Source organism: Agelaius phoeniceus, chromosome 16, assembly GCF_051311805.1.
Source record: "Agelaius phoeniceus isolate bAgePho1 chromosome 16, bAgePho1.hap1, whole genome shotgun sequence".
Classification (NCBI taxonomy): domain Eukaryota; kingdom Metazoa; phylum Chordata; class Aves; order Passeriformes; family Icteridae; genus Agelaius; species Agelaius phoeniceus.
The window spans coordinates 6,542,735-6,831,092 of NC_135280.1; the positions used below are offsets into that span (position 1 = coordinate 6,542,735).

Consider the following 288,358-nt stretch of genomic DNA (forward strand, 5'->3'; position numbering starts at 1 on the left):
TCTGGAAGAATAATGCTGTTCATGTAGGGGATAAGCAGAGAATATCCCTAACAAGCTGCTTTTGCAGTTTGTGCTCCCTCACCAATGAGGGAATTTTGCAGAATAGAAAAGTTATTAAACTACAGCACAAATATTGTGATAAATAGTAAAAAATGCAGCTCACCATTTCCCCTGCTGTGTGTTTTTAGACTGTTGCTGAACTTCTTCATGAATAGAGGTACACAAAATTACTACACATTATTGGAATTTCAATAGGGAAACAGTAATTCTTCCCTTTTTTGCCTGACTGCAGGCTGATTTGGCCCTTGCAGAAAAGACTGTAAAATTCAAAGTAGAATATCTTTATGGTCCTTTCTAAGTATACCAGGTCCAGCTCTGTCTCTGCTAGAACACTGTTTGGCCAAGCCCATCACTTCACCAATGGGTTTTCTTCCACAGCATATTCCAGGTCCCATGTCCACACACATGCACACACCTATTGCTAATGATTCTGGTTTCCACACCTCTTTACCTTTCCTTCCATTCTTGAGCAAATATTTGCTCAAGCAATAAAAAAATAGCATTCATTTTAAAACTGCATTAATAAAATGCAGCCTGATAAATGGAGTTATTTTGATAGTAATAAGCTTTTCGTATACATTTAAAATATGTAATTTTTAATTAGCATGTATTTCAGACAACCGAGGTCAAAATCAACCATGGGAGAGTAACATTTTTATCAATACTATGCAGGCACTGTAACTTAGACCAACTTCAGACCTTCCAAACAGAGTCAGGCCATCCCCACAAAGGCTCATCCAAAACAGCAAAGTCCTGTCTACCTGTGAATTTGTGAGATGGTTTAAATACTCACTATGTGATGAGGCACTCACAAGAGCAGGAGTCTCAGGGGCTGCTGCCAACACACTCCTACCACAGACTGCAAGAATTGGTGAGGATGGGGTGAGATATCTGGTCCCAGGGGCTGCCTGAAGTTCAGAGTGCTCCTAAGAACCACTGGGGTACAGCAGGAACACAGCAAACCACAGAAACATGAGATTATAAAGTATTAAGATCCTTTCAAAAATATTTCCAAGTCAAGGAAATTTAGCTTGGAGAAGCTGCTCTGTATTTGTCTTATTTTTAATTTTTTTTTTTTTTTGTTCTATTTTTTAAACTCTAGATTTGCTTTTGACTATTTCAAACTAACTAGAAGATACAGAAAATTTGTACAGTACTACACAAGCATCAAGCACTGTATGTCAGGATAAATCCATTCATGAACACATTTCCAGTACACCCTCATGAACTACCCAGCACCACTGCTAGTGAGAAATATCCCACCCTCTTTTCAAAACTTTCTGACCTCATTTCTTTGATTCAAGGAAATAGCACCATCATTGTGCTGATGCTTCTCTAAAGATAAGTGATAATATATTTCAGAAGAGTGAAGGTTTGTGTTTGATTCTCTTGTCAATAATTTGCTGCAGCTTTTTGAGAGAGAGCCTGGACATTAAATTCAGCAAACACCATCTTTCTGCAGCCTCAGAAAGCACGAAGCATTTCAATCCTACATCTGTAAAAATTTTCTTTAGCAAGAAGAAGTTCCCAGAGCCTTGTGGGATCAAGACCTTGCAATCAGACCATCAAACCATGTGGGTGGGAGCTGTTTGGTGCTTGCAGCACTGATCAAAGGAAGTGAGTGACAACAGCCCAAGCCCAGCACTTACAGCCATAGCTGAGGGAAGGATTTTCAATAACAACATTTACTGTACAAACCACAAAGAGCTGCTCCAAAACCAGAGATAATCAGGTCTTTGTTCAGGGTCTGACTGATAGCTTTGCTCAGGGTTCCAGGCTTTCACAACAGAATCAAAACTGGACCATTTAGCCTGTCAATGAGTTATTCAGCACTTCCATTCATGTAGACAGATGAAGAGATGATGTGTGTATCTCTCCTACACCTTTGTCTCCAGGAAGAACAGTGGGGGATGAGTGGGGACAGCAAGAGGAGCAAAGCACAAACAAAGTGGCTCAATAAAACACCCTACAGGGAAACAATACTGGCTGGGATAGGCACATGTAGAGCACAATACATCGCCAAAGAATCAGCCCATGTCGTGGCTGAAAAACCTGTGTCTGAACAATAAAAATAATATTTATGTGCATAATATTGATCCTTTCATCCTGTAAAATCCTTAAGTCCCTCACAATCACTAGAGACAGAAAACCATGGAATGCAACAGCCATTGAAACAAAGCAATAATTAGGCATAAGTAAAATGTGAAAATACCAAATGCCCAGTTCCAGGAAACTGGCAAAAAGTACCATGAAAAGGATTCAGTAGAAGTCAGATAAAAACTACATAACAATAATAGCATGTTTTTGTTTTCCTTTTTTCATGTTTTTCTGGCTTGTTACTCATTAGTAATCTTTGCTAAGATTCAGAATCAGACTCTCCTCCTTTCATTTTCCCAGGGCACAAACAGAGAACATGATTGATGTCCTCATCCCTTGCTTATAGCAAAATGCTAACCTTCTGTATTGCTAATTCTGATCTGAGATGGAAAACCCAAAATTATTAACTATTTCCTTTCCTCTTCTGTACTGTTACATTAATTTCAAGTTTCCTATTTCAGACTCTAAATCAGAGAAAGAAAGTAGATATGAAAGTGCCAGTTCATTAAAAAAACCTAGGTCATGTTCTACCTATAGATCAAGACAGTTGAATTTCTGTTGATCACTACAGGGTACCACAGACGGGGGGAAGAAAACGAAAAAACCCAGCTAGACTGGAAGAAGGAATGCAGAAGGATTAGAAGAAGGAATACACCACAGTCTTGTTCCTGGCAGTGGTGTTGTTCCCTTTCCCTCTACTTTCTCTGTATTTTAGATTTTAATGGCAGCAAGGAGGAAGGAAAGTCTTAAGGGGGCTGGTGGGGCAGCTCCTACCCAGAACTGAATTTACATCTGGGAGAGAAGATTCAGCAAGCCAGGGAAGAAGAAAAAAGCCAAGTTAAAATGATAAGTGATGCAACAAAACAAAAAGAAGAAAAAAGGTGGACATAGGGAAAGGTGCCCCCGTATTTTTACAGGATGGGATAGGTTTAGGGAAGTGTAGAAGAGAGATATGGAATTTACCCACTGTCTGAAATCCAGGTCAACCCTTTAGCCTTGAACAGTTCTGCAGTCTGCACTCTGGAAGCTTTTAGCTGAGTTTCATCCATGTTTTGTGCATTTCTGTCCTCACACACCCACCATCTGGAGAGGCAATTCTAAGGGCAGATCTGGGGAATGCCATCACAAGAAACTGGTCGTTTTGGGTTTTTATATGACTGAACTGCTGATAATCTGAAACACACTTTTATTGCAGCACAGTGAAACCTAGTGACAGATGGTAATAATCACCTAAATCTCCTTTATGCAACCAGCATTTACATTCATTGAATAAATCATTACATCTACAATATATTTCTCTGTGTGTTGTGCATTTCAGAAGCACTGCAGGGCATTTTTTGTGAAAAAGCTCATGTTCACTTACCTATCATTACCAGTAGAAATAATTGGTAAAGTCATAGTCCTTACAAAGGCAATGACAAAACTCCACTTCAGTGAGAACCAATATTTTACCTAAAAAATCTACCCAGCACAGATAATCTTAAATTAAAGTACATTTTCAAATAGTTCAAACTCTGAAGATATGCAGCTCATCAATAATCATTGTGACTACAGCTGGGAAAAGGACCAACAGATGTGGGAACCCATGACACAGCAAAGGCATCTTGGCATGACAAACCTTGCAATCCTTGTATTCACCTCCACAGCACAGGGCAGGCTGTCTCAATCTATTTATCCAGCCCAGACTTAGGAATCAGCAACCCTAGGTAAAGGATCCCATTGTATGGATTAAGTGAATAATCCTAGACACATTTCTATGGAAAGTAGGTCTGGCTAAAATATTGCACATTTTGTCAGCCCATTATAAATTGCTCTAACTGGAGGGAATCATTTTCTTTAATTTTCACTGGACAATACTGGGGCTCATGAAGGCAGATCCACAGAAGCCACAGGACAAGCAGCCTTTGGACTCCCTGTCTTTTAGGCCACATGATGCTTAATGATCATATACTCCCAGAAATGGACATTTCTAGTGAGTGTGAGTAGTGTGCACAAGTCAGTCCTGCAGGTGCAGCTCAGGTGTCCCAGGGTTGTTTTCCACACAGATCATGAAGAGGTGTTGGGAGCCAAACCCCAGCTGGACAGCAGGGCCACCCTGCAGGGCAAGGCCCACAAGCACTGCCCCACGTTTAGGATCTCTCAGCAAGGCTCACAAGCACTGCCCCACATTTAGGATCCCACAGCAAGGCCCACAAGCACTGCCCCACATTTAGGATCTCACAGCAAGGCTCACAAGCACTGCCCCACATTTAGGATCTCACAGCAAGGTCCACAAGCACTGCCCCACATTTAGGATCTCACAGCAAGGCCCACAAGCACTGCCCCACATTTAGGATCTCACAGCAAGGCCCACAAGCACTGCCCCACATTTAGGAATCTCGCAGCAAGGCCCACAAGCACTGCCCCACATTTAGGATCTCACACAAGCACTGCCCCACATTTAGGATCTCTCAGCAAGGCCCACAAGCACTGCCCCACATTTAGGATCTCGCAGCAAGGCTCACAAGCACTGCCCCACATTTAGGATCCCACAGCAAGGCTCACAAGCACTGCTCCACATTTAGGATCTCTCAGCAAGGGCGTCCCTTGGCACTGGGAAGAGACCTCGCCCAGGTCAGGCACCTTGAGTGACATCCCTCAAAAGTCTGTAGGAAATGTTCAGACTTCTTTGCTTCTCCTGAAATTCTCATTGTTGGGAACATTTGCAGCTGGCTCTGAACAAGCACAGCAGGCAAATGGCACTGCAAGCTCTGTGTTGGGGTTTGCACTGCCAAGGAGCAATGGGCAGATTGGCAAAGCTCCTCCTGAGTGATCTTGAAATGGAATAACATTGATGCCACATGCATTATGCAAAAGTGGATGGATTGATTAGTGGGTCACACAATTCCAAAGACCCATTATATTCCTTTAAATAATTAATCACAGGAAAATGTACTACTCCTGCAAAGCTAAGTAGGAGCATCTCACTACTTTAGAAGATTCACTCCCTTCTTGTTTGCTAAAGAAATCTAAGCAGGTTCTCAGTGACTTGGGGCATTGCCCTCAGTTTCATGGCACTATTGCCTCAGTTTCATGGCACTATTCCTTCAAACACTTTCTCATATTCCTTCAAACACCTCTTCATATCACATGGACAAGCACTGGTTTCCCAGTGCCTTGACTTGTTCAGTGGGGTCTGTTTGCCCTCTCAAGGATTTGGCACCAGTACATTTGTTAGTGCGACCAGGGATTTGTTTTTCTAAGCATTTCTCAAAGATTCAGGGTTATTTTTGTGCTTTATTTCTTGGCAATGGCATTACACATCCAAAAAAATTCAAGCACTTGACAACAGAGAAAAGATTTTGGCTTGACGTGTTTTTTTAACCAGAACTTCCCATCAAGCCATGAGGAGTTAAGTTCAGATTCAGCTATTTAGATAGTGTCCTTTTCATATCAGGTTTGCTAAAAGGCTCAAGCATTGCCAAGTTTTAAGGAGGTTATTTGCTAGCCCAAGGAATTCAATTATTTAAAGCTGTAAAGACAGAGCTATTTACCAGCACCTTCCTGACGCCAGTAGGTTTAGGGAAGCCTGCACACATGGAAGAGTGACCCTGCTTGTCACTTCAGCATCATTTTTATGAAGGCACAAAAATGAATTGCACATTCTGTAGCTTTCTAAAAGATGTTTAGAGCTAGACTTAAAAGGTATTGTAATTTTTAACAAAAATTCCTTCAGAAATACCCAATACACTTAAAATGAGCTGTGAATCAACTGCTTTCACTTACCAACAGGCCCTTTAACAACTTCAAAGTGCAATGGGGAAAAAAGTCAAATGGGTATCAACCTCACATCTAAAGTGACTAATGTGACCTCTGTTAGCTAACAAGATCTGGAGGGATTTAAAAGATTTTCTGCATTTTTCTCTTTATATGTCAATGTTGAGAAGAGCTCACTTCTATACTTTCCATTAATTTCTCAATCAGGTTTTTTTGAATGTATTGTATATCAAAGTATTTTACTTTCTCATCACCTCCTAATCAGATCACTATTTTATTACCTGATACAGAAATAAAATACCTGGAGAAACCAATAGTCAGAGAAAAGGGTGAGGCAGGGATCAGCCCTAGATAAATGATGTGGTTGTCTTATTCATGTAATGGCATGAGATCATCTTCAAGCAATGAATCTGGAGAGTCAAAAAATTGATTCATAAAGGAAAAAGGATTTAACTTGGCCAAGAAAGTTCAATTAATCACTTAAATAACGACAACTGGTTGGTTTGCAATATCCTATTACCATTTTGAATTTCAAAGAGAAAAGACCAGATAAATTGTTTTGGTTTTGGATAGCATTCTCACTATTTTTCATCCAGCTCTATGGAATAAGATATTTAAATCACTGTTACACTTTTTTAGCAGATCACATGCAAAGATATATGTGGCTGGAGGTGATGTAGGTCACCTCTTTTAATAACCTGCAGGTAAACCATTTCCTGTGGTTGGGGAGCATGCAGAGGGGATTTCTAAGGTCTTGCCCTCCCATCAGCATCTACTCCCCTGAAGAATGATGGATGAACTTCAACACTTTGGACATGTTCACTTTCCATCAAATATGGCTTAAATCAAACCCTAGGTTCAAAACCTATGGGGCAAGGTGTGAGGCTCTCACACACACTGAAAGTGGCTGTAATCTCATTTCTCATTTCCTTAAGGACACACCAAAGACCAAACTTAGACTAACACTGCATGGATAACACCTCTGTACTTCAGCCACAGGAGACCATGGAGAATTCCTGAGGATTTCCTGTCGCACTGTTGGAACAGCTTTCCCCAAACACAGTAGCACTGGAAACATTTTCATTACTAACCCAGGGCAATCTGTTGTTAAAGCACACTGCTACAAGGACACAGCTTCCCCAGGGATTGAATTTAACTGCAGTGGCAGCACCAGTGAGAGCAAGCTGAATATTATCTCACAAGTTGCTTCACTTTCATCATTTTCAAGATGTTCTTTTAATCTAGTATTGGAGTCTTTTCTTAAGGATAAATCTCATTTTAACAGAAGGAAAACAAATATAAACCCATCTGTCTGCCTTGCCCCATTGCCTCACCAGTAGCAGCAAACAGAGCAGCCACAGGCCATGACTGTTATATTTTCTATGGAAAAATTTCACTGAGAACTGTAGGTGCACAGCACTGAATCAATATCTCCTCCTTTTCTTTTCCAAAACGTTGCCTGACATTTTGTCCTAGTTTCAGCTGGGATAGAGTGACTTTTCTTCCCAGCAGCAGGCATTGTGCTGTATTTTGTATTTAGGATGATAAAAACATGAACAGAACACCAATGTTTTGGTTGCTGCTGAGCAGCACTTGGGCTGCCCACCCCACCCCAGCAGCGAGGAGCTCCCAGAGCTCCCACTCACCCACAGGGGGGGTCCCATGGGGGAGGCACAGCAGAGCCCCCACTGCCCGTGGCTCCTGTCCCTGCTGTGAGGCTCTGCTGTCACCTCCAGAGCAGATGGGGAGATGTCACAGAGGGGCTGGTTCCATGTGCTGGTGGCCTCAGCGAGGGGCAGGAACCCCAGGGTGGTTTGGGGTGGAGGGGACCCCTGGGATGGCTCCCAGCATCCAGACAGGGGGAAGCTGCCTGGGATCACTTGTTTTTTGTGTTCTAATTCTTGTATCTTTTCTATCATTATTTTCTTTCTTGTTTTGGCCCCATTAATCTGCATCCCAAGCCATGAATTTTAAGGGTTTTTCCCCCAGTTCTCTCCCCCACCCCACTGGGGCAGGATGAGTGGGTGAGAGGCTCTGAGTTTTAGCTGGTTTTGGGTTAAAGCGGGACAGGTTTGCACACATAATCACACCATCCACTGCTCCAGATATTTTGCTCCCACAATCTGTGTGAGTTCCCATTGTTCAGCAGGAGAGCAAGGGACAGGGCACCCCCACTGAGCCACAGCAGGATCAGGTGCAGAGGAGAATTAAATTTGTCAGTTATCTTCCCACTTTCTTCTGTGCTATGAAGCATGTGCTCATCCCCTCCATGCAAAAGGCAGCTCTCCCTGCATGGAAATCAATTTGAGTGTATGACTTTACAGGTTTGTGCTACAGGACTTAAGCATTTTACTGCTACATAAACATGAGCCCAGTCAAAATTTCCTTCCCTTTCCCTCCTACTTAACCCTTTTCATGTGGCTCCAGTGTTTGCCTCTTTACAGATGTGCCCATTTCCAGCTGCAGAAACTTCCTCTCAGGGTGGCTCATGCTGCCAGAGGCTCAGTACATGACAGTAGTAATATTGTAACTGTGACATATTCAGAAGTTTGTGTTCCTTTCTTTCTTTTGATATGAAATGTATTTAGAAAAATGTTAATTATAGCAAAAAAAAAAACCAAACCAAAAAACAGCAACTCAAGACTTAACAATAAAATGTTGAAATGGAAACAAAACATTGAGTTAACCAGAAGAAATTACTTCATCACTATTTTCAGTTTAAAAACAACAACAAAACCTCCAGGTTGCAAGGTTTTTATCCTGTTTACAGAAAACATCTTTTCCAGGATGGCAGCATTTATCCCAGACTTCACAAGGCTGTTTCTCCTCCCCTCTGAAGCACTTCTTCTGTATGTTTAAGAAGGTGCATAAAATGCATTGATTTCTCCATGACCTAAACACAAGTGGAATGTCTTGATGAAAGGCATCCAAAATGTTTTTCTACAAGAACCCCATGACTGTGGAAAACACAGCCTAAATCCCAATGAAATGACTGATTAACAAGTTAGCCACCCGCTTTACAAAGAAAATAAAAAGCCAGTGTCAGTTCCAGCAGTCTTTTTACAGGCTGTAATCAATTATGTGTTATCAAATTCTAGTTCCTTTCAGGAAATTCAATGCTATAGTGCCCATGATCATGCATTTCATGTGTCATTCACCTGCCAATAAAACGGGTCCTTTGTGAGGTTATTGTTTTCTGCCCTGTGATCTCAGCTCCTCTCACACTGCAGATCCCAGGAATCTTCAGGGAAAGTTTGCTCAGCAATACACAGGGAGAAGATGAGGTCACTTCACAGAGCACTTTTGGTGTTTTGACATTGGGTGGAAACTCAGTGTTGGAAACTCCATCTCAGAGGGGATGGAGTCCAAGGTGTGGGCAACATCACATGAAGTTTTTCAGCTAACTCTAACACAAAATGTAGCTGTATCTTTTAGTATCAGGTAGTGATGATAAAATCTGAGGTGACAGAAGCCTGTCAGCAAATGAAAGGTGGGGAGTTCAAGGCCATTAACCTCATTGGTTCATGGGATAAATTTGGGGAAGACAAGACAATTACCAAATACTGAGCAGTCAGCTTTAGCCATTACTGTGGGTAGTCCCATCCATGACTGGTTCACAGCCTAAAAACCCAAGTTTTCAGCCAGATATTTCTATACTACCTAATCCATCACAATCATTATTTGTGTTTCCAGTGACTGAAGCAAGACCATGATGCAGTTTGACCTTTGTAGTGTTTGTCATCAGACAATCATCTAGACTATCATCTAACAACAGCAAATAACCCAACTTCAGAGAAAAAGTTATTTCTTACATGCTAATATAAAGAAAAATCCCCACCTGAGAGCAAGAGGACAATGAAAACATGGGACACTTGAATGATTGCTGATTCATAAAAAATGTTTGAAATCAAGGAGACATCAGTTATGGGAGGTTTGATTTTCATCTTAAACTAGTAAAGAATATTGTTTCATGTTTTAAGCTGAAGGGATTTTTTTATCTAAACAGGGAGTCTCCAGGTAGATGACAGGTTAAATAAGCATGTGCAGTAGGGTGCTCTTTGAATCTGGGGAGAGTGTGGCATGTCCAATAATCACCAAAATGCCCCTGTTTTCCTTCCTGCTGCAAAGTGGCCTCACAGGTGAACAGATCAGCTTTCTCTGCAGGACTCCTTGACAGCACTGTAAGATCATGTAGTGCTGAAATCTGTGCAGCTCAAGCCCAGTTATGATTTTGAGATGCTTTTCAACTACTTCAAGAGCTCATACTGGAGGAAAAAATCCAGCTTGCTGGTAGAGACACATTATGGCCAAGGAGAAAAAACAGCATTGTGGGAACAGTGCCAGAAGAGGAGATTGGTGCTCAGCTCTGGCCTGAGAAAGTCAAGTAGCTTCTCTCACCTCTCCATCCATAATGCTGAAATGAGTGCTGCCAGAATAAAGGGATGTTGTGAGGCCAAATCCACACTAGTTCTAAAGCACTTAGAGGACTTCAGCTGGAAAGCATGACAGAAATAAAACACTTTTTTATTTTTCTCACTTGCTTAAAGAAATATCTCAGAGGGAAGGCAATATTTTATATAACTTATAAAAATATCAGAAGCCTGACTCATATTCCATTCAGGTCAAAAGAGTTTTCCTCTGGCTGCCATGTGAGCAAGATTTGGACAAAAATGCCCATGACAATTCCTCATGAGCAAGGTCCCTAAAAAAGCTTACAAAGAGATGGCTGCTATTTGCCTTGGCTTTCACCCAGCTTTCACCATGAAGAAAAGAAGAGGAAGAAGATGATGGAGCTGTCCAGACATTAATGTTTGCATACTAATTTACTATCCTCTGTTAACACTGAGAGCAAGAACCATTGGTAATTTTACGGAGTGAATTTTGTGGGCTCCTCAAAAAGACAACACTCTGCAGGCCCATCTCTGCCTCAGCCCCAAAGAGATGAACACTTCAAATCCCTTCTCTCTACAGTATCTCCAACCACCACATTTCTACCCCACAGTATTTAATTGTTTCAACTCCCTTTAGCTGATTTCAAAAGTCTGGTGAACTAAAGGACATGTTTACATTTCAGATGCAAGCTTATTTCCCAAACATTATTCTGCCAGAAACACAAGTCTGGCTTTCTGGAAACAGGCCAAGGTCTGATCACTTGAACTCCATTCACAAAGTGCTAGAGGAAGTTCAGCCACTGCATATATTTACTTTGAATAACTTTGCTGCTGTTTCAGCTGGAGAGACTCTACATGATTTGTGTTTATATCAAACTGCCACACTCTGCATTGTCCTGAGCAGACACCACTGCCCTGGCACACACTGCTGCATTATCCAGAGAGTGTTTCTTCTGCCTGGAGAAACATTTGTGCCTCCTGCTTTAGCTAGTGCTAAAAACACTCCTCGTTGTTATAATGGCATTAATTATTCCATCTCCACTTCCATCACTCCCCTACCAGCATGACAAAGCAGCATCCCAGCATGGGGACACCTTTTGCCCCTGCAAAATGGGATCCATGCAGGTCCTCCAAACACCTCCTGGCATAAAAACATCAGAGCATCAATCTAACCAAAACAGTGGCCAATATAAATGCATTTTCCAAGCCAAGGAATGCTTGAAATACTCATTGCCAAATATGAAGCACTTGATTTCATTAAGTTGCACATCAGAGCACTGATTGTCAAATAAATTCTGAACATGGATCACACCAAAAGCCCACCTAGCTCAGTTCCCTGCCTGCTCAGTGGGGAAAGGTGGCAGAGAGCCCTCAGGAACACGTGCCAGAGGAGCACTCCCAGCAGAGCAGGCAGCTGATTCCAGCATCTCCTGGAGCCAAGGCTGGAGATGGAGCAACAGAGGTGGGACCCCAGCCCAAACGCTGCCATTACTGGGATGGTCCTGAGTGCTCCTTGTCCCAGGAAAGAGCAAAAACACCCCTGGGATGCTGCCACAGCAGCTGCAGGCAGCACAGCAGGGCCTGAGCAGAGCCTCCCCCTCCTGAGCGAGCACCCACAACCCTGCACAGAAATTGGGGAAATGATAAGGACCTGCCCATTTACATCCTCTCCTTTCACCTCCCTCTACCTCGCTTGGGTGTGGCTGCATCACTCAGTGTTGCTCACACATTATTTTTGTTTGATAACTACAGTTCAAAAAAACTCAACCTAGAAAAACTAATTTTTACTTCAATAAGAGATAAGAAATACAGGAACGTTTCCACTGTTAAGAAAAACATCCTCCAAAACAAAACCAAAATGTATTATAAAAAACATTTCAGGATTTTTGACCTACATTCTGGGTTTACTATACTTAGCTATAAACTAAGTCTGCCTGTGAATTTTGCTACTTTAATGATACATGACTACAGAATGTGTCTTGAATGCAGAGGACAAAAAAGGATTAGTGATGAAAAGGAAAATACACATAACATTTTTCAGTGTCTTAAGTTTTAATCACTAGGAAACAAAAAATAAATGAGCTATGGGTATTGTATAATTGCAATAAATTTTGAGAAATGAGTAGTGTCCAGAGAAACCCAATTAAGTTTAATAATTTTGTGCATCAGAGACTGAGAGAATGGGGGAGGGGGATAAATCTAACAAGTTACTGAATATAAAGTTTTCAGTTGTAGAAAACAATGTTTAAATTAATATGACATGCAGTGGTCCTTCTGGCTGCCTTTCTGATTGATTCATCTTGTTAAATCAAGAGGAACTCGTGCACAAAAAGCAGATTGCTGAGAGGCTCTCCCTACACACAGATAAGAGTTAACCTGCACAGAGTGGCTTATTCATAAAACAACAGTCCCTTCTTTAATTTAGTGGGGCTTTGCTCATGGGTTTTCCAGCTTAAGGTCCAATGTAAGAGCAAGCAAAGACCAAGGAATCCCAGCACTCTCCAAAACCCAGCCTCCAAAAATTTAACCACAGTTTGGCCTGTGTGCATGACTTTTCCTCCAAGTGAAATGTGGAGCAAATGCTCATGATGCAACAAAAGGAAGCCAGGCACTTTTCTCTATTTGCTGATTAATTATTATATGCATTATAGTCAGTATCAATCTAACCAAAAGAGTGGCGAATATTAATGCATTTTTCAAGCCAAGAAAATACCAATTGCCAAATATGAAGCATTTGATTTCATTAAGTTGCACATCAGAGCACTGATTTTCAAATAAATTCTGAACTGCAAACCCAACTAAGAGAACATAAGAGGAGCCCAGATGTATAAAACAACATAGAGATAAAAAAGGAACTTCTGACCTCAATTCTACAAAGTCTGTCTCTGTTATTAAAATGAATGAGCCCAACTGGCCAATTCTTTCAGCTGGTCTCCAAGCTCTTCAAAGTTTAATTTTTTATTATTATTTTAAAAAGTGGATTTCTATCTTTTGAAATTTCAAAGATGATAAACAAGAGCAGAGTGCAACAATTCAGAGGTGTCAAAAACACATCTGGAACATCACCCTGAGACAAACTGTCCTGTTTAACTCAGCAAGGTGTCCAACAATGATAAATTATATGTCAGCACCTATGATCAATTCATTGCTTGTGCAGCAAAGGGAAGGAAACTCAGCTATCATGAGACCAGAACTGACAATCAGGAGATCCTGTCAAGTTTTATCATTCTGCCTGCCCCATTTACTGACTCCAGTAACACAGATTGGCACTGGATGCAAAGTGGAAGATCACTTGCTGTAACATTATTTGGGAACATAACACTGACATTTAATTTTACCCTGGGCAAGCTCAGGAGCTTGGCAGAGCTCAAGGATATGGCAGGAAGAGACCAGGCACAGAAGAGAACTTTGTTTGTGGGCACAGAAAAAAGGGGTTTTGAACACTTTCAGTGTCCAGCAGGTGCTACATCTCACTTCATCAACTGTGGCAGAAATTCTTCATGTGGGGGAATAAACTTTGAAAAAGGTTGTATAATTAGGAAGCTTATATAATTTCAGTTAATTAAAATAAGATTTTTGAAAGATTGTAGGGCTTCCTTCACATGTGGGAGGGTCCAGAACTGAGAAGAAAGAAAGCTGTCTTGTCAGTTTGGGACACTAACAATGGGAAGAAGAGAAAAGAGAAGCCAATTTCTTCATGGTAAAACGTGGATTGGAATTTTTCTCAGCTAAAATTAGAGACATTAACTTAGCTACACTTTCTTTACTTTTTGGTCTGTGTTAATTAGTTGACAATAATAGGATCAACTTCAGTTTCAAAAGCAGAAAAGGGGAATTTCCCCATTTTCAGTGCCGAATTCTAATTATGAAAGTTACAGTATCTTAACCATTTGTCACTTCACCTTTTATTTTACAGCTCTTGTTATGTGTTAAGGAAAATGTTCCTTTCAATGAAGTGGCAGCAATACCAGGACCTCCTGAAACCTCAAGATAAGAATTCTCACCTGACTACTCATAACAAATGAGATGTGCCTTGCAGGATTCACCCATTTTATTCCAGGAAGAGAAAACGTGTGCACTGGGAGACAGCAATGAGAAATGCCAAGTGACCTTGGGCAAGTCACTTCACCTCTCTGTTTCTCCTTGCTGCTATTTTCCCTGCTACCTTTGCTCTGTCTTTCCCAATTAAAGGCATGTGAAACAGGAGTGCTCTTCACTTTGCAGCATATCTCACCAAAGAGGTGCTGACCTCACTCAGCTGCAATAGTAATAACTAATAACCATGACAACAATTTACAAGTGATGCCCTGCATTTCTAATGATCTGGCTAAGAAGTATTTCAATTACTTATTAATGCACATGTATAAGTTCTCCTTTACAACAGGAAACTGTTCTTCCCTCTTGTCAGCTTTAATAGAACTTAAAAGCTGAGATTTTCACCCTGACATTTCCTCCTGGCAGGCTGTTGAAGAAGTCTACTGCTCCACTGGTCTGAGAAAAACTCTTTTCATTACAAACCCAAATGCACTCTTGGACAAGCCTCACCCTTCACTCTTAGTCCAGCAAGGTCTTCTCCTCCAGTGCTCATGTGCTGCATTTAGAAACAAATCACAGCTCCTCCAGGCCTGTATTTTCCTAAGTGAAAGAGGCCAAGCTCTCCTCTGAGTTAGATGTTCAGCCTCCATGAGAACCTCTGCTTGGAGCTCTGATCCATCATGAAATCATTATAACCTAACTCTGGACTTAAGCTCCTGCTGAAGCAGGTTAAAAACCTTTCAGTGTGGTATGGACAGAGTGGGAGGGTGACCAACCCCAAATCTCCGCTCACTTCTCCCCAAAATAAAATAAAGGGAACTGTGTCCTTGCTCCTGAAATCCACTGCCCAGTGCTGTCCTTGCCTGTCAGCACTCAGCAGCCACCCCAGGAAGGGAGGAGAGAGAACAAAATCCCCTTCCAGGACACGCTCCCCTCCTTCCAGCTTGGAATTGTCTGTATTTATCTATAACTATGTTAAATTTGGTCTAGGGTACAGAATTTGGTGATACTAATGGCACAAAAAAAGCCCAAAGAGCCAAGAAACAAAGTAGGATTTAGAAGAAAATGCTGTACATGTTATATATTTGTAGCAGAAAGGATGACTTTCAAATGCCCACTTGCAGGAAATGTATAATAAGATCTTTTCTTTCTCTGTCCTTCCTATTGACAGCATATCACTTTCAAACATCATCATTTTGCTGGGTGAAAATGTATGCCCTCTTTAATAGAGATAAGTCATTTGCCATACATAAGCCTTGCTAATTTAGGATTAATGTTGCTGAAGTAATTAAAGTGACCTTAGGCAAAACACAAGAATATTGCTGTGCACTGAAGTCCTGCTGGTTATCTGCAGGGCCAACTTCAGCCCAGTGGTATTAACAGCTGGCTTGGCTTTAGCCTTACAGCTTCAGAGGTCTCCAAAAGCCACTTTAGATTAAAGGTCTTCTCCTAAACCTTCCAAAGACAAATGAATGTCAGCTGGTTGCTTGAGCAGTTAACTGAGAAGTATAAACTCTTCAGTAAGGCTTGAAGAGTCAAAGATCACAGACAGAAGCCAAGGATGCAAAAATCATGATATGTTCATGCAAGCATTCTCTGATTTCAGCAGCCACCAAAAAAACATGAGCTGAAATGAGTCAGTGGGCAGAGGTGGCATTTAAACTATAACTGCTGTAAGTACTGCCACATGCATTAACTTGGAATTTGGGGTGAACTCCTTTGCCTCCAGACAAAAGCTTGAAATAACTCTCCACTATACTGCAGAGCAGCACTTTTAGTATGATAGAGAATTGTTTAGCAAGCAACTTCTGCCAGATTAATAATTTATCAGGTACAAACTATGGTTAAATTTGTATGGTTTCTCTATTTATATAAAAAGAAACTTCGCAGGAAACCAAATGCTCCTCTGCATAGACAAGGATACAAAATACAAAAGGTTGTTTTGTTTGATAACACTTTGGGTTGGTGGCAATTTAAATTACTTTTCATGCACGAAGCCAAAGATCAAAGTATTAATGTCAACAATTACAGAGCACAATGTGAGAGCACCAGAGCAATCAGCTGCTGAGGCTGGAAACTTTCCTGTAAAATAGTGTTTACACCAATATTCAGCACCACTGATCTTCATATTGCAAAATAGTTTGACCTCCCAAGCTACTATCCATGATTACTGCATCTTCCCCTAGGAACAGGATGACTGTTTCAAAGATACAAACATCAGCTTTGTCCACTTCTGCAGCTGACTCAAAATCTGTTCAATAAAATAGTTCCTTTATTTGCATATGGTTTCCAAGGACTTTGTTGAAAAACCTCTCACAGTATAAGTGTCATCTGCTTTTCCCCTGTTCATTAAATGTGCATTATTCCCTGCATACAGCACCTTTTGTTCACCTTCGTGATATCAACAAAGCTAAAGAGGGACAGGCTGACCCAAAAAGGGGGGGTACATTATTTTATATTTCAAAGCAGGGGCATTTCAAATACTATTGTACCAGGTCACTTCTGATACAAATTCCAGAAATTCACATTGAATTTTGTAAGACTGCTATTCAAGTTCAAAAGCAGCATCCCTTTATGTGATATGTGGGCTATTTCTGGTACAGAAGTCATTACTAAAAGAAACGCACCCAGCAATGTGCTACAGAACAAGAACCACCATTGTGCAGGGTTTGCAATTAAAAGATAAAGGGATTTTCATCTTTTCCAGCAGTTGCCTGTGCAGATGCAGTGAAACAGGTACCTTGAGTTATGGGATGCTGAGTACCCAGCAGCTGGGAGGCTGTAGAAATGGAGGTGGAACCAGAATAAACCCCACCTGCACAGAGTTCAGGGCTTTGAAGGCTGGAATTTGTGAAAAGCACATGTCTGAGTACACACAGTGCAGTGAATAATTGCAGCATCCATCACAATCCCTCTTTAGCTTTGTTGATATCAAAAAGGTGAACAGAAGGCGCTGTATGCAGTGAATAATTGCAGCATCCATCACAGCAGCGATGCTGAAACCCTCCCCACACATGCACACAGCCACCCTCCCCACACTCCAGAGACCCTGCCCATGGCCCTGACCTGGGAACAGAGCAGGGCAAGAGCACCTTGCTCCAGGGAGCCCTTTCTGGTCACCACGTGAAATTCTCTGGGCAGGTTTCACGGCCAACCATTGCTCTGCACCACAACCCACTCTATCCTTAAACTGGAACAATCATTCCTACTCCCTGCAAATTATTAACTGCTAAAACATGGAGTCACACTCTTCTTTCTCACTCCCAAATTCCCCTGAAGAATCTTGCTGAAATTGCTGCTCACAGAGAAAGCCACACCTGCTTTTCTCTTTTGTTTTTCCCCCTCCGCTATGTGAGTTTAACACACCAGTCATGTACCAGTGCCTGGGGCACCAGCCCTGGCTCCGGGAGTCTCCAGGCAATCTGCAGCCTCTGTGCTTGTGTTCCAGGTGAGAGATGAGCAATAAAGGAGCACTGCAGCCTGGAACCTTGGGGTTTTGCCAGGAGACCAAGTAAATAACTTTCATCAGGGTTTTAGAAGGGAAAAAATCCTCCCCACTAAGCTTCATCTCATCAGATTTCAGGCTTGAATAAAATGTTCACAGTGAACCAAAGCCTCCTCAAAGCACATCTGGGTTTGCAGTTTTGCTGTCATAACTCAGACAGGACTCATTGAGAGCCCAAATGTATTTGGAAATGTTTGGACCCACTTTCACAGGACTCTCAGCTAGCAGATGAGTTTGTGTCTAAATTTTGGTGAAACTTAAATTAGTATGGGCTGAGCTGTTGAAAGATGGGAGTGAAATTACTTGATGTGTGGAGGTGCACATTATTGTCACAACTATAGAGCTGTAAAGGCTGAAAGGTGGATAGTGCTGGTGATTGCAGGGTGAATTTCTTGCCATGACTATTTTTCATTTTTTCCTGCTAAGTAATTTTTTTTAATCTTTACTGCAGTGTCACATAAGAGATCAAAGATCAAGATCCTAATTTTTTAGGCACTGCAAAGGTATCAGTGTGAGTCCCTGCCTCACATAATCTTGAATTTAAACTTGATAAGAACAGGGTATCTTTTAGAATAAGTGATGTTGAACAAGCAGGGATTTCAAAATCTCCATTAGGTCAGAAACTGCTATTGCAACAGAGATCAGAGTCCTACATATGAGAGTGTTTGGGGGTCTTGAATTTGCAATGGAAAACATCCAGATTAAGCTGGTATCTTGGTGTTCTTTTTTCTTTTCTCCTTAAAAACTTTGTTAGACATTCTTATGATTTGCCCAATGCAAAAGGAGTTTTTAAAAAATGCACATATGTAGAATTAATTTTGCAAATAAAGTGGTGAAGGTTGGGAGGCTTTATCCCCCCCTTTTGCTTCTCTGCTTTATGATTTTTAAAGAGTCTAAAGCCAAACTGCAACATAAAACCTTGTCTGGTGAATACTGGCTCATCTTTCACAAGATGAACACAATGACAAAAAAATAACTCCCTTGACAGAAATAGGTGTGCAAGAGATCCCTAGAAATCATACTGCAAATATATCCTTAAGAATCCCCCAGACTTCCTAAAGCAGAGTGGAAACTAGACATATGCTTAAAATCCCAAAAGTAATGTGTACTGCCAGCAAACAGGCTAAACTGCTGCCTCATGGGTAATGCAGGTAAAATACCCTTAAAATGACTGTACCTGCAGCAGAAAAAGTAGCAAATTTTATGACTTATGTCACACCACATCAAAACAGGTCAGATGATGCATTTTGTGGGGTCATTTCACATCTGACCCTAAAAAAATCTCATGGCAGATGATGGATAAGATGGTTTCTCAGGAAGCAGAATGCTCCAGGTGAGGCCAGGATTAAAGTGAAGGGCCATCTTCCAAAAGTAACAAATATGTGACAGGAGAGATGCCTTTCTCACACCTCAGTCAAGAATGCCAATATTTTGATAAATGGTAAAAAAAAAACTATACAAAATAACAGGAGCAATCAGAAGAGTCATCAAAACAGAAAATGCCTGTCCTTGTTCCTCGGTTTGACTTGACAACCTCAAAGAACATTTTGTCTAAATGTTACTAAATCACTGTAGATGGTGGTTGTGATGTAGAACAGTCTAGGGCTGCTCCCCTTACACTAAACATGAACTCTGCAATAGGAATAGGACAGAGTTTGTAGGAGTGTGGTCAATTTTCATTGGACAAATACAGTTTTTGTCAATGCCTTTGTCAATGATTCAGACCTCTGCCCAAATTTTACTCCCTTTTAGGCCTTAGAGCATCAGGCCTTCCAAAGGACACTTCAGACTGAGTCAGTAAAGTCCAGAGGCACAAAAAACCCTTAAATCTAAAGCACTGAACAAGAAATTGTGGGTTTTCCTTCAGGCAATAGCCTAACAACAAACACCTGGGCTGCTTTAGCTACCAAAGCCATGCAAATTAAATTATTGTTCTGAAAATTATCATCACTCTCCATTTCAGTACACAAGGGCAATACCCACTTCTGGTTCTGTGAACCAGCAACTAATTATCTCTGTGCCAGTGGAAACAACAAACTATTTCAGTTGGACAAAACTGTGTTTTCATCAAAGGGAATGCAAGCACAAAGCAAACACCTGAGAAAAGCCAATTCAACCCAAGAAAACGCTGAAGGAACAAGGACTGAAGCTTAAATCAGTGTTCCTCACCCAGTCACTGCAATGCACTCTGTCATCCTTCACTCTGCCATGATGGTGCTGCCAAGATGAAGCTCCATCCCACCAGCTATTGCCTCTTACAGGGTCAAACCACCTGGAACTTCCTACTGCTCCCAACTTTAAGGGACCACATTTTAAGACCAGGGTTTTGACATGAAAAATAGACCTGCCCAGGCACTGAGAGGCTGAATTTCCTCCTTCACATCCTCTCCACGGGTCAGCAGCTGAGGAGGAGAGGTTGACAGGGGCAGAGGAAATGCAGACCCTGGATTATATATATATATATATATATATATAAATATCCTTTCACTGGATGTGAAGGAGCACATCCACACCTGGGGCTGTGACAGGATATTCATCATCCTACTCCTCCTGGAGACAAAGGAGAGCAAATAATTGCCAGTAAAAGGAACACCTTAGAGCCCAAGGAACTACTGCTCAAGGAGCAGATGATGTTTCCCCTTGCTCAAGGTATGATTTAACTCACACATTCACTCCAGCACTATTTACCTTCAGAATAACACAGATGATTCTTGCTCAGATCTGCAGAGAAGCACCCCCAGAGCTTCACAGCACCAGTGTCAGCAACAGCACCAGGTGTGGGGTGCTTGTAAATGCAGTGCTGGTTATCAAATCAGAGTAAGCAAAACCAAATTCATCACATATCTAATACTCCCTCACAGAGCCCTGTGATAACAATGACATGTGCATTGGACAGATGTGTTTGTTTCCCCAAAGGACACAGGAACCCAGGACAGTTATTGAAAACACAGAAGAACCAATTACTTTTTTATTATTTTCTGTACCAAGGCCTTTCCCATTGTTCTACCAGGTCTGTTCCATCTGAATGCACATGGAAACAGAAAATACTCACCTGCTTCTTAATACCAAGGTGAATTTAATCAGAAAACTAATCGCTTTCATTTTTTCTGCCATAAACTCTTCAATTTGCTGTTGAAATTACCTAGGTGAAAATTTTCTGTGAGCAATGAAGTCCAAAAGGAAATGGTCTGTGCTGTTTCTTGGGAGAAAATTGCCTTTAGAAAAATCCTATTTCTTTACTAGAGTATCAAGGAGAGGTGTGGTGGAAGAAAGAGATGTATAGCTTTTCAGATTGATCATTAGGATGAATGAGAGAAAAACTAAAGGCTATAAAATACCTCCATCATCTGTCACTGCTTCTTACCCAATAATTGCACCAGTAACTGCCATCTTCACTATTTTTATGCAGATTCTTTCCCTGCCAAACTTGGCCCCAAAAGAACTGATGTATAATATCTTGTTCTCTATACACAGATCTAAAACTGCTGGCAGCTGCAAGAAACATGAATTACAACCAAAATACAACATTAAATTATTTTCAAACACATTAGCAGTACATAGAACAGTCCTCATTTAACAAATGAGCAAGAATTGCTGAAAACAAGAATGTGGAGTGAAATACTTATCTTTTTCAACCCTAGAGTCAAGCACTTGATAGTCTGTGCTGTTTATGACTGGGGTCTATAAAGTCAAACATATGATTTTCACAGTTTATCATTTCCTTGAAGTATTTTTTCCCCTAGAACATTTTGTTAGACACCACGTGGAAGATGGTGATCATTAAGCTGTGTGTTAAGGAAAACCAGAAAGCTCATGGGGCCTTGAAGATGCATCAGATACATGGCTCTGATAGAGTTAGGAGCCCCAGATTTCACACCATCCCTTCCACTGGACACAGAATAACACATCCCACAGTGCATCAAAGAGTCAGGATGGTCTCACAGTGATGATTCATGGAACAACCAACACGGGATTTCACCCAGAGAAGGCACTGTTAAACCCCCAGATTCTCTGGATTCACCCAGAGAAGGCACTGTTAAACCCCCAGATTCTCTGGATTTCACCCAGAGAAGGCACTGTTAAACCCCCAGATCCACATTCACTTTCCAGGGTGAGGATTCCCATCAGCAGCATGCTCTAATGATTAATCACTGGCTGCTAAATAAAACCTGCATCTTGTTTGTAATAAATCCAGACTCAACACCAGCTCAAAGAAAGGGACATGGGAGACAGTGCCAAGATACTTGTGAGGAAAGCAAACAAGCCAGAGGCAATCTGGCTGCTCTGGCAGAATCTCCTTTCCTTATAGAAAAGCAGGGAATTTGAGGTAATCCAGCTGCTGAATTATCAAATTGCAACAGCAAGGTGAGGACAGTTTTCCAACTCATGTTGTAGCAGATCTAAGTGGTCATGCTGTTCAAGGAGGAAGAAAAATGTGAATTGAGTAGGAATTCAAGAGCAGGAATAAGAAGAACTGAGTGATAATTTAATGCAAGCCCCAGCCTAATGAAAAGACAAATAATTGGAGGTAATGAAAAGCCTTGCAATGATAAGAACAGAAGGTTACACAGGCACGTAAAAGCACTTCCTGTGTACTTAAATGTGGGCTTGAGAGCGCTCAAAAACACTCGAAGCAATGAGGTAAATCAGAATCCTGGTGCCCAAGGAGCTCCTGGATCTGTGAGTCAAACTCACTGACTGTCACACAAAGGTCTCCAGTGGCTCCAGCTTGCAGAAAAAGCAGCAATGAAAGCAGCAACAGCAATTGCTAATAGACTGAAGGAGCACCATTTTGGATATCAGCAATCCCTGCTGACCACCTGCCTACACTCTGGCAGCTGACAATGCTCCCTCACCTCTGCAGAAGCAGAGTATCCTGTAGGGAGAAGAGGAAAAACAATGGGAATGAATGAATTAACAGAAGGGAAAGCTGATAAAGCACAGGGGGGAAAAATGTATGTAACAAACGTGAAAGAGAAAACATGAATGGGGGAAGAACTAATGCAAAGGCATTCTGCAGCACAGAGAAAGCAAAATCTGCCAGAAAGATGCAAAAGAAAACCAGGAGTTATGAAGAATACTAACGTGGAGAAGCTGTTAAAGCCCAAGCAGAGCTGTTAAATGAACAATCTCCACCTACATCCTTGCACAGAGGATGCAGGATCCTCCCTGACCAGGCTGTGGGCAGCAAAGGGTTTTAGAACCCTTGAAATAGCTTCACTGGGACAAAACCAGCAATAGTCCTTAAAGAAGTGGAATTCCCCCTCCAGGCTGTTGCCAGGAGGAATGGAGCTCTCTAACAGTGAGAAGGGCTTAGAAAGAACCATGGAACCACCAGGAAAATCAGAGAGCTGGTTTTGCTACCAAAATAGAGACCTGATTGCCATCTCATCTGAATAAATTACTGTGAATGCCAGGCTGGAAGCTCACATATAAAGATTTATTTTACATTTACAAAGGGCTTACACATATCCCAGATTTGAGCATCTCTCAGAAAGCTACTCCCAGAAATGGTCTCATTATGCCACTGGCAAACAGGAGCACAGCAGGAGAGAGACTACTCAGAACCTAAAACTGAAGTAGGTGCAAAAGATAGCAGGGATTCAGAGAATACATGGGGGGAAATGACAGGACTAGGAGCACAATTTACTGCTCGAGTCCCTGTGAAGCCAGCAGAAAGACTGTTCATTTATTTCAATGGACTTTGGATCAGACCCCTCACTTCTGAAGAGCTTTGAAGTTGAAAAATGTTAGATGAGCACTCAAAATTCTTATCAACAGAAAAATGTGGCTAAAGAGATGCCTATGTGTGTCTTTTTAGCTTGCTTGAAAAGGTCAGAAAATTGAGAAGAATGTTGGCACATAGACTGTGATTTAATGGGATTTGAGGGGAACACTTCAGACACAAAGCATGGATAACACATGAAATAGGAGTTGAGCATCTCTTACAAGAGTTTGTGCACTATAGACTCATCAGAGCTGTCTAAGAACTGCTCAAAAAGCAGATGAATCTAAATCAGGGTGTTTTTCTAATTTATGAATGCCCAGAGCATTTTGCTACCTTATCATAAATCAGAGCAAAATATTTTGCACAATTTCTTTGGCAGCAATGCTGGTTTAGCAAACTTTTGCTCCCAGCAGCTCCTTGTCACCCCAACATCAGCCCAATGCAATGCAAGCAACTTTTCCCCATGTGGGGTGGAAGCTGCTGCCTGAGGTTCACAGAAATAAAGACAAGCAGGGCCCTCAAACACAGAACAATTCACCAGACCCATCTTCCAGACTTTATCATTCCTCTGAGGTGTGTTGGAGCTTGCAAGAAATCTGGGGTGTTTGCAAGAACTGGCGACACGGGAGTGCCTCAGCCAAATCACAGCTCACACTGTGAGCAGACAAAGTCAAAATTTAACCTGGGAGATGTGACTTTAGAACAGACTCCAGTGGGGAAAGGCAGCTCAGCACAGAGACCACTTCATCTCCCCACTCCACTAAACTAAAACACAGCAAAGCAAATCGTGGAGGGCAGGAGGCTGAGTGGGCAGGAGGGTTTCAGGCTGAAGTTGAGCTCTGTAGGCAAATCCAAGCAGGGCTGCCTGTCAGACCTTGCTCCATGGGTGAGCTGCTGCACAAAGATGATGTTTACCTGCCCACAAACCTCTGCTGAGTGCTCCCATATGGCACACACTGAGTGAGAAGTGACAAAAGCCATGGGTAACTTGCACAGCACCTTCTCCAAGGGTGTCCCTGCAGCCTGCAGCTAAATGCATACACTGAAAATGTGTTTCATGGGTTCAGAATTTTCTGTTTTCCCTTTTTTTAATAAAAATAAATCCATTAGGGCCACAGTCACGCTATGTTCCGATTTCAGCTCATTTATCTAAGTTAAATTATCTGGTATGCAGTTGAGTAGGAAACAACACTGACACCATAAACCATGCAAAATAACTGCAGAATGTGGGATGCTAATGGTAGAAAGTTACTGTGGGTCTGGAATTTATAGTCACTGAAACAGCAACCACCAAACAAAATTCTGTCAGCAAATCACTACCTAGGTAATTTACTATTGTTTTATTTGCCATGTCTGAGTGAAATTTACTGTGGTGGCACTATACATTTATAATCAGCATGTCATATTTATTATACATAAAGCTTTGCAAAAGCAGAATGGTTGCTCTCTTTAGTCTGAAAAAGAAAAGATGAGGAAACCCAAACCCTTCCTAGAGATGAGATGTGGTTAGCTGTGAGCCTGATGTTACAGGAAGAAATTTTTGATACACAGGCGCAATTTTAATTCATGTATTTTAATGCACACTGACATAGAATCCAGAAGGAAAAGAAGTTTTTAAAAAAAAAAAACTACTAAAAAACCCCATGAGCATCATCCTCTCTCATCAGGCCACAGAAATGGACTTCCACTGTTTACTTGACAGAGCTTGGATGAGTCTCAGTGGGCTCAATGTTTACAGGGAAAATGGCAAAGTTCAGAAGGTTCTCATCCCCCACACACCTATAATTATCCTGTTTTCTGCAGCTTGGTCAGAAGAGGGATGAACGTTCTTTCTTTCCAGCAGTTCTATTTTCATCCTTGCATCACTTTTTGACAGTAAAATATGTCAGAATTGGAAGCCATCCTGTGTCAAATGACATCTAATTTGCCCTAAACTGAGGAGAGAACTCAATCACCTTTCCCACTTGCTCCTGCACATCTTGTCCTTACCAAGGGTCAAGAGCAGACAGTTGTGCTCACTTGTGTTAGCTGGGATTCAGCCCAAAATATGGATCTCATTACCTCTTTTACCTGAGCACTGAGCCAAACCTGAGCTGTCATCCATATCCAAAAAAGAAACAAGTGATGGAGATAAGATGGAGATAAGACCTGGGTTTTTTTCCATGCAATCTTACTTTGCTTTTTATTCTTCTTCTTTTTCTTTTTTTTTTTTAATAAGGAAGCAATAACACCCTATTTCCTTGCAAGGAGAATATCTATCATCTTATTCCTCAATTGGATGCTCCCAGTGGTAGAAATGCTTATTCTGATCATCTCCTCAGTTTTTCTGGTCCTGCTTTCTTCCTTAAAAAAATATGCTCCTCATATCCAGCACTTCAATCTCTCAGCATGCTCTACTAATCTGAGGAAGTGCTTGAATCTACTTCTCTGTGGTTCACCATTCTATGCTTCTGGAGGCAGCCTCTATTCTTTCACCCCTCACTAAATAAAGATGTTTCTCACAGCACCCTCATTTAGCTTGAATGAAATTTCAGTTTTTATGCCCACAGTTTGAAAGAGACTCACAGCAATATTCACATTTATTAGCTGGAACCAATAACAAACCAAACACTTGTCATTTTGCATTGTAGCTCTGACCCTATTTTCTTCCTTCTTCAAAGCTATTAAAAAATAAATAAATCAGATAGGAGAACAAAAAGTCCAGCAATGGCTCATGAATAATGATGTTTTTATTTTAGAAGCAGTCTGAGGTTTGGTTGTTTTTTCCCCCCACACCTTTTCTGATTGTCACAGAAATGCTTGACTGGTTTTGTCATTGTATTAATTTAATTTTTAGTTAGTTCTCTGATGTCTATCAGAATATATCTGGGATGCTGCCAAACTGCCAAAGATAATTGGTCAAGAAAGAACAAGAAAAGAGGGGGGAGAAAAAGAAGTTTAGAAAGGAATATCTTCAGAAAAGGCCACCAAATATTGGAACTCACAAGATCCAAAGCAATTCCCTGCTCTGCCACAAATGCCTTCATAGACATTGGGAAAATCACATCAGTTTACCAGCTTTGGCAGTCTAGGGATGTCACTCATTCTTTTTGCCACACCACCTGTCTTCCACCAGAAAGAAACCAAAATTCTTGGGGCAGGAGGAGTAGAGAGGTTACCCATATCCAGGATTCAGTAGGAAATACCATCTGTCTTCCTGTGAGTCTGCTCCAGAGATCACTCTATCAGAATGGGAAATTTTAGCATTTTTATCCCAGTTCTGGTAAGCAATTTCCCCTTTCTATAAAAGCTGTGCTGCTGGAAAGCAGGGCCAGGGTTGGATGGAGGATTTATCTTCCTGAAACTGAAAAGTGGGACTGGAACTCAAGGCAAAGTAAAAAACTCATATAACTAATGTAAAAGTGGATTTTAAAAATTATTCATTGACCTCACATATTTTAGCCACAATAATTTTTCTTTAATTGACAGAATTTCCTTTCTTTCTTTTTCTTTTCACTTATGAAGTTGGCAGAAGTGGGAATACTACTGACTGTCCAAATGCCTCCCAGAAGTATTCAGAGCAAGAAATACTATAAATTAATCTGTTCTGTTTACTTGGGCATGAGAAGAATATTAGTAGTTTGACAAATTATATTTGTTCTCAGTGGAAAAGAGGCTGCTCCAGGAAAAGATAAACAAAATTGTTTATTTTCTAAGGAATTAAAGGCACATATACCCCTATTGATCTGTTGGGAGTACATATTGTGCCCCAGATGTTATCCCATGGCTCTTGAGGAAACCAGCAGCACACCAGGAAATTAAACAGTAGCCAAAATAAAAAATAAACCTTCTTCCTGACGTGTACACTGTATTTAGGTAACATGCAATTACATAAATGTGAAGATGAGGAAAGCCCAGGGATAAGAATAGGCTGAGCAGCGTGGGATAATTCATAGCCAGTGGCCTGAGGGATGTGTGGGACATGGACAAAGAGTTCAGGTTAAAAATGTGATTTACAGAGTTCATCTTTCCAATGCTAGCACTCCCTTTTGGCCAGGAAAAGCCCTGCCCCACACAAGGAGCCTGTGCTTGCATGTATCAGCATCTGTGCATCAACTGGAGCAAAACAGGATTAGACTTTGTAAATTCCATCAGAATTTGCAGGTGCCAACACGTTCCTTTGGTGTAAAACAGATTCATATACACAACAGACCTGGTTCCAGCACAAAAAGACAAAAACACCTGCTCCTCTCTGTGTGATCCTCTGTGCACTCTCACATAGAGCTTGAGAAGAGATCTGGGTAACATTTACCAGCAGACACACAAATTTATAACTCCTTTAAACAGAAATCATTTCAGTCCAGAGTAAAAAATGCCAGTGGAAGTGCCAGTACCACCTTGTCTAAAGCCAAGTCTCACTGTCTTAGGTTTTTCTAAGGGACCTGTTACTCTGGGATCTAAGTACAAGCAAGGAAAACACCACTCTCAAATAATTTGAACAATTTTAAAGCCAATTTTCCTGTCAGTTCTGTACAGAATGAACATTCTTCTACAGCAGCCACAGGTTTTTAAAATATATGAAGCTTTTACTGTGCCAAAGGGCTGTTGCCTCCTGCACACAAAAGGAGGCCAGCTCATATATCAATGCCCATTAAGCAAGTCAAAAGCTTAAAAATTAAATAAAATTTAAAAGAACTGACTCAATTCATACAGGCTGCATTTCTGCAAAAGTTGAGGGAATTATAGCTGTGTAAATATACCAAGCTGTAGATGATTCTCTCCACTGTCCTTGCCTGACTGACAAGAATAAACTCCCAGATAGAAACCAATATTAAGAGCACTTATCCCAGTCTAACTCCTCAGTTCACTGCACATCAACAGAATACACTGCCACCAAAAAGCCAAACTAAACACATTTACTGCAGCTCTCCAAGGAAAACAAAGTTCTTCAAGCATGACTGTGGTCTCACCTTCAGATTACAGTACATAAACTGCTGCATTTATGAGATTGTGGTCATTCCAAATTTCAGCGCTGGACTGCCTTGCAAAGGACTGACCTCTGGCTGAAGAGGCTCTCACAGAAACATAGGGGCTCATGAAAAGTGATCAGAGTCACACTGGGATAGCTCTCATCTTAAAACTGGCAATTCTGCAACTTTCAAGCTGTATTTTGGGTCTCAAATGAAAATTGAACTGGACAGTTCATTTGGGAGGCAGGATTCACTGGGTGCCACCAGGATTTTTCAGTGGTCACTCCAGCTGTCACTCTCTCCTACCTGTCCTGGTTTTTAACTCAAAGGAACATGTTTTGAACTGATTGTGCCTGGAAACATCTGGCACAGATTGAGCCCCAACACATCTGGCTGGAAATATCAAACCATGCTGCTGCCTCAGCCACTTCTCCCACGGGAGGCACCACCTGAGCTCTGTTACCTGGGGCTCCACCACACAAAAGCATGAGGGAAATCCCTCAACTTCACAGCCCTGAGCCTGCACTGAGCACACCCTGGGAAGGGGATGTGTCCCCCTGCAGAGCCACAGGAGCCAGGGGGACACACAGAGCCCCCAGGCTGTGCCTTTGCAGGGGGACAGGCTCCATCTCCATCCTGCTGAGCCCAGTGACACCAGCAGGCTCTGGAACCATCAGCTCACCCCTTATTATGGCCTTTAGGCTGGAGACACCTGGCTGAGAGGCAGCAGGGGAAAGGAGAAAAACACAAAAAGAGGGGGGAAAACTGCATGGAGATTATCATTAGTGCATGGAGGAACCAATATTGGGAGGTGTTTTTTTGTGTGTCTGAGGTACAGAACAGCTGCTTGGCTAATAGCATTATACAGGATCATGACAGAAAAGAGCATTAGCTGTATTATGGAGCAGGAAAGAAAAGAATTATGTGCAGCATATTTTGTTCCCAAAGACTAATAAAATGAAAAGGGTTCTGCTGAAGCCACTAAGGCACCCTTCAAATCACACACATTATAAATCAGCAAAGCCCTGAGGCATCATGTTTATATAGACACTTAAATTTAAAACAAAAATACTCAATCTTCATTTCTGAATAGAGATTCAATTACTTTGAGCTTTAGAGTCTGAATAATATGAAGTAGAAAACTAAGTTTTTTCCCCAAGGTATCTCTCACTTGTGGACCATTTAAATCACCTAGTTGCATGAAGCAGACAAAACAAATTATGCCAAAAAAGCAACAAGATTAGTCTTTTATCTGTGAAATCCAATACAAACTGTGAAATAGAAAAACATGCAAAAAGCACTTGGGCTATGAAGCATCATGAAGCCCTTGTCAGCTGTACTTCTTCCTTTCCCCTAATTCTATAAAGCTCTTCACAGAAAGGCAGGAAATATTTTATTACTGCAACTATTTGATAAGCTGGTCTTAATACTCTCTCACTGTCTAGGTGAATCAGTGCCAGAGTAGAACCTAACAACATTTCAAACATAATGCAATAGAAGTTATTATGATGACAGCTAGAAAGTTCATTGAGACTATTCTGTGACAGCAAGTTCTTTTGTTTTCCTTTTCCCTTCTTTATTTTTTTTTCCTTCTTTTCTGTTTTTTTAATCAAATCAGAGATTGGCCTCTAAAGCTTTGGTTCTCTAGATGAGAATAGGAGCACACAGTGCTGCCTCAGATTAGCTCAGCTGAGTTCAGCAGAGTCCAGCAGAGAGAAGTGCACCTACAGCAAGTTAAAGGAAAGAAGTCAAAAGTTCTGAGCTTCTCTGAAAGTCCAGGTTTGCAAAGCTGGGGGCTCCTGCAGTCCCTGTCACATGCTGCAGTATCAGCATGGTGTAAATCCAATTGCTTCCTCACAGAACCCTGTTACAGCCAGTGTTCAGCTGCTGCAATGTCACCTAAGGGAGTTCTGCTCCTGCTCTGTAACTCTTGCAGGGGTTATTGGAGGGACAGGAAAATGTAGAATTTTTTTCATGATTCACAGCAAGGCTGGTAAAATCCAATTCCCAGGCTCCCATGAGCATTACAGTAAAGCCAGATCCCCAGGGAAGCAGCCAAAGGTGTGGGTTTGAAAGGGTTCTCAGAATCAGATCAACACCGGTCTGCCCGCAACCAAATGCAGATTCACAACCTGAGTACAACAGCAGCCAATGTCACTTTATGCATCTCTGCCAACTACAAACCTTCAGGAATCTAAGGGAGATCTAGATGTTTTTCTTGCCAGCCAATTCTCTTTCATTCTGCAACCACTTCTTAAAGCTTTTCTACTCCTTCGTTACCAAAATAACTTCCTTATTGGAACTTACAGAAATGAAAATCCTGAAAGTCACTGCCTTCTCATCAAACCACAGGAGACTGTTAAAGTAATTGCAAAAGTTCAAAAAATAGACAGCAGCAGACAGACCCTGTGGGGCTGAGCAATGCAGCTCTTCTCACAAGCACTCTAGTTTTACAAGCATTTGGGCAAAGTTGTGTACAACACTCCTGCTGTAAAGTTCCACCAGAACCATGTTCTCCTCCCATAGACACTACAAAACCCATCTCTGTTTGGCATGTGCTGATGTGCAGAACCCTCAGCACCACCAGAGAATGCTGAACTGGGCCCAAGATGTATAAATAAATGTATTACCCTCTAAAAATGAGTTAGAGTAGGGCAAAGTAACAAAAACCAAGGGCAGTTCTGCCAGGATGGACTTGCAGCCCTTGCCCAAGGCTGCAGGTGTGGTCACCCCTGGGGCTGAAGGCTGCAGTGTAGTTTGTGCCTAAGTTTGCTCTCAGGCTTAGAGCAAAGTGCAGCCTGGCCCTGTGACATGGCCAGACCCACCAGGCTCAGATAAATCCAAATTGATTGTCTGGGACCTGCAGCAGGAAATCAGCACAAGATGCTGCTCTTGAGCACAAGAGTTTTCCAGCCATCTTTTTGCACTGTGGGAGCACAATGCAATGATTGGGAAGGAACTTTGCTGAGAGTCTCTGTGAAGGGCTCTCCAGCTATAAAGGATTCTGCTGACAGTCCTCTGAGGCTGCTGAATGTCACTTTATGGTGCTTCAGAGGTGCAAAGCAGCCTTATCTGGACCAAAAGCATGGCCTTCAGGTCTCCAGAGATAAAAGGCCAGAGCACTAAACCATTCTGTCTTGCCAGCCACAATAAAGAGCCATTTAATTTAGCCAAACTCATTTAAAATAGAGATTGATAAAGAACAGGACCAGATTATTTAATAACAAAAATGAAACTATTCCTCTGGGTTGGATGACACTCCAAGATTCTTGCAAGAGAGAGAAATGGTAAAATGTTTAATAGAATTTACAGCATTTCATTCAGATAAAAGAGGATGCTCAATTTATGGGTGGTGTTTGGCTCAGAGCAGCAATAAAAGTCAGGTCAATAAGTGATTCTTTTTCCTGACTTGGAAAAAATATTCTGACTAAACAAAGAATCACCATAAACCACAAACAGGCAGAGAAAGGAGCCCTCTGATATCAAGGCCCCCACTGAAAAAATAGCAAAAGGTGGCTTTCTTTTAGCTAGCTGGGAAATGTCAAAGCAAGGCAAATCATTTATGTGGTGTCTGTAAATAAAATATTGTCTAGGAAAATAAGAACACTCAGTTGGGAATAAGTCACAAAGTCCTTTCCCAGGGGGGAATAAAAGAGAAAAGCTATTCTTTTTTATTAAAAATACTTAACAAGGTCATCTGTGAGCACACAAGTTTTATTTGATTAAATGAAGGCTCCAAACTTAAGAAAACCCTAAAGAAGAAAATAACAGCAAAAAAAAGTACAGGCATTTTAGAGCGGTGTTGAGAGCTTGTTGCAGAGTAGCCGTGGAAATTTCTCTGTCTAATGGGGGAAATGGAGGTGCAGAGGATTTTAAAAACCCAGCACTGGAGCATGCTCATCTTTTCTGCTTCTCAAACACATTCCAATAAGGCACTGAAAAAGCCTGAGCAAACTGCAGTGAATGCTTCTGGAAATATGGGAGAAAACTTCTGCAAACTGAAACAGCAGCAAAGTGAGCCCCAGGTCCTTGAGATTCTGTGGAATGGTTTGCTCTTTGTCCTGCTAGCAGCAGAATTTTATTGATGTCCCACACTCTTGGAGTGAACATACCCAGAGTGAGAAATGCTGCTCTGGCTTGGGGAGGTCTGATGATCCCAACCAGAGCTAGAAGGGAAAGAGCTGTGTGAAATGAGGATTTTCCCTGCCTTACAACTGAAAGCCATGGCACAGACAGGTTAAATGAGCTGCCCAGGGTCACATGTACTCTGTGATAGAGTCAGAAGTGAAATCCAAGTCTCCTCAGTTTCATGTCAGTGCTTTTACCTCAGCCTATCATTTCATTGTTAAAAAACACAAACAAATCAAGCCCTGCCCTATCCCAGCAGTGAGCTAAATCATCCCATTCTTGTGACAGGCAAACTGAAAGGAGAATTAGAGGCAATGAAATCTGTCAGGAGCTCATTTGTTTTGAAAGGCAGGTCACTAATTTAGGTGCTTAACTCAGGAACCCACTCAGAAACCCTTAATCCCAGAGCTCACTCTCAGCTCACTCTTGATATTGTAGAGTTTTGCACTGCTGCTGTGCAACCCCACTGTATATCTTTTAATGACACCATCACTCTCTGCAGACATTCCCCTGGTTCCTAGGCTGGAACCTATTCCATTGGAGCTGGAAACAGAACAGCCAAATAAGAACATGACTCAAAGCTGCTCAGACTAAAGAGAAAGAGAACAAGGAGATGGAGGAAAACCACAAAGGGAAACTTTCTCTACCAAACTGTACCAAACAGCAACTTATTTATGAAACTGGTTGTTTGCAAAGATTTCATGCCAAGGGCTGGCAGGCAGCTTCCATGGATTAGAGCCAGGCTGCAAGTGCAGCTGTAATGAAGATGGGGAATGGGCCAAACAAGCATTTAGCTGGCTGGGAAGTCACTGCTTCTCCTTCTGCCTGGAACACATATTTAGTTCTCCTGAAATGCACATGTGTGGAGGCACAAGTCCAAATTCATGTGCTCTTCCTCCTTGAGGTCATAACCACACCAGGCACCACATCCTTGGAATTACTGCATTTTTCAAAAACATTCTTACAGACAAAAAAATGTCAGTTAAGTTTTTGGGCTTGGAATTTTTTTAAGCACCACAGAGTGAACAATGAGAACAACAAGACTGAACACAGTGATGTGGCCAGACTATTGCCTGGCAGTAATCTCAGTGTCAGAGAAGCCTCCCTGGCTCTCTGGGAACCACCCTGAGGTTTGTTTGCATCAGGCTTGTAATTTTGTACACATGCCCCAAACCCTGCACTTCTCAAGAAATTGCCACTGATAATTGCTGATTTATGCTCATGGGCTTGGAGGAGCAGATTCAGTAGGCAAAGATTCACTGTATGCTTCCTGCTTGGGGTATTATTATCTTTAAGAAACAAAAATAAAAGGAGGACGTGATTGGATTACAATCAGCCACCATGCATACCATTTTCTCTTTTGCCTCATGCTGTTTTCTAGGACTTTGCAGGGTATGAACAGTCCCTCAAGGTCATTAGGGTAAGCTGTGGTAGAAAGGGGATGCATAAAGTGTTAGATTTCAACCTGAATTGCAGTTTGGCAGGTGGAATATGGAGATTCCTAAAGAAAATACACAGCAGAACTGGGGCTCTAAACACCATCCCCAGTATAAAAATGTAAAAAGTTACAAGTGAGAGATAAGGTGTTTTATGAAGAGCCTGAATCCACACAGGTTTGTCTTAGGATGATGATTTGGGAGGAAGAGAGATTTTACTAATGCAAATAAATGCAATCCCTAAAGCAATACATCAGCAGAGTAACAATCTGTACACAGGCACCACCTCTCTGTGTCCTAACACGACTGAGGTCAAAAAAGAAAATGAAATTTTGTTAAGTCAGGATCCCGGACATTACACAGTGAAGCTGTGGCTTGCAGGTATGTTTTCTGAAGAGAAACAGCAGAAAAACTTTAAATGTAATTACTCCATTTACTCTTAATCCCCTTGCATTCACAAAATGAGTCTAAGTCTGCCAAAACCAGGAAGATGCTCCATGTAGGCTAAATTTGGACCTGAAGCAAGCAGGATGCTCCTGCTCATTACAGCCACCACCCCTGAAAACTTTCCAACTCACTGATTATATTTGTAGCTCTGGGAACAAGAAAGGGACAAATAACAATAGGCAGCTTGGCTGGAGAAAAATTACCAGAGATAAAAGACAACAGGTGATCACTCTAATGGTCCAAGCTGTCTTGGCTACCCCTTCTATCCCATTGTTCAAAACCACAGGAAGATTTTTTAAGGAGGAAAGGAAGCTGCAATACCAAGTCCTTGAAAGGTCAGGATGAGCCAGTGGAAGGTATTTGGTGAAACAATCAGAAAGAGAAATAAAAATATCAAGGTGGGGGAAAGTGAGAGCCATTTTCACTTTTCCACTCAACACCACTCGAATTTAACAATGTAAAATCACAGATTTCTTCAAAGCTGTCCACAGCTGGAGTGGCACATTAAATACAACAGAGGCTTCTTGCATTGCCAGTGATATCACAGCCACCAGAGCTGAGGTGCCAGAGGGCTCAGGTGCTGCTTTTTTCCACTTACAGGCACAGGCACTGCCCACACTGGATCCAAAAGGGTCAGACCTGAGGCAGGAAAGAGGCACTTCCCAAAAGCTGAAGAGAAAGAACCACTTCTACACACTTGACACCTAAATAACCTCAGGGTCGAGCAATCCATCTCATCTGGATTCAAGGACACTGCTTTAGAATGAAGCTTTCTGTGGTCCTCATATTCTATTTATAAAGAAAGGAGCTTGTGAAGTTAGCTTTGTCTGAGATACAGGTTAAGAGTTGAATAAAAAAATCAAAACTATTCATTTTCTTACTTTCCTTTTGTTGTGCAAGGCTATCAGAGCATCTCCAATGCTGAAAATGTGATTCATTTCAGTGTATGTCACTATAGACTCAGAAATTAACAATTAAGCATAAAAATTAAACACCACAACCTAAATCACAAGTTCAAAGTGAGTTTAAATTGGCATTTCAATTAAAACTATTCATTTGAATAATCATTCTGATATTGTCCTAATGAGAAGCAGTAGAACTGACCTGACACTTTTTTCATTTTCAGACTGCAGGAAGCATTGATATTTCTGCTTTTTATTTCAGATTGGAACTTTGTTCTGAAACAGAGGTTCCAGTAAAAGAGAAGCTCCTACTCCTGAATAGGCTGGCTTCATTTTTCCTTGGGTAAGGAAAATGATACAATTACTGTGTTTGTTCTCCTTTTCCAAAGAACATTCCTGACATCAGGGGTGCAGCATTTCACAGCCACCCTCAGGACTTCACCCTGACACAGGAGAGCCCTGAGCTCACTCCATTGGCACAGCCCTGGGAAAAAGCACTCATTAAACTTCACAAGGCAAATATGGGCAGCAGAATTTTGCAGAGCTCTCACTCATCCTCAGGCATGGAACAGACTAGAAATACCAATAATGTAAGGACAGACACTGAGAATAAGGCTTCACTTGTATATAAATATTCCAATCTTGCCTTTAAGGTTCCCACTTATAAATACAGAACTCAAAGCTATGTAGGTCTTTGGTGTTTTTCTGGGAAGTTGAGTCACTCTGGTGTCAATATGTCCAGAAAAGACCCTGACTCTACCTCAATATATTACCACTGTGTGTGATACATCCCATCAGTTCCACAGAAAGGAAATTTCATTAAAGAACGCATTGAAAGACCAATTTAAATGATTAAAAATTTCCTATTAGTTATAACCCATTGGAAACATGTCTAAGGTTGGGTTTTTTCTGGAGATTATTTATTTAGTTAATCATTTGATGGCTGAATTTTCACTACCACCCATTATGTGGTATATTCCTTTGTGATAAGCCTGCAATAGGATATTTACAGTCAGAAAAGAACTCTCAGCCCTGAAATTTCAGAAAGCTATCTTGATCCTTTAATCCAGCTGACTTCTCAATGGTGTAAAGTTCTCCTTAGCAGATGGACTCTGATAAAACTCTCATAGATTTTATTTATCCTTTCCTGTAGGGGAAAAGGTCACCCAAGAAAGACCCTCTACCACTTGGTCCTGAAGACACACAGGGGAGAAAATTCTCTGTTATCCCAGGGAATGCAATGCCAAATCCCAGACTGGGAGCTTTCCCTACATGACCAATCACTGTTCTTACCCTTCCACTGTCACACAAAAGAAATAGTGAATTTTTGAGTAGTGCTATCTATTTCACATGTAAAATAAATCACTGTTCAGGACATAGAGCACAGAGCAACCTGACACATGAGGAGCCAGTTTCTAAAGAGAAACCAGAAATTCAGCCTCCAGAAGGAAGCATGCTGGTAAGACTGAAAACAAACCTTGGTCATCATTTGTGCCCATACTCCACCAACTGTAAGAACTGTGCCTGTGCACAGAACTGCCTAAAAAACTGCCTTTAATCATCTGATAAAAACCACAGGTCAAAACAGGCCTGGTTAAGTACAGTGGGGCACAAGAGCCAATATCCTTCACCCATTTCCTTTGGTCAGTGGCAGCCACAGAGCAGCAGCAGGAGCTGTAACATCCAATGCCACTTCCTTCCTCCCTCCAGGTTTCACTGTCATCCCCCTGACCACACAAAAAGCCACCACATCATGCACATACATCATTTCAGACCTATCTTTGGAAACAAAGTAGGACTCAGTTGATCAGTTTGCTCCTCACAAACACCATAATTAGGCCAGGACATATTTCCTGGCTCAGACACGCCATGCACTTCATCTGTCAGAAAGCAAGAGCTGCGAAACAGTCATGGCCACGGTTTGCAAAAAGTACCTCAGAGGAAAATGACATTGACAGCTACCAAATAAAAATGATACAGGCCTGATTTGTCTCCCAGCTGGAAACATCCTGTGAGGAGTGGATTTTTAACTAGAATCTCCATTTTCGATGAACAGAAAGGGAGAAATGGGAATATAACAGTAGTTCATGAGAACAACATACCAAAAGCTACTGGTGCAAAGGTGTCATGCAGGAAAAGAAACAAACAAACAAAATCAAGAGAAAGAAACAATCCCTCCCCTAGGTGATGTACTAAGAGTATGGTAGGTTTGAAGTTCCCTTATAGGATTTACAAAATAAAATAATTTCAATATAATTTGCCCACTGCATGCCATATCTCCATAAAGGAATAGTCTTTGCTCATATGGGTTTGGAATGCAGACAGAATTTCTTCAATACCTTGAGATTATGAAAACAAAAGGGTCAATGTGTAAGTGTTGTGGAATAATTAATAGATACTTCCTAAGTACGTTTGTCATATTGGAAATATGCACTGCCCAGCTGTCCCTACCTTTCAAGGCAGGGACATTTCTCTGGGTAAATGCTGATTACTCCACAGGAAAATGTACATACTAATGTGTGTTGAGACAAGAGCTTAAATGGATTATGGACTTCAGGACAACAGTCTCGTATTGACTTCCCTGTAACACAAATCCCTGCTCCTCTCCTGACAGATTTATCCTCTGGTGTTCACAGCACTGGTCCTGCTTTCTCCTGCCTACAGCCTAGTCAGTCAATACACTGATCTGTTTGAAAAAAATTAAGTAGCATTAGCAGGAATAATTTGGAAAGGAAAAAATTCTTCATCTTCAAAAACAATGACAGTGCTCCAGTAACCATGTGAGTGACAAAGGGCAAAACCTTCCAAAGAAAAGCTGTGCCTGCACAAGATGTCACTCTGCAGAACACCCACTCACCTTTTTTATTTAAGAAGTTATTGGTTATTGATATACCAAGACCATTTCCATTATATTCAGAAATCAAACAAAAATCAGGCCTAAAACACCAATCCTTCCAGGCTGCAGGCTGCCATTCTCACCCTCTTGCTTCCAAAGACATTTACTCTCAGCTAAACATTAAATTATTGGTATTTCAGTACAAAGCCAAGCCATAACACATGATGCTAAAGCAGTGAGCTGAAAGCCTTTTCTCTGCTCTGGAAAGATTAGAAAATGTTGTTGCATGCCATTTCAAGCCATTTCCCAGAAAAAGGGTCGTGATGTGGTCCATCAGATCCATTCTCTTCCACAATTTTTTCCTTTCATACAACTGCTAAATCTCCTAGTGTGCTTTTTGGCAGTACTTTTGTTTTGTTTTGTTTTGAAAGACACATTCCATTTGTCATCTGTAGGTTACACTTACTTGAGGGTAGACTTGTACAACTTCCACAGGCATCATTGGCCTTAGCTCCCTTGAGAGCCTCAGCAAATGAGCTGAACCCCAGGGTCTTCCAAGGAGACGTGGTCTTAAACAATTAAAATCTACATTAACAGAAGTATTTAATTACGTGCTAGAATTGTTAATAGCACCTTGCCCCCTATTTGAAGTTCAGTGGCCACTTGGCCATTTCTTATTATTCAACCCAAGTTTGTAAATTAGCCAGGAACATCCTTCTTGTCCTCTTAAGGCAGGGCCACAGAAGGACACCTTGACCCCAGCCCACCACTCATGGCTGCAGAGCTTCCAGCAGGGGCCAGCCTGACCAGGTGATCCTGCCAAGGGGGCCTGACCCTCCTGCCATGCCCATGTGCACCTCAAATCACATTGAACTGACTCCAGGAGCAATGATTTGCACTTTCAGAGCCTGGAAAATTATACATACATTCTGAATTCTTAGAAATTCCCCCCTTACAATCTGAAGGGACAATAGCCCATGCTTGTTCACATAAGCAAAGCCTCACTTGCACAGCTTCCCCAAGGGAATGAAGGGAGCTCTATGACAGAAGAAGGCAGGCACAAGACTCAGATCATGCACAGCCCCAGCTGAGACAGCTTTTAATTTCTCAATTGTCACAAGAGTGAAAAGAAACATCCCTTTCATGCAGACAAGCAGCAGAAGGTTACAAACTGCTCTGTTCTCCAGCTACAATCAACACACATCACAAGTGTGAACAGAGTGGCACTGCTCATAACAATCAGCCCAATGGTGATTGCAAATACTGAGATTGCCAGCAACAGCAACAGGAGTGAGTCAGAGCTGTGCATTGGCAGCTGGTGCTCCCAGTGCAAATCCAGAGACACAAAGACACTCTCTGAACTCTCAGCTGTGTGTGACAGTCACTCCTTCCTCCTTCATGGCTTTCACCTGCCCAGGGCTGTGCACTGCTGGCTTGGCACCTCCATGGAGCACCAGGCTCTGCTGGAACACAGGAAGGATACCCAGGTGCATGATGCTCCTGGATCCATCACCGTGCAAGCCTGAATCCCACCAGGGTGGATAAAATGCTGCAAGAACTGTTCATAAGTGGGATGGGACTGCCAGGGGACAAAGGAAACACACCATGAATTAAATCCTGCCACTCTTCCCAGTGCCAGCACCAAACACATGATCCACTGGGGATAAGAATCACCTTCATGCCTTTTTTAATCTCTCTACCAAGCTTCTGCCTGCTAAAGAGGGAAATTCTCCCTTGCTGGGAGGTTATATCAGGGGGAAGATCCCCTCTGCTCTCTTCCCTTGCCCCCTGAACACCAGCAGGACAGAAAGGAAGGCTGAGGCACAAATCAAGAAACTTTTGATCTGGTATTTCACTCCAATTTGTGTATTTCTCTTATTTTACAGTTACATCTGAGTTCTCTAAAGTGATGAATAGCCCCATACTAAAGCCTGGATTTGCAGAAACAGAGTGACCACAGCTTGGGTCAGTTACTTGAAAACAATAGTTTTGACAGCTTTGTCAAAACATTGCAGCCCACTTCCAAATTTCATTAATGAGCCAGGTCTGCAGGCTCTTTTGCCTTGCACTCTGCTTCAGACAAAATTCCTCTTTTTCTTCCTACCCTCTCCACAGGAAGGTTCCTTACTGAAAAGAGGTTTGAAAATCAAGACTTCACACCAAGACCTGAACTCGAATCTGTGAGTGAACCTGGAGACATCCAACCCCTGACACTTTGCAGAATGCCATAGAAAAGGTTACCTGGAAACAGGTGGTGCTGCCAGGAGTGCTGACCATTGCTACTTTTCATTCCTTCTATCCTCAGACTCAACATCCAATTTTTCATTTCTTTCCTGCCCTTCCACTTTGCCACATTGGCAGAGCCCTGGGGCCCACTGAGGCCACCAGTGTGTGCAGTGTCACACCAAGGTCAGCGCTTCAAAACCAGATGGGCACTTAATGCAAGCACAGCCTTCAGAGAGCCAGGACGCCTTGCTAGCTGCCACAACATGTTTGACACCCTTTCTTTAAGCATCCAGACACCAGAGAGGGCTCAGTGCTGGGAATCTGATTCACTGCTGCTGATTTGAGAGAAAGGAACAATGACAACCTTGTGAGAAGATTTTGTTTCTTTGTCTTCTGTCTATGTGCTTTCCAGAGAGGGAAGAGCCTTGCATTCTCAGGCAGTACAGGGCTAATGACTGCTACTGCCTTGCATTATTCAACAGGAAGTACACAATTAGATTCTTATGTTCAATTTGGTGTTCACATTAGCATCAGGTTATCATAAAATATAATTATGTGAAGTTGTAAATATGTGCTCATCTTTTCTTTGCTGAAAACCAAGGGCAACGCTTGCATTTCCAAAGAAAGGTCACAGCTCCCTAAGCAAGCACAGCAAAACTCCTGCTTGAACAAGTTCCCAGGGCATGTTCCCATGTGGGGGGAGCTGAAAAATTACCTGTAGCACCTGAAACAGGACTGCAACAGGCTTCCTTTGGGCACTGAGGAACAGAGAGCAGCACACAATGCTGTAACAATGCAGGTATTGGCCAGCAAGGGACAAGACGAGGAAGGAATCTTTGCTCCTTACAGACCATGCTGGGCCAGAAACAGGCACCCAGTGAGTGCCTTGTCACCCAGTGAGTGCCTTGTCCCCCAGCTCCTCTGAGAGAGCCTTGCCAGCTCACAGTGCAGCTGTGGAGGGCAGGCTGTCCACCTGTGAAACGGTGACACTATTGTGTATTTGAAAACACCCACTGTGAGCGAGCCTGGCTTGCAGAGGAGAGCTCAGCACAGGGCTGGGTGTCACAGTCAGCCCAGCAGCTCCCCACGCTCAGCTGTGCCTCGGGTGCATCCCTGTGTGCATCCATCCTCGGGGATGATGCAGCAGCATCTGCCTCCCCCTCGTGGCACACGCAAAGAGCATCCCGGGGCACAGCTCCTCCCTGGGCAGCCTGGTCCCCTGCCAAAGGGCACCTGAGCACACCAGCACTGCTAGGAACTCAGCAGACTGCAAAAACCTGTGCTGGCAAGGGGGCAATGCCACAGCCTGGGCGGTGTGGTGCCCTGGAGAAGGGCTGTGGAGTTGGCACACTTGGAATGACAATGCTTTAACACAGCACAGCCTCTGTCAATGGCTTCCCATGGGTCTAACTCATTACAATAATTTGACATGCAGGGCCTTTATTATAAGGCTCCTATCCCAGAATAAATAAATGATAACTTCAGGTCAAAAGAGTAGAGTTTCAGGGAGCAAGGCCCTGCACAGGGAAATCCCACCAGAAGTCCAACAAGAGACCTTGGGCAGTGACCTGGACCCAGCCATTGGTGCAGAGGGAATTTCTCATCATTCCAGGTATCACACAGAACACCCTGCAAAGCCTGCAGGAAGCTGCTCATTGCTATGAAACCATTGGGACTTCTGTCAATTTGTTGGAAAGCTTTCTGCTCATCCAGCACAGAAACAAGACAGGGAAAGAGAAGACTGGAGATGTGTAAAGTCTCCAATGCCATTGCTAGGAAATAACTCTACACAGGAATTGTTAGAGGGATCACTGCTGGATGGAGATGGCTGATTAACCAAAGGTCTGTGGGTTGGAGTCTCCTTTTTGCTCAGATCTACTTTCCAAGTAATTCCAGCTGCCCACTTGCTGAAAAGCAGCACAGTTGTCTCTGTCCCTTGCTAATGGTGGTGTCTGTGTTCTTCTTAGAGACTGCAGCCACTCAAAAGAGAAGGAACAGGAAAGAGCTTCTGGAATGTATTTGTATTCTAGTGCTGGCCTTATAGGATTTAAAGTGAAGGGGGCTTTTTAACCTGTAACTGCCCTGTACTGCTGGCACTCTGCTCCTCCAGATCCACAGAGCTGCTTTCATGGCAGCTTAGACAACATCTTCACTCCTGTAGCAGTGTTATCATAAGTCAAAGAAAGCATTTTTAAATTACCTCCACACTTTCTGACACCTAAGCAGTCATCTATAAGGAGATCAGAAATTAAATCAGTCTAAGGACCTCCCAGTTAAGGGTTTCAGAAAAGAAAGTTTCAGAAAGACATTTTCTCTTTCAGTGAGGAAATGACCCCTGCTTCAGAGAAACCTGGGAGAATCCATTACCCCTGTCCTTGCATTCTTTCATTTACAGATTCCCTTGCAACATGAAGGCACACACATTCCCAAGGGTTTGGGATTTTCGTGTAGGTGATGTCCCTCAAAGACACAAAGACACCATCTCCAAAAGACACCCAAAGTAAAATCTGAAATATGTATTTTATTGTAAATACACTTCCTTTTAGGCACACAATAACTAAAGGCCTCCCAGGAGTGATCTGCATTTCATCTAGTCTGTCAGACAGCTTTTCTAATGCAAGAACATGATTCCATATCTGGGAACAAACCACTTCCATTTTTTATTTGATAACTTCCTTCTGCCTTTAACCAGGATGAAAATTAAGCACAGGAGTAATTACAGTCACACACAATTACTCTCATAATTACTAACACATAGGCAGAGGAACCAATCCATTGTTTATTAAAACCAAGGCAAAGAAGCCTGTGTTCATTTCAGTGGAATCAGAACAGTTGAGGTGTCATATTTGGACAGCAAGACTCAAAATTACAAAAACAAAAAAAAACCACACCTTATTTTTTGTCAGTTATTTTTTATAAGTTCTGTTTTTTGGTACTTATTTTTTGTCAGTTCCAAATGATCTCCAAAATTGATATATGGACAACAAATCAGAATGGATATTATGCAGGGTTCTGCTTTAGCTGCTTTTACAGAAAAGGTTGAACTCTCCTCTCTTATACTTTCACCACAGACAGGAGATTCACTGATGTTTGGGGTTGCATGAACCTCTGAGACCCAGAAAATCTTAGCCCAGGGATCCAATAAACCCTAGGGAGGGTCTTGAGCTTTATAAGAAGTTTGTCCAACTTGCTATCACATGCCAGGAATAGAAAGGAAAAAGGTCTAGAATAGAAACTCTGTTCCTTGGGATTCAGAAAACCTCTGTCCACCTCAGTGCCTGGGAGATGAGGGTGAGTGAGCACAGGCAGAAAGAAAAGGTAAGGCAGGCACCTCCTTCCCCAAATCCACCATTTCCACAGCCTGGCCCCCCCAGGTGTCACCCTGCAGGCTCCACACAGCCACAGCCCCTGCTCACCAGAGGCTGCCCTCCCAAAAAAGGGCAATAAAGCCCCTGAAGAGCATCTCCCATCGCCAGCCAGGCGGGTAAAGCCACACCCAGCCACGGCATTTGGCTGCTTTTCACCTGCACAGCAACAGCAGGGGCCCAAGGAGGTGGCATCTCCTGCTCTCCTTCATTCTGAGGGTGAAAGTTTGGTGGGAATGAGGCCTTAGCAAAACCTAGCACAAAATCCTGCCCCTAACGAGGCAATGGGAGTTTTGCCATCAGCCTGCACTGGAGAACTGCCAGGATCTCATTTTCACTGCCTCAGCCCAAGCTCAGTGAAATCAGTGGGAGCCTCCTGCTTATTCCAGTGTGTCCAACCCCGAGTCCCGAACAATTTGCTTTGTATTAAATGCCTGGTGGTGGCATGTTTGAGCTCACCTCTGAACAGCACACCACAAATTGCAGAACTCCTGTTCCAAGGCTGTTTAAAGAATGTTCTCTGATTTTCTTTATTGTTGCAATTTTCAGAAGAGAGCCTAATAAACACTATATTTAAAATTCACATTTGCTTTTTGCAGTAGGAAAAACTGACAAACAATAACACTTCTTCAGCACCTTTGCTTAAGACAAATGAGACCAATTTTTGCTGTTTTCATCCAGGTTCACTACAATACATTAAACTTACTTTATTGGTTGAGTCATATTCTAGAAAGTGTTTATAATTTTGAGTGTTTTCAAAATTTGTCACGATTTGAATATTTAATATAGTCCAAATATTCTTTTTTGTGACCTGTACTACTCTCTTGCTGCCTTCAGTGTAAGTTTACTATGTTATTACTCAGACATTGGGCATTTACAGATTCTGCAAGCTTAATGCAGCAAAGTCCTGATTCAGAACATCTCCAAGTAAACAGCTTCAATAAAACTCTTGTGTTTTAACTGTAGATTTGAAGAGTTCTTATAGATAACATTATTTTCTTACTTAGCCCTTTATGAGACGAAATCTTACTCCAGATATCAAAGAATATTCTGAGATAACCACAGAAAGTGTCTGTATTTCACCTCACAGTGTTGGTTTCTGAGTGAAAACTGAAAAAAATTGAGATAATAGTTAGGCAAAAGCCTGTTGACACCTGTGGTGATGCCTAGAGAAGCACTAACAGGAAAAAACCCCAGTCATATTTTAAGCAGTTCTATGATTAAATATGCAAAGCAGACATTCCCATCAATTCAGTAATGAGCAGCAAAATGGATGATAAGAGAGCATAGACACCAGCCTATTTTTCTATTACCCCAGCTTTTCTTTTTAAAACAGATAGAACAGACCAACTGATTAAAATCCCTTTAATTTCCTCTTCTTTTAATGTCAATTAAACTTCTCTAACATGAAGGGAACATAGGGAAAGGCACAAAGCAACAATGCAATACTAATTACCCAGCAAGGGAACAAGATGATAATGATTAACCATGAAATTTTTTATCTAGAATAAAAGGATTTTGAAGGCAGGAGAATTTTGATTGGCCTCTGTGTGTGTAGCTTATTGATACAGACTGAAGGAGCCCTGCCCCAGCCACCCTGGGTGCAGAGATGCTGTTGTGGCACTGCTGCACAATTCCAGCTTTTTACAGAACAGAATTCCTATTTTCTGGTTGGTTGTGCATTTGATCTGCATAATCACACCACAGCTATGCAAAGCTCCATGCTCTGAGCAGCTGACAGCAACATTTAATCCAAGGTCAGTGGTTTCCTTTAATTATTTTAATTTTTTTTTTCCAATCAGCCATACACTCTGCATGGTTCTCTGCTCTCCCTGCTGGAACTGATACATTTCCCCAGCTCAATTCAAACAAAATCTAAATACCCCAATACAACCCTGGGTGAATTCTCCTCAGGAAACAGCCCAAACTGCCCAAAAGGTCCCCAGAAGCAGATGTGCACAGAAAGGAAGATGATTCCATCCAAACTGTCTGCCCATGGTTATCCTTCCTGCCTTGGCTACCAGCACTCCCCATTTACAGCTGGTTCAGAGGAAGGAGGGCCAGGCTGCTTGAGGCTGTGGAGCTTAGAAAAAGGGAGAGGAACCCTCCAAGTTTCCCTCTAAAATGCTCCTGAACGCAGCAAAGCATTGGAGTGGCTGCTGTTATGGAATTTCTGCTTCTCAAACTCACAGAGTTCTCCCTGGAGAGGGATTCCCTCCCACCCCAAAGAACCATGCAGAGTCTATGGCTGATTGGGGAGAAAAAAGCAAACTGAGAACATCTCCTTGCACCTAGAGATGTTCCCTGGCAGGGCTCCTTCATGGGAGGTGACAGCAGATGGCACCTGGAGGGAGGTAAACGGATTTCCCAGCCCTGTTTTCTCCCCTTTGGAGACCCAAACACAGCCAGAGATGGGTGCTGGGGGAAGCAGCTTCTCCCTTGTGCTCCACATGGAAATCACCAGGCCCCTGTGGAGGGGCAGGCAGAAGGACAGAGCTTTCTCTCTTGGAGTTCATTCAAACCAGGGTACACTTATTATTCCTCAACAGGAAGCCCTTTCCAGTGATCATTACAATAATGAATGTCTCCAGGGATACATAGCTTCCTTTATAATAATTCACCCATGAAAAGGCAAGAAAAACACAGTAGAGAAGGCACTGAGCTCTTTTTTATTTTTGTTTCGGCCTCAGTGACTAGGAATTCATTTCATGTTTTAGGAGTCATTAGGAGCCTAAAGACTGTGGCAGCTTTTAAAAAATTGGCCAATTAAAGCTGAGTTGCAGTGACGTTACTGGTGAGGCTGAGAAAAGGTGGCCCTGCATGAGAATGAGAGAGTTTCCCCCCAGCCTGAGCCGTGCAGGAAGCAGGAGGGGACAAACCAAGGTGTCCCTTGCAGTCCCAGCTCGTGGGGCATTGTCCCCAGGCTGTCCCAGTGTCCCCACCCCAGGATCCCAGCCCTGGGTGCTGCTTCAGCAGCCACAAGGCAGCAAAAGCACGTTCAGCTCAGACAGGGAGCTGAGGGGGCCTGACACCAGCTCCCCTCTTCCTCCCAAATCCAAGGCAGGGACAGAACAGCCATGGATATCACAAAACAACTCAAAATCTGCCTAAATTTCCAGTGCTGCTGCAGAGGCAGAGTGTGACCAGCCAATAAACCTCCTGGGAGGAGCAGGCCAAGAGTCCAGGGAAACCCAGGGAAACCACGCTTCAGATGATGCATTTCTAAAATGCCTTCAGAGCTGTTTCCCCACTCTATCCCTGCAATAAACTCCAGAGTTTTCAACTTGTCAGAGAAGATCCAATCCTTTTTCAAACTCTGATTAACTGAGCCCATCTTCAACACAAACCAAAACTAACCAAAAAAAAACCCAAAAAAAATCAACAGGCTGCTTTTGGTACCTTGTAGACACAAACCTGTCCTGGGCAAACAACAATTCTCATCCTTCTGAAGTTTGCACAGCTACAGATATTTTCACTGGTTTTCTCTATCTTATGGTTTATTTATGTTTTACATTTAAACATACTGGTCTTCCAACCCAAGAAGCACAAGAATGGGCACAGCTCTTGTTTCCAAAGAAAGGAGGTTTCCAAAATCAGCACCCCGGTTGTTCTTTTGGGTGCTGTCTTTTTTATTTCATAATTACACTGTAAAAATACTTCTCTTGGACTTAAATTACCTGTTTTCAGGCTCTCCAGTATGTAGAGCTCAAGAACATAATCTCTTATTAGTATGCAGACATGTCCAATGCTTTTAAGAGAAAGATCCCTCTCATAAATTGAATTACAGCAAAATGTTTACCCAAAACAAACACAGGGTGTGTTTTAGCTATCAACATCCTTGTACTTACCTAAGGAAAACAATCCTTTAAAACATCAGTAATAAGCTCAATGCCTCACTGTGCAGTGACCTTATTTCCTTCCAATCAATACAAGCAACATGGGAGTCTGTGTGCAAGAATAATGCAAGGCGGGGAAGCATTTGAGCTCCAAATTTGTATGTTGGGACAGCAATCCTCTGATTTGCTGGAGATAATTCTGTGTACAACTGTGTTTTGCTTCTCTGTATGGCAAAAAACTGTTATGGCACTTTCTTACAGAATCCATAGTCCTGGACATAAGACATGGATAGAGTCATTGCCTTCTCCAAAGTGCAGATAAAGCTACAGGGAAGAAAAAATGCTGTGAAAAAAGAAATTCTTTCCACAGCCTCAGTGCCAAGGCTGGCTAATAATATCATCTACAGACTCTTCCAGAGGAGTGTGGTTTAAACTTTCCCTCATAAGTTGCCTTACAAAAGAAATATTCCTTAGCTTCTGTCAGTGATAAGGAAATCCCAGCCTGGTGGCACCCACTGGGTGAGAAGAGCCCCAGCCTTTGTGGGCTGACACAACTTTGCTGAATGATTTTGGGCTACTTTTAAGAGGAGCCAGCTGGGGCTGAATTAAATGTGTGCAGAAAACAAAATTTAGCAGTCAAGGACTGGTGGCATCTATAAACCACTAAGGACTTCTAGATCTCTTTGGTTTGTATACATCACCATTTTGTAAAATAATCTTTAGTTTTCAGCAGCAAATGAGCCATTTACAACAGCCTGAAAAGCCTTTTTGCATTCTGGAGTCTGAATGCACAGTCAAGAGCAAGGAGCTAGATGGAAACAGCAAGGAGGTGGAGAAATTACGGGAAAAAATTAGGAGAAAGGGAGAAATTAAGGGAAAATTAAGAAAAATTAATTACTTTTTGCACTTTAGAAACAAGCTCTATCACACAAAACTCTTCCTAATCCCCTGCTGCTCTGTGTTTTGTCCTCCTCCAAGCTTGGGCAGACACATGGCTGGTCCAGAGATGTTTCCATCTCCACTCACAAGAATTCCCCCAGCACAAAGGGTCATGTTGAACATTCATCCACATCAGTGAAACTCCACTGATTTCAGGTGATTGGGGGAATTTGCTCATGCAACAATTTCACACCCAAGATCTATAAAATGACTGCCTGGGTATCCTGATTAATGGCAGGCACCATCTGATCTTAATTAAGAGTGAATCTGTAGGTCTCTGTAAGGTTTGTCTCCTTCCCTGGGTTTGACATATGCACCATATGGTTCATTTTCCAACTGGGAACCTGCTCTATAAACCCATAGCAGCTCTCCCAGGTGAAATCCTGTGCTCACAATTCTGTGATGTAACACAACTAAATTACTTACATGATCAAACACTGAATATGGAGGAAAGCTTTGCATTTATTTTCAGGTATGCATGACCTATTTTATCAATTTCACATTACCTTTTTCAGCAGGCATTTGAACCTGTTAACTTGCTCACCAATGTCCATAAACAGAAGAAGTTTACCTACTCTCCTCTTTTTTAAATACTAAAACACAGGTAAACAAGCTCAGGATTGAATTTAGTCTTTACAGACTTTTGTACTGCAAAATTCTCATTGCTGATCAGATGGAAACAGGTTTATTTATCATCCCTGGCATTTTTCTTTCTGCATACAGGGACTAATCTCCATCCACTGACTTTAGAGTATTAAAATCAAATTGCTAAAGTTGGATTTCTAGATTTCTAAAGAACTTCTCCTCTCACCTACCAAATAAATCACATCTTTGTGGTGTGAACACACTGTATGTTTCTTTAGTAACTGAAGAACTGTTACTTAAAAGAACAAATTAGTTTTAAAGGGATCCAAGTTGCTGAAGAAGCTGTCCAGTGATATAAAATGACACTACCATCCCAAACATGTGGCCAGCTTGACACTTGGTTAGTGCTGCTCAGTGTTTGAAATTTGAAATGTCAACACAAATTCTGAACTTGAAAATGTTTACAAAATACCAAAACTCTCTTACCATCCCCCTGTTAAAATTGTGCATTTCTCTATAGATACATATATGAAAGGATGAACCCTTCAACATATTTCAACATTGTGGATTCTACACATTGGAAGGAGAAATGGGAACATTGCTCCCATCCCATCTCATACAGTGAAATGTTGAACCTTGAGGTGAATTTGTCAAACAGGCTGGAAGGGTTAGAACTTGACTAGAACCTTCTTGACTATTATATAGATATTTAGAACACTTAAGGACCTCCTATCTCAGATGACAGAGACAAATTATCAGCTCACCCTGCCTAGCATGGGAGCAGAATGACTGCAGCCAGCATTTGCCAGCTGAACCGTGTTATTTTGCATTACTGAGGGGTTTGGTGTTCAGATGATAAACTGTGCTCAGTGGCATTTTCTGTCACGGTCCTCTGCACTAAACTGAGCTCTGAAGGAATCAGCTCAGCAGCACCATTTGGAAGAGGAGAGTTGTACAGAGAACAAAGACACAAATTGCAGCTGAAAAGCTTTTATCTCTGAGTACCTGTCTGTGTCTGCAAAGCTGCAGAAAAGTTGACCAAGAGCTGCTGGAACTCTCTCAGCAGCTGCCTCAAAAGAGGAGGAGCCGGGGTGCCTCACCTATAAACCACAGGGTTATGGGGTGTGGAAATGAGGGAGAGCTGAGAGAGAAGGAAAAATACTTATTTCTCCCTCTTGCACCAGCTCCCTTCACTACCTGTACCTTCACCACGTGTGCTTTCCTAACCATCCCAGTGATATTCCTTAATTGCACAGTAATGAAATACACTCAGAGTCAGTCAGAAATCTGCAAAGCAAATGGACTGTGTGCAGCACACGGGGTGAAGGGAACAGGCCCAGCTCACACTACTCAAACACAAAACCAGACCTTTGCAACAGCTCTGCCACTGCCAGGCTGCAGCACAGCAAGGGTTTTGAGTTAAATCATTGCATAATATGATGGTAATGAGTTTCTCAGCAATCATTATGTCTCTGTCAGATGGTAATAAAATGGAGTATTTGTCTCTGCTCTTGGTGCACTCAGAGAATATGCAGATATGCCAGTCCTCATTATATCTTGATAGAAACAAAATCCATTAGCCCAGGTGCTATACATTTTAATGAGGGAAACATGTAGAAACAAACCCAGGTCAATTATAGTTAAATGGTTACACATAGCTGAAACTGATAAAAATCTAAATAGGTCCATATCAATGCACTGCTTCAGAGATGCATGGTGTTGATCTACTCCTGGTAGGAGTGTACAGTGAGCTTTCAACTCTCTGACTCCATGGAATTGGTAGGTAAGGAATGATGTTTTCATGATAGGTGCTGCTTTTAAATGTGTATGACTATATCATGAAAAATTATTCCTTTGGGAAAAATACTTTTAAACTCTTTTTTTTTTTTTCTCACAGGCAAAAAGGAGAATAAGAAAAATGTAAGAATTTCTTATGAGAAAAAGACAAATATTATTCTGTTGATAAGTCATAATGGAAACAGCTTGCAGTTTTATACACACCATTCGTTGATCCTTAAAGGTAAGAGTTGTAACTGAAATCACAGTAAACATTTTCAGGACTAGAGCAGTGATACCCAGACATTGATATCTTTGCTCTTTTCGGCTGTACTAAAAATAATTTAGCAAGTGGCCATATTTGGCCCATTCTTTCAAACTACCTCACCACACCAAGCTCACCCAGGGCTTGTCCTTCCCAAGCCAGATTTGGGAAAGAGTGGAGGGTGGTCAGTTTAGTTAAACACAGGAGTGCTCACCCCAGGCAGGGAGGGTACAGGACAAGAAGTTTCTAAAGTGACATCAGCCCGTTCATGGCATTCACCATGTGGTCAACAAGCCCAAATTTCAGCTCTGAAGAAGAGATTCAGCAGCTAGCAGTGTCTTTGGCAGGAGGCTTGCCTGGCCATTCTCTCACAGCTCTGGCTCAACCCTGCAATCCAGAGAGCTGGGAGGGTAAATCCCTGCAGGGTGAATCCCTGCAGGGTGAATCCCTCCAGGGTAAGCCATGGTGTGCCCGAGGTCTCCCTCCTGAGCAGCAATCAGAATGTGTTTTTTCCCCAAAAAGACCACATGAAAGGCTGAAGTGATGCCTGATTTTTCTTTTTGTGCGAGTTACATCCTGAAAGGAAACACAAGCTCTGCTGTGAGACTGCTCCAAATGAGCTCCAGATGAAATCTCCAACTGGCCCAAATTCCCACTGACTTCACTGGGTGCTTTGAACAGGCACAAAGCAGAGTCTGATAGCTCTAAGCTGGAAAACACATTCACATGTGGCTGCCCCATTTGTTCCTGACCCACTGAGAGCAATGGAATTGCTTCCATGTCGTAGTCTGTGAGCAATTTTCCAGACTGCAGCCATAAAGCACTGGATAAAAATGGTTGTAGAGCCTCATATCTTTGAAAGTTGCCTGTAGTACATGATTCACATATTCTTTCCTCCAGTTATCCATTTATGTACTTCCTTTACCTGCTTTAATCCTTCTTTGCTCCTTTTTGCCTAAAGAAAAGTTGCTTTAAATTTGTATTTTCAGCTCCTTTACCTATTATGCTTCAGAGTCACAGTGTTAAAAGAAATATTTGCTCTTTCCATTTAGACTACAAATCTGTGCCTGATACCAAATGACACCAGAATTAATTCTGCCATTTTTAAAGCATCTGAATATACTCCCTTTCCTTGTAGACATGGTGAGGTTTACTAAGAGGGCCTCCAGGTTTCTCCAGGCACACTATGTACTATTCCCCTAAGGGATAATGATGGGAGAAAGAATTGCAGTCAGGTGTAGATATTCCTTTGGAAATGGATTATTTCAAATTCAAATTCATATTAAGTAATAAAAATTGTTTAAATAAGAAAAATTCTCTTTTGAATAAGGGAATTTGCTGAACAGGGATTAAAAAGTTGTTTTTCAAAGTGCCTACAAACAACAATTTCAAGGAAGTTTGTTTGTTTGTTTCCTGACATACAGGGATTCTTGTTTTCTACAGCTATTAAATCTCAGCTGTGTCAAACATGGATATGTTGCCATTTGTGTGCCCATCAACCAACCCTCATATGCCAACAGAAAATTCTGAGAATCACAACACACATTAAACAAATTCCTGCTTGTCCTCTGAAATATTCACCTTCATTTGCTCGGCTGCAATTACAGCAGTGACAACACTCCTTCTGTGTCTCTGTTTTCAAACTTCCCAAAATTGCCAGGAAAAGACAAAAGGTGGCTTTGTGCACCTGTTGAACAGGTACCCACATTATTGTCCTAATATGAACATGAAAAAGATTATTGTGAAAGACTTCATGCTCTCTGCAGCAGAGAGCTGTAGCTGAGGAAAAAGCGAAACCACGTTTGCTGCTTATTTATTCTGTCAAATTAACAAGAGATAAACTGTGGATGGGCTATTGCCTATTAATACTGGTTTGTATTATATTCAATTTAAAATGAAATCTGAGGCTTTGAACATCCCTGACATTAGATCATGTCACTAGATAACACCTGACAGCCTTGGTGGAGCTGGTCTATAGGGGCAACCTTAGTGCAGAACTGAAAAAATAATTTCTAGACTTCAACAATCACTAAACAGCCTTACAGATTTACTCAATGCTTTATTTTCTCCAGTCAACCTGTACATAAATTACAAGGGCCTCTTGTCTTTTTCACTATTATTGTTTATTTTAAAAGAACTTATTTTGAAGTTATCAAGAATCCATACGCACTTATTCACCGGTGTAATTGCCTGGAAACTTTTCAGCCTTTCTGGTGTGACATTTTTCACCTTGAAAGGGACATTTGCATTGAGAGTTGAAAACAATTTTAAAACTCAAGGCTGAGAACACCTAGGATTGCTATTACTCATCTTTACCAAGCACTGACAGTTTTAAACCTCCTGAGCACTGAGATAGCTCTGCAATTTCCTGGGGGAGTCAACTATTGTGCAACACCATTGTTTTCCTGTGATAGCACTTTCAAATCATTAGTCCACAGAATTCCAAACATATCTGTAAACAGGTATGATTTATAGCTCCTAGGATGGAAAATCAGACTTAAAATATTACATTTTTAAAAAATGGTACTAAAAAGCCCCTCTGGATTTCTGAGGAAAGTGCCTCATCACTTCACTATTTACTTTGGGACAGCTCAGATGAATAAAAACCCCATTGTAGTGGGCAGCATGTAGATAAAGAAAATGACAGTTCTTTCACAAAAAGTTTAAGCTCTACACTTAAAAATATCTATGTGAGACATCAAAAGGGATCGATAAATTAAAAATCAAAATACAATTAATTATTGTCTTAAAAATAAAATTGGATCCACAGCATTTCCTTTTTTCTCTTTAAAGAAAAATAAATAGGAATAATATTCTCCATAGCACTTCAAGTAAAAGGATTTTACAAACAAATTATTATTTAAATAAACTTCCAAGAGCCACCAAGCTTGGATCCACATGTGATTTGGGATGATATTTTCTGAATTTTGGAGACGGGCAACAGGTTTGGGACACAAAACTGAGAAAGAGAGAAATCAGACATAGACACTGGACAGTAAAGTTTGTTTCAATGGGCCCAGTGGCCCTTTAATGAAATGGACTAGAGCAAATCAAGAATAAACTTGAGATTTCTGAAGTGCACCACTGTCATTAATTAGAGGCAGCTAAAACCCAGAAGTTCTCAAGAGCCACACTGCAAACACAGAACAGAGATGCCAAGAGGTGTCTGTGAAGGACAAACTAAACTCAGCTCTCCCTAAATCCTGCCAATATTTACTCAGGAGATGTTCAAAGGGCTGCCCCATTTAGATCTCAATTCATTTCACAAGATTATTCTAATCCATCCTGCTCAGGCTCTCCTTCCCTTCCAGCCCCCCCTCTGTCCCTGGGGCTCCATCCCTGCACGGAGGCAGCTCTGGCAGGGACCTGGGCAGGGACCCACTGGAACCAACAGCCAGGGCTGGGGGGCTTGGGATGGAACATCTCAACCCCCCTCATTCCTTTCATTTCCATACATACCCCACAAATGCTCCATACAGCCTGGGAACAGAGAATGCTGCTTTATTTACTTAGTGCTGCACTCAGGATGTGCAAAGATTCATCATTTTCTGAATGAACTTTTCAAATTCTTTGTTAAATGCGTCTCTGTCCAAAAATCTTTTGGTTTTTTTTTTTTTTTAACCTCATGTAAATTCATATCCTCAAAATAACTCACCACCTTTAATTACAGTGATCTGCTCCCCCATCGCTGTGGAAGGGTCTGTGCTGTACCCAATTATTTTAATTGGGTGGCCCCAAAGCATAAGGTTCCTTTAAATACCAGCTGTAGGTCAGCTGAAAATATAAGTCAATACTAGCACACTGAGAAAGCCCAACTGTTGTATTTTTTTACCATTTAAAAAATAAGCACAAGGTTTGCTATTAATTTGACATGAAAATAGAGTGCTTGTAAAATTGAGAGCATCCCAACAGCATCCCATTGAAAAAGTTGGAATTGACTGTGTGTCTGGTCAAACTGAAAAAAAAATTAAAAATTGATTTTTACCATTTTCAGACTTTGAAGGTAAAATTTTCCATATAAAATTTGTTGGATTTTTTAAAAATCAAAATTATTTTCATTTTAAGATAGTTTTAAAAAGAACAATAATAATATTGTTTTCTGAAAACAAAAGTCTTCAGGGGGGATACTTATCATACTTGAGAGATGGGTGACAAGAATCTGAGCCTTGGTCTGTTCTGCTAATAACAATGCCCTTGCCCACAGATTAATTTATCTAAGTACCAGGAAGTGAGTGCATTTATAGGGCCTACCCTGTCAAATCTCCCTCATCAGGCTTTTTCCTATTTAGTCCACATAACACAGCAGAATAAAAAATATGCAGAATAAAAAATATGCCCCTCTGCTGCTGTAATCAAAGTGATTGTGTTTCAGATCAAAAACATTTATTTACTGCATGGATTAAAGGATTAAATTGCATAGGAATGCTCTGCCCAACATTTTGTGCTCGTGCTGGGCTCCAGCTGCCCTTAATCTCCATATCATTGACACAGGATATTGATAAAATGGTTTTCCCATCATGGCTTGTTTGTTTGTGATGTACACAGAATTAAAGTAACCAAAATAAGGCTCCAGGGTCATTTTTGGGGTGCAGTTGAGTCCCGAGCCAGCTGTGCTGGCACCCCCTGCCCCTCCTGCAGCCCCAGCTGTGCAGGGCACCCAGGGGCCACATCCCCCTGGCAGCTCTGGGCACAAACTCCCCTCTTGTCCCACCACCCCGGGGAGTTCTGCCCTTCAGCAGGCTGAGCCAGGGTGGCAGCTCATGCAGTGACAATGGGACATTGCCCTGGTCTGGAGGTGGCTCAGGGACAAACTGAGGGCTCTGGTTCACAGACACCAGGATGGTTCAGCCCATGAAAATGAGCAAACAGCCAAAATCACTGCTGAAGGAGCAAAAAGCCAGTGGCAAGCACACTGTGCCATGACTAAATACCCAAACATCTAAAACATCCTCTTTTCTAGGCCAGTGTCTCTAGACCAAGGTGCATTGCATGTAACCTACTGCAAAAGACACATCTGGGGCCACACTCAAGCACTAAATGTTTGCTCTGCTTCTTGTACCTCCAAGACAAGCTAAGTATTTGAAATGTACCCAAAAAAAAGGGAAAAGATTGGAGATACAGATAGAAGAGATAAAGATTTGAGATATAGATAGAATCCAATCTTTTTTCATACCCATCCATGGGCAAGAAGAAATAATTTTATTTTAATTATTGACTGACTACAAAAGAAATTGTGTTGCTTGGTGATGAGAATCCACTGCATGACTCTTGCTCTCCTTTCACAAACAGGAACAAGTTCACAACTAAAAAATCCATGGCTGACCTTGGTGTCAGCAACCAGTTCCAAAAGATGAAGCACTTTTCCCCTCAGGTCTATTGTTGCAGGCTCTCTGCAAGTTCAGGCAGACATCACTGCATCAAGTTATATCTAACACACAGAGAGGGTTGCCCTAAGGAAATATAGATAAAATCCTCTCTTTTTTCTTCTCCTCTAGTAGGAGGAGGTACCATCCACACATCCCAGTAAGTTTCCAGTTCTCTGCAGCTTTGCTTCAAGAGCTGTTGACTTGGTAAGCAAATACAGTAAGTTAATTTAGTGTTATTGCCTAATGATCTCCAAAGAGGAAAATAAATTAAGAAGTGCCACTCTTTTACTAATCTTTTTCTATTTTACAGGGCACATGTTGGTGTGTTGCTACTGTTGTTTAAGATTATGATGCCTTTAAGGTTTATTTTGTGTCTTCAGGCTTCTGCTGTTTTGTGATTAAATGCATGGAAGCAAGAGGAATAATAATTATGTAATTTATGTTCATACACTTCCTCCCACTGGCAGGTTGCTTCTTGACTGAAATTGTATTATTTGATTCATGCACAGCTACCTATTAAAGATGGTGGGGACAGATACTGCAAATCCCTAAGAGCAATCATGAAAAAATATTTCAGCTACACCACTGATGTCAGGTCCATTTGCACATTTTTATCACTGATTCATGTTCTGTAATCTCCTGCTTCAACTGAGAGCATTTATCCCTGCTCCTTCTGAATAACAGTAAAAGCACACAGAGAGGTGAATCACACAACTCCAGGTGTGCAGTTCTTACCATTGATTCAGGCAAAAGAGGAATATAATTGTTAACCAAATTTGCAAATACAGAGAGGAAAAATTTGCAGCTAAGCCAATTAATCTGTGTGTTTGTGTTTTCTTCCACTCTAGGAAAAGTAAAATACCTCAAAAGTGCCAAACACAGATAAATTAAATGGGAACAATTCTCCTAAAGGTAAAAGGGGTAACATTTCTTGTCTGTGTATATGCAGCTCCTGAGTGATGAAACCAATCCCAGCTGAAGAGCAACACATTATTTACACAGCTGGGACACTTAAAGACATGGTCCTGCATTGTGCCAAGCTCTGTTCAAGCTTTTCCTTTAAGAAAAATGTAAAAGAGTGGCAGGGAAACCAGAAGGAGGATGAAGTAACTCAAGCAAGGTGACAAAGTGAGTCAATGAGAAACACCAAGCAGATCCTGGCTCTTGCCAGCCTGTGCCATGGCTGGCAGGTGTCAGGGTTTCTCTCACATCCTCACATGGAGGAACTGTAAACTGAGTTCCCAACCATTCAGCTGCATTCCTCCAAGAATGAGCTGCAGCCAGTGGATAATTCCAATTCTGCATCTACATTTAGGTCTGTGGAAATAACAGTGAGGTGTCTAAGATTGTGATCTGACAAAGCTACTCTGCTCTTTAGAAAACCCAAGGCCATTCTTTGACTGAACAACATTTGAAATTCAGAGAAATAGCGAGAAGCTAAAGGATGTTTTTCATTGCAAAGGAAATGCACCACAGTGCATTGTCTTGTTGGAATCTGGAATGAGGAATTGTGCCATTAATTCTGTGTATGTTGCTCTTAACAAAACCCCTGAAATCTATGCTTCTGATATTTTACAGAGACAGGACTAAGAACTGGTGAAAATCCTTCTCAAGCATTGCTTGTCATGCTGCAATAAATACCAAGAGCTACACAAGCACAGCCTAACCAAGTATCCAGTCTTATTCAGAAACAGCACAAAAGTTACTAAATGTTTTCTAAAATAAAACCTCCTATTAAGAAGTGGGGGTTTAGACACAAATTGAGTTACATTGACATTAAATCAGCCCTCCTAAAGAATAAGTTTTGTGTCAGTCTGTGAATTTATTTCACAAAAAAAAAACAAAAAACATGTGTGGGGTAAAAAGGTAAAAACACAGTTACCAAAGCTGAGTTCTCCTTCTAGGTGGATTTAGAGAAGAGTGCTCCAAAGGAAGCTGAGCACTCTTGGATGTAACTATTACTACAAATATAGCAAAATACCTTCATTCAGGTCATAGAAAATAACAGATGAATCCCATAGTGCACATAATGCCTGAAAAAAATCCACATGAATGAAAGCTGAACTGAGCTAGGTATCTCCCCCTGCATGACTGACAGCCTGTTTGAGAGCTGCACACAGAATTCATTTCTGTACTGAACCATCCCACAGCTCTACAGCATCACATCTGTCACAGCAGGAATAAAACAAGCATTTTGGCACTTGCAATAGTTACCTCATTCACAACATACCACCTCAATGAAACAGCCAAGGCAGAGACAAGCAAGTCATCATTTCACCCCAAACTTCTGTTTATTTTTTTGCAAGACTGTGAAAAGCTGAGGAAGTTTGAATCTTTCTTTTCCCCAGATCAAAACCAGGTAGTAGGCGGTCAAAGGAAGGGTCCCCACTATTCCAGTTCCTCATTGGCTGTTTCATAACTCTTCCATTTTTGATCCATTTCCAGAATACAAAAGAATCCCAACACCTTCACCAGGAGTTCACAGGCCACAGTAAGAAATTACTCTTTTCTCTCCAGAAACTTCCAAAGGCTGAAGCAAGGGCAGCACATCTCACACAGGGTGCATCCAGCTCCACATCTGGAAACCAGACCCAGCCTGCAGGGCAAACTCATCTGACCTGCCTCACTTTTAGTGTCATTGTCCCCTCCTGTGGGTCTGTGCCTGCCCATGCATTTTGTGTCTGCCAGGCACAGAGTGGAAGGGGGAAGAGGGCAAAGGGGCTGTGGGAGATCACAGAATTTTGGACACTCTCCCAGAAAACTTTCTCTAAATTCATTTAATCCCAACAAAATTGAGTTTGGACCACCCAGACTGCAGTACCTAAACAAGAAAGGCAAGAAAATTGTTTTAACTTGGAGACACTTCTTTTCACTCACAAAGCCACTATGTTTTACAGCACACACATCCTAAGTATCAAAAATATCAATTTTCCCCAACAGATTTACTTCATACCAGAGGGTTTGCACCACACACAGAGTTGGATAAGGAACCCTGAAGTCCCAGTCCCCACTCCTCCACAAACCTCACAAAGATGGGGAGTAGTTCTTTCACATGCTCAAGCTAAAAAATAAAAAATGTACTGCATGAGAGGTTAAAAAACAGACTTTTTAATAATGGATGCTTTTAATTTACAGAATATTAATATGGCACCTTTCTCTACTCGATAATGGCTATTTTTTGGTATTACAGAAAGGAATAGGAGCAGCTATTACACAAAGAAACAACATTTCAGTGACACCGCCAGACCTCAATTAAAAGTTCTGTGCCACTTAGTATTGCTTCAAGGGATGGTAAAGCAACACTGACCCACTCCAAAGTGGTTTATGAATTGCTGCTGATGGGAACTCTTGCTGAATAAGCAGAATAGGTTCTTTAATGCCACTTTCTTACAAACAGCAGCAAGGAGTGGAGAGAGACAGTAATTAATGTGTTAGTATCAAGAGAAACCAAGAGCCAGCAAAGGTCTGTCCTTTCCCAGCTATCAGACTGAGCAAGCTGCTCTAATATAGCTTGAACTGCAACAGTTCTCAGGGGCTGCACTGAGGGTAAGCAATGCCTGATTGATTAAGGTACAATCCTGACAGTATTCTAGAGCCTGGATAAATATCCTTTCCAAAAAAATAAAATAAAATCATCAAATAAAATCAGGCTGCAGGCAGCAAGTGAAGCCCAGTATTAGGGTGTGGAGCACATGAATTTAACAATAAGTCAAAGCTAACAGCACCTCCAAATATACCAAATGTCTACAGCATGCTCAGCACAAGAACCAGGTGGATTGGAAGTGGGCTTTTACCAGTGCTTTGCTATGACAGCTGGTTTCTGTGACAGTTCAGTGTTTTCTTCCAAGAAATCCAAGCATTGTGGATTAAATGGCAAGATAAGAGTTCATACAAAGCTCTAACGAGGTTTGTGCTGCTGAGCACAATGAGAAATGAATGAACTGATTCTGCCCAGGCCTCACTGCCAAACAGGGGCCAGGGAGAGGTGCCCACCCTGGTTAGTGCTTCTCCCTTGGAAGCACAGCCAACTGTGCCACCTCATTTCTCACAGGCAGCATGACACAATCCTGCAGGGCTGGACAAGGTCAGCACGGGTTTTACAGCTCACTCAAGAGGGATTCTCAAAGACTCTATTAACCACATGCAGTCCTCCAGTGGAGTCAGAGTGAAAAGCATCACCAAAGGACAAAAACACCTCCAACAAAACAAACAAACAAATAAAATGCATTTTGTAACACCAAAAGGTCTCTTACCAGCCTCCCAGATGAGTTCCTGAGCCCTGAGTGAGCCAGACCCTGGCATCAGAGCAAGGTAACCCAGCAGAAAACATTTACCAGGCTGCTCATTGTCCTCAGCCAATCAGTCTGGGCTGGGGGACTCCACTCCATTTGTTGGCAATTAACATGAAACTCCATTCTTAAGGGGAAACAAAGAAACAAATCTTAGGGCAGCCTCTTTCTTTCCTGTTTCACCAGGCTCAGCTTTGCCACTTCTGCTTCCCTGCCTAAAATTCCCTGGTTTTGCAGTGGATTCTGCTCAGTCCCTCCCCTTGGAGAAGGGCAGGGGCAGCACAGAATGGTGCCCATCAGCCATCCCTTCCCTCCTTCCCTTCTCCTCCCCAGGATTTGTCTCCCCAGGGCTGGCAGAGATCACCATGGGGTCCCCCAGGAACGGGGGAGATGCAGTCCCAGGAGCTCCCAAGCAGCTGAGGGGTCCCAGATGAAACCAGGATGCTCCAATCCTGGAGCAATATGAGGTTTTCTGGGAGGAATTGGAAGAAATAAAAAGATTTCTCAGAGTAAAGCACTGGATTATAACAGGGGAGGGAGAAGTTTCAAGGCAGAGAGGGAGCACAACCCATGCTTGGAGCTCTCAGGGAAAGGCAATGCTCATTTAAAGATGAAAAAGCCAAAGTGAAGAGATAAAAGTCTAAGTGAACAATTTCACAGACTTCCTCTTTTGCTTTTTTCTGCATTTCAGCACCTTGAGCCCTGGTTTAGGAGGTCCCAGGTGAGGTGACTCTGCCCTTTGGCTCACAGCTCATGCACACAGGGACAGTGAGGCCTGTCACAGACAAGGGATGATGATGATGAACCACATACAAGTCACCAGTTGTTTCACATGTACTCTCTTGAACCTCTTGAATGTGAAATGCACCCAGACTGAGCTGATTAAAAGCTCCTGTGAGTGTGAAATCTTCTCTCTGAATAGGCTTCTACACCACAAAGGAACATTTCATACATCATATTTGAAACAGATCAGAGCCTTAAAAGCAACTTTATTCGACTGCCATTATGAAACAGAGCTTTCATTGTCTGCTCTGAAAGGCTTTGAGTCATCATCTTCCAGTAATAACTAATCCCTTGCTCACTCTGTACCTGACAATTCTTGGACAGCCCAATTACAGGAGAGGAAAGTGGCACACACCACTTCCAGAGGGTGGACTCAAAGACTCAACTCCTGTTAAAGGCTTTTGTTTCAGAGTACAATTCACTCAAGCAAACAAGTTCTGATCATCTACTTGAGAGCAGAGTGTAATAATAAAAGGTTAAATTGCAGCAGCATCATCTAATAAAGACAGAGTCAAACACTATTACAAGAGTCAGGAGACAAAACTGTAATTTGAGAAACCTGACAACTATTTATTCTCCATATAATCTCCACAGCTTACATTTGTACCCAGGTTTTCATGCCAAACTTGCTTCTTAGTTATTTGTATTTCTGTGCCTTGAGTGACCTCCCAGAGTGCCCAATTCACACCAACACAGGTAAATGTGCCAAAGCCTAGCAACATGTATTTTATACAGAATTATTGCTGGCACAACTTTGGTGTCAAGGGCTTGTGACTAGTTACCCTCATGAAGATCTGGTGAAATCTGTCCATAACTACAGAGGTTAAAACCAAACACAACAGGAGGAATTTTCAGAATGGCATAATGCTCATACACACAAATTTCAGAGAGAATTTTAAATTTGACCTCTTGAGTGTTTTGATTTTACTGAGTAATGACACAGGCTTTTTTTGTGTATCTAATCTGAGGGAAGAAACCTTGAAGGGAATACTTAGAGTGAATTGACATTTAATGTAGTTCACTTTCAAGTATCTGCTCAGCAAGATGCATTCTGAGCATGGATCTCTAACAAGACAGAAGCAAGCCTTATCTACAGTCATAAAAAATTAAATGCAGCTCAGATAGATGTCACATGTTGGTGAAGATAATCAGGAACTTCCTACCCTGTACTTTGTCAAACCACTCTCCTGCTAATGGACAGCTGCTGCTGATACAAGAGATGTCAGATACTCCCCAGGCCCTGAAGAATGCTCATGTATAACTAAAAGCTTTCAGATTTATCTCCTGGAGCTGGTGGTGAAACTCTGGGTTAAGACTGTGTAAGCCTTCTCACAAATTGAGTGCATCCATAGCAGATGATCATGAAAGAGAAGCAGGTATTAACATCTGCACACTAACACCATCAGGGAGCTCATTAAAGTAACTCTCTGCTAAATATAATAAATAACTCTCTCACACCCCAAGTCTTCTTTCAGGAGTATATCTGAGGTCATGCCAAGAACAAGAGAGATGTCACGAATCTAAAGATAACAAAGTTTGTCTCTTAAGTCACATTCACATTTTCCCATTAAGATTTCTATCATGGAAAGAAAAGTGGCTCAATTATCTGATGACTTCCTGTCAGGGAATGCTGTCATCTCTCAGACATAGCCAAGATGTGCAAATTAGAAATGATCCTGCATCTCCTCTGTGCAGTATGTGCTGTATTTCACAGCTGCAAATATTACAATCTTCAATAAAGGGAAGACAACAATTCCCTTCAAGTCATGAAAGCACTGAGCTCAGTTGTGAATGACTGCAGACAGAGCGTGTTGTGACACATGCAGGAAGTGCTGGTTTATAAGCAGATTATTCTTGCCAACATGATTTTGATAAGGAAGTCATTCTTCGCAAAAAAAAAAAAAAAAAAAAAAAAAAAAGGGAAGTTTGTTTTCCAAATCCTTAAATCCTTATAGAGTCCTTGGCACTCATTTATTTAAGCTTCCCCTTCTACATAGTGCCATTGAGCAAAATTCTCTTTGATACAAAAGGATCACCAAGCATGGGAATGAAGGGCCATGCTTGTTTCATCCATCATACAATGAAGCAAAATCATACTCATAGGATATTAAAAATATTATAAATGAAATTAATACCACAGAGAGTTTTATAAAATATTTATTTGGAAAAAAATCACTCTGTACAAATTTAACATTCTCAACACTGAAGTTTTATAAAAATGCTAACACAACAGAAAGACAAGTAAAACATTAAACTGCTCTTCTTAAATTACAAAGGAACAGGTTCATTCTAAAGAAGCTACTATAATTCTAAACAGGAAAGAGAACTTGATAAGTTTTCATTTTTTCTCTATTACAGACAAAGACAGATATCAAAGGATGACTTTTTCCATCCTTTTATAAACTTCCCCCCAAACACTGTCCACAACTAAACCAAATACTCTAAATGGTTTACACTTTTACTGTACATAGCTTGTGCTCCAGGAAAAGTCAGCACAATTTGATCATCATTTTCTCAGTGCCTAACAAAATCTCACCTCTATAACATTTGGTATAAAATTGTCTGTACAAAGCAATTGCTCATGTAAATTTGAAGCAAACTTAAAAGTTAAGAGCATTTACCTGTGCCTTCAATTTGGCAATATGAAGAGAGTGATTAAGTAAAATTTCACAGAGGAAAACTCAGTAACTGGGATTACTGTATTTTTCTTTTTTTTTTTAGTAATTACTATTGTATAAAAAATTCATATACTGCAAGTTATTAGGAATGGCAGACTCTAAATCTAACAATGCTAATTTCATAGTCTTCATCATAAAATTAGATTTTTCTGTATATTATTTTTCTCTCTTCATTTTAATCTATTTGCAAAAGCTGCTGTTGCATATCAACTGCATGAACAGGAGGAAACGTCTCCTCATGAAATTAAAACCAGTAAAAAACACCATACTACTGTAAACACAGCTAGAATGAAAACCGACAAAACGCAGTGTGACAGGTAAGCTGCTGTCTGGAAAGCTTTTTTCACATTTTCTTAACACAAAATATGGCTCACACCACAAGCAACAGGAGGAAATAAAAACAACAACAAAAAAACCCCAAAACCAACAAAAACAACAAAATCCCCCCTCAAACTATTGAAAGCTCCGAGTCACAGCCAGGGGTGCCAGGCAGGGTCCATCCTGCAGAGGTTGTCCAGGCTGTTTGCAGCTGCCACCAGGGTGTTGACTTTGCTTTCCCCTCCCTCAAACTGGGCCAGGTTGTGGAGGCGAGTCATGATGGCAGTGACAGCTTTCTGCACCAGAGAAACCAGCTGCTGGCTGTCCATGTTCTCGGGCTGCCCAGCTGCTGACAGTGGAGACGAGGTGTCCTCTTGGGTTTTTTTGTGCCACGCAATGATCTCATCCCTCAGCACAGTTTTTAGGATGCCATCAACCTATATGAAGAAGAAAAATCAAGATTATTGCACTTAATCCACAGAATGCTCAGGTTCTATCAGATTACAGAATTGTAACTAGATTTTAGTCGACAGCATTTCGACACTTTTGGTGCCACATTGCAATTTCATACTTTTCAAGATGAGTCTGGCTTCCAGACATTTTATTATTTCCTCTCCAGGTATTCCTTTTCATAAAAAGTTTCCGTTACAAAAACACAACACAATGACTCCTACAGAAATTAATAACATATATTGAGATATTGATACACAGATACAGTTGTGTACATCCTATTTTTAAATTACTCCACTAAATTCATGGCTTCTACAACACACACACACACACAAGTCTTGGGCAAAGATTTGGAACACTTTGAAAAGCTGGAGGGGTTTTTTTTTGCAGTCATTACACTCTCAGGGAATATTATTTTCTGGTACACAAGGAAAGAACACTGACTACAACATCCATACATATGTATCTAATATATATACACATATATGTTAAATTGGCCAGTTCTATCCTTGGATGAAAAAGAAATTCCTGCAACAAATACTTTCCTATTTTTTCTTATCAATGAGTTGAGTTACTGGTATTAATCTACCAACTCCAGAAGTCTCAAGCTTCAAAAGCCAACTTTTATGCTGAATCTGAGTCAAATTAAATGTTTACACATAACATAAAACATTTCCAAACATTTCCAACATTTTAGCTGGCCTTTGTGATGACCTCAGGGTAAAATTTTAAAACAAATCCGCACCATCATTCAGTTCCTACCTTCACCAAAAAAGCGCTGTTTTGTTTATAAATTGTCAAATACAAACCTTGAAGTTTGGCTGTGCAAAGCAGCGAGCTACTGCAATCATGGATGCAGTGAGGGGCCCTGACACCCCAATGGTGGTGAGGAATTCCGAGATGTTGGGGGTGAGGCGGAAGGGCACCGGGCGGTTGGCGTCCAGATCTCCCGTGGCATCGTTGATGTCAAAGCGAAAGTACGCCACGTTGAGCTTGCCAGTGTCCTGGGAGTAACACAGACATGCACAAAAGCAATTAAAGGAACTGATTTTCATTCATGGAACCAAAAGTAGTTGGGTTTTTGTGTCTGTTAATGCTGAGTTTCAACAGTACTTCAAAAGCGTTTTATTTGTTTAGCCAAATAACTTTTGAGCGATAAAGTTATAAATAATGGCATGCACAAAGGTAAGTATTTCTCTCAACATGTTGTGTCCAAATCCCTTACTAAATACATGTAATACCAAACTTAAGGAGTAGATTCCTCTGGATCCTGATCTGTACGGAGTCACTGCCAATAGACACATCTGGGACAATATTCAATGTCCAAGGTTCACTGTGGGTAAACAACTGAAAATTAAGCTGAACACTTAATAGAGGGATCAATAATTTAATAAATAATTTAATAATATTTAATAAATACCACCTTTGTTCTTTTTTAGGTGGCAAACATCATTTTAAATATTGGGTTAACACAGAAAAATCATGATTAATAGGAGTTGTAGCTTGATGGTTACGGTCAAAAGAGAATGGTATTTGAAAAGAGATGTAGCCCTTTAAGAAAATGAAGCTCTGTACTTTATTTTTCTTACAGCTAATTGATTTAATACAAAGGTATTTTGAAAGCAATATATATGAAAGAAGACTAAAAAGAGAGACTTATCAGTCATTTACATGAAGAGTTCAAATATCTAAGAACAATTTCACAAAGTTCTAAACTCTCACCACAAAGGGCAGAGTTGATGTCCATGGGGACTGCAGGTTAAAGTGCTCCCTAAGGGATGTGCTATCACACAGAAATAAAAAGCCAACTGAAATGCACTGTTAATTATCTGTGTTGAACTTCAGCTCATTTCAAAAGCACAGTGCAAATACCCATCTGATCCAAGCCTAGAGAATGAGCAAACTGAAGCACACCTGGGCAATCTGCAGCATCTCAGGGTTGAGCCTGTTCAAGTGGAAGATGAATTCTGCAAAGCCAATGAGGGCTAACTGGATGGTGAACATCTTCCTGAAGGTCCAGTAATCCGTGGCGTTGGGGAAGGTGTGCAGGGCCCACTCCTTGAGCATGCTGCGAGGCACCATGTTACTCTGCACCTCCTTCAGGATGTCTCTGAGAACCTGCACAGCAAAAGGGTTACTTGGAAAAGGCATTTTAAATGCTCTAAAGCAACTACCAATCTGCTCTTAATTGCTGTATCTCGTTTTAGGAAAAGCAAAAAAAAAAAATCTACTAAAATATTTAATTACTATAGCATATTCTAGGCCTAATTAGTTAGAAAAAGAAGGATCTGTTCTGTTACACTAGGAAGCATGATAGTCATGTTGACTTCAATTAAAGGGCTGTTCAAGTTTCAAATGTAAGAATTCTGAAAATAGAAACAAATGCTAGATAGCACTCCCATTTTTATTTTGTAACAAAGAAAGTCTGAGAATTGTTTAAACTATGTCTGTAATACATATTCACTGTGTATTTTCTAATAGCTGCATTTGGAATGGGACTGGCATTTTATCTATGAATTTGCACTAATCAAACTAAAAAAAAAACAACATAAAACCAGCTAATATATCACAACTGGTTGTTTGGTGGAGTTTACAGAAAGAGAAAGAGCTTTGTTCTTTCTGAGTACTTCATTTATTAGGTGAGATTGCCCAACTGCTTCTGTTTGGCTTAGATGAATGGATCCACTGGCAATTTTAAGAGAAATATTAGAAGAACATGGGAAGCCTGCCTCACATACCATGCTGTAGCTGCTTATGTACATTAGAAATGCTGCTTCCCATGCTGTCAATTAATTATTTTTAAAGCACTATACACGAGAGGAAAAAAAAAAATCAATCAGCACCCTGCCTGTTTTCAGTTGCATTTACCCAAAACAATTTCCAGCAATACAAATACAGCTTTTTTTAAATAAAATCATTCCAAGATTACCTAAAACTCTGAAGAGATATAGAGTTCTCATAATGCAAAATCAAAATATATGCAAAAAATACAACCACCACCATGCACTGTATATCTGTCTGACTTCTATGACATTTACCAACCACACACATCCCTGCTAAGCTGAACTGCCTTTAACACAGGCTCTGCTGAATAGTTCTATTTTCTGTTGAAAACCTTTTAGCAAAGTCCTAGCTTTATATATAACGATAACTTAAATCTGCTACCTCTTTTCTAAACCTCAAATATTCTGTTATTTAGTACATAATGAACTTCCTAATTTCTGAACAAGTGCTGGGGAAATTTTGCCAAGGCACAGCAGAGTGCTGGGGAAAGCCCTGGATGAAATTGGGCAGGGCAGGGTGCTGGGGAAATCCCTGGATGAAATTGGGCAGGGGAGGGTACTGGGGGAAAGACTTGGATGAAATTGAGCAGGGGAGGGTGCTGGGGGAAGCCTTGGATGAAATTGGGCAGGGCAGGGTGCTGGGGAAAGCCTTGGATGAAATTGGGTAGGGTATGGTGCTGGGGAAAGCCATGGATGAAGTTGCCCAGGGATGGCATTGCCCAGGGCAGGGCAGTGCTCAGGGCACAGCCCTGGCTGGAATTGCCCTGGGCAGGGCAGGGTGCAGTGCTCAGGGCACAGCCCTGGATGGAATTGCCCTGGGCAGGGTGCAGTGCTCAGGGCACAGCCCTGGCTGGAATTGCCCTGGGCAGGGCAGGGTGCAGTGCTCAGGGCACAGCCCTGGATGGAATTGCCCTGGGCAGGGTGCAGTGCTCAGGGCACAGCCCTGGCTGGAATTGCCCTGGGCAGGGCAGGGTGCAGTGCTCAGGGCACAGCCCTGGCTGGCATTGCCCTGGGCAGGGTGCAGGGCTCAGGGCACAGCCCTGGCTGGCATTGCCCTGGGCAGGGTGCAGTGCTCAGAGCACAGCCCTGGATGGAATTAGCCCTCAGCATGGTGCAGTGCTCAGGGCACAGCCCTGGCTGGCATTGCCCTGGGCAGGGCAGGGTGCAGTGCTCAGGGCACAGCCCTGGATGGAATTGCCCTGGGCAGGGTGCAGTGCTCAGGGCACAGCCCTGGCTGGAATTAGCCCTCAGCATGGTGCACTGCTCAGGGCACAGCCCTGTGCCAACCCCGTGCTGCAGTACCTGGTGACTGGCCTGCGTGCCCCGCGCCTGCACCGTGGCCAGCCGGTCGTAGTAGCGGGAGATGGGGTTGTCGTGCTCGATGCCCTTCTTGGCGCAGCGCTGTTTGTAGATCTCCACCAGCGACAGCGAGGAGGGGTTGTCCTCCACCAGCCGCATCTGCGGGGACACCGCCACCACCCGCGGCACTGCGCAGGGGGCGGGGCACGGAGAGCAAAGCAAATCTGAGTGCATCAGACACACCAGCTCTTGAAACACAACCCTGATAATCAACTGGAGCCTATCAACAGAAAACTTTAATGCTGTGCTCATAACTAATTTACAAGCTCAGGTAAAAATAATTACAGTAGGGTTTTTTTAATCTTAACAGAAATATCGATGGTATTTTCAAAAAAAAATTGAGCACTCATCATTCTTCCTATTTTTATTTACCTTCAGGAAAGAGGGTAATACTTTGTTTAGATGAAATTCAGCAGAAAAAAGAAAAATTATTTCTTCTGTGTTATGTGGAAGACGTAAAAAAAATTCAATATTTGTATATCACAACTTGGGGAGCAAAGGTTTTGGTCTGTCCCTCTTCAGTTGTCTCTAAATGTTGTATTTCCTGTTATATTTCCCGTACTTCAATGTTGTTGAAGTATGTGTGCCCATTTCCACACCAACAGGCCCAGTGGGCACCTCTGCCTTCAATATTCACAAATGCACTAGATATCATAAGCAATGCACATAAGCATTTCTAAAAGCACCCCAGACCCCATGCAATCAGCTGCACTCCTCCAGAGGGGTGCTACAGATCCAGACAAGACTAATCACCCAGCCAGATGTGAATTTACCTTATGAATATTCCAAAACCTCCAGCCATCATAACCTTTGAGCACAACTTAGATTTAAAAACAATCCAGATCTCTCTCCTTGCAGTACCTGTGAAGAACAAATGCCTCTTGGTGGTCTCCTTCCTCTTCTCCAGGCAGGGGTTGAGGAGGCGGAGCAGCTGCAGGACGCGCTCCTCGCGGCGCGACTCGGTCAGGCAGGCGTCGTTCATCACCAGGTAGGGGTAGATCTTCCCGTTGTGCCCGCGGATGTACAGCCTGCGAGCGGCTGTGTTGTGCTTCTGCACGATCTCCACCCTGGGCATGAACCTGCCAGGAGCATTTGGAGAGAGCTTTGTAACTCTTTTGAACAACAGCATCTCCAGCGGTGACAATAAAAGCACAGATCTCAACTTACAGCAAGGTACAAGGAAACTAAATATGCTCTGAACAACGCAGGTGTTTAGTGATCAAATGTAAAATGATTGAAGGAGGATAAACTAAAAAGGTCTTACACCAAAGCTTGACTATCTATCTAATACACATACATAAAATACTTATCTACTATAAAATATCTATCTACTTTTGCAGAGTGGATGGATGGATCCAGATGGATGGATGGATGGAGAGGGCTTTAATTTTCTTCTCTGTTTTCTGAATTACAGCTACCAAAATGGATTTTTAGGTTACCTTGCTATCTTGATGTAGTAATGTGTTGGCTTTGGCATGAGGAATTCTCCAGGTATCTCTACTTCCGCAGTTTGAGCTGAGAAGTTACTTAGAAAGCGGCACTTCTCCTCTATGAGGAAGAACTTTGGAAGCTGCTTAGTTTTGGCCTCCAGAATTTTGATCCATTTCTTTAGTTTGGAGATCAGGTTGTGGAGTTTCATTGATCCTGGAACACTGAAGTCAAAATCTAAAAAAAGAAAGGCAAACAAAAACATATCACCCAATTCAATAGTGCAAACCAAACACACACACCCCCACTAAGCTGAACTGCCTTTAAAAGACAGGCTCTGTTGAATATTTCTATTTTCTACAGAAAACCTTTATGCAAATTCCTAGCATTATACAGAACAATAACTTAAAACTGTCAGAATCTACTGCCTTTTTTTTGTATACAACTTCAAAATATTCTGTTATTTAGTATATAACAAACTTCCTAAGATTTTCCTGTTTTAGTCACACAAACATTGTAAAGCATATAGTGAAAAATGTAAATACTATTACTGTATTGAATTCTCTATATACTGCAGCCAGACATACTGCATAGAAAGAAAGCAGCAAAACCCCAAATTATTACATGAGACCACTCAGTGAAAGAGGAAAAGTAGGCTTACTTTATAGCACTATAATTTTCTACCTGTACCATTACAAGTCATTTATTTATTTATTTAAAATCAGCGGAGACTTTTTACTCCTAAAACAAATGAAACAGCCCCAGTTGAGGATACAACATAGAATCCATGAGGAACTGCAGGACAAATAAGAAAATTGTTATTATTACTACTCTCTTCTCAGGTGCAAGAAAATTCTTATTCTTTCCTGTCTTAGACAACAATTGAAAGACACTACAGGAAGAACAGCCACAGCAGCCCAAGAAAAATGACAATATTATGCCAACAGCCTGCTCTTTCCACTGCAATGTCAACAGTACCACAGAGTGAGAATATCTCCTTTAATCCACATGCAGGTGAAGAAGGAACTTTCTCAAGGTCAATATGGACTTCAGTACATTATGCAAGTAATTCTGTAACAGAAATCACTGCAATACTGAGCATTTTCTGGGCCACACCAACACCACCTTCCCAACACTGCTCTCACTACAGTTTCAGACAAAGCAAATAATAAATAAATAAATGTCTTTGAATTTCCCAAAAGAGGGAAAATGAATAAACCACATACATGAAATGATGGCTCAGCACTCCAGTGCCCCAACAATGAAAAATTAAACACGCTTGGATAAGAAGACAAACTACTCTCTGTAAACCTCATTAGTTATGGCATCCCAAACTATGCAAGTTAACCAACAGACTTGAATTTTTAACTCATCCTCACTCCCTAGAAGATGCCATTTTAAGCTCAACATGTCTCAAGTGAAAAAAACCAGAGAATGACAATTCAGTATTTCTGAGATTTGCAGCTAGAGCAGAACGGAATCTTCAGTATTATTCAACACAATAGAAAATTAAGTCTTAAAAATTAGTTCAAATTTTCTTGCAGAACCTCCATTTCAATATGTTATATATACACTCAATATTTTCCTAAGTTGACAAAAATACCAAAAGCCAAATAAACATGAGCACTGCTCAGAAAACTTGACCACATAAATATGCTACAAGCATCTGCCTGCAAGTGTGCCAAGAGTGAATTAAGTATGTGCACACAGCAATTGCTGCATTATAAGTTTTTTCAACCACAATTAAACCACTCAAAACTCTGATTGTCCAAAATACTTACTCCTATAAGCAACTTAAAATATTCATTTAGCCAGCAGAGTTTCTGTCATTCTACACATATACCTTCCTAAATTTTTTTCTTTAAGCCAGGATTCTAATGCCAAAGAAAACAATGTACCTTAGAATTGCTTTCATTTTGCTGTTCTGTTACTTAAATATCAGAGAACATATTACCCAACATATTTCACTGTGCATCCACAATAAACTGATATGCTAAAATCTTTCAGTGAAAGACCTAAGTTTAATAGCCTAAAAGAGAACAAAAAAACAGCACATACAAAATCCTTTCCACTTCTGCAAGAAAAAAGTTTATAATGAAAAATACAGTTTCATATTTATGGATGTAATATTCCCTTTTCTTTTTCTGCCTGCTGTGGGCAGTGCATCTACTGCAATATCACTGTAAAACACTCTTATTAAAATCCCAAGCCTACCCTCTAGTGAGCAGTGGGAGTAAATCATTTCATCAAAGTGACAAAATTATTGCATCATTTATCTCCCGAATCTCTGAAGTACAGGAAAGTACCCTCAAACTGCAACTAGTTTTTGTACTAATGTGAATCAGCCAAGAGGTAAAAACACACATCAATTTATTTTCCTTACAAAAAAAAGTCACTCAGTTCACCACAAGAGCAGCTCTAGTTTGCTGAATGCCTGTTTTATGATTTTTGTTGTTCTTTTTTTTCCCAGTGGCAGATGGGAAACACAGAGAGTTCAATTAGTCTTTCAATTAGTCTCTCTCGTGTCACAGAGAGCCCATCTGAGAAGAAAAATCACTTCAGCTGGAAGAAAGGGAAATACAAGACCAAACACTATTTGTGAAAAAGTCTCTCTGCTTTGCAGACATCTTAATCTATATAAACAGTGGTTTTGTTTAAAAAAAAATTCCATTTCTTCCATACTTAGTACTGGACAACACCCTTCTCAAGCTAACACACACTGCTCTGAAGTACCTCACTACTTGCACCACCTATTCCTATAAAGGATGGGAAGTTTTCCCCCTGATCCTTATAGGGATTTTCACAGAAGGCCATGGCACAGACTGCAGTGGAAGCATTTTCCCCTCTCTTCTCAATGCTGCTGAAGTTTCTTGCCACTCTCAATGAAAGGAGAAATGGGGCACAATGTTCTCCCCAGTGAGACAGATCTAAAAAAATCCTCATGCCTCTTAACACACTTTGATTGAAGGCTGTACCATCACACCCCAAGAAGAAACACCAAAAAATATACTCGAGGTAACAAAATTAGAGTATCAAACCCTCTGTCTCCCCAGCTCCCTTGACCTACACAACATTGACATGGCATTAAGAAAACAAAGAATACCTCCAAACTAGGACTCCAGAACTACATAAAAAAACCCTTCTGCTACACTGGAAGAAAATAGTTCTGATCAAAGGCAACAGGCTATTAATGCTTTTAGAGCAAGAAACAGTTCATGTGAAGATTTTTAAGATTATTCTGACCATAGGAAAAGCCTGATTCCACTAGAGGTTCACATCCCAAGGGTCTCCAGCTGAAAAGCCAAGGCACTAATCATGTAAAGTGTCCCTGAGGACTGAGTTGTGAGCTTAGCTGCACAGAACAGGACAATTCTTTATGCCCATGACACTAAAGAAGATCCAAGCATTCTCCAAAATTGAAGTGCTGTCTTGCTTTTGAAGATAATATTCAAACATTTATACACTCTACTTCCCAAAACTTCTTTCCAATCTCACAAGAACTTTTGGAAAAAGCCAATAAAGATGACAAATCTCAGTGAGAGGAAAGCAGAAATGTGGAGCAGAACTTCTGGTTTATCACTCAGCTCCAGAAAACCAACCAAGACTGCATGTACAGGACACCAAGGTCAAATATCATCCATCCTTTATCTGGAATTCCTGGATAACATCCTGCTACCTAAAAATTACAATGGAAGCAAAGAAAAAGCTACCAAAGTACATTATGTTCACTCTTGAGCAAAAGGGGAAAAAAATCCTTTAAAAGGCTGAAAATGCACAGAGCTCTTCCCCCTGCCCCCTCCTAACAGTTCAGAGCCACACTTGGGTTTCAAGAGCTTCCTCCTGACTACAGAGCCACCAGCACAGTGAAGGATTCATTGTGCTGGGGGACAAAGTCTCAAGGAAATTAGCATGACCTTCAAGGGGGTATTTTGGAGCTCTCCATTCATATTCAGCTTGAGAGGAGAGATGGTTGCAGAAAGAAGCTGATCCAAACTCTAAACTATCATCTGCCCACAAAAGGACAATTGAGGCAGCTTTTCTGCTGCTTTCACTGCTGAGAGAGATCTCAAAGGGAGCATTTTTCAGCATTTTCTTTTCTTTGATGTCAAAAGGTTTAGCAGAAAAGGAAAGAACAAAGAACAGATGGTCAAAGAACTATGCATTTGAAGTTCTAGAAAAAAAATTCAAAGTAAAATTTGTTTTTATAATACAACATTAGGATAGATAAACAATCCAGACTGCTACAGACAAAGAATTCAGAATGTATGAAATGGTGTGAGAATCTCCAGTGGCTCCAAACAGGAATCAAAATACAACTCTGATGTTGATGGAAATGATTATGCAACCAAACCCTGCTGAAAGTGTCTATAAACCATAGCTGTCAACATTAATCTGGGAATAATTGACAAAAAGTTTACTCCAAGACAGCTCCTTAGCTTGGACACTTTTGAAATGAAAGGCAACCACTGTAATTATTTGTCCATCATCCAAATGCAACTGATACTGAGAGCAGGAAAAACAAACATGGACATTGTGGTGTGACAGAAGGACACATCAGGCACATTCTACAATTGGTTTCTTGTAATGTTAAAAAACTCTTGCAATTTTCAGTACAGTAATTACAATCCTATTCAGTTATTTGCATATATTTTACTGTTATTGTAAAATCAATAAAACACTTATTTTCATTTTCTGCATAACAAATTAGATTACAGAAATTATTAACTATCCTGATTGGTTTAATTTCTTTTGTTTTCCCACGTTTAATTTGTAAATTTAAACACTGAATGTAATAGATTAAAATAAAATCTAATCCAGCACTGAGAAAAATAATTACGTGCACCCTGCAGACATTCATTTTTCATCATATTGAAAAATAAAACACGAAATCTTCAAAAAAAAGAAAGTAATTACTGTTACTTAACTGAAGTTTACTAAGAAACACTTTGCATTTGATGACTTTACATGATTTTTATGACCAGGCCTATGTCATACTTTGGTTTATATGTTGTTCCATATAATTCTTTAATTAAGAGAGAACATCTGAAAACCTTAACAGCCATTTATATATCACAAAGATATGCAAAAAATAAAAACAGCATAAAAAATACTGGAAATACTCTCCACATCTTAACTAAAAATTGTAACTGAATCATAATTAAACTTTCTTAAATGTTTCTCTAGAAATGTTTTAAAATATTACTTCAGATATTGGAGACTGTAGTCTGGCATTCTATTTACTTTTCCTTTACACCTTGGAAACCCCAGAGCTCTCTGATGCTCACAGGAAAGGAAGTAGGAGCTACTGTGACAGACCAGAAATAACTCAAATCCAACCAAGCATATCAACAACACAGCAATAAATAAGGCTATACCTCTGCTGCAATGGAAAGACTATGACCATTATTAAAAATCAAAATCAAGTCCAAACTTGTATTTCATGTGGAGCATTTCAGCTGGAAGGGATCTACAACAACCATCCCCAGATCCCTGATCCAGGGCTGCTCTCCTCTCTCCATTTACACCTGTACCTGCCATTATTCCTCTGTTCCAGGTACAGAATCCAGCACTTGGACTGGTGAAATTTCACCCCATTAATCATTATCCAACGATTTTTCCCCCCTACATGCTCCCATTAAAGACACACAAAGTGTTTCTACTTCCATTTCCCTTCCTAGTACACTTCATCCAGTAAAAATTTAATCATATGGTTCAGGACTTTCATTATCTGCTGTCATGCAACTGCTGTGCCTCAGAAAGGACATCGTGCAAAGCATGGCATGCACAAGAAATGTGGGTCACTTCTACAACTCACTCCCTTTCACAGCATTCCCACCAGTTCCCTTCCTTTCACAATATTATCAGCAAAATGCTTGAAAAAACACCTCAAGTCTGCTTGTCAAACACTCTCAGTTACATTTAAAGCCAAGGAATTTATTCAAAACTCAAAATTCTGGCAACCCAAAGCACTGATGCCAATCAGTGTCACTTTGTCATGTATGAGCTGCATGGCCTTAACACATTTCACCAAACAAATCAAGCTTGTCAACAAGCTTTTCTTAGAATTTCAAATCAAGATCAGATACTCAAATATGTAACCACTGGTTAAGAGAAAATGAATGAAGGAAAAAAGCTACTTTCCTTAAGTATCTTTTTTTATTAGGTCTGATTAAAGTTATTGATTCAATTTACCAATGATGTAAATTTGGGTAATAGAATTTTTATAATCTAGTTACCCAAAACACTAAAGTAATCTTACTCATCAGAAGTAGACTGTTTTGAAAGACTTCACATAAAATCATCAGTTTGGAGTTCTGGGGTGAAAATTTCATTAAATTCTGGCATCATAGAGAGACAGAGATCATTACTGTCCCTCACAAACAGCCAGCAGTTCTGTTCAAATTGCAAAAACATTACACTGAAGTAATCTAATTTCTCTTTAAACACATATGTAATCAAACCACAGTTTTCAATAACAAAAATACAACAATATATTTATTCTCTAGATTGATGTCTGTTTTCCACTTGAATTATTTATTGCTGCACAAAAGACAGGAACAAAATTATTTCAGGTTTGCTGAATGACAGAAAAGTGCCATTTTCTGAATTTTATCTCAGGAAAGATATTGGAATAAAAAAGTAGAAAGCCCTCACAGCTGAACTGTGGGGGGAAATTTTCTTGAGATTAAAAGCAACATTTAAAAAAGTTTCAAACATTTACCTGTTGTAAATTGGCCTTTTAACTTCTGGAACACGGGGTCTTGAGCTGTTGCCTGTGCTCTCCTAGCTAGTGACTCTGAGGCTGCACTAGAAAACATGGTGGACACATTAGAGACATTCTCAAGACCTACTCCAAAGGTGCTGACTAACTTCTTGACAAAATTCAGTGTATGAGGAGTGATTTTGGCATCTGAAACAGCTCCACTTTTCTCAAAGGCAACAGAGTAGCACTTTGCCAAGCCCTGCTGCAACTGTCTGAGCACCTAAGAATGAAAAACAGAAAAAACAAAATAGTCAGGAACATCAGGCCTTCTGATTTGACAACAAATATTCATTCCCCCTGCATTTTATATAGTAGAATTATGCTTTCAGAAACATCTGCTTAAAACTCTACTCCTGAACTGCATCAGAGGGTCAATCAGAATGACAGCACTGAATTTCATTAGCATTGCAAACAAACAACAAACTGAGCAGGGGGAATGCTGCCTCACAAAGGACAATTTGCTCTTTCAACAGCAGGTAACTTTTAGATTTCATATTTTGAGATATATGAAAAAAAGGTGATGTTAGGAAACCTTCAAATAAACACTGTGCTAGGCAGACAGAACAGTAGTCCAACACTCTGAGAGGCAAGGAGCAGCAGAGTGGCAGGTCCATCTGCTCTCTGTTGCAATGCAAATTTCAGGTAATAATCACCACCTGTCACAGACCACCAGATCAAGAAGGAAATTGGTATCTCTGAGACTTAATGTGAGAATATACATTTTCAGTTAGTATGAGCAACAGCTTAAATCCTAGAGGCATTCATCACATTAACAGTTCTGCAAAACCCCTGTACTGCTTCCAGAAATAACCAAAATCCTGAAACTCCAATCAGAACAGTCAGTTCTACAAACATCAGTTTATTAATCAAAACAAACACTTTGATGTTTAAAATTAATTCTGGGTAAATATTTTGCAGTTAACTTTCCCTTAGACAATCCATACATTCATTCAAGGTGCATTGAAGCCAAGTACCTCCTCATGCCAATTCTCTCTGAACCAGACCATCTGATCCACAATGCCTTCCAGAGAGGACAGAAGGGTTGGATGCAATTCCCTCTGCATGTGCATGATCCTGCTGCATCTCCACATTGGGGCAGTGGCTCTGATGGGCCCGGGGTCTGAGGCAGAGTGGGACTGATTTCCAACTGAACTAGGCTGCTGCTGGCCTGAATCTGGAAAGTGAACATTAAAAAGGAAATAAGAATGACCTTTCATGAACTTGATATGTGTCTCTATGAAATAAAATTAATTGTTCCAATATTTGGTTTGAGATTTACATTAAATATTAATTATGTATTCCTGAGTTTCAGAAAGAATTTTTTTGGAAAGAAAATTGGGGTTTTTTAGAGAAAACTCTGCACCAAATGCTATTTGGTGGTACGGACTTGCCAACATTTAAGCAAAATAAACACACTTCAAAACCACATAGGAGTGTAGCTTTTACATCACCAACCTAAACTCTTGAAGTAATAGACATTGTTTCATATTCAAATTATTTCAATTATGGGCAATTTTTTCCCTCCCCTTTGGGGGAGACCTTTCACACATAACTAAAGAATAAATGTGTTGATGCCAACAACAGAAACTGTCATAGTCTGTATCTTTTAGCACAAACCATCTCTAGCATGACAACTCCATCAGACAGTGATTAAGCAGTTTTGCTTTATCAGATGACCCCCAATAACTCACACAACCCACCCACCCAGCACTGGTTTTTGGCAGAACCTACAGGGAAATATTTTAATATTGCTGAAAAAGAATAAATTATGAGGGTATGTGGGCATCTCCTTCTGCAAAAGAGTACCCAAACAAAAATAAAACATTATTTAATTAGTGCCCTTTCAATTTTATACAGAAGTTTAGTGAACTAATTCCCAAAGGGAAAGGGCAATTAAATAAACAATGTACTTTGTAATAAAGAACACAGAAACTGAAATGAGAGTTCTTCAAGTAGCTCTCCCAGGATTCCCAGGAAATTATGTGGGACAAAAGAACAACTAAATTCTGTGGAATCATTTGACATAACTATTCCAGATGTGATTTGTTCTTGGGAAAACAGTTGTTGTGCAAGTTGCTGAATGCTTTTCCCATTTCCCAAACATTTCTCAAAGCCAACATTGCTTTTATGAGCATTGAGATGCTCATTTTACTTGAAAATTCACCATAAGAAGTTATTATGGAGATACAATTTTTTAAGTGTGGCCCCTAAATGTTGCATGGTTCATGCTTCCAATGAAAATTAGCCTAGAGAATCTTAAAAACCTGTGACGTTCTCCTGTATTTATAAACCAAGAATTTTCTACTTCTCCACAAATTTATCAAGAAAAACATCCAGTAAAGAACATGTGATTCTCAAAAATTAGGGTGATATGAGAATGAAAGAGATGGAACTCCTCTTGGTGAGTATTTTATCCAAGAAAATTCAAGCCATCTCAAGCCATGTGCACGTTTAACTCCACAGAAACAAATCAATGCAAGCAGAGCTTATCAAGAGTTTTCTTCCTTAGCCTTGTTAAGTTGGTATGTTTTCTGGAGAATCTGTTTTCTCTGTAATATCCAGTGAAACAATTAAGTTCCAAAGAGCCCAAACAATTCCGTGAGGACCAAACTCACCGCTCTTGTAGCGCTCTCGCTGTTCTATCTTCAAGGTCAAATAGAGGGTCCTGATAGGGAAATAAACAGCCTGGGGATAGACTCTTCCCACCTATTTGGAGACACACGTTTCTCAGTTAAGGAATACTGACTACAGATCACATCAACACACACAGATTCTCTTGTAAATGAGTCCAATTCAGGAATAATCAGCTCTTTGTGTTAAATAACAGCTTATGGAAATTAAAGATTCTTTCAGTAACAGGAACCTGAAGAGGATGAATTGGTAGCTCCCTGCACACACTGTTAAGACATTACCTAATTAGGGTTTCCAGATCATATTGCCTAATAAACCTGAAAGCAACATAATGTCAGAGCTCCAGCTGGGCCAGCTCAAAGATCTTACTCATGTGCATAATGGAAGAAAAACAGACATGATGACAGCAGTTGGTCTTTAAATTAGGCCACAATTCCCAGCAAGCCCCACCATACTTGATAAGAAAGCCCATTAGAGAGTAACTTTACTCCACCTAATTGTGGCACTTAATGTAAGGGGATACCAACTGCACCCAAAAATAAAACCAGGATTTTATGGCTTCCATTAAAAAAAACAGCCCTAAAGAGATGTTGACATTCAACATCCCATTTAAATCTGTAAATCTCAGTATCTATTAAAGGAAGGAAACCATGTGTCTACTACCTGCAGTAGAGCACATCTTAAGACATCATTTGAAGCCTCTTCAGCCACAATTTTACTAAATCATAGATCCTTCTCCACCTAAATGGATATATGGTAAGTGGTGGAAATGTAGCAATGGGATTGAAGCCTTCAGTAATCTGATACTTAACCTGACACACACATGCTACATGCTGTAACTCAAAAAGCTACTTGAAGAGAATTGTGGAGTTTTAAAACAGTAACACAGAAAATATGGTATTTTTTGATTTCATACTTTTTCTATGTACCTAAAGTTTAAAGGTAAGACAAACAGAAGTATCTGTGATACTTACAAGTCTAAGCTCCAACTAGTGTATGACTTCTGAGAAAACACTTACTTCTACAAATTTTATACAGATGTCAACAAACAATGTGTCTACAAAGTGATGAAATGAGTATTTTCTGCCAGAAGTCAGTAGAGCACACTGGTGTTGCCAGACAATACCAAGCAACACCCATCAAAGTTTGCCTTACCTACTTTGGCATCTTAAGCTGCTTGGCAGCATGGTCTCCAAAGTTACATTTTAATTTTATGAAGAGGGAGGGAAGGGAACATGAGCACCTGTGCACATACAGACTGTGCATATCCAGAGCTGTGTACAGCCATGCCAACACAAATGGACATTCTCTAGCTACAAAAACTCACATTCTTAGAGGTCTGAAAGAGCAAAGACAGGGGACAGGATAAAAGGAGCTCAATCTCACAGGATAGAATACCCTGAAGTGGAAGGGACCTGCATGGTCAGTAAGTTCATATCTCAAAAACCAAGAGGGGAGGGAAAGAAAGGAGTTCTGTGAGGAATTCAGCACAATGGTTGTCCTGTGCCAGTTTCCAGGAAACAGTGGAGCAGTGCAGGCCTGGAATTCAGGTATTATGAGAACTTCCCATGGCCAGCTGTGCATTAATGGAACTTCACTGTTTTATATCAACCTGAATGAACAAATGCCAAAACACTTCCAGACAGAATCTGCCCTTAAGCTACTAAAGCTAACCAAACTTTACTCCTACATTACAAGCATTTTTAACTATGTATTTTATGTGTTCTATACCATTCACAAAAATACCTTAAATAGAATTCCAGAGGGAGAGCTAGAATGCCTTATGCAAATAAGGATACAATTTCACTGGATTTAATCTCACTGAGTAAAACTCACTTTGAAATTTAAAATATCCTGCTTAAAGGCAGAAATTACCATTTTTTAACACATCAACAGTTGCAAACAATACCATTCGTAAAGCTTGGCATTTTTGTAATTTTCTTCAAATAATATTCATGTGTCACCTCACAAATGAAGATTATGGACAAAAAGGAATTAGAGATTATCTTCAGTACCTGACTGATGAGGTTGAGGAGGAGTTTGCCCTCTGAGCCAACCAGGCACGTCAGCAGCTGTGGGATCCAGGCCAGCCACTGGATGGGTGGGACACCAATACAATACTTGTCCACTGCATCTGCCAAGGTGTTCTTATCATCATCAAAACTCAGCAGCCAAAGAACCTAGGAGAGAATTTCAAGAGGATCTCTCAGTGCTTAAATTTAATACACATCAATCATTACGATGCACAAAAGCAGAAATATTTTATTAATATGACTGTGGAGTCCTTGAACGTTTTAAAGCTGCCTCAGAGACAAGAACTTACAATCATTGTACCTGGCCAATGCTATTTTTCCCTCAGAAATAATATTTAAAGGATGTAAAAACTAAATGTAAGTGTACTCCTTACTATGAAGACAGAAAAGAGCAAATGAATATGACTGCATTCCAGAAATTCTTTGGGGTTTTGGCTGGGGGTGTGGATAAAAATTTGGGCAATTTTATAGAACCTAAAATACGCAACTCAGATAAATGAACCTTGATACAGGAAGTTGATTATTTCTTTGGGTGTTCTTAATTATTTTAACTGTCCACCCCTAGTTTAATTGAAATTAAATATATTAAACATTGACTAAAAATCATTAACTATTATGCAACCAGACAGGGAGAATAATAAACTTCAGAGTGCTGTTGAGGCCACCTTTTTAATCTCAGACAATATTTTCTGTGTTTGTTTCATGGTCAGAACAGATTGTCTTCCCTGGTCTGGTACAATTTTTCAATTTTCTTCATGAGAGAGATTAAATATCCCCAAACTGAAAAACATACAACACAAATAGCTTTTTTTGGCCAAAATTTTGCTGAATTTCAGAGTAAAACTGTACAGAAAATGCTTTTCTAGAATAAAATATAATACTTAGGTAAACATCAATATTATTTATCCATAGTAATGATAAACAGACCTCAAATTATGTTACTTTTTAAAGCACCAACGGATGCTTTTTTTCAAGTAAGGAAATTTTCTGAGTAGTAGAAATGCTGTATGTGGTTTGTCCTTTTCCTCCTACAGAAAGGTTCCACATCTAAAGGAAAATCCAGACATCCCACTGCCATAAAAACCCCCAAAATGAGTTATGAGCAACCACACACAGCCCCTCCATCTAAATTAAAGCTTTCCCTCAGTAACCCTTCCTCTAATTGCAAAAACTTGAGCACTGAACACCCTCCCAGCCCTTCCTAAGGGGGTGAAGCTCTGGGTGTTGTTTTAGCCCCCCAGCCCTCACCTTTGCTAAGTATTTCCTGGATTTGCTCTCGTTCTGGTGGCGGCAGGCGTGCAGGTAGCAGGTGATGGCAGACACCCCCAGGTGCAGCTGCCTCTCCTTCACAAAGATGTTCTCCAGGTAATCCCCCCACATGGCCCACGCCTTCACCAGCACGTCATGCATTTGCACAGCTGCAGAAAAAGCCTTGTTTGCTTCCTCAGACCTGCATGGTGACAAGTAGGAATATGAGTTTTATGTGATTTAGTAGCTGTTTGCTGGTGTAAGTCAGATTTCTGATAGGGCAAGCAATTAATTTCTTAATACTCAGTGACACCTTTTAATAAGGTCCCTTACAACTGTTTTGTCATTGCTTTCCTTGCAGTTCAGCACACCAAAAGTAAATGCTTCATCATGAAAACAGTCTCATAAGTGTTAAAAATCTCACATACTCCCTTAAAAAAAATAAAAAAATCTCCCAGGGCACTGCAGTGGAAACCCAAGCAGTGAAACTGGGACAAAGAAGAGCAAATAATAACACAAGGGGAGTGAAGCAAAATCATTTAAACATGCTGCTCCACTGGGCAGAAAAGGAGTAAAGAACGTTGAGAACATGTTATTTAAGTTATCTTTTAGAGGAAGGCATCTTACTTATCTCCTTTTCCAGAGAAGTCATGAAAAATTTTACACCCAACATTTTCTGGAAACAGTCAGGTCCTCATCCCACCAGCTACAATAGTTTCTTTTTTTCAACAGAAAAAGTGAAGGAATTTGAAGGTTAATCACACAATTCTGGGTAACCAAAAGATTATTTGTTTGTTACTTCTGAGGTTTTCTCCCTGTTTCCTCAAGTGTCACAAGTCCAAAATTTGGCATGATTGATCCCAATATATATACAGCCCCTGAATCTATGTTAGTTCTTAGGCATAAAATTAAAGGATGAAAAAACTCACATAAGCATTATCAAAATGAAGAAATTTAAAGTTTTTCAAGACTCTTTATGAACAGCAAGAGCTTCACTTCTCCCTTGCAGAATAAGCATTGAAATAACCAATATCAAAGTAACATAATGCTTGTTTGACTCATTTTTTTTAAATTACTTGTAATATATTTTTAACATAACAATATTAGCTTGGAGGATTATCATACTAAATTAAGTACCAGCTACTGAGGCATAAGTCTAAAAAGGAAAACAGCTTTGTCTGTCATGTGTTAGTTTTTTGCTACATTAATGTCCTTGCTTTCAGAAGCTCCCTGCACCCTGGATGAAGGTTTGAAGTGAGCCAGGCCAGCAGCAGCCTGATGGATGACTTTGTATCACTACTGCTCCTTTATAAAAAAGGAACTTCTCTGTCCGTTTTTCTTTCTCCCACTCTACAATCCATCACTCTTGACACCTGAGGTGATTTTTTTAAAATGGTTTCTATCACCTTGCCCAGCCAATGAGCAGCACAGGAGGATGCAGGAGCAGAGGTGACCTTTAACTTCAGTTTCTTTGACACACAGGTAATCAATCAGCAGTCCCATTTTCAGTTCAACACTGCCACTGGTCCTGACTAAAACCTTCCTAAATTCCTGACCTCAACTGCAGTGCTAAAAAATGCTTGTGTGGTTTTTGGTAAGATTAAGAAATTGTAAGTACATCAGAACCACATTTTTAAACAGAAACCTTTACCCATTTAATCCTGAAGGAACAGAGACAATTTTCTGCAAGAATTTTTAAAAATTTAACAATATGGGGAGGCACACTTTCTTCTCTTTACATCTCAACTACAATTAAGCCAGTGACCATATAAAAGCCTACTGTACTTTCCATCCAAGTAATTGCATTCTGCCTACTTAAAATTCTCTCTTGTATCCACAGAAGAAGATATTAATAATTTCCTGACTTGAATTGCTATGTGAAGTTGCAGTGTACAGCTTGAGACCTGATGGATTTCATTCTATAAGTGGCCACAATGCAATGGTAAAGGAATTACTCTACCCATATGTAACACATAACAAAATTGTCATTAAATCCCATGCCCACTAAGTGCTCTTGAAATCTGAAGGGGTCTTTTTGGCATTACCAAACAAAATTTGATTGATGAGCTATTTATTTATTGAATTAAAGAGAGATCTTCCTCAGAATAGTAAATGCCTGTCAGTGCAAAGCAAAACCATTACTACTACTACAAGGCTTCAATATAGGACCAATCATTAAATCTCCAAACTGCAAAGGAACTCTCACAGATACTTTTACTTTCTTACACAGCAGTGAGAAATTGTAGGCTGGTAAAAAGATAGGGAATGGCTTTTCTGCTCAAATACTCTGTTGAATACTTCAACTGTATTTTTTTTCAGATGTGTGCTAGTGCCTCTTGCAGCCAGCATACTCACTTGTTAATCTGTGCCAAGAACATTCCCTTTAAAGCATAAAACTCTGCAGTCATCTCCTTGGTGAAGTACTTCAGATTGGTTGATTCAATAACTTCAAGACCCTGTTAAAAAAGCCTTAGTGAGAAAAGTCTTTTAAAAGGGAAGGCTTGGTAAATGAAAGTGCTATAAAACAACAGCCAAAATATTCTCTTGAAATTTAAATAGCATGACTTTCAAGTATTTCATTTTCATTTTAAAAAATACAGACTGACAATTTTAAGTTTCCACTGGGCTGTGCAAACCAAATACTACAGACAACATTTAGCAGGTTATCTTCCCACCTTGTTTATGTTATACTTATGTTATATTACAAGGTTCATTTGCTGGTCAACCACATACCAGGGGGTTTTGCCTAAAAATCACACTTTTTCCTTTTCAACACATACAATTCTACTTCAGTTTGACAACATCCATCTCTCATGAGTCAGACACAGTGTTGTTTTTCCCCATTACAAATAATGCCATTTTTAAAGACCTTCCATTTATCCATCTTGTAAGATTTCAAAAAACCTACTCTCAGCTAATTTTTAATGTATTCACAATGCCCAGTTCACAGAGGACATTAACTGCTTTGGACTGCCAGCATGACTCAAAACAACACTCCCTTCATGGTATAACATGGCCAAGGCAACCCAGCCCCTGCTCTGGATACTGGCAGCTTGTTTAGATCAATGCATCTGATGGCTCGTGGGGTTACAGGACCCGACCACAGCTTCAGGAGCAAAGCTGCCCTACCTGCATGCACTCGTTTTTGCCCATGACTCCAGCCAGCTGCAGGTAGCACTTGACCTGCTGCCGGATCTTCTGGAAGCAGTCCACGATGGGCACGGTGGGGATGGTGTGGATGCGGCTCAGGATGTCCAGGGCCACGTTGACCAGGCCCTGCTTGCGCGCGATCTTCCCGTACTGGATGATGGCCGAGGCCGAGGCGTGGACGCCCAGCATGGCGTTGTTGGAGCTGGGGTCGTGCTGGGAGCTGTTCTCATAGGCAGTCACAATGGCTGGGAAGGCAAGGTGAAATTTGCCATTGGAAATGGTGTTACACAGAGGGCAGCACCTTACACAGCAACACACATGACTTAAGATGGGGATGACTTCAGATAATCAAACATTTCAATGAAAAATGAATAAAAACTACAATTCACCAAAATCAAGCCACCAAGAACTTATGTGTTTGCGGCATTCACATTCTCTGAAAAATCCCTTTGCCCAAGATTTTTCTCCTGGGAAGCTGAAAAAGCCCCAGAAAAAGGAAAACAATTTTTATCTCATTTGCTTCTCCTGTGTTGTGCTCACATGTGGAATGTGTTTGGAGATTGTTTACCCACAGGTGATTGTTTCTTTGGATTCCAGTGTGAGTTATTTTGACTCATTGGCCAATCAGGGCCAAGCTGTGTCAGGACTCTGGAGAGAGCCACGAGTTTTCTTTATTATCTTTTCATCATTCTCTAAGTATCCTTTCTGTATTCTTTAGTATAGTATAGTATTCTTTAATATAATATAATATCATAGGATAATAAATTAGCCTTTTGAGAACATGGAGTCAGATTCATCATTCCTCCCTGCCATGGGGATCCCTGCAAATACAATATGTGTTGTCTGGAAAATTGTATGACAAATGCATGCTGGACCAGGCAGACTTACCCTGGTAATGATGCTGTCTCCACATGAAAATGCTGCTCCAGTGGGATAAATCATCTGACACAATAGGTAACCTGTTCCTCCAAGTCTTGACAACAGTCTTCATATCATGTAAGCTGTTGTTCCTCCCCAGATTAGTTGGTTGCAGTCCTGCGTTTATTTGGGCTGCTTCCTGAAGTTCAATTATTTGCTGTGCTGCCTAGAAAACATAAACAATATAAATAAGGAACAAACAGAAGATGGCAGCAGTCTCGAACCCCCTAAAGGAACTAGACAGTTTGTTAAAACTTCGACCACCTGAAGAAAAGGCCCACAAACTTTAATGGAATTTAATTACCTGTAGTACAATAAAACTAGTGTATATTCTCTAAGCTACCACTTGGTAGATAACAGTTGTATTCACTGTTAATCAACCAAATGAGATAACTATGTGAGAAAAAAAAGAAGGCAGTCCAAATTTATAGAGTGAAATCTCTTGAAACAAAATAAATTAAAGTAATATTTTCCTACAATCATCTCCGTATCAGCTCTCACAATAGCTTAACCTTCATCCCACACCCATTCATCACATAAATTTAATTTTCTCATGGGTATTTAATCACATACTATCTGATATTTTAAAAAAAAGTAATTACTGCAGTGCAAATTCAAGGCTGCATTTGTACCTCTGTCAGTCACTGACTAATTTATCATTTCTTCACGAGGGATATATACATATTAGATTGTTTTAAAAGCTTGTTTTAATTGATATCTGAAAGCACTTAAATAGTTTATTTAGCAATATTAATCTTTTCCTGCTGCAGATGCTGCCATTCCTGAGTAGGGGAGGGGGGTGCAATTTGACATATAGGTGAAATCTTAGCAGGAAGGAATTACATTCATGGAGAAGCCATCTAATGGTATTGTGTGAGCTCACAAATTCGACTTATTTACTTGATAACTTCTTCTGAATATGGAGAAAAATTCCATATTCATTCACTTTATCTGATGCATCAATTTATATTATAAAAATTCAAAGGTATGAGTTGCTGTGTGAGCCCTACCCACAGGAGCAATCATTTTATAGAGGTCACTTCATATATGGTGTAGATTGGTTATGAATCACACACACAGAATGAAACCACTGATCTTCAACAGAATCACAGAGGCCTCTGTATCAAAGAGAACTCAAAGCAAAGTCCTCTGCACTTCCACAAACAGGGCTCAGTGTCAGATCTCTGAGCAATGGCCCATCAAGAAATCATCCATTATGAAAACTAAGCTATTCCACAGTTTCTCCCCTGGAGATGAAAGGTTCCCTCCACAGGAACAAGAGCTTTGTCAGGTATATATTTATAGGGTACCTAAACAGGGACAAAGCCTAAATGTCAAATGAATGGAATGTTTTGCCTAAATCCCACACTGCCAAGCCCAGCACGATCCTGCCTCAGCCCCACTTCCACACTGGTTCCACACACATCAGAGGAGACAAGGTTCATTTTTAAGAATCTTCTGAAAGTAACTCTAGGCCAAATCAGATTTTTTAAAGATGGATTTAGGTATCTACTTCTGTTTGATTATACTTGTCAATAAAACATCTACTCTCAAAAATTCTTCTCTTGCAGTTGAAAATTAGTTATTTACATGATTAAATCATAGAGAAAACAACAGGGCGCTGATATTTTATACATTTCAAAAGGAAACAGAAATCCATTTTTGTTATGGTAAAATGTGAGTGAAAGTTTCAAAGGACACCACCATTTGTTTCTCCACATGTAATACACATTATTTCATTTCACATAATAGTTAAACTATATATTCCATACAATCAGAATTGTACCAGGTGCTTCCCAAAAGTATTTCTGGAGATCCGAAAAAAGGTGAGTTTAATCACTTACGAGCTCTTCCTGATAAGCAACAAGTACTTTGAAGAAACAGAAACACACATTCTGCAACTTCAAAAAAAGAAATGCCACGATACAAAAACTATCAGCACTAAATATATATATATATATATATGATATACACTAAAATATTTCACACTTGCAGCTACCAACAGTTCTGAGACCTGCTGCTGAAGGACCCCTGGAGCTAAGAGCTCTGCTGTTACCTGGAGCAGGGGGGTGTGGACGTGGGACACGACATGGGGCAGGCGCCGCCACTCGCGGATGGCCAGGCTGCTCGCCATCTCCACCAGGCGCTCGATGAAGTTCAGCTGCTGCTCCTCGGGGTGGCAGATGGCCAGGTACCCCCTGTACATGTTCACCTTCCAGGCCATCTCCTTTGGACAACTCAGCTCCACCTGGTCATGGAAAAACATCCAGTAAAGATCCTTCCTACTCAAACAGATAATTTTTTTAAGCTTTCTTAAATAAACAACTTTGATGTTTTAAAAATAATCTCGTTTCTTAAAAACATCTGATTGAAGTACTAACATTTATGTCACTAGAGGAGTTTCAGCTCTCCTAAAGTTACTGGCAAGGGCAGGCTAGCACATGAATTGCCAATTCAGCACAAGAGAAGAAGCACCCATGCCCAATCTACTGCTGGGGTATTTTTATTCTGACAAGTGTAATGCATCTCAAAGAGCTGAGCCAGCCCAAAGCAGCCCTGCCACAGGAGCAGGATGCTCACAGCAAACAATTCACCCTGCACAAAGCCAAAAGATGCTTATCAGCAGATAACACACACCATATCTGAAATGCAGAACATGTAATGGCAACTTCTTACCTAAAAGGATCCTGTGCCTACCTGTCCTACATCATGCAACATTGTACTCCCTGTCTGCTCTGGGGCATTGCTAAATTTATGAAAATAAACAGCTGATATTTTTTCAAGTAATCACAACCAACTTCTCATATGTTAAAGTAATTCCTGAGCACAGGTGCAAAGTCAGGTCACAGTGCTAAAATAATTTATAAAATAATTTTAAACCATTTCCTCAGAATTCTGGAACAGTAGAAATATGGCATCTAAACCCAGCAAAGCACTTGAATTGTACAGCACCTAAATTCTGTGAGCACTTTGCAGCAAACTTGCACTGAGCCAGTGCTCACCAGCTGACACTGCAGGCCTTTAATCTACAACTTTCTCACCTCTTTTTCCTCCACATTACATCAAGCTCTTAATGGTTTGATGTGCAACACAGAAATCCCCCTACATTATCCTCCTGCTGATAAACTGTATGGTGACCATTACAATTGTTATTCCTGTTATCCTCAGCTGACTTTTATGCCTGAACCAGCAAAGAGAAAGTGCCAGGTAGCATCCTTACACTTACACAGTGAAAATCATCTCCTTCTTTATTATGTTATCTACTGGATCATTAAACACAATGGCAGTGTGAGCAAATGGAAATGAGTCTTGGGTCCTATCAAGGGCTACTTGCTGTTTTAATAGCTCAACTTTAATGGGTAGATTATTAAAAATCTTTCACAAAGATTTACGAAAACTGATAGATATTTGCCATCATCCCTGGCCTCTCTTGTGAATCAACCATGGAACTTGACAAAAAACAGCCACATTAAAGAATATCAATATAATTGGAGTAGTGAGGTACAGCAGCATAGAATCAATTATTCTTTTAGATCCCAATATTTATGCAAACACGTGCTGACACTTTTACAAGAACTTGAGTAGAGTCACAAAGGCTCCATTTATGGCTTCAGCAGCATCTTCTCCTCAGTCATAAAATAAATGTCTCATTACTGAAAATACTTCATTTAATACAACTGCAGCTACAGCATATCAGCACTTACTCAGGGTTGTCACTTCCACTCAACTTGCAATTGTCCAAAACCAGAAGCTGTCAGATATGATCTATTTCACTCTCTTCAAGCCCAAGGCTTATAATATACTGTACAATATAGTTCTTATTTTAGGCTTTAAAGCTTTCTCAAATGTTTCTATACTTAGCCTCTGAAGCTGCATACTTAAATAGGACACAGAATACTAAGTGTTAGAAGAACAAAAGAAATTAATTAAAATGTAAATAGTACCCATAAGACAGTTTTTGTTGCATTTGCAGTTTGCTGCTTAGACATTTGGCTTCACATTGTATTTTAAATACGTACTTCACCCTTTTATTGCAAATTCTGGCATCTTTAGCAGAGTAATTCCAGTATTGCCCCACTGTATACAACAGTGCAAGAAAGATCTGCAAGCTCCATTCCACCTGTGATTTCATGCAGTATTCTCACCTTTTAGATTTCAGTTTTACATCTGGTTAATGTTTCTATATTAACTCATCAGCTGAACAACTCTACCTACCATGAACAGAGAACATATTTCCTTAAAATTAAAACAAAACAGAAAAAACAAACCAAAGAAAAACCAAATCAAACACAACCCCCTCGCCATGTTTTCCATCTTGTTTAGATAAGTGACACCTTATACAACACTTAAAAAAAAATTCCAGACAATCTACTGGCAACTCCAACAGAAGTCTGCCATTGGCCCCAAGAAGCTCAAGATGTCCATGCAGCCTGGCTGTCCTAGCAGCCTCAAGAGCAATAACCACCAACTTATTCTCATGGGATGGTTCTTAAACAGTCAGAATGAAGCTACCCAAGGCAGGATGAGGAGAGACTAAACATGAGCACAAAAACCCCTCACTCACCTGCACCAGAGCCTCCTTCATAGCAATCCAGTTTGAGACCCTCCATGCACACTTCAGCACCAGGTAAGGATTTATGTGACCTTTGGACTGGCCATATTCTGTCAAAGGCTCCCATTGGTTCAACTCTTTTGAGCAACTAAGAAAAACAAATGCAGTGTCAATTTTGTTACCAAAAAAAACCCCAAAAACTTCAATAAAAGTGACAATAAATGTTTGTGTATCAGAATATTATCTGCGTATTTGTTTGTCTACAAACAGCTTTGCAAGCACTGCAGAAGTTTTATCCAGATGGGAAGACTTTTTTTTATTTATTTATTATCAGTTATAATACAGAAATCTGTGAACAGGGAAGAGCTGCATTTTGTGTCTCCCAGAACAACCATTTTAAATAGGAAAAACAAATTTTAACTCCAGTCTGTTTCCACCAATAGCAAATTACATTTTTACAGCAATTCAGCCGTATCACTTCTGAGGCTCTGTTAAGGGAATACAAAATAGCTTTTTTTATTCCCTCAGGTTTTCTCTGTATCTGAGCTATCCTGAGGTAAGTTTATTCTCATAACTAATGCTTTAAACCAAGAGCAGGGTATTTTGCTTCTATTGCAGGGTAAAAATACTTGTTCCACATCAGCTTCCAAGTCTTACCGAATCCAGTGGTCTTCCCAAAGCTGGTACTCAGGGAAGATGGAAGGGGAAGCATTGCTCCTTTCGTGCTCTTTTTTAGCCTTCTCCATTGCTTTTTCGTAAGTTTCTTGTGCCTAAAGAAAATTCAACCATTCCAGGTTTCCATCTGCTGTGTACACAATAACTCAATGCTCTTTTATTTTTAGGAACAAGTGATAAGAAAACCTTCATAGACTTGAAAAAAAAAAGTCAAGTGTGTTAAATTCATTCCTGAATATAGCTATTATTTGACAGCTTGACAAATGTCATGAAAATCTGATGGGTGTGCACAAAAATTTCACCTTACCTCAGTATTAAAAGGCTTCAAACTACTACTGTAGACAGCAGAGAAGCCATGGCACTTTCCATTTTAGAAGACTGAACTTAATAATTAATATTCAGAGGTTTTTCCTGCTGACCAGAATATTTATCCTGACAGTAGAACTACTCAGATAATTTCTAAAATCAAGACTGTACCTGTTCAAAAAAGCCATGCTGTTCATAGGCAATGGCTGTTGCTGTCTCTGGGAATTTGCAGCGTTTCTGCCACAGCCCAGCCCACATATCCTCCTCTTGCAACAAAGAGTAGAGCTCAGCAAGGGAATCCAGGATTTCCTGCAAGGTTAAGAACACATATTTCTCCACAGTTAAGCTGTCTTTATAAAGCACAGTAGGTAGCAAACCCCATGTTCTACACTAAGACAAGCTGAGAGAAACATGGAAACAGAGAAAGGCCTATAAAACTTAATAATTTTTTTTTAAACTCTAAAGGCAAGAAATTAGTAAGAACCATGTACTGAAAACAACACTGCATGACAAAAACATCCTAAGGCTTGTACACTGACTCTTGCCTATCTTCCCTAAAACAACAGATCAAATCATAAAAAACCAAAATTTTTAAACAAGTCAATAATACAATAGGACGAGGAAACAGCTTCAAGTTGCACCAGGGGAGGTTTAGATTTGATATTATGAAAAATATCTTTACTGAAAAGGTTGTAAAGCAGTGGAACAGGCTGCCCAGGGTAGTGCTAGAGTTACTGTCCTTGGAGGTATTTAAAATACATGTAAAATGTGACACTTGGGGACATGGTTTAGTGGAGGACTTGTCAGTGTTAGGTTTTCCTCTCCATATTTCATAAGGTATTTCAATAAATATAACACTACCTGTTGAGGAGGAGTTATGCTTTCCTGCTCATAAAATTCTGTTGTCTGTTTAGGCTTAATCTGCAGACTGAGTCCTTTTTCAAAGGCTTGATGTTCCAGCATGAGTGTAGAACGAAACCAGAGGTTGTGAGTCTTCCCCAGGTATTTCAGGACACAAGGTCTGATGGGAATGGGAGGAACACACTGTGACATTGCTTCCACAAAGCAGTTCAGGGCACTTGGCTGGCAATCCCTCTGCACCTGATGGCTTCCACTGCACAAGAAAGGGCTTATTTCCCCTGCTAGAGCCTAGAAGAAAAAACATTATACTATCAGTCTATTCAGATTCTTCAATTAGAGAAATCAGATTTAACATCTCTTTAGTACAGGGAACAACACTTGAATAAGTACATTTCTCTTTGTAAAATGAAAGGCCCTATTTCTTTCAAAAGATGTATTGATACAGGTACACAGCATTCAACAGGCTGAGAATGGCAAATATCTCAAAGCTAGTAAACAAAGTCACCACATTTTCCTGTAACAGCAGTCATTTACAAAGAGGAATCTGCAAATGGGAGAGAGAGAGAGGTTCTCACATGTTGCTGTCTGTCAGACAAGATTTTCCAAAGTCGTGAAAATAGCTGTATCCAAGTCTTCTCTGCCAAAGGTGTAGAAATGTGGCATAACTGAACAAAGGCACTCAGCAAGGCTCCCGTCTGGAAACAGACAGATGTACAGAAATAGGAACATACAATTAATCCTGTGGCAAAACAGTTCAGTTATACTGTTGTTTCAGTAGTAATACTAATGCCTTTCAACAAAAATTTAATCCTATTTTCATGTTGATCAAGACTCTGATTCATTACTGCAACCATCAAAAAAAAAAAGAAGGAAAAAAGGAAGATGTTCATCATCTTGGTAATAGGAATAATCAGGTTAATTGGATACAGCTGTTGCTAGTGTGGAGTTATTTAAACATAGCTTTCAGCTAAATTATTTTCTTAGAAATTATTTAATCATAAGATGCTGATACACATTTTTGATCCTATACCCTGTGTTTGCCATCACTAGTTTCTGAAATGAATTGTTAAAATATACTTATGGTGAAGAGGGATGATATTTAATTTTGTAGGAAAGAGATACAGTAATAACTAGCAATGAAGTGAAGGCTAAAGAATTTTTTACCATAGGCAAATAAGAAACTGCAGATTGTAAGAGATGTCTACATAAGAAAACTCAGCTGAAAAATGAGAAGTGTGAGATAGATCAGTTTGAAGTTTTAGGATTAAAGTGGCTTGTCACCAACAACCTGCACCCACCTTCACTTCCCGAAGGGAGTCGAGGAATTTGTCGTGCCGGTTGGTCAGCATGTGCAGCTGGTTGCCAATGTCCTTCTCTGAAAGTTCCTTTGTTTTGGGAGTGCTGGTCTGATCTCCTGGAGCCAATTCAATGTCTATTTCAACATCCTACACAGAAATAAACAACACAGCATGTAAAAATAGGCATCTTCTGTGTACTTTTGCTTATTTTCCACACTAGAAAACACCTTCCTGATCAATTTATTTCAGACCTCACTGTTTCTGCTCCTTCTTCAGATCTGTAATTGCCTAGAGTGCTGAAGTAAAGGCTAAATGAATAAATGGGGGTTCTGAGAGACCCAAGCATGCTTAAACCACAGGAGACATGAACAATCTGCACACATCATCTTCATCACTCATTCTCCAAAGGTATCTGGTGAGAAACTAGGAAGAGCTGAATTCCATTAGAGAGATTGCTTTCTCCACAGTATTTCCATCAGTTACCTCCTCTTTGGATTCGCTGTTCTCCCTCTCCCGAGGCTCCTGCTTGACGTGAGTGACCATGGCAAAGGCTGCCCTGTCGTGGCTGTCAGCAAGGTTGATGACATTGGTGATGGAGGGCAGCATGGCCCCCTGGCAGCTGGTGCCAATCGTGGTGTTCCTCTCACACACTGCCAACAGCAGCTGCCACGTGGAGAAATAACAAGAGCATTTGAACATACATTTTACTGCAGAACTTCAAAGAAAGCATCACTACGGTTTAATACTTAAAAACAAGAAAAAGTTGCAATAGTAAGTTTAAGGCCTATTTATCACCTTTATTAATAGAATCTCCTAGGCCTAAAGGCTGTATTATGTACTTCTTAAAACATGTATTAAGTGTCCTCAATCTGCTAATAAATACAGACTTTTTTACCCTAAAATAGATATTCACAGTCACCTTAAATTCATGCTTTAATATCCATATTGTTAAAATAAAAGGTTTGTCCCATTTTATTTTAAATAACACAGGCAAAGATGCAATTTCATTTCAATGCAATCCCACCTAACAGCTGTCATACTATTAGGAAATAGCTTTAACAGTTTTCTTGGAATCTTCTCCTATAACAATTCTTGGGGTTTTTTTTCCATAGTCATTATCAATTAAAAGAGGTTGTTTTCCTTAAGAAGTATTAACCTGGCCATTAGGCTTTTGGCAGAGAAAATAGATTTTAAACATTTCTATTAAAGCACTTCCCAGGTATCAGCATTTCACTGTTTAGCCATTGTATATATTTTTAAGCACCACAGGAGCTGAAGCAGCAGACTTGGTATTTTCAGCTTTGATGCAGAAAATACACTCTACAAAACACACACCACACAATGCTTTTGCACACAACAAGGCAAAATGAGGACTAAAACATGTATCTAACTGCATTTCTGATACAAGCAGTTTCCCTACCTCGATGCACTGCTTTATCCAGAAGTGATTTCCCATTGCTTCCCAGTTCTGGGAGCAGGTCACATAAAGCAAGCGCTCGTACACGCGGCGTTTCATGGAATTGTCAAAGACCTCAAAGAACTTGGCTCGGATGAGTGGCTGGGCACAGCGCAAACCAGAGAGAAATGCTGGCTCCAGTTTAGCTGTAAGTTCACTCCCAGAAAGATTCTCATCCCTAAAATGAATGAAGATGAAATAACAGAGCCATTAGAAAGAAGACTCCTAGGTTTTGTATAACAGACTAAAACCTCCAAGAGATAACATTCTGTAAAAGCCCACGCATGACAAAGATCCAGGTTCAGTTTTTGAGAGAAACAGCAAAGAAAACATTGCTTGTTGTAAAACTGCCCAGAACTATCAGAAATACTCTTGCAGGATAAAATCTTATCATAATTGTGAAAAACCAAGCTACACCTGTATGGTGTTTGAAATGACAAATGGTATTGATTGATGAAACTTTCTGAGCACTGTGTGCACACAAAAGTTTTGCACAGTGAACCAGCAGAGTACAGCAGCAAAGTGACTGCAAAATAATGGGAAGGAGTAGCACAACATTAAATACCTGGCATTTGTTGATAAGGTGACTATTTTAATTATTTCATTGTGAGTCAAATCTTCAAGTCTACCTAGCAAAGTAACTCTCCTGAAAGTGTAACTTACAATTAAGTTTCAAGGAAAAATAATCTTTGTATCCCATGAATGTGAAAAGACAGACCTTAGCTGTAATCACATTGTTGAGAATACAGTCAGCTACAAGGATGCCTTGGTATCTTGGGAAAGGAAGAAGTTGGGGTGCCAATTTTATCAGTGCCAAAAGTAAAAATCCTTACTAAGGAACTCCTGTTTTCAAATTGCATTCCATAAGTATGCACTGTGGTCTCAGTAAAGTGAATTGATTTTGCATTTTAGGGAAAAAAAATCCCTTAATTCAGACCTAAAAGGATTAATGACCTGTTATAAAGTTCATATATGGTACAAATTATGAACCAATAAGCTGCAATAAGTGATTAATTGCTATAATTACCTATAGACGTAGTTAACAAGGTCTAAGAACTGAGCATTTAATTCAAGGTCTTCTGGAAAACGCTTTTCAATGTAAGTCATCATTTTCACCAGTAAAATGGACTTCTCCCGGAGAGTAGGTGTCTGTGGTAAAAGAACACAAGATTAATTTTGTCAATTCATCTTTAAACATACAGAGAACTAGCACATTCAAACTAGAACTCAGCCATTCTTTACAGGACTCTGCTTCTAAACTGAAAAAGAGCTTGGTAGGTCATAGTTCTGAAAAAGAAAAATAACTCAAGCACTTATCATTCTAATATATGCTGGAGAATTTTAAAATTGTGACTAAAAATAAGTTTAAGTTGTTCAGGGATTAAAAAATTCTGATGTATATTATAAAAAGTGTAGGTCCTTTTGTACAGCACTAGGCTGTAAGAGCTCAACTCTTAACAAAAATATGGCAGATTGAGGAGGCCACAAAATGTTACAGAGTAACACAATTTATACCAGCATTAGTCATCTTCCCCCTGAAGAGTCTTTCTATCCAGGTTAATGTGAAGCATATTTTAAAACTTTAAAGGAAGTTCTCCACAAAGCAGCATTTGAGATCAAACACCAAATATAAGCCTATAAAATGCCAAGTATCTATAGCTGCAGCTATTTTCACAGGGAATTAAAATAGTCTAAATACCATCAAGGGTATCTAAACATATATAACAGATCATTACAAACCTCATTGTCAAAACTGATGAATTATATTGGCTAACCATAGTAATTTAGTATTTGAGAGCAATAATGACTTCATCTACTCAATTTACCTGATTAGCTGCCATTGGGGAATTGTTCTTCACCCACTCTTCCACTATTTTTACCACTGCACGAAGAATTTTGGCATCAGTGGATTTTTCAATGAGAGATGTTAGAATAGCTTGTATAAAATTTTTCCTCATCTCCATGCTCATCACAGCCAGGCGAGTTTTCACAAGATCCAGACTCAGCATTACCAGTTCACTTGTACCTGCTATGGATGCAAAAAAAGGTTTAGAGTTGTGTACACACCTATGAACCACCTAGGAAAAGATTTTCCAGATAAGATGCTGTAATTTTTAAAATATGCCTGCAAATTTATCCCCAGAGATAATATGTTCAGAATTACTACTTTACATTCCTACACAACTAAGGCACAACCCAAGGCCAGCCTGAACAGGGCTTTAGCAACTGTCTAGTGGAAGGTGCCCCTGCCCATGGCAAGGGGTTGGAATTGGATGATCTTAAAGCTTCCTTCTAACACAAATCATTCTATGTTTCTGTGACTTCTTTCAAAAACAAATCCATTCAAAATCCTAACGGCAAGCCTGTTTTTTCCTTTCTGCTGATCTTTAGTAGAAGGTATTATAGACCCCTAATTCTGAAAAACTACAATTAACTTTGTGAAAGACACTGTCTGTGATGCAGCTAATTCTCTAATTCTGTTCAGCTAATTTCCTGACTTGCTTATCAATGAAGTTTAATAATTTTCCAATTGTTTCTCAGTGTTAATAAAATTTACAAGGTTCTCAAAAATTAAATTAAGTATGGGCTGGGAATCTAACAGCAACAATTCTTTCCAAGTGTTTACTTCAGTAGCTTATCCATTAGTAAATTACAGGGCCCTTTACCAGCACTTAATTTTCTTCTACAAGAACATCTGATTTTTTCCAATTCATTTGACAACAGACAGCATTATACTGACTGAAAGAGATGCTAAAGCATCCACTTCAACAAGTTCATTCAAACACAGTTGTTCCAATATTGTAAAATAGGAAGGAGTAGAAAAAAAAGTGAAAGCACAAAGCAATCAAAAAAATTCAGCCCCTCTCCCCTCAACCCTCTAAAGCTTTGAAGAATTTCAGAACTTCTATTTATGCTGCAGCTCAGCAAATGCTTCACTAACCCTTCACTGAAAAGGTTGGGCTAATACTGAAATTCATATATTAAGCAGGTAACTGGAACTCATAAGTGCATTTTTAGCTGTCAGTACTTTGGGGTAGCACTACTCACTAAGGCTGAAGTATTTTTCAACAAGTTACAATGCACACAAACCCTGCAGAGTCATTTGAATCCCTTTAGGATGAAGATATTTTAATACTTTCCAATACTTCTAATCATTAACAGACTGTACAAGGTAATACCTGTGTTTGCTTCTGCTGCTCCTGCTGTTGCCTGTGGATTCAGGTGTTCCCTGACCATTTTCTGCAGGGACCTCATGAAAACTGAGATCAGCCTGTCAATGTAGCTGGGGTTGTTGCTGCATGCAGATTTCAGAATCATCAGAGTCCCTAGAGATAAAAACAAGGCTTCAGCAATTGAAACTTCTCTTGGGCATGACCTGAGTAAGGTACAGATGCCATGAAAGAAGGATGGGACTACCCAGGTTACAAACATTAGAAATCTGGAGAGATTTGGAGAAAAATTTCAGTCTCAATTTCAGTCTCAACTTTAATTTTGCACTAATTAAAGTATTTCAAAGTTTTGCATACAAGTGTGTGATGAACAGCAAGGGGAAAAAGGGAGGACAGGAAGAAAGGGGTTGAGAACAAATACTTCCAAGACCTTAAAAAATGCAACTACTCCTAACATTGCACATTTATTTTAGTAGCAAAAAGCAGAAAAACTTTTAAATTAGCAGGCCCAGGTTTAGTAATTAAGAAATCATAAATTGAGTTTTCTAATCTAGAAACTTTATAAAGTTTAATAAATCAGTTTCTGTAGACTGAAGAAGTTAATTCAAGTTGACTACTTCACCCTTAAAAAAAAAAAAGCACACACATCCTGTACAATTATCCCTACTAAAAAAAACCAAACTACTGCAACTTTCTAATTCAATGGATCTACACAGCATATCTACAGAAGCATGCTCTGATCATTGAATGGCTCCTGCCAAAGTTTTGTTTCTTTTTCTGATCAGATGGGCACAAAATCTGGCCCACAAAGCTCAGCCTCTGAGCCACAGAATTACTACAAAATGCACCTCCTGACAGCTTGATTGTGGTGCTGCTTTTAAGGGAGCTCTGGACAAAATGTAAGAAACATCTTTCATGGTTAGTTTGATGTAAAGTACCTCCTGACATCTGACAAATAGGCAATTCCCAAGGTACAATTACAGACATCTACACAGCTCACAGAATAGAACAGTGAAGGACATTTGCCATTTAAATCAGCAGGTTTTCCAACATTGTACAATTTCAGGTCTGTATTACCAACACAACCAGTTGTGGGCCAAACTCTATTATTCCTATATATCTCTGTCATTCTATTATGTAGCTGAGCTGTCTAGCAGTTCAGTAAGTACAAAAAAAAAAACAAGAAAAGAAAACCATTTCAGCTCTTCAGAATGGTCTATGCTAAAAATTCAGATTTTGTTACCCCAAAAAAATAGTATTTTTGTAATTTCTTGATTACTGAGAGTTTAAGGTCTATAAATACATAAATCTTAATACACAACCTAAATCAGCTAATAAATGAGGCTTAAAAAAATTAAACAAAAGGGAAGAACACATAAGACTCTATACAGATTCCTTGAACTATTCTGTTGTATCTCAGAGGACCTGCAGGATTTGGTTTTTTCCATGTAAGAAGGTGCCAGTAACTTTTACTTTATTTTTTGCCTAATATCAATATTGCACCTTTTCCCTATGCACTTTGAATACAAAAGGCTTCCACCTAGCAGATCTACAGCTCCCCACCTCCAAAAATTGCTCCCAAGTCACTTCAGGGAGTAGACAGAACACAATGAACCCCCCTCCATTCCCTTTTTTCACAGACATGACATCCTAAGCTCATTTCTCAAGTTAGCTTCAAATGCTTCCCACAGCTTTTCCTCTGCATTAGATCAGATTTATGGAAAAGGAAATATTTGACAAAGACATGTCTCATTCAGGGGCATTCCCACAGAGTTGCCAGGGGTGTGGGACACCTACCAAAGAGCTGGGAAGGGTTGGCATTGGTGGCTTTTTCATAATTAGTCAGTCCCTCATAAATAACCTTCCCAACTGCAGCATAAAGGCACTCCAGCTCTTCGTACTTGGAAGCCACGCTTGAGGTACCTGCAGAGTTCAGAGATGGCTTTAGTTTTGGTAACACTACCCACAGAACAGGCAAAGAACAGCTCCACTGTGAATGTGCAGTCACTAAAACATCACTGGAGTCTCACACTGTCAACAATCTAAGATGACACAAGCAGATCCCTCACTTATATAAACCTCTTTATTATACCAATATGTCTTTGAGAATTCACTTCTTCTGAGTAACTCAATTTGATGAGCAGTCTTACATTACTGATTTACCTTTCTCCAAGAAAATATTATCTAAATTAGCTTCTATTAAGACACAGCATATTACTTATTGCCTTTCTTTTTTACATTTTATCTCCCTTCCTTGTTTCAGCAAAACAGCAAAACTTAATAACTAAAAAATTGCACTTCTAAAGCTGAAAAATTCTAATTGCAAAAATACATTAAATTTATAGCATGCATTTCTTGAACTAAAGTTATGACAGCCACAGGTTATTAAGTTTTTATGTCAATGGATAATGATGTATTCCACATGATTACTTCTTTCAGCTTTTCCTTTTTTAATCAGAGGTTGAAAGTGCAAGCTAAAATGGACCATTAAATGCAGGAATCATAAAACAGAGTATTAGCACATTCCAAAGAGTGCCTTCATCACACCCCTCAACCACTTAAGTTATGCAGCAATAAAGGATAAAAGGAGGAAGAAAACACCACTCACTTGGTTCTGTGGGGAAAATTCCCATCAAGCGAGACAGCAAACTGTGGACAGCCCTCAAAACCTTGGTGTTCCCACAGGTCATACAGGCTGCTACCCCTCTTTGGAGGGGCTTGAAGCTGCTCAGGATAGCAGGGGGCTGTAGCACAGTCAGCAGGAAGCTTAAGACCTCTAAGCCAGTGCAAATGTTGGCAAAGTTGGCCTGATTGGGCTGCTCCTAAAGAGAAAGCACACAAAAAGGGAGTGAGTAAGGGTAAACAGGAATTACACAGATTACTAAACTCAGATCAAATCTGTTAAAACCTACTAAGAAAAAAATCCCCAAAAATAAATAAACCACACCAACCAGTCAGTACTGCAGCTCTACAAATTATAACCACTTCTGCAATTCACAAACTTAACAACTTATTTATTTCACTACAAAGAAAAGATTAGTACTGTAAAAATCTATATCCAGATATGACTGGTATTCAATCATCCCACATGCCAGGGAAGCCTAAAGACCTACAGGACCAGAATGTTACCTACCACAGTCATGAGCAGCTTATCAAACCACTGCAACTTCAGTTCTGACTTGGGCCACATGTCTGGCCTCAAAGCTGTTTTCAGAAGGTTGACACAGCGTCGAGACAGCAACTCCCCAGGGGATCCAGCAGTGTTGGAGTTGTCATTTACCTAGCAATTAATCAGAGTTAACAAAATGACACCCTTTTGGAACCAAGTCATTAATTTATTACTCATTCCATGCAAGCATGTAATTTCTTATTTCTGAAATGGATGAGCTTATGTAGTTTTATCAGTACAGTCACACAGCATTTAATGCATAAAAAGCTGACAACTAATAGTAAACACCAGAACTGGTGTCTAAATTGCTAGCTAATTAACCAAATCACCCATCAAAGGTGTATTTAAACAAAAGTTTCATGCTATCCTATATTACTACAACTCTGAACATACTCAAGATGGTTAATCTTTACTGTTTGCAAGGTATCCATAAACATGTGCAGCTCTTTACTCAATTCATCTTTATACTTAAGAGCACAACTATTTTGTGCAATGGACTGTGGGATATACAATCCCATGCTACTTACCAGCTGAGTCTGCTGCAGGAGCAGAAGCCATAAAATTTGTCAGCCTGGAGACACACCCAGATAATTTTTCTCATTCTAGAAAAGTTAATTCCCTCCAAATTTGGTGAAAAACTTTAGCTCTACACGCTGCAGGAAAGTAATTCCATGTATAGGATTTTGAAAATAAAACTACAATCATTACCCCTAGATACAGCCATTCCCTATAAAACTCTCTTTAATATTTTGGGATAAAGTATTCTTGACATTTAACCTAGGCAATAGAACAAGCATACATTGCAGCATCACCCAAATATGTAAATTAATCATGAAAAAGCACAGAAACATTAGAATAATCCAAGCCTAAAAGGAGCTGTGTGAAAAGAGGGGTTTATGGGTTTGGCTGCTACTCCACACTGGTATCTGCATATCAGAATAACCACAGTACCTGGCAAGCAATTCTAATCAGGAAATTCACAACAGTGTCTGTGTGCTGCTTGTCAATGGGCTTGGCAAGGAGGGCATCAGCTCCTGGCAAGGACTGGCTCCGTCCAAACACCTGCATGCACACAAAACACAACAGCCCTCAGCCAGACTGAAGGAGGAAAACAAGAACAGATTTAAAGTGCTTGCTAAAGCTAAGACCAATTCAAATTAGGGAGTTTCGAGTCATGTGGAAAAAACAATTACACTACTTAGAGTCTCTGAACAAATCCTGATTTTCTCTTACAGCACTTATTGCTCCTGTAGCTGTCCTGAATCGTTTTACTTCTTGGCCAGAATCCACAGACAATCCTCTTTTAACAGCAGATGAGGCAGAACTTGCTCCTTCTCCACTTGCACTTGAGTCCATATCTGAATCTGGCTGAAATATCAGCAATGTGCATGTCAAAAAAAAAGGACATTAAACTGTGGAACAGTTCAATCTTTACCCATTTATTTTGATTTCCTACCTGCTGGTCTTTGATTCTTTGCAATTCCCATTTAATAACAACTTCAGCAAGATCCACAGCTAATTTTCTTTGCTCTATTGTAACACTGGGAGTGAAGCCCAGTCTCTGCATGGCACTAACCATATGCTGAACCAAGTGATGTCTCACAGGATAATAAACCTGAAAAAATGGTTTCACAGAAATGTTCATCATTAACCAGTAACATTCTACACAAAACCTACAAAGCTGAAATAAAGCAAAATTGTAAAACAGTCATCAATTCCAAAGTTTGCAAAACCTGTACCACTTCAAATTTTGCAATATGGAAAATTAACTGGTGCACTGAAAATAGTATTTTGGCTACAACTTTCAGTAGTGACTACTGATTTCATGCATTCAAATAAACATGTTCTTTTTAAGATTCATGGTTTTTTTCAAGGACCAATCATACCAATTTTTTTCCAAACATTTTAAAGAGCTTCAACTTACATTTGAGCATACTCAGATATTCTTTCAAAAATATCTGTTGAGGCATCAGTTCTTGAAAAATGTGTATTAGCTGTCCCTTTGGATTGCATTTTAATACATGTTTTCAAAAATGTTCCTATGTTGACATTCTGCACCATTCCCCCATTTGTTTAATGTTTCCCAACATACACTGGCTGCAGATAAAAGTGATCTAGTTAATCCCACAGAATATATAAAGTCATACAAAAAAGGATTACTCAAGGATGGCAAAGAATATGGCTGTGCACTTTGTTTAAAGAACTTTTAGACCTGTTAAAGAACACTGCTAATGCATGTGCAATGAATTCATCTTGCAGACTCTAAACTGACATTTGGAGTTCTAACTTCAGTCATGACAGAGCTTAATAAATTACTTGCTATTAAACAGTTGTATTCAGTTATAGATAAGTATCTTTACAGACAAATGATGCATTTTGAAACTAAACCATATAAATTATGCTGTTTTTCTAATCAAACTGTTCACCTCTTTGATACAGGAGATACAGTGAGTACCAGAGTAACAGTACAAGTACCTTGAAATGTTGTACTATCAAGTGCAAAATATGTACTAGTTGGGGCACTGTATGGCCCTCCTCCACAATGATTTTTCGTGTCCAGTGCGTGAGCATCTGGTGTCCATCCTCCATTCGAGCAGGCACAGCTGGAGTCAGGATAGCCATGGCCTGCCTGACAATAGCCCGGGCTTCCATTGCATGTGCTTTGAGAAGGCTGTGAAAAACCTGAACAGCAGAGCTTCTCATCAACATCAATACTGCATGCATTTACAAAAACAAAGCATTTATAAAGAAAGGGAGACAATACATGTTTTCTAAAAACCACAATTTTTCTCTAAGGCACATAATTTGCTAGAAACACCATGATACATCAGCAGCAGAAGGATAGAGCATGTACTTCTGTTTCCCTGTTTCCTTCACATTCCCTTTCCTTCCTCCCTCTTCACTGTCCAATTTGAAGTTTTCCCTTGGTCCCCACATTGTGGCTCAACTGAAGCATCTGTCTCTTAAGTGAAGAAACATCCCCAATTTTGCTAATTCAACCAAAATGTCTACTTGTCCTACTTACCCTTCCTGCTTTCATTTTTCTTCACACTTCTTTCTATACTCTCCTACTCCCAAGCAAATCTGTATTAAACCTTTGGCCTGCTGCTTCTTCATTTGTTTGTAGTGTTTGAATTATACTCAGCATTCAAAACCAGCTTCTACTCCGAATCTTACAATAAAAGAAAGCACTTCATGAACTTAACACAAGCCCGTGGTCAATACCTGCAGAACAATCTTCTTGTGAATGGCAAACTTGGCAATGATGTGTGCCAAGAGCAAGTGGCCACTGTACTTGCAGGCTGGGTCCACGCAGGCCTTGGACAGGAGGCAGGGCCAGGCAAAGGTCATCAGGCGCCGCAGTTTGCTGTTCCTGTTCTTGTTGTTGTCGTGGATGTGATGGGGGGCATGCTCCACCAGCAGCGTGGCAAACTGCAGCAGGTAGATCCTCAGAGAATCCAGCATATCAGCCTGCTTTTCTGGATCAAGTACCTAGTTCCAGGCAGGATCAAAGAGAGAATGAAGTTGACAAAAAAATGACTTTATTATTATAAAGGCAAAGTCCCAAATTTTTGCTTTCTGAGTGGTTTTTAAGAAGACTAAGAACTAATTATAATTGCTTTCTTGACTCAGTCCAGTACCCACAAAACAACCTCCTGAAGTGTGAACCTTTAAATTATGAGCATATCTGGGAACTCCCAAACTGCTAACCTGTAGAAAGATATAAATAAAATACCCCAACCCTCATCTACAACAACATTTGCTTTATAACCTCTGACTGGTTCCATGAAATAGCAGTGAATTAGAAAGACACTGATGCTGGGTCATGGAAAGCTTTCCTTACAAAAAACACTGGGATTATAGCCAAGTAAGGCCCATTTCTAAAGCCACATTCCAAATCTGAAAACAGCATAAACTGAAAATTGTAGACCCATCCTACTGACAACTAATGGATCTCACATTCAACATTATGAAGCAATTCAACATAACAGACCATCATATTCAGAACAGAACAACTTATTCAAAGCAGGATGAAAAGTCAAATGAGAGGAACATCTTTTTGTTTTAATTTTCAAATACTTCAATGTAAACAAAGACTGTTACCTTTGTTATAAAAACACTAGTGATGCTTTCTGGATTATCTCCTTCTGGGTTTGGGGGGCCTAACAGCTGTTCACCTTCTCCTTTTTCAAAACTGTACAAGAAAGCAGGATTCAGGATATGTTGCAGCACCTACAGAATATAAACAAAGCAAGTTTTACTGTACTATTATATTTCTCTAATGGCAGCCAACACTCAACTACTCCCACATGTAAACCTGCCTGTTGGACACATTCACTGAGTCACAAAAGGAAACTATACATAAAACCCCAAGAAAAAAGCCACGCACCAACTTTTTCCCCCTCTTTCTTCCTTCCAAGGGCATAGATTCTTAGAAAGTGTAAACTAAAGCAGCAAGCATTGAGCACAAGATGAATTGCTGTCTCTGTTTATTATCGCTCTTCTTCAGGTATGATATTTTCACCTAAATGACTCTGCCAATTATCAAACTCGTTGACATTTAAGTAAGGAAGTTTTGTTGCCCTAGTTCCCAAGAAGAAAATTAAACCTAAATACCAGGCTTCTTTGATTTAATTGCTTTAGTTACCTTGGCTTTGAGCTCATCTCCAAAGTTTGGGTCATTCAAGTCTACAAACCGGAAGAACAAAGCTCGTTTTTGGGGGATACTGTAGTTTTTGGGGATCTCTTCTTCCATGTATTCCTTTAAGAAAGTCATATTGCAGAGAAATCGGCCCGTAAAAGCTCGAAGCAACTGGAAGAGTAACTCTATGTCACCATAATTCCTTCTGTGAAAACACATAAAATACAAAGCTTCTGTGAAAAAAATACACAATACAAATACTATGCTGATGGAATTCATCTTTTAAAGGAGCGGAGAAGCAAGAGCAGCCAGTACCACAGGCATGGTTTTAAAGCTAATAGCAGTATTATGAGATATATTACACTTTCTCTTCAATAACTGCAAACCATTTTTAGTAAGTCTATATACCTTTACAGTATTTTCAAAATTAAAATTAAAAAAATACATGCAGGGTCTAGGAACAAAAGATTTTTACGTACTTGCAGTAATTCAGTAAGCAATAGGCCAACAGCTTGGGCTCTTTCCAGTTTGTTGCAGCCATATTCTCCTTCCTATGTCTCTCCTGAAAAGCTTCACTCACCCAGACACGTTTCAGCTGATTCACCAAGGAGTGTTGATTTGCTAACCAACATTCATCATTCTTAACAATAATACTTATGATCTGTCCAAAGCAAAACAAGACAAATGCACAGTCAACACACAAGAGATCTGTCAGGAGAAACAATGATATATGAGCACTTGCTTAAGGTCAATTAAGGGTGCTAAAATATTCAACAGCAAAACAAAAGAGTGAAATACAAAATAGTTTAGGTTTAAAAAAATAATTATGTTTTGTTGTCATGCTGTCCTCTTGTATCCTACTTGACAAAAAAAAAGCAGAGATAATTTGAGTCTCTTTTCCTTTCTCAAAGCAGCTCTGGCTACAAACACTCCACATTTTTACAAGTGCTTTTCTATGAGCTGTAATACACACACACACACTCTCACTGAAAGCCTGGATGTAAGAGCCTTCTGGTAGCTGAAGAGGTTTCAGCTATCCAGTGCAGAGACAAACAAGATAAATGAGTACCTTGATGGCCTGGAACTGCAGGTCGAGCCGCATGGTGGTGGTGCTGGGGGAGCCAGGTCTCACGGCTGCCTGGGCACCCACAGGCAGCAGCAGGGTGATAAATCGGTTGGGATTAGCTGCCAGTACATCCCGCAGAGGTTTGGCATCTTTATGTTTCAAGAAACTCTGCAAAAGGGGAAGAAATAATTTTAATAACCTTTAAAAGCCAAAATATCAGGCGACTATATCATCCTGTAGCTTTTATATGCCACACTAAAGTTGCAGAGGTTGTATTTCATGGATATAAAAATAACATCTACACTTCAGTAATAGCCTTACATGATCTGGAAAGGTATAGAATCAACACTTCAGGACAAACAAATACAAAACCAGGAACAGGAACCTTGCAGTCAAGAGTGAGACCATGATAAGGACTGCAAGGTCATACAAGCAAAAAACATACAAAAGATGTTCGTCAGATTTGTCAAGTTGAGGGTTTTTTCATGCTCTTCTCCCCATACAGCTTACCATAAACATTCTGCTCCACTGTGGATCATTTAAAGTGGCTTCCATCATGAACAGCTCCACAGTCTGGGATGGATGACGTGTCAAAAACTTTATCAGTGGTTCCCTGAATGGACTGCCAGCCTGAAAAATTCATAAACCTTAAATTAAAAATGGAGAGTATAGAGTATTTCCCACTAATTTACTACCACTCAGAAAAATACATTTGACTTGGCATTCATACAGATACAGAATGTTCAGAACTTGCATGAGAATTTATTGATACTTTCAAAACTTCACTTCTAAGGGTGTAAGGCAAATGTTAATACCTCCTAAAGGCTTGAAGAGCATATTTCAGGATCAAATGTTCTCACACCATATTTAAAATATTATAATTATCATACACTAATGTTCAAGACTATAAAGCAAAAAAATTTCAGCAATGTTAACTTCCACTTTTACCTCAATTAACATTGCTCGTTCTGTTTTCATAACAACTTCCAGAAGAGGTTTAACCAGAGTCTGTGGGGCAGCTGGGATCAGATGGAATAAATTTATGATTGCTGAACAAATCTTCATTTCCTACAGGTAAAAAGAAAGACAATTAAATAAATATTACTGGCTATAATGTATAAAAACAGTATCACACACCTTGCTTCTTTTTTTCCCCTCTGTATTAGCATAGCCAGCAGCCAAATGCAAAAGGTTAGCATAAATACAGCATCTACTTACCATAATGCATGAAAAAATTGCACCTGTGGAAGTCTGCCCTACCCCCTCTGGTAATATCATGGTTTAAATTTTATTTTCCTTTCCAGCACAGTGGTGTTTTGCAGGTAAGAGCTAAACACTGTAATGATACTGCTGATGAGGGAGTTCCAGAGTGCTCACTGCTCTACACCAAGTGGGTCAAGTATCAAACAGCCAGACCTCCCCCCTAAACAATTTCTGCCATACACCCCACACTCCCAGATTACACATGAAGAGAGATTCAGCTCTCTCACAGCACTGTTCAGCCTATCTCACAAACAGCTGGTTACTGTAAAGTCAGCTCTGTTCTCTCACTAGATATCAAATTCTCCAGAAGTCCAAAATCATTTTGCATTTTTTTCATTGTGTGATTTAAATAGAGACTGTATTTCAACTAGCTAGGGTGTAGATTTCCTGCAGTAAGAAAAGGGAAAGGAAAAAACAAAACAACAAAACCACCCTCACCATCTCTCTAAAACCAAGTTGCAGCATCCAAGATGATTTTATCAAGTGCATTACATTTTCTCAACTGAATTTAAACACAAAGCATTAGGCTCCACTCCTTTAACCTGATCTGCCCAGACAGACCCCACAAGACCCCTCTCATGGACTGAAGTTCAGGGCTGAGAATACATAAAAACCTCTTGAAACCACTTATGCCTTCACAGAAACTAAAAATCCTGCTCTTTCTGGTACAAACATGCTCAACATCCTTAACTGCAACGTGATCAAAACAGCTCTGCACAGACAAACAGAAGACAATTCCCAGCACTGCACTCAAAGGCACAATGCACTGTGCCCAAAACACAACGACAAAACTAACAAACCACAAGTTAAAAGAAAAAATAAAACCAAACAAAACAACAACAAAAGAAACCATGACAACCAAAAAAGTTCCTGGTGCCTGCACGGAGTTTCTCACCTCTACCCTTCCGTGGCAGGCTGAACCAAAGCAGATATCACAGCATGAAAGGAAAAAGCCCACAAAAATATCAAATAAATGTACAAATCAGCACATGCCATTCTTCAGGCTGCAGTCTAACTTCAGCTCAGTTACTTCCTCATCTCAAACAGAAGGAATAGAGACAATGAGTATCTCACATGCTCCAAATTGTCCTTCAAAGAACTGGATGAAATTCATCCTTTTTTCTACTTTGACATTGATCTGAAATAGCTTCTCAAATATTTAAAAGTGAATAAAAAGATAATAAAGATGATTAGGTCAGGGGAAACAACATTTTAGCATCTTTGAAGACAAGTTTGGCCACCATCTATTACAAAATCACTTTCAGTACTTGAGCTACCAAGCTATGAAGTCCTCTACACTCCTCCTAGGCTGTGATGCAGAATTTCCACCATGGAAATTTCCACCCTCTCACAAGAGGGACAGCTGGAGGCAACCATCTACTCAAAACTTATTCTTTCAATTACCAAACATGACCTGAAACCCCATGCCTTTCCTTGGAAAGTAAGGGAAGAGAGGAAGGAAGAAAGATTTAAATATTTTATTCCCTAGACCAATGAATTAGATTTTAATCACTACTTTATATATTACATTTTAATTTGTTCATTTCTCTAAACAGCCAGCTCACAGCTCAGGATCACAGCAGGACTGCCATAAATTATTTAGGTGAACAAGGTTCAGTTATTCTGGCATCAGTGTGGATCTTTACAGCAGTCATCATTATGCAGCATTTCTAATTTTTCAGTTTGTCTGTAGTTAACCATTTTCATGTGAAAACTCACTCCAAAACCTTTTAACTGTTCTGTAAGAGGCTTTTCTGACCAGCCTTTATCTGCACAATGCTGGAGAACTGCCTGACACCATCATCAGAGGGCACCTTCATCCCATGCTGCTGGAAAAGGATGGAATGCTTGGACCAGCACCAGCACAGGGAGGGCACATCAGGCTTTCCTGGTCACTCCTGTTCTCCACTGAGTGTTTAGCAGCTCCTCTACTCAACCCCACAGTCTGAATGATCCAACCTACTTCCCAACACTGCTTTTAATGGGTGTCTCAGATGCTGGAATCTCACTAGGATCGTGAAGAAAGGAGAGAAGTGAAATGCCAGCTGCAATAACTGACCACCAGTTTCACTGTCCCTGTTTTTCAACAGCACAATGTACATACAGACACATAAACACAGCCTGCCACAGGAACTGTACAAAGACCAAGCTGTGTGCTCCTGCAGTTGCTTAGAGTTTTTATTTTTAAGAAAACTTTGGAGCAACAACTAGGAAGCAGAAAAGTAATATTCAATCAGCTTTGCATTGACACAATTCTACTTGAAACATTTCCAGACTTCTCTTGTCCCTCAAGATGTGACAGCAGATTCTTTCTCAAGTGTCTGGTGTGCACTCCCCACCCAACTTATCTATCTAAATACATAACTACACAGAAAACATCAACAAAAGACATGAAAATCAGGGGAATTCACAAGTAAACATGACTTAGTGACAAAAACTGTACTGGAAGTGCCACATTGTGGTTTAAAAGATTATTGCTACAAAAAGATCTGTAAGATATCTGTAATCATCACATTTGAGGAAAAGTGAATTCCAAAAGTATATGAAGGCCTTAGAACTACTCTGGCATGAATAAAATGATGTTAAGTGAAAAATGCACAGTGTTTAGTTAAAATATAACCAACCTTACTCTACTTCATTAGAGAACATCTAGGTCTAATATAAAGCAATGACCAAATTCAGATTAAAAGCTCTCTTTGCAAAGACAGGAAAGAGAAATGAAAAGCCATTAAGCCATTTCCATGTTTTGAGGGAAATAAAAAGCCAATGTAATTTCATTCTAATTTGAGAAACAAAGACATTAATAGAATTCCCCTCATTTTTTCTTAGGTGCAATCATAAATCTCAACACTTAATAAAAGCATTTAGTAAAATATTAATAGAATTGTGGGACCTCTGGTAATGTACAGGAAACTGCACTGAAGCAGGAATTCCCATCAGTATTGCTAAGAGCACACAGTATTGACATTACACTGCACAGTTTTCCATTTATAAAGGAAGTGATCAGCTTCCCATGCTTCTACACTGAGGTCATTAGTTTCACTGGGAGAGTGATTTTAATGTGATCCCAACTAGTAAATATTGAACTTGGTTTAGGTAAATTACATTTTAAATTAACTGGGATTATGTTATCATTACATATAATTTTCAAAAGGCCATATTATGAACATCAAACATATTAATGAAAAATGGGAGATTACGCTGCTGAGCTCATCAGCCATTCCAGTGAACAGATTTCTAAGCAGAAAATCCTGAGGGGGAAAAGAAATAAAAATGCTTGAGCTTGAGCTGCCCCCACACTAACCTAGAACACTCTCTAAAGTAACCACTGTCAGCAGATAAGAAGCTGCTCTTACTGAGACTTCTAACAGATATTCAATATTCTACATTCAATCCAACAAGTCTGTTAGCTTGTAACAAAGCATCAGCGTGTAATCAGTTATGGCAGCATTTACAACTGAATGAGTTCTTTAATTCCAAAACATTAATACTATTTATTCTTCTCTTCTCACACAAAAGCATTCATTAACTTACATTTCCATCACTCCGTTGTCCACCTTTGTGTGTAATAACTACAACCTCCATCCATTTACGCAGGTGTTGCTACAAAGAAAGGATAATTAGCATTATTCTTCTAATTAGACTGTTCCATTTTAGCATATGCTACAGGAGACAATATAGAGGCAGAAATAATTCTTTGAAGGAAACAAAGGGAAAAATTATCAGTTATTTTCATTCCCTCAAGTTGAAAAGTTTGCTGTTGCTAGAAGTCCTCTCCATATTCAAGAAAGCAGGGATTATAAGTACACACACACACACATATATATATATACACAAAAAAACTTAAATCTGATAGTCTTACACTGTGATGACTTGCTTGATATGTATGTATTTAAATATTTAAATATTCATGCAAAGGGGATAAAGAATTCACACATTCAGTTTAAACACTGCAAATAAAGAGAGCAATACCTTCTAAAATTTCATAAATCAAGAAAGCACCAAAACAGATTAAGTGCATTGAGAACTAAAATTGTTAAAGGTGCAAGGGGCACCTTGCTTAAAGATAAATTTGTCCAAACAAACGTTAGCAAAACTAGTTATATCTTCACTAAAAAATAAAATCTCTTAACTTTTTGGTTTAGAAGCCCTTTAGAAATTTACTCAAAATGTTTAAAGAAATTGGAGCTTTTTATTAATTATGAAACAAAAATATTTTACTTCCAACATATACACTGAGTCACTGCTGAACTTCTTTGATTTATCACCAACAAGAATAGTAGCTAGAAGAAAATTTCTTCTGGAAGAGCTAAAATAAAAACGTGGATGGGCTCACCATCATCTGATCACAGAATTTATCATTGAAAGAGTTTGGGAAAAGCCGAGTGACTGAGGTCAGACGATTCACAACATTGAGGGTCAGGCTCCGATAGTCCCCCAGCATCATCAGCAACGGCCTCATGTGGGTATGGATTTGATCAACTTCTATGGTAGCTCCTTCCAAGAACTGCAGGAGAGTGCACAATTAAGGTACAGGTGGAGAGGGACGTGACTTTTGTGCAAGCATTTTTCTTAAAATAGATTCAGCTGACTTGATTTTTCCTTTTATTTTGTTCCTTCAATACAATAGTTCAAACATCTAGTGCTGGAAATTGACACGGTGACAAGATGGATTTGGGAAGCACTGAGGTATTTCTGACACACAGCAGGACATTCCATAAAATAATCAAGTAGGAGATCGTAATTACAGACAGACTGAAAATCTGCTACAGCTATAAATTAAATACACAGCTATGAACAAATTACTTAGACACTATATTAAGAACTGCCTGTGAATCTGGCTGAAGGCAGTAGAGCAAATTTCTGTGTTACAATCTGCATGCATCCTGAGCAAGAGAAAAGGTCAAAAGTGCCTGGCTGCAAGCAGCCAGAGAGAATATTTCCTGTCATAACCAAATATCCTGTGGGCATGGGTTTATCCCAGGAAAAAAAACAATCACACAAATCTGATGTATAGGTCAGAACAACTCTTATTTGCTACCTTTCAACCCAACTGTGCTGTTAACAAGCCATAAATGATAAGTAAATTCCCTCTCATGACCACAGTGACATGAAAAGTCACACAACCTCTGGCCAGTCAATGGCACAAACAAATGCAAACTACCAGTATTACTGCAGTTCCATCCTCTGCTCCATGTCAGCCCATCTACACAGCACTACAAAGAGGTTGTAATTAATTTCATTAGCTTCTTTCTTTTCATTTAAAAATATGGAATTAAAACCTTGCTGAATCAGAATTAGGCACAGCTATTGAACAACAAATCATGATGAAAGAATATCCTTTCCTGTTCTTTCAGCCTTTATAGAGGATAATGTAGCATCCACAGGTCAGACTGGGCAGTGTCAGGGACTAATTCTGACCTCAAACAGGACAGCCAGGGTCCTGCTCCTTAAGGTAACCATCACACTGTGATGCAGGTCTAACTCTGCTATCCAAAACCAACTATGGGATCTCCACCACTTCTTTTAGGAACACAGACAAAACATACAATTTTTACAATAAAGCCAAGCCTGCACATTTGCAAAACAGTTGAAAAGGACTGAAGCTATTTAGAAGACTCATTTACAAAGACCAGACCAACAGAAAGAGGGAAAGACTGCACAGAAAGACTGGAAGATTTACCATGGTCCTTATCCAAGAGCTTATAATTCTTAATTGCAACCTGGATAATTCTTTATGGCAAAGTTCAAATCCCAAACAAACACATCTGACACAAACTTTTATCAGCATCACTAACAGAAACTGAACAGAGCAACAATATTTCCTGTAGAGAACTTTCCCAAGAAGTCTTGTACCAAGGAAGTAAAGCAGAGAGAACAATGATCTCAAAAGGAATGTTGTTTAAATACAGTCACCTTTCTCATGCATGCTTCTCCTGCCTCCTGCAGCTCGTTATTTGTTGAATTCAGTGCCTTGAAAAGTGCAGCAATGATTTTCTCTCTTGACTGAGGCAAGTAATTGCAGGCAGCTAGAGCATCTGCAAATATCAAAGTAAATTTGTTCTCTTTGTTAACTCAATTTCAAAGGAGAGGAGAAAATAAACCCTAATTCTACACTGCTTCTCTTATAGTTTCTTTTTATGTCATCTCAAATTGCAGACAACTAAAGTACTGTAAGCATTGCCAAAATCAACAGGCATCATAAAACAGTAAAAAATGAGAATTCTATTAACATTCTATAGTTTTCCTAATGCTTTATAACATAATTAATCTTAAAATATTTTGGGTTCCTTTCAGAAAACTGAATTCTAGTGATTAAGAAGGCAGCAATACTTTCCCATTATTCTCTCCATTAAACTGTAACCTCAGGAGAGCAGTCATCAGTCTTCCAGTGCCCAGGTTTTCTGCTGATCTCAGGAAGCAGACTGCCCATTGCTCACAAGGACATTTAACTGCATCAAGCCTTATTTAGGAGGTTTTACTTACTTAAGGCTGCAATTCGAAGAGGTACAAGTGATGGAAGACTTTTGTAGCAAGGTAGTTTCATTAGGGCAGCATCTTCAGCCTCACACAAATTCAGTAACTAGGAAAAAATAAACAATCATTTTAATATTGCTACTCACATTTAAAACACCACTATCCCACCCCCACCTTTACAGACAGCTTTTTATCTACAGCATTTTTTTTGTCTTAACTCAAAAGCAGAGGATCTTCTGCATTGACTGCTGCAGGCAAAGCAGAATTCACCTGATGTTTCAAAAGGGAAATTCTTGCATTTCAGTCAAAGTTTAAAATGCACAAAGAAAAATATGTATTTTTAACAATGAAAGTACTGATGCCATCATATAGAAGCATCTACATTCAAAGATGAGAACACAAAAACCAAGTACCTCTGTGTAGAAAACCTTGTGTTCCACAACATTCAGATCCATTGTAAACAATCTGGGCTGCAGGGTTGTGCAAAATGTATTTCCCTCCATCAGTCCAATCTGGGCGTTTGCAGGTTGGTGCCGCAGCAAATGCTTTTTAGGAGGAACCATGTCCTGGAGGACCTACGTGATGGAATTTAGATTACTGAATTAGCAGCCATTGAAATGACCCCACAGACCAGCCACTGAGAAAACACCATTAGTCATGGCTCTAGGTTTCTATCCATTTTCTACTGTGGCTCCAGATGTGTCTGGAGAAGAAATTAAGCTAGAGGAAAAGTAATTCTCTGAATTACTTTGATTCACAGTCAGTTCACAAAAGAGTGGAGTAGCTGTAATTAATACATATTCTCTGTGAACAGATCAATGATATTAAATAACTTCACACAACATCATGAACAACAAAGAAATTCATAGACTGAGGCATTTCAAACAGTCAAAAACCAGGAATATTTTAAGCTCCTAAAACATCAGAAAACCAAGAAAATTTGTGTAACTTTTTTTCATTACATCAACTTTTCACGTTCCTCATTAAACAGCCTCAGCAAAGTAAGATATCAATTAGGGAATCTCAGCACAATCTGGAATATTGTCATGGCCCTTAAGACTTATGTGCATTCAATTATCTTCCAAAAGACTAAACAATATCAGTTTTAAGGAGTATCCAGCCAAAAGTTATTTCAACCAGCTTTGAATTTTATAGTCTCTTTCTGGATAGGGAAAGGCATAGCAATAATGCCACATATTTAGAGAATAACAAAACTGAGTGTGAAAATGTAGTGTCTATATGGCTTAGCCTATGTCTGATTGGTGGCAGGATGAGCAGCCCATAATTTAAGGAAGTAAATCAACCTGAAGACAGTAAAACTACTGGCTAAGAGTCAGGCAGAGCCTGTATGAATCTCTGTATTGTGTACGTTTGAACAACAAAAGTTAGCAAATGACAAACATATGCCATCAAAGCACCATGAACTTAATTCATTAGTGTGCAAAAACATACCAAGAAAGCATTTCTGCAAGTCCAAACTGGAAAACAACTTTAAGCTCTGGTTCAGTAAATATTTCTGCTTACCTCTTTGTGTGGCTCCATGATGACTGTGACACTTTTGCCAGTGACCTGTGCAAGCACCTGCAGGGAATGCATGGCTTGTTTTCTCACAGTGGAGTTTGGAGAGGTCACTTCTCGAACAAGGTCATGTGTGACATGATGGAAAGACTTTTCCTGTGCTGCAAGGATTTCTTCTGTTTTTTCTTCATCTTTTAAAGGAGTTGCACATCTAATCAAGAGCTGTTCTAATGTGGTCTTTGCCATAGCAACTGCTCCATTGGAAACCTGAGGCATCAGAGATCATTTTTATCAGCTAAATACAGAACAAAGATGACAAATCTACACATTACTCATCAACTTAGAATTTGATTTTGATGAATCCTGTGATTCTGATTTCCAACTAAGCTTAGTGATTCTGTGGTAAGTGACAGTGAATCTGTGTTCTTTTATGATCTACATGTGCCCTGTACATTTCTAGTCTAAAAGCAGTAAGTGTAATCTCAAAAACTTCAGCAAAGTTATGTGGAAAAATCTGACCTCATTCCTAACTTCAGATCTTGGTTTAAGTTAAAATTACTAGAATTCACTAACTTTTGCAGGTGAAATGCATTCTGAAGTTCAGCAAAATCAGGATTACTAAGAGTTTAATCTGTGTGAATTTAAGGCCACAAATTCTCCCCATACTATTTGATGAAATTCATTCATTACATACCTCTCCAGTTAGGTCCATCATAACAAAGAGAAGTGCCTTCAGGAAAGTCTGCTGGTTCTGGAGGACCCAGATCAGTGGCAGCCGTTCCATAAGAAATTTAATGGACACAACACCTCCTAGTTTAGCATACCAAGCTTGTTCATAGCAGCAAGCACACAGACGTTCCACAATGTATGAAAACAAGGGAAGCTGACAAGCCTGGAAACAAAGAAATTGATCAGTTTCCTTTTCTCAGCTTACTGGTAGCCTCCAGAATTTTAGAAGCAAAATGGCATTGGCTGAAACTCAATCATTTCCATACACTTATAAAAATCTTACCCTTTCCTTTGAGCCCAAGATGATGCTTGCAACATCAAATATCACTGCTAGGGCCACCTCTCCTATTTTGCAGAGCTCCTTCTCCTCATATGCCATGCAGATGGCTATGGCATCAATAAGCACCAAGGGATCCATGCCTTTGGACCCATTTTCTTCACTGTGAAACATGGCTGTGCTAGGCTGGCTCCCAACCTGATAGCACTGCAGCAAGAAAGGACCTGGAATTTGTAACAGGGAATAGGGGGGAGGGGAAATAAAGATAAAACAATGGATATTTCAATATGAATAGTCTTTTAATTAGATTTTACCACTCCTTGGACTAGCTGATGGCAAAACCAGTAAGCCCTGTGCCTATTTGCATATAAATGGATTGTAAGGCATCCTTCACTCCTAGAAGAAAAAAAGATTACATCTACTATCTTCTTCTATGCACTAGAATATGCACTGCAAGAAGATTAATTAAAACTGAGGAGTCATAAAAATCCCAGTTACATTAATGTGACAATGAAGAGTGATGTGCTCATAATATGCTTTTACCAAATTACTTGTCATACAGCCCAAACAAAAAGTTTTCTTCTTGGATATAAGACACTGCAATGCTCCAACATTTACTTAGTTCCCCTCAAGGTCCTTCAAAACCACAACTGGAAACAAACGAATTAAAGACCATCTGCAAATAGTACTGTATCAAGTTACACAAATGCTCTGGAACTGTATAAGCTGTTCCATGCTGCAGTTATTTCACTGCTGTAGCATTTACAGAGCATTATTAGGTGACTGATTGCTTTCTAAAATTTGTTTAATAATTCCCACTGCTCTAAAGAATTAAAACATAATTCTACCGTCAAACAAAAATCCAGTGCAGCTACCCAGAAGCAAGTGCAATATTGTGATTTTAGTGTGTAAAAGCACTCAGCTGTGCCCAGCTGCCCTGGAGCCCCAGAGCTGTGTGCCCTCACTCACTGCACTGTGTGTACAAGCACTGAGCTGTGCCCAGCTCCCCTGCACTCCCAGAGCTGTGTGCCCTCACTCACTGCACTGTGTGTACAAGCACTGAGCTGTGCCCAGCTCCCCTGCACTCCCAGAGCTGTGTGCCCTCACTCACTGCACTGTGTGTAACAGCACTGAGCTGTGCCCAGCTGCCCTGGAGCCCCAGAGCTGTGTGCCCCCACTCACTGCACTGTGTGTAACAGCACTGAGGTGTGCCCAGCTGCCCTGCACTCCCAGAGCTGTGTGCCCTCACTCACTGCACTGTGTGTAACAGCACTGAGCTGTGCCCAGCTGCCCTGGAGCCCCAGAGCTGTGTGCCCCCCCTCACTGCACTGTGTGTACAAGCACTGAGCTGTGCCCAGCTGCCCTGAACTCCCAGAGCTGTGTGCCCTCACTCACCACACTGAGCTGTGTAACAGCACTGAGCTGTGCCCAGCTCCCCTGGAGCCCCAGAGCTGTGTGCCCTCACTCACTGCACTGTGTGTACAAGCACTGAGCTGTGCCCAGCTCCCCTGCACTCCCAGAGCTGTGTGCCCTCACTCACTGCACTGTGTGTAACAGCACTGAGGTGTGCCCAGCTCCCCTGCACTCCCAGAGCTGTGTGCCCTCACTCACTGCACTGTGTGTAACAGCACTGAGCTGTGCCCAGCTGCCCTGCACTCCCAGAGCTGTGTCTCCTCACTCACCGCACTGTGTGTAACAGCACTGAGCTGTGCCCAGCTCCCCTGCACTCCCAGAGCTGTGTGCCCTCACTCACTGCACTGTGTGTAACAGCACTGAGGTGTGCCCAGCTCCCCTGCACTCCCAGAGCTGTGTGCCCTCACTCACTGCACTGTGTGTACAAGCACTCAGCTGTGCCCAGCTGCCCTGCACTCCCAGAGCTGTGTCTCCTCACTCACCGCACTGCTGAGCCACGGCCACCATGGTGTAGTGGCGGATGAGGCTGGCCACGAAGGGCAGGGCGCTGGGCCGCAGGTCCTTGATGACGGCCGACATGAAGGCCCCGGTCAGGGCCTGCTCGAAGGTCTTGCGGGCCGGCGTGTCCTGGGCCTTGTAGCGGTGCGAGATGATCACGCTGGGGATGGACTTCTCTGTGAAGCTGGAACACACGGTTGTGTTCAACAGAACCCTGAACTGCAGGACCCCCCAGCTCAAAGTTCATTCAAAGTTTGCTCTCCATATGCAACTCCTCCTCCACCTCCTGTTTTCCCCTCATTTTGATAGAGTTAGACCAGTCCGCTCAGCACGAACTAATTTTGTCAGCCACTGGTCTCCAGCATGATGGATAGCCCAATTTCATCAGGAACATTTAAAGCCAGTGGTAGCTCAATTTCATCAGGAACATTTAAAGCCAGTGGTTCAGAAGAAGCCACGTATATACAATAATAGGTATACAGGCATCACACTGCAACTCAATTACAGAATGTCATTTTCAATATTTTGACATTGTTGCCTTTTTTAAAATGACATTTGATTTTAATCTTGAATGATTGAAACATTTTTTATCAAATCGTTGCCCAACAAAACTTATTCATTGCAAAGCTATATTTATGTCAAGTCTAACAAGCCCAAACTGTGAAAGCTACTATGCTCTTTAGGTACGCTTATTACATTGCAAGAGTCAAAGTCAGCCCACACTTCTTGGGCAAAGATGTTAAGGTTGTCTAAAAGCAATAAACTCGTGAAATATCAATTACTAAAATTGCAAAACATGTAAGAAAAACTCTAATAAAAGGCTCCCACACCAAGATAAACAGAGGCTGCGCGTGACTATGCTATAGCTTAGTCACTAAATGAAACTGAATTTTGTCTTTCACTTTAGTAAAAGCTTAGATGTACATACAAAATGTCACAATCTAAATTAATCTCTAAAATACAATTAAGCACCAGAATATTCCAATTATTTAAATAAATGAAACTAAAATTAATCATATTGATCATATGTAATAGATTATACACAGGATTGTAATTAGGGGAAGAAAATTAAACTATGAAACATTAACATGTCACTGGCATTAAAAAACATGCTAACAAAACTCCTTTTCACCAGCAGCCAAAAACCCCATGAATTGCACAGACTAATCACTGTCTCTAAACTAGATTGCTCCAAAGACACCATGAATTTTACATACACATTTACGTTTAAAGAATTGTCATACTTGGGGTGTGCAAGGAGCTGGTACAATGCATGTTTGTTATCATCCAGGCTCATCATGGCCACCAGGAAGCACTTGATGACCTCCCAGGCCTGCCTGCGGTAATAGGGCTCCGTGTTGGCGCTCTTCAGACAGTCCAGGGCCGTCTCGATTGCCTGCAATGGAACAAGAGAACCCCCACACTTCTTACTCTTGGCATTTACCATAAGGTCATTAATCAAGGGAATGGTATCATTAATATATATTAAAAGTAGCTTTCAAAGTAGGCACAGTTTGGAGTGTGCAAGTTAGGAAATGCAGAGAGGGCCTGAGAGCGTGGCTTGAAAACACCATGCTATTTTCTGAGCTTTTGTACATATGAAACATATATAGATTTTTCCATGGCAGATACATTTACCTCCATGGTCAGAAAGCATTTCAAGCTATGAGTGAAATAAACCTTCACTATGTCCCTCCCCTTTCCCAAAAACAAAATTTCCTTGTCTTCCCTTCAGCAATAATCGTTGCATCAAATCCCTTTATACTGCAAGTATACAATGCATTTATATCCATGTATGAAAGGTACCTTTCCATGCATGATGAAACGTCCCTTTAAGCAACTTCTGAACACCAGTTATTTAATGGAAATAGTACTCTTATTTGCAAGATTTAATACATTTGAGAATAATTCAAATCAATCTTTTAAGACATGAGGATGATTAAAAAGGGGGATTACATCTCTTTGGGAAATTTCTATTTTGTGCTTATATGTAGAGATAATACATAAAAGCACAACTGCCTAATTTCTATCCTTCTCCACAAAAGACAGGAAGATAAACGAGATGGGCATTAAGTAAAAAAAAAAGTAAAAATTGTTCTGGAATGCATGAAAAAAGAAATTATCAATTGCAAGTAAAATCTAACCATCCATGTTTAATAAGTTTATGCAGAAAAAGCCCCTGCTACAAACTGGGCATTTTCTTTCCTTGGTATTTCCACTTACTTAACTTATCATCCCAAGTTTTTATCACAGCATCTCAATGAAAAAAAAAATAAGTTTTGAACAGACCACAAAAGTCTACCAGGGCACTAAAAGAAAACAAGGATTTCTTGTTTTCAATTTATTCCACCTTTTTTTTTCTTTGTACTTTGACATTTCCTTTTCATAGATACAAAGTCTTCAGCAGATAAAACTTTCATGGTCAACACTGAGCAACTGCAGATTGTTCCATATCAATGTTAGATGCCAAAATCCTTTGGAAAATTTAGTTTGAATTAAACCTAGCAGGACAGGTAAATGTCAGCAACTACAGTATTTATATGTATTCAATTCATCAGCTTCAGTACAGTGGAGAAATCAGTAAATCTGCATTTTAAGAATCACTTTTCCAAGCTATTTTTAAGCCTGTTGGCTGGATGGAGCCAGAGAGCCAGCTGCCTGTGAAGAAAATTGCTTACTACATTCAGATGGTATCTACTTATGAAAGTCTAATTGAAAAGGTAAGTATTAAAACTCTACAGACCAAATTATCTCAGAATCCAGCTTGGCTCTCAGATATCAGATTGCTGTAATTAGTGAGAACCAAGCACTTGTGATACACCGTGACTGCCAGATGAAAGCCAGTACAGTACAAAGTGCTTCTAGAGACAGCAAACAAAACCAAATCACTGGAGTCATGAGAACAATCACCACTGAAGAATTCTACAGTAAAGTTTTGATACATTTCAAAAAGCAAACAGGGACTTTTCCATGAGGATCCTGCTCCTAACCTAAGCAATATACCAGAAGTTCCAACCTTACCCATTCTGTGAAAACATTTATTTGGGGCAGTTTAGCCCATACTGCAATCACTTTGTAAGAGCAGTACAGCATGCCTACATCTGTTATTTTGGGGGTGAAATCTTACACAGTTTATAGAAGAAATCAAGAAAGAACTTCCAGATAGGTATTTTTAAGTCAGTTTCTCAGCACTGAAAGTAACTTAAGCCCTTACCTTTTCCATTGGGAGCTGAATGGATGCTTTACAGTCTGAAAATTCAATTGTGATACTGGGTCCTTGGATTTCTGTGACCACATATTGTAGTTTCTGTGATTCCTTCAACATCTTCCTGTTACTTCCACCAAACTTCCCAAGCACACGATAAGCCACGTGGGAGATGCTGTCAGCAGGATTGCGCAGGGTTCTCCACAAAGCCTGGGGGTTTAAGGTACATGGACAGGCCAGGCTTACCTCAACATTGTTCATGTCAAAAAAAAAAAAATCTTACTCCAACATTTTTCAAGTTGTAATGTAAAAAAAAAAGTCATGGAAAACACTTTATTCTTGTATTTGGGTCACTGACCCTGAATAAGTTTCTTATCAAAGTTGAATATCAGCAGTCTCAGTTCACAACAGCCCAAGTGCTTTGTAACAAGGTTGTCTTAAATGCAGTTTTAGATTAGACTACTGTCATCAGCTAGAAAATCTTTGCTATCTTGGAGTGTAGTTTCATGTTTATGATGAATATTAAACAACATTGTTAATTAAAAAAGCAGGCCAATTAAGGCTAAACTGAGTTAAGCTCAGAGCTGGTTTTGAAATACAGAAGCAAAAAAAAGTAAATAGAATGCAACCATTTAACAAAGTATATAGGAGAAACAATTCATTCCCTTTTAAGTTTTCAGAGTTTTCAGCTTAACAGCACAACACCAACTATCCTTCTACACTCACATCAGACTGGTACGGGTCTGATGACAGATTTTTCAAGTTTTTGTAACCAAAGCTTCACACAAATTTCTGATATTATTCAGCAAATCAGTGACCTCTTGTGGTCTAACAGGAAACAACACATTTACCTGCATGAGCTCAGCTCGAACCGGCTGAATGTGGTCATACAGAAAGTCAGGCTGCAAGTTATCCACACACAATTCCAGAGTTCTTAAGCCCTGGCTAACCAGGGTCTGGGATCCATTGAGGGCTGACACCAAGGGGTCCATGAGCATTGGCAGATAAGGCAGCAGCGAGCTCAGACGAACGGGCACAGTGAGGCAGAGCTCCACAAACAAGTCTTTCATGTGCTGTTTGTGAAGGCCACTTTGCAACATATTAAGTCCTGAAAGTTATGGATAAGTTATACACTCACAGGAAAAAAGTCCACAGTTTGCTGTTCAAAATTGCTATGTCCTCAATTCAAGAGAATCTGATGTTTCTAAACACTGTAGAGCTTACAGCTCTGTAAATAATGGATTTACAAAATATTATTACCATTCATTATTCTAACTTACATCTAAGGATGTCAAGCAGTGAATGCTTTTTTATGTACACACATATAGAAGAAAAGGCATCTATACATACTTTAAAGTTTAATATTAGAATCAACAAGGCAGCATTTGAATACAGCAAATAGAAAAGAAAAAAAGATAATTTGACTCAAACCTCAGCCTTGTAACAATAAAAAATAAACCCATACAGAACTTTTTAAAGAATATTTTGAATCCTGAAAAGAAACATTCAGCGAGTTCAAGTGCATTAATTGCCCCATACAGACTAAGCACACTCCGCAAGTGATTTTTCTCCCCATAAATATTTCACATATTCCAAAAATCTACTGGCATAAATTTTACATAATGATTTATTGATAACATATATATTTGCTAACTACAATAAAAACTGTCCCTACAGCTGTAGCTCTGAACCAGTCTACAGTCCTGGAACAGCTCTGATTACCTTGTCCTTAGGTTTAAGTAGCTCTCCAAATTTCCTTGCTCACCCTCAGTATTTCTGAACACAGCTCTTACAAGCATAAATGCTCAATTAATCAAACTGATTGTTATTTACATTTCTTTTTGCAGTCTGGCACTACTTGAATTTCTATTTATCATGCCCTCACAGGTGCACACACATGCCCTCAACTGCAGAACAGCCCAAGCTTCACTGCCATGTTCTCCCCACAAAACCAGTGGTGGCCTGGCAGCATTGCCTCACCTACTCACTTATCCCCCAAATGCTTTATGCAAACAAAGTTACTTTTTTGGGGTTTTTTGCAATGGGTAAAAGAAACAAACAAGAAAACCCCAACAGCCCCACAATGAAAAGAAGAAAAACAAGCAGCAGAAATTGTGAAGCAGCCAAAACTATGGAGCCTGAAGCAGCTGATAGTAAATGAAAATAAGCACATTCAATGTATTTTAATCAATCACTAAACTCAAAATCAGAAGCTACTTATCAGGGGTAGGGCTTTAGTTTTGAGAGGTTTTCAACTACATAACATAACTTTATTACTACTATTCACATAAAAAAATCAGAAGCTGGGGCAGGGAAAGAAGGTGTTGTTCTACCTTGCAGTAAGTTTGGTAACAGCGGCAAGAATTCTTGGTATAACAGATCATGACTGCCTCCTCCAATAGATCTGAACAGTGCTCTGAGCAGCAGGAAATAGTTATAGGGCTCTTTGGCAGTCTGTGCAAGTTCCATAGAGCTGTTCACAATCTTGTGCAAATGTGGCTATAAAGAAAATAAAGCTTGAAGATTAATAAAATACCAATTTTGTCATCATCGTACTGTACAAGAGTTCAGCGTGAGATTCTGCAAATCTGACACAATGAAAAAATATTTCCTCTCAAGCACTTGGGAATGGGGAGCAGAAATCAGAGGTGTCAGAATGAAAAGAGAGGACACTTAACAATATTAATTTACCCCTGATCTAATTTCATCATTAGTTGTTAATGCTAAAATTTCATTTTGAAAGCAAACTCTCTCAAGTAAAAGGGGCTATGGAACTAGTGGCCTTTCTAGAGCAGAGGACATGAACACCTAACAAGATTTAGTAAAAATAGTTGATGAATACCAGTAATCTCATGGACTAGAGACAAACAGCAACGTGTCTGGATATTATTAACATCTAAAAAGCTTTCTACATTGCTATGCAAATGCTGCAAACAGCCTTCATCATTCAATTACATTGTCTGCCCAAGACCCCTACCATTCATCCTACAGAAACAAAAAAAAGTAACAGAAGCATGAAACTGTGAAGGTAGTAAATTACACTCTTTAAACTTCATCACCATCTTATAAAATCCAAATGACCTTGATTCCGATGACAAACTGCAAGAATTATAGCAAGATTATATGAATATTGCTTTCTATTAGTATTAGTTTTCAAAGATTCTGGGAAATTGGTAATCCCCACTCTGTTCTACAGTTACCTGTATCAGAAATTTTGTTTGGTATAAAGTACAAGGAAGAAAAACAAAGAGAAAGTATGAGAGAACAATCAGTGTTCCATTAAATTCTTAATGTCTTTTCTAGATACAGGCAGCTGCTGCTTTTATGAGGAAAGTGCACTCTTGCTACAAGCTCAGCATTTCTAAATTCACTGAATAATGAGATGATCTCATCAACATAAATAGATCCATGGAATACATAATATGTTGTCAGTAGAAAGAATAGCATTCCTTAAGCCCAGACTTCCCAAGAGCATAGAAAAATCTAACTCAAGAGGTACATGTCACTGAATATGACATGAGTGAACAAGATTCACCAACACTCAAAAAAGTGATTTCAATCTAAGCAAAATTCTTAAGTTAATACAGAAACAAAGAGAAAATGTGCAAGAATTTATGCATGTCCTGACCATGAAGTTACATGGGCTTATGGCAATCACAGACCATAGTCATGTATCAGCCATTTATACTCAGAATTAGTACATCATTCCATAGTTTCATATATAAAGAAAATATTCACAGAAAGCATCTCTTATAAACAAGACAATGTACTTGGAATTAGGAAAAAAATGGAAATGTGTCACAAATAGTGCTTCAAACATTAAATGACTCTCAAATGTTACTGTGCAAAACTCTTAAGAGTGCTGTTTTTAAAGCAGACTTATTTTTAAAAGAAATGACCTTTACCTTCAGCATTTGCTCATTTTCAGCTGCAAATAGTGAAACTGAGCCAAAGACTAACTTGAACAGCTTGAGATACAGATTGGAGAGTTCCACATTAGAGCCCATTTCTGGCAGACGATCCAGAAGATACTCCACCAAAATGGTTGCAAAGAGAGCAGAGGTAGTAGGGTTTGCCAAGAAAGAATTGGCAACAATCTATAAAAGGAAACCACAAAGAACTTATTACAGCTGTAATAAAAAGAACAAAAGGATAAATGCACTATCCATTAAAAAAAAACCCTAAAATAAATTTCTCTCCCCATCTCCACTGCTACCCAAGTGATTCTGTTTGTCCTCAGTGGAAAACAACAATGTATGTAGCTTAATATTGAAGTGTCAGGTTAAATTTTAAATGGATGTTATAGGAGTTGCATTCTGTAAAACAGCAGAACATTAGCACAACAAGCTGAACAAAACAAGTCCATAAAGTTCAGTACTTTTCAAGAATGAAGTCCATTCATATCTTCTAAACTGAATTGTTCGTGTTTGTATTGAATCACTTAGGTAAGGTTTTTTGAAAATCCATTTTTAAATTATTTTCATAGACTATTCTTTATAGAGACTGCTTCAAATCTCACGTGCTAATTTCAATATTATTTATAATTCTACATCAGTCATATGTACCTCAAGACATAAGCTCTTTCCTACATGCTGTTCATTAATTTAAAAAGTAAACAGCAACATACCTGAAGAGCATAGTTTTTAGAGATCCTCTCCACCATGTAAGGAACAGTAGTTTGAAAGATTTCTTTAAAAGTTAAAGGGTTCATCATCGTGAACACACCAGCAAAATGCTCCAGAACCTCCTTTTCCTCTTTCATCCTGACTGTCTGACAGTTTGCTACTCGAACATATGTCTGTCCATTTCCTGCTATTTGCACCTACAGCAATTGAGAAAACACATACACTGCTTACAGAATTTGAGTAGCTTATTCCCCATCATTCTTAAAACAGCTTTTGAAAGTAACCAAGACTTTATGGGTTTTACATGCATGCCCCACACAAGTAGAAGTTGGGCACAGGAGCCAACCATGACAAAAATACTAAAAATACTAAAACTGAGCACTTTCAGAACATATTTTAAAACTAGGAAGTTAGAAATAGAGAAAAACAACAGTAGGAAATATCAGTGTACTTACAAATTACTTAATACCCAACCAAACACATTTACATTTCATTAATACTTTGTGTAACTACAGAAGACAAACACAGACATGTGAATGCTTCAACTGTTAGCTAAACTATCTCTTTCATGGAAAGACTTACTTCACTACATGAAAGACTATTACTTCCAGTCTGACCTGCCTGCATGAACAGACAAAAATGGCTGTTGAGAAAAAAACCTGTTGCTTGCAAATACTAAGTAGGTTGAAATTCACTTTTGAAATTAATTCTTCATAATGAGCATTTCTCAACAGTTGTGGTCCCAATTAAAGACTTAGTGAAAATATACTATGTGTATAATCTGTGTTTTAGCTAACAAATAAATCTTTATTAAAAGATCTAACATACAGTAACTGTACAAATAGAAGTGCTATGTGGGCAGGTTACATACCTGATAAATATCTAATGCTTGCATTGCATATTTTACCAGTTTTATATAGATTTGAGTCTCCTTAGGTTGCAACTGCTTATTAGGAATGAATTGTGCTTCTGAAAGAAGAAGAAGATAGTTCAGCATTAAAAATACTATTTGCTTTCATTCTAGAGAGGCTTTTTCTGTAGAATTATGAGAGATAAATGCAATTAAATATGCAGTTTTACCACCAGGAGCTTTGCACGAGGTGATGCCCCACGTGATCGTCTTGACCCCACAGACCAAAGTTTTCACTAAGCTCCGGCAATCCGTGACCTGAAATGTCTGCTTGTCTTCTTTTTCTTTCTCCCCTTGTTTTTCAAAGACAGGTACAGGTGCAGGGGCCACAGGAGTGGCTGGGGCAGGAGATGGGACAGGAACAGGGGCTGCATTTGCTGCTGTGGGCACTCCAGGTAAGGCGGCTTCAGCTGCCCCGAGCTCAGACTGGGGCTTGCACTTCTTAAAAATGACAGAGAGCTGGTAGCGTGCTATGGTGTGGAACTTCAGAACAAACACCTAAGGCAAAGGAGGAGGGGCAGATCAAACAGCAGAGAGGAGGGGGAAAGAAAAAGAAATAAGTTGCTTCTTCAAAAACCATCCTGAATTTAATAGTACAGATATTTCAAATCAGCATAGTGAGATCAATAAAACTTTCAGCTATTTTTGAAGTCATTCAAATGACAGCAAACAGTTTTAAGTGTATCAATAAACTAGTTTGCCTTCTTCAAACAAGTAGTGCACCCTTGATTCTCAAAAATATTGAAAAAAACTCCTAATAAAGATTCTTAAAAAGGATCATTAGGTCTTCAAAGAGCAGATATTTCTAATTGTACAGATTGTATTGTGCCATGCCAAGGACCTATGTGAAGATCCTCTTTCAGGGCTTAAAAAAGAAACCACACCAAAAAGCACACCCATAACCATAAGGCATTAAAAAATACAATTCTTGCATATTCCTACACAACAAAAAAAAATTATAACTAAAATTAGAAATAAAATTATTTTTTAAAAAAACCCAAGCTACTTAAAACAGGCATTCAATTTCCTGCTTTGAAACTACCCACTGAATGAAGCTGAGTTGACAAAGCATCTCCACTACACTTGAGATATTATCCCAGCTGCAGAGCATTTAAAGAGCCCTCCTCTGAAGCACTGAAGTGAAATACAGTACACAGGCTGCTCCTACATATTCTCATTTCTGAAGAAAGGAGAAAGTGAAATGTGATTGACAACATACTACAAAACAGGATATCCAAGCAATTATCAAATGCTTTAAACAAATCAATACCTCCAGCATTCTCATAAGGATGTCTCTACCATTTCCATTTTCCTGTTCACTTTTAGACCGGATACAGTCTACCAAATTTAGCAGGAGCTTGCAAGACATGGTCTGGATACTGCTTGGCAAGGATTCATCATCAATGTTCTTGGCAAACAGCTGGACAGCCAGGGAGAGGTCATTGAGAGGCAAATGCTGCCGGACGTGATGGACCAGGTCTGCCAGGGTGCTGTATGCAAGGGGTCTACAGCCAAAACAAGGAATGAGGAAAACACACTGAGCACAACTAAAAAGTTTCCTAATTTCACTAAACAAATAAATACTGCCTGAAGGTACTTACAAATTTCTCAATGCAAGTTTTCTATTTCCATATGCAAACCCAGAGCTCACAAGGCCTTTTCAGTCACATGAGGAAATTTTAAGCTGTGCAATTTAACCCATGATGCATCAATCTATCCCACAACTCTGGTATTGCCTCTCTGATCTTTCTTCCTTCACTGCAGAACATCCCACCACATATTTTCATCTACATGCAGTTAACATGCATGTTAGCCACATTTTGAGCAGTGCTGGTAATGTTTCATAATTAATCATAAATTATTCTAGCAGAGAAAATACTTCTAAATCTAATACATGTTGTCAGTAAGGTACACTTGATACTTAAAGAAAAAGAAGTAATTCTCCTAGTCCAGATACTAATTTGGTCAGCAAGCTCACCTAAAATTTAGACTAAAATTTAGACTATTGAAGACACAGAAAGTTAGGTATTCTCTCCATTTACTTCTTCAATTGCAAACAAGTAAGTTTTAAAGCATTCATTGACAAAACAGTTTAAATCTCATTCAGATTTTACACTGCATATCAGACTTAGGGTGTTTCGTGAAATATTGGGCAGATACAGAGTTGGTTTCCCTGTTTTTGTTGTCCTCCACAATTCAAAAAACTGAAATCATCTTCATTCACCCATTTTTCTTATTTTGTCCTGACACTCACATTACTATGCTGTGCCATCAGTGTTAAACAAAAGCCACCATTACAGCAGCAGAAGCTCTGCCAATAAAACAATCTAGTAAAATTGGTTATTTGAAGCAAAGATTTAGGACCCTATACAGAAGCTGCTGCAAATATTAATGATTTTCAAGCAGCCCTGGCAGGCACTCAGATCATTACTCTCAACTTTCTCATACCTCAGCGTCTCCCGGGCAGTGTATCCAGAGCCAATCAGTATAGATTCATCAAACAGCTTGTCCATGCATGGAATAAACTCTAGAATTTAAAAAACAAAAAAATTAAAAAGCCATACACAACAACTGGCAAAGGAAATAATCAAAGTAAGATAGTTAAGCATGAGACCACTTAACTTCAGTATTTAAATCTGAAGTTAGAAAGTGATTTTATCCACAAATTAATTCCTGAAGCTTCTAAAAGGCAGTGCCATTTACAAGGAAGTTTTTAAACAATCTCTTGTGACTGTCTACTCCACTGACACTTGCCCCTTGAGTAACACTGCAGTACCCACTCAAAGCCAATTATATTTGCAAAGAGAAAAAAAGTGCTCAGGTTATTTACAACTTTGAAAAGCTTTTTGTATATAACTAATGAGTTACTGGAAATGACAAATGAGGCAACCCTGCACAACAATTCTGTTTGGCCTGGCACCTTGTGATAGTCCAATACAAATAAGTAATATGCTTCTAGAATTGACAGCAATAGCAGAAATCTTCCCAGTTTACAGGTACACTTGTAGAGAGTGCTACATACGGCTCCTCAGGTCTGTTGTCAGGATGTGCTTAGCAGCAATCAGGAGCTCCTTCCTGAGGTGTGCTGTTTCAGCTGGACAATTGGAAAGTAGCTGCAGCATGCCTTTTACCATTTGCTGAGAATATTTAGCCACTAATTCCTTCAATAAAAAAAGAGTAACGTGAGTACAACTACTACAACGTTCTATTCTTAGGGTTTATGTTACATTTGCAAAATAGCACTCCACTAAAATTCACTAGTTTCTTTTGCAAAATCTAATCCTAAAACTAAACTACAATAGTCATTCCATAAATGCCCAGGGAGGGGGAATGGCATATTTTTACTTTGTATTCACATGAGGATACTTTTGAAAGGATAACCAAGCACAGCTCCACCTCCAGATATTCCACACAAATGCCCCCATCTCCAGCTCCTGATGCATTGCAGTCATGCAGGTCACTTGCCTGACATAAAGCAACTCAAAACCTGATGCATTAAGTACCAAAGTTTTAAAAATTCATCCTACCTGGTAAATTCTGATAATGTAAGCCAAAAAAGACAATGTTTTAATCTGAGCAGCGATGAAATCAGCATACAACTCCTTGTTATAAAGTTTATGTTGTCTGAAATTAAAGGGAACAGCGGTTACAATTTTGCTCCTCCCCTTCAGTACCTTCACTCAGAAAATTCAGTGAAGCTTCAAATTACATCATCTTGTAGTGAATTTCTTGCTCCTTAAAAGAATACAATCTCTCTGAAAGAGCCCATTTTCAACAAGCCCTCTGCCATTCAAATTCCCAGCAGCACCTTCCTACAGAAAGCCAAGCCAATACAAGGCAGCACACATTTGGCTCAGCTCCCCTAACCGGGGCCAATTTTTCTCCAGGCAATATTCCCTCCCACAGACTTGTCTGTCTCTCTCAAGCTCCAACCACGTAACCAGGTCATCCAGGCAGACAGGGAGAGGCAGAGATCTTGCTCCCACTGCCCTGACCAGCACCCCTTGCTGCTCTTCAGAAACATCCCTCTCTGAGGCAGGAGAAGCAGTGCCTATCCCTGCAACATCACAAGGCTTCATGCAAGCTACACCTTGAAGAGCACAGATCCATCACTGATGGCATGGAAGAAGATTAAACAATGACAAATGTCCACACTCTCAGGGTCTTCACCACTGTTTGTGACAATGTAGATTTTTGTCAGAAGCTCTATTTTAAAAAAATGATCAAATCATAATTTTTTATTATACTTACTCATTATCAAATAAACTGGCACATACTGCACAACTATGGACTTTACCAATGAGATATAATGACAATTACTTCACCTACAGAAACTTGGTAATTTTTAGTCAAATAATCATTGCTACTTTTAAGATTAAAAGCATAAGACTAGAATCAAAAAATCACAAGATAGAAGACAAAAATATTTTGAGCAATACTGAGTGACAGGTTTAAGTAGTTTATCTCAAATATCATCAAAATACTGTTAAATGCTCTTACCTTGCTTGAGCTGAAACTTGTATTATAATAGTGTTCATAATCAAGGGCACAAATTCAGCTACTACATTATGAATGTTCAGTTTGTAGAGCTTAAAAAAAGAAAGTATTATTAGAGAATTCACAAGTCACACTTGCAGTCAAATTACTGGAGAGATAATCACAAAAAAAAATTAAGACATCTCACCAGCTTTATTTTTAGATGATATTTTAATTTCAAAAGTATATCACATTCATTTTTACTAATATGATAGCCAACAGAAGTTACATGAGCCATTCAATAATGAAGTATTTACATGCAAAATACTGAAGTGTACTAACCTGATACATGAGAACAACAATAATAGGTAGCTCAGCCAAGACTTTTAGTGATAAAGATCCTCTGGGAATTATTGAATGCTGAAAGAAAGAATACATGCTTTATAAACAGTCTAATTATTAATTCAAAAGAGTATGTAAAACACGTTTTTACAGAAACTGCCCATTTTAGTAGCACTATATTTAACAATAACATTTTTAAAACAAAAAAGCATCGGGTATTACATTAAAAAAAATCCTGTAATTACAGCTGCATAGAAAATACCTGGAAAGTTTCAATCAGCTTCTACAGAAAAGTTTTGATAGGAAAAACAAGCAAAAAGAAAGTCTGCTATTTTTGCCTGGCCTTATGATCTGTGGTCCTGTGCTACAGAGTCCCCCAGCTAAGAGCAGTCAGAACAGAAAACTCACTGTCCTCGTTTCACTGTCCTCTCGCTCAGGGTTCACCTTCACCACAATGGTTGTAATCATGCCAACCATCTCAGGAGTGGGAACAGTGTTCTCTGGAATCACCTGAGGGTTCTCAAAGTACCGATTCTACAAGCAAAGAGCAGAAGAAAAATATCACAATGCCAGTAACAGTCAAAAGGCCATCCATCTCCTCAGAACTCTCCATACAACCCTCCCCTGGAGCATTTTCTCCTCTCTGCAGTGATGTTTGCACTGCAGCATCTTCCCCAGGGCAGACACACACCCTGCAACCTCCCCCCCCTCTGCACAGAGCAGAAAAGGTCCCCCAGCCAAGGCGGAGCTAAAGGAAAACATCCCAAGAGTTACTCTGTATCAGGGAGGGAGGATCAGACTGGAGCCTCCCTTCAGGACCTCACCCTTCCCTCAAAAACAGACACACTTGAGCACCTGGAGACCACTGCAGCCAGCCTCCCCCTGCTGCAGAACTCCAGCTCACCCTTCCCTCAAAAACAGGCACATTTGGGCACCTGGAGACCACTGCAGCCAGCCTCCCCCTGCTGCAGAACTCCAGCTCACCCTTCCCTCAAAAACAGCCACATGTGGGCACCTGGAGACCACTGCAGCCAACCTCCCCCTGCTGCAGAACTCCAGCTCACCCTTCCCTCAAAAACAGCCACATGTGGGCACCTGGAGACCACTGCAGCCAGCCTCCCCCTGCTGCAGAACTCCAGCTCACCCTTCCCTCAAACACAGACACATTTGGGCACTGGGAGACCACTGCAGCCAGCCTCCCCCTGCTGCAGAACTCCAGCTCACCCTTCCCTCAAGAACAGACACATTTGGGCACCCAGAGACCACTGCAGCCAGCCTCCCCCTGCTGCAGAACTCCAGCTCACCCTTCCCTCAAAAACAGGCACATTTGGGCACTGGGAGACCACTGCAGCCAACCTCCCCCTGCTGCAGAACTCCAGCTCACCCTTCCCTCAAGAACAGACACACTTGGGCACCTGGAGACCACTGCAGCCAGCCTCCCCCTGCTGCAGAACTCCAGCTCACCCTTCCCTCAAAACCAGACACACTTGGGCATTGGGAGACCACTGCAGCCAACCTCCCCCTGCTGCAGAACTCCAGCTCACCTCCATCTTCTCCTACCACTAACAGTGTGCCAGAAACACAAGGTGCTTCCAAAGCAAAATCTAAACGTCTCCATTTTTAGACATAGTATTGATAAATGGATTCACTAAAACTATATTTACTTTGCATCATTAGATGCAAAATAATTATGTCAGTATCTTTTAGAGATAAAATTGAGAAATTAAAGCTAGTTTTCTGACTATAGCAAGGGTGATTTAAGAAATAAAAAGCTTACCACTACTTTTGGAAGTTCCTTGTAAATCTGTTTCACAAAGTCCAAAAAATGATGAATCTAGGAAGGAAGAAGTCAGTTACCATAAAGAAACTTTTTAAATGAATTTTAAAACCACAATTCTAGAATCTCTGTATTAACAGTACAAATATATAAAACTCCACTCAGTACAGCGCATTTTTCATGATAACTGAAAATAATCTGAAAGTGTTCTCCTACCTCCTTCTGCTTTGTTAGTATTAATTCAAATTTCACTTGGAAAGAATCTGATCTACTTATCTTTACATAGTTCCAATAAAGTATTGTTAGGTATAATAACTATGAAACAACTAAGTCTTCCCAAGAGAAAATTAAGGCAAAAAGCAAGAGAATAACAATGCAAACTTGCAAATTACCCTTGATGAGTCACAGGAGAGAAGAGAGGAGGCAGGGGGAAGTCAGTCAGAGTAAATTCCTTTTTCAGGATTTTCCTTTACAAACTAAAAGGGCATCAATTCTCTTCCTTTGTGTGGGAATTTTATTCCTTAGACAAACATTTAAACCAAGTACAACTAAAGTTTAACAGTTTGGTTTTTTCCCCCAGGAGTGCTAGCATTATGCAATTCTCTTTTTAAAAAAATCACTTTAATATTAAAAAAAGGGAAAAATACTAAACACATGGTTACAACAACAGGTCAGACAACATAAAAGGACAACAGCAAAACAAACCAATCAACCCACTTGAACAAAACAGCAATTCTGAAGAGCATGGCAGCAAGTTTTATACTGTGTAACAAGAGTTATGACTTACTTCTTGAGTGATTGCTGGTCGGAACTGTTTGTGCAATTCAATAATTATTCTTAAGCAGATCAGTACATTTTCCTCATTCTCTGTCTGAAAAAAAAAAAAAAACTTTTTAGTGAGCTCACTGCTGAATTCTCCTACTACTCAGTGGGTACTTCAAAATCCTGTAAAATTATAAAAATTATGCTCTTCTCAACAGTCTGAAGTGCCCCATTAATATGGGTTTGTGTGAGCAAGATGCCTTTCCTTGGATACCCTGCAGTCCCAGAGTATGGCTGAAATTAAATCCACCCCTGGGGGGTAAAACCCAGACATTTCAACCACTCTGTACCATCAGGTCTGCTCCCATTGCCCCTCAAACAGAGACCCCCATGTGAGCTTCAAATGAGAGTGCTGTGAATTCCTAGACAGAAAACAAACTCCCAAGAATCAGCTATCTGCCAGAAAATCCTGCCCAGCATGAGAACAGCTCCCTGCATTCGTAAAATCCAAGCTTGTAAATGGCAGAAGAGAACATGCAGAAAACCTGTAGATGGTAAGAGAAGGCATGGGTGAAGCCTAAATAGAATGTCTTTCCATTCCTGCTCCAGCAGCACAGCTATTGAAAATGCTACTCCAGCAAAGCTTGGAGATGAAGAAAGTAGAGGAAAATATTTCAGAAAATTTCAAGCAGTTTTAAGAGGAAGTAAAAAATACCTCTAGAAATCTGAACATCACAGACAGGATATTTTTGGTATGAAGACGAAGATGTTCATTTGTTGGTATTCTGTGAATTATTTCAAGCACAAGCTTCCGGAGTTGCTGTAGAAAAAGAGAAAAAAAAAAGGAAAAATAATGATATGACAGAACTTTTTAAAAAGCCCACAAAACCCAACAATTAGTTGCAGCATTTTTTTCAGCTTAATAATTCTGCATGTTGAAATGAAAAAAAAGCCATTTTATTTCATCTAGACATAAGCTTGTATACAAAGACATAACTCTTCCTGCTACCCATCTATGTGAATGAGGCAAATTTAACTAAACTACAGTTGGAAAATCAGACGTTTTTTAAGGAATGCAATTTTAAATATTTAATGACAAAGATTCAACCCTTGCCTTTCTTTCCTAACCTTCAGTAAAATCAGTAATTTGTAACAATGTGCAGTATTTCAATAAGAAAGCAAATTCTGTTGCACCTACTTTTCCTCCTTTTTCACAGAAGCCCAGATCAGCAAAGTTTATAAGTAACTTATTTAGAAACAGGACTTTTTCAGTTCCACTCCAAATGACAGATCTATTTTTAGCAAGTCTTAAATCATTTCATTAGGTTAATCAAGGACAGCAAAAAGGCAGGAAATGCTCCACACAGTTTACCTGTGCTGGCTTCTCCTGCAGAAACTGAACTTCCCCATCCTGTAGAAAGGTGAGAAACCGAGGGATGATGTGTTCCAGGAACGTAGAATATTGAGGGGATGATGTCACATTCTAATTAAGAACAAAAAACGGGGAGTTACAGACATCACACAGATTACATTCAGTTACAATCAAAGCCACTATTAAACATTTTCAGTGAATTTTGAATAGATTCAGTGACTAAGTATCTGCTGACACTACAGAACCACGTGAGTTCCAAGAGAACATTAGCAAAATAAATACAAGTCTTTCCCTACTGAGGGAAAGAGCAAAGAGAATCAACTGTGTCTTCAGATTCTAACAGGTCACCAGACTAAGCAGTTAAAACTATTACTTTAGTCAGATAAATTGTTTCAGAAATAGCTTAAGCAGATAAAAAACTCCACAAGAATTATTTTAGTTTGCTATAACTTCAGAACAGGCACATGACAACTAAGTATTCAACTAAAGTAAAATATTTCTGCTAACACAAGGTTGAGTTAACTTGTGTTTCACATTTTCTCCGCTGCTCATCTAAAAAGATGGTCCATCACCATGCAAAAGATGTCACTGGAGACATCTCCACTCCTGATGTCAGATTCTGCATCTGACAACTCCTCTCTTACTTCCACACCATGGAATACTCAGAGGAATCAGAAGGGCCTCTGTTTCACAAGAGAACAATACTCATTTGAACTAAATAAAAGAAAGCCTTAAATACAGGCATTTCATAGCATTCAAAAAACAGAAGAAAAATTTCTTACTTCACTTTTATTTAAATGCTTAATGAATAAAGATTTGGCAATGAAAGCTCACTAAGTCCAAATGTAATTCTTCAACAACCTGGTAAATTCCTAAATACAAACCTAGAATCAATGACTTGTAACCATATAAATCATTAGTCACAGGATACACTACTATTAATATTTTAACTGTATAACATCAGAAATTCAGATAATATACATTAAGCACATGAAAGGCTGCCATTGCAGAAAGTTAGGGGAGTTTTGTTGCTTGGGGTTATCTTTTTATTTACCTCAAAATTCTCACTGACTTCTTGCATCATTTTCAATTTGGTTTCATCAGCTGAAAATGGAAATTTAAGCAGAAAAATTTGAGTGCAAAACTAGGTCACGAAGGAAAACAACAAACTCATTGATCAAAGAAGCAATCAGATCTTATCAGTTTAGCTATCACTGCCCAATTATAATACACACAGTTCTCCCATACAACCACCACACAACTGCACACACACACACATCTCACTCACTTTGGCTCATGTAAGTGTTTCTCATCATTTTGCTTCTTCAAAAATCAAAACTCAAACAGATTTCAAAGTGAATTTGACAGATTTCACTGTCTCTTCCATCAACTGTCCAAACAAGTCTGCAACACTTGTGAAACTAACTAATGAAGAGCTGCAATTTACAAGAAAAAAAAAGTCTCTTACGTGTATTGACATCTGTAAGAGCAGCCACAAACTGAAGGTATTTTTTCATCAAAGTGGTTTGGTCCACCACCGTAGGCCCTTGTGCTGAAACAAATGCCATCTTGGAGGAGTCAAGATCAGCTTTCAGTACATAAAATCAAAATCAACAAACCTACAAAAGAATATAGAAGTATTTGTTAGTTTACACGACTTGGAAACAGCAGCTATCCCATCACCTACATCCATTCTTCTAACATATTGAAGAGGACGACCTTTTCCAAAAACCACAACTGTAACATTTACTTAGGCTTACAAATACAACACCAAGCATGCAGAGCACTCATTGTGACAGGAGTGCACTAACAGATAAGAGGAGTTATTGAGCTCTTCACAGCACAACCATTCCCGTGTTCTGCGCGGTTTCCTCTCTGCCAGCAGCAGGCTCCCGGCTCAGGGATGCTCCCGACACCGCACACCTGTCATCACCTGCCCTCTGCCCCACACCTACAGCTCCCCTCGGACACAGCCCTGCGGGACTCGCTGCCAGGGGCGCCTGCAGCTGTCCTGCCGCCACAGACTGCCTGTCTCGCTCCTAAAGAAGCCTAAAATCACATCTGGCTTGAGAGACCGGCGATCTCCCTCCTCCCCTGGGGTCCCCGTCAGTTTCGCTCCCGGCCAGGTCCGGCCGAGCCAGCCCGGGACCCCGCGCCCTCACCTTCCCCGCCGCAGCGCTGCTCGCCCGGGTCGCTCCCCGCTGCCAGGGCGCCGTCACGCCGAGCCCATCTCCGCCCTGCGAACACGGGCACCGTGAGCGGCCGCAGCGGCGTCTCCCCCGTCCCTCAGCCCTCCCGGTGCCGCGCTCGGCCCCAGGCCTCCGGCGGGGCCCCTCCTGCCCGCAGCGCGCCGCTCCCGCCTCCCCCGCCCCGCTCCACCGCGCCCAGGCCCGGGCCCCACCGGGGCGCCACCGCTCCGCTCCTCACCCCGCGGCTCCCCGGGGCCGCCCGGCCGCGGCCCCCCAGCTCCTTCCTTTGTTGCTCCCGGAGGCCGCCGGCAGCGCATGGGCGCGACGGAAGCGCCCGAGCTCAGTTCCGGCCGCCTCCTCCCGGTGCCGCCTCCCGCGCCTCTCCCCGGGCGGAGACGGGCGCGGCACCGCCCGCTCCCTTCGCTGGCCCCGCGAGCCTCGCACGGCCCTGCCTCGACCCGCCCCGGCTGGGCGCTGCCAGGGGCCGCCGCCTGAGGCCCGCCCTACCCGTCCCCGCGGCCCCGGAGGCTCCGCTGGCGCCGCGGCCGCCGCTAACAGCGGGCGAGGGGTTACCGGGGCAGAGGCGGCCGCGGCCGGTGCCTCCGGCCAGGGCACGGCCCACCCCGCCCCGCCGGTGTCCCGGGGGGAGCGGCGGCACCACCGGAAGCGAAGCGCGCAGAGAAACTGATCTGCCTGCAGAAACAGAACGGCGGCCCGGAGCGAGAAAGGGCTTCGAATGTTGAGTTTAAGAAAATAAAAAGAATACAAGTGAACGAATTAAAACCAAAAGGTACAAAACAAAACAGGAAAAAACAAAATAAAATGACAAAAAAAGAACACTAGAAAACCACATTCCGGCGCTTTTGCTGTCGCTTCTCTCCAGCAGCGCACCCGTTACAGACCGTTCCGAGCGCTGCGGGACCGGTAACAGCAGCCGAAGCGCCCCCGGCAGAGCCATCCCCGCGCCACCGCAGGAATACTTCATTTATATGTGCTTGCCTCAACCAAAGCGCAGTACAAACCCCTTCCCGAACGCTCCGGAATGTCCCCACGCTCTCGGCATATGGGAGGCATTTGTAGTTTTTATTGACTATTTGTTTAAACCGCCGGCGGCTTTGCATCCCGGTGGCGCTGGCGATCCCGCAGGAGCTGCCCCCGGGAGAGGCGGGCTGGGCGCTGCCGCGGGGGAGCGCACCGGGGGCGCGGACACGGGAGCCGCAGCGCCGCGGGGGCAGCGCGGCCCCAGCGCGCCCAGAGCCGCTCCCGCTCCCAGAGCCGGCCCCGAGCCCGTCCCCGCCGCCCCCAGCATGCGGTGGCTGCTCTGCGCGCTGCTGCTGCTGCTGCTGCGGCTGCAGCTCGGCCACGGCCGCTCCCCGGCCGCAGGTAAGGGAGCGCCGCTCTGCGCTGGCATCGCCGCCGGGGAGAGGGCGAGGGGTGCGGGGTGCTGGGGGCGAGGGCTCACACCTCAATATTGAGCTGCATCACGGGTGGGGGTGATTCCCTGCCCGAGCCTGATAGATGTGACAAGGGATGGAAGCGGCTCTGGGCACGCTCCCTCCATCCCAGACTTTATTCTCCGGCGCTGCGATCTTGGTGCCTGCAGTGGAGGTGGGGCATCCCGGGAAGCCGGGGCTCTGATTTGCACTTCTGACCCAAAAGCTGCGCTTCTGCTTCCCCCGCTGACCCCGCGCCACAGGTCACAGGGCAGCTGGGCAGGTGCTGTCCCTCGCTGTGGCTCTCACAGAGCTCCATTCTGCAGAGAGAGGTCGGAAAGGCAGGAGAAGTCCCTGAATTGGATGGAGTGTTTTGCTGTGCCGGTCACTCCCTGAGTGACCTTGGCGTAGCCACTGAACCTCCAGCTGCTGCAGCTGTTGGGCTGGTATGGCCCTGATTTGTAAAGCACAGTGATAACCTCCAAGAAGTGCTAGATAAGCATGAGGCAGTCGGCTATTTTTTCCATGAATTCTGCTGAAACTAAGTGGAACATAGCCTGAATCTTCTAGAGACATGAAACATCCCTCTGTCAGATTTAATCAAATCACAAGCATTTCTCTTTTAACTCAGAAAACCGAACTCAGGGCCATTTCTTGTGCTGTGAAATGGGAACAGTGGAGTTCTTTCTCAGGCAGCAGTGTTACAGTTCATTTCTCACAGTTCTTCTGCCTCCAGAATTGTTCAGCACCTGTGATCTGTAAAATAAAATGCAGGCACAAATGCCATCTCTTTCATTTCATCCCAAGCTGATGGGTGCAGAAAAACCAGCACAGGAGTTAGCTAGCCCCAGTGCTCCCCTCACATTAGAGGCCATGAATGAGTGAGAAATGCAGTTTCTAAAGGAGAAATTCAGAGATTCAGGTCCCTGGTAGCAGTCTGGTGGCTGCTGAAAGAGAGGATAAGGAAAGGCACCTGCCAGAGACCTCAGCTCTGCTGCTCTGCCCAGCACTGCTGATGAGACAGAACCAGGCAGAGCTCTGACAGGGAAGGGAACATGCTCCATGTTGGAGGCAAGCATCCAGACCCTGCTCCCAGCTCTGTCCCAATTTACAGCTATTTTGCATTTCCTTTTGTTTTGAGGTTTGGGGGTTGATTTTGTTGTTTAACACATGTACATTCTTTATTGCTTCTGCACTGCTATTTTTGGGGGGAAAAGTCTGATGTATTCTTTCCACAAAACTCAATGCTGTCCATTGCAGTAGTTGCAAGATCTGAAGTAAGTAATTTGAGTAAACATGGCAGAGAAGATAATGGTGAGTCATTCAGAGCAGCAGAGCTGGCTCAGTATCACAGGTCCTGCACCTCTCATGCCTTCATGTCTCATAGAATCATAGCACAGTCTGGGTTGGAAGGGACCTTTAAAGGTCATCAAGTTTAACCCCCTGCTATGAGCAGAGACATCTTCAGCTAGATCAGGTAGCTCAGAGCCCAGTCCAATCTGACCTTGAATGTTTATACTGGGCAACCCATGCCAGCGTTTCACCACCCTCATTGTGAAACATCACCTCCCTCAACCTGCTGGCTGATTTTTATGCAGCCTCTTATCTTTCTTGGGTGCACATTGTTGGCTCAAGTCCACATTTTCATCCACCAGTACCCCCAAGTCCTCCTCTATCCCTTTATCACCCAGCCTGTACTGAATACCAGGGGTTACCCCAATCCAGAGGCAGCACCTTGCACTCAGCCTTGTTCAGCCCCATGAGGTTCCCATGGGCCCACTTTGTCAGCTTGTCCAGGTCCCTCTGCCACTACAGCATGGTACATCTTTTATTTGCCTTAGGACTTCTGGTCCTTCCTTATAAAAGGAAATTTAAGGTGTACCATAGCACAGAAGATGCTCTTTACTGAGGTTTTTTTTTATGTTTACTTATCAGGAAAGTTAGATAAACTTTTCAACAGAGCTGGCAAAGGAATCTAGTGAATGAAATCTCACCTGAGTTTGAAAGTTTACATCTTTAGGACAGAGATTAGAGCTGAGCTTCTTCCAGTAGCTGCAAGTCCAGTGATCATGTTAGATCATTAGTGACAATGAATCTATAGCCAGCACCCAGCGCTGGGTGGAAAACCTCATCAAAGCTTTTGTGATGTTCTAGACTGAAGCTGTCTTCTACTATGAACATTTCTAGAACCCAGTCTGAGATATTGTTTACTGTTATTTATTTGAACTCATATACATATGCAACAGTTTCTGTTCCAGATATTTAAACAGTAAAAAATTATGGTGGTAAATTCTTTGCTGGGATAGGTGTCATTGTGAGTTATATAACTAGAGCTGACTAGTTCAAATGTATAAATAAATAAATGAAATTTTAAATGCCATACAAGAAGGTTTGGTTTACCTATTTTCTCCTGCTTTCCACAGAGTTGTATAGCCTGGAAATTACCAACAATGGTCCCATCACAACGGGAGCTCAAGCTACTGTTCAAGCCAGGCTAAGAATGAAGAATGAAAATGCCACATCAAACTGGTATCACTTTAACTGGGTCTATGCTCCTCTGATTCTGATAGAGAAATCTGAGCAGCAGTTTAATTCCACAATTAATGTGACTGGTGAATTCCCTGGCACTTTCCCTGTGTCTGTCTGGGTGACTCACAAAAACTGTTGGTTGTGTCGGCCGATTGCAAGAAACGTCACCGTGCTCCAGATTACAGGTAAAATGGGTAAATGCTTTTACAACCTGTACCTCTCCAGGAGCTCAGTATATATACCCTTGCAGCATCAGGGAGAAAGCCAGTGTAAATATGGCTGCTGACAACAGATTTGATTTGTAGCCCTGGGCTGAAGGTGGGCTGGGGGGCATGGTGCAATCAGTACCATTACAGCCATGCTCTTGTCTCTCTACACCCAGGAGGAAAGTGTCACCCTGGTTTTTTAAGATTTTTTAAGCTTTCTGATGTTGACATTCTTGTAGCGAACTTTCTCACACACTTTTTGTAAATAATTCATTGTTTTGCATTTTTTTATGGAGGAAGAGAAAGTTGATGGACTGTTAGTCTATTTAGTGTCATTGCAGAGGTGGCACTGTCACCCTCCAATCTACTGTCACTCTTGGAAAACTATAAATGTTAGAGTTAGAAAATAAACTTCTTTTTTTCTTCACCTTGAGAACAGCAGTGTGAGCTTGTGTTCTTTCGTGTCCTATAGCGACAGGAAAGTGTGGTGCTGCCCATGTTTTCCTACCTCTGTCACTTAGAGAAACTGAACTGGAAATCAGATGCTTCAGCAGCTGCAGTTCACACATCAGCATGGCTCAGAAATGTCCAAACTCCAAGAACAATGCTTCTTCTACTGCCTTCCAGCGTTTCTAGGCCTAAAGTTAGGATGACCATCAGCAGTGCCAATCTGCTGCTTTTCCCTGTTGCATGACACAGCAAATCTTAGCAAATCAGCACAGCAGAGCATTACATTTTCTTTTAAAGCTCTGTCCAAGTGTATTGAAATTGGATCTGAAATCATGGCTGCATTTCTAAATGTTGCTAACTGCAACTTCAGTTTTTTGGGACTATTCATAACTATAAAGTTATAGTAACTATAATATGCTATAAATAACTATTACTATAAATATGCTTTTTTATTTACAAATTAACTACTGGTGTGCTATGGTTAACCAAATCTCTGATACAGGGATTTACAGCCCCATTCCAACAGTAATTAAAATTATTATTTGTGCATCACCAAAAAGCCTGTTAACCAGATTTAATGAATTGTTTACAGGATAAGAGTCTGTTACTGGGAATAAATAGCCCATTAATTTTATAATGAGGTGGTGTCTCATCATATCTCTTTGTAGGTTAGGGAGGATTTTTTTAGAGCAGTCCTTGCCACTCATTGTCCAACAAAGAACCTCTCATAGATAAAAACATTCCCCCCTTTCTGTATTCACAATATATAGCACATCTGTTATTCACAATAGTCAAATCTTAATTTCTGTAGAAATAGCTGAAACTAAGGGCGAAAAGAAGCTACATTAAAAACCCTCACAAAACAAAAAAAGACCACCATCCCAGACATGATGAGTATGTGTACTGGCCTGACTCTGAATCTAGATGCTTGCTATTAATACCAGTTTTTTAAAACAAATAGTAAAAGTTTATATTGAGCTCAATCAGTCCAGGATTATTTCTCTTAGTTCTATTAGATGTTTTATCATAACCCATTGTATAACCCTCAATAAATATTTTCATTTCACTGCCTCGTTCACACGCATGACAACACTGAGTAATAGATGTAAAATACACTTAACCACTTGGACTGGGACACAGCAAGACTTACCCAGTACATCTGAAAGAATGTTTTGATACACACACAGAGCATACTGTGGAAGGATGCTGTCATTCTTCTTTCCCCTTTTTATTCTGCAGAATTTATCACAGGGAACCTCACTATAGCCCAGATAGAAGACAGCAGAGTTGCCACACATGGTTCTAGCTCCTCCACAGCCACAGTGACCCGGATTTCTTTCTCTCTTCATGACCCAAGTCATTACTTCAAGTCAGCATCATTTGTCTACAACTGGGATTTTGGAGATGGGTAGGAGTGGTTACTTTTTTGCTTTAATGAATATTCAAGATGGCTCTGATTCAGATGTTCATCTAGAGAAAAATCCCAATAAGATCGGTTAGCTAATAGTCCATCTGCTATAAATGTTGTTTTCATAACTTACTGACTATTCCTATTCAATTTTGTGATTTCTTTTAGCATTATCTTTAGTTTCTTTAATTAAAAATGCAGAGATTTACTCTGCATCTTGTAGTTCTATAGGAAATACCACAAATATATATACTTGTTTACATGGACATAAAGTAGAATTAGAATCACAGCCACTAGAACATTGTCTGCAAAAAAAATATATTAGAACCTGTCCCTTTTTAAACCAGAAATATGCAAGCACTTGGTAAAAGGCAGTTTTGATTCTAAATCTTTTCCTGTTGCACACAGAGTTTACCAGATTACCAAGGAACCCTTTGTCTACTGCAACTGCTCCTCCATGGGGAACCGCACGGTGCACCTGAAGGTCGTGGCTGAATGGGAGCAGATTGGGAGCATCATACACGAAAGAGAAATGATGCAGAAAACCGGTGATTTTACCACAGCTCTGGAGCTCTTGGGTAATCATGAAACGAGCTGTGTATGTACAGATACAATCTAATATGCACAGATACAATCTAGCTTTGGCATGGTAACACAACTTCAACATTGTTTCATGTGCAAGGACTGGTCAACATCATTCGGTGAAGTTTCCACTGCAGAACTGACTGCTTGCTCTTCTAGGGCAGAAAAACGGGCGGAAACTGATAAAATCTTCAGTTTCAATTTTACTGTCTTTTGTAAAAGTCTTACCTACCATTCAAACAACAAAGTATTTATGGTAACTTATGGTGGATTTGTTTGTTTAATTTACACCAGCTATCCCTAAACAATAAATCAGTTAAATCAAGCATTAGGAAAGTCTCATTGATTTGATCAGCCTCGGGAGTAAAGAAACACAGAATTAAAAATGCAAAGAATTAATAAAGTTGATTATACATATAAAAAGGAAACAGACAAAAAGTCAGGAAACTTACAACATCTCTAGTGGTAGGTTTCCTTTAGGGGTGTGAGACAAACAGTATTATTTGTGTCACTGATGAAGCTCCAATCTGCAAGTCTGTGGAAATAAACCTTCACTGGGAAACCAGTGAGACTCCAGTTTACATGTGGAGTGTGACATGCTGGCTTTTCATTTCTTCTCAGATGCTGTTAAAAGTATTGACATAGTGGGCTCCAGAGAGACTCACGTAATGGAAAACTTGAATTTATCTCTTCATATCAATGGCACGTAAGTAGCAAACACAACTTCTTTCCTCCTTAAAATTGTCTCTTTAAGTGGTTTTCCCCAGTGTTTCCTAAAAATAGTCAGTTGAACCCCACAGAACAATTATTAAAAAACAAAACCAAAACCACCTCCTTCCCGCCAAAAATACTGTTGAATATTGCCTTTTCCTGACTTGAAATGCCATGAGCTCTAAGAGCCTGAAAGACCCTGCATCTTTACAGAAGAAAAGAATCCTCTTATGTTAAAAGGGAATGTTAAAAGACGAGTAGCCAGAGAAATAGTGGGAGGAAAATACATCTGAAAACTTCTTTCTGAACTTTTCTCCTTCACTAATTTCCCTATTATTAAATTGAAATATATTCCAGGTCCTGTTGCATAGCAGCAAAGCTTGACTGGCATAGGGGATTAATGGGTTTGGGGAGTGATTCTGGCAAAGTTCAGATTGCCACAAGATGAATTAGACACAGAAGCCCTATGCAGCAAGGATCATAGAAAAATAGGAGAGTTGTGAGCACCTCAGTCCTAGCACAAGTTCTCTCAAGTTGCAGCATTAGAGCACATTGGAGTTTTGCAGTGAGCAGCACCAAACAGAGTCATTTACCAAAGGCATAAGCAGTCCCAACAGACAAAGCAGCACAGTTTGCATTCAGAAAGTGAAATGCATATTGGCAGGAATGGAGATGGCATCCCAGTAAAGGTGAACAGCCAAAAACTATGACAGGTAAACCTGAGATCACTAAGAACAGACTTGGTGACCTCCTAGTCACAAGACTGGGGCTGATGCAAGAGGAGTTTAAGATAGAGATGCAGTGACAAAGAGATGGGTTATCAAAAACAAAGCTAGAAAATTAGCTAAACACATAAACCTGATGCTTTCTTTAGCAAAGAATGTTGTAATGAGATAAGAAACAAAAAAGTAATAAAATAGGGTAAAGAAAATCTCTGTTTGCCAGAATCAGTCTATAGCGCATAAGGTGAGTTCAAGCAGAATCAGTTGAAACAGGGATCTGGAAAGGTAAAAAAAGGCTTCAGTTAAATGAGAAGCCACATGGCCATGAAGTGCACTAAATTGCTTGAGACCAAATAAAAACCCTTTTGTTATTGTTATTGTATTTTGTTATTGCTGTGGTCCTTGAAATTTACTTACATTTTCCAGCTATTAGTCCTTTGTTCAGAGCTCATCTTCTTTCCAGTTTCATGTGCAGGGTGTTTTAATTAAAACAGTCTTGGGTGTGCTTCAGTGGTACAGACAGTGATCTCTGTGTGAGAAGGACAAAGAAAAAGCTACCTTCCCTTGGAAGTGCAGGAAAAAAGATTCCTTTTATCTTTATTGAAGAAGGACTATGGAGTTTTCTACACACAGTGGCCCACTGATGACCCTTGCAGGTATTGAGCTCTCAGCTGAAAGACCTGCCTTTATAGAAGCGTCACAAAGAACTTTTCCATTTGGCATATGCTATAAACCAAACAGTGCAGTTGATTCTTTCTTTATCTGTATTTAAATTAGCTTCATTAGTTTCAAAATTATTCTGCTATTTTAACCAAGCACTTTGCTGAATTTTTTTGCAGAGTTTTCACCTTTTTTTTTATTTTGCCTTTTTGCTCTTGTCGTTTCAGCCCACCATTGGCATTATGCTGGCTTATAAAATCTGAGTGCATTCCACTTGAAGGTGACAAATGCCATCTGGTGGAGATCAGTGGCTCCTGCTACAACCTCAGCCACACCTTCAGGGACGCGGGGCAGTATTGCCTCAGTGTCAGGGTGGAGAACGGAGTGACAATGCTGCAGACGTACCACGGGATCAAAGTGCGGCCAGCAGGTGAGGGACACGGAGTTTGAGCAGCACGGAGAGTCCCAAACAGCTTAGGGACAAGCGTGGATTAACCAGCCTGCAGATGAGGTTTCAGGAATGTGGTGTAGATCCCTAAAACAAGAGGAATAAAAAGGGAAATGAGAATTTATAATGCGCCTGCTGTAATTGCTCTGAGCTTCTTGTGTTCTGCTGAACTCTTAGTCCCAAGAGTGTCTTGAAGCTACTAAGTACTCTGGGAAGGCTATATTACTTAAATGAAATATTTTTCAGTTTAAATAGTCCAGCTTTTGTAGTTAGAGAGAATAACTAGGAAAGTGTGTCTGTAACACCATCTTAATTAAACAGTCTCAATTCTTATTGCTTAGTTTAGTTATGGAATTTTGAGGGTAGATTTTTCTAGGCCTCCATTTCATTACAAGTCTCTGTCCCTCCTGCCAGTGACCCCCATGCATGGTCACACATGGCCCTCCTGGGTCCCTAAACCACCTGGGAGAGGGGATAGGTGGCCAGGTGAAGAGGATGGGGCACAGCCCGGCTGTGACACAGAGTGGTCACACCATGGCACTGTGAGCCAGCTGGGCACAGGCAGGGCAGCTCACTGCAGAAGGCACTGCTGAGCATGCAGGGCTGAATCCTCTGTGGAGGTGAGAGTCCTTCCCATCCTCTTGGAACCCTCTTGGGGTAGCACAAACACCCTGGGGAGTCAGGGGCTAACATGTAACAGGATGAAGAAGTGCAAAAGAGGGCATAAAGGGACAGATCCTCACAAACCCCTCTCCCACTGCTGAGATTTCAGAAAAATCTGGAGTGATCAGGGCTGAAAAGTTTATTCCTTCTTACACACATTCCTTCTTTTCTCTAAAAATTCTCCTAAAATTTCTTCATAATTTCCTTCTCACTCTTGCCTTTTTCTGGGATATTTTGTCATTTCAGAAATGTGTCCTTGTGCTTTTTCCTAGGAATCCACCCAGCTTTCTTTGTCCTGCTCTGCACTGCTCTGGTTTCAGTGATGCTGGTACTGGTGCTGTACACAACTTTTCGAAGTCACACACAACAAAAAGATCTCGTGGAGGTATTCAGTTACTCTTACTTTGAGCTGGGATAGTAATTAGGCAGCTCTCAGTCATGACAGGTATCTGATATGAAAGGCTCTTTAATCCCCAGACAAACAGAGTGGGAGGGAGAATTTCCTAGGTAATTGTGATCTGTTCCACAAAAAAAAAAAATCCAAGCAGTGTAGGCAAATGAAGAAACAGCCATGCAGAGAACTCTAAACTGCCAGAATAATAATGGGCAGTTTTTTAATATTCCCAAGCAGAGGCTTGCATTGAAGTATTCATTCCAGAGGATCTTCCTCAGAGTAGTTACATGAAAGAAAGCAAGAAGACAGTGCAGGAGGATACAGGACAATAAAAAAGGAGGGGTATGTTACCTAAAGCAGCCCTAAATTGTTACCTACCCTTGTATGTAGCCTTCATCTCCCCAGCTCCCTGCCATCTCTAATATACTTCCACTTGCTACAAAAGGTGTTTGCAATAAGCATAAGTTCTTAAATCAAAAGCAGCTTTCATGTACTTTGGAAAGTACCTAGGACCCTTTACACTGTGCCACAATATAAATGATACACCTCCAGAGACACTGTCTATAAGCCATGTGCACAGCAGGTATAAATCAGAAGTCTATTTGAAGTTAGTGACTGAGTGAAAATGATTGAGGACCAAGTGCCATTTGCAGCCCAATGTGCTCTTGCTGGACTTGAGCCAGTGGGAACTGAACTAAAAATTTTCTTTTTGATGTTCCTTTCCCAGGTAGCTGACTTTGACTTTTCTCCACTGTCTGATGAACACCGGTCTAATCATCCCAAGTCAGGCTGTGGCCCAGTATGTTGCAGATCATGTTTTCTTCAACCATCAAAAGAAGCTGCCTGGGAGAGTCATGAACTTCTACATTCACTTTACAAGCCAGTCAAAATGTACACACTGTGAAGAACACAATTGCACTTTGGTTACACTAACTGTCTAACTTTCTCACTTAACCTAAGTCAAAAGCCTGGTGCTGCATGAATGGTTTGGTTTTACCAATGCAATGAGGTTCACCACTTTAAGTCCAGCACTTGAGTACTTAATTTTCTGAACTTAAAAAGAACAAGAAACACAGTTAAAGTAGCTTTGTATTTTTAACATATACGGGTGTGTACATTTACAGCTGTAAATGCAGCATTTTATTCTTATGAAAGATTGTTTTATGTGCAGGTTTGCTAAATTCACTACCTCTTGTAATTTCTCTGTTCCTTCTGTTCTCTGTTCCAAAGAAGAAAATGACTAAGACAAACATACCTCCTTTCCTATGTACAACAACATTACTGGAAATGGAAGTCACCCAAAATATTGTTGAATGTGTATTTCTTCTATCAAGGAACTGATGTGTCCATGTTGAAAACAGAGGAGGTGTTTCCAATGACTACCTAATTATGTTGTCCTTTTTTTTCCTGTCTTAAAAGACCCCTTTTTAAGCTAATGGACTTCTGTCAGACTGCAGTGGTAGTGACATACTCACCTACTAGCAGTATTTTGGTCCTGCATAAACCTCCACATGTCCACCACTTTCTAAAACAGAATACCACTCTAATCTGTATAAGTAGGTTTTGGGGGTTTTTTGGCTATTCATGCTTCTTTTATACCTCATATTGCTCCCTAATTAGCCATCAAAGGTCCTCTTCCAAAAAAATGCAACAACTAGTAGCTCAAAGCTGTTCAGCAAAACATATTTAATTGAAATTCTTAATGAATGTTCAAGGCTGTATAAACTCCATGCCTGCTGCAGACTATCATCTACTATCAGCTTCCTGCTCAGCCAGGCTTTACCACTGACATTTCAGAGTACCCTGGAGGCTTTTAAACAGCAGTGCCTTTGTGTCCACTTCTTTTTTTAAATGTGACACACCCTCCCCACCTCTGTTTAAAGCATATGGGTATTATGGGCTTAAGGTTTTTCATAGCATCTCAAATGATGAGAAGATAATTGTCTGAATGTGAGGGAATTTACCATGAGGTTTCTGGGGTAGTCATCTCACATGTTCAACTTCTATGCTTCCTCAGAGGAGCCCAGAGCTTCAGTTCTTCTGTGAAAGAAATTACATGACCCTTAATTGACTTGATACATTTAAAATAAAATAGGATCATGTAAGATAACAAATCCTATAAACCCAAGTTTTTGTCAAAAGGTCCCTTCCAAAGCAGAACTTCTTTCAGCTTTTCTTCCTGAGAAATGGTATTTCTAAGCAAGCTTGATTGAGAGTGGTGTTCTTTGTATTCTTTCTCAGTGCTCTGGTATCAAACTCTTATCTTCAGCCATATTCAGTTACTGCTAAGAATGTGCCTCTCTTTAGCAAAGAAGCTACTGTGCCTGAAAGCTTCAGATTAATTGTTTATTGCTGAGATCCCAGCCCTCTGAGCCACTGCCAAAGGCAGTGACTTGTTCTGGGATGTCAGTGCAGTTTGTAATGGCTACATGGTCCTTGGGCAGTGGAAAGAAGAGATTTCTGATATGCAAAGTGCAGCTCAGAGTGACAGAGTCCCGAGATTGCACAGGGGTTTCTGCAACCAGAATTTAGTTTGGGCTTCTTTTATTACATTTGTGAAAGACAAGTGGCCCTTGCTGTTGTAACTGACTTAAAGACAACCCATTGACACATTAATGGATGTGTAAAAAGCCCTTTCTTCTCCATATTGTACTCCTAGCAAAGACAATATCTGTGAGAGCAGACTCTAACTGTATCTCTGTTATACATGCATGAAACTGGAATCCTTTGGGTTTGAAACAGGTCATTTGAAAGGAATAAGACTTATGCTTGGCTCCCTTTTGAATTAATACCCAGGTGATCCAAAGGGTGTCATGGGGACTTAGGCCATGAACTTTTTGCATTTGTGTTCTCCTCCATATGTCCAAGCCAAGATACCACTGATCATGCCAAACCTGGCAAAGTAGGCATCAACCCCCATCAAAAAAGTGGGACATGGAGTTAGAGACACAGAAGACAGGCCTAAGAAAATCCCAGATTTCCTATTGAGAAAAACAGAGCAAATGTCCTTCAGAAGAACATTGGCTCTTACTCTCCGCCTAGAGTGAAGAAAGGATGGCAAATGAACCAAATTATTCAGGAGGGTAGAAAAGATAAAGTGCTGCAAAGTAGAAAGTCAACACTATCAAATACTGGAAGACACTTCTTCAAGAGCAGAAAAGAATAGAGGTTAGAAAGAAAGACATCTCTGGCAAAAAATAAGCAGTGGAGAAAGTACACTTAAAAGGGTATGTCAAGAAGCAAATTAACCAAGAAAATTTAAACAGCCTTAGCAAATTGAAATATAAGTATGAGAAATATTCACACAAATGTGCTCTTGAATCCAATATGAAACTGCTTCCTGCACAAAAGACTGATCTGTGAGTTTGATAAATGCATCTGAAATTGAAGACAAAAGGTAATTGAGCAGTTCAGGATATAGCATTGAGATTAGTGGGACGTAGCAAGGATCAGAAGGAGGATTCATTTTGTTAACCTTAGAAATCAATGACCTGAAAAAGGAATGTTCAGCACAAGGATCAAACTCACTGACTCAAAACAAGAGTCCAGTGAGTGCAAAGCCAAAGAGCCATTAAATTCAGGTGATAAGCAAGAGTGTGGGCAGATAAAAAATGTATGCAATGAGAACTTTTTACAAGGAAATGCATTTAAGCACAGAAAGGTTCTGGAAATGCACAGTAGAAAAACATACAGCAAAAGAACTTCTGTTACTCTGTAATTTGTCATATAAACAATGGTGTTGGTTTGTGCAGTAATTGTGAGGACAAATCAGCCTTTTATCTTAAAAGCAGAGCATAAGGCTCCACGGCTGAATGGGTCAAGGCTGAATTTTGTCTTTCCTCTCTGGAAAGGAGACTACACAGCCCAAGCTGTGACCACAGTTTGATGACACGAGGCCTCTATAGTGTTTGCTGGGTGCTGTAGGAACAGAAGTTTTCTCAGCAAAAGGTGAAGAACTTCATATTTAAATGCTCAACTTTATTATTAGATAATCAGCCAACACTTCACCTTGATTTTTGTGCCAGTTTCCATGGAAACTGAAATGCCATCCTGCAGCTGTCACAAAATTGCTCAGATCCTGCAGATCTCAGTTTTGACAACACACCGTGCACTACAAATGTGGATTTTTAAATTGCAGCCACAAAAGTGGGGAACACAGAAGTTTCAGAAACTTCTTTCAGAGCTGGGTATACTCATCACCAGCATGTGTAATTCCTACAGCAGTGTGCACAAGGAGAGTAGTCACAGCAGATCATGGAATCATGAAATCATAGAATGGCCTGGGTTGGAAGGGACCTTAAAGATCATTTTATTCCACACCCCTGCCATGGTTGCACTAGACCAGGTTGCCACAAGTCCCATCCAACCTGGCCTTGAGCATTTCCAGCGATGGGGCATCCACAACTCCGGGCCTGTGTCTGTGTTGAGGGCCTCAACACCCTCACAGTAAACAGTGGTGTCTAAATTAAACCTCCTCTCTGTCAGTTTGAAGCCATTCTGCCTTGTCCTGTCACTACACGTTCTTGTAAAAAGTCTCTCCACTGTTCTTGTCATCTCCCTTCAGGTAGGGGAATCAGGTCAGCCCAAAGCCTTCCCTTTTCCAGGCTGAACAATCCCAGTTCTCTCAGCCTTCCCTCACAGCAGGGTGGCTCCATTCCTCTGATCACCACGGTGATCTCCTCTGGACTCATCCAACAGCTCCAGGCCCTCCCTGTGCTGTGCTGGGGGCAGCTCTGTGCTGGGGTCTCACCTGAGGGGTGCAGAACACCCTGCCTCTGTCTGGTGTTTTATAAAATACTGCAGTGGTACAACTGTCCCAGCTACAGGAGCAAACCATACTAGAGCACTAGAGAAAAGACCAGCCCAGCCAAATAATTTTCTAATGCATTTACTCACAGCAGTCTTGGGAGGCAGAGAAGTGATATTATCACAGCTCAGAGGAGGCAGAAGGGAGCCATGCAGAGATATGGAGCTTGCTCGAGCACAGGCAGCTCCAAATACCTGCATAAAATTCGAGATTAAAAAGATTACAGCCGTCTACCAAATCCTTGTCCTTCTGTTGGAAATTATATAACTTTACTAATTTTTAATTAATGACTTTAATTAATTTAAAATAATTGGTTTTATTTAATCATAACCAGTGTATTAATTATAAGCAATGTGTTAAATCACTTTTAGCCAGAACTTAGCATGAGCAGGTATTGGGGGAATACAGCTTGGGAAAATTACAGAAACTTAAAGTTTTGGTAAACTAACTTTGATATGCGTCAATGAGCAATGCCTGAGAGAGTGACGTATTGCTGAAATTGGATACAAGAAGGGAAGAATTTATGGACTACAAAGATGTTTTTAAGAACCAGAAGGTAAAGAAGAAGATAAGACTCAGTATATTTGTGTTGGAAAATCCCTGCTGGAGGAAAAAAGAAACTAAAAAAACTAAAAATATGAATTAGCGGGAACGGTGAGAAATCCATAACCAAGAGAGAACAGAATGCTAATTAAAGAACTAATTGTGTGATTTGGAATCAGTGAACACTAATCTCTTTATTTGCTAAAAATATACAAACAGGTGAAGAAGTTTTGTATCAGCATCTTGTGCAGAGGCCAGAAAATTTTGTCAGCCACACACACACCCCCCTCTTGAGCAAAAACAAAGCAACACCTTCCTCGCTGGCACTAAAAGGTGTCAGAGGGTTTATCTACCCCGGAGGGTTTAAAAAGGCGCTGTTGGAGTTTATTTCCCCGGCGGGCTCGGGGGTTTGCTGCGGCCCGCGGTGTGAGGGCGGCTCCGGGCCCAGGCCAGGCCCCGCGGCGCATGCGCCGGCCGGCAGGGGGCGCCCGCCGCGCGGGGATCGGGGATCGCCCTCGGCCGCCTCAGCGTCATGGCCGCCACACGGGACAGGGGACACAGGACAAGGGACGGGCTGAGGGGCGGCCGCCGTCCTGAAAAATAGCGGCGACCCGTGCAGCCCTGAGAGCACACTCGGGGTCATCACCGCCCCGAAGGCCGAGGTCACCACTGTGCCAAAACGCTGTCCTGTCCAGCCCGTCAGTACATGGATGGATTGGATGGATGGACTGAGCATGCTATGCGCTCCTCAGAAAGAATTTTCTCTACTTCGCTCAGTGCACTTGAGTGCCCCGTCCCACCATCCCTCAGTGGGACACGCTGTGTGATTAGGAACTGAGGGACAAGGTCCATCCTGTGAGCAGCAGCAGCGTCACTCCCATGGAGGAGAGCAGCTGTGGATTCTAGAATCACCCATGTTGGAAACAAGATCATCAAGTCCAACCACTCCCCCAGCACTTTCAAGGGCACCGATGAAGCACATCCCCGGGTGCCACATCCATACATCCTTTAAAGCCCTCCAGGGATGGGGACTCCACTGCCTTCCTGTTCCAGTGCTTGATAACCTTTTGGTGAAGAAATTTTTCCTAATATCCAATTAAATTTTTTTTGGTGCAACTTGAGGCCATTCCTCTTATCCCATCATTTTTCATTTGGTGAAGTAGTGATGTTAGGGGCATTTCAATCTACAATGACCTAAATTAAGGACAACAATGAAAGCAGCCCACAGAATAAAACACAGCTGAGTGTAAACATTTATAGAAATCACCTGAGGGTGCCCATGACTTCAGTGGAAGGTCTCAGAAAGAGGGAAGCAGAAGGAGGAACAAACAGGCACATTCTGGTTTAATAACTCTGTAAGATTGGTCCTTTGTGGTAATATAAATTAGGACTTTGTCATTTAAGGAATCTTTTCAGGCATAATTAAGATACAAAATGAGAATAGACCACAGCAATAAAAGTTCTCTTATCTGATCAAAAGCACGCACTTAATAGCAAAAAAAATGAATATTATGCCATAGGTTTTTAATGTCTTTTCAGTCGCCTGTCCTTAATCTATTCTTCTTTCATTATATGCAAAGCACTTACAATATTTTTAATAAAATCAAAAAGGAAAAATAATCTAAAAATCCAAATGCACTTGCTAATTAAATAGCAATGCCCTTACTTCCATTCAGGCAATCTCGATAAATTACAGTCTTCCCATACTAATTAACTTCAAGTTTAATGGATTTCTCTCACCACCGCAAGCTATGTAACAAAACACAACATGCTCAACTTTACAAAAACAAGTCAATATTGAAACTGGTCGCTTGATTCTGCTCCAGCAGAGCACTCAAGCACGTGTGTCAGTGCAAACACAGGAGGGGCAGCTCCCTGTGGTGGTGGAAAGTGCCGATGGAAAGGTGAGCAGCACAAGAGCCGATGCTCAGGACCACGCTGTACATGTGCAATGAGCTCCTGCGCCTGCAGAACTCATGTCTAACGCCAAAAAGCACTTTTTAGCCACTATCAGGTTTTTCCCACCCTCAGTGAACTCACTTGCAATGAATGCAGGGTATTTTCATGGGTCATAGGGGACTGGTTTATGACAGACAGCATGGCCTGTTCTCTGCCATCCCAGACAAGTGTCCCATGTAGGAACTGCAGCCACAAACAGGGATTGAGCTGCACTTCTGAACTGAACCCCATCAACACAGAAACACAGGCTCTCTATGCTCTCTATTTGCATGTTAGACTGGCTTTTTTTGTATTTAGTCAGACCATTAAAATAGGATATTTCTGTTACTAAATTGTCTGCTTATTGGGGAGTTCATAAAGGTTACCAGAAAGTAAGTTTGAGTTAAAACATTGTGAAAATGTGACAGCAGTCACCCAAGATGGTATCAGAAAATGAATGCCAGCCCCTGATCCTGGGGAAGGGAGATGGGTCAGTGTAGTCTCCCTGAGCCACCAGGGAAACACTTGGAGGGAAACAGCTCGAGTTTTGAATCTGAAATTATTCCAGGCAGCTCTACTTGTGGAATTTTGAGTGATTTTTTTCCCTTTTAATGGCAGTAGGATATCAGTGCTCTACCCTGTCAAACAACTGCAAGATTCAACTTATGGATAAAATTATTCATACTTGGTAAATGAGTGTTTCATATCACAGGTCCACCTCCACAGCAGAAGTGAGGCATCCATTTCCCAGAGACACCTCAGATAGGCCCTGCATTCTGAACAATCCCCAAGACCAATCCAGACCACACAGCTTGGATGGGGAGGGGGGAAACTTTCACAGCAAGCTGATTTGCAAATAACCATTATTTTATTCAGGCACTGTTATCTTTTCTGTTCTGTTCTTTCCTTCTCTTTGGCTTGTTAATAAGTAGTGGGGAAAACCTGCTTGCAGACAGGAAGACACCATATAATTAAAGGTAAAGTATTCTATTTAATTCTGTAAGAAAAACATCAATTTTCCTAATACACCGTGTGAAATGTGAAAAATCAGGTAAGCAGTGCATACATTTTTTATTAATATGAGGACCCTGAACTATTACTAATGAACTACAGAAAGAAAAGACAGGACTCAGTAGGAAAATACCATCCATTAAATGTCTCCCTGGGGATCAAATGACACTTACAATTGAAAGACATTAACTACCTCCTACATTTCAATTGGTTACCAGCAGGATGCCTATTTGTAGAGATTTGTGCTGCCTGTACTCTGTTAGTGTTAGATGCCACATTAATATTTTCTAACCTTTGCAGTAGATATTGCTCCTTTTTTTCACAGACCAGCAGCCTGATTTTACCTTTTAAAACTGTTGATCCTGTTAAAGAATGAGCATAAGAGCAACTCTGTGAGTGTGCAGGGGTCTGCTGAAGCCAATAGACCTGCTGAACATGTTCTGAATGTTTTCTGATACACGTTACCCTTTACAACAAGACTTCCCAGGTTCCTTTTGTAAAAGCGTACCTGTCTTTTACTAAATGCCTATCACCAAAGATCAAAAGGCTTTTGAAATATTTCCCCTAAGAAAGGCAAAAAATAAGAACTTTGAAATTCATTCATTTCAAAACTGATTAATCAAAGGCAGCTCTTTGATCAGTAAAGGAAGTCCTTGGTTCCAAAACAATGAGCACTTTAATAGGGAGAGATTGCACCTTGCTGGGTGTGTTGTCCTTGAGGCAGGTGTTGGGCTCTCATGGGTGTCACCACCAGGACAACAAGGCACATCAACTTTTCATTATTGTACCACCTGAAAACTCAACACCTCCTCCCCATGCCTCTATATCTGTTACCTCCATTTAGCTTCACAGTATGTGGTAATGTTTGCATTAGAGCTCCCTGTGGTTTTATTTACATATGTATATGTCTGTATGTGTGTATAGATACACACATCCAGGCATATACATGTATTCCTGCAATATCTACTGCCATTCAAATGAGAAATGTGCAGTGATTTCTTCCTGCAGTGGATTTTATGTGACTTCTATAAAAAATAAAATAAAAACAAAAGTGTAGTCGCAAATATAAGAGATTAAGCAGCAATGTCAGGGTCTGAGAGGAGAGATTACAGATCCCACATCTGCAGATGTTTGCAGCTGCTGGCAGTCCTCTGATTTAAGGAGCTGTTCTCCCATGTCACTGCAGGACAGGCAAACTTCTGCCACAAATAATCATCAAGAGATGATTAGAGACTCTTAGAGACTATTTTGGATCAAATGGAGCCTGTTCAATACTTGCCATGCCCATTGCAGAGGTGGTCACAGTTGGGTGACAGGTGAACTAAAACTGTCCTTGGAGTACAGAACCCTTCAGGACAGAAGGGACAATGAGGACACTCAAGAGCCACACTAAACCAGCAGGAATTCATCCCTTACATGCTGCTCATTAGGAGTTACTACAAGATGATGAATTGTCAATGACTTTGGGGAGGGTCATAGGGGCAATAGGAAAGCAGTGGATATATGTTATTAACATATATATTGTATGATATTGTTACTAACAGCCAACATTCTATTGGTTTTCACACCACAGACAGAACACATTATGTAAAAGTGAAATAATTCCTGGGGACTGACTGTCATGTAAGGTGAAACAACTCCCAAAGAAAGCTTTTAAATTAAAAAAAAAAAAGAAAAAAAAAAAAAGAAGAAAAAGAAGAAACAAAGTGCTGCAGTATAAGGACATTAAAAAGGGACTTTCTGTCCAGAAAGAGATGTAAGAAGGCATTGCATCCTTCAGGGAAATATCAAAGTGAAGCTAAAAGCATTATAAGTATGAGGGAATTCTACAACTTTGGAATTTTCTGGGTAACATCTGTGCTTCTGTAAAACATTCATACTCTTGAGAGTCAATGAGGAAGACAATGATAATCAAGGCCTGTGTACAACATTTCAGGATATGTGGGTGGGTGCCATTGTTCACTGGCAGTGACACAGCAATTTCATCACCCTCTGGAAGTGACAAAGCCAACGTGCAGTGAGAGGGGTGTGAACTCACCGCTCATCTGCTCCTCTCCTTTTTCAGGTAGATGCTCCTCCATGCGAGGTTCTGCTGGCCCCTGCCCCTGCCTTGGCTCTGCCCCCCTGAGCAGCCCACAGGAGCATTCCCTAGGTCACACCAGCAGTCCCCTGGGAGCAGCTCACACCCACCACATGGCTACTTTGTGCCACCAAAGGTGTCTGTGCTCGGGCAAACCCCTTCTGCCAGCAAAGAGGAAGGGGCAGCAGCCTTGGGCACAGCAGCATTGGGGAACACACCTGAATCTGTAGCATCTTCTGTGTGCTCAGCTGAACCTGCAGAGGGCCATCTGCCCAGGGCCCCTGCTGCCCCTTGTGAGTGCAATCAGCTGCTTCACACAGAGGAATTCAGGGCCTTAGCTGATGTGCTCTCAGCTCACACCCTGCTCTACTCACTAATTGTTTACAGGAGCTTTGAGTCAACTTTTCTGTTTTCTTCCCTCTCTTGCTAGAACAGCAAATCTACTATCAGTAATTCAGGCAATAGTGTCTCCTGGATAAAATGAACATACAGATGCCCCCCTGCAAACCCAGATGAGTGGCCACCTGTTTATTACAGTAACATATTCCAGTGTTTGAGCCAGCAGAGATACTTGAAAGAAAACAGAGCTGAGCAAGCCTGTTAGACTCCATCAATAAATGTACAGCAGGTTTGTCATTTTACAGAACTGCATCTCCTGTTATGTCCCAGACTCTCTGGGAGACTTGAAATACCAAATCCCAGGCTAATATATGAAGGTCTGACTCCCCTGTGGTCAGTTCTTGTTAACATCAGCTAAAAAGCCTAAAAAATATTCAATCCCAAATGTTCAGCTCTTAGAGGATCACAGAGGGTAATTCAGGTTGGAGGGCAGCCCAGGAAATCTCCATGTGCAACCTGCTGCTCAGAGCAGTGCCAGCCTGAGGTCAGACCAGGTGGCTCAGGGCTTTGTCCAGTCAGGTTCTGAAAGCTTCCAAGAATGGAAACTTCACAGCCCTGCTAGCAGCCTGCTCTGCTGCTTGAGCGTCATCTTGGGAAAACAGTTTTCCTTGCACTCAGTGTGAATCTCTCTTGTACAGTTTATGCCTGCTGTCTCTGATCCTTCCACCAATTTCAGTGGAGAATCTGGCTCTGCCTTTTGGAGACTTTACCATCACAGGGCTTTTTATTCCCACATGAAGAGTTTGTATTGATCCTTCTTGAATTTCGTATGGCTCCTGCTGGCCTTTCAGCCTATCAAGGTCCCTCTGAGTGGCTGGTCTGCCCTCAAGCTACAGACAGATAGCACCTGGAAATTGGTGTCACCTGAAAACTTGACAAAAGCATGCTCCATCCCCTCCTCCAGGTCACTGGTAAAGGTCACAAACAGGACAGGTCCCAGGACAGATACCAGAGTACCACACTTGGTATATGCCTATGGGTGTGCCTGGGATCAACATGCTGAGTTATCTGGTTCTTTGAGTTCTCTGTCCATCCAGAATGTAATGTCCCACACTAGCCAGACTGTCTAGGAGACTGATGAAAGCCTTGCTGAAGTCAAGGTAGATGACAGGCAGGCTCCTCACCCACACACAAATGCTGTTGGTTCATCACTGAAGGCAATCAGGTCAGGCAGGCCTGCTTCCTCAATCTGTGCTGGCTGCTCCTGAGCCCCTCCTCCTCCTTGTGTCCCAGGAATCACAGCTATGTGGTGCACAGACAGTGGAAAATACACATTCCACTAGAAATTCCCATTCAGCACTAACCATGGCTTGGCTGGTGCCACAGAGAGCCCTCTCCTAGCTGAGCAGGACCTACCAGCTAATACAGCTCAGCCATAAGGAGTGAGGGAACACTTCCATCAGAGAGTCAGACTTGGAAATAGTTCACAATTAACATGAAAAACTTAGCATACTGTTTAAGGCAATGAGTGCATTTAATCAACTACTTCTAGAAGAGACATACAAAATAATTTTTTGGAAAATCTTTCTACTCTAGAAATTGCTGTTTCTTACACAACAACCCAAATTTTGATGTATACTGTGGCTGTTTCATAGTGCTGTATAATTTTTAAAACAGATGGGGCTTGTTTAGTTCCAAAGCTCTTGAGTACGCTGGTTTTAAATACAAATCTGGAAAATTTCCACCTAATTTGTGCTTCAAATTTTGCCTGATTTCACAGCAGCTGGATATGTTTCCCTGACTCATGTACTCTCTGAACACGGCCTGTACCTGCATATGCACATTGATCTTCAAGACAGATACAGAGCCATGGAATGCAAATGTTTTCTCAGTGTACATGTGGGACAACATTACTACTTTCATGAGATTTTACTTGAGTTTCTAAGGCAGGCATGGCATTAAGGATTCACATTCACTCCTTTATCTATGCAGCACATAGCACACTTGTGAAACTGTTGTAGAATTTTCTGAGAATTTACTTTCTTATTTTAAACAAGACAATTTTTTACATTCCTTTAACATTATAACCAAGTGCCTTTGTACCATCTGTCGACTTACATGGAGCCATAAAAGCATTCTAAGATAATCTAATATACTTTTTATATGCTGGTGAGTGCCACAATTTAAAATATTTCTAATTCAGATATGACATGGCTACCAATCAGTGTGCAGTATCAGAGGACAAATAAGTATTTTCTCTTTCTAATGATATACAACACTGCAACATATCAAAAAATACAACATATTAGTTACCAACCCAGCACTGAATCTTACAAGTCATGAAGTTTTGGAGCATGACACTGCATTGTTCAGATGTGGGAAAGCCTGCAGAGCCAAAGCCACAACAGTTTAAATGTGATATATTTTTTAGCCTAGAAATGCTGGGGATATATGTGGCAATATATTTTTTAAAATTGCTTCCTTTCTCTTGAAAGGGAAGAAAGATTGTTAAGTTTTATTGTGGCGCAGAGAGAATCACATCAGCTCTGAGAGGAAATAACACTGCAATCAAAGAGTCTTCAAGAGTGCATCAAAGATCCAGGAGGGTGCACTGAAACAACTCCTCACCTTCTCTCCATGGATTCAAGGAGGATGAGCTCTGGTGCTCTGCAAGAGTCAGAGACACCATGAGGAGAGGGAGGAAAACAAGGGTCCTTACATTCCAACACCTTGAATGCAGTTCACCTGAGAACCCTCAACCCATTCTGCTGTTGACATTCTCCTCCTCTCTCTAATACCTGAATATAGCATTTAATGTCACAGCCTGGAAGATGAATGTCACATAGACCATCTGAAAAGAAAACAAAACAAAAAAGGGGCTTTGTTTTAGTGGATTGAGAGGAAATTGCACACAATAAAGCATTTTTATCTTTTATCACAAAATTGTGTCAATAGTGCATGGACAATTTTAGAAGCCCAGAGAAGAGGTAAGGCCATGGGCAGTTCTGAAAGCCAACAAAGTAGGAGGGGTCCTGCCAGGAACAACTCCACCTCTGCTTTGGAAAGTTGTGCATCTACTTTCCTGCTTATCAAGATGGCTTTTATGAAATAAACAACCCACAAGTGCAGAATTTCACTTATTTTGAATGCACCTTTGCAGTTCTTTGTCTTTTTGGACTTTTATAACGAGTTATTAAAAATGTTTGTCAGAGTACCATGCTAGCTGTACAGACTCAGGTATTTGGAGGCACTGCAGATCTGCCAGTAACTCAGGGCAAGCAGCAAAGATGCTCTTAGAGTACAAAGCTCTAGAGACATACAGTAAACATATATATGTGGATCATATGACAAGGGGCATCTTCCACCTGCCTCTGACTGCCCCATAAGCACTGCAGATGAACTTTCCCCATCTCTGTTCCAATATTCTAAAGAACACAGATTTTTCAGCAATATCACAAATAATACAGACCTCTAAACAACAATATGAATTTCCAGTTTTGTGTACGCTCTGTGCAAGGTCTTGATTAACAGCACCTCAGGTGCCACTCTCTTGTCCCTGGAAAACTCAGCTATGCTCCTACCTCAGAAACCTGTGGGAGAGATAGATCCAGACACTGCAGATGGAAATGGCAGCTAAGTAAAGCATTTCACTTCCAAACTACCTCACTGCACAGGAAACTCCTGCATAGACACTCCTTAGTCATCATTGTTTAAACCCAAGTCAAGGATTTTCATACACTTCCTCCTCGCTCCTTCATGTGTGCTTTATTTCAAAGCCCCAGACAACACTCACAGATCTGGCACATAGTCACACAATTGTAATCACACAATTGCTAAATAGTCTAAATAATGTTTCAGACAAAGATTCTTCAGAACTCACACTGGTGTCAAAGGACTCCAAGGACAGGAGACTGGAGGTAAACCAGAGATGGGAAAGGGGATGAAGCTGGTATTTTGAACAGTGTGCTGCAGGGCTGGTGCAGGAACTGTGGCAGCTTGAGAGACATGTGAGTCAACAAGTAATGGTCCCAACCACCCAATTCCTTTATCTGTCCTCTCATGTAAGCCAGGTACACGTGTTTACTCCCCAAGGGCAAGATACAGCAATGAGCTGGATCAGCAGCATGTTGACTTCTGATTGGAAACATCTCCCATTTGTACCAGGTTTCTGCTAAGACATTTAGTGTCCAATTTGCAAAAATATATGTGCATACTTAAAGCCTATCCTTGACAGCCTGCCAGCTCTTGTGCTGAGGAATTCAATCCAGAAACCCAGAGCTGCTAGGCTCTGTGTGGCTTGCTTGCTCACTCACTCTCACACAAAAAAAGAATGGAATTCTCTTCAGAATAGAAGGCTCCTACTGAAAGTGGATCTGTTATGGAAACCTGCCATGCCTCCTAAGGGTGCTGCCTTGTGGAAAGCCACAGCCTAGATCTGCATGTGACCAGGTCATGTCCTGCAGGCATGTGTGCACCACATCCAAGGGGTGTGGATGTTGCTGCCCTGCAGGAGAGCCCTGCCTGTTTCTCAGTCCGTGTAAAAGCACTGGGCCCTGGGGCTGTGTGTGCTGAAGGATGTGCCTGTGCTATTTGAGCTCCTCGAGAAACCCCAGCAGTTCAAACATGGGAGTGTGTTTTATCTTTGTGTTAGGCTGCTGACACTGGGCTGGGTTATGAAAACCAACCTTGCACTAGACAGGATAGGTAATAAGGCAGATGAACATTGAGTAAACAGGGACAGGCTGCAAAGCCCTCCCTATTCTGTTATTAAGAAGCCTTGCACACTCCATGCTTTAAACAAAGGTGAGATTTTCCATTGTTTGAAACCAGTCATTAAGATGCTCCTCCACCCTAAATCTCTGCCTATTACCAATACACCAGAAACTTCTGTGTTCAGGCTTGAAATGGCATGGGTTCTGCATGCCTTTGCACTTCTATGCTCCAGGGGCTACCTGAGAAGTGTCCTCACAGGGTTTTCAGCCCAGGTTTGAAGACCCTATGACATTCAAATGGATGAGAGGCTTCAGAGAAGTGTCTGAACTTCAGGCTACTCCTCTGAACTGCACTCCCATGTCAGCCCCTGAGGAGTCCAGCCATCATTTTTTGAACCTTATTAACTACAGCTTAAGGGAAATAGCTATAGATTTTATTTATCAGGGACATTCTGCCATGTGCAGCAATGCTCTCTGCATTCATTTCCTTTTTTTTGCAAGGTTTCAGCATTGCACATTATTTAGGCATCAGACCTGAACGCAAATAATTGTACAATAAAAAGTGGTGACTCAACAGGTTATTGCCACAATAACTCCTCCACCCCCACTGTGTACAGAGTTAGCTTGGTTACTTACCCCAGAGATGAAGGTAGTTCCATTCCTAACCACTGAGAGCCATTTATCATCCCCAAGGCAGGAGTGTACATCTCTCATCAGTGTTATTGAGGCCACAAGGCATGCTCCAAACTGACAGAGGAGAGAGGGAAACCTCTGCTTTCAACTACAAACAAATCATTCAAACATACCTCTGTCATGTTGCTTCTCCCATTCTTAGTTTACAAGCAGATGCAGAGCTTACACTGGGAAGGCAGAGCAGGTGGAAGCATTCCATCCCCTCATACTCTCCACTGTTCTGTTTCCTCCTTTGGTGCCCTCTTCCATTTGACATTGTACCCCACAGACACTGGGAGGGGGCAATTTCTGAGTCTTTCTTACTAATTTCTGACAGATTCACAAAACTAAACAGGAGAAAAGGAAAAAGGAACACGTGGATTCATTGATGCAAACACACACTACACGTACAAGTTTGCCACAATACAGGTGGGAGAACAGAGACAGAACCCCATGAAGAGATTGTGCTTCTAAAATCTTGCAGAATTACAGAGCCTCACAACCCACCCAGATTCACACAACATGATGGAAAATTCCCTATCTCTGCATTACAGCTTCAGCCACAGTTAGAGCAGACTGGAAAAGACAGCTTTAAGAGTAGGGAATAACCTAACAGCTTTTCAGTGGAGTACAGGAGCCTCACTTTTCTCTTCTGTTAGAGTTTCAAAGTCTCTGCAGTTTACATTTACAAAGAAAAAAATTAACAAACACAGTGAGGGAAGGCGGCCAAAATGCAGAGCAAGCCTCTGGGGTACAGCAATTCTCCCTCTCTCTCTCTCCAGACACCTCAGAGTCCCCCCCAACCCCATGGAATTCCAGACCCATACAAAGGAGCAGGGACTGAAGGCACCATGTGCCCAGGCAGCCCTGGCATGGCTGGAATCCCCCTGCACACAGCCATTCCTGCTCATTTGACTTTTTAGTGCTTGTGACTCCCCTTCCAGGAGCTCATTACAGCAGCTCTCCCCGTCACATCTCAGTGCACGCCAGAGGAGGCTGCCCTTTCATCTCTCTGTTTTTTTAAGCTAAGCTTTAGCACATCAGGGGGAACATCTTTGAAATCCTAACTGATTCCCACTGGAAATGGTGCCAAGTGAAAGCATCATTTCCCACAGACATTTTCTTTCCCCAGGGCCACAGGCAGGCTCAGCTCAGCCCTGTCCACGGTGTCACCTAGAAACAAAACAAGCCCAAACCCAGCTTGCCCTCTCTCCCAACAATATTTTCTGGGTCTGTCTGGAGGCAGACAACTCTCCCAGCCCAGCCCAGCTGAAAGCATGGTGGTGGCAGAGGGCAGCAGCAGAGCTCCCAAGACAGCTCTGAGAGCTTTTTGAAGCTCATTTGGCCTCGGCTTGGGCACTTCAGCCCAAATTCTGTGCCAGAGTTTTATGGTTTGGTGCTTTGTGCTGGAGCATCCCTGGAGTGGGGGAACAAATGGTGCCTCCAGACACGAGCCCAGCTCTGGGCACTGCTCCTGCCTGGGGCACACCAGACCCTGGGGCTGGAGTGAGGCTTCCCCACACCCACCACCCTGGCACTTTGTGTTTTCAAGCAACATTGAGAAGAAATATTTAGCTACAGTGAGGAACTTAGTCTCATTATCTGTGTGGCCTTTTTGATGAATTATAAAGAGCTCCTGCTGCTTGCTAAGCATGTTCCAGATGCCACGCCACAGGCAGAGGTTTTTTGGTTTTTTAAGTGAAAGAAATGTTTTTTCCAGAGGTTTGCTGTAAATTATAGAATTAACTTTGTGCACTGTGGGTCGGGTGCTCTTGCCAGCATGGAAACACTTGTACAACACTCAGGACATGTATGTATTCCAGGATTTGTTTTAGGGAATACATGATCATTCTCTTTATCACACCTACATAGCCTCATTTTTTTTTTTTTTGATTTTTCACAATCTTTAATTTCTTCTCAAAACATCCCTATGAGACAAGATATTTTATTATTCCCTTTTTTCCCCCACAGAGAAACTTTAGGATTTTTATGGATCACAAAATGATTTAGGTGCTTAAGTAGAAAATGGAACCCTAAATCCCACTGAAATGAACTGGAGATAAGTCCTCAATAGGACTGAAATGCTTTAATACTTCACTACATTTCTGCCTAAAGTGCTTTGCCCAAGGTCATAAAAGACTCCTGGAAAAACACCTCCCAACTCCACAACTTGCCCAGTATAGTCTCCTTCTGGAAATGTAGCGATTTTGCGAGGTCATTTGGGAAAACAAGACACACCCGTTGTGTTAGCTGAGCCCGATGGGCAGCAGGTATCTCTCCAGAGCACAGCACATCAATGCAGCTATTCTGCTTCCCAGCTCGTTTGGAAGCAGCCTGGAAATCCCAGCACAGGAGTGCTTTGTGTCTGGCCAACATCACCTAGAGCAGAGCAGAGGCTTGAGCCAAAATCCCAGGAGTTCCACCCAGTTCCTCAACCACAAGGGCAGTTCTCCTCACGTCATCCCTCTCCCATCTGGGGGTTCAGGATGAATGAACAGTGCTTTTTCAAGCACCACAGAGAGTGTTTGATGTGGTGGGGCCTGAATTGACTCTTTCAAAGTCCCTGAACTTCTTCTATCCTCATAGAAAAACAAAAGTCTTCAGATTTTTTGTTTTAAATTCAGATCTAGTTACTGCTGAGCTCTGGAAGCAGCATGCACACACAGAAAGCTTTATGCCTCCCTGACTGGTGTCAGGCAGAAAGTAAATTATTTATGAAAGCACTCCATGCAATATTTTATTTTGGATTTAAAGGGGCAGGAGTGATGGGAAGGATAGTTAAAATGCATTCAAACCTGAATCTTCTCAATTTGTTCAGGAACCACTCCCTGCTAAGACTAGCTGCACAGTAGCATAAATATGATCTCATCTCTACTTACATGAATAATCCCATTCAATTCACTGGAGTTGCTCCTAATTGCCACAGATTTATAGAGGATAGGATTCAGGATTTGCCAAAAAACTTCCCTGGTGCCAGTGCTTTGGGGTGTTTGCAAACACAAACCCACTTTTCCTCCCACTGTCTGATCCACTTGTAGTTTTTCATTTTCCAGGCACAAAGTTCCTCAATCCATTGCTTAAATTAGCAGTAGCCAGACAGCCCCAAGCAGCCTTTGCTACATGAAGCAAAATTACTTGAAGTGCTGTGCTGCTGCAGAAGGACTAAGATCCCAAATAAAGGAGTAAAGCTGCCAGTAATTTCCCAGTTTGCTAGGGTCATATACAATCAAATATTTCTAAGTGATTGTGGCTTGGGACAAAGCCCATCACCTTAACCATCACAAAAGGTTTAACTTCAAAAAGTACATTAAAGATGGGATTATGGAAAGGACAGAGCAGAAGCCATTCCTTGAGATGAAGACTTGAACCTATTTGGTACTTGTATTTACAGTAAGTCTGGCCAGAATTCCAGAGAAGTTGAATGATAAAACTCCTCAATAACTTTTAACATACCAGGGTCAGGCCACTGAACCAAAGCTGAGCCTCACAAGATGTGAAGTCGTGCATCAGCTGCCCAAACATTCCCAGGAACACTCCAGGGAGCAGACTCCAGTTTGCCTCTCTCCCCATTGCCATGATGAATCTCTGTCTCAAACCTGGGTTTAGATCCTTAAACCATGTCCCTTTGCAGGGTTTCCCCACATCTGTGGTTAAGCAGCAGGACTGTGCTCACGCTGACTACAGTCAGAGCTGCCCTCAGTTCTCCTGAGAATGTTGTGTCTTCAATAACACCTTCCTGACATTGTCCTAATCCAAAAATACTGGTAAAAAATAAGAAAAGTGAAGAAGTTGAGCTGCCTGTCATTACACTCCACATAGCAGGTTTTACACTCCCACAGCAGCTCTGCAAGTGCTAACACAGCCTGGAGATGAAAGGGAATCATGTGGCCCCAAATTCTGGGGGTCCAGGGCTGGTAACACCTGGACAAAGGCTCCTGGTTTGGTATCACCTGCAGCATTGGGACTGGCCCCACTTTTGAGTTTTGAAACCCAGAAACTCTGACATTCCACCTTGTTGAGATGCACGAGTTTGTTTCCTCCAATAAATAATAAGTCAAGTGTCCAGGAGAAAACCTAAGAGACTGGCATCTTCTTTTGGTCATGAGCCCCAGCATCAGCAATCTCTGTGCTAAAAAGAGCTGCTGCCCTTGACTTGGATTCCACTTCTCTTCCAGAATGAGCAGTGAAAACTGCTGTGCAGAGCTTGCAATGTACCCAGCACAGTGGGTACATTTTTTCATTACAAAGCTTCTCCAATCTCATAAGGAAAAACAGCTCCATATTTCTCAAGCTACTTTCATAACTGAGTCAGTGCTGAACTTCCCTGAGTGCAGAGGATGCTCACAAGTGCAGATAAATGAACTTAGCTTGGCAAGGTTCCTTTCACCCCCACAGCAGGATGAGCTGCCAGGGCTGGGGTCTGCCCATGATGACCAATACACCTGGATGCTGCAGACAGCCCATTCACTTCTTTGTGTCCACCTCCACTGTCAACCACTTCTATGGCCTCATCATTTACATGCCAGAACTGAACGAGGAAACCCTTTCTTCCCACTTAAGAAAGGCTACAATAAACTTATATTAACTTTTGTTTTGAACTTCCACCTCATGTCCTTTAGTGTCCACTGTGATACTAAACTGAGACTTTTACACTCAGAGGCCCAGAGCTTACTTTCTTGTCTCTCTTCATGCAGACATTTACACTTCTGATAATTTAGGGCCATTTATTCCAGCAAGGAGGACGTGACATTGTGTGCCAAATCCGCCCCAGAATGTGCAGGCAGAGCATTCAGCTCTTCTTTCTCTACTGCTTACCCACAGACCAAGCAGCAGATTTGGCCCTGCTGGGAAAAAGATTAAAATTATACTGTAGAGACAATTTATTTTTTAGCTCAAGCACAGTTATAACTGTAGAATTGGGACATCAATCCAGTATGAAATAATACTTTAATTTAAAAAAATCGCTAGCATTTAAAGTAAGATTCCTCCAGTCAATGTGTATAGATCCTTCCTCCCCAATTTTTAGTTTATTTAGGTAGAGGGGTGTTTATTTCTGCTGCTGCTCAGATCCTGAATATGAAGATTTTGACAAGCTTTCTCCTCTTTTTTTGAGCTGCATAGCAAATAGGCCACCATCTTGGCGATAAGGCTACAAGATTTCATGTCAGCATACAAACAAAAAAAAGGAAAAGTAGAGTTAAACTTTCCTGTAACATTTCAGCAGCTGTTACCATAGTAATAATTCGCTTCACAACGCCAGCAAACATCATTTCAAGGATTTCTCCAAGTGCCCGTGGAAGAAGTAGCAGCCATCAATAACCTCCTTCTATAAAGCTTCCTAAAATTGTCACAGACCTTTCTCTTCTGTTATTTGCTGAAAGCAGAAACAAAACAATGAAGGCCAGAAATAACATCACTGTTGAGATGGATAGATGTGAGGAGAAGCAGACACGAAAAACAAAAGTGCTGCATCTCTGTGTACCCAAGGCCTAAGTTTCTCAAACAGTCATTGACACCAGCTGTCAACATGAGATGAGTCTGTGCCCAGGCACCCAGGATCCTAAACAGGAAGAGCTCTATACACCAAAGCCAACCCTTTTATTGTCTGGAGGGTGTCACCCATGGAGCAGTGTCTTGTGAAACCAAGCCATGCTGTAATAGCACTTTGCATTGCTGGAGGTTTCTGGGGGGGTTTGGGGCACGTTGCAAAGATCTCAGGGCAGGGCAGGTCGGCTGCTGACCTTGTTTGCCAGCACTGTGGAGGTGCAGGTGTAGTTGCAAATAGAACTGTAGTCCTGGTGGCAGAAGGACTGGCATCAAGTTATGCTGTTTCACCTGCAGACACAGAAAGCTGAATCATCTACTCACTGGGTTTTCCTAAATTCACTGGGATGGCAGGGTTAGAGAAACAGTGGGGTGGGCAGCCTTAGGATCTGCAGCACCTAACAGCATTTGGGGAATACACAGGTAAAATTCCTTCCCAGTTCCTAAGTGGTGATTTCTTTAACTTTGTATGTCTGCAAGAGTGGCCACAGCTTCCCCATGAGTCTCTCCAGCACACCAGGAAGCATCACTGAAGCCCCAGCACCTCAGTCTGGGTTTCTCAAACCCCTGTAACTCAGTTTGTGTAAGTGTCTCCTGGGACAAAGAATTACAAAGGGGAATTCTACCTCTTCAGTATAAAAAAACACCATAAACACACACTCAAATACACACTCAAACTTTGTAATGCTCAGAAAAGTTAATTACCCATAAAAGCTTACTTCATGCAAGTTCCAGGGCAGAGATAACATAGGGTTAAGTACACTCCTAATACATTCCTCAAATATACCCTTATTTTTCTCTCATGTTCAAACACCACCAGCACAGTGGATCCTATACTACAACTGCAGTACATAGCAACTAGCAAGCCACAAATAATAAATGGAAATATTCAGCAAAGCTCTGACCTTGCAAGGACCCAAACATGCTTAAGGAAAAACACTGCTGAATCCAATGAATGCTCAGAACCAACATCCTCCTGACCTCTTTGACAGAAAAGAATTTTTTTCTAGCACTCCTGATACCTCTGGAGTTTGTATTCTGGAACTCACAGCATTAGTCATTTCTCTACACCATTAGAGGCAGAGCTTGCAGCAAGTTGTCTCAATGCTCATTGTGAAAAATGGGTATTTTATGATTGACTTTTTGAAAATATTAAAATGAATATTATATGTGTTGTGTTAGAAAGTAATGCTGTACTAATTCTCTTTAGTACTGTGTTACATATAGTTTTAGGTTATAACAATGTTAAAACAGAAACTATGCTATGTAAGATACTTGTTTTAAAGAAAGGACTTGCAGTGAGATAGCATCTACAGGACACCTAAATCTTTCAGAGAAAGAGAATTTATTGCTCCATTATCAGAAGAAATAAACTTCTTCCCACCTCTCTCGGGCAGGATGACGCTGTTAGGATTATGAGGAAGAAGTTGATGATGACCAGACAGAATTCTATGTTTGAATGGAGTTTATGCATCATGTATGAGATGTATGAATGTGCAACAGGTTATTGTTTTTAAGGGTTAATCCTCTATTAACGTGGGTCTTTTTTCAGGCTTGTGCTGCCCAGAAAAAGGTACCCAGACATCTGTAACTTTGTTTCTATTGTCTCATATTGTCCCAATTCAAATTGTCCAAACCATTATTACTCTGATTGTATTACTATTTTTATAGCCATTTATCACTATTAAACTTTTACAATTTTAAAAACAAGAGGTTGGCGTTTTTCCACACATCACCCGCCTGCCCAGGGCTCTTTTGCATGGCTGCAGGCTCGCCCTGGTGGCGGCGCAGAGCGATCGGGGATGCTGCGCTGGAGCCACCGCCGATGCCACCATCTGTGCCCGGAGTGCCCCGCTGGGAGGGAGTGAGCAATCCCGGAAAACCAACCCGCGATTTGCCCTCCTGTTGCATGCCAGCCTCTGCTGAAGGTCTGTAATTATAACTGATGCGATGATAGCGAAGAGGAGATTTACAAAGCAGATTCAGGGGATGCAGAGACATCAAGATGTGCTTAATTATATGAGTTTTCCCATTGGGGGTTACAAAGCGGCTCCCAGCGGCTCCGTGGGAATCAGCAGAGCTGAGGAGGCTTCCAGATCTGCACAGTGGGGGCTCTTGGCCAAAATCCAGTGTCCTAGTGAGGGACCAGGCTCTGCTGCCTTCCTGCCCTCTGCTGTGCTTGGCCCAGAAAGGAAAAACAGGTTCCTGTCAGCCAGTGCAGACTAAATAAACCCTAAGTTTCACCATCATTTTTCTGTAGAATCAAGTGTTTACTGTTTTCTCTATCTTCATGTGGTCAAAAACTGAGCATGAAACGGGGTCTTAAAAATAGTGAAACAAATAAACAAGATTCTATTTTAGTTAGAATAAGTTCCATTCAATTGATACTAAAATTTTTTTTTTTTTTTTTTTTTTTTGCATCTGGGCAGGTTTTTTATTTTCACAAGAGTACATTGACCTAACTTCTAAGAGAAAGCCTGGTTTCAAAGCAGGAAACAAAAATATTTAACATAAAACAAAATTACTCAGTTCTCAGGCAGCAGAAGCAGATAGAAGACTGAATTTGCTTCAAACAAATCTACATTCAACCCAAAACTTCATTTTTCAGTAAAACAAATTTGAAACAAAAATAATTATTGCCCAAATTATTAAACTCTTCCAAACGTCTCTAAAACTACAAACATAGAACACAACAGCCAGGCTGTGGCACTGCAGGCTGGGACAGACCCATGATCTCTGCAGAAAGATGCAGAGAGGAAACATAAAATCCATTTCATCCAGTGGGTCACACACACACACATCCAACACTAAGTCAAGTGCAGATCAATGATTCCCAAGTATTTCAGTGTCCATATAACATTAATATGTGTGTTGCTTTAAAGATATCACATTAGACAGCAAGGAAAAATATTTGTAAACTTCAATGCAGCTTGTATGCAATGCTATTCTGTCAAAAGGTCTTTTTCCATGTCAATCACACAGCTTCAGGATAAGGAATAAGAAAGTGGTTTAGATATTCATTAATTAGTGCTTAGCTTTACTTGAAAAATGCATCCCTCACAATGTGCCATGTTAATATCCCATAGCATTTTGAACATTATTAGTTTTATGCTTATTAGGCATATCCTGCTAGAAGAAAGCATTTTAAATTAGATTAAATCTTATACATGTTTAATGCGGTGTTCTCACAATTTAAAATGCTACTCTATTAAAATAGCAGAGAGAGAAATTGACTCACAGAATAAGGATGTGAAAAGAATAGATCATGAGTGAAATGAATAATAGATTAACTGGATAATCATATTACTACCTATATGAAGAGTATAAATCACAACAATCTAATGCTGTCACAGCAGAAAAAGAGAGAGCAGGCTTGCCACTACTTAACTATGTTCATTATCTAATAAGAAAGTAAGAGGCAAGTGTGATTAGCGTTAATGAGAGGCCATTTCATTGCAGCTGATGGTGGGTATCAATTCCAAAGCATATTGGATAAGAGTGTTGTTCTGGAGATGTTCTTCCCAGTCTGTGGAAAGCCATTCCACCCTCACTCATCCTTAAACAGCCAGACTGCCCCTCATCAGGACTGAGAGAACAATCCCACCCACCCTCCTGTATCACCAACAGATGCTCACTGCCAGGACCATCACCCCAGCATCCTCCAACCTGACAGCCCTGAACTGCTCATGGGAAAACAGCCTCTGGATAACTCAGGAACAAAGACAAATCATTAGGAAGACAAAGCAAAGGCTACCAACAGTTGGAGTGGATGATCTTAGAGATCTTTTCCAACCAAAATGAATCTATGATTCTATGACAGCAGTGGAAATACTCCCAAATACCTAAAATGGGTTTGATAAAACTTTAAGTCTCCATATACATCTTCACAATACTATTTTAAATCACCCTATTATATATCTTATATACATACATTTGATTTATTCCCCTATGTAATTGCTATGGGTGCATATCCAAAGCCAAGCCTGCTGCACTAGGTTAGAGATCATTGTGATCATTAGGTGAGAAGAGACATTAATCAGGTCACAATAAAGCAGGACTCTTACTTCAGCCTATCCAACACCAATACAGCAGGGAGTTCATTTTCTTTCCTGTGCAGGATGCACAACTGAAGGTACTCACTGGGTTGGAGTCCCTTGCAAACTTCAGTGGCCCTTTGCCAATGGTGGATCAGCAGAGGATGCTGGAGGTGCAGTATAGAAAATGGGAATTACAGAATCTGAAACCAGGACTCCTTCAGAGAAGGAAGTTTCACTGAAAAAACATGGCCCTGTGGACCAGTTACAACCTGCCCATGGTGCTCTCCAGCCAGCCTTCCCTTCCTCCTTTCTCTGATGTCACCTCATCCCTTCTTTCTCAAAGAGCAGAGAACACTCAGGGTCCCTTGGAAAATGGGATTCAAATATAAATTCTTAGGAAAACCACGAAGAGCTGAACACATTCAGAGGGACCTGCTGGTGGTATGGCCAGCTCCTCAAACACAAAGCTTGAAGAACAGAGCTGATTAAAATGGCAACTGGCACACACAAAACAGAAGCTGCCACCCAACAGTCTGTCTGCTAATGAGAAAGTAACATTTGTTAGAAGTTTCTAAACTTGACCTTGTCGGCATCAGATTGAAGGAAGAGGATACAAAACAGGAATAGCTGCTGGCATTAGGAGCTGATTGTCAGCTGAATTCAGCATCACAAGGGCTTGCAGTCAATCTGCTCTGTGCTCACTGAGTGCTCTTGGTAGGACGTGTTTAAAAATCCAGGGACTCAAGGGAGGGAGGGAAAAAAGCAGGGAGAGAGATTGCACAAATGCCAACTAGAGCACAGCATCACCACAGACAGTTAGGGCCAGATTCTACCTTTCCTTTCCTTTCCAGCTACAGCTGTGGGGTAGGAAAAGGGGGAGAGGAGAAGCTCAGTGGAAGCAGACCTTAGTCAGGGACACTCTTCAAATCTGGATCTCCAAGAAATTTTCTGTGAAAGTAAGAGCTCTCCCAGGCACTGAAAACCACATTGTGAATGCTCTGCAAGCCTGAGCTGGCTGTCATCAGCCTCTCAGATACAGCCTGGTTGTGCTTTGGGGTCTCCTCTGGGTAGGTGTACAGCTCGTGCTACACAGCACAATGACCTCACTCACACCTTGGGGCTACCAGATGTCCTCTGCCACATGGAAAATCATGATGCCCTCTTACATCTCAGAAATTCTTCAAGAAATGTACTTCTGGGGAGACTTGCAGGAAATTGTGATTGTGGCATTCAATGTGACCACACTCAGCCACTAAAGCATCCTTTAGGGTGCACGCCTGGGTGCAGTGTGGGAAAAGTAAAGTTGTCTCTATGTTGGTTTGACTTGAAGAACCTTCCCAATGAGTCCTGGAGCCCAGGATCACTCACCAGACCTCTGTGCAAGGCCTGACAGCTGCTGTGTGAGAAAAGCTTTCCATCATTAAGTGTCAGTGATTCAGCTATGACGAGGCAAGGTGACTCAGGAATGCCAACTCAAACTGCCCTGTTCCTGCAAATCAGGGAGTGCCTGGCTTTACAGCTTGTGCACAGCTCACTGGACAGCCATGCAGTCAGAGCAAGGTCATTCTGGCAGCCTGGGCTGACAGACATCACCCAAAATCACTGCCACAACAGGAGCAGTTGGTGCAGCAGTGGCTTTGGATGCAGATCTATGAGCAAATGCTGGTTTTATGCCAACCCTCAGCTTTTAACAGGTCTCATAACTCAGGCCCTCAAACAAGAGGTTTTATTCCTGGGATAGTCTCTTCCACTTATAAAATTACCATTGCAGAAGTATATTCCCACTGTCAGGAAACCTTGTTTAGTGCAGTCTGCTAAAAAGGATTGTAACCAAATCTTATTTTCCAACAGTGTAGCTGTAGGAAAGTAAGGATGCAAGCAAGGAGGAATATCTTTTGTTATTCTAAGTGATCTATATAGAAAAGAGACACAGTTATGGCCTGAAGAACCTGAGTGGGAGCTTCTTCAGGGCTGAAATGAAAACAACAAACTGGCAACAAAATTCCTTGGAGTCCAAGGAAGTTCCAACTTCCCTGCACTAATTGAGAAAAGGTTAGAACAGAAAACAGTCTCTCCAAAGATTCTGGACTACAAAAATGTAGGACATGATTTTCCAAGTGCTATTCAAACATGTAGGTAAGACTGTTGCTGCTCCACATATTGCAGTTTAATGTTACACTATGCAAAAAGTGACCAAAAATATTAAAAAATGAGGACAAAAAGAGAAAGAAGGGTAAACGTAGCATACACAATTTTATAGAGGCCTCAAAAGAACTGTTGCCCAAAAACTAAAGACCATAAGATGCCCAAAAACTGACTGAGAAAGTAGAGAGGATGAGACTGGGGAGTTCTTGGGGAAAAAATCATGAGATGATAAGAGGCACAATACCACAATTTAAAAAAAAAACAAGTTTGGCTAAAAGCAAAGTCTCATTTGACAAAAAGTAAAGGAGGCAATTAGGAGCAAAAAGCCAATATAAAATGACTGAGAAGGAGGAAATCAATAGGAATTGCTGTAAACAATATTAGAAAAGATGAAATATTTATTAGGAAAACTAAGAATGACAAAGGAAAAAGTCATCTCAGGCCTGGCTGAGGACAGAATTAAAGAGAGCAAAGGAACTTCAGCAGCACAGCAGCTACACAACCAGAAAAGTTAAAATGCAGAAGAGGTAACATGTTCAATACATATTTTTTTCCATTTATGAAAATGGCAGTAGGAAAATTAATTGTTTTCCAATCCTTGAGTAACTAAAGAGGATGTTAAAGTTCTAGGAATAAGCATTTTAAGCCAGCTAAGGAGAGTCTACACAGAGGAGCTGGAGCAGAGTTAGATGAGATCTTTTTAATTTTTAATAAATGTTGATATCTCAGTGAAATCCATTCATATTCACCAGGTTCATTTAAAGCCAGATTTGTGGTTGTATATCTAGGAACAAGAAGTGTACTTAGGCACAGCTACAGAACAGAGGACTGCAACCTAGAAAATTATCCTTAGATGCATGAACAAGTGACTAGTATGAAGGTAAATATATTTCCATTTGCAGCACTTGTGAGACTGGTGTTGAATATTCTATTATCCCCCAGTACCTCACTTTTAAAAGATAACATTGAAAACCAGCAAAGGTGCAAAGCAGAGGATAAGAGAACATTGCTGGTTTTGTAAGAGCCCAAACCAGAGACCAAGAGCTGCCTGGTTTGCAGTGTATGGAGATCTCAGAGAAGGAGAGGCAGGAGGGGAAGAGTTGTTAATAAATTTTCCTTCATCTGATCAGATGAGACAAATTCAAAACGGTGCCGTGCAAGACATGTAACACAGAGAATAATTAAATGTTTGAGCAAACACCAGGGAAACAGCAGATTGCTCCAGGTGACAGAATCTCCTTCCCTCCCTTCCTGATAGAATCTCCTTCCCTCCCTTCCTGATAGAATCTCCTTCCCTCCCTTCCTTCATCCCTCCCGTGATGGAGAGGCTGAAGGCACCAAGTGTCAGTCAGAGACCAGCACCAACCCTGCAGCTCAGCACAGCGGCTCCTGCAGGGGCCTGAGGAGGGGCAAGACCTGCATGGCTGAAGTGAAATGGGCTCCTGGTTGACCTGTACAAACATTTCCATCTGTTTGAGTATGGCACAGCCTTTGGGCAGCCCCTTTCTCATTCAACCTGGCCTCATTTCAGCTGTTAAGAAAATTTTGTCAATGGCAGCATTGAGGTACAATGAAGTCCATCAATACCTTTGTATTTGCCATCAACAACGGGTGTCTAAACAAAGTAGAGCCTGGAGACTCCCTTTGCCTTTTGGTTTTGTGTTTGCAGAGCAGGGAATCCTGGTCCCTTACAGTGACATTGCTGCCACAAATGCCCCAAACAAAAACTAAAGAGAGGAAACTGCAGATCTTCTTTAGAAGATGAGCCATGAGACAGACAGTTTGTGCATCTCTGTCTAACTCAGCCCAAGAAAGCAGCTGGAGGCAGATGATTTGAATACAGGAAAACAAATCAAAATGGATCCAAGCCACAGAAATACCAATTTTCTATCTCCTGAACAATAACTTAGCAGAGCAGGACACAAACAAACCTTCCCTGAGTGCTAGCACAGCAGTGTGCTGCTCATTTATTAATTTCCTGGCTCCAGGGCCCCAGCCAGCCCTTGTGTAGGTCTCTGCCTCCAGAGGCACCTCTCTGCTTCTCAGCACCACTGGGCCATAATATTGCTCTTTCTTACAGCTGTGTCACGTGGAAACCACTGCATTAAGCCTAGTGTTGTTTTCTGCAAGGCACAGGCAATAAAAAGCCACCTGAGTTACACAAGCTTAACAATGTGTGGAATTGATTACAGGAAGGCAAAGGACCCAGATCATTTACCCTCATAATTGGGACAACACGTAGGCTTCACTGACTGTCCTGAGTCAGTCTGTGAGCACTGAGCTCAGTGAGGCAGAGGCACAGCCCAGGACACAACAATTGAGCCCAGGAAGCACCACTGAGCACTGGGCTGCCTGTGATGAAACAATAAAAAGCAAGGAGAAAGCATGTCCTTTGTGCATCAAAAATGATATTTCACATTTCATTATGTACGGCAAAACTTCCTCACATCCTGACAAGTCTGCAGGGCATTTCTTTGTGCGGTTGGCAGGGCTGTGCTGAATTAACACTGATGCAATTACCTTTACATGGGCATCTCCCAAACACACTTGGTCCAAGGATGAAAGACACATCAGCTTTCAAATGTTCTGCTTTGTAAAATTAAAGTTATTAGAAAATGTAATCACCCTCCATCTAGTCTGTGTATAGTGGATATATTTACGCTCCCAAGAGGGGTTAAAACAACATTTTTAGCAGCTGCCTCGAAACGCAAATCAAATCTTTGTGAGATGCTACATTGATTTGCATATTATTAAACGTGATCCTCTCCCTCCACCACAGCTTTGCTTCAGTGTTTTGCTCCTGTGTGAAGGTTGCCACTCTCTGCACGTGTGACACTGTCCCCCGTGGCTGCCTGTGCCAGCAGCAGCAGCGGTGCCATGCTAATGAGTCCCAGGGAGACCCGGGGAGCTGGAGCTGCAGGCAGAGCTTCAGCAGAGAGGGAAGGCATGAAAATGCTCCTGGCAACTTTTGGATCTGCTAGAATTTAGTCAGTTGGAGAGTGTTTACACAATGTTAACATTGAACCGGGCAATTTCTGGCCCCAACACGTCGGGGTTTTGTTTAATCAGTTCTGCAGCATGCAGAGCCTGACAAGGCAATGCAGCGGGCCAGGCTTTAGGCGCTTGCTAAGTAGAGCACTGGGCACTTTGTCTGCCTCCTCCTCCTCCTCCCTCACAGCCTTGTGCCATGAAATTCTGCAGGGTTTACACGTCAGACTCAGATGGGTCTGAACAACACCCAGCACAAGCCTTGGACGTCAGACAGCAGCTCAGGGTGGGCTGGGGGACAGAGCGCTCGCCCTTGGGTGAGAGAGAGCACATGTGACAGCAAAGGGCTCCAGCTCCAAGCCAGGGGCATCTTCTGCTCCTGCCAGGAAACTGAGAGCACTGAAGGGAGGACATGGAGGGCTGACAGCAGGCACACACACTGCTAACAACTGAGCAGGGTGGCTGAAATGAAGGCTCACACCCGAGCAGAGGGCACGTGGCCGCTCTTGGAGAGCTGTGCAGAGCCAGAACACACAACACAGGGCCACAGCCCAGGGACAGGGGCACACTTCTGGGACAAGGAACAGCTCATGGGAGCAAGAGGAGATGTGGTGCATATCAAAAGCTGAACTATAATCTCATAGGGGGAAATCCAAAACAATTCCCTGGCAGACAGACCAGAGTGCTACTCCAGTCTATGGAACATTTCTATTGCTGTATTGAGTTTTGCTGCTGTAACCACAGCAGAGGTCCCAGCTGTGATGTAGGACCCAATTTTCAAGCACAAAAGGTCATGCAGCAATTGAAGACCTATTCTCACAAACACAAATCTGGCCCCACACACTGGGCTACCCACCCAGCATGCCCCCTCTCACACCCTGACACCCTTCCACAGGAGAGGGAGCCCTGTGCCTCAGCTGAAATGTCTGTTGATGTCATTTACCTATTTTACAAAGCTGTTGTAAAGTTTAATTAGCGTTTGTGCTGCAAAATGCTTCAGGACTGTCAGATGCCAGGCACTGCAGATGTGTTCATGTCACAGACAGGATGGCTTCACTTTGGCAAGTGGTGCTGCTGCAGCTGAACATTGACTGGTAGAGTTTTGTTGCAAGTAGCAACAATGACAAACTCAGTTTAAATGCACATATGACAGGACTATAAACTCAATTTTTCTTTCCTGCTCGTAGGTTAGTGCCCCATCCTTTTTTACATCTGCAAGTACTTTTAGGATATGGGCTCCTAAATAATGGCTTTCAGCCACTGCACTCCCTGGCATGAAGCCTCTTGCCTGGTGAATGGTGAATAGCTGAGCCTTCTGCTGCCTGTAACTCCCAAGACTGTAAAGGCAACAAAAGTTAAAAGCTGCTTAACAGAAACTGGAAAGTCACAAAAATTGATTGAGAGTTGGAAAATTGTCTAGTTCACCCCCTCCAATGTTGCAAAGGAGGGTATCTGATATTGAAAAGCACCTCTAGATGCCATTTAAGTGCCCAGTATAAACCTCCATGGAAATAATCCCTCAGAGCACAGAAATGGAGACTCCACATAGATTTCTCTTTATTTTTCCATCAAACTAGCAAAGGGGAGCACTTTTCAGCAGGAGTCCCTTCTGTGCCACCACATAACATTTTACCAGATAAAAGCAGGTACTAGCAGAGGCTCAAACCTGGAATCTCTATAAAGTCTGACATGCTAACACTTCAAACAAAAAAACAGCTTAAAAACACAGAGATGGATTCTGGTGAATCATCCATCTGTACACAGCACTGACGTATAAAGTCGAACTTTTTTCATGTTGGAGGTTTTTAATCATCCTTTTTCCTATCAGTCTTTTGAGGGAAAAAGATGAGGAGCTGAGGGAGAGAGGTGTGATTCATTTTTACTAGAGTGAACCAATAAAGCCCTTGTAAAGTGTGGTCACCCCGGTGCTCTGTTCAATAACAGCAATAACATCCAACCTGCTGCTACTGCTGCCGTGCTCTTACTTTGCATGCTAAGCTGCTTCTTTCTAATCACAGCCTCCTACTGCATTTATAAGCACATGGAAATTGTATTATTTCTTTTCTCTCCCTTTTTTTTTTTTAATCATTTGCTATGATGAAGTGAAAAGCATTCAGTGAGTCACTGATGGATCATCATCATCTCCATATGCACGAGGAAGCTGCCATGGGAGATGTGCCCCTGCAGGAGCAGCAGCCTGTCAGCTCTGCTCTGGAGAGCCCATTGCACCATTCTCCTTTTCCTATCAGCTTCTCATTTGCAGTGCAGCACAGGGAAGTGTTCTAGCCACACAATCCCTAGATAAGTCAGTGATGATGTTGTTTCAGTGCTGCAGGTTCTGTACAGGGGTGATAAATAACTGCAGTAGGGCACTGCACCAGGCTCCATCCTGCCCTGGCTGCACCCTCAACCTGACCCAGCTGCCAAACAAACGTCAAATAAATTACCTGACATGACCACGAGCAGCCCTTTGCAGCAGGGATCCCTGGGGGAATGGAAAGTCTCTCCCCACCACAGCTAAGCTCCCTCAGACCACTTCTACCACAGGGTTTAGCCATGTCTCACCCCAAAAACCCAACAGGAACAAGATGTAGGGTCAGAGTTTTAAATTGTGCATCTGCTCCACCTACACACATCACAACTGGGAACTGGCCCTAGCAAACCCAGACCACTCCAGATCACCACCAGCAAGGGGCTATTCAACTTGATTATTCTTGATGGAAACCACAGCCACACCAAGCCCAAACTCAGCAGCACTGCTGAAAGTGGAGGAGCTCAGAAAACTGAGAACCCACTGCTGGAAAAAGGGTAAAACCATTCTCTTTGTCCTCCTCTCCAGTATTGCAGGCAGAGACTTCACTTCTGTTTCCAGAGCTGTTTGTCAAAGGGTTTGAAGTGTTTCTGTGGCTCACACAGGTGTTCCAAGGTACAATATTGCTCCTCTGCAGAATCCCTTTCTCAGCAATGCTTGAGCTCATACAGTCTGGTATCACACACTTTGTCAAAATCCTTATGCAGAAGTATTAACCCTTGAGCTGATTCACTTTGAGCAAGTGCCTGGAGGACAGGCAGTAATTATGGGAAGGAAAGCAGAGTCTCACCTTTAGAAAGAAGTTTCCAAGCCATGGGGCACCAAACAACCATTCTCTATTTCTAGGCAGCTACTCTTTTGTTTCATTACCTCATATAAATTTACATAGTTCTCTTCTCTCTTTTTTAAGTTGTCTAGAAATAAATATTTATAGCATGAAAAAAAAAATCTCACTATTCTGAAAATTTTCAATTGTGCCTTGTTTTATGAGAGCTAAACATGAGCAACAACATGACATGATTTCTGGTAATAAATGCTAACTTTTGAAAGTTAATGGCTTTGAATCAGTGCCTACTTAGTTTCTGTGAACCAACCCCATTGGTTTACCAGCCTGACAGCTCAGCAGATCACATTCTCCTTTGGCAAAACCAGTGGATCTCCAAAGTAAATCCACCCCCAGCTGCTGCTTGCAGGATTTTCCCTCCAGAGCCTTCACCAGCTCTGCTGCCCCTTTCTGGACTTGCTCCAGCACCCCATGAAGGTGAGGTTCACCTTTCCTGGCCCAGAACCGGGCACAGCACTCAAGGTGTGACCTCCCCAGTGCAGGGGCACAAGAGTTAACTTCCAGGGATTCTTCATGAAGACAACAGAAAAGTATCTTTTTATTCCTTTTAGTTTACATTTACACTGGGGATTTTTTTCTCTTTTTTTTCCCTCTTTTTTTTTTGTAATCTCAACTAATCAATTTCTTGCATAAGTGATATTTATGCATTTTTCACCAGCTCTAGTCCTGCATATCCTGTTATCAATTCTACACAATGCTGGAGAGATTTCCTCCCCCCTGCCACCACCACCTGTCCCCTCCAATTAATCAGTCAAATGCAGTGAAAATCTTTTTGATACTGAAACTATATTAAGACAAATATACATCTGCTTAAAAAGACAAATTTTCTTCCTGCAAGAAAAGCTGCCATTTCAAAATCTTGTTTTATTTTGAATTGGAATATAAAATCAAAATTTTAATTTAGCTGCAGAAAAAAAATTCTGATAAAATTATTTGCTACCAAATATAAATACTTCAAATTTGAAAAAACTTTATAAAATAACAATACTGCTATCAAAGGTTCATATCATATATTATTTAAAATATAAATTGGGATAGAAATGCATGAAATCAAGAAAATAAAAAATATATTTATATTTATTTGGGCTTTTCCTTATCAGAATTCTTGGTCAAATGTCAACATGTTCTAATTAATATTAAATCCTGATTGCCACCCTTCAAGCTATATTTTGTACTGGAAAAACTGTTCCATTAAACATTTCCAACTGGGTTTAGTTTCAGTATCCTGTTACCAGGTCCCCACTGTCCCTATGACAACTTCTAAAAAAGACAAACGATATTTCCTGTCTTCCAGCAAGAATAATGACAACTAAAGGTTTAAATTTTAAAAATGAAGAAAATAATTAGATTTTAGCTATGGCCAGTGTGAGTGAGATCCTTGCTCTTTGGAAAACCATGAGCTAGTAATCATCTGAATATCTCCAGGGGTTTTCTCCTTTTGTGAAGAATAGCTGAGCCTTACCCAATTGTTTCTGAATCTGCTTGATGAGATTTTTCTCATCAGTGGGCAGTTGCTTCACTACTAAAAGGCCCACTAACCACTGGGATAAGAATTCCTGCTTTTAATTTCATCTCCTCTGAAATGCTCATGGGTTTCAAAAGAGTAATTAAGCTGCTACGTGTATCAAAAAGCAGAAACAATCAAAATACTTCATTTTTCAGAACTAGGAGAGGAGCAGTAAAAATTCTACTTAAACAGTGTGCAAAACATGTAAATGTTTCATAGATTTGTGAGAAAGTCACTACAGAGTCTAAGCACTTGCATTTGCCTATAATTTACATATAAACTTTTTTAAAAATCAGTTTATAGATAAAATAAGTGCTTTCATTCAGTTATAGTCCTCTACAACATCTGAAATGTCATTGGTCCAAGCACTTGAAGGCATGTGTGACATGTCATGACACCTGTAGCATCTCTTAGTGACTTATTAACCCCCATGTAACTTGTGTGAAATGTTAATAAAAACTGATGAAAGGATCTTCAGGTAAACATTTTGACTTCTTCCATGTTTGATTCCACTGATCAGGAAATAATTTGTTTTTTCAAGGTTTGAGCTGACAACTGGTGGTGGTCAAAGGAATAGACATTATAGTATTTTCAATCTATAAAAAATGTCTCATGTTTTAGTCTTCTAAAAAGCAAGAAATTCCACACATCACCCATTTTCCTAATCACAAATAACTTGCATAGGAAACAGAGTAGTCATTAATATTTCATCCACTGCATATTGCTTTCTGGCTTTTCTACCAAATTTATAGCACCCCAAAATCCAGGTGAATGAATTCCTGTCTGTTGAGATTTATTCCTTCACTAAGAAATTAAAGTAATGTAATTGGAGAAAGTGAGAACGCTTTTTAAACATGGTTAATTGAAAATCTCCTCACCACCACAAGGAATTGCCTAATTAAAATATTATCATGCACAGGACTGAGGAAATCAGTTCATGCTGGCCTACAAAGACACTTTCATCTTTGATAGCTATTCCTGCTGAGAGGAAGGAAGAGGCTGCCACTATTATCAATGTTACATGAGACTCACAAATCTCTTTTTGAGAGCAGTAAGCATGGGAAGTCCTTTTCTCTCCCACAAATTCTTACCTATATATGCGCAGGTGATATTTACATTGTGTCCATATTCTCTCAATAGTTCCCTTCATCTGCTAAGAAAATAATTTAAGGTATTTTTCCAACAGTACATTTTTTAAGTGCCCTGTAAAGATCCCATTACTCAGGAATGGGAAATCTAATCAAGAGGCTGCTTCAGAAATGTTTGCAAACCGTGCAAATTAATGTAATGTGAAATCTCTTGGTTTGCTTAGAGGGAGCAGGACACACACACACATCCTACTGATGTTTTTAAAGAGTGGGTTGGCTTTTTTTCCTTCTAAGAATCAGACCAAACAGGAGTAACTTGGAGCTCAGAACCAGAACTGAAATTCTTTTCCTGTCTTTAAAATTTTCATGCATTGCTTAGATTTTTAAAACTCATATTTCAGAAAGAAGACTTTTAAGTACTCGCCATTCAATTTAAACTACCTACTTAAGCTTCTATTCTGGAAAGGATAGAGATGGGAGGAGATAGATATTAGTTTCTGGGTAATTTGCTCCTTTTTTTCCCCCCTCCTCTTACTTAAGCCAGATGTTACCTCTATGCAGAGCAAGAAGTGATCCACAGCAGGTTAACCAGAAGATATATCTATTCATAAGTGTGTATCAGAGCAGGAAATTACTGGAATTTTCTGCCAGATACTGTATATGTCACATAATTATCCATCTTCAAGCCCACCTGTTCTTCCCTCCAAAACCTGAGCAAGATGTTCAGGTATTACCATGACTGCTGTACTTAGCAAAATTCACTTCCACCACCAAAACTGCCTGGAATTCTTGATGAGCATTTCAAAGTATAGCAGAAAAAGAAAAGTAGTATCTGTAGAAGCCCCAAAATTCAGTTGTTAAAAAACCAGCAACCAAACAAACCATTAAAACTATTAAAGATGTGTGAGGTGTTCAGAGGCAGCCAGTTAAGACTCAGCACCAGAGGAATCTCAAGCAAAGAAGCTGTCAGTAAGTCAGCTTGTAATGAAACATGATAAATGCTACAACAGACAAGCTTCAATTTGTTCTAGCACAGGTTAACTTTTTTTATATGCATCTGCCCTATTCCACAACTCTCTGCAGCTTCCTGTGATTTCCTCTGTTGTCAGTTAACGCCAGTTCTTACAGGCACCCTGGCTGGGGAAGAAAAGCTTTACCAGAGCTTTCTGTCTTTTCTAGACTTTTACAGTCAGAACCAGCAGTGACTTCCACTGCCTGAACCCCACCACTGGAATCACAGCAGCTCTGCCTCCCAGCCACTGAGCTCTGGCAGGGCTCAGGGCCAGGGAAGCCCCAGGTGCCTCCAGCAGCAGCCAGGTGCTCCCTGCTCCTCCTCCTGACATCTACTCAAGAAACACTTACTTGGCTTTGGGCATTAACTCAGTTTTTCTAAGCTTGGTCCCATCAATAAGCTAAACTGCTCTAATTTACTGAGCATCTCAGTGCTGAACTCTCCCACTGATTTGTTGAAGATGGTAAAAAAAACCAAGAGGAGAAGAACCCAGCAAAAACAGTGCAGAAAAGGACACATACAAACCACACTACTACACTTAAACTACAAAACATTTCTTTTTCACGGGAGAAATAGAAAAAGAAACAAAATATCTTGCTTAAAGGAGAAAAGGAGAATATTTCTGCAGCTGAATAATGCACAAAAAATCTCCAGGACTTCATCTCATTATGAATCTTGGGAAATAAAATCAAACTTGAGAGAAAAAAAAAAAAGAAGTTTTTGTGCTGCAACCTGAGACTTTCATCCGTGGAGGGGCTCGTAAAGGAACAACTGGATCCCTCAGCTGGTCTTGGCCTTCCAGTGCAAACAAAACCATGTGAAAATCTTCACTGCTCTGAACCTCAGACCCAGGTCACATCTTTCACGCCAAGGATCTCCAGCCCTTCATCACCCACAGATTCCAATTATCACCTGGCATACTGGTGCCCAGCAATGTGACAGAAGGAAGGGACTGAGCCCCTGCTCTGAACTGAGAAAAGAGTTTTTCTTGGTGCTGATGGCTGCAGCCCTGCTGTGCACACTGCTGTAGTGTCCACATTATTCCTGCAGTAGCCAAGAAGTCAACACCTCAGCTGTTCCAGGAATCTCTGCCAAGTAGCTCATCCAGCCTCCTATAGCAACTCATGAATATACAGCAGCCAAATCCTTTTCACTTTGACATCCTGAGGCAACAGCAAAGAAAAACAAGGCTCTTATCATAAGACTCTTCATAGAAAAATAGAAGAAAACTAAAGATTTCTATGGACGTGTTGTAATTTTATCACAAAGCTCCCGTACCTTCTCAGTGGTTTCTCACGGGCAGCTCCTCACAGCACTGACTCCTTCTTCCTCAGAGCACAACCAACAAACCCCAGCTCTCTCCTCACCCAGCTACCCCACTCTTTTATAGCACTCATCCTTTTTAGACCCAGCCATGACCTGTTAAGGGCAGGCCTGTTCCTAATCCTTGGTCATTAGTACAGCTGCAACTCTTCAGGGGTGAGGTTACCTTCTGCACCATCTTTATTTTCTTACATTCTATCTCCCCACATAAAACTCATGAAATTCTGCTTCTATTGCAATTCATTCACTATTAAGTGAAAAAGAAGTTCTACTTCTGTTAAAATGGAAATTAAAAGCATTCTAGGATGATGTGTGCAAAGACATGTAGAAAAAGAATGATCTCAAAGTGAAGACATTAGACTGTATCTGCAGAAAACAGAATTAATTCCCTGCCCTACAGAATACTGCATTTATCACATTTGATCTGATTCAGAAACCTTTGAAAATAGAAGGAGCCTACATATATAGCAGGAAAGGAGGTAACTTAGGATTTTATCATCCCTCTTCTCTGTGCCCTCCCTTTATTAGGAGGAAATAAAAGCATTAAAATCTTGAAAAAATACAGTACAAATAAAATTATACTCCTTTTTTTACTGAGTAATTCTAAATAAACAATGAGACCTTTCTCACTTGCTAATTGGTTTTTAAAAAATCTAATTACAATGGACTCTCTCTAATTCACATAATGTTCAGGATAAGCATTACAAATTACTTGCTAATTTGCAGAATTCAGGGAGGAAACTCATAGAAAAAAATAATCAGAAAATGTGCTTCTTTCATTTAGATCATCAACTCTAATTTATGGTTTCTTCAATTATTTACAGCGTGATAATACCTCCTACGATGAAAACTAATGTATTACATTACACTTTGCAAGAATAATTAAATCTTAATTTTTAAAGAAATTTCTGATAGAAAGGCACTTCTAATAGGTGGAAGAAAAGGAATTTTGTGTCATCAGTTTTTGAGTGAGTGTCACATAGCCCATCTTCAAAAGGTACCTGGAAGAGCAAATCCAGACCCCAGCACAGCAGCCAAGTACTCAGGTGTCCTTTTGCTGAAGAGAGGTCATTGGCCTCCTTGTACTGCTTGTATTCCCTACTTGAACAAAGTAACAGAATGCCAGCAAAAATGGTAAGAGTCAACAAAGAGGAGTTTTAGGTCATAATATGAATTTCAAATACATCTCTTATTTACATTGAGGGTTTGTAGGTAATTTTGGTAAGTGGAATTTGTAGATTCTCGTAATTCAAGACAGTCTGAAATCTGACTTGAACCTGGAAAATTTAATTATTGGGAAGTAAGAAAAGCCCAAGACTCCAGAGAGGGCTGTTAATTCATGAATCTACTCTGAAGGGAATACTTTTCTCTTTTTTTCACTGTACTGTCCTTACACACACAAAAAAAAAAAAAAAAAAAAAAAAAAAATCCCCAAACACTTCTTGGAAAGACCCAGTGGAGAATGAAGTTGTTCATACTCACATTGCTTAGAAACTTCATTCCTTCTAAGAGCTAATTATAAATGTATAGTTGAGACCACCCAGGCAAATTAACTCTCTGAAGGGTCATGGACAAATTTCCTTTATAAAACCCCCTTAAAAACCTGCCAGAGCAAATCCAAGTTAAAGAAATAGTTGTTCCATCTTCACAGAAATTTATAATTATTTCAGCTCTTCCACCATTCTCCCACTAATTTCATTGGAGACATTTCTCTTACAGCTTAATCTTTGCAACTCTAATCACTTGTTTACCTAGACAGAAATAAACCCAGCATTTTGAAATACCAAAAGAAAACATTTAGACTTTTCCCCTCTTTTTGTCTGGCAAAATCTATTTCCAAATAACTCAGATCCTGTATTTTCCAATGAAACCAATATTGGTAGATGAAATTTTACCCAAAATGCTTCTCAGGTTATTTTTTATTCACCCCCTCTATTACCATCGTGAGACTGATGAAGATGGGAATGCCAGGCTCTTCTTGGCCACCAGAGCAGCACAGAGATGGTAGAACACCACAGACAGAAAATGTAACCAAGCCTGCTCTTTTGCAAGGGTCAGGACATAAAAATGAAAATTGTGCAAAAGAGCAGAACTATATTGCCTTGTTTTTTTCAAGTCTTGTTTTGCATTAAGTGATGACAACTTGAAAAATGCCCACAGCAAATGTCTCACTAAGCACACTTAACCAGTGAGCAACAGTGTGATGGCTCAGTAGGAAAAAGACTTAAAAACTAAAAGTTATGGCATAGCAGAATTGTTATTTTCTTCCCTGGAGTAAGAACAGAGAACTTCAGATCTATAATATTGGAATAAAAATAATAGACCAGACAGAAACACAGTTACTGCTGATTTACTGACAAAAATGGTGCTCCAACAACAGGACTAGTTTTGTTTTCCTACTACTCTGATGCAGTCCATGGTACAGACAATTATTTACAGGAAGATAAGTGATTAGTCTTTAATTTATATCAGTAAAAAATTGCATTGATTCGATCTGAGCATCAAGGCTTTCCTCTGAAATGAAATACATACTTCTTTCCCCAAAACCACAACAGAAAACCCTCTGCAACTGCTTTGGTGCAAATGTGTCTGGGCACAAGGGCTGGGGGAATGTGCTGAACCAGAAAGACTCAGCAACCCCAGGGAAAAATGGAAATACAGAAGTAGAGGAGCATCAAAACATGAACGATTCTCCACCATCAAGAGCAGATCTGTGCAGTTAATGCAGCTTCTGCACAGTCCAGAGCAACTCCTAAAGGTTATCACTGCTGTCTCCTCTGGGAGCTTCCTCCCCCCCAGCAGCCCTCCTCAGGACACAGCATTCACAGAGCCCTGGGACACGGAACAAACCCATCCCCATGACCCTGGGACAAGGAGCAAACCCATCCCTATGACCCTGGGACAAGGAGCAGACCCATCCCTATGACCCAAATACTGGTGGGGGATTTTGGAGAGGGGAAAAAAATCAGAATCAGCAGAGTCAGAAAGAACTGACCCAGTCAGGATTCAGCTGTGGTGCCATGGAACCAAATCCTTGGCAAGTTTTGGGGGAAGCAGAGCCTGTTCTGTCTCACTCACAGCCAGAGTAGCCGATTCCATCACTTTGGCAACGTGGCCCCGGGGCAGCCCGAGCGCTAACGAGGGATGCTGGCGCTGTTCCTGGGAGGGGAGACACACGGGAAGAACGTTTTTTCTCCCTGCAGCTGGACTTTCCTTCTCCTGGTCCTCCCTGATTAGGTTTATTCATTTCCACCAACTCCAGGCAGCAGCTGAGACAAGAGCTGGTGTTGCAGAACTGCAGCACTGGCACACAGGGATGACGAGCCTGTGGGTCACTCTAGGGGTGCTGCACTCACACAGACACAAAGCAAGGGCACACATCTGCCCAAGAGTCTTCTACCTATGGCTGCTTTCTCCTGGAAAAGAAGCCACAGCTGGGAAATTGAGTGGTAAAGGTCAGCAGAGGTTGATTACATACCCATTTAAAGAAGAGAGAGCAAAGGATTCCTCTGCAAATACCTCTTATTTGATTTCTGTCCCAATTTGTTTCAATATTGTCATTTTCTTCTGACGTAAATGCTTCATAAAAGATTAAACAACCTATATAAGGGCCAAATTAAGGGCAGTCTGTGCACAGAAGCCTGGAGTACTCACATAAATTAACTACAGAATATTCCCTAGGAGACATTTCTACCTACAAATTCTGCTGCATTTATGTCCTCAACCCATCACAACCACCTTACCATGGAAGCACCTGCTTACCCTTCTCCCCTTGTTAGTACCTATTTGCCCATCCTATTTATTATCACAGGGACCTGTGACAGATAAGGAAAACTATTCCTATCTTTAAGAGCCAAAAGAGACAGATTAAATCTCAGATGTTTAAGTATTCACACAACCATGTTTCTTTGCAAATCAAGAAGTAGGAAAGGTTCAGAGGTACACAAGTAGGTGGGCAGGAACCTCATGTCTGGAAGTACAACTCCAAGCTCAGCATTACATGGGCACTCACAAGGACAAGGGCAGAACCAGGCACAGCATCCAGGGAAACACAGCAAGTGCATCTATGGGGTTTCCTCATAGGGACTCTGAAGGCTTCTCCATTGTCCCTCATTTTTCCTTTTTTGTTGCTTTGTCATTTGTGAGGATTTTTCAGTTCCGTCCAACTATCCCCCCCCTTCTAAGACTTTTGCAGAGTTCAGTAAAAACAATGCAACAATGCTTTCATTAAACTTCTTTTCTTTCAATGTACTTCACTGTTGCAACTTTGCAGCATGTCCCTTACTCTTTTTTCCTCTCATACACCAAACAGAAGACTATTGAGACTGTGACAAATATTACTCTCCAGTCCCTTTGTTCTTTGTGGAATTTTTTTTTTTTATCACTTATTTCATTTCGCTGCAAACGGCACCTTTGTACCTTGGACAAATTCAATAACCATGACTCAGTCTAAACCCATACTGAGCTGTCTTCTGTTTCATCTTGCCTATTAAAACCAGCACAGAGCGTTTGATGAGCGAGGGGCCTGATTCCAGCCCCACAAAGCGAGCGAGGGACGCGTGAGTGCCGTGAAAGAGCCGCGCGCGTCACTCCCAGCCCCTCTCAACACCAGCCCTTTCTTAGTCACTCTTTCCACCTCTGCTCTCTGAGGAGCCTCTCTCAGTAATTGTGCATCCCCTTTCAGGTTGTCTCTCCTCAGCTGGGAAGGATGGCTGCTCCTGCCGCCCGCTGTCCCGCGCGCACGGCGCGGGTGTCGCAGGCCGGGGTGACAGGAGCGATATCTCACCAGGGCACGGGTCCTGCTCCTGCTTGAAATGTCAGCAGTGGGGTGGCAACAGGAGGGGGGAAAGGGCACCATGGTTTTTATTACCCAAAGTCATCATCCTTTCCACAGCAGTCAGAAAAGTACCCAGGGGCTCTCATTTTCATGGAGGTGATTATTTCTGCTGGATTCAGTCCTAAACTCTTTTTTTCAAAATTTTTTTTCCCTTTATTCTCCTTTCCTTTTCTTTTTGTTAGTTAGGGGGTTTTTATTTGGTTGGTTGGTTTGTATTTTTGAGGGGAGTTTTGGGTTTTTTTTAATTGGGTTGGAGGGTTTTTTTTGTTGTTGTTTTGGGGTTTTATTGCTGTTGTTGGGTTTGATTTAGGGCTTTTTTTAGGTTAGGTTGGTTTTGGGAGGCAGGGGTTAAATACTCCAGTCCAAACCATGCAGGTGCAGGAGAAGAGCCCACCCCAGACCTGCACAGGCTCTTGCAAAGAGGGTTGTATCAGTAATGCCACATGGCCACATTCTCAGCAAACATCACTGGCTCTTTCCCAAAATAATTCTTCATAGACAGCCCTATATTTCAGTTTAGCATGTTTAACTCCATGGATACTGGCTGGTCTTACAGCACTTCTCCAAGTCTTCAAAGCCTTAATCAGAATCAAGCAAATGTTATTTCATTATACCCTTATCAATATTTCTGTTTAGGAGGAAGAGATTTTCATTAGCCCCAAGGCGTATCAGATGAGTTTCAGCAGGATTTGGACACTAACTCCTATTACAATAGCTGTGTAAATGGTGCACTCAGCTTATAACCACAACTGGTCATCTAGCAAAAAGCTCCAACCCCTCATATCAAAGGCAGCTAAACACAAAAAACTGTATTATCTTTAATTTTCATCAGCCCATGGGGGCATAGAGACTTTGTGCTATACAGAGCTTGGTTCAAGAGTTGCCAATAACCAGATCATCAAGGTGGTGACAGTTTTAGAAAGAGAACTTTTGGTGTTATACATACACAATATCACCTATTTATGTTGAAATAACAGAGTAGCTTTGTGGCTTTACAATGCTCATTATAAAAACAAAATAATGGTGACAGACAAAAATTAAAGAAGCTTTTGCAGGCACAGCAGTAATGGAAGGATAAAGAAAGAATAAAAATTGAACTAAAATATCAATGTATTCAAAATTCTCCCAATCCGTGAAATATGTCAGCAAAACAAACAAAACCAAAAAACCACAAAACACCTCTACAAGCTAGAGTATTCTTTTAGGTAAGCCTCATACATATTCAGATATAATGAGCATCTCTCTTGAATTATAAACACTGCCTAGAAATCCAGGAGAGGATATGTCCTTTAGTGGCTTAGAAAGTTTCAGTTACAGTACCCTAACAATTACAGCAAACATGCACAGAAGAGTCATCAAACACTGCTTGATCCTCTGATTATTATCCCTTCTAAATGTTAATGCATAAGATTTTACAGCAGACTATGGGTAAAGCTGCAGCTGGGGGATTTCTAGAGTTCTGCAAAGACTGAGTCAAGAGGCATCAGAAAACTTAGAATTTACTCATCTGATTTCAAAGACTGTGTCCAAGAACTGCTGCAGGTGTAAAGAGAGAGAAAAAAAAAAAAAAAGAAAAATAAAAACAACAAAGAACAAGATACAAAATGAAACAAGCCAAGGGGTTGTGTTGGTAGAAAGGGGAAGGTCAAGGAAAGTCAGTCTGGTACTCAACAGGAAGGGCTGGCTCCATAAATGATGCTGAGCAGACCAAAGCATTGACTCTCTCTTCTGCCTCAGTCCTCACTAAAAAGGTTAATTGTGATCAGGTGAATAACAAAATTGGTGCTGGCATGGAGAGATTAGTGCAACAACTATGGCAAAAATCAAAAGAGTTTGAAAAATACTTGGCTGAGTTGGAAGTTTTTATGTCTTTTTTCAGGGAAAAAAAATCAAAGGGGTACTGAGGGAACTAGTACAGTTTTTGGAGCAGAAGCTGAGAGGGGTGAGAATGCAGAGTGCTATAAAATAAGCAAGAGAGGGCCTAGGGATTTATACATCTTTCAGTTTGCAGGGAAATACTGAAATATAAAGCCTGTAGGAAACCAGAAGGTGACGTGAAGATGAGTAATAGCCAGCGTGGATTTGCGAAGAACAAATACGTGAAGCAAAGGTAATTTCATTTTCTCTGGCATTTCTTTGTGTTGTTTTACTTGACAGTTCATAAGCAACCCTGGGAAGCACAGTCTAGATATATTTCCTGTAGCCTGGTCAAGAAAACTTACTGTGAGCTCTATTCCACTGAACCAGAGGGTGCCTGAGAAGCTCTTTAGCATTGCTGCCATTCAAGGCTTCTGCTGCAAATGGATGCCTTGGAGTAAAACACACTTGCCCAACAAAGATCCCTTGTCAGCACTCAGGAACTCTTCATTAACTGGGAAATGTGCTTTCACATTAATTGGCTGCTTGGTTTTAGTGTTTGACTTCTCTCAAGACCCATATTTCTTATTTCATAGGTGAGTTTATTGGACATTACAAGGAGATCTCTCCATACAGAAGGTTCCAGTTCATGCAGGGAGATAATGCTCAGCATCTCTACAAAACATGTAACATTTCACAGCAATGTTTCCAAAGGGTGATGTCAGGGGTGATGGCACCTGTTTGGATGCAGGTTTGCAGGTTTCCCACCTGCAGTGGCAGTCACTGCCTCAGAAGTTTCTCATGCAGCCACTCCACCAAAATAAGTTCAACCTGAGACCATCCTGCCACAACCTCAGGGGTTGTTGAGTGCCCTCAATCCCTAAAATATTCAGCATCAGCTTAGGACACCTGGCAGCCCCAGAGCTCAGGGGGTGACTCAGGCACTGTTTTCCAGTTCAGCAATTGCACTGATGCTGGTGAGTCTCTGCACCCTCCTGCTTGAAATGGGCTCTGCAAAAGCACACCCCGCCTGGATGTGATTGCCTGCTCTATCAAATGTGTTCTCAAAACACATTTGTGTTATCAAAACCTCACAGCCAAGTTGCCATATGGACTTGCCCCTCTGGAGAGCACAGACCTGCTCCCAGCATGGACAGCACCTTCTTCCAGAAACATTCCAGCAGTGAGGAGGCAGGGCTGCAAGTCTCCTCAAATCCACCCTTGGAGATCCTGCAGGCTGCCCTCAGACTTCCTCTGCAAACACTGCTCATAAGCCCTTTGGAATACTGAGCTCCATTAATTTTTGTGTTTTGGATTACCAAAGTTTTACAGGGTCTCAAAAAATCCCATTCTCTAGATACACTGTTCATAATGGAAACTGCTCATCTCTGAGGGTTGGCTCATTTTGTTGTGGTGTTTTTCTAGTTTTTATTTTGTTTTTTTTCTTTTTAAATTCAACTTCTTGGATGAAATAGCATTTTCTCCATTAAGGTAATAAGTTGAATACAGTTTAATATAAATCTGGAATATTTATACTTTGGTTTCCCTACAGTATAATTTAGCAAATTATGTATAGTATAATTTAGCAAACGTGCCCATAATTTAGCCACTTTCTAGACTCATTTTAGAAATATTTCCTTTTCACTATGTAATATTTTACAGCCCTTGATACATTTTCTACTGTTATACTGGTATTTAGTTGGGTTTTTTTCACCTCAGAAAGAAAAGGAAAGCTCAGAGTGCCCTCTCATCACTTCACTGTGCCTTCTTTAGGCTTAACACACTCAATTCCTTCAGTCTGTATTTGGGAGTTCTATCCCCAGCCATGTTCTTCCAGATTGATGCAATTACTTTTCTTGAACTTTTGAAGACCAATTTTATCTGTCCTCAATGTCTCAGACTTCTTTTCTTTTTCACAGGTTTTCAAATAAAATGACTCAGAAGCATGGAATGAACAGAACTTCCAGGTTTCAATATAACACCTTTCAAAATATGAACAGGTCTCCAAAACATTACTGGGGACAGAGAAACAAGGAAAGCCTGTGAGGTAAATGAAGCTTTATGGCTGGTAGCATATAATGGTTACCAAGAAGTTTGAAAGAAAAAAGTATTTTCAATACATATTGAAATCAATTCAAACCTGTTTCTGAATACTGATCTCTCTCATTTGTGGTAAGACATGCAGAAACCACTTCAATTTTATTACACAGCAAGGATTTTCACATAATTAGATCTGATTTTTTTTCCTGTATTCATACTTCCTACTAATTGCTAGTGCTGCATACTCCTAAATGAATAGCATCAATTTTCTTTATATTTATCAGGACATGATCATATGTTTTGTGTTGAGAACATTCCTTCTGCAGAATAAATGAAGTCCCAGGCACAGGTTAATGGAAACTTTGCCACTAACTTCAAAGGAACCAGAATTTTACCCACAGATCTAATGCAAAATCCTCAGAGGTTAATGAGAGTCTTTCCACTGACATCAGTGTGGTTTGAACAAGGGTAAGAGAGTTTCTCTAATTCACTATTTAGGCCCTGATGAAAACACTTCAGCATTTCTCTAAGTGTTCACTTCAATGCTCTCCTAATTTGGCTCATATTTATCAGTGATAGGAAAGGGAACCAGATATTTTATTTCAAACCTCTTTACTTTGCTCTCTGGGCTGAATATGAGAGTACATTCCAGTCACATTATATTTTTGTAAGGCTGGTTAGAAAGACATCTGGGAACTTTCATTCACAAGTGCTTTAATCTAGTAAAAAAAAATTCTCCCAACTTAGTTATCTAGTTCCTAATATGATATTTCCTGAAATGCATCATTATATATGCTAAAATAATAACTTATCCCTTGATTATTTCTTTTAGAAGGATTTTTTGCAGAAGTGTCAAGGCCATGTAATAATTAGCATTAATTACACTAAGGCATTTCAGACCAACACTTGTTAAGCAGATCTATTAAAACCAATGATGAGTTTTGAGTAAAACCTATGAGATTTACACATGACCAATTAAGTACAAAAGTTTTAAATTCCTTTTCCTCCCCTCCCACCCAGCCCCCAATGAATATAATGTTTTCAAAATTCAAGTAGGACAGCACTAGAAAAGAGTTTCATCCTTAATGACTAGCATGCAACAAACAGATCTGAACCCCAAAATATTTTCTTATGAAAATTACATTTGGAATCTCATGATAGAGAAATTGCCTTCCTCTTACTTGTTTGTAGAACAGTAGCAACCAAAAGTTCTACTCTTGTCCTTATCATACACATACTATATAAATACATGTAAAAAAGAAAAGGGGCCATTATCTGCTTTTCACAGAGGTGGGTCGAGGCAAAGGGAGATCAAATGACCCTGGCAGCTGTTGGAGGGATGGCACTGCTGGAGAAGATCAGAGATTCTGGGATGCTGCTCCATCCCAGGCAACAGGAAGATGAACTGAAAACTCAACACTGATTTTCAGGAGGACTTGTGATGTCCAGTGTCCATCTCACAGGGTCATGCCTGATCATGCGCTCTGAGACACCAACCCTTGAGTTTGTTTTAGAGTTTTTAGCTGTGTCTGAGCCACAGAGGCAGAAATGCAGGTCACAGTCAGCAAGGAGCCAAGGAGGCCTCTGCTCCCCTGGCAGATCTCAGAAGTCACTTGGGTCACATCTCATTAGTCACGCTCCCGAGTAGAAGTTGTTTTGTTTTAATTTAGAAAAACTATCACACTTATTCCGTTCAGCAGGAGGAGGAAGCATTTCTGCCCTGCTCCAACCTTATATAGTGATAGGCAAAAAACATCACCATATGTCTGGGGGAGGCAGTTGGTAGCACGTGGGCTGGGCTGAGTGAGTATTTGACTGCATTTGTGAAGTCCTCGGGACATTAGGCTCTTTGGGCCCCATCCAGTAAGAAATAATTGGAGAAGAATCCAAGTGGAACTCAAACTTTTTTTTTTTTTTTTTTTTTGAGTTTTGGTGGTACAGAAGTGATGTTTGGCAATTTTTACTCATTTTTCTAGATCCAGGTCTTTCCAGAGATTTGTGCAATACTCCAAAGAACTTGAAGACAAACAGTTCAAAATGCTAGAACACGACAACCCAGTTTCTAAGTATAAAGCCAATTTTGATAAATGTAACAACCTTTGGAGCAGAGAGATGGTCACAGAATTCTTCTCCAGAAGCAGGAGAAAATGTGAATTTTTGAAGAGTGGCATTTATCTCTGTGCAACCAAAAACAGTGGGGTTTTTTTGGACTTACCGGCCTCCAGGTAGAAAGCAAACACCTTTGAGCTGCTGTGCCTCAGCCCTGGCTAAATGAGCCCCAGAGCAAGGCAGCCCAGGGCTCTCTGTGAGTGCCACTGGGGGTGGCACCTGGAGGGCCACATGTGCCCTGTGAGTGCTGCTGCCTCCACCACTGCTGGGGTTCCCCAGGAAATGGAGCTGGGAACCCCAGAGGGAGGAGAGCAGACACTGAGCACTCACCCTTGGCAGAGGAGCTGCTGAGGTTGCCAACAAACACATTTCTATTCTGAGCCGCTGGGATTTTGTGATTTGCAAGCACAGATTCTGCATACAGGGGAAAGCATTATTCTCCTGTTCAAAGTTATTTTTCAATAATTAATGGGTAAAGCTAAGTTCTCTGTGTATAATGAAATGGAAGTGTCATGCAAGCAGATGGCTAATTGTTTTATGGTGTCACCAGCCAGCTCTCCTTGGTGCCCACTGCATCCTGATTTCAGGTATATTTTCTGGTCAGTCCATTTATTTATTTTTCTGATATATAGCTCTGCAAAGATTTACATAATAGCATGAATGTTTGCTGGTAACATAAGCCCTGCGTTTCACTGCAATACCTCAAGCAATTTGCTGACAGTATTTTTCTGCAAAATTAGATATGGAATTTGGAGCAAAAAGCTGCTGCCTTGACAGACACAAATTCCCTTGTTACTGAACAAAGGGTTCCCTTTTTTTTTTCATGGCAATAATGAATCAAGAAGCTTTAAGGGAGGGAAATAACATTGGAAGATTAATGATGATGAGCCAATTTGGAAAAACTCCAGCAGACTTGAAACTTCCTTTCCCCCCCCTCACCCCTCCAACCTCTTCCAGTATTATTAATGCAAAACAAAACGAAAAAACAGCTACAGAAAGAGGCTGAGAACTCCCCCAGGAAGATCTGAAACAATGAGACAGAAACAGAGGATGTGAGGACGCACAGCTCTGAGTGGGAGGAAAATACCCAGGTGGATTTCAAGGCTGAGAGTGATCTTCAGACAGCCAGAGAGAACATTTCAAGCAGCTGAGGCAGAGACCTGGGCTGGAAGAGCTCAGCATGCCACAAAGTGCCTTTGCTTCCTTTACAAGAGTCAGAGAATCCATGCAAAGGTGATGAAGGAAGATGGAGACATGAGAGCCCAGCCCAGCTCCCTGGAGTGTCAGAGCTGCTGCTTACAAAAGGAAAAATGAGAGTTTAAAAAGAAAACAATCCCAACCTGGTCAACATCTTCCTTTTGCAGCTGAAATATTCCAGCTCAGTTTTCAATTTAAATTCACTTTAGATGCACAAAGGTGGTTTTATTATTTTTTTTTCCATTAGCCACAAAGTTACCTGTGTGCACTTAACATTTGCTTTTGTAGAAATACATGCATGATAGACATGGAAATTCAATTTCTGTAAGAGGGATGCTATTGCACCAAAATGTGAAAAGGAGGGATGGCAGAGAAGAGCCAGGGCTCTGAGGATGAATGAGAGATCCGTGCCTGTCCCTGTGCACATCCAACAGGAAAAGATTTACACCAAGAGTATCACTACAAGAGAAACCATTGCACTGCTTTTTATCTTCTATTTTTCCTCCACAGCATACACTTTCCTGGGCAATTTTATTTTTGCACTTTCCCCCTTCATCTCTCCTAAAGCCTGATGGTCCCTGTGTGTCTCTCTCAGCAAAGCCATGTCCCCCCTGACAGACCCTCTGACTGCCTCTTGCAGTTCCCCTGTGAATCCTCACTGATCACCTGGGGAAAATAATTTGGGGCCCATTTTCTTCCTTAGAGAGGTATTTTAAGAGAAATCAGAGTTACATCTCCAGGACAGAATGGAGGCTGAACTCCTCAAGCCAGTATTTAATGCTATTTCAAAGCAAGTATGTTCTGTTTGGATAATTTTCTCCCCTCAGGAAAATACATCAAAACAGTTAAATTCATTAAGAAATCCCCACGACTTGGGCTTTGATGAAACAATGCTTTTCCAGTCAGCTCTGCTGTCAGGTCTACACTTACCTCAATCACAAAGTCCTAATAATAAAGCAATTGAGCCCTTGGAACAGACACTTTTCCTATTCCACATGAAATCTCAGATCAGACATTTCAAACATGCCCTGTTCTCATCTGCCCTCCAAAACTCTTCTCCCCACTCCTGCAAAATTCTCAGATGAAGTTTTCTCAGGTAAGGGGGAAATGAAAATCACAAGGTCAGACAGGTTTGGATACAGACACAAATTCCATCCAGGTGCTTGTCCATCAGTGCCCATTCTCATTCATACCTTCACACATCTCTCACCAGAACAAAAGCTGCAATAATTCCTTTATAAATAAATTCCTTTCATTTAGCAATACTCCAGGCACAGCTCATACATTTTTAGGAACTTTCCAAACCATGGATGCTACTCAGGAAAGCAATGACTGCACCTGAGGGTGCTTTGGGATGCCTTCAAGGGAAATGGGAGACAGAGGAGAGGGAGAAAACCATTCTGAGATGTCTGCACAGACTGTCAGCACAGTATAATTCTTCCCATGCCAAATTAGTTGCTTTTCCAAGTGCTGTTTTTGGGCATGGTGGTATCTGAAGGAATTACTGATACTGGAGGGGGCTACAGCATCATCTGAGTAAACTCGTGTTATTTTTGGTTTCACCCTGGTCATTCGTTTCTGCTGTGACTTCAGTAAATGTACTTGCCTTGTGAGGAGATATCAAAAATATCTAAAGCACATGATAATGGAACAGTTTCTATTACCAGAGATTTTCTCCTGAACATTTGTTATAAATTGCAAGTACTTATTGTGCTGGCTGTAAAATGCTTTAGCTAAAAAGAGCAAATAGACAAAATTCTATATCAATTTTTTGTTGCAGAATCACCTGCTATGCTATTAATGCCAAAATGTTCAGCATAATTCCAGGAAGATCCTTCCACCCACAGAGGCAATACTCTAATCCTCCTATTTACCTACTTAGTGCTGTTGCTTAAGGTCATGGATATTTAAACAAGATTGTATAATTACAGGGATATATTCCCTTTTATTAATTGTGACCAGATTGGTATCACAAATACTAAGATATGTAGTCAACTAGCCAAAATCTAATTAAACACTTGCTATCTAATCATGAAACTGCTGTGGAATGAGACATCAAATACCAAAGAAATTTTTTTACGATGACCACAGAGTTGAAAGCAAAAGCTCCATGAAGATGAAATACATAGGATAAACCAAAAAATTAATACTAAAGGATTGCACAAGTCTAGCTTGTTGATGTATGTAGAATTCAGGAAAAAAAAACCCAAGCCAATTGCTGGTAGAAAATCATGAGAAAACCAAGAAAGTGGGGTAAATGAGGACCTGTCCCAAGCATGCAGAAATTCTGAAAGGGCATCAGAAAGGAGAAGGCAATTTTCTGTGCTCATCTTTCTTTGCCATTCCCCATTAAGAGCCTCCCTTCTTTCTGCACTCTTCGGGGAATGAGGGAAAGGAAAACAAAGCATGCAGCAAAGCAGATATCACAAGATACACCAGCTCATCTGGTTTGGTTGTCAGACAGGTCTCAAAACAGCAGCAGAGAAGTATTAAGGTTGGTAAAGGCTTGGCATAAACCACAGCTAATTAGAAACATGGCAGGGAGAGGCAGTCAGACATAATTAAAATGAAATCCATAGTGCCAGAGCACTCTGAGCCAGGAGTCCCCATCCTCAACTCCCACCAAGCAAAGCAGGAGGGCACCATCCCACTGCAGCCTCTGCAGGAAAGAACTGCAAAAAGCCAAACCCAATCACACTTGCCAGAGGCTGTAAAACAAGCGGCTAGAAGTCCTCTGGCATGCAGGTTGAAAGGTGAAAAAAGCAAAAAGCAAACAAACAACACAATCTGCCATCAATGATGGAGTTTACCTCAGGAGCAACATGTTCTGCGCAAGGTTGTCAGCCTAGGCAGGGCTCTCTGGGTGGTGTTACCCACTCAAATTAGCAACAAAGGAAGGTGGAAGAGCATGTGTAAAACAGGCAAACACACTGGAGAGGTGTCAAGGTAGCAAGAGATTTTTAATTGTGACAATTTAGAGCAAAGATAAAAAATGAATGAAAATTGCACTCTGGATTACAGCTCTCAGCAGATGAATTGTTGCTTATCCTCCACAACTTTTCCCTAGACAATCTAGAAAGTTCAGCTTCAACTCTTAGATTTTGTTGTTGGCCCAAGTCCTAATGACTTTGTAGGATTAAGAGAGCACTTCCAAATTCCCTATTGAATAATCACATTTAAAAAGAAAAAGCATCTCAGAAACAAATTAGTGCATATTGTGGGTTGGAAAGAGAACATAAACTGAAGAAAATGTCTTACAGGAGGTCAAGAAGTGTAGAGTTGCACAAGAGAACTGCACAAAGTCAGTCTGAATCAGATTTTGCAAGAGGCTTTAAAACACGTAAGTAAACATCTTCTGGCATGCAGGTTGAGAGGTTAAAATAAAATAAAAAACAATGTAAAAAAAAACCAACCAAACCCAGGACATTAGGCAGCAAAGACAGAGATGGGAGAACATCCACTGCAGCCACTCAGTCCCTCTTGGTGCCTGGCCCAGCAGCCCAGGAGGCTCAGGGGTCACTGCCCTGCCCTGCCCTGCCCAGGTGACCCCAGCCCAGCCCTGGGCTCAGGAAGGGGCCACGATCCCACTGAGCTGCCCCACACTGGGCTGAGCTGGAGCAGGTTCCTCTGCAAGTCCTCTGGAAAGGGAAAAACCCTTCATGTTCAAAGGCAGCTGGGACAAGCACAGAATGAACACTGGGGTTGCTTGCAAGAGCTTCACTCCCACCTCATTTGTCTTCAATCCTTCCCAGCCTTCAGCTCCCAACTTTGACCAGGGATTTCCCCACAGTAAAGGCAAGAAGCTGAGCCTCTGGATGACCAAACTTTTATCTACGTACAAAATTAGGGGTGTGCTTTATTTATTTATTTATTTAATGTAGGTATGAGCCTACCAAGTGTCAGGAGACAAATTGAAGATGACAGATCCTCCTCCAGACAGCAATTAAAAGCTTTTTATACCTATAGAGGTGAAAGATGTGCTGGTCCTGACCATTCACATCTCAGTGCAGTTCACATGCACCTCACAGGTTATACAATGCCAGAATCAAAGTGTCCTGAGCTGCTTACATTAGAAGGAGCTTCTGAACTACCCCTGGTTAAAGGCAGGCCAATAGCAATTTTGAATTCTCTGTTATGTGCCACCTTTAATTCCAGTCCTTCAGCAAATTTTCTGTAGTCTCATCCACTATAAAATGCATGGCATGTTTCTGAGAGTCTTTCAGCTCAGCTGTGCTGGCTCCTACTGCATCAAAAATAGAACCTGAAGTAACAGAACCTAAAAAGATATAAACCTCCTTTATTGTGTCTACTTGACTATATTAGCAGATGGCCATGCCTGAGACTATAAAATTCATAACAAATATTCTCCCTGCAAGGGGGAGGAGTGCATTTCAAGATGCATTGAGACAAACAGCCCTGCTTACCACCAGCACCTTTGGTGGCCAGAGAGCTTTGGGGTGGCCAATTCCCCGAGCTGCCCTCCTCCCTCAGCATGGGAGCTCTGTCCTAGAGCATCCTTCACCCTTCAGGGGACACAGGCAGCAGCTGTCCCCTGTGAGAGTGCACACCAGGAAGAGGCACAAGGCTCTGAGAAGGCTGCACATCCCACCTGCCCTCACAGGGACTGACCCTGCCATGGTGGGGCCACCAGTGGGACAATGGGGACACGGCTGGGACAGGAGCTGAGTGTTTGCTTTCAGCCTGCTCTGTTTCCCTTGCTTCCACTGTGCAGCACAGGCACCTGGAGGGAGAAGGGGCAGCTGCTTGTGCAGGGAAGTGCAATCCAAATCAGACATAAAATAAATATTTATAAAAACAGCACAGACTTCACCCAGCTCACAGCAGGCAGGGCAGGATCCTCCTGGGACAGGCTTTGGCTTTAATGCCCACAGCATTAAAATCACCTCTCTGGGCAGTGCTGGTGGCAGGAGCAAGGCTGAGGGCATTGTCATGGATGAGATGCTCTCATAGCAAAGGGCAGGGCTGGGCTGGGCACCCCTGGCAGCTGCAGGGAGGACAGAGAGAATGGGAGGGACAGCACAGCTTGGAGATAACCCACCTTCCTTAAAAATGGCTTAGTGTGAGCAGAGTGGGAACTGGGTTCCTCTTCCCCAGCTACATCACTGAAACCTCTCTGTTTAAAAGTGCAAACTGGGTTCCTTTTCCCCAGCTACATCAGCTGCACCACTGAAACCTCTCTTTAAAAGTGTAAACTGGGTTCCTTTTCCCCAGCTACACCACTGAAACCCCTCTGTTTAATCTGCAGTAGCTACTCCATAATTTTGACTATCAAATAAATTAATTTAGAGATACCATTAATACATGGAGTAGCTGTAATGTGAGCTTAACTCATTAATTCTACTCTAAATACCATGTTCCCTCCTTTGACTGCATTTCCACAGTCCATCTCATTTCCATTAGTTGGAGAGAGAGCATGCAAAGGGACTATGAGGAGTGAGGCAGTAAAGAAAATTTCAAAGGGGGAAAAAAAAAGCTCAATCTGCAAGTCCTTTGAGGGATTTCAGGGTTTTGCTGAACTATTCTGGGAGTTAGAATCACAGAATATCTCGAGTTGGAAGGGGCCTGTAAGGATCATCTGCTGCTCACAGGATGATCTGTAACTAAACCACATCATCAGATGCTCCCTGAACTTGGACAGGCTCCAGAAGTTGTCCAGGACCTTTGATTTTTAAATTTTTTTCTTTACCTACTTAAATCAAAACATGACAAGAAGGCATTTTTGGGGAGGAGTTGGGGGTGGGGGGCTGGAAAATGACAATAAAACTTTTCTAGAAATTCAGCAGACCCATTTCTGAGGAGAAACTACAAAAAATGATACGATCCTGCAGGCACCACGAGAGCCAAGGCCAGACCTCCTCAATCCCTCAAAGCAGACAATCCACCAGTGAGCTCCTCTCCACAAGGTCCTTCAGCAACAGGTTCATTTTACTGTCAAACCCATCAATCCCAGCTCTGATGGGTTATTTCAAGCAGATATTAATGCCCACATACCTCTGTGTTTATTGGCACTTGGCAAGAGCACAGCTCCCCCATCCAGCTGAGAGAGCCCCCAGGGCTGCTGTGTTGTGAGCTGACCTTTGAGTGCCATGAGAAATGTATCCATCCTTCTTTTCAGGGGTGTTTGTTTTATCCATGGAGGGAAGAAAATCCATTCCGAAGCAATAAGCTGTTTTCACAAGCTGAATGCATCTTGATGAATGGAATTTTCATTACAAATGTGTCTGACCTTTTGCAAATAGACCTACTCCTTCAAAAGCCTGCTCTGATATCTATTAAAGACAAGGGAAGGACTTGCAGAGATTTCAGCTGTAGATTCATCAGGCAACAAAGAAATCAGATAGCATTGGCTCTTCAGCTTGATATTTAAGACATTTTCATTAACTTTTTATGTATTCTCAAACTTTAATATTATGCAATCAGTAGGTAGTAATTCACTGTCTTAAAAAATAAAATGCTAATAAAACCTATGGTAGGAAGGTAATTTTCCAGATTAATTTTGTTCTCACTTTTTTTTTGCAAGGCTTTATTAAACTGTATTCCCCTCTTTTTGCTAGCTATTTTCATGGTAAGAGGGGCCAGAGAGAGCAGAGATACAAATCAATTCAGCAACTCTTGCCATGCTGCAGAGCCAAAATTTCTGCAGAAATAAGTTTCTTTTTCATCTGAGGTGCTTGCTTGCAAAATGGATTTATGCATGCAAATGCACTGGGCAGCTGTCAGTCAGCAGGAATGAAATGAGAGCTTTTGCAAAGACACTTGCAATTGTAATTGTCAGATTTGGCAAGTGGGGAAAGTTGGGCACATCAGATCTCCAATTATGTGTGATAGCAAGGTAAGTTGTCATTGTCTCTTACTCAGCTTTTTGCACAAGGTCTGAAATTTAATTCATGCACAGGAGAAACACTGAACCCTTAATGCTTAGGCTCAATAACCAGATATTCCCAACTGATGTGCCAATTTTCTAGACAAGTTCTTTGTCACTACTGAAGTATCATTAACACATTTTGCTCCCTTCCAAAGCACAGATCTGGCAAATGAGTAATCCTAACACTTTATGGCATCCACAGATTTTGTTCAAAAACATTGACAGCTTTCACATAGTCATCCCCACTGTAATGAAATGTATTGCTCTTTAAACAGCATTTCCTTACCACCAAGAAATATTCACAAAGATGTGCTACCTACATAAATATTTAACTTGGTATTTTATATCTGCAGCCCTGCATGAACCAACAGAAGAATGCTGGTCATAAATTACAACTGTAAGGAGCACTAAAGGTACCTGAAATCCTGCATCAAGCTGCTATTGCTGACAATCAGCCTCTGCTTATTAAGGGCCAAGGTGCTGGCATCACTTTTCATTATAAATCCCAAAACACCAGAAGCAAACAAGTAGCTAATATACATCTTATGTAGGAATAACAAACCACAGATGGCAGAAAGTTTCTGATGGGGTTTTTTTACCTCCATTAGACATGTCAACTTGCTACATTTTTTTCAGTAGGACTGATAGCAGTTTTTAGAACTCTCCATTAGGAAATATTTGTTGCTTCCTGGGTGAGTCAGTGATTTCAAGTGGGATGGTGAAGTCTGAGCAACAACCCTGCAATAACAAATAGACTTAAACACTGAATGGGGCAAGGCAGGCACTTGGACCAAGCCTCACACCTGCATTTCTCTGTTTGATGATTTTTCACCCTTCTGCTGCTCTCTAGTGCTCCCCACTGCTCCCAGAAAAGCCCTGTAAGAGTCTCATCAAAGAAGTACATTGGGAGAGGGGTGGAAATCACAATGAGTTTTTGGGACAGAAAAACCTTTCCTACTCATCTCCATATTAAACTCTTAAAATTAAGCACTGCATCCAGTAAAGCTGTACCATAGGTGGTAATAGTGATGCTATTTTAGACCAAATTATTCTGCCAACCATCCTGGAGCAGACTCAAATTAATTCCACCAAACTCAGCTTGATTTGTTGAAGACCTGTGACAGTGCAGGGAGGGTTTCAGGGAGCACATGCCAAGCACACCAGACCCAAGGTTGGATTCAGCAGCAGGTGGGGGCCCTTGGAGCAGCATGTGCTCTCCCAGGCTTGCCACACTCCTGGGTAACAGGGGTGCAATAGTTTAAAATAAATTAAAAAGCAGTAAACCAAAAAAGCCCACATTCTCCTTGCCACCTGCCAACACTGCCTCTTTAGCTGTGCACAACCACTTTGCCCACACACTGGGGCATGAACCACGCTCTGTTGGGAGGAGGAGACCTCAGCAGACCTCCTGTCCCTCCAGTTTCACAGGCCTGCAGATGGGGCTTACTGGGAACAGGAGTGCAGGGGAGATGGGTTTCAGAATCAGCTCATCTAAGGAGAAAAAAACCAATTTATTACTGACCTGCTGCATGACACCCAGGAGGAGCATTTCACCCTGGAGACTGCAGCTCTCATGTGCCAGCTGATGACCCCCTCTGTGCCCAAGGGAGAGGAAAAATACCCCCCTCCCCTGCCAGAGCTCAAGCTGCACCGCTACAAAATCCATTAGGAAACAATCCAAACCCTTAAAAATATATCTTGGTCAAAGAACATATTTTCCTTTGGAGTATTTTCTGATTTGCCTGTTCTGGTGAGGCATTGAGGGAGCGCAGGGAGCAGAGGGCAGAGCAGGGACACTCCTGTCCCAGCCTGCAAGAGAGAGGCCAGCGACCCCTGAAGGCTGCAGCCAAGCTGGATGTCACAGGCACACCCTCCCTCTGCACCTGCTGCTCCCAAACTGGGGTTTGTCCCAAGGTGAGAACCTCCCACAGCAAATCCCCTCTCAATCCCAAAGAGGGAAGGCACCAGAGCCTCCCTACCCTGGGGATATCATCCCAAGCTGGGGTTTGTCCCAAGGTGAGAACCTCCCACAGCAAATCCCCTCTCAATCCCAAAGAGGGAAGGCACCAGAGGCTCCCTGTGCTGGGGATGTCAGCCCAAACCGGGGTTTGCCATGAGGTGAGGACCTCCAACAGCAAATCCCCTCTCAGTCCCAAAGAGAGAAGGCACCAGAGGCTCCCTGTGCTGGGGATTTCATGCAGATATTCCTTTGTCAAACAGGCACTTGTTCCTGCAGACTGAAGTGTGGTGTATCATGGAAACAGCCTGGGTATTTTTAGATGTGAAAATGCATCAATACAGCAAACTGGGGCACAGAAAACAAAACTAAGGCAGTGTCCAGCAGCAGTGCATTTTGGATGCACTAATTAAGGAATTGTATGAACTGAAGTGCCATTAGCTCTGCTCTAGCTGACACTGGGATGTGTTCCTGGCAGGGCTCACCCTCTTTACAAGGGCTTGGTGGTTTCACTGTGCATCAGGCAGCTGCCTCAGGAAAGGCAGCCCAGCTCAGCTCAAATAAAAGGCAGAACTCTAAAACAATATTGCCTATAAAAGTTGATTTTACTCCAGAGTAAAATCTAAGCAGCTTGAGTGTCAAACCAGACCAGGGTCACCCTCAAAATGGCAAAGCAAAGGACAGGCATCAACCAGCAAAACATTTTTAAAGTGTGCTTTTGAAGGGTAGAGGAGAAAAGCAATTAATGGTAATGTCCATATTCACTGCACTGAATTTGACTAAACTTACAACTGTACAGGACAGCACTTATTTATGTGGATACAATGAAGTTCTGGCCAAGCACTGTTAAATATTACAAATTTCATTAAGCACAATCCAGCAGCAGAGGTTCCAAACTGCAGTTCAGGGTTAGCAATGTGCTCCAGGATTAATTTGGCTCCAGACACGAAGGCTTCACTCAGCTCCTACAAAACTTCATGTGATGGGATTTGGAGCCACTGGGACAAAAGGGACCAAGAAATGAACAAAACCTCAAGAAAAACAGGAAAATACTTGAAATTTAGTTTTATGAGACACTCACTTCTAACAGTTCCGGTGTCAGCTCTTAATGGCATGGCTGAGGACAGTGGGGTGCCAATATTAATAATCAGAGTTTTAACCTGTGTGCAAGATCCCAGAGGACTGAGGACTTTTTGCTTCAGAGGCTCTCCACAGCCCATATTTATCACCAACTTAGGGAAAAGCAGAACCTTGATGGGATCAGAAGTTGCTGTCATATCTTTCTTCTGGTGAAATTAAATGCTAGGCCACTGAACTCCATGAGGACACTGATTTGAATTTAATGTCACAAAGATTTTACCTTAGGGCCACTGAATAAACACATTTGGCTGTGGATAAGTAGACACACAGGAGAGTGAGTCCCTGTGTACAAGTAATAATAAAATATCTACATAGCTCATTTTAATTATGCCAAGTACAGCAGGAAGAAACCATGAAGAAATAAGCACAATACTGTGCTGTTAAAATATACAAAAGGACAGAAAAATAGAAAAAAAAAAAAGGAGAAGAAGAAAAAGAACACCCAAACCTCTTAGGAAAAAGAACCCTGTTTTTAGACCTCTCAAAATTAAAAGGTGTGGAAGAAAACAGAGACCTTTTCTCCTCTCAGTGTCACCTGCACTACAGTAACTGTGAAATCTCACCTAGGATAAAACTGGTATTTCCACGAAAAATAAGAGCATACAGACTCTAAGAACAATGAAGAACAAGGCACCCTGTATCTTCTGTTCATGTTCCAAATGTACAAATTTCCTCCCCAGCTCATTCTTTTCAACAACAAGCCAAGCAATTTTATGATAAAATATTTGGATGAAGTTCTGTTTTCTGACTGCTTTTAAAAAATGAAACTTTTATAAATATCAGAATCCCTTTGATGGTAAATCCACTCTAAATTCCCCCATGTAGTTTTGAAGCACCATTGGATCACTTGGGGACAGAACAAAATGACAATAATTTCACTGAGTATGACACTGATTTCACCAAGGAATTGCAACAGCTGAGATACTCCTAACCAAGGAGTGGGAAATACAGATGAGGAGACGCCTCCTCCTTATCCAGGTCTCTTTGGATGTGGAAAAAAATCTTCTTTTTTTTTGTGGTGGTGGGAGTGGGACTTGAGGGAGCTGCCATGGCACAGCCCTGGCTGCTGAGCTCCTGCCAGCCCAGGGCACCAGGAAAGTTCCTCTCAATGCTGCTCAAGTTAAGAGCTGTGCAACTTCCTCCACAAAATGACATTCAAGTCTGTGCCTTTCGACCCCATTTCAGACACACATAAAAGTGAAATGTGAAATTTCACTGAAATAAAACGTGGGGAGCTGGCCAGGCTTACGTAGGAGTTTTGTAGCCAACAAGGATGTCCTTGAAGCCCAGCAGCTCTTTTGTTTATTATTTTTCTGAAAGTTCAGGAATAAACATACCAGATGCTCCAGGCTCTGCCTTTCTTTGGGGACCAGGGCAAACTCAGATGCTACAGAAGTCACAACCAACCACTTCAATTCTGCAACATCTACAAATATCTCCTAGAGGAAACAAAGACAACTACTCTTACATTCTTACAGGCCTTTTTTCTCTTATTTGGTTTATGTAGAGTATAATTTGAGATGTTGTTGCTTCTCTTTTTCCCAGGTGTAAATATTTGGTTCCATTTTCATTGCTCCTTGCCCCTTATCTTTACTATAATATAAATAGAAGCCTGCACAGTTTCTCCATCTACAAATACACAAAGATTAATTTGCATGCTGAAAGCTTAAATCAAATATTTTAAACTGGATATGGATAAAACAATAATCCACTTCTGGGCTGAAATCCAAACAAATAAATAAAATAGATTTCACATGAAAGCAATAAACAATAGCAATGCCAATTACTCATTAGAATTCCTGTTCTGCAGACATGGCTGACAAATACTTTATAAAAGTAATGAAAGTAACAATAAAAATCTCAAGTCATCAAACTGTCATTACTGTTCAAACTTTCCTCCTCGTCTAGGCTGTGCTGATGTCTGCTTCACAAACACCTGGAGCCCTGATGCACTTAGGGGCTAGAGGTCATGTAAATACTGAAATCAGCCTATGTGATGGGAAGGGAATCAAAGCACTCCCATTTAGATTCCAATTCACCTGTAAGACAGCACAATGTCACGACTCATTCTTTCTCTCAGCCAGCAACAGCATTTCTTTCAAAGTTGTGTCTGCATGCGCTGCAGACACTCAGCTTTCCATGGAGATGGACGGGGAGACTTTAAGTGCTGCTCTAAGCAAGCAATTACGGAGCAGAGTCACCGTGACTCACACACATCCCCACGGCTGAGTCACAGCCACTCCTCTGCTCTACTACTCCTTCCAAGATCCGAGGGAGGCAATTCACTCCCTGGCAGCAATTACACCCGCCCGGAAAGCAGCGAGGCTCCCCATTGCCAACCGTAGTATTCAAATACTCTGAGTCAGCCCCCTTCCCCTCCCCAAAGTCAGCTGGCTGGCTTAAAAAGTCACATAGTCTTAAAAATATTAAGTCTGTGGGAATTATTCTTTTTTTTTTTTTTTTAATTCGCTTTCTGATGGTTATTTTGAGCTGGTTTGAACGCACGCCTTTCCCTCCCACTCCTCTCTTCCCTGCTCTCCTGCAAAATGAAAGGCGAGATTCTCACGTATCGACTCGGTTTCGTGCTTCACAAAAGGCACTTCATAATACAGCACACAGGTCCAGTCCATGAGAGGTGACACCATGGGGAGAGAAGAGTCACCTTCCGTGGTCCTTGAACAGATAGGAAGCCAAAAAATTCAGACAAAATTTGAGATTTTTTTGTTCTTCACCCTCTCAGTGCTCTGCTGAGGGATATTTATCTCTGAATACTTAGCTGCAATAGCAGACACCATATCTATCTATATCAAGGTTCTGTGGAGGATGGGGAATTTATTCCAAGCCTCCAGCAGCAGGAATACACAGTGAGCAGCGGCTGTCACCTGTGAAATCTCACTCAGGTCTTGGAGCCTCCACAGGTACCATTTACATTTTCCGCTGCCCTCTCTGCCTGGGATTCCACCCCACAGCCAAAACATTAACACAGGCTGAGCCCAGGAGCCCCTAAGCCAAAACACAGAGTCACTGACCCCCCCTGAAGACCACGGGGACACGAGCAGGGACCTGCTCCACTCCCATGCAGACCCCACCCAGGCTGCAGATCCCCACAGAGCAGCCCTGCTCCTCACTGCAGCCCAGCCAGGGCCAAATGGCCAGATGGGATTTCTGGCTTACAGCCTCAGCTTGGTCTCCAGATTAATGAAGTCAGACCTAAAAGTTACATATTGGAGGGGCTATTGATACGTACAAGGGGGATAAGGACCCAAAAGAGCATCTCTGCAGCAGGTGGCTGCCTTTTGGAGTACCTACCTTTAGGGCTGTTCTCCTTGGAGAGATTCACAAGGCTTCTTGCAGCCTGGCAGTGAAAATCCCTCCCTTGGCTGCTCTGCAGAATCTCCCTGCATGGCAGAGCTCAAAGCAAGCCTGAGCTATCCACGGCTGCAGGAACCTGGAGCCTTGATCTCCTCCCAGGTCAGAGCTGCTGTCCAAGGGGCTGCACACCAGCCTGGGGACCTGTGGCCACATTTCTCTTCACAGAGAAAAGCAAGGCACAATTCTTCCCAAGAATATTTCTGGGTTTCACATTCTCTGAACCTCACAGAAAGGAAAAACAATTCTTATCTCATTTACTGCTCCTGTGTTTGTTCATTAGTAGAATGCATCGTGGAAGATTGTTTACCTGAAAGGAACTGATGGTTCTGGTGTGAGTGTTTTGATTCACTGACCAACTGAATCCAGGTGTGTGTGTCAGGACTGTTGGGTGACAGTCACAAGATTCTGTGCAGTTGTGTGCAGTTGAGTGCTTGGCAGAATCAGTTTAGATGTAATGTAATATAGTATAGAATAATGTAGTATAATAAAGTAATTCATTAGCCTTCTGATAAGATGGAGTCCTCCTCATCATTTGTCCTTCATCAGGGGCAAAAATATCCACTATAGGGACCCATCCCTGTGCCTGCCAGCAACTACAGAATCACTGCTTCTTTCCTTTCTCCAAGTTCCCATCCAGGATCCTGATCAGTTTGTCCTGAAATGCTGGTGAAAAAGTGGCTTGGAACCTCTGGTCAGATGAAATGTCAGCCCTTAAACACACAGTACACACCAGGGCTGTGAGAGCTGCTTAGCAGCACTTTCTTTTCCTTTCCATTCACAAGAAAGGTTTTCTATTCTGCAACCCCCATATCTTGAGAAAGTGGCAGATCCTTTGAGCAGAAAAGAATTTTCCTTATTCTAAACAAAAATCTTTACCAGCTGTCAGATCAAAGCAGCACTTTTTCTATTTCATTATTGGGATGACAAGTTAACATTCTCTTCTGAGAGTTTTACCCCCAGGTTCAGGCATCTCTGGCTTGTTCCCCTGAAGTTTTGGTGTCCTTCCACTAAAAGTGGAAGAGAAATGATATAGATGTAGAATCATATAAAGAGAAATCAAGGGAAATCATACAAATACAAAGAAAAAACTTGCCACAGTGCTCTGTATACCTTTATATTGTCACAGCTGAACTGAGCACTTGTAGGATACAATTAATCCACCAGTCAAGACAGATCATTCCTTAGAAAAAGCAAACTATGATACACTTCTAGACAACTTACCCCAACAAGTACATTTTTGAAGGAACAAATAAGAACAGCCTCTCACAAGTGCTTAAGACTTCAGAACAATGACTCCTATAAAAAATAAAAATCATGTTGCAACATTAATTTCAATAGATACAGCTACCAATTCTTCCAACTGGACTTTTGTAGTCATTGTGCCAAGACACATTTGTGACTAAGTTGTAGTGAGCAAGATGTTCTCAAATCCATGAGTAAAGAAGACAATTTAACAAAAGGGTAAACATTAAACTTATTTGGTGGGCTGAGAATAAATATTCTCCCGTATTTCATTCCCAATGACTCACACAGTCCAGTATTCTTTAGCACAGAGGATGTTGGCAGCTTTTAGCCCACCTCCCCAAGGCATTATCTTGCTGTCAGAGGTTACCATAAATCCCAAGTGTCCAACTTGCTCTCATCAGTGTCAGAAAAAAAACCCTTGAGAATTTTCCCCCTGCAGAGAACCCTTTGTATTCTCATCCTAGAAATCCTTGGATCTCTTCTTTCAGCAGTATCAGTAAAAAATAATAACACTGAAATGCTATAGTAGATAATTTTAATGGGCCTGCTGAGCCCTGCATGAATCAAGTCAGCAGCTGCACTCGGGCTCTACTCCCAGTGCTGCTCACAACTACTGCAGATAAACTAATCAAGTAATTTTGGTTTTAGGGCTTCACATACAACCATGAACACCCTCACCCTTGGTACCCCTGCTGGCTCCCACCATGCCTATCACAGAAGTCTGGTCTGTGCTGTGACATGTGGAACACAAAGGAGAAGCAGAACATTTCCCATTTCTTCACATTTCTCCCTTTTCTCCCAAGGGGCTGCTCCCAGGGTGGGGGCAGGTCTCAATAACTCCCTTGTTTCCCAATGGAAAGAAAACAAGCTCAGACAAATCAAGTGTTTCTTGGGTGCAGTTCTCCTTATTTACCATAAAAGAAAAAAAAAACCAAAAACGTTATGGCACAATTCTGCTTTCCTACTGCATGAGTACAAAACCCCAAACAATCAGGTTTTCTTTCCAGAAATCCAAGACTCCCTTCCCAGCTAGCATTAGTCCCACTAGGAGCTCTTGCTCATGGCTTTCTCCTGGGCTAAGCACTGCCTCCCTCTCTTTTTGCAGTGTTTCTCCTTAATTTTTTTACCTCTCAGAAATATGGAAGGATATACCATTAGCAAGTCAAACCAGAGTTTGCAATTCATCTACAGGAAAACCCATGTCCATTTGGCTCTGTTGCTCATTAGTTTTGCACAGCTCATTGCCTTGGGTCCCAGCTGGCTTTTGTTCCATCCATCACCACACAAAGGAGCACTTAATTGGTCTTTGTATTTACCATAAATGAAAGAGGTGAGTATATCCATCACCACTAAGCAGCACTGCAAATAAACAAAACACACAACCCACATAACAGCAGCCATTAATACCTCCAAGCAAAGCAGTATTAAGCCCTTTTTCATTTTGAAAGCATTAACAATACAATCACTAACTAATTTTAGTTATTAATGTTTCAGTTCCACAAGATTTATGAAGGGGCACAAGGTCCTGCAGCAGTTTTATATACCTGGGTACAGTACTCCAAAAACAATACCACATTTTTTATGCTCTGCAGCTTTTCATGATCATAATCCAAATGTCAGTTAACTACTTGACTTTATATATGACATTACTAAAAGATTAAATATTCAGGAACATTATTTTTTTTAAACAATATGTCACAAAATCTGTACTTGATAATTTCAAGGGATTTGTGAGGCTTTTTAATCAAATAAAATTTTGGTACTTTTTCAAGGAATAAATCATTGTAGTTGTATAGTTTATACAGGCAATAAGAAATACTGCTTAGCATTCAGGGCAATAATAAATGATATGAAATGAGGTACCATAGAAACTTGTGCTCATAGTATATAAATAATAAAGAACTCTTATGTTCTGAAACTTGCAAACTCTAAAGTCATAAAATGCCCTCATTGCTAAAAGTGTGGACAGGTGAAGATTTTTTTGCCAGTATTGTGAGTTTTGCTCGTTCTTCCAAGGGTTTGTGTGTGTCCATAACCTCCTTTATGAGATGTCTGAAGGAAAGCACAGTCTGATTTCCCTCTCCTGGCCTCTTCTGGTGAATTCCCAGCTGAAGATAAATTGCCATCAGCCACTTTCCTCTTTGCAAACCCAGGTGCTTGGGTTTGCTCCCAGCCAGGCAGCAAAAGGAAATCTTGGTTTTTCAGGAATGGATTTACACCAATCATAGCCTTACCCTTAGCAAATGCTCTGTCTTTTCTCTAAAAAGAAACCCAGAGTAGTGAATCACCAACCTCTCAGCACACAGTGGCAGCAATGAATGACTTGACTGTCTGTCCAAACTAAACACAAGTCAGGTTTGGGATGCCTTGGAAGGCTGGTGGTAAAACTTAGATTCATGTCTGGCCTCTACTGCATTGTGCCACATGTCCTCACTGATCTCAGTCAAATATAGATTCAAACATCACTCTACTGGAATTTTATACGCTCAATGTAAAATTAACTAGCAAATTAAAAATCTGGCATTTTAAACCTTTCATTTTCACAAACACAGCAGCTTTTCTCTTTTTAAGAAGGAAAGAGAAAATATATTTTAAAATTTAAAAAAACAAAAACAAAAACAAACCTGTAATGTAATTGGAAAACAAAGCAGTTGGAAAAATCAAAGCAATCTAAGGATCTCCTTGGAAGAAAGTAGGTAAGATCTGCAAATGCTCATGAACAGGGTCAATTTTTTAAATCCTTAACAAAACTGAGCCTATCTACCATCCCTCTGTCTGTGATCTCAGTCCCCTGTTACTCTCAGTGACAGCCACTGCAAGGAAGTGTCATGAAGATACAAAACATGAATCGATATTGATTTTTCCTCTCAATACTGAGAGTATTCTCTCTGGGAGAAGGTATAGAAAGACACAGGTATCACCAATATTGGGTTATGCTGAGTTTAAATTAGAGGCACCAAAATTGAAGGCCAGATCTTCAGCTGTCAAAAATGAAAGCCAATATATCCATGCTGATTTTCAGCAGCCATCAGCCCAGCCCTATGCAATTATTCCCGGCAGGGTCTTTATAAATATTGATTTTTAATTGAGTAGACCTATAATTTGCCTTCCAGCTTCATACAGAGATATACATACCCCTTGGAATACTTCTTCTGTTCCTGCTCTTCCAAAATCGAGTCCTTAAAATTATTATGTCCAAAATATTTTTTTATTGCAGAGAAATCTGAAAGTCAAAGCTCCACTCGGATTCCTTTGTCAATGCAAAATAATAAAAATAAATCAAAGTTTGGCTATCACAGCAGCAATCATTTCAAAAAATGTCTCCTTTTAGCTTCAGGTTCTGCTCCTTCTTTGTGTTTGATGGCACAGGGAAGTTGACAGGTAAATTATTGGCCCCCACGTTGCCTTTGTTAAAGTTTGTGGGACTGTATTGCTGAGTTCCTAAGCAAACATGTTCCTCTTCCAACACGAGAAGAGAAATCTGGCTTTGCTCCATACTGCATATAATCCAAAGTTTATTTTACTTCATTCAGTAGATTACTTTTGGCAAAAAAACCTGTGGAGAATGGCTTTTCAGGGAGCACAATTTCTACCAACTCCTCCTCAGTTTTTCTGTTACGAGAGAGACATTAGTACTATGTCATATTTAACAAAGCACTTTGTAAGCATTCATTAATCATGCAGTGCCCCTGAGAGGCACATTATGTAATGTTTAATCTGCTCAGCTGAGCCTGTAAGTACAAGAAACCTCTCCAAATGTTATCAGCTTTACAATAAGAGGAGATGTGTTTCGGGTGTGATCAGTAAAAGCCGCCGGTCGCTCCCTGTCCTGCAGCTCCTCCAGCAGCAGTGGATTTGCCCTGCTCCAGCAGAGCTGTGCACAGCCACACAGCTGATGCTCTTTCTGCTCCTAAAAGCCACTGCAGAATGTTTGAATGCAACTTCTGGGTGCCCAGGGACTGATTTAGAGAGGCCCTGACCCTTCCCACCATGTGCCCCTAAAGTGTCACACACGATGGGGACGGGAGCAGCCCTTGAGCAGTGGAGCCCTCCTGGAGCACAGATCACAGCTCAGCCCCACAGCCCCTTCCTGGGCTGCCAAGAGAAACAGGAGCTCTGTGCAGAAAAAGGACACACCACAGGTGTCATCCACGGGCTGCCTCTTTCCAGGCTGCCAGCACAAACATCTTGTAACTAAACCTCCTCTAAATCCTACACAAACCCCTTATTTCCCCCTTTTCTCTGTGCAGGATCAGCCAGTCCTGACCCTGCACCAATGCTAGTGCAAGCTTTGAAGAAAGATCCACCCTTGGAAAACATGAAATGGGAAAAGAAGGCAGCTCTGAGCCCTAGACACAGACTTCACATTGCCTATACCAAATAGTGTCCAAAAATGATGATGCGTTTATTAATATGATGTTTTAAAGAATTTTTACTTAATAGTCATATTAAGTGACTGTAACAGGAAAGGCAGGGGTACAGAATTCACAAAAAAAATCACAGGAAAGAGCTTCTTTGCATATTTTGATTAATATCTTTTTTTAAGTATGTATTATGAGTAAACATTTTATACAATGGTATAAAGGCCTTCTCTTTCCTTTTCCTCCTTACTACCAGCAGAAAAACTCAACATGCACAATATTTTTTCTTCCATCACAGCCAACAGATACTTTGAAATCACCTTGACAGAGGAATATAAATGATATTTGTGTAGGAATTTGAAGGAAGTCAGTCTCTGGCAGCACCTCTGGAGATGAGTCATTTGTACCCTCATGGCCACCTGCACCCCTGCTCCAAACCACACAGAGCTCTCATCAGTCTCCTTTAGACATGGCCCTTCCTTTCCCACGATTAATCAGGAAATAAATAAATAAAGACAGATCACCTTGTAACTCACAGGCATAACGCAGCCCAAAAATATTCAGATTTTCTAGTACACAAGCCAGCTCTAATCACATTCATCAGCACATACTAATGAATTAGGGTTCATCACTAAGACCACAATAAATCCAGTGGAACTGCTTCAAATCAAGCTGGTATCCAGCTGGATTTTTCTTTTCTGGCAAGCAGCAGGTTAAGCAGGACTGTGCTCAATGTGTGTCCATGCAGCAGCAGCAGCCTCTGGGAGTGGGCACAGGGAGAGGAAGATGAGGGTGAAGCACAGGGCTGGGCTGGGACAGGCCCAGCAGCCATGGAAATGGCTCTGGGGGGAGCAGGGCAGCTCCTGCTTGTGGACAATCAGAAAATCTGAAGGGCTCAGGTCAAAGCTCCCTGCAGGGATCTCAGCCCTGCTGCAGGAGGAGCAGGGAGAGACCCTGGAACAGGACTGGGCTCCCCCAGGGCAGAGGCAGCCCCGGGGGCTCACAGAGAGGAAAGGAGGAAACTGCAGCAGTGGGGACAGGGTGGGAAGCACTGAAGGGAGCTTACAGCCCCTTCCTTCCCTTCTGCATGCACTTAGCCAGTGCTTTGTACCTAAAAAAAAAAAAAAAAAATGGACACCCTGTCTCTGAAGGGCTGTTTTCTGACATTTATGCACGTGTTTCAGGATCAGGGGCCCTTTCAGCTATCACATTTTTCTGAAAATTGATGGAGATATACTGAGCTGCCTTTTGATACAAACATCAAATTTAAACCATTCCTGATTTAGAAGTGGACAACTGCCTTCATTCCACAGTGCATGCAGTTTTCTGGGAAAGAAATTGCCACCTCTAGGCTCTCTCCATTTCTTATATTCCCCTCTGATCTCCAGTTATCAATATTTCAGTTTCCACTACACAAGAAGTTTCTTTGCCACTTGTGCTCTCTCTATAACCACGAATCCCTATGTAGTCTTTAAAACTTCCATTTTAAGCAGTTCTCTATTTCAAAATGTCTTGCTTTGTAGAGTACAAAGCTCTTTTAAACACACATTTTGTAGTGATGGACCTGCTTTCTGTATTGCTTTTATTATTACCTGGTACATTCAGGCGAAATCTGGACAATAGAATTCAGCTATCAAGACAACAGAGCTGTGTATTTAAAGCCTGCTATCTGTCCTACCAGTCTTTTTAAAAAAAATCAGCAGGTTCACACTTATGAGCTAGTTACAAGGGTTTCTGCAGCTCTCCTTCTTGAAAGGATCTATTTAAATGTTGTATGACATCTATTTTCTCCCTGGGAATATCTTTGTAGTGTTTCATCTTTTTTTGCCATCAAAAAAAGGAGCTGGCTATGCTGCAAACCACTGGAGACTGCTTATTCTCAGGCTCCCTGTCAGCTGCTGGCTGGTTTCACGTTTTCTGACATCACTGAATCCTAGCACCCCTTTTTTTACCATTATTCAACAGAAAGTTCAGTGAAACAGCTCAGGTTTTGCAAAGTTTCTTGCATTCTTATTGTTCATTCATCACTGCACGACACCAGGGAGCAGCTGGCAATTAGCAAGAGCAGGAAATGAGGACACCTGAGCTCTGCTCAGCCTGACACTGGCACTCAGCAGGGCCACGTTCTTTGGGGCAGCTCTGGGAAGGGCTTACAGTGCCACGGTGGATGGTTTGTTTGGCAGGGGGTGTGCTTTAAAAAAATCCGCTGGAATAATGGGAAAAGAATGAACCGGGAGTGTCCTCTTCTCATGTGAGGTCCTTGAGATCAGACACATCACAATGCTGACTCACAGCTAGGCCACCTCTCAGGGAGAAAAAGAAATAATGTAGCAATGTATGCAAATACCTCTGTAAATTCTAGAGGCCGAGTGGCTGCCATCTATGCCCTCAGCATAAAGAGCACTTGCCCACATCACAGTCAAGCTGCCTCCTTGTTTCAATAATTTATAGTAAGCCTGAAACACAAGACTTGGAGAATGGAGGTTGACCCAAGTTTAAAGCATGATATGATTCTTTAATGCTGGATAGGGGGAAGTGGAGAACTTGTGCCCAAATACAGAATATCAGATCTCAGGGGCCCAGCTCAGAGTCAGGCTCTGCACTGAGCAGAGGCAGCTCAGGAGGGGCTGCAGGATGGTACCTGAACAAGCAGCCTCTGCCATTGCTCCCCCTGGTATTTCCCTGTGCTCAGACAGACGCAGCTGTGCAGGGGAAGGCTCTGTCCCAGGGAAGCATCCCTGGAGCCACACAGGATCCTGGACCCTGCCTTGCCCTGATGCCAGCACTGCCCCTGCTCCCAGCTCAGCCCATCCCTGGTCACTGCTGGGATCAGCAATGCCACCCACCCAAACCCACCCACGCCTCCCTGCCCTGCAGGACCAGCCCCAGGGCTCCCACACCCTGTCAGGGATCTCCCACAGTGCCACCAGCCATTCATTTCCACAATCACTGGGTTTTTCACTTGGGAAACGCTTTTTCTTCAAAGCTCTGTACAGCAAGATTTTCTAAATTGGAGCTCTGGGACTGGGAGATCTCTTTGGCCATGGTAGCAGTGACGGAATACAAATGTGTCCGTTTCCCTGAGAGCAATTCGGGCACCAGCAAAGGAGAATTTCTGCTGGTGTGTCTGCTTATTTATTCCCCTTTCCCCCTCCTTTTTTTCTGTGCTGTTTGCACAACAGAACAGAGTGTTGTTGAACAGAATGATATTATACAATATAATGTGTTACAATAAGCAGTCTGCAAAGAAAAACATCTTTGCTTTAAGAGATCACTTCCAAATGGTATAAGATGTGGCAGTGGATGTGCAGAAGCAGATTAACCTCTGGGAGAGAAAAGCAGCCCACTTCACATATAAACACAAATTACAAATATACCTTTCAGCATTTCATCTGGTGTTTGTATATACACATACACAAAAGCCTCACAGTAAACTGGAATGCAAAACCTGTTATTAAATATACAAGCTCTCAGAAAATAATATTTCAGGCCAAGGAACAAAAAAAACCCATCAGGAACTAGAATGTGGAGAAACAAACCTAATTTCCTAAAGCCTGCCTCATTTCAGCCCTGCCCAAAAGCAGCAGGGACAGAGAGCATCTCCTGCTCTGGGACCCTGCTGAGCTCAGCAAGGCTCTCTGGAGAGCACCACTGCCCTGACTGGGGTGGAATCAGTCACAGAGAAAAAGATTTAAATGCTACAGACAGGTAGGTCCACACAGCCAAGGGAAGATGTCCTGTTACCAGCTGTCCCAATTAAACAAGGTTGACCAGAAGGGAGTTCCCAGTTGCCTGAGACATCAAAAAAGAAAGGGGTGAAATCCAGTGCAGCTGAGCTGCAAATGCAGAGGGGACCCTGCAGAATCTGTGGGGTCTGGGGATTTGTGTTCTTTCCCACCCTGAATTTCTCACCCCACCCTAAGAGAGTTTGCTCCCACATTATGGATTAGGGCTATGTCAAAATTCTGTGTGTGTGCTAAAGGCAAGCAGGCTTCCAGATAATGGACTGAGCAGTGGCCTGGCACTCCTTGGAACTACTGCAGCTGAACAAGGGCTTTGTTGAAATGAGAAAGCCTAAAAGAGATTTGCTCAGATCAAGATTTAAGCTTTGTCGGACATGTTCACTGTGGCTCGGAGAGCTGCCCAGACAAATTGCAGGCAGCAGGGAGCTCTGGTGATTAGAGAGGGAAGAGGGAAAAAAAACCCCAAAGAGCACGAAAACAAAATAAACCAGAACTGGAAAGCAACAGCCTCACGCTGGCGGTGCACTCGTGCCCAGCTGTGTCACACAGCACAGGACACCTGCCCCCCGTTTGCCCACCCAGACCCTCTAAGGGCCCCTTTTGCCAGGTCTTGGTGATAGAGCCACCAGGATTTCACCCACAACCATCTCTGGTTGCAGGTCTCACCTTTCTACCAGCCAGAAAAGCAGCTCAGTAACCCAGCTTTGCAAGATTATCTACATTTCCAGGGCATATCTTCTGTCTCAGGCAAGGATGGGTTGCAGGGCACAGCCTTCGCTTTGGCTTCACATCAAAATTAATACCACTGCCAATTTCCCAAAGGTAAAGTGAGAGCAAGAACACCACTGAAAACAGGAGAACCTCTGCATGACCCCATGATTCTGCCCAAGCAATTTTTAGGAAATTGCTTTCCTTTAGTCTACTCCCACCAGCACTCCATTTATAACACTGATGGGTCTCTGGTGGGATCCCACAGCCCAGCTCCTGCTGAAGGCACTGCAGAGGAGGCAGCCTGGGTGTCATCCAGACTCCTCTATCCCAGGGCTCCTTTCAGCTGTTTCCCCCATCCCCCTGGCCTGAGCAGGCAACAGAAGCTCCCAGCAGGGCAGGGCATGGAGATGTGCAGCACCCCCTCCTTAGGCACCCCTTGCAGGGAAACAAGATGAGCAGGAGGGGAGGCTTCCCTTGCCTCTGCAATATTTCAGCTCTTCCATTGTGCTGAGCCACTCTCCCACCACCCTTCCAAGCCCCACATTTGGGAGCCCAGGTGCTGCCCCCCATTCTGAGGCATCCAAAGGGAACCCCTCTAATTAGCCATGCTGCACATGGAGCACAGGGTCCCTGCAATGGCTCAAACCTCACAACACCACATTTTAATTATGGCTGTGTTAGAACAGAATCAGTTGCCTAATCAAGCTTAAATTAAATGCATATTTAACAATTTCCATGCTAGCATTCCCAGAAATGTGATGCTTGCATACTGAATTATTTATGTTGTCTGGATCTCCAGTATTTTTTAAGAAGAAAACCAGCAAATCAGCATTCCAGGAATGTAGGTAAATAAATTAACCACATTTTTCTGAATTGCTGTGTTTCCTCACTGCCTTGGCTGCCATTCACTCAGAGTTCTTCCAGTAAAATGAATTAAGAGCATTCAAACCCTGTCAACCAAATTACTGCAAGTATTTCCAGTGTAAACATGAATGGAAGGATTCTTCCATTAACAACAGCCTACAGGTAAATATTTATTTTGTTTGCAAGGCTGGAGCTCCAGAGGGCAACTTGCTACAGCAGCTGCAGTAGGTAGTCCAAAAATAGGCATTTCCCTGTTAGTGGTGAGTTGAATGCCCATGAAATCTGCTGCCTGAAATGGCAGAACCAGGATGGGAGAGCCAGGTCCTCTGCTCAGTGCTCCAGAAGCTGCTTTCAAGGACATGCCCTCAGCTGTGCCCCCATCCAGCAGAACAGCTAACCTGGAGCTGAACAATAATCCTGTATGTAAATCCCACTGATTTCTTGTGAATTTTAGGAAGAATCATCTGACAGTGAATCAAATTGACCGGGAATTTTGGTTACATAGACACAGATTTGGAAAAATATCCAGGTGACTGAGCAGGGCTGGAATTAAGCATGTGCTTCAGCCCATGCACACAGATATGGCTTTGCAAGGCTGAGTGTTTCACACCTCTGTCCAAATCTCTGCTTGTCTTTGTTCCAGCTTCCCTGTCTAATAAACCAGCTTGATAGCACTGACTGGGCTGTTATGAAGCATGAACAATATTGTTCAATACTTCAGATCCCACAATAAAAAGTGCTACAAGCACCAAATGTTGCTATATCAACATAGCATTATACTATAGAAATAAGAGCTATTGGAGTTACACACAGGAGCTTTATTCTAGTGCTCTGCAGTTTTCTACTGAGTCCATTAATGATCAGCCATTACAGCAAAAATAAATTACCTTTCACAGCAGTTAAGTTTTTCATGGTGCAAGCAGTAGTCAAAATTTAACAGAAGTGACAGGTTGAATTCCCAGGGACACCTGAATTTTGTACATCAGCTGCTTTTGACAAACAGCAATGCAGAGTAAAAGAAATCAATGTAGTAAAACTTTCACTGGAAATAGAATGATCTTATTTCTGCTATCCATCATATTTCCCACTAAAATCATTAAGAATGAGGGGAGCAGAGAAATCTGTAACAGGATGTTGGCAAAAGCACAAGGGGATCTTTTTCCCAGGCTCTTAAAGCCACATAGCCTTTCCTGAAGCTTAATAAGGAATTTTTTAATACCTAAAGTTGATGCCAATCAAACTCCATTGTGATCAAAGCCTGGGTGCAAAGCTATATTTTCCCCAATATACTGAATCATTAGTCAAAGTCCAGTTCTGAAATTATTTTAACATTTTGAGGCAGTTTCAGATAAGAATGATTCAGATTTTAAAGATCTTCCCTTAAACAAAACCCACACATGTACATGACAGATGGTGTTAGACACATAGCATGGAACCTATAGTAATGTAGCTACATATATATGTCTTATCTGTGCATGATTTTAGAGATAAGAATAGTTTGCATCACTTGTATGGTTAGTCACAAGTCTGGCAGGGGACCTGAAAGATGCAGAAAACTTGGACAAAGAACTCTGGTGTCAGGAGATTCCCAGGCACCAGAGGTTTGCATCTGGCTTGCTCTGTTTCTACCCCAAGCTTTTGGAAGCCAGTTTTAACCAAGTCACAATTCACAGTTTTAATGCAGCTGGTGGTGTCCAAGCAAAAGGGGGCAATGTGGTCACTACTAGAGAGGAGCTGGGAGAGGGCCCTGATCTCAGGGTCTCATTTAGGTCATCCCAAAGCCCTAAATGTGCAACCCCCTGATCAATTTACCCTTAGATTTTCCTTGACAGACTCCAGGTTATAAACAGACTAAACCCAGTCCAAAGTGAGATGTGAGACAGAGCAAATGGGACATGACTCTGGTTAACAGAGCAAAAAATCCATGCAGTGATAGCAGCTGGAATTATATCTTGACCCATGGTGGTTCAGAAAACCAGAATATGCCAGTCCTGGGTAAGTGCTACACGAGGCACAGAAGGGTGGACTCCATTACTCACAAACTAAGAGAGGCAGAAGATAATTTATTAAAAAGGGACACTCACTATTTTAATGCAGCTAATCTTCCGGATGGCTGGTAAACACATAAAGGAAATTTGGAACTTAAATAAGACTGCTTTTCCCAGAGTAAATAACAGATTAGTCTCTTAATGCATCAGAAAACCCACTCCAATCTTTTGCAGCTGTGTCCTTGGATATGGACAAACAACAAAAAACATATTGGGACAAATCTATCCTAATGCATCTCTACTGGCACCAGATACCTGTGGGACCTGTAGTATTGGAGTGGAGGTCACCCTAATAGAAATTCACCCATAAGCCTGATTCCAGTCCATTTTTAGGGAACACAGGCTGAAGTCGCCACATTTGGTACAAGATCTACTTCTAGCCCAGCTGAGATGAACTGGAACCTGTGGTTACCTGTCAGATGGATTTTGCTACACAAATAACAATCACACCTTCCAAAGCACAGGGTGAGAAATGCCACCTCCACCTCCTCTGCATGTCAGGCAGCAGCAGCATTGGAACAAGCATTAAAATCAGCATTACATGAAAGCAAAGTTTGCAATGCTGTCCTCTACTTGTTCTCTAATCAAAATCTGTGCACAGCAGTGTTTGTGATGTATCTGCCCTTTGCCTGGCCAAAGAAGGTTTGGTTTTGTGCTACTGGTACACTGCTGTATGAGGTGTTTCAAAGCCTTATTTTTATTTCTTAGTTAAAATTGGAGTTACTCCCCTAATCAGCAAGTTTCCCTTTGCAAATATTTAGTGCACGCTACTTCATTTCTTCTGTTTTCCTTTTTTTTGAAACATCCTAATTTCTTCAGCTTATACATATTGATTTAATAAGCCCCCAAAACCTTGACAAGCACAGCTGCACCAGACAAAGCCATTTGTGCATTGTCTTCAAGTGAATTCATTGTGCACCTTTGCAGGTGTAAAGCTTTGCCTGGGAACACAGGAAAAGTGGGAGCAAGGCATTCCTGATTTGGTAAAAGTCCTACTTACACCTGGCCTTGGAATATAAAAACACCTAGAAGGAAAACCAGTGTTAGATATAATAAAAGCTTCAGGAGATTGAATTTAAATATGAAAAAAAGATCTGAATACCAGACTGAAATATCTAATAGGAAGCAGGGTGAGTTCACTATCAAGACTTTCTTTAGCAAACCTGCATGTGTCAGGTACAATTATCAAACAACCACACTTAGAAATTGCCATGAATATTTACCCATTTTTGTGTGACCTAAAGGATCAGATTCTGCCCATACAATACAGACACACTCTTGGAATGTTGCAAAAAGTAGAAAAGCTTCTAGAGGAGCTAAAAGAAGGTTGGAAAGGGAAAAAGCTTCTAGAGGAGCTAAAAGCTTCTAGAGGAGCTAAAAGAAGGTCGGAAAGGATGCTGGTAAATCATGGAGCTGTTCTAAAAACAGCTCAACCTCTGCAGCTTGCACCCCAGTGCAGTATTTTGGTGGGCAGATCAGCTCTGGGTGGCTGAGGCAGAGCTCTGCTGTACCCTGCATGTCCAAACATCTCAGCAAGATCCTCAGGAAAGGCTCTTTCACCTTTCCCTGTGCAAGATTGCTCATTTCTGAGTCCTGCATTTGCACCCCCAGGGCTGGGGAAGCTGCTGAAGGCCAGGCAGCCCCAGGCTGGCAGAAGCTGCTGCAGCCCCTTGGCAGGGGCCCTGATCTCCTTTCTGCTGGGGGAATAAAGCACTGGAGCTCTTGAAATGTAATTAAAAATATCTTGTCTTCCAAATAACTTCATAATCTTGGAATGGCTCTAGGAGCGTTTAACTAAAGCTGGGCCCTGTAAAAACAAGACCACAAACTACAAGAAACTCAAAAAGTATTAATGAGGTGCTGCCTAATTAAAGTCTGCATTAATTAGTAGACTGTTAGCTATTTGTTTGTAAATATGGGATATCTTCTGTACTCAGTATGGTTCATGCAGTTACCACCAAGGCTAATACCAAAATATTCAGGCAGGACTCAAGTTTAACAGGCAAATGTGACTATACAAAAATCTCTTTTTAAATTTCCTTTTAAAAAACCTTTTGGGGAAGAGATTTCTGATAATGGCGAAATGCTGAAAAATCTGAAGACAGAAACCCTGTAAAATTACTATATATATATATAGATATATAATGTGCATATTTGCATTTTAAACCAATCTTGTGATTTCCTTAGAGGACCTAATGCTGCTAACACAAAAAATTTATATAATCCAAAAGCATCCACCAATTTGGAATGGCTTTCTCAACACACACTAAAGATGCTGCTGAAGGACGTGTGCCAGGACCACAGATTGCTGGACACAGATTTTTTTGTTGTGCTCACAACTTCTCTGATGTAGCACTGTGCATTGGATATTAGCATAGGGAGCAGAGAAAGGGACTGTCATATGCCAGATCCTGCACCAAAAGTGATTTCATAGCTCTCTGTAAATGTAATTGTCTGGCTGTGCTTCCCAAGGGTGTCGCCATTGTGAGGGTCGGGTTTGGTGCTCCCAGGCAGTGAGTGTGCACTGAGCTGATCCCACACCCACAGGCACTGCAGGGATGAATCTGGAACTTTCTGCTTTCCTCTGATCTGCTGTTTTTCACCTCAAGAAAGTCTCAAGCATAGCAATTGTTCGTCTCAAAGTGCTCACAGACTGGTGGCTTTCTTTCCATTGCATTTAATGATAAACACCTGGAATGTGTCAGTGCCCTACCAAATGGTCAGAACCATGCATATTTGCCCCAAATATTTGCCTTTTGCTCACTCATATATTCTTTACCAGTGCCAAATGAAGTCTCACAAACTTGGAAAATGCTGCTCCTTTAGCCCAGGAGAGTCTCAGACTCTTGTCATACCCTTGGGAGATATTTCTTTCAAAAAAGCATCTTAGGCACAAAGAAACACATCATCAGCTATACCACATCTCCTAAGAAATTCTTCTACACCATCCCCTGCCTCCCAGCCATTTCAACAAGCCCTTTTATTTGATTTTTCAGGGAGAAGTTGTGACGTGAACTGATCAATGTTATGCTCAAGGTAAAGGCAGCAAAGACCCATTCTATATTTAACCCACTGAAAACTGCACAAACCTACTGACACTTCCCAATGCTGATGGCAATGAGCCCTCTGTGTGTCTCATGAGAGTGGTTGGGGAAGAAAAACCTGGCACAGAAATGAACAAATGCTCTCCTGTGACAGAGTGATCTGTGAACCTAAAGCCTGACCATCAGCTAAAGGAGAGGTTTGTGCCTCCAGGGTTCCAGAGGGTGCTTCCAGAGGTTGTCCAGCAGCTGAAAAATTTTCCAGAAATATTCAAGCATCCTTGAGGTAGAAAATATCTCCTCCACACATTTCCTCTGTTAGCCTTAAAGCAAGAACAGCCAGAAACCCCACGATGGCCTCTGATGGGTAAGGCTGACAACCTCCTGTAACCTCAGTGCTGCCCTTAAAGCTCTGCTCACCACTGCCCAAAATAGAGCATGGGAGCAGATGCTTGGGAGGAAAGAAGGCAAACATCTGTCCTGTTAGGAATGCAAATCCTCCATTCCCATCCCTGCCAGCGTGCAGCTTGGCACCAATCCCCCCCAGCTCCTGCAGCTCGTGGGTGGCACAGGGAACAGGGCACAGCCCCAGCCCCACGCTGGATTCGGGGTAAGGCACAGCCCAAGGGGGCTCCTACATTAGAGACCCTAAAAAACCCTAAATGGGGGTCCCAGCTCTGCTCTGCCAAAAGGGCATTTGCCAGGGACAGGGGGTAGAGCTGCATGTGCCATGCCACAGGATTGGCTGCTGTTTGTGACGTGCAATAAAACTGAACCAGGGCAAGAAGTCACAGGAGTGCCAGAAGGAAAATCCTAGCTGTTCCTTTAATTGAAAATGTGCTTGTTTGCTATGTTCTCTGCTGGCAGCACGAGCATTTTCAATAAAACATGACCAGTAATTTATTTAGCAAGCAAGTCTTTGAAAAGTTCATTTTGCACAGCTCTTACTAATTTATACCAGACAAGATTAACCCTCCTTTCCCCACACACATCCATATGCTTGAAGTGATTGATTAAATATTTCTCTAAAATACCACATTTGGACACATCCCTAGCTCTGTTCCACCACCTGACTGCTTCAAAGAGCTTCAGAAAAAATGCAATCCAGCCAAGGATTCACTCTTTTGCTCCCAAGATTCAGTTTGAATCTTCTCCCAGTCAGTGCTCCTTCTTCAGGAATGCATACATTATTCATTCTATATGTGATGGTGCTGATAAGTGACTGTAGAGCTGCAGCTGTTCAGCTGAAATTGTGTGGAAGAACCTCTGGTGTCCACATGAAGCATTCACAGGTGCACTGACACAAAATACACTCAATGCTGGGTAACCCCCACAGAGGAGCTCAGGGCTCCTGAGGCTGCCTGGAAACATTCCAGTGGGGTTTGCCCACTGCTCTGTGGCTGGCCTTGCTCTGCCAGAGTGCTTTGAAGCACCTCCTGAGGCTTTCAGCTGAGGTTTCAGCCTCTCCCTCCTCCCACACATGTGGGGAAGCAAATGCATGTCTGTGTGCACACAAACACTTTCTATAGGTATTAAATCTGTCCATTCAAGACAGGCATACACACAGTGTTTGTATTCACATTAAAGTTATTTTCCGTGGGGGAAAAAAATAATGGCTTGGAATCAGAAAGAAAAAAATAAAAATAGAAAAAATAAACCCATATATGTTCAAAGTCCATTTAAAGCAGCCAGTTTATCCTTCAAAATGGCACCAACTTCTGAGATAGTGGCCACTGTGGCCAGCAATTTCTTTGGCATTTACAGTTTGGCTCTTTTTCCATTTTTATTTTCTATCTTTCCAATATCATTCTCTAAATACAGGCAGCCTTTCCTCTGCTGAGGGGAAAGCTTAATATTTTGAAAATTTTATGATAATTTCATGCAACAATAGGGCCAAGTCATTACAACTTAACCTTTCTGAATCTAAGGAGATGCACACTTTATTGTGTAGCCTTGAGCTGTGGTATAGCAGCAACACTTTTTCATTTTAATCACAGCAGGTTTTTTAACTATTTAGTAGAACTTCAGAAGCTTCTTGCTAAATTTGACCAAATTCTCCACCTTGGTCAGCTGAGGGATAAAGTGTCAAAGGGATGATAAAAGTACATTTGTCTGTATATATGTACCTGCACACAGGCACAAAATATGTGTATTTTTATATGCTATGTTTACCTAGTTATTATCATTTATAGTTATACAGTTATATGGTTCTTAAACAGTAATATTTGTAAACTGTCTCCCTTTTTTGCAGCATTTCTTTTCAGATCACATTGTGGCCATGTGTAAGCTATTTGGGTTTGTGTTTATCCTGGTATATTTCATACAAATCTTAGGAGCAGGTGGTAAATAAACTGAAAATAGAATTCATAAAACTAGAAGCAATGGTGTGGTTGAAAGCCAGAACCATCACCAGGAAGAGCCCTTCAAGATTTGGAGTCACCTCCCACTCCTCACAACCACGCAGGTCACAGAAAGAAAAGAACCTTTCAAGGTACTTAGAGTTTAGTTTGGAGTTCAAACTGGGTAGACAACTGTAAAGGCTTGAACAAACAGAAATCCACTGAGCCCTAAGCCTTCTTGCAAGTAGACCATCTCTCATATATAGATTCTTGTTTTTCTGGGAAATGTCAATTTTTTAAAGCCCATTTCAAAGAAGTGTGTATCTCACTAAAACTTTTTATCTTATAACCACTCCAAACTTTCCAAGCTTTGTGTTATGACCACTGCATTTATTCTTAACCATGCACTTTCTGATACTTCTCTGGGGTGAACAGAGCCAGCGTGTGCACAGATCAGCACAGCTGATGCTGCCACATTTCACTGTGAGGTACTGTACCTGGAGCAAAATCAGGCCTGGGATGTTCAAGCAAACCATAAAATTCAGAAAGACCAGCATGTGAATACCTTAATAATAATTTAAACTCTGAGAATGTTCAAGAGGAAAATAGTTATATTAAAAAAATCCAAACAATTTGACAGCCCAAGACAGTATGGGCTGTCAGAACCAGGAATTCCAGAACCATGCTAAGGCAGATCTCAGTCAAGTCTTGACAAAACCAAGAAGCAATTTTGGGACCTAAACCCAACAAAAGGAAGCTGGGCTGTGGCTGTGGGGATGCCTGAGCTTCCCAGAGCCTGCAGGCTGGCTGGGAATGCAGGCACAGGCTGGGAATGCAGGCACAGGCTGGGAATGCAGGCACAGCTCAGCCCTGCCCAGTGGGAGCTGCCCCAGGGTCCAACCCCAGCAGCTCCAGGGAATTCAGCTCCTGCTCAGCCCTGCCTGCTGCCCAGAGCCTCAGCACAGCATCACCTGTGCCAGCAGCTCCCTGGCTCTGCCCACACTCCCAGCTCTGCCAGGCTGAGTCTCTGCTGCAGCCACAACATCTCCAAACAGGACAGGGAAAGGAATTCCCAGCCAGCTGCACTCCAGTGTTGGGGTGGCAACGTGAAATGTGATTTCTCCTCAGAAGGCTTTATTAGCAAACACAGGCAAACTGAATATTTAAGGCTCAGTTTCATGACCTACAGCTCAATGTACAGGGCAAGGAGAAAGCAGCAGTGTAATCCTGGAATGTACAGCTGGGCTCAGCTTAAAGGATCACTGGGTGACAATCAGGGTACAGCAGTGCCTGATTGTCACCCAATCATTTTTAACAATAAGGGGTCATTTTTAACAATAATGAAACAACGAGGAGGCCCATCCCTTTTAGGGCTCCAGTTTTATTGTTTTCAGTAGCTATTTACAGAGAAATGGTTGTGGAGAAGAGAGCTCAGCTCCACTCAAAAGGAGTTGTGCACAGCCTGGTTTAGGAAAGACTAAATCTCATTGTACAGACCAGCCAGGTACATCTCCACTTAAATCTTTATAGCTGTGTAGCATAAAACTAGAAGAGATCAGCAGTGAGGACCAGATTTAGAAATTAAAATGGGAAGAGGAGGTAAGAACACGTCATCCACCTCTTTGAAGAATGTTTGTAAAATCAGGTGGGTTTTACATTCTAAAACAAGCAGCTACCAACTCAAAATGATATATTTAAAATGCAGTGTTATTTTAGACACACTTTGTTTGTGAAATAGTGGGGATGGACTAAGAAGGGAGAAATTCCTGGATCTATGCCTCCCCCAGACATTTCCCAGACATTTGAGTGCCCAAAATATACACTGCTTTCTGGTACTTGATTCCATGGCAGCAACAGCTCTTTCCCACAGCCACTGTGCTCACAGGCAGCAAAATCCCTTGGTTCCCTCCAGGCATCCAGCCCCCACCCCTATACTGCTGATATCCAGGAAATAAACCTACTTATTGTGCCCTTATTGATTCTGCAGAGCCAGAACATCTTTGGGAAACAGAGTCCACAACAGGAATAAAAATGATCTGATTAACTCTGCAATTGTACTTATTGCTACTAGACCCCTTTTTTTTCTTCCTAATGGGATTATTGATTTAGAGTTTAGAGCAACTTAAATGTAACAACAAGACATGCTGTGCACAGAGATACAGCAAAGAAAGAAATGCTCACTTTTAACAAGGAGGGCAAAGTAATACTTCTCTGAGCATAACAAAGGAGACAGAACAGCTTTAAAATAAGAGATTTTTTTTAAGTGTTATCATGCAAAACCTTGGGATGCAGGTTTTTGGTGGGGTTCCAAGGGTTTCATCTGGTGCAGCAGCACTTCCCTCCCTGAGCATGCTCCTGTCTTCCCCCCAGGATGGGGAATCCTGGCTTGGAGCAGCCCTGGAGAGAGGCAGGAAGGATGCAAGAGCTGCCTGTGGACCAAATGAGAGGCTCTTAGTATGGACAGCAGAGCCCAGCTGATTTAGACCAGTACAGAGAACACAAGCCCATCACTCTCCCTCTCCCATAAATCTGATTTGTAGAAAATCCAAGACCTCACAAATAAAGACACACAAAAGAAAAACATACCCAGATTTAGCAGTCAGCATTACTAATGACCCCTGAATTTTTATTTTTTAAGTTATTGCACATTAACAGAATTGCTTTTGGAGTAAGGGACAGCAACCAGACAGTACATCTGGGTAGCAGAAAAACATGAGTTATCCTCAGTGCAGATACTCTGCAGAATTGTTACTCTAGGTAGAATTTGCATGGCTTTGCAGAGCAAAAATTTAGACTGGCTTTTCCAGGAAAAAAAAAAAAAATCCTCTCCCCCTGAGAAGAGAGAGAACTGCTGCAGTTCATGGAGAAAGAAAAGACCAAAAACAAACAAGCAAGCAAAAAATAAAAACACAAAACCTCCTGCCTTTGTAATTATGCATTTACCATAATGACATACCAATCTCCAGCCCAGTTCTACAGATCAGGACATGCTGAAGTGATTCCCTGAATTAGGATGGGCACATTTACCAGAAATGCAAAGCAGCCCTTCTATCTCAGCTGCCATGAAAGACAAAGTTAACATGTACATCACGAAAGTTTAAAAAATGGGTAGAAAAGTTCAGAGGCATATTACAGAGGAGTTCAGTGCTGAAAGCTGAGCTTGCTGCAGAAGTCTCAGCAGAATGTTAATGTCAAGGACTACCTATTTGTAGGGAAACAGTACACACTGTATTGAACAGTCTGAGATCCATCCCCTAAATAAAAGGGGGACAAAAAAAAAGAAATTAAAAGTGAACAGGTGTTGATCAGCTCAAGGGGAATTGCTGCGAGGAATGACCACACTCAAACTAGATGGCTGAAGGCTACTGGGATTTCAATTTTAAGATATTTATTGTATCACTTTGTAGTTTCAATTGAAAGTCCATATTAAAAGAATTAAGGGTGGGGTAAGTGACAAAAAGCTGTTGTCTACAGGGAAGCATTAGCAAACCACTGGGTGCTCCACATGGATTCACACCAGGCCTGGCATACTCACCACTCTCAATATAGAAATAAATACATATTCTACTAGCAGAGAACTTACAGACTGTACAAAGGACAGCACAGCAGTAAATAAGGGTGGAAAGAGGCCAATAGAGTAGCCTGGATGGCTTAAAAGTTTGGGCTCTTTCCAACAAAACAGGCTCCCATAGAGCCAAGACACAAAGCTCTGTGTCTAGGAACAGCAAGAATTTAGCATGAGAACTGCATCCTGGAAAGCAGAGTGAATAAAGCATTTGGACAACAAAAAGAACCTGCAATTTGTTAGGCATTTCCCAGTGGCAAAGCTGTCTAATATCATCCCTGAATATATGAATCCAAGAACAATGTCTGGGAGTGCAGATGATATTTGACTTCACTACAGGGGATTGGCAATAACCAATTCCTGCTTCAGACCCAATGCTGGGGAAAGACTCATCACAGCAGAGAAAAAAAAGGCACAGAAGTGTTCAGTGCTGGAAATAGCCCAGAATGTTCCCAGTCCTTTGTGCCACAGGCAGAAGATGGCCACAGCTGGCTTGCAAGGGAGGAAGGTGCACGACAAGGACCAGCAAGTGAAACCTGCTGGCAAAATCAAATTAGGGCAAAAAGAACTCTGGTGTGAGGCCTGGGAGGACTGACAGGGACACACTGCAATGGGAAATGTGGATTCAGCACCTGCTGGCATCTCCAGACCATTTTCCAGGGAATCCATTTTACAGAGCAGATTGCAGGCTCAGCAGAGAAATATCTGGGACCTGTGGGGGTCTACAGAGCTTTTTTCTTGGAAGGTGTCTCAAGCCAAGAATTGCAATTCACTCTTTTTTGGTAACTGTTGGGAATAAAGAGTTCTCAAATTCCTGTTCTACAGTTTTCAAGGATACACAGTGTGCAATAAGGAATTTCAATCTCTCCTCTGCCTATAATGGCTCAAATCCACTGCACCTAACATTAGGCACCTCCTGTATCTGCAAAGTTAATAACATAGTCAGAAATGTCAGTCCTAAGGGAAGAAAGCTGTTTCCAAATAACATCTCAAATCTTAAAGGCATCTTCTGCACGTCTGTCTTTAAGGAGAGTTTCTACAACTCCCCATTCCCATTTTAGGTGCCTCAGGCAGAACAGGTTCTGTGCTAATCACCTGCAGGGGACTAGGGAGGTGCTTGGGCCTGGCTGGTGACCTCACTAATGTTTTTGTAGCTGTAACTTTCTCCAAAACATTTTTTTCACTGAAGTCAAATACTACTATTTCCTTTTTAACCTCTGTGTGGTGATGTTTCCCCCTCCACATTATCAATTTCAACACATGATGATGTCTGCTGTTAAAAATTCCATAATAAATATTATTGCCAAGTGCTGATGAGCAGATGTTAAGCAGCATTTAAAGATTACAGGACCAAGGTAGGTCAAGTTATTTTGGTTCCCTCTGGAAGCTCTTTTAAGCTGATTTTATGACGAACCCGATTGCCTGCTTTCATTACTAGAAATTCACCATATCTAATCCCCTTGTTTCATGTAGCAGAGAGAGCTGAGTGACACATGAGTGTTCCTCTTTGTCCAGCTTAATCAACCAGCTGCAATTGCATTCAACCACCTTTCCTGGTGAATGAGCCTTCACTCCCTGCAGCTTCATCTGGAGAATAAATTGGTACCCACGAGGAGAGCAGGACTGCTGATGGCTGTGCTGCAATGTTGATTCAGACCCACAAGAGTTCTCTGTTTGCATCAGTGACCCAGAATACACATAAACAGTTTGTCTTAGTCCAAAAGTAACAGCAGATAATGCAAACTAATTCAGCTTGAAGCATGACCTGAATGCCAGGGGTTTTTTGGTGGAGCATCTGATTGAAGGGAGTTGAGAACTGCCTGCAGCTGAATGAGCCTCTCTGTCCTGCCAGGAGCCAGAGGGACCCCTGGGCAAGGCAGCCAGCAGGTATAGAGGACAGAGAGGATGCCCAAAGCACACATCCCCCTGTTTGGAAGTTAATTTATGTGACTTGCACCCAAAATCTTCATTTCAGGGTGGATTGTACACCCAGGTCTGGAGCACGTCCTGCTCAAAGACTCAAACTGACTCCCTCCTTCCTGCTCCCCCCTAGTTTCAGTTCTTAGCACCTGCAGGGGTTAAAGACTGAACTGACACAAGCATTAAAGAGGGAGGGCAGACAAAATCTGTAACAGGTGCCAGTGTCCTGGTTTTTGTACCAGTAGGAAGCAGTGGGGTAACAAAGTCTTCCAGGGGACACAAAACCTTTGGACAGACAAATCCAAAGGAGCTGTTAGATCAGGATTTGGAAACTTCATCCACTTGTTCTCAGTAGCAATCAATAGTCACAATGAAGTTTCCTTTTTCTCAGCAACTGTGTTCGTTTAGAGGAACACAGACATCAAACCCAAATTGTGTGCATTTAAGTATGACCTCTGCAACAATTATAGCAGCAAAATATAGAGCAAACTAGGGCTTAATGGCTCCATTCAAGTACTTTTATCTCTTAAGGGACTGTTTCAGAAACGCAGCTGAACTCAGGGACACCGGCTTTGATTTCCCTCCCCCTCCCTTCCGATTCAGAAAATAATTTAAATTCTGCAAGTGCTAAATTGACCTTGCATTCTCCTCTGCTTGCCTGCTAACTACTTTAACGAGTGGTGCTTCCAGCCCTCCACAGCACATCCAGAACAGAAAGTGATGCAAATGTGAACTGATGGGATCAGAGAGCTTCACCCAACCATCAATTTCTGTACAAATCCAGATGGGACATCAACAGGAATTCTGCAGACAGGAGATGACCCAAAGCCAAGACCAAAGCAGCTCTAATAAATCTTAATGTTGTCATGTTGTTCTGTTACACTCCCATCCTTTTTGAGGTCTAACATATTACATCAATTCCCAGCTGGGGCAAGGCCCAGAGTGTAATTTCATTCTCTTCTAATGCTTTCAACTGACAAAGCTGTCAACAGACAAGCCTCAGTCACTGAAACCAACACAGCTTCAGTGAGGCAGCAACATTCACAACTTCAGAGATAAACTGTGCATTAGCAAATACAATATCCCTTAGCATAGCTCTTAATTGAATCAACTTGCTGTTGTCACTTAAGCATTGATAATGCAACACAGTACAGTGAATTTTTCCAGGAAGCAAGCAAGGCTCTCTAAAAATCTCCCACCAGTCTTGATTTTCTGCTCCAGATGGATTTTCAAAGTCTTATTTGGAATTCAGTCTTCTTGTTATACAATATCCATGTACATTGTTCTCAGAGGTATACTTTGATTAAACAAAAATTTATGGACTTTTGTTTTGAATTTGTATTTTTCAAAGCCAAAATGCATACAGAAAAAATTTAATAAAGTCTGAAATGCTGCTCAGAGGACACTCAAATAGCAGAGCTCGTGTAACTGGATTTGTGCTGTGCAGTGTTGCAGCAGCATTGCTGCTAATCCAGGAGGATGCAGAGGAACCAAAGGGATGCTGAGGAAGTGCTGCAGCAATGTTTTAGGGTCAGGTTGTGTCTCTGTCGGCTCCTCAAGACACAATTTATAAACAATTGTCATCAACAGCCTTGTGTGCTCAGCAGAAAGGAGAAGGCAGGGCTGTGGAAGAGTTTTCTGGGAGGTTTCCTCACATGAACAAGTCCTCACTGAAAATTAAAAATCCTGGGATGCAACACATCGGGTGTTGCCCAGACTGCAGTGAACAGACCCTGAATCCAAAGCCCCCCAAAGCCAGTGGGTGGCTCCCAGAGCTTGAGCAGATTCCTGCTCATCCCATCCCTGCCTTTCTGGACTGTAGAATACATCTACTAAAAAGCCACTTGGAGGAATCATTTCTCAATATCACAGAAAAACAGAAATGGCTGGAGAGTCTTTATCAGGAAGATATCCCCAGAAGCACACAAGAACCAGTTGCAAGTCTGGCATGGGTTTCTACAGCAACACTCTTTCACCTTGGCATTTAATTCAGATTGCTCCAGAGCACTCCTGTCTGCATCTGGAAAAATAAATTATTGTCCTTCTGGTAACAAAAAAGTGTTTGATACACACACCCCTCACAAGAGAGGAGAATGGAAAAAAAAAAATATCTGAAGCCAGCTGGTGCAGTCCAGCCTCCTAAAATACAAACCTGACTTTTTGCCAAATCCAGGGGAAAGTTGATTCTTTGCATATCTACAGCAATGACAAAAATATTATTTCCAACATCCACAGCTGAATTCAGACACAGCTTTCCCCTTACCTCACATACTGTCACAGCTTCCTTACCTTCTCCCCTCAAGGGGTTGATGATGTCTGAATCTCCTCCCTTTCCTCAAGTCCAAGCAGTCTGCTACCATGAACAGGGAAGAACAACTACATAAAGAGACCTGCTACCTCTTAGCTCAATGAACACCATTGAAATTTGCACCCTTCCATGGAAAAACAAGAATACAAATGGCCAGCCTCTGAATTAAAGCACTGAATGGAAAACCAGGACAGAAGCCAAGGGATACCAGCAAGATTCTGCTCTTTCCTATAACAGTGAAGGTAAATTATTTTTATTTTCAGTCCCCACCCTCAGCTGCCAGAAACTTGCCCCAAGGGCTGGTGCAGGATGGGAGAGAATGAGGGAGACAATGCCTAACACAACACATCCACCAAAAATGCTGCCCAGGATTTAGCCTGCAAATGCCAAACAACACCCAGTTTCACACATAAACATACAAGGAAGATAGCAAAGCTAATATTTCAATTAAAGCAATAAATCCTCCACCTTCTCTTGTTTTCTGAGATGGCTTGGTATAAATTCTCATCTACAATTATTTTTTTGCCTAGTCAGAAAAGGGACATACTCATTTGGCAGTAATATTTATTGTGCTTAGCAAATGCTAGCACATTTCCCCTTTTAACACATATAACCCATCTCTAAAAACTTGCATTCTCACTGTGTCCTAAAATTACTGAGTGAAAATACAAAAAAAAAAAAGAGAAAAAGAAAAAAAGACATAACAGACTCCAGTGAATCAGAGTAACCCGCTCCAGCTTGTGTTTTTAAAAATAGCTTTAAAGTCACACCAGATTTTTTTGTTTCATTTGTACCAGCATGTTCAGACTTGTCTCAAACAGTTTCCTGTTCTTCTCCCATTCAAGTCTATGGAAATTTTGCCTTCAGTGTAACCAGAAAAATAAAATCAGGCACATTCAGTTCTCATAAAGTAATCAGAAAGACATTGAAGGGCACAGCCTAGTGAGGGCACCACTGCACATCCCTAAAATCCCTTTACAGTCATCCCTTTTCAACCTCTGCCCGTGGTGAAGTACAGAACAGATGTCACTGAATTTCTGGGACCTAAACAACACCTCCTGCCAATCCAGCTCATGGATTTGAACAGGATTGAAGATTAAAATCCCAGCCACAGCTCTCAACAGGTCACCCTTGCAGCATCTTCATCCCCTGGAGATGCCAATCCCAGCCTCCAGGAGTGAGCAGTTGACCTGGGAGCCCTGGAGGGGCAGCCTGGGCTCTGAGATTCCCATTCCAGCCCCTTTCCCCGGCCAGATGTGCCCGTGGCTGTTTGTAGCCAGCCCCTCCTGGGCTCTGCTCACCACAGCTGGAGACCTTGGCTGCTCCCCAGGCCTTGTGCATCCTCCTTCACCTTGCACCCAGAGCCCAGCAGCCTTCAGGCAGTTCCCAGAGCTTTCAGCAGGAGCCACTCTCATTGCTTGGGCAATATTTTTATGGGTTTTTTTCCAAATCCCAAGCATAGGGGAAAACAAAAAAAAAACATCATCCCCCAGGTAGTGTGTTCAAACTGATGTGCCAGGTCTTAAATTAACAATCAAGAGCTGCATCCTGTCCCGAATACTTTGTCTAAAGCTCTTCCAAGCTGACCTGTGCAGTGAGTGGTGCCTGAGTAACCATAGCAGCACATCTGAACAATGCCAAACACTTCTGAGCAGAGCCTGGAGCTGCTGAGGGACGTCAGGAGGGAGCTGGAGCTGCTCTTCCCTGAGAGCAAACTGAGAGTCAGGGTGGGCAGGTGAGAGTGCAGGTACTGCCTCAGAACTCAGGTGGCAGCACAAGTGAAAAGGGGCAGAGCAGCTCTGGGAGCCTCCTGAGTGCCCCAGCAGCCAGAGGTGCCCACCCCCTTGCAGAGCCTTGTAGGTGCCAGGGTTCCACTTGAGCAGAGCCCCAACAGGCCCCAAGCACAGCTCTTAGCCAGGTACAGGAAATGATCCCTGATGCAGAGAGGTGTTTACCTACTGCACTTATCCCTGCAGCTCCAAGTGTCTGCAAGACCTTAGAAGCCTCGAAAAAGCTAATTAGTGCACTGCCATAAATAATTTGATCTCTTAGGAGGATATGTACTCTCTACACAGTAAGTAACAGCTTTCTTTAATGGAAAAAAAGGATGATTTGCCCATGTATATCTCTATTTTATTACAGGTGTTTATCAACTGTATATAATTTACCATAAAGAAAGCAGGAAAGCAAGAAAAAGGAAAAAAAAAAACCAAACTCCTGCCTAAAACACAGCCTGTTCCTGTGAGCTACACCATCCCTGGAAAGCAAATCTAGGTCTGTCCTGTTTTGTCAGACACAAATATCTCCTGCAGGGAAATCTCACATAAAACTAAAAGTCAGTGCAGATCCCTTCTCCCAGCCCCTTTTGTGGCTGCAGAGGAGCAGTAAAGCTGCACAGGACAATCTCTCCCCAGCCCTGCTCCAGGGAGGAGGCAGCTGCCTGCTCTGTGCCCTCTGCAATGGCAGGAAAACCAATTCCTGCCTGTGCCAGGAAAAGCAGCCATTCTGGAACCACAGCAGGACAGCACATCAGGATTCCCACTGACAACAAATCAACTGCCAACACCAGGAAAAATAAAAAAATTTAAAAAAAGGAAAGTTATAAATCCCCTGCTTAGCTAGTGCTGTTACCCAGAAGTTTTAAGATCCTGTTTTACTAAATGAGGTTGCCCTTTAAAGAGGTTTTCTGTCATCTGGAGAGGTCAGCAGAGCAATCTCCAGGAGTGGAGATAAGCCTGGGTGATGAGCTCTGTTACAGGAGCATAAGGATTTAAAGTTACTCATGAGCTGGTTTAAGTGTTTTAAAAGAGAAAAATGTAAAAGAGCATCTATTACCTTAAAAATCACCAAAATCCTCCTAAGAAATTCCATTGTTACTTTTCTCAGTACTTATTCTTAAAAAGCACCCCAGAACTGCTGCTGGGAACAGCTTGGTGACACAAAAACCAGGACAAGCCTCTTGCAAACTCCTTTTAGCACAGAAGGGAAGCACACCCAGAGCCACAGAGGCTCCAGGCAGCCCAGCTCTGCCCCTGAGCCTCAGGAAGGCTGAAGGGACCAGTGGGTACCACAAAGACTCAGCATCCTCCTGTGGCACAGCCCCTGGGAGCAGCAGTGCCAGGAGCTGAACTGCCTGGGAGCCAGCACAGGGCAAACACCAAAGCATCCTCCATAAACAAAACAATTGCTCTCACTGGCATCGAGCCATCAGGGAGCTTCTGTCTTTGAAGCTTTGCCAAAGCATCAGCCCAGCCCTCCTGTGGAGGAAGAAAAGGCCCCCTGAACTCCTTGTGCAAATTTATACTTTTCTAAGTGCAGCCTTTTAGAAACTGCTACAGCCAGGGGGGCAATTAATTCCATTCTTTCCAGAAGAGTTTTAGCTCTGAAAAACTCATGTATTATTTAAGCCTCACAGCTAACCATGAACATTCTCAAGGTCCAACTTTCTCTTTGTGAAGGGGTAAAAAGGATCCAGAGACCTTTTGGCGAAAGATCTCTGGAAAAATCCCACATCACCTTCAACCCCCACCCCAATTCCCTGGCTCAAAGGAGAGACCTTTCATTGCTGGAGGGGTTTGGCAGTGCCTGACTCTCTCCATCAGCAGGGCCCTTGCTGTATCTTGCCTCAGATTTCTAAGCAGCATCAAGGGATCATCACCTGTGGCAGAAGCCTCAGCCAGAGCAGTGTCTCTTTTTAGGTTCCTGCACTCCTAGCAGGATTCAGGGGGATGCAATAGAAGGAGGCTGATCTTCCCTCCCAACCTGGGTAACTAAAGTCAGCTGGATAAAGAGTCCTTACACAGAGTCAGGTGCCATTAGCAAAGAAGAAATAAATCTAGCCTATAGTTACAGCAGCATTCTTTTAGAACAACCACTACCCTGATTGAGAAATTGCCAGCTTTAAACACATAAAACAACACAGCAGCCTCACTACTGACCTGCTTCTCACCTTTGGGAAAGGCCTGAGGGAATCAGATCTCTGAAGCAAAACAGAATCAGCTTCTCCCTGGCAGTCCCAGGTATTCACTCACTTGGGAAATGTGTGTAAAATGGAGGTAGATGTTGTTATCTTATTGCAGGGCTTCCATGCTGTTGTCTCCTTATCACAAAAGTTCCAGACCTTCTTGGTGTTTCTCATGGGCAGCTCCTCAGAGCACTGACTCTTTCTTCTTCCCAAAGCAGCCACTGACTCCAGTTCCCTTCTCACCCAGCCCACCCCACTCTTTTATGGCATCTTCTTCTCATTGGTCACAGCTGTGGCCTATTAAAGTCAGGCCTGATCCTGACTTTGGGCCTGACTTTAAGTCAGGCCCAGCTGCAACTCCTTAGGGGTGAGATTACTTTCCACACTATCTTTATTTTCTTATACTCTATCCCCCTACAGGTAGAGCTTTGCTGGTCTTCTCTGCATTTCTGAGACCTAAACCAGCATTTCAGGGAGCAAGTGCAGCTCAGCCAAAAGCCACCTGGATGCAGGAGTTGTTCTCCCATGTGTGCAGGGGATCCCAGAGGCAGAGGTGATCCTGCTCCCCTCACCTACAGCCAGCAGCTGTGCACCTGGAGCCATCAAGATGACTCAAAACACATGAGGTGACTGTGGCCAGGCACATAGGCAAACCACTTGTCTGTGAAGAAATTAGACTGGATTTAAACACACCAAATGCTCAACTTGCTGTCAGCCAGCAGCCAGGGCAGCAGGGATGCACAGAGAGGATGGTGCAGAACAGAGACTGAGGAGCACTCCCAGCCAAGCAGGCACCTGCAGCCCTGGCCACTCACAGGTCCCAGCACCTTGGCTTGCTGGGATCACTGATATTGCTTTTAGGAGCCCCAGCTCTGCCTGCTTTTAAATAAAAACACATTTTCTAGAAATCTGCACTAGTACGTGTTCCAAGTGCTGCCACTCTTTCCATAAGTTATTACTTCTGTGCATTCAGAGCAGTTTGGGATCTGAAGGTTGTGCTGTCAGCTCCACACTCCATAAACAATATGGATGCTGGAATGTGGTAATATTTACTCCTGTTTTGCCATCTGCTTATATATTCATATAAAACATGTGACTCCCAGGATGTGGAGCAGCAGAATAACAGATAAAGGTACAATAGTCAACACATCTTTTCTTCTTAATGAAAAAGCACTATTGCACAAAAGAAAGAATAATATGTATGTGTGTAAATACATGTATAGGTATTAAAAAATAATGAAATATTTACCTTTGGCTTTTCCTGAAGAGTCAGTGTCCACAAAAACCCCAACAAACCAAAACCTTCCCCCAAAATCCCTCCCATCTGAATTATTTAATAACTAAAAACCAACCCAACCCAACAAAGTACAGCCCCCACCATTAACACCTTCCCATGGGGGTGGGGCTCCTTACTCAGGTGCATGTGGCTAAAGGCTGTGAGTGTTTAAATAACTCTGAATAAAGAGCAAGGTGGCCAAGAGATGTGTAAGGCCCTCCCTCACCCAAGCACTGAACTCAAACACTGGTGGTGGTATTCAATAAAATCAATAAAGCAGCAGATCCCACCACCCACACGGGCTCCAGGACGGTTTCACTGTTGCCCCTCTTAAGAAAAGGGTGAAATATGTAAAACCCCACAGCTCAGCCCCTCCAGCCTCTTTTGAAAAAACAGATAAATAAAGGTGCATTGACTGCAGGGCTGATGCCTCTTCTGGGCACCAGCCCATGGGAGATGAGAATTTTGCACTTTTCCTCACCTCACAACACAAATTCTTTTGACATGAAGTGAGTTTTGTGTTTGTTTTTTCCTTGGGGCAGGGAAAGCACTGCTGTAGGCTGAGGATGGAGGGTGTGGGTGTTTATTTTAAAGCCAATCATGACAGGAACACTTGATGCATTTAAGAAATAAATTTGACACATTTAGGGAATAAAGAAAACTTCTTACAAGACTGTCCTTCTACCAGTATAGAGAGACAGTGGGTGAACTCACAGAAGCTATGAAAGAGAATATTCAGTGTCTTGTGTGGCTATAAAAGAATTAAGAGACTCATTTTACAGTGCATTTTAATTAAAAGTTCATTATAAGAATTTTCTTTTAAGAACAGCATACTACATATTCATGGAAATATGTAACTTTACCCTACAAATGGGACTGTCACCATATTATTCTTACAATTCAAACATATGAAAAATAAAATATGATATTTAGCTTTATAAATTCCCCCTCCCCCCCTTTAAATCCTTTTTCTTTTAAATAACAAAAGTATTAACTCTTTCCCAGTACAGTGCATTTGCTATCTGCGAGCCACAAACCAAGAATTCACATCAACGCCAAGGAAACAGCAACATTGTTTGCAAAATATTGAGAGAAAATGATAAAAAAATAGAGTAGTCAGCCCAGTGCTTACAGAAGAGACAGTCAACAAGAATTGAAAAAGCAGCACATTTTCATATTACATAGGACCATTATAATAACATATAAACCAGTGCAGAAGACTTTTATGCTGGAAAAATAGATACCAACTCTCAGCAAGCAGAAACTGAACTTTGGCACTTGCTCATAAAAAGGCCTTTCAAAGCAAAACAAAATGGAAATTCACTTAATCACAGCTTGTATATTTAAAAAAATAAAGACATTGACTGAAGCAAGAGAAACAATAGAGAAAAGTGTACAAGCCAGGTCACTAGGAATTCAGGACATTCAGCCTACAGAAAATACAAGTACAATCTTTGATCCACCCACCTATGCTGGGATCCTGGCTAGCAAAGGACAGGCTTTGGGACAGAACCTCACCTGAAGCACCCCTGCCCCAATGGAGCTGTGCTGATTCAACAGCCCTTTCCCCAAATTGAACTGGTACAATGTGTCTCCAATACGTCACCGCTTGATCATAAAATAAGGATTTTTAATCTGCAAATTAAGAAGCAAAAGCCTTGCACTCAGACAGTGGCTGTTCTGCCCTACCCATAGCTGCACCATAACCACTGCAGTGTAAGGATTAAGTGATTTTTATTTTAAAAAAGGGCTAAAAAAAGAATGGCTTTATTTTGAAGAGGAGACAATAGACTGGAAGGAAGGGTTCACATTTAGTCTGTTACTCCTGGTGCTGTCAGCACTGCACATTCTCAGGAACATGAGAGTGAAGTGTGCACACTGTTCTCCCTCCCTGCAGAAGAGCTGATGGTCTAAGCTCAGGCCCAACCAAAAGGGTTCTGCAGGCCAAAGCACATTTTTGGATCAGGCCATAAGAAAGCAAGGGCTGCTCTGGTCAAGAAGTGCTCCTTTCATAGCCAGGCTCAATGCCCCAAACTAGCAGCTATCTTTGCATTGAGGCAGTTTACTCAGTTTTTTTTTTTTTTATTCTATCAAGAAGTTAAGACTGGGGAAGGGCAAGGAGAAAAATAAGTGCTTTAGATTGCACAGAAGATTGTCCTACTAAAGGGGGCACTTGGATGGGGAGTGATCACAGCTACAAGTCAAGCAGACGCTCCTCACACGTCTCCACAGGCCATTTAGTAGCACCTCCAAACACATCCACGTTGTTATCTACCCAGGGGATGATGTTGCCAGGCATGTTGATGGAGCAGTTGGCAATATTCATGATGTCTTCAGCTCTTAAGACCCTGTCCCATATATTGAACTGGCTCATCTCCCCAACAAAGGCTTGAGTTGCATCAAATCTTCCTCCTACTGTGTCCTTTAGGCACATGAGAGTTAGGATTAGATGAAGAAAACACCAAAATAACCTTTTCAAACTTGACGTTCCTCCCCACCCAGCCCCACTGCTAGAGAGGGGTGCAGAGTTTGGTCACAGAGGTGAACAAATTCGAGTTTTCACAAGGGCTACATGGAACAAGGCATTCAGTGACAAGCTCCAACCTGAATTGTGGCACAGCAGCTGAGGGCAAACAGTGGTGACTGCAAAACACCACAAAAAGGCTGCACAGAACCAACCTTGCCCTGGAGCAGCAGAGCAGGAAGGCAGCTTTAAACTTTGAGGCTCATTTGAGAGCCACTGTGCAAGCTTAGCACAGGAGAACTCCAGCAAGAGCTGCAGGGATGGGTAAGGTGGCCCTGAAAGCTTTATGGCCATGGATTAAACCATAAGTGCAGCCCTTGCCCAATTGTCTGCAGGCACTGGGAGATGTGAGCTTTGGATCCAAATACCCAGGCCTTGTCTGGTCTAAATGAGTGATTCAAACTGCCACTGCATGAGCCTAGAAGTGTTTTCTTGCTCTACTCACTACCCAAGGACAGAAATCACTCATTTTTGAGTGAATCCAGTCATTCCACTGACTTGGAACTGATAGCAGAGGACAGAAGCCAGCACAGTGCAGGCAGAGATAAAGGAAAGCTGCAGACACTCAGCAGTGAGTTCTGCAGAGTGCACCAGGATACTGAACTTGCCATTCTGTCATTTCTGCCATGGATAAGTATCTACTAAAATCAATATACACACACAACTAATTTTTCATTGCTCCAACTGTGAACCTGGGAATCCTGAAGAAAGGCTATTTCCTGCTACTTGTTACAATATTTGCTTTTTTTAGTAAATGTATGATGTAAGTAGGGAAATAATGTGAAGCCAGGAGCCACACAATTCATGACTTATGAGATGTTAACTAGAAAGGCAAGATCCTCTCTAGATTCAAAATCCTCTGGGTTTTTTTTCAATATTCTAAAATTACTTATTCTTAACCCCAACATGAATATTCTGAATATTTAATAAGTGAAACAAATATACCAATGTGTGATTTCATTATTTGTTGCCTTCTTCCAGTCTTTCTGATGCAGTGTATACAACAGGACCAAGTGTTTAACAGAGAAATTCTCACAGCTCTTGTTTGTTTGGGAAGTTTTGATTTTGTTTAACCCTGGAACACCCTGTCATTCACTCACCTGCTCCTGACCCAGGATCAAGACACCTCCAGGTTTAATTGGATGCCAAGGAGCAAGATTCTCCCCAGTGCCAAGCTTCTCTCCATCCTGAAAAGCTTCCCACATTCCATCTCTGGTTGTCCATGTTATGCAGATATGATGCCATTTTCCATCACTGATGAAGAGAGGGAGCTGAGCAACCTACAAACACCAGAAAAATGCATGTAGCAACCCAAATTTAGCAGTTCAAGCCCAACAAGTAAAGAGGAACAGTATTTACTGTGTCCTCAAAAGCAAAAGCTTTATAGAGGCAAGAGTTAGCCCACATCCTGCTTTGTAGGATTCCACAGAATCATAAAATTATTTATGTTGGAACATCCCTCCAAGATCACCCAGCACTGCCAAGGCCACATCTACACCTGCAGGGATGGTGACTCCACCCCTGCCCTGTGCAGCCTGTTCCAGTGCTTTGCCACCCTCTCAGGGAAAAAGTTTCTCCTCATATCCAATTAGAACCTCCCCTGGCACAACCTGGGGCCATTTCCTCTTTTTCTGTTGCCTGTTACTTGGGAGAAGAGACCAACCCCCATCCTGCACATTCATCTGTGGCATTTGTTGTTAAATCTCGGTGCTTAGTGAGATTCCATCCAGTGCTCATGTTAAGTTCCTCTCAAAATCTGGGGTTTGCCAGCACCATCTGCACTAACAACTTGAACAAATGGATCTGTCTGCTACCAGGAAAACTTGTGGGAACTGCTCCCTAGGCTCACAAGAAGGAGGAATTCTGCTCCTTTAGGAGTCTGATCTGAAAACCTTCTCAGGTCAACATCAAGGCACAAGTGCAGTGGGCTATGGAGCAGCTGTGATGTGGAAGAAATAAAAGCCTCACAGAATATTGATATTACAGACATAAGGAGACTCAAGTTTGCTTCTCTTCCACAAACCATTAAAAATAATTGGTTATTGATCTGGGAGGATGATAGGACTGTTAAAAGTCCATAATGAGCCACAAGATGAACCACCTGAGTTGTGTAGCAAACACCTGATCCCTCAGAGAGCAGTGAGCTACCAGGAAACCTAACTGAAGGTGGGGAGAAAGGATACTGGTTATACTGGTTTAATGACAAGTTTCAATGTTTTCTTCAAGCTTGTCAGAAACCATCAATGGTATGAAGCAGCTGTATCTGAAGTCTGAAAAATTGTATTTAAACTGATGTTCAGTCACTGAGCATAACAAAACCAGACCATTATGTGGAGAGCCTTTTGCTTTCTGTCTTCTGCAAAAGAAGAACTCATTTAACATTTGTAACTTCTACAATTAGAAAGATAGAGATACTGCAACTGGCTTAGAACTCACAGGTCTTACAATGCTGTGGCTTCAAATTTTGCTTGTGTTTCATAAAACAAAAAACAAAAAACCCAAGAAGCCAAGACCTGCTTGTAACTTCAGACAACATAAGTGTGTGCACATGTAATGTAAAGTTGCTCGGTCTCAACACACAAATATCTGAACAATTTAACTTCTGTTTCAAGTGCTTTTATGGACTTGCAATCAGCAAGTGGACAGCAGAGAAGCAGACAGCAGCACCTCAAAGGCTTCTCTCAGAGGGAGGGAAGGGGTCAGGCCCTGTTCTGGTTACACTGAGAACAAAGAGCTCATCAAATCTCACCTTATCATTAATTAGCAGTTCAATTGGATTATTCCCCCATTCTATGAGGACAATCTCATTGGCTTGCCCAGGAACAGCATATGAGAATGGAGTGCCAATGCCAGGAGAAGCACTTGACCTCAGCCACAAGCACACAGTGAAAGCATAGAGCTCTGGCAGGGTCTTCTTGATCTTGCCATACAGGTAATTGGTGCGGAGAGGCAGGGAGACCTTGAACTCATCAGGTGACTTAAATGCACTGGTACCTAGAATCAGATGGAGGAGAAAAACCTTAACAGGGAGCAAAACAAGGCATTGATCATTCAGGCTAAGACACAATTGATATTGAGAATTTCTGGCTTTTATCACTTTAGAGATACAGGAAAAAGAAGTATATTGAAGTAGTGTTTACTGAATGTTGATTTTGCTGCACACAAAAATGCAAATAGGTTTTATCCACATTGTGATGATTATTTTGTTTATTTCTGCTCATTTAGAGCAAAAGAATAGATGGTAGACAATCTCCTTCATTGCCTAGTTCATGGCTGGAGGCCTCCCTGTTTCAAACAATTCAAACTGGTTGAAGACATTTACTGTCAGTACAATGGATTCTCTGCTATGCTCATTATTAAAGCACCACAGTGCTTCACAACCAGGATTTCTTCCCTGCTCCTGCTACACAAGCAGTATCTCTGTGTTAAGATCTCAGGCTAACACACATTAACACATTTTGAGCAGCAAATCTGAAATAAGACTACACTGACATAGTCCAGAAAGTAGCTACATTCAGCAGAACTGATTTCTGCCCCATCAACTGAACAGGACAAGATCTGAAAAGTTCAAAGCGATCTGAATTAAAAATGCAATATCAAGCTATGAACTATAGGAAGATTAGCCACTTGATTTACTATAAAAGCAGAAATTATTATTTAGCTTTTTCTAAAAAAGTGGTAAAAACCAGTGAGATATTTTAGACATGCTTACAAAATTGAGAACCCTAAAGACCAAAACTTTATGAAGTTGCAATACTCTGTATCATACAGTTGATTTAGATGCTCATAAGTAATTTTCTAGCAGTATTAAGAAATAAATCCCACATTGTGCCACAAATTGAACCCCACAGTTCTGTAGTAAGGTCACCCTCAACTTTTTAGCAGCCTGTTCTTCTGAGTCTCCCTCATTTCCTTTGCTCACATTCCTGAAACAAATTCAATCCTCTTGCCAAACTTCACACTCCAGTCCAAATGAAAAGCTGTTGTCACAAAAGATTGTCACAATTCTCATATGCATTTCTTAAATCATTGGCTTTCTCTCATTTCCCCTTCTCAAAAGCAACTGAAGTGTTTTGGCTGCATTTTTCACAGAATGAGGGGGTGGGAGAAGAAAAAGCTTCTCTTTGGCTTGAATCTGTCATGAGGAACCTTAGAGACCTGAAATGTTCTGAATGGTAAGCAAATAAACACCAGGGTCTTAGGGATAATCCTGAACAGCCTCCATTAGGCTGCTACAACCAATCTCCCATGGGGAAAACAGAAACATCCCTCTTGAAAAGAGCAATCATTTTTGGGCTAGATGGGCATAAATATTGTTAATCCCTTTCAGAGATAGGGAAAATCAGTTTAGATGTAATAAATGATCTGTTTGTTCCTCCAGCAAAGCTGGGAGTCACACTGAAGTCCAGGCACCACTATTTGCAGGATTAAACCTCCTGCTTTTTCTACTGCATCCTCTTCTGCTGTCAATGGAGACAACCACTGAAAAAATTAACAGAAAACTTTGGGGACCACAACAGCTGTAGAAGTTTAAACTCTTCTGCCCCACTGGTAACTAAAGCAGCTGTCCCAACTACAGATAAAATCCAAGGCTTACAGTGTTAGCTCATAAAGTTGTTTTTTTCCCCTCTATTTAGTCTCAGGGCAATGAGGAGCTAATGACACTTTAGTTAGTTGTAGAGAAGAATTGCTAAACAATACTGCATTTTAAATAAAAGCACAACAGAAATACTATTTTCAAATGAGACCAGATCAATTATTGTCTGTATTTAAAATACAAAAAAAAAGTTCTTTCATGATTATTACCCTCACTTTGATTTGACAGAGGAACCAGAACAGCTAAGCTGTACAGTAATAGCAAATTACACAAGTAAAAGAAAGGCTGTATCTTGGTTCTTGTCCCAAATTCTTCACTTCCCCAGAGACTTAAGACAGCCCTCAGCTCCCCACACAAAAAAAATAAAGGTGGGAACAGGTTATTTTTAGCCTAGCTGAATTACACATTCTTGTTCTCCCACCACTCTCTCCTTCTGATATGAGTCACATCTTTCAGAGACAAGGACTGTCTATACTTGACTCATAAGACATTAACAGGCCACTAATTCTCCATAACTTTAGTTGCAGGTTGGGCTTTATCTTGGGTCTCAGGAAATACTAAAAGACAGAGCCAGTAGAAAATCATCTTCCTCCTTCTCTTCTCCCCTCCTTCACTCTTTTGAGAAGAATAGATACAGTATTACACACAAGTCCATTAGGCTGCATTTCTAAACTCATGAGATATGCACGTTTGCACCATTTGGAAGGCTTGTCCATTAAGCTGCTTTTAAGCAGAGAGTTATTCACCTTGGAAAATCACTTAAGGATTGGGCAGGGAGATCTACTGCAACTCCAGCCCTCTGCAGTCCACTCTGTGCATGTATACAGTCAATACAGAAAGAGTTCTGTGCTTACAGACATTTTTAATTCAAATAAACAGATTCCACTCAAGCAGAGAGGTCTCAGTAATAATTAAGGCAAGAATCAGAATGAATGACTAGGATTATGAGAGTATCCCCAGTGGGCCATGTGTAATCTACTGTAAACTCTGAAGGCTGTAAGCTTAGAATAGAGCATAATTCAGGTAGCTGCAGTTACCCAAAGTCATAACCAGTAACAAAAGGAAAGGGCACCATCAGTACTTCCAAAGCAGCAGGAAACAAAGCTGGTCTAAAATGCCATTCATTACATCAAAGGTAGTTGTGCTAATTAAATTTAGCCCATATGACTCCCAGTCCAAATAAAGGCAGCTCTACTCAGATGTATGCTTGACATTATGTAGCTATTTACACCCATGCCATACTTATTCCTATCTCCACTTGCCTCCTTACAGATCTTTCCATCCCACAAACACTAAGAGCTTCATCCTAGCCACCCACACACCCCAAATTAAGAGACAGGAAGCCAAAGCCAGGCAACTGCCTGTCAAGCAAGAAGCCTGAGATAAAAGAAAAGGGAGAATCCAAGTATTTGCACTGTCACCTACTATTTAGTCCAGTACCTCAGTGCCTTTCCCTCAAGGCTCACATTTAGTCTACTGCTCTGGAAGGAAGGAGTGAACAAAATTAATCAGGATGGAGAAGCACTTTGATTCCAAGCAATTACCTTTCTCCAGTTCAGACACTCTTTCTAGCAATGCATTCAGGGCCGTCTCTGTCTTCTGCCGGTGGGCTGAGGTCTCGTTGTGCAGCAGAGATTTCTCATCCTCCAGCTCGGCCACCTTGCTGAGGAGCTGCCGCTCCAGGTCCCCGAGCCGGCGCTGCAGCATCTCCCGCAGGTCACCGGGCAGCGCTGCGTACGACACGTTGGCTCGGAGCTGGTGCTTCGGGGCAAAACAAGAGGGGAAACATTGTCATTCCTGACACAGAAACTGGGCAATGCAGGCATGCTCCCGGCTCAAAGCGGGGAAGTAAGATCATGGAGCTCTCCAGCGAGTATAGAAAAGGTATTGCTTTTTAGCATTTGTCATGGTCAGTGCTTGTATCAGCACTATAGCTAAAAAGGTCCTGAAAGTAAAGGGCACTTTTGTTAGTGGCTTCTAGCACTTAATATGAAAGAGTTTTCATACATTTAAGTTCAATAAAATCAATGTAGGGAGCAGGTTTGATGTAATTCTGTTAGTACAGATACATGTGGCATATTGGTCAATTTTTGCTTTACTTACTGTTAGTGACATGGCCAATGTAAGTAAACAGAAAAACTATCACTTCATTTTAGATTAAAAATTAAGCTACTTTGAAAGCAGATTTGCCACAGTAAGACATTCCTTAAATCAATCTAAGTACTAACAAGTGAAAGTATTCTTATTTGAACTGAAAAAAGAGGCACCTCACACTCTCAAACAGCACTCGTATCTTTAACGATACTAAAGAAACAACATTTCCACCTACCATGTTATTCTAGAGGAGTTTCTCTTCTACAACGCTAAAAAGAATGCTTCAGAAAGACAGCAATAGTGGTAAAAGGAGGGAATGAATACTATCAGCTCATTCAAAACTGCACTTGCAAAGCAGCACTCACAGAACAGCCTTTCGGAAGTTACTCGCCATCCTCACATCAGCACTGACTGGAGGACAGCAGGAACACGCATGTGAGGCTTTCGGGGTGTGAAAAGCAAAACACCAGCACAAATCCTGTGAGAATCCTCTCTACGAGACATTTGCATGAGCAGCACTCAAACCATGGGCACTGTCCAAGGGCTCATGGAAATCACTTATCGGTGGGCTTGGACCAAATGCCCTTTCTGTTCAGGGGCGCACAGAGTCGGGTTCTTTTCATTCTGTGTCAGCCCTGAGTGCATCATCTTATCTGCACCATCTGCCCAACACAATCTCCTCATTACCACTGCTCTGTTCAGCACCATATGCCGAGGTCTTACTGCCCAAGACGTCAGCTTTGTACCTCAAACCACATGAAGTCACATCCCCAGAAAGGGAGATTTACACATTATTAATACAGAAACTAAGCTGGTGACAAGCCGGGAAACCATAATCTCCCCCCACGCATTGGGAGCACACATTCAAGAGCAGCCCCTTAGGTATTTACTATTAAAGAGAGGAGATAAATAACCACAAGACCACGACAAGCCAAACCGAGCCTCTCGCCCGCGGGCTGGGCCAGTTTGGATCCATCTCCAGAGGGATTTAGGGCACCACTCGTGCCCGAAGTGCCCGCTGGACGTGAAGCGGCTCCGGCCCTACCTCCAGGCTCTCCAGGCGGTCCTTCAGGGTCTGCATGGTGCGGCTCAGCTGCTCGATGACCAGCGCCGGGTCCCGCGGCAGGTCGCCCATCGTGTCCTTGCCCTTGCCCACCTCGTTCTTCCACGTCCCCGCGGCGGACTTGCCGTCGGCACCCTCGCAGCGGCTCAGCTTCCCGGTGAGCTCCCGGATGGCCTCCCGCTGGCTCCCGATGGTCTCCTTCTGCTGCAGGACGGTCTCCCGCAGCTGCAGCACCGTGGCTTTCAGCTCCTCCTCGGGGGGCAGCGCGCCGCCCTGCATGGGCACGGGGGGCAGCGGGCAGCCCGCGCCGGCGGCGTCCAGCGGCAGCGAGGTGCACACGAAGCGGCTGCCCGGCGGGCTCTCCTGCTCCGCGGCCGGCGACCCCCGCCCGCCCGCAGCTACGGCGAGCAGGAGCCCGGTGGCCACGAGCAGCATCCCGGCTGGCGAGCGGAGCGCCCGCTCGGCGGGGCGGCCGGGGCCGAGCCGCGGTGCCAGGAGCGGGTCCCGCCGCCCCGTCCGGTCCGTCCCGTCCCGCTCCCCTCACGCCGGTCCCACGCCCGCCGCCGGCCGCGGCTTTTATGGACAGCGAGGGCGCGGGGGGCGGGGCCCGACTCGCGCCGCGCGCGTTGGTTGGCTGCGAGCTGTGTGACGTCAGCCGGGCCGGGGCCGGGCGGGCGCGGGGTCGGGAGCGCTCCCGGAGCGGGACCCGCGGCGGGGCCGCTCCATCGCCCGTCCCCAGCTGACGCTCCCGCCGTGTGTCTGTGACACCCCTTGGCCCTTGCCCCTTGTCCCTTGTCCCCGCAGCACGCTCCGCGATAATCCGCGCTCGGCTCCGTCCACCTCTGTGCTCCCTGTCGAACCCGCTCCGCCTTGTCTGGTACTGAGCGGGTCGGGAGCGGACCCAGCGCCTCGGGGTGATCCGAGCAGTGCGGAGCAAAGGGACTGTCCCTGTCCCTGTCCCTTCCCCCCGGCAGCCCGGGGCCGGCCTGGAGCGGCTCTTTGAGCTACAGGATAATGCCGTCAGAAAAACGGGAGCGGTTCAAGCTGTGCATCACTATTCACATTGATTAAGGAGGGGAAAGAGACACGGACATCTTACTCATTAGAGAACCATAATTCTATTCTTGGACCATAAGACCACTGTGGTTTCAGCTATATTGTTTGTGGCATCCAATGTTTTTAATGTTCATCCTCTTATTCAGTTACTTTAAATGTATAACCTGTGAAGCTTTTATGTTTTCCAAGTGGCATAAAAACACTGAACAGTTCTTACAAACTTCTTGTGGATATGCAATAGAAACTCATACTCGACTGGAAAAACTGAGAAACAATTTCCTTATGCATCAGCAGAGGCTGCTCTTAGGACTCCCTAATCTTTGAGTAGAACTTCAGATTTTTAGAAAGTTGGTATATGGAGATGAAAGACATTTTACTATAGGATAAGTAGCTCCTACTAGGAAATACATACCTTTTAAAATAAAAAATAATAAGAATAAAGAATATGCAATTGAAAATAATTTTAGCTTTTTTTTTTTTTCAATCAGCACGAGAATTGCTTTGTAACATAAGGAATCAACAAGTTTCCAGGAGTGTGTACCAACCACAGGGACAGTTAAATCTGGTGGTTTCATGGAGTCCAGTTTGTTTGTTCAAGCCTTCTAGCAATGCCCTGTTCAGAGTCACAGAGTCAAAGGCACTGCTCAGCCACATGGCTGAGATGCAGCTCCCATTGCTCATTCAGGGGAGAGCACACCGGGGGCACGCAGAGTTCAAAATGCAACCAAAGCTCCGATTTCTGTCTGAGCTCCCTTTGTCTGGAAACCTGGTCTCAGGAGACTGTGCTGCTTCCTGGATGAATGAAATGTACCCACTCGAGTGCAGAGGCTCTGACTAAAGCCTGGGCAGACATTTAACTCCCATCAGAATCAACAGCACATCCTGGCTTCAGTGTCTTCATCACCTGGCTCATTAAAATTCTGGGTGCTGCAGTGAGGAGCACCATGCAAGCACACCAGGAACATCTCACCTGTCAACATGGGGGCTTTCCAGTCCACACAGGTCAAGGAAATATTAAAGCTTACACAGAATAATGTACCAGAATTATTGCTCTGCATGTAAGATTAATCAGTCCCATCTGTATTGCATTTCAGCTCATTTCTCCCAGATTTCACGTGAAGCGGTATGAAAAAAGTAATAAAATAATTGTAAAATGTTGGATTTAGCCTGTAGAAAAACAGTAGTCAATTTCTTTTATACAGCTTGATTCTACCCTTTATAATATTAATTATGATGGCATCCTGGGCAAATAACCTCACATTACTTCAAAATAAACTTCAAACTCCTGATTTTGATTTTAAAACCCACTTTACAATTCAGAGCTGATCCCAAACAGGTTTTGACTGAATGCATGACAGTGATAAAGGCTTTGCATCCTTTTAAATTCAGGCAATGTATAGCTTGAAGGTTTTGCTTAATTATAGATAGATTTTTGTCAAGATCTCTTATTCAGACAAGCTGAGGAGTTAACACAAGCAGCAGCGAGCAATAAACATCTGACTTTCTGAGTTCTGTAAGGTATATGATGGTAAATTGCTCATGACAACAAAAGTATTGTCCTTTATTACTCTACTGTTTCTTCTTGACAGGGGAGGTCAGTAAAACAGGAAAGAATCCCAATAAAGACACTCAGAAATGTCAGTTACCACACAACGGGGTATAAATGTGGAGGACACATGGAAAGACAGGTATTATCCCTGGTGCTTCTTAATATCCTTAATATTTTGCTAGGGTGCTTCAGTGCTTTCAGAATAAAGGGAGGTGATTGCCCTGCCCTGCTCTGGTGTGGCCTCACCTCCAGTCCTGTGTGCATTTTTGGACACCACAATCTAAAAAAGACATGAAACTAATAGAGAGTGTCCAAAGGAGGCCTGGAGGATGGGGAAGGGCCTGCAGGGGAGGTTGTATGAGAAACTGCTGAGCAGCCTTGCTCTGTTCAGCCTGGGGAAGCCTCGGGGGATGCCTCAGTGCGGTCTCCAGCACCCCCCGAGGGCAGCTCCAACCTCTGCTCCCTGTGGCCAGGGACAGGACCCAAGGCAATGGCTGGAGCAGGATCGGGGAGGGGCAGGCTGGATGTCAGGAAAAACATTTCCCCCAGAGGGTGTTTGGCACCAGAACAGGGCAATGGTCACAGCAGCAGCCTGGCAGAGCTCAAGGAGCATTTGCACAAAGCTCTGAGGGCCAGGTGGGGTTGAGGGGACTCTGAGGGCCGTCCTGTGCAGGGCCAGGAGCTGGACTTCAACCACCCCTGGGGTCCTTTCCAGCCCAGGAGATTCTATGACTCTATGAACCCAAAAAACATTAATTACCCCACTTTACCCTACTTGCAGATTCTAAGACCTAAATTTAACACAGGTAATAATTTATTGAAACACTTCTTGTGACTGTAGGCAGTGTTTTTTTCATGTTGAAGGCCATATAAATCTTCATTCTGAGAGACTGGCATGCAGCAGTACATTATCATAAATAATAAATCATTAAAATTCCGAGAAAGTCTATCATTTTTACATCAATACATCAGATACTGAAGCATAAGCTAGCTGAATAGTTGATCACTCGATATATTTTAAAATAAAAATGGGGTTTTTTCCTTATGACCAAAATGATCAGTTCATAGGCACTGTGATGATATTTCACTGTAGGATAAAAGTGGATTGGGTTAGAGGGGGAAGCACAGAGAGCACAGGCACCTTACAGTTGCATTTGAGAGGTTTTTGAAACTTCTGGCTCTGTGGCTGTCAGGCAGCCTAGTGTGTCAGCAGCCCACAGAATGGATTTTTAATTTTTAATTTAACTTTGACAGTTTCTATTGCCTTCAAAAGGGCTTTATTCTCTTTGGAAGCAGCTCTTGTATGCTAGCTGCTCTTTGTCTTTGATGCCTAACTGGAGTGTCTAACAGCAGAACTTCAGTGTCTGTGTAAAATGCACTGGGATTCTCAATAATATAAAGGGTTTGTGTTTAGGATGGAAGGTCTGGAATTCAGGGCATCTGACACAGATCTTTGTTAACACACATCTGTCTGGCCACTGTCACTAACACAATTTTGCAAAAACTTCTGAATAAATTAGGAGACTGTGCCTCCTTTTTAAGGTGTAGCTTAAGCACATGAAAGGCAGTGTCCAAGTGACTTTAGATGAAAGATTGTCTTTTTTTTTTTTTTTTTTGATACTTCAGGTGTTTTCCACTCATTATTATCCAGATATCTTCTGTGAATTATTCACCTAAAATATCTGAAAGGCCTGACTTAAGCTAGACCTACAGATACAGGTTTAGGTCCTTTTTATAGGTGACTTAGAAATTCAGCTCTTACTGTAATGGGAGTTAAGCATTTAACTGGCCAAAGAAATTTTCAAAAGTGCCAGCTCTCCAGTTTTGCAAATTTCTCTACATCTCCTTGGCATTTCTCAGGTTATAAACTCACACCAGGCAAAATTTGTCTATTCCTGTATGTCTGTGCATCACAATGGGACTCAATGCTTATTATTTGTATCAGAGCAGTGTTTATATCAGCTAGGTTATATTAATTTATTTATTCCATTTTTCTTTCTAAGAAAATGCCACTTGGGCTGCCATTTGCATCTTCCAAAAGGTGAAAAACTAAATATTTCATTTGTGTAATTCCTTAAGTATGTATCACTGTCAAAATGTATCAATCCACTTCTTCCACCACAAGTTTAGCTATTTATTCTATTACCTATACTACTGTTCACCAGCAATGAAGCCTGAAATTATGCAGTTTTTTCTGTAATTTCTTAATTTGTTTGCTGAAACAATCAGATATGATCTGACTCTGCATTTATTCTTTAATATTTGCTTCTCACTGCATAAAAGTCCCCCAGCTACTGATTAGAGGTGTGCCACAAAAGTGAACTCCAACATTTTTAAGCATGTTCCCAGAAACTTGGTACCTGGCAAATGTTAGTACCAGGAAATGTAGGAGGAAGAGAGGCAATTAACCAGTTACAGGAAAAGATATGAAACTCTGGTTTGCCTGGAGAAATTAAAAGTCACAGCATCCAGGAGTATTGCAGCATGAGGATTTTTTCAACACACTTTAGGAGTTCTTTATATTCCCATTTTACAGTGTTTTTATATATAAAATAGAATATCAGAAGAAACAACTATTAAGAGACATTCTCCCTTTTTCTTTCCATATTCTAGGCTGGTCTGTGAAAATCATAAATGAAAAATGTATTTCCTTCTAAGCCAACGGGATTTTTTCCATTGATCTGAATAAATTCAGGATTTCTCTAGATCAGTTAAATGACACATCACTTTTCTGAGAATCATTAATTTGTATGATCTTCCTCCTAGCAGAAGGACAACAAAACTCACAGAAAAAAAACGAACTTTGTCAGAGAGCTTCACTGCAGGAACTTTCAAAGCACATCAGGTACTTAGAAGAGAGCTTAGAGCCTCCAGCACTCCCACCTGCTGCTGGTGGCTGAAGGCCAGGACAGGAGCCTTCACAAGCTGCCTGTCACCCTGACACTGCTCAGCAGCCAGCACGACAGCAGGGCAGCCTCTGCAGCACCTATTCCCTTCCTGTACCCTGCAGACATTTAGCCCAAAATGTCAGGTTTAGCAGCACATCTGAGAAGTGGAATAGGTTACTTATGGGGACAGCAAACCCTGAGAGCTTCACTTTTATTACTTGGTTGTTATTAATGCACATCTCCTTGAAATTGTGTGAATTTTGTCCAACTCCAAGAGCCAGACAAACCACAGAATTCGGCTAAAGTCTGCATACATACAAACTATATTGCAATGTATCAAATGCTTTTACATGTTCAGATCTGGATATTTTTTGCTCACTTTTCTTTTCAAAATTCCAAGTCCAGTTAGATCTGGTGTTTTTGAAGAGTGAGAGGCCACTGTGAAAAGCCCTCATATCACACTTGTTTGTGTGGCACATGAGAGCATTTCCTCTCTGCAGACTCCATTAGCACCACTTCCCACATGGAATATTGCTCTCAGAGCAGGAGCTGGAACTATTCACTCCCTTGCAGGTGTCTCAGTGCCTCCTGTTACACCTCCAAATACTGCAGAGTGGATAATTATTACAGCCCATGCTTTGGGGGGTTTCTAGAGGCAATAGCTTAAGGCAGTCCTTTGAAATCTTTCCAGTTCTGCAAACTTTAAAGTCCAGTAGCAGGTGAATGGTTTCCCTGTAGCTGGCTGGGAAATTGTGTCCCCAGACCAATCACTGTCACTGTGTTGTTAGAGATGTCTTTTTTCTTTCCATTACACGGTTATATAAAACAAAAATATATGTTTGTACCAGTCATTCATACCTCTACATGTGTGTGCAAGATGCTCACACACACTCACAGACATAGGGTACACTAACTGTATTTTTTAATACAGAAATACACCCTTGGACTTAGAGCTAGAATCCACAGAATAGAATGTAATGTACCCACCTTGTGACAAAGGAAGAGAGAAAAAAATACAAGAGATCAGAAATCCAGGACAAAAGGCAGAACATCTTTCTGTGCCTTTCCATTACAGAACGTTACTATAGAAGTAGCCCAGCCTTTCGTGTGGGTGATTTTGTTTCTCAGTTCTGCCAGGAGCAGAGTGATAACCTTGAGCTCTCCCACCAGGGATTTCCCCTCCCCACTCCCTATTTCTGTCCCTTGCTCTGTGACTGACAATTAGAAATGCTATTATGTCATGACCCTCATGACACGTGAAATGCCAAAGCACCAGGTGTTCTGAGATGATGTTAAGTCACCTCAATAGGTTTCATTTCAAGTTCTAATGAGTGTGACAAAGTAATGATACATGGAGAAGATCCAAAAAGTTCTGGTAGGCTGAGGGGAAAAAAAAAAAAGTCATTTGTCTGTGGAGGTAGTTTTTGCAAGAAACTAGAATGTGCACAGATGGAAGAAGACTGACACAGGAAGATTACAAAATAGAGGTTATATAACTTCAGCAAAGGATGCTGCACCGTGCTTCAGACTAAACACCTGGGGCCAGATTTGATAGTGAATCTGGAAATTAATTCATTTACAGCAGATAAAGTGAGATTGTGAAGATCTGGGGCTTCAAGAGCAGCTCCACTATTGACCTGTGAGGGGTATTTCATCCCCTGGCTCGGGAAAGGTTATTTGCACTCAGAGGTACTTGAGTGTGAGAAGAGTTAACCAGCCAAAAAAATTGTACATTTTTATTGTCACTGATGCATTTACCTGTCACTGTACTAACTCTATTTTGCAAGGCTGCAATCATATTTTAAGTGAAGTAGATCTTAATAATGTTATTTGATTTTAATGCTCATAACAGATTTACCTTTCCCCTCCTGCCACTTGCCCAGCTCCATTTTGGTTTAATCTGTTATTTTTCATCATTTGAGGTGACAAGACCTTTGGAGAAGTGATTGGCCATTTTCTGTGTGTTTTACAGTACTCAACTAACTCCCCACTGACATTAAATACAAGTACTGAGTACTGTAATGATGTTATTCCTATCTACCTTTCTATTATCTAATATCTAAATTCACTGGTAATTTTACATTTAATTGGTTTTCACAGTATCTTTTACACAAGATGCATCAGGAAATGATGTCACAAACTAAATTTCTTTCTTTGCAGACCAATGGGTATTCATTAGAAAACATACACTGAAATAGTAATAATGCAGTGTTAAAATTTTCAGTCCTTTGCATTTAAGTGCTTAGCAACATTTCAGGTATCATTAACTGAATGGCATTAAATTAATTCATTTGTGAAACAGAGCCCACTCCAATGTTTTCGTTCTCTAAGGCATGTCAAAATTTTTCAGTTGCAAATTACATAGATTAAATTTTCAAATAAAGTGGAAAATATATTGCCTATAAAACCTTAATCTTCAGCCTGTGAAAAATATTGTGGACTATGAAAGAGCAGGTTCTGCATTCTGGCTGTGCCTTAGCCAGTCTGAACAAAGGTCTAATGAGTCTCTGAACAGTGTGAAAAAAACCACTGGCTGTCTGACTAGCCGACTGTAGGGCAGGAAAAAATCCTATTTGTCCAGGTTTGATTGAAACTTAACTGTCAGTGCCCACACAAACCAGAAAAATAGGATTAAAGGCCAAAGAGATATTAACAGTGGAAATGTTGTACCTCTGCTTTGACAGATGATTTTTGCACTTCACAGGTTTAGCTAAAGATCATTTTCTCAGCAGTTCTTATAAAGCTAAAGCCCTTCTAAATGAAATTATTAAAAAGAACTGAGGATTAGTGAAATCTAAGCTCTCATAAAATTATTCAAAATGTAAGTGGTAACGAGATGCAAAGATAAAGTAGAGTACTTACATTTCAAAATAATGAGATGTCTGTACATCAAAAATCCAGTCAGGTTGTACAATGCTAAGGACCTTAGTCAGCTATTTTTTCCTAACTCTGAAAATCATTAATCATACACCAAAATGTTTTTTATTTGTGACTATGGGAATACAGTAATATTTCATAGACTGTGAAAATTGTAAGGATAAAAGTGAGAGAATCACCTTAGCTTGTAACATGACTTCACCCAGATACCTTCCAAAACTTATGACTGAAAGTCATTCAGCACACAGGAGCTGATGTACAGTTCTGTTTTAGTCTGGACCAATGGCAAATAACTCAGCCACTGAGCCACCACAGCCAAATAAGCCAAGGAATTTCTTTTCCGTTGTTTGATCTGATAACAGGCTTAGTGTCAGAGCTGCTCAAGGAAATGCTGCAAATCCAGAAGTGCAAGTTCAAATCTGATGCTGGGTATTGTGCCAAAGCCCAGGCTCAGTCAGAGCACTGGTAAAAGAGTAGGAGGCTGTTTGAGCTGGGAAGTCAAAGGCACCAGGCACAGCAGTGTTACAGATGGGTCTGGCTTGATCTCCCATCACCATGCTGTGGAGAGATGAGTGAGATTCTTAAAACCAGGAGATTCTGGAATCTCATCCCCAATTTATGCATAAATGAAAAACATAATTTTTTCTGCAAAATAATATTTACTAATTTGCATCCACATTTAATTTGTAGTGTTGTTGTGTTATGCTTACACAAAACTGTATATGAATGAATGCCCCTGAAGGGAATATTCTAAAAACAAAGGGAGAAGTAAAGGGAATATTTTAAAAACTTTGTCTGACTCAATTTTCATTGTGCAAGCCCCACTCAGAATTGTGCTTTATAAAACACTGCTTTGGGCTCAGTCACCAGACCTGGTCTCCATTTGCCAAGCTACAATGCAACAGTGATCAAACCAATTGCTGGGAAAACTAAAGATCTTCTCATGATTAAAAATCTAACTATTGTTAGAGGTTGTAATATTTCTGTTATGTTCAAGTGTGGAATAACTTATCAGTAATTGATTTTTTTTCTTTTTTCCCTGAAGGGATTTAATACAAGCTCTGAATGCCTGGGATCTATAAAGACACAGTAAAACCAAATGAGAACAAGTGGAAGCACGGCTGTGGAAAAGGCAGAGTGCTTGTGTGAATGAGGTTCATTACAAATCAGATTTACTCCACAATTTCCCTCCAGTTTCAGTAAAGGTAAAACTTGCATGAAAATACCATTGCTGACTGCAGCTCTGGGACTCTTCAATAAAAGGATTGATCCTTGTAGTAAGTGGGAGCTGGATACAAAGGAGTGCTGAGCAGCAACCAGAGGGCTCCAGATTATGACAAGCAGATTATCCCACTAAGAACCACTTAAAAAGCAACCACCATCCAGACCTTTTATCTACACCAAAGGCCTCTGTGCCTTAGAAGGTTGGGCAGATTTTAGAAGACATTTAGTAACATAGAGGAAATATTACAGATGAAATTTCAGTGTGTACCCTCACATCAACTCTGTTCTCCTGAGGCATAGCTTTCATTATTGCAGGTGTTTGTTTTCTATTTGTTCAAAAATCATGGATAGGGCCGCATAGGATACTTAAGCCCAGAGGCACTGTGTAAAATGGGAGGTGCATTTATCTCTGGACTGGACTCATTCAAGGCAGGGAGCACTCAGGTGAGCACAGGCCCCTGAGTTAGCCTGTCACAGTCACCAGCTCCAGGGCAGAGCTGCCTCCTAAGGCCAGTCAGCAATCCTTGTGCCCAAATGAAAACCATGGCTAATGCCTCTTGGTGAGAGCTCATGAAAGGTTTATTTACCTACTGCTGTTCATTCAGAAGCACTATAACTCAATATACTATACACAGTTCTCAGCAGATGTTTAATGAACCTAAACACACAACCTAAGGAAGGCAGGGTAGCTCCAAGCTCAGCTGGGCTAGAGAAAAGGTCCCTGATTTATCTGAAGCTAGCCTGGAGTATCTGAAAGCTTTTGTTGAGAGAAGTTTAAAAATTCAAGCACTACTTAAAAATCAAACATGAGAGAATGATTTTGGAATACTCCACTTTGCAGAACACAAGCTGATGTATCCAAGGTGCATCACTGAGCTGTCAGAACGTTCCATACTCATAGCAGAGTTAATTAATCCACTGGGTGCCATTAATGCAGCTGCTGAGGGGGGTGCTCCTGGCAGCTCACACAGCACCCTGCACAGCCAGTGTGGGGTACCCAGTCCCATTTTAACAGGGGGTGCTGCTATTTGAAGGCCATTATAAAGCACATCAAGGGGACATATATTTGCACATGAGCTTTCTGGAGAACAGTTCTCCATGTGTGGCTGATGTCCTTTCATGCTTCCATTAATTTGTTAACTCTTCTACACACAAGTCTTATACAGAATTCATGCTCTGCATGTGATTTCTTTCTTCCTGACCACTCACTGGTGTCATGCAGTATCAGTTATCTGCCCACTCTCCTCATCCCCCCTGACTTATTCATTTTTAGAATTTTCCCCCATGTTTTTAGCATTGCAAGTTGGACACCTCAAACTCAATTCTTCAAAGATATGTTTCTTGTTGATGGGACAAAATTTACAATACCAAATCTTCCATGTGGATGCTGTATCTTATGGAGACCATTGCTGTGCTAATAATGGTTATGCCATGATTTTTTTGGTGGACATTACCATTTATAAATGTGTAGGATATTTCTGGAAAGCAAATGCATGAGGCACCAACATGGCTGAAATAAGTTCAACTCAACATTCAAACACACTTTTGTTTATAGTCAATTTAGCTGCACAGGATATTTCTGAAGCAGTAAAGTTTCTTTATAGTGAAGTCACTACATTTAACTTCAAATCACCTAAAATTTTAATTATTTTTCTTCTTTAAGGTATATTTCAATAATCCAGCCAGTCCTAGTAGGTCCCTGGTAAAAATTGCATCAATAACACCTCTGAGTGCTATGCCTGAATAAGCTGCAAGCATATCAAGGCATTGCTTCCTGTGGCTTTTGTAATATATTATGCACATAGGTGAAAGTGGCAGAGTTTTTAGCCTCAGTGGTGAAGCCTCAAGGGGGCAGTTATGGTATAACTACATGGTTTCAACCAGATGGAATCCTTTGGGCTAAAAGATGAAAAAATTCACAATTTATTCCAAGAATTATTTCTCAAGTCCGTTGCTGCAGGGTTTGAGTGGATCCTGGAAACCATTATCTGAAGCAGAAGTAAAGGGCCACAAATAAGATTTATTAAGGAGTCCTTCTTTCAATGTAAAATTACATTTTGCCAATTTTAATTAAAACTCCTCCTTCAAGAAATCCAGCTAAGGAGGGAGATTCAGGACACCAGATACTTGTTGCTGTCAAAAATCAGATTTGCAAGTGAAGAAATTAAAATTTTTGAAAAAAGAAGGAATGTATGTCATTGATGGTGGACCAGATCCTTTTATCACCTACACTCGTATCAGGGTGAGAAATTTTCCTTTGTCACCAGCTTTATAGGAGTTCTGAAGAAGCTCAAAGTGAAACTATGAATAACACACAAAATTCCATTGTAAAAATACATCTGTCTTTGCCTAAAACACTCCTGTGATTCCACACCATTTGCAGAATTTTGTTGGTTGAATTTAACTGTACATGGTATCTCCTGACATAAGAAAGCATTTGGGTTTGCTGCTTTGGGCTTCAGTAAACACTGCTCCACTGACTTTTTCCATCAAACAGTTCACTCACCTTGCTCTCCAAAATGAAAGGGTGGTTTTATTTGGGTTGGTTTGGTCTGCAGAGATAAGTCATCAGGTTCTTATACCCCTGTGAGTAAAACTGAAGTTCTCTATTGTCAACAAGAAGGTGATTAGGGCTTTGAGCATAGAGATAAGCTTATTACAGCAGGAATCTGTTCCCAGTAATGGTTGCACAGTCTGCCCATGCACTTACAACACTTGATAGGTGTTCATCAAATCTGCTGCCAGGGCCTGGAGCCAAACCTAGAGCAGACATTTCCCTATTATTTAAAACTTTAAGTACATATTAGTAATCTAATTACCATCTACTCATTGGCACTGGGACAGACTATTAGTCTATGCAAAAGCTGTCTGTATAGAAGGAATCTAGCAGCTTTCTTTCAAAAATATATAATGCAATTAAATTGTTCAATTGCCAAGCATGGCTGACCTCCAAGGGTCAGGAAGGATCCTGGTTCTGCCTCTGGCTCTGTCCTGCATGAATAATGTGTGCTCCCAGCTCCATCCTTGGAGGGCTCCTCAGTAGTTAACTTCCAGCAAACCTTCTTTGATAGCTTTCAAACCTACCAAATATGTATTTAATAAAAGTATTTTTCGGAATATCTGAGTGGAGATGGACAAAAGTAAATGTGTATGAAAACTCTCCCTGATGGCTCCTTTCTGTCACAGCCTGAAGAACACACACAATTAAAATTCCACATGGAGCTTCAGAGAGGTAATGACTGAGACCCATCAGACTCTATTTTAAAGTACCCAGAGGGTGAAGCAAATCCAAAGAGGAAAAGGACAAAAAAAATTTGGGAATGAACATAAAACAGGTAATTACCATCAGATTTTGAATGGTCAAATGGTAGGAATTCAGAGAGCCAGCAAGTCTCAGCTTCCTGGAGAAGTAGTTGTAATTTAGAGAGGTACTACCCTGGAGGAGAACTGGGAGGTGACTCAACTACACTTCTCTACTATTTGTTTTTCTTTCTCTCACTGCAGGAAATATGATAAAAGCTATGACATCCAAATCACTGACAAAAAAAGAATATCCATACAGCAGCAGCAAAAAAAAGTGTGTTGGACAGAGGAGCAAATTCCCCAATCCACACCAATTTTCTCATGTAGCAGGACAGCCTGCTACATGCCCTGTACAGTCACTGCCTGACTAAACAATTTGTCTTAACATTCTCATTTTCCAACTAAATTCCCACAACTAGAAACCCTCAGTATATTGTACTGACATAAATCAAGATTTCCAGCTCCTACTTCCCAGTTCCAAATACGCCTCTGAGATCCTCGTAGCATTTAAAAGCTGTTTTTTTCACTGTACACACATTAGCATATTATGAAAGGAATAATTAGCATATCAAATGCTAGAGATCAATTAGCTGCCAAAGCACCAGTCTAGACACCAGCGCCTGACACTTGTAATGGAATCAAAGCCAAGCTGGCCAAATGCTGCTGCTCCCTCAGCAGGGCTCCTCGGAGCAGCAGCAGGCAGTGCTCATTCATTACCCTCTGCAGCAGCAGCTCAGGAGCTGATTATCATCTGCTCCCATTTACTGCAGTTGTTGAGCCAAACCCTAAATGAGCTCACAGATTTGGTGTCTATTTGTTCCTTGTCTGTGTCTATTGACTGCGCGGTTTTATTCCACAATTACCACTTGGTTCCAGTAATGGTTCCAGTAATTCCTGCACTTTCTCTTGAGGTCTCTTCAGACACAGCTCTGGAGCTGCCTGCTCAGCCCTCCCCATGCTGGAAAACAGAAAACTGCTGTGGACAGCCAGGACACACTCCTGGTGCACAATGGAGTTCAGCTCCAAAAGCTCTGCTATGTCAAGACTCTTTGAGGTTTTGAGGGATTCTGAAGAGGATTTAACTCGTGATGATGAAACAGGGCCAGAACACTGCACTGCACAAAGTAGAGATCAAATACTTTTGCCCTCAAAAGGAGCATAAGAAATTGTGAGCTTCAATGCCTTGGCAAGCTGAGAATGAACAGCCTGAGGCAATACATGTCCAGAGAGCAGCAAATACAGCAAAACTGCAGCTAAGAACCTCATTCTGCAGTCTAAGGATGACCAATTCCTCATGAGATTTTTCCTATACCTAAAACAGAGAGAGGGAATTTCTTTTAAAGGAAATGTGGTCAAGTCTCTGCTCTAAATTCACTGTACAGTTCAACATCAGATGCCTTCTGACAGCTAAGATTCTCCATTCATCACTGAAGCTTTGACTTCTTTGAAAAACTTCTTGCACTTTGGCCCTAAGCACACTTCCCATGATACAGATGGCTCAAATGCTAATTTACTTCCATGGGATAATAATCTTTAACATGCCATTATCAAATGTCTGTCTGCAGATACTATTTAATGCAGAGTCATATTAGATGATCATGCATTCAGGAAAGGAAGGTGCCTGGCTGGAATTTCATCCATGTTAAAACAGAGACAGTTCAGGAAAGAAATTGTAGACAGTGGTTTAGCAATAGATTTATTCCCATTAAAAAAGGAAAACCATGCAAAAGCTAAGGACTGGTATGGCTTAGTTTCTTTGTGACTCCCACAAAATATTCTCCAACTCAGCTTTTCACTGACACACTTACACCTTTTCACTTTGTCTAAAGAATAAACACAATTTCAGCAGAGAAACCTGCTTTGCTTTGAGCTCTAGCTCAACAGGATGCTGACAGACAATAAAACCTATTTTCTAGTCTTCAACTGGAAGTTCCTTCTGAAAAGAGGAATTATATAAATTGACTACTTTGGGGAAATAATTCTGTTTTCACTGAGTTATTTCCCCTTTATTACAATGTGCAGTGCCCCCAGGTTTACTTTGAGACACTGCAGACCCACCATGCCATGTACCTGAATGCTCTCTAAGTTCACTGTTAGCAGCAGTTACTCCTGCTCACATCTACACAAAGCAAATACACAACAGCAGCTGCCAAGAAAATCCAAGGGTAGCTCAATCTCTGCTCCCAAGATTTCACTTGGTGTTTTTTTCTGATAGGCATTACCCTTTCCACTGTTAGAAAGGTCAGTGTCTGTCCCTAAGTGATTGCTGGAACTTTCAGATTACTGTGATTTTCAAAGGCATTATGAAAAATATCTAATTTATACCTTTGCCTTGTGCCTGAGATACACTTACATGAATCTTATACATTCAGGAAGCCAAACTGGAGAGGGTAAAGGAATTCCTCCCTCCTGAAGGAATCTAAGTCAGTGCCTTCAAAATTACACATTTTAATTTCACTTACTATGATAATTAGTGTGGGTTTAATGTAATAATTATAATTTGGGTAAGCTAAATTCACAAACATTATCCTAGTAAGGAAACACATAAATATATTCACAATTCAGACATTTTAAACAAAATCATCTATTACTTGTCCAGAACTGAGAAACTCCTAAACATCTGCACTGAGCTTGTACAAAATACTACAAATTGCTAAGGATTGCCTGAATATTCATTTCATTTGTTTGTACTTAATTTGCAGCATATGATGTTTTATGCTAGTAATTACATAAAATCAACACTTACAAACACAGATAAAGGCCTTCACAGAGCCTAGCAGAGAGCAGCATAACAATGTAATCCATTTAAAAGCAACAGAAAAAATACTGGCATCATTTCAGAAACGTAAAGCACTCAGTACAGCTGGAAGAAGCATTTATTATTTATACTCTGGAGGCTTTTCATTCACATTTACCAACATGTTTACCATTTGGAATGAAGATAAATTAGCAAGGCAGCAGCCAAAGACAATTTTTTTCCCCAATAAATTTCAAATCCAGTAACATTCAGGTGAACCATTCCTATCCTTGCTCCCAAGTGACTGACAGAGATGGGAGAGGCTTAGCAGGATGTGCTTGGATCACAGTGGTAGAGGCTATGTCACACACAGCTTCTGGATTCGGATACATATCTGAGTTAATGCTGGAAATACATTTAAGCTTGCCAAGGCAGGTTGGTGTCATGAATAATGTATTGCATCCTACAACACAGAACCCACCACAGAGGCTTTTATAGCTATCCATCTCACTGCTGGTCCAACATACAGAGCATGAATTTTTCACACAAAAGCCTGTCTGGGGTTTTTGGGCTGTGGGTACATGACAAGTGACTGTTCAGAGCATCATCCTAAACCAACAGTATAAAAAGTTAACAAACTTGCATGAAACCACACAGCCATTTTAAAATCTGATGCATAATTTGTGCTTTTATCAGTCACAGCAGTAAAATACCTGCACTGCAATTATGGATGGACTCAGATGCACAGGAAAAAACATTTCAAGTCACTGTTGAGAACCATTCAACTCTCTGCCAGTGGAGAAAGCTGCTAAAAGCACTTGTCATCTCAACTAGCCAGCCTTCCCTTATTTCACACTGCAAAAATGCAAATTGTCCTGTGACCCTAAAGACAATAGTGGAATACCCACACTTCTATAAAAGAAATTTATACTGTTTGGACCAATGTGTGTGTATATATATATATATCAGTATATACACAGGTGCCTCCCAACCAGTGATGAGCCTCTGCTTCCCAGACACTTCACTTTTGCCCCTAAAGCTCCCTGAATGCTGAGAGCTTCTCTGTGCATGGCTCCAATTTCCCCACTCTGAGCACACCTAAAATCTAGATTGCTGGGGGTTTATTCTCACAGCATTCTCTCAGGCCAGAGTAACACAGAGTTGCTAAGGGCTTTTTCCCCAAAAGGGAGTGCTTGTGTTTGATATGGGTGTTTGAAGAACAGCCTGGAGAGCAGAAAACTCTTCCCAGTAGTGGGAGAGCCAGAATCCATTTCCTCATTGTCCTGGAAGGCTGCAAACCTCATCTCCCACCATGCCAGGGAAGCTCCCAGCCTGGGCCTGCTCTGGAGGCAGCAACTGCTCTGCAGCACAGAAAGCACACAGGACTCACAGATCAAAGGGGAAAAGCAAACAGAACACTATCACCCATACAAATTATGAAATAAAAATCTCAAACTATTCAACACTGGCTATTTACCATGCACAAACTATATGCCAGGTGGTATCAGCTGAAGGAAAAAAGCAACTATTTCACAGCTAATAGCATTGCCAGAGCCAAAACTGGGTCCCTGATTCAGCTAATACTATGGGATCAAATTCCTGTCAATAGAATCTCATGGTGTTGAAGTTTCTAACTTGACAACCATCTGCCTCCACAAAACCAAACTGCATACACAAAACATGCAGAGTGGGTATGAGACAGTATCTGTTTACTGATTACTATTGAATACATTTTAAAAGAAGTAATTGTCCTGTCATTTTCCAGCTTTGATGTACTTCAGAAAAAAAATTTCAACCTTCAGGCAGGGGAAATAAAAAGAACACTTAATAAGGTATGGTTTCCCCAAATCTGATAAACACAATCCCAAAGCATCTCTTTAGAAAGTCAGAGCCTGTACTTTACAGATAACTATGCTTCTGGAAAAATACCAAATTATACTTAGCTCGAAAGCAAATCTACACTGGGCATCAGGGACTAACTGAGGAAAAAGGAAGGGAAAAAAAGTGAAAGATGCATGATAAAGAGAGAACACTCAATGTCTGGCTTAATTTTGCTCAGAAACAATTACCCCTTTCATCCCTCCTTCACACAAACGGATGAAAAAGTTCTGCCTCCAGATATGCTATATTTATATGCTATATATCCTACCTAATCTGGTCTCAGAAGTGATCTGGAGCTGCAGGGGCACACAGGTTTGCTCTGCAGGAAGCACTGAGCTAGGACAGAACTGTAACGGGGAGAGGCAGGAGGCAGCCCCAGCAAACCCGGGTGTGACAGCTCCAGGCAGAGCTGGCTGGGCTGGGGCACCTGGAGTGCCCTCACTGGGCACTGCTCCTGTCCCTGCACATGGATCCCTTCCCCACATCCTGCCTGGCCATGTACAACCACAAATTTCACTGAAATTCACTGACTGGGGCTCTCTGGTCTCCAGCCCAGAGTGTGAGGACAAAGCACTGAATGTTCTAAACATTCTGGAGTATGAGATAAAGGTGTCACCTTTCATCACCTGCATCACCTCCCCATCAGGTGATGTGAGAGATGTGACAGGTCCTGGGTGCTTAATGCACATCAGTGTCTAGGGGTCCTGAGGGGAGGGAAGGAGACAGGCTCTGCTTGGCTGGTGGGGCTGTTAGGAGTCAACTTTGAACCTGGAGAATAAATTATATATATATAATCAGTGGAGGAAAGCACCCAGGTTAGGAGACTCTAGACAAGTTAAAGTAATGCTTAAAATTGGAAATTACTGCATAAAACCAGGACAACAACAAGTCAGAACACTGGCTTCTGCAAATAATGTTAAAAACAAGATTGGAGCTTAACAAAGCTGAAACAGTAAACAAATAAGAATCCATTTAAACCCCCCTATCTGATTTAAGTAATACTACTGCAAGTTCTTTAGTCTGCATTATGCAAACTTCTTTCCATTGATCTGAGAATTCTGATTAAATGTTTCTAAGCACTCCCCAAGCTGAAATTGAGGTCATTCACGAGATATTTTAGTGCTATAGTCATTTGAATAGTAGAAAATTAATTCAAAGCAATGTACTGTGGCTATGAACAAAGATGTGTATTCACTGATGTTAAATCAAAATGTTAATGATAGATGCTGCTCATAGGTTCTCAACAATCCAATTTTATTATATCTTTGAGAAAAACACCGTGCTTCCAAACCTACTAAAATTGCTGTGGTACAAAACAAAAAGCTGTCCCCATGCAGAGGAAGATCTGTTCAACCTTGGATGTGGAGCAGAGCTGTGAAAAGTATTCCTAAAACCTGCAACCCCTCCATGGTACTTCTGACACTACTGCAAGTTACAACAAATCTTCTTGTCAGGGGACAAAAGGTTCAGGCCTGGAATTGCTGCAGGATCATGGGCTCTCACAGAAATTTAAATCTTCCTCCTGTGCTCTGTCAGGAGTGAGGAGCAGAGGTCACAGCTCAGCTGCTGAGGGTCCCACTGCAGCCATGCTCAACTCTGCCACAGTAACACAAGCCAAGCTCTTGGATCTGTGCAGAACATCTCTCACACTGAAGGAAAGTGGTTCATTTTCCAGCTCAAGGATTTTTTTACTCATCTGTAGGAAATAATGGGTGTCTGCCATGTGTTGGGAGGCCTGTGCCTCTGCCTGTTTCACACATCAGCTTCAACCACTCTTGACAATCCACAAGCACAAGTATCTAATGCCAGGTTTCTTCCCCTTCTTCTCCAGATTTTCTTTTCATTGCCCACAAAAAGGCACCCTGACTGTTAAGATTATGGCAACACAAACCTCCAGCAGCAGTATTAAAATCTGTCCATCTCCTTATATTCAGACCTATTCCCGAGGGAAGGCAGCAGCCCTGAGAGCCCAAGTGAATGGGTGTGCTTTGCTGCAAGTCAGGGAAGCCACAAGGTTCTTATGGCACCTCCAAGGGAGCAACAAGTTCTGATTCCTAGAGCAAACCCCCAGCAATAACCATTTCTGAGTCAAACTTGCTGATGTCAAACCTAATTCAATTCTCCTTATTCCTGCAGAATGCTAACAGGAGACAGACTGCATCTTAGACAGGTCTCAAGATACCATTTTTTCATGTTTATTCAATTTCAGAAAAATTATATACTTCCCCTAAAACAAATTGTTTTGTCAATATTTCAAAAGACTAAATAGTGTGAGTCATGCTGCTCTGAGTCATCCACCTGGATATTGATTTCAGGGAAAATCATACAATATCTGATTAAAGATTATTAATTACTCTTAGAGGATTAATTCTCTTTTATAGTACTCAACAGCTTTTGGGAGAACATAAGTCTTGTCAGATCAAATACTCCCACTAACAGAGTGGCAGAAACTGTTAACAACATATTTCTGAGCATGTTTTAGGCTTTGAACTCGATACCACACTATTTGCTGGTTCTAAGAGACAGGAATACCCAGAAGCTAGAGGGCAACATCAAACTGGAAAATACTTTGTTCACACTACACTTCTTAGTAAGTCATTATCAATTTCTTGAGGTGAAAAGCCACCTAGAGACTGATTCTCAGCCCATGACATGATGTATTCTTTTAATACAAATATACAATTAAAGCTGATCATGTTTCCAAAAGGATAAGGATGGATAGGATGAAAATGAGTGAGCAATAACTACAAAGTTTGCTTGGTGAACTGAACTCAAAGGTTCTTCTAAACAGCCAAGTACAAGGTGTGTGATGTCAAAATTAAACATTGTCATCTCTGACTAAGGGACCTAAAGAATTGTCAACAGTAACTATCTCAATATGAGCTACCAATTCACAAGTAGAACCAATAACTGAAATTTATTATCTGTGTTTGCAGAGAAGTATATTAGATGGTCATTATTCTAAATGTTACTGCTTGTAAAATCTATAAGTTACAAGTGCTGCAGAAATCATTTGTGCTGAGCTTCCCCCATGTAATCTTATAATAAATTACATCAATCATAATGCTGCTGGCTGCCTATATTGACAGATCTGTAAATTGGAGTTCGTTCTTTGATGTTCCTGCAATTCTAACTTTGATACCTGAAGCATATCAGGAAAAAAATCCATATTAGACAATTATGGACTTGTCAAATTTATCATACTTGATTTAAAACAAAGCCTCAATGGGTTTGATCAATGATGTTCTATGCTGATCCTGGACACAATTATTAACAACATCACTAGCATTTATATAAATAAACTTTCACCATGTCCCAAGTAAAATTACAAACCTGTAATAATTGAAACTTAGAGAAGCCAATCCAATGTCAGTTTGCTGCAGTTTATTTTATGGCTTCACACAGCTCATACATCACTTCTTTGTAAACACTCTGCTGGCCTTGATGCAGTGCAGCTTCTCACAGTAGAAAAACAAAAGCGTTTTTAATTATCACAATGAGAGGCATAAGTAAGGAAAAACAATGCTATTCATTAAACCTTTCCTAATTGATTTTTTACACAGTCCTTTTTAACCCAGTAAAGCACAACCTAAAAGCTAAGTTAAACTATTCTTGTTATTCAATTTAAAGTTTACCAAAGAAGAAAATGCTGTAGAATTTGTATCAAATTAAAGAAAGTATGTACAGCTATTTTCTGGGACATTTGTGGCATAAATAGAAAGAAACATGAATTAAAAGACCAAGCTCTGTAATTTGCAATCTTAAAACAGAGATGGATTGAAGAATTAGAGGAAAAAAAAGCACTTAAAGCACTTTCAGACCTTGAAGAGTGGGGTTTGGAAGCATCTCTGTGGTAATGTTTCCTATTACAGTAGATATTTGGAACAAAGTGAGTCTCTTCTTTTTCCTGGAAACAGGATACAATGTGCAGTAAAAATGTTTAAAAAGCAGATCAGAGTACTCTCAGTTTCCATTTTAGGAAAAGGATAAAGTAATTTGTTTGCCTCTGATGGCATTTCCACTTTTTCTAATTCTATTCTAACTGGGCTCTGCCAGAAATTATGTACTCATAAACTCACTTATGAAGTGTAAAGATTTGTCTTTGCAACAGCTCAGCAAACACAGCATGCCAGGTACCTTCAAAGCATTTCTGCTCCCTGTAACTGGATTAAAATGGCTAATTTTGTTAAGAACTGGTTCCTAAAATAGTGGCATTATCACTGTCATATGACAAGGATGGCAGAGTGAAGGGAGAGGACACTCAGTGAGGCTCAGTGCACTCTGCTTGGAAACATGAGAAATAATTGAGTAATTCTTTCTTGGATAGACCAAAATGTGCTTCCCAACTGCTGGAACCACTGAGGTTTTGCAGCATGTTTCACACACCCACCTCTGCTGAAGGATATTTAAGAAGCACTTCTCTAATAAGTTCTAAAAATAAATAGCATGAAGTCTGAGTTTATGGGAAAAGATTTTAAGGACAGGGTACTACAGTATCCATCACATGGTATCAACAAGAACTGTTTAAATCCCATTGAATTCCAGAGAACACTGAAGCATTTCTTTCATTTGAGTGGTTTAAATGAACATATAAAAGGCATGTAAAATGTATATAAGGGGTATCCTTAAATGGTTTCCTGGCAAAGGAAATTATCTTCAACTCCAAAATAAAACCTAAATTCCAGATTAGGCTTAATTATAGCTTGAATGTGAAAGTTTAGCCTCAAAGAGAAAAAAAAAAAAAAAAAAAAGAAAATGGATCTAATCCAATTGCTAAGCATTAAAATGAAATTAGACAGTAAGTAATCCAAAGATTCAAAAGACAAAATGTTCACAGGAACCATTTGTCTGAGGGAAGTCTCATGCAATGAGGAGCAATGCTTGGAAGCTGATAAATAAGAGCAGGATGAGGTTTTACTGGAACAATTATGCTGAACATGAACTCCCTGCAGCAAAAGGAGGGACCAGCATCCCATCACACACATTTGTGCCAAATCACCTGGGATCTCCAGCAGCTTTGCACCGTGACCCTCATGTTCCCTGGGTAAACTGAAACACAGAAAATGAGGTGAAATGCCAAAGCACTCCAGATGACCTGGACTAGGAAGCAACTCCTTAATTCCACTGCCTTCCAACATTTCTTACAAAGCAGCAACAAAGAGCTCGAGGAGGCTGCTGATGTTCAGCCTCTCTGGACAGAGTTCACTAACACAATAACTTTTATTTTTAGAACTATGAACACCTGGAAATAGGCTTGATAATACAAAGCATCTCACAAAATTATTGTATTTTATTACATGATGGGGACCAGTGCTAATATTGATACAAAAAAAACCTATTCCCCCTTTACATATTAATTTTTCTTCATGTATTTCCCCTTCTTCATTATCACAAAGTACCATATTTCAAAAAAAGGATCAATTCCTAAACTAAAAACACTATCATAAAATATAACTAATAAAAAGTCCTGGCAACCAAATAAAAACTGAGTTTTAAAACTCTACACTAAAATTATTAAGAAGCAATTTTATTCCTAATCACAATGACCCTAAGAATTATTTTTTTTAGATCAAAAATCCCATAAATATGTTATGGTCAGATGATTATTTTGGTTGATAATGAAACTGTAGCTGGTGAAAATACTAATCTCATTACCTAAAGAGGGGGGGTAGAAGAAAAAACTGTGTGGCATTAATCTTATGCAGACTCTAAATTATACATTTTATTATCCTACAGAGATTTATACTCCCATTATCTCTTACACCCACATAAGACAAAGCAAATGTAAATCTGTCTTTCTCCGTGCAGAGAATTTCTTAATGCTGTATTAGAGAGATAATTATTCTACCCCCACATCTCATAACATTGCTTTTTAACAATCAGAAGTACTCTGAGTCAATATGAAGACAGATGTTTTGACTGAGAGCAACTGTGGATGTGCGCTGAAACTAAAAATTAAAACCTCACATAGATAAATATTGAAATGTACATTAATCCTTTTTCTAAGGGTGATCTTCCACCTCCAAGGAAGATGCTTGGCCAGGATTGTCTCTAAATATTTGCAGCAGCCAAAGGAATTACATTTCTGTACAACCTTCATGGGTTAATTTATTCAAATTTCAAACCACCCAATTCCTTCTTCTGTTAATTGTAGCTAGGGTAGAGCTATCCCAACTGTGCCAATTCACACTCATATAAACAACAGAAGTACAGGCTGAGTGCATCTAAATTGAGACACAGTTTTTAACAATACAAATGGTATGAGAAAAAAAATTTGCAAATATGTCAAATTTGGATTTGATATATTTTCCTATATCATCCCCCAATATTACACACATCATCCATTCAGCTGTGATGGGATTCAGCCATTTGCACATGGTGACTGCTCACCCAAACTCTTAACAAATTTCAGCCCTCATGGTGCTCCCTGGAGAGCAAGGTGGTGTCTGGGTTAGATACAGCCAAGAATTTTGGGTCATTATAAACTAAACTCATGCTCTGACTTAGAGTTTTAACAGGTAAACCAGTTTAACCACTGAAAAATACTGTGAAGAGCTCCTAAAATTCTTAACTGGTATTCATGGAGCCATATAATCATGGATGGTTTGGGCTGAAAAGGCACTGGAGATGATGGAGCTCCAAGCCCCTGCCATGAGCAGGGACCTTCCACCCAAAGGACACTGCTTGTTGTTTAACACCTGGGAAGTTTGCAAACTGCACAGGAAGTGAGATAAATCTCATGGAGCTGGTCTGTCACATGGCTACACTTGCCATTTTGTAAGGGAACATCACTGGTGTTGGCAGGAGCTAAGATTGCCATGCAAGACAGCAGAGTTTAATGAACTGCAAACCCGTGCAAGCAGGAACACACCCTCGAGAATACTCCCATCCTGGTGCTTGGGAAGGTTTGCATACAAAACTCCTCAAATGGAGACAGAAATCTGGCTCCTCAAGCAAAAATTATAACTCACAGACTGAATTTTTCATTGAAGCTGAATGCACCCTGTTCAGCTGGGAGAAGAGGGAACATTCCTTCCTCTATCCACTCTCCCACAGCCACCTCAGACTTGGGCATTCAAGGGCAGCTTTAGGGCTGCTCTACATTAGGCCTGGCTTTCTTCCAGCTCAAGTCACCTGTGCCCAACCAAACCCACCCCAAGTGCTGCCCAGCAACTCTCCAAGCAGGCAATCCCTTGCTCTGGTTCTGTGCCTCCCCAGGACAGCCTCCCTCACAGAAATCCCAAACCATCTGGTTAGCCCAGCCTTCAGCTTGCTTTGATCCAACAAAGTGGCTCAAAGCAGTAAGAGAACAAAAACTATAGAAATGCCTCTAAAACATGGAAAATGCCTCTTGGTGTTTGGCATGTATTGAAGCAGATAGTGATGCCAGTCTGGTTAATGTAAATCCAGAAGAGCTTTGCTGAGGACAGGGATGCAGGACAGGGAACTTGATTTTGCTTCTCTGCCTGATATCAAGCATGGCTGATTTTTAAGTAAACAAAGAAAATACCATCACTGTGCAAAAAACTTCATCTCTTATAAAATCAGCGTTGCTCTTCTGAAATCAACTGAGTTATAAAAATTTACATCAGCTGCAGATTTCCTCCCAGACATGATGAAGAGAGTTCTGTTTGCTCCCCTGGGTCTCAGCTCAAGCTCTGTATGAATACAAACCAAGTTTTTTCCCTAAATGAGTACCAACACATTTTCTCCTGAGTCACATATCCTCAGCTTCTACACACTGCACATTGCCAGGATGACTAAAACACCTTTTCAGAGTATTTAAATGTTTTCTTCAATAAAAAGCATCCATGACATGGTTTTCTTACACAGTTGGAAAACTCACCCTGTTTTACTGCCATTTATTGCACCAGAATGTTAAAAATGAAATTTGCTGTAGAGAACAGGTCCCAGGATAATATACAGCACTGAATAAAATGGAAAGGAAACTTTGAGACAGAGCAACCAGCAGCCCTGAAAAGGCCACACAAAATGATGGGGTAAGACAGATTTAGCCAGGAATTACAAGGAACAGGACACCAAAAAATTATGATAAAAAAATTACGAGTCTGTGCACATGTAAATAACTGTAATCTTGGAACCAAAGTTATTCTTACGTCAATTCTATGGATTTAAATTTATATGAAAATACTTGGATTTCAGAAATAAAAACAGAGTAAGATGGCCTCAACTAACAAGCAGGACACACTACATCAGAGCCCTGATTTTGAAAATCTGTTTTTCAAAGACAGCAAAGGTCACATCTGGATGCCAGTAAAAATCATGTTATTATGTATTCATAGAAAAATATAGCATTAATATTTTCAAAGTATATCTATTAATTTGCCATTTTCAGGGAAGAATATACATTTTAACAAGTTCAGTTACTCTGTGTATATTATTGCATTGTCTCATTAAAAAAAAAACACCTCCTAAGCAGACAAAGGCACCTATTGAATTTCAGGTAATTCTCACATAGTCTGTATTGAAAAGTGCTATTGACTTCTAAAGTTGAGCATGCACAATTTAGAAAGCATCAGAATTAGATCTGATTTTGTTTATTCAATTTAGCAAATCCTTGTGTAGAACCGGAACCCTGGGCTCTTACCTTGTCTGCCATATAATCTCTAATTTTAGTGCACAAGAGTCTTTCCTCACATTAGGTTTGCTGCAGTTATATAAAGGGCATCCTTTTGGTACAGAAAATGTTTTATTCTTAAAGGCTTATTTCTGCTGCACAGAAGCCAGTACCAAAATGTCAGTCAAATCCTGTGGGATGATGATTAGTCATATTAAATCCTGCTTGAAATTCTACAGATCTGTGTGGCTTACCAACACTGCTGACAGCAGCAGAGGGGATGGAGCAGAGGGACACCCAGGAGAGCCACCTGCAGCCCTGGCGTGTGGCACTGCTCAGGTCTCACAGGGACGCACCTGGAGAGCCCCAGCAGCCCCCCAGACTGAAACCAGCTCAAATAAAAGAGGTTACCAGCTCCAGCAGATAGGAGAAAATCTTTTATCTAAAGATTTTCAACCAACTCCGAGCAGCAATGCATCCAGCAGAAAGCTTGGATATAAACTCAGGTTTTGGTAATGCCAGACTAAGAGCAGCATGGTCTGGAGGAGACAGACCTGGTGACACTAAGATTTGTATGATGGAACTTCTAGGAACTGGCCAAAGAGTAGGATTCACAGAAATAAACTGAACAGTTTCATTTAGAGTCAAGAAATAAAAGAAAAATAATTCCCTTTTCCCTTTTTTCCTCCCTTTTTTAATAACTTGTATCTGAATAAGGACTTCACTTAATGTAAAGCTAATGCCATTCCTCTAATGTTGCACTTGATGCAATTTCTATTCATATAAACAGATTATGAGATAGATTGCACCAGGAAGATCTCTCTTTTTAAAGCAGAATATTAAGAATTGTAATGTAGAAAATTGGGGTAAACTACCTTCATTTTTGTATACAAAAATACAATAGCTCAATTTCAAAAGGAACATTGGAATTATAGAGGCATCAACTATTAAAAACAATTAGGCTTGTGGTTATGAGTGTAATGCTGCTAGAAGCAAATAATCAAAGTAGAAAATGCTAGCAGAGGTTTCTCAGAACACTTACCACATTCTACTTGGAAGCTGCAGTGGAGATGTTTGTTTTCCTGGGAAACAGGAACAGCTGGAAGCAAAGGAGGCAGTAGAGCACTTGAACAGAGAACTGCCCCAGACCTTGAATTGATTGGTTTTCCCTCCAGCAGCACCATTTGCTTTCCAAGAGACCTTGGAAAAATTTTTCTTTTCTCTCTGTTTCAATCTTCAGACTTGCAGACAGTTACAATGACCCCCTATAAAGCCTTTTTAAAACCCACAGACAGAAAGCATTGTAAGAATTATCCTTTCCCACCACTAAGTGCTCACAATGCAGTTGAGTCTGCAAGATCCAAGCAATTCTTTCATGTACTTAATTCACATTTAAGTTTCTTAATGCATTCCTGGCTATAATCATGGGCTGTTTTGAAAGATATATGACCACAATTCATGTTGCTTTAATGATTAAGGAACACTAATATGGTTCTGTGAAACCACAGGCAACATAACTCAGCCTCCCCTGGTACACCTGGGTCCCTATTTGCAAAACAAGCAATAAAACCCCATAAACAGCTGAGGCAGAATGGCAGTTATCAAATAAAACATCTACACAAATATTTAGATTCTATACCATAACAGCATTTTATTTTACCTCATCCACATGCAATGATCAAAAATCCATCTTTTTAACTAGTCAGCAATATATTTTGCTGAAATTACCAGAATATGCCCATAGATTTGAAAGTCTACATTAAAATGGTGAATTTCAGAAAAAAAAACCAAAAAACAACAAAAATTCAGGAAGTACAAAGTCCAGTCACTTTCAAATGTGGAAGTTTAAATAGAATAAACAAATATTGGAGACTGAGAGCACAGTGCTGCCAGGTTTTACTGCAGCTTCAGAGAGGGAATGACTGCTAAGCAGTGGCTGTAGAAGCAGCTCTGCTCTTACCTGTGTGACCTGCAGCCAGGAAACCCAGCTGGGATCCCCTTGAGTTGTCCAAACTAATGGAGCTGAGCAGGTGAGGGCCATCCTGTGTAATATCCACTGCCATTTCCACAGCCTTTCTGATGATAAAAATCGAGGGTTTTTTCATATATGCATAAGTTGGTTTTTTTGTTTGAATCTAAGTCTACAATATCATTCAAAAGGCATCTATTCTTAGTATTGGTACCTTTTCCCTCTTACAATTATTCTGAGAATTAAATGGATGCAGGAAGAAATACTCCCTAAAATACCCAAGATTGTAACACAATTCTGCAAGATGTCTTACACTGCACTGAAAACAAACTGAGATAAGAGACATTTACCCCCCACATGAATAAGATAGAAAAATTAATTTTAATCTGCTCAAGTTTTTTAAGCATCCAGTAGGCTATAGCAACAAAATCTTTTATGCAGTTATACATTTGCTGAGATGGATAAAAATTGAAAATAAAAAGATTATACCATTTATCAGCACAGGTAGGTAAATATATTGCACTCCTTAATGATTTGGCAGCTATTACAAAGTAATTATCAGTTTGTGAGATTAGGAGATAGAACAAAAAAGCAGATTACTGCTCAAAACTCAATTTTCAGTGTTTCGTTTCAATATATATGCAATGGCATTTTCTGTTTTAAAACTGGAACTGTACTCTCATTACTCCTGAAGTAAATGAGACCTTAGCAATAAACTCATTCTGAACCTTGGGGAAGTCCTGAGTCTGCCTTGAGCCACTGCAGGTTCTTCATTTGTTCTACATTTATCCAGAACTACACAGTCTAGACCATCATTTCAGTTCCATGATTATAAATTTCAATCCTGCAAACAGTCTCTTCATGGCAAGGCAGACACAGAAAACTTCACACTTGCTGCAATTGCTTAACACCCAGGAAACCAAGTTTGCAATTCAGAACCAAAAAGAGCACAAGTTTTTGTAGAAATAGGGAGGAGATAAGGTCAGAAACATTCTGTGAGGATTTGGAAGAGACTATGGGATCATTTGCTTAGGTGAACTGACATATTAAGCATCTTACATCAGGACTATTTATGCTGTGCTCTTTTTTGCCTCAGAATCCAAATACAGATGCTGCTTTCCATTTGTAAAGTCTAGGCAGAAAGCTGCAGACTGTTTTTGACACAGAACCATCACCCTTAACTCATATTTCTTAATTCTCTGTTCCCAGCATGAAGCCCATTTCCTTCTCAGAATTTTGCATTTGGACTGGAGGCCAAATTCACGAGAGCTGACAGCAGTTAAGTCATCTTGTTGCACTTGTTAAAAATAGGGTTGAAAAATACCTGTTCTCACAACTATCAGTTGTCATTTCCACAATGTGAAGGTGCTCATGGAATCAGGCAACACTTCATTTTTAATGCACAGATAATGTACTTCAATTTTAAGTACAGATTCAAGAGACACTTTAATTTCTTCTTTAAAAGGACGAAAAATCTAAAAAGCAATTTTATTCCCTTTTAAAAGTGCTTTCAAAGAGAGTGTTAACAGCTGATTTATCTTATTCCTCCTACATTCGTCTGTTTGTCTCCATCATTTCACTCTGAGGAGAAGCTGTTCCACTGTTCTAACTTGTGGGCTGTTATTTTTTTTAGACTGGCTGGCGTTGTCACACCCAGTTCCTCTGTAAATCACCCCACAATGCTCTGCACCTTCCCTGAGTTCTGCCTCTCCTGCTGATATCTGCAAAGTCTGCACCAGAGCAGTGATTCCACTCATTTCAACTGCTGTGCCATATGGCAGTGGTATGGTTCCAAAACACTTTTTAAGCTTTGCTTTCTAGATAAAGACTCTCACACATGTTTATCCACAGCAGCAGCTGCTTCAAGAATCCTGGTGAGTTGGGCACCTGGAAGGATCCAGCCTCAGGCAGAAGTGCCAGTGACACACATGCATTTCCTGGTGTGGAATTTGCTGTCACTTCTCCCACCCATCAGCAGGTGAGATCAGCAGTTTTCAAACATCCACTTCCAAATGCCCTCTCACCTTCTGCTGCATGGGATTGCCTCCATGAGGGAGCATTTTTTGCCTTCTAGTAGGCAAAAGAAAAAACCCAAAGCAGGATTCAGGAGAGCCATTTTGCCTGGAAATGGAAGCAATTACATTGGATGGCAAAGCTCACAGCAGCCATTCAGTTAGGAGAACATCTTTTCAGTGAAATACTGAAACCAAGTTACAGAAAAAATGTCTGATTTTTGTAGGTGTTACAAGTACAGTGGCATGGCTCTGAAGATCACCATACTTAAAATGCAGCTTTTAATGTGTTATTTCATTTGATTCAGGTCTGCTTTTCAAATTAGACAATGTTGTCTATGTGGCCTTTTATCCCAAATATGTCAATGACTTTACCTTCTCTAAGCCTTAAAAAAAGCATTTTTCTAATTGGGGTGTAAGACAGTGTCAAGAATTAACAATTTGATTATAACAGAAGAAGTATGCCAAATTCAAGTAGGATGATTTCTCTTTGCTTTTGTTTTCAGACTGTGAAAAGCACAAATTTTCTGCACTTACTGCATAGTACTGCACTGTAAGGCTTTATTAATTCAGGCCTTGTTTTCTCATTCCTTACAGCATCATTTCTACCACTAGTTCCATTAATTCTAGTAAAAAATTCTCAGTAGGATATCTATTGCTCTTTCTGCAGGACACAGAAAATTTTTCATTAAGGAACAACAGTTTTTCCCCTTTCCCACCTGCCTTCAATGCCTTTTTCTAATTAAAAGTACATTAGCTCCTTGAGAGCAATAGAAATAAAACTACTTTCTCTATAAGTTGTATTTTTACCTGCCCTTCTTAGAAAGACCCAACTTACAAATAAACTGGTTGGAGCCCTAGCAGCAGAAACAGGAATTTTCCCTTCTGCACTGTACTTACAAACATATACAAACAAAGTTCCCTTTGCTTTTTGCTTTAGCCTGGGGCTTCCAGTATGTAGAAACCTGCTGTCTAAAATGAAACTTATACATTTAATAAGAATTCAAGGCTGTCTGAAGAGAATAGGTTCTTTTATTAACTACATAAGTCTGAAACTCAGTTAGACACTGTTCAGAGTTCTGTAAATATAAGTCTATATTTCACCATGGACATGTTCAGTGACTTAAAAGCAATATAAACAAGATAATTCCTAAAGGAGCATGGCATCCTTTTCTCAGTGCAGTCATATCCATCCCAGTTACTGGCTACTTTACTTTACTATACTTTATTTCTTACAGTGTTCTAGAGGAGCTTTTTGTGTTGGCTTTTTGTTTTTTACAAGGAAAAAATTTGCAAAGAATAAGCAGCATGTGAATAGCAAAGATATTGCTCGTGGTTTTATACAATATAAAAAATTCAATAACCATATGAACAATGTTGGTACAACAGAGAGTTTTGGTTAGGAACTGAACTACATTTCTCTGCTACCTAAAAAATCAAACTAAAAGAGAGACTGCAAAGGGAAAGAAATCCCTTTCCTGCCCACACAGTAGTGTTACAAAGTCTCCAAAGCAGGATATCATGCACATGCCATATTTTGCATAGCAGCCCTAGCTTCATTTTTAAAAAAAGAAACAACGCAAAAGAGAAACTTCTCAAGCCTAATGTTTCCGACAACTGTTATCATTTGCA

At 41.3% G+C, this 288,358-nt stretch overlaps 3 protein-coding genes and 1 long non-coding RNA gene across 6 annotated transcripts; 1 reads left to right on the forward strand and 3 right to left on the reverse strand.

The window, feature by feature from the left end:
• Nucleotides 1–63,841: 63,841 nt before the first annotated feature.
• TRRAP (transformation/transcription domain associated protein) lies at nucleotides 63,842–140,876 on the reverse strand. Of its 3 annotated transcripts, none has more exons than XM_077186647.1 (72): nucleotides 140,726–140,876; nucleotides 140,461–140,535; nucleotides 139,767–139,917; nucleotides 139,353–139,402; nucleotides 138,299–138,409; nucleotides 137,642–137,746; nucleotides 136,952–137,035; nucleotides 136,165–136,221; nucleotides 134,796–134,921; nucleotides 134,388–134,465; nucleotides 134,070–134,158; nucleotides 133,097–133,193; nucleotides 132,592–132,730; nucleotides 132,018–132,096; nucleotides 130,840–131,074; nucleotides 129,740–130,067; nucleotides 129,531–129,628; nucleotides 128,662–128,856; nucleotides 127,940–128,131; nucleotides 126,368–126,533; nucleotides 124,886–125,142; nucleotides 124,044–124,244; nucleotides 122,074–122,225; nucleotides 120,814–121,013; nucleotides 118,925–119,142; nucleotides 118,607–118,804; nucleotides 117,919–118,179; nucleotides 116,808–116,969; nucleotides 116,404–116,500; nucleotides 115,834–115,955; nucleotides 114,254–114,424; nucleotides 113,452–113,520; nucleotides 109,603–109,722; nucleotides 109,165–109,284; nucleotides 108,658–108,822; nucleotides 108,068–108,249; nucleotides 107,595–107,793; nucleotides 107,051–107,179; nucleotides 106,172–106,438; nucleotides 105,422–105,628; nucleotides 104,403–104,561; nucleotides 104,180–104,314; nucleotides 103,898–104,008; nucleotides 102,911–103,057; nucleotides 102,386–102,599; nucleotides 101,575–101,700; nucleotides 99,787–99,933; nucleotides 98,434–98,636; nucleotides 97,635–97,756; nucleotides 96,572–96,785; nucleotides 95,635–95,814; nucleotides 95,152–95,298; nucleotides 94,429–94,548; nucleotides 93,854–94,141; nucleotides 93,164–93,301; nucleotides 92,669–92,781; nucleotides 92,024–92,159; nucleotides 89,516–89,707; nucleotides 87,430–87,625; nucleotides 86,521–86,786; nucleotides 85,747–85,847; nucleotides 83,392–83,593; nucleotides 82,126–82,290; nucleotides 80,095–80,185; nucleotides 78,454–78,653; nucleotides 77,438–77,699; nucleotides 70,728–70,953; nucleotides 70,150–70,367; nucleotides 69,232–69,416; nucleotides 67,061–67,264; nucleotides 65,956–66,150; nucleotides 63,842–65,133 (listed from the first exon to the last, which is right to left on the reverse strand). In XM_077186647.1, exons 3-72 carry the CDS (start codon nucleotides 139,864–139,866, stop codon nucleotides 64,849–64,851), a joined length of 11,514 nt encoding a protein of 3,837 aa, XP_077042762.1. In that variant the 5' UTR covers nucleotides 139,867–139,917; nucleotides 140,461–140,535; nucleotides 140,726–140,876; the 3' UTR covers nucleotides 63,842–64,848. The 3 variants fall into 3 exon arrangements, with proteins under 3 accessions (XP_077042762.1, XP_054499484.1, XP_077042761.1); XM_054643509.2 differs by having other exon boundaries at nucleotides 122,047–122,225; XM_077186646.1 differs by lacking the exon at nucleotides 140,461–140,535 and having other exon boundaries at nucleotides 122,047–122,225; nucleotides 140,726–140,854.
• A 119-nt stretch (nucleotides 140,877–140,995) lies between these two features.
• On the forward strand, nucleotides 140,996–152,080 carry TMEM130 (transmembrane protein 130). Its single transcript, XM_077186648.1, has 8 exons — nucleotides 140,996–141,870; nucleotides 144,344–144,634; nucleotides 146,345–146,513; nucleotides 146,922–147,091; nucleotides 147,717–147,801; nucleotides 149,416–149,618; nucleotides 150,572–150,684; nucleotides 151,421–152,080. The coding sequence occupies exons 1-8, from the start codon at nucleotides 141,477–141,479 to the stop codon at nucleotides 151,595–151,597; spliced, it is 1,602 nt and encodes a 533-aa protein (XP_077042763.1). The 5' UTR covers nucleotides 140,996–141,476; the 3' UTR covers nucleotides 151,598–152,080.
• LOC143695327 (uncharacterized) lies at nucleotides 148,423–215,029 on the reverse strand. Its single transcript, XR_013184423.1, has 6 exons — nucleotides 214,927–215,029; nucleotides 214,184–214,290; nucleotides 152,658–152,733; nucleotides 149,594–149,723; nucleotides 148,946–149,057; nucleotides 148,423–148,805 (listed from the first exon to the last, which is right to left on the reverse strand). It is a non-coding gene; the product is annotated as an uncharacterized LOC143695327 (long non-coding RNA).
• A 32,116-nt stretch (nucleotides 215,030–247,145) lies between these two features.
• NPTX2 (neuronal pentraxin 2) lies at nucleotides 247,146–257,220 on the reverse strand. Its single transcript, XM_054643646.2, has 5 exons — nucleotides 256,635–257,220; nucleotides 255,040–255,256; nucleotides 251,648–251,892; nucleotides 249,999–250,178; nucleotides 247,146–248,796 (listed from the first exon to the last, which is right to left on the reverse strand). The coding sequence occupies exons 1-5, from the start codon at nucleotides 257,085–257,087 to the stop codon at nucleotides 248,569–248,571; spliced, it is 1,323 nt and encodes a 440-aa protein (XP_054499621.2). The 5' UTR covers nucleotides 257,088–257,220; the 3' UTR covers nucleotides 247,146–248,568.
• Nucleotides 257,221–288,358: the final 31,138 nt, after the last annotated feature.

What these genes read in the sequence shown, in the direction of transcription:
- TRRAP (XM_054643509.2), bottom strand. Translation starts at nt 139,866, where the DNA reads ATGGCATTTGTTTCAGCACAAGGGCCTACGGTGGTGGACCAAACCACT. An exon ending in AGTGGAGCAGAATGTTTATG is followed by an intron (nt 108,823 to 109,164) that starts GTAAGCTGTATG and finishes CCCCTTTTGCAG; the next exon opens with AGTTTCTTGAAACATAAAGA. An exon ending in AGCATGGCTTTTTTGAACAG is followed by an intron (nt 92,782 to 93,163) that starts GTACAGTCTTGA and finishes AATTTTCTTTAG; the next exon opens with GCACAAGAAACTTACGAAAA.
- TMEM130 (XM_077186648.1), top strand. Translation starts at nt 141,477, where the DNA reads ATGTGCTTGCCTCAACCAAAGCGCAGTACAAACCCCTTCCCGAACGCT. An exon ending in TCTCTTCATATCAATGGCAC is followed by an intron (nt 147,802 to 149,415) that starts GTAAGTAGCAAA and finishes TTGTCGTTTCAG; the next exon opens with CCCACCATTGGCATTATGCT. An exon ending in GATCAAAGTGCGGCCAGCAG is followed by an intron (nt 149,619 to 150,571) that starts GTGAGGGACACG and finishes GCTTTTTCCTAG; the next exon opens with GAATCCACCCAGCTTTCTTT.
- NPTX2 (XM_054643646.2), bottom strand. Translation starts at nt 257,087, where the DNA reads ATGCTGCTCGTGGCCACCGGGCTCCTGCTCGCCGTAGCTGCGGGCGGG. An exon ending in ACCGCCTGGAGAGCCTGGAG is followed by an intron (nt 255,257 to 256,634) that starts GTAGGGCCGGAG and finishes TTTGCCCCGAAG; the next exon opens with CACCAGCTCCGAGCCAACGT. An exon ending in AGTGTCTGAACTGGAGAAAG is followed by an intron (nt 251,893 to 255,039) that starts GTAATTGCTTGG and finishes ATCTGATTCTAG; the next exon opens with GTACCAGTGCATTTAAGTCA.